This window comes from Cyprinodon tularosa, unplaced genomic scaffold (genome assembly GCF_016077235.1).
Source record: "Cyprinodon tularosa strain WSP-4 unplaced genomic scaffold, ASM1607723v1 ctg116, whole genome shotgun sequence".
In the NCBI taxonomy this organism is placed as follows: Eukaryota; Metazoa; Chordata; class Actinopteri; order Cyprinodontiformes; family Cyprinodontidae; genus Cyprinodon; species Cyprinodon tularosa.
Genome location: NW_024037959.1, coordinates 977,020 through 1,265,377, shown reverse-complemented (window position 1 = coordinate 1,265,377; position 288,358 = coordinate 977,020). Strand labels below are relative to the sequence as shown.

Here is a 288,358-nt window from a genome sequence, read left to right as displayed (position 1 = left end):
ACAAAGTAAGCCCTCTTTCTTCTTTTAAACTGAATTAAACTATCTGAGGACAACAGGAAGAGAAAATAGAGTGATCCATAATGACAACATTAAAATAACATATGGTTCTTCTTTCCTCCTCTGCACTCAGTCCTGGCTTTATTTCACCCTTTTTTCCACTTTGGCACCCCTTTGTTAAATTCCCATTTGCCTATTTTTGGAAAGTCATTGAGAGACTTTGACAAAGACAGAGTAAAGAGAATATAAAAGTGTGCTCCTGGCACTGCTGCCTTAAAGCAGAGCAGGCCATCTGACCAGCAGCAGTAGGTTGGGCCGTAAGGGGCCCTTAGACTCAACCCGGGAGTGACCTGCAGTCACTGCAGCAAAGTTGCTCTATTCTCCTTCAAGCTTCCAACTACTCCGTTCATCACCAACCCTCTTCTGTTTTCAACCCTGCAGGTGCCAGCCCTTCTGCTCACCCCGGTTCCCACAAGAGAACCTTTTAAAAAAAAGACTTCTAGTCAGCCCCATTTGTGTGTGGATACAGGGACAGTCGTTTGAAAGAGCACCGGTGGCGAAATGAGACTCTTGTATGGCTCTGTCAGAGAGGTTCACTCCCTGGGGAGCTAATTTTATATTGTTGTCCAGATGACCTTGAGCTCCGCTACCATAGAAACATTTCTACCTTGACTGCAAGGTGTCGTGGTGACTCTGCATTCATGTTGTGACAAAGCCCTCTAACCTCAGAACCAAGAGAAATCGCCAAAGGCAAAGAACTGGAAATAATAGCAGAGCTCCTTGGCTACCCAGGGAAGGAGCGAATTAGCAGGAAATCTTTTGAGGTGCCGCCGTTCATGCTCCACAGCTCCTCTTCAGACAGGTTGCTGTATTTGAAAGCTATTGACGTTCCTGTTTGGTCGATGAAATAACAAAGTCTTGAAGCAAAGTGACTCCAACCAAAGTGAGGGTAAGTGGTTGTGCACATGTGTGTGAAAGACATTGAGACAGAGAGGAGAGCAGGGACTTGTGATTGCATGTCTAATGCTCACATTAGAGGTGTTCAGGGTGTAAAAGAAAGGTGCAAAGAGAAACAGGAATTACTCTGGCAATTTGATTATATTGTCTTAGATAGATAGATAGAAAGATAGATAGATAGATAGATAGATAGATAGATAGATAGATAGATAGATAGATAGATAGATAGATAGATAGATGATAGATAGATAGATAGATAGATAGATAGATAGATAGATAGACAGACAGACAGACAGACAGACAGACAGACACACAGACACACAGACACACAGACAGACACACAGACAGACAGACAGACAGACAGACACACAGACAGACTTTGGGACTACGGTTGAACCAGAATAGGAGTCATGTTGAATCTTTGGGACAGTGTCTTGTTGGTCACAAGATAGCCAAGATACCATTCATCAAGAGCCTTGAATTTCTGTGGCAAACCTCTTACCTGTAAGATCAAAATATCTTAAGAAACTGAATGGTGTGGTTTCATTACCATCACAAGTAACAGCCATCAACACAAAATTCTCAGTAATTAATGTGGCTGAGTTTCACTGTTCGAAATTAACATTTAGTGATAATATTCTAACTTATTAAGACACAATCACATTTTGAAACTCTGTTTTTAGGACATGTGTTCTCTCCATCTAAATTCATGTCAGTCTATGCTCTGTACAGCTGTGTTTTGATATCCAAATGAAGTCAGCTGGAATCCACCAGACTCACAAACATTTACTTCAGGAATTAGGCAATATTAGGCTTTGATTAGTAGAAACTGTGCCGAGGCAGGACAAGACAATATTTGTAAGCAAATTCAGACAAAACAACAGTTGCAGGAAATGCTAAGTAGCAGAACAATAATGATTCTTTTTACCCGGTCTAAAGACAAATGCAAAAAAAACTCTAACTACACAGGCAAATATTTGTCATTAGAATTTGCAATTTAGTAGGATTTGAATGTATTTTGGATGCCTGCACCTGCTGTTGGTACCTGCCTATGGCGGCTTAATGTTTTCACGGCTCATTGTCATTGAGCCCATCTGCGGCATGAAAATTAAGAGGTATATTCATTGTACTTTGTACTAGGTCTTACCTACGCCACATCTCCTGCAACAAGCAAGTTCTGATTGAGTCACCTTAAACAGCGGTTCACATGCTGTTGACGTCCTGTGAAAATTATTTCCAGGAGGCTTTTTGAATAAGAATAAAGGCAAATGTTTATGTAAACAGTCCCTGATTAATCCTGTTCTCTGCCTGTGTCACCCATTGAAACATTAATAGAGTTAGAATTTGTTGTTAGTCACTAATTACACAGTGTGTATTATGAACACGGGTTCCTGTGTCATTGTTTGGTGTTTACACTGAGCAAGGATTTGTTGCTGGCATTTCTTTTCTTTTCAAGCACCCTTGGAGCTACGTATTCCATATCTCAATTAAAGTGTTTTCCCCCGAGCTCCCAAGCTCTGAGCATGGCCATTATCACCATGGCTCCCAACAGCCTAATTATGCCAACTCCAAACATCAACCCCCCCCCCCCCCCCCCCCCCCTCCCAGCTATCCAGAGCCCAACCCACGCCCACAGTGCTCTTTGGTAAATGTTTGTCAGCTCACCTCAGCTTCCTTGTCAGCCTATCAATGGGCAACTTGCAAAATCGTGGAAATATTGGGCTGGCTTTGTGGTATGGGGTGTCTTGATGGCAGGCATTTATGAAATACTCCAGGGGAGACCTGGCTGATGATAAACTCTGAACTGCAAGTGAGCTGCACTTTGTCTGAGGATGGCAAGTTGCTGTAAAGCGGCAGTGTGGTGGTAGTACCCAAACCCACCTATGATTACCAGCAGAGAGACCGGTAATATTACTTAAAATGCCCTCTTGCTTTTCTATGGTAGTAGATTTGTAAAAATCTTAGCCAAGAAAATAGTTATTTTATTAGAGAACAGGAATCACTTAGTTTTAATCATTGTTGCTACTCCTGCTTCCACCTTCATCCCAGGAATCAAACCATAAATGGTTATTTTCCTACTCTACATTTGGTTTAACTAAGCTCTTATTGTGTATCTTTGTACTGACTTTGCAATGAAGCAGCTATCAGACCCACACTACCTCTCCCTCTGTTACAGCTGAACAAACTACTGAAAACAGGACCAAATTAAGTTCTCTGAAGATAATAACTTAACTTGCAGGCATGATGTATTGTTGCAAGACTTTTGAATTCACAAACTCTCGAAAATACATCTAGCCAGAAGCCAACAGATGTATTAACCATAATACAGAAATAGTTCAGACTAGTGAAATACAATGACGTGTTTGACGTCAACCAGAAGCGAAAAGCTGAAGCAAAACAAACATAGCAGCAGGGATTTTTATATTTTTGGGTGGGAAGATTTTTGCATGCTCTTCTTGAGTGGATTTGGTAAGAGTTCTATCAGTTACCTTCACTAGTTATGAAACAAATCAAGAACGCGATACGTCACAGCTTCTACTGCTGCTTTGATTGGCTAAAAGCTCAACTGGAGGCATGAGCCACTTGATGATGTATCCAATCAGCTAGGAAATTTTGACTGAGCTCTAGTTCTGATAATTTGATGTTAAACAAATACAGACAATGGAGAAATGTACAAAAAATTTATTTTAGGCTGTCAAAGGCTCACTATGCTCCACCAGAAATTCATCCCCAGAGCTAAACAGAGCTGTCAAATTCATTTTCTGCAATTCACATGGTGAAGAGTCCTACAGCAGCAGTTCAGTATCAAAGGCATTTATACACAGATTTTACAGTGATGAATAGAATCTTCAACGTTGTTTGTTGCTCATTAGGATTGGTATGTTGTGTCTTTTTGTGGCAGAATTAATTGCATATCACCAAACCCCCTTCTGTTTGTAGAAATGCACATTTTTCTTTCCTGTGATGAAGATCTCTGAGTTTTTAAGACCCAGCATGACCCTTAGATGTTCACAAGGAAATTACAGGTCTATTGTTATTTTACAAGAGAGGCATGGCCGACTGCTGTTTGGAAAGCACAAAACTGAGTTGTACATAGAGATGGAGGATGGAAAAATGGCACTAAGAGATTGGTAGGGGTGTAAAATAAAATGACAGAGTACTAGGACAAGTATTTTATTCACTTTCAGATTTTAATTCTTCTCATTTTTCTAATGCTCAAATCTTTTAGATCATTAAACTTATTTAATTACAATGCAAAGATAACCTGAGTAACTACAAATGGGATTATTTAAATTATGATTACCTCTCTTAAGTAGAAGAATATCAAAAGTTGTCAATTCTTATAAATGAAAAGTGATTACAGTGTACATCATGATTACCCACATTAGAGGCTTGATCTTCTAGGATTCCAAATATGGCAAAAAAGTTATGGCATGTGCAATGAGCAGGCTTGTTATTGGCAGTCTACAAAGATTGCTTGCACAACATGACAACAACAACAAGTGTGCAAAGAGGTTTGATTCTGCCCAATCAATGAGCCATTTACATTTCATACTGTGAGTTTGAGAGTTGTTGTAAAAGAAGGAAGGACACAATTCTAAGCAATGCAGATGGAGGAAAAGATAATAACTATTCAAAAAATATTTAAATGAAATTTTACATTGGTATCTCCAATTGCCGCAAACAAAAGTAAACAAATAAATGAGTTAAATAATAATAGTAAAATATAAAAGATAGAATTTAATAATAGGAAAGTTGTCCTTGTCTGCTGATTGATTCATTCGCTTGACCCAATATATTGCAAAACAAGTTAGGCACATAATTATTCAATAACACTCGAATGTGCTTTCTTTAAAGCCATTTAAAAACATTAAGGGCTGACCAGTTTTAATGTAAATATCTTTAGTTGAATCTAAGAGAAAAGCTGTTTCATGGTCTTCAAAAGATAATTCCAGTCTGGGTAAATTGAAACCATTAAGTTAAGAGAAGTGGGCCAAAATTCCTCCATTGTAAGGTAAAAGACTAAGTACTGTACTTACTGAGCTTTTTTTTTTTCTCTTCATGAATGAAATCCTTTAAAAAATATTTTTTATAATCATACTTACTTATAACAACATTTGTTTGCTGTTTTAAACCCATTCAGTTTGACAAAAAGGCTAAACAAAAAGAACAATATGTAGGAAACAATAGATACTTTTTAAGCTTTCGTCTATTTTATTTATTTATACAAAAAACAGGGGGAAACCTTAAGTTAATTTTAATATTTAGAAATATATTTTTTTTAAATGCCAGTGATAACTTTCAGAGACAAAAACAAATCTGAAATAAAAAGATTTCTTTGGCTTAAACTAGTCTTTAGAAATACAAATGATAAGCCAAAGCTTCTTCAAGAGACAGAGACAGAAATACTCATCGCCTCAGTAACTTGCAGCTTTCTGTAGGCAGAATGGCAGTTCATTGAAAGAGCAACAAACACAATGTACCTGTTCTGCATAGAAAGCACAAATGAGACTTTACTGTCATTAATCATAACACCTATAGCAGACAGCCCTGTAATAAGAAGGGGGTAGACATTCTTTAGACTGAGAGAGCCAATGGAAGGCTATATTATAAATAACTTATTAAAAATACAAGGAAAAAATGAAGAACCCTCAATATCTGTAGAAAGACACCATTTCCACCATTTAATACAGACATATAGCTTTAAAAGGGCTGTAAGCTTAATTGAAAATATGAATTATGTAAAAACCTGTCACCGTGCTCTTAAGTCTTCCAAAACACTTAGCAAGATGTAGGTATTTTAAGCAAACAGACATGTGAAACTTTTCTCAATTACATTAAGTCATTTTATAATTTGTTTGCAGCTTGCATCATGGTGTGATCATTGTGCTATATGATAACATCAGTGACAAGCAGTATTAGCACCACAGGATGTTATTGGTCGTGTAAAATAGCTCTATATTCCTCTGCTGTGATATATTCATGCAGAGCAATCATCAGAACTAATGGTCCCCAGCTGATAGCTTTCCGTACTATTACTGCTTGGCAGCCGTGTTAAGCAGCAGACATTATGGATTAAAGAACACATTAACTATCTTTAGAATGAAAAGAAGGAGAGAAATTACGGAGGAGATGATGTTGCCTGTAACTTTTGATTAGGATCCAGGTTCAGAGGAGCCTTATATAAATGCCTCCCTTAAACAAAACAAAAAAAAGCTCTTTTTATTAAAAGCGACTTTCTTCTCTTGTTGAACACCTGAATCTGCTCTCAACCCAAATTGGTTCACAAACAAATCCTTGGAAAAGACTTCACATGCAATCATATTCGGTTATTGTATGATTGCAAAACATTAGCTTATTGAAATGTATGTCAAAGCCATTATCATTTTAAACACTGCAGGACCAAACAGGAATGTAGTTCCTATAATCTAATCTCATCATATATACAGCTGTTCTGCAAAGGCCTGCGAGGTTTGTTAGAGAACATCTACCACCATCATAAAGACCATGGAACTCAGCAATCAGGTCAGAAATTAAAGTTTCCAGTCAGATTAGAATAAACAAATATCTGGATAATTCTGAACATCTGACCACTGTTAAATCTAGTGCAGAAGAGAACTAGAAGGAACCATGAGGGCCTTGGTAAAGCCGGGCGCACTGTGCGATTCTTTCAATTGTTGTACACAGCTACAGCTCACACTGCACAACGAAACCACAGGGTTTGATCATCCAGTGGGAGTTCACAGCTCACGATGCATGTTCAGCACAACGTTCCGATGCGATCTACCTGCTTACACTGTACGTCTAAAAACTACACCGGACTCAGCTCCGCAGTGAGATGGCGCTACTCAGGCTCGTCTATCCGGAAGCCAAACAAGTAGAAAAGTAATATGAAGCTCACTAGAGTGAAATGCGCTGCCTTGGGAATCTGTGGAATTTTCTGCTGAAAGCCCTAAAAAGAAAAGGCAACAATGTACTTGGACAAAAACATGGTTGAGCAAACGTGGCTACTACGGTCTGTCAATTTTACAGAATGTGGCCTGCCTTTCTTGAGAATAGGTTTATTTAGCTTGCCTCACTGTCAACAGCATCACTGTACAGCAGAGCTAACCCTAAAAGACTGTTGTTAGGCAACAACACAGATACAACACTTACTGTACCTAATCAGACATTTTGGTCCTCTGATGCATGATTTAATCTAGAGGGATGAATGTGGTCTTGTCTTTACTCCATGACCTCTTAATCAGCTTGTCCAAAGTGATCTGCTATTAAATTTCTAAACAAGTAGGGAGAGTGTTTAACATTGCGACAATACAGTGTCTTCACCTGGAAGGTCTAAAAGTTACACAGTGCTGCTTTAATTTTGTTGAAATATTAATATTATTTATATTAATATTAATCTCAGTGCTCCCCACCACTGGTTAGAGCTGAAGAGGCCTCTTGTGTGAGAAGCAAAACGTATCCTTGATCTTTGAAAAGATTCTCAGATTTGTTGAAAATTGTATTTGTTCTGATGGAACAAAGTTTGGAATACTTTTACAAGACACTGACTTATACAATAATTTACAGAGTTTATTAGAACTCCTCTTTAGTAAAAGTTGCATAATGTCTTGCATAATATCTATTGTATAACCATAAAGGGAATAAAATGTAACAGCCTTTAGTTCTGTCTGGAGAAAAGCTGCAATTTACTACAATGATAGCATGAGATCTAAGGATGAATTTTGCACATTTTCAAACTTTACACCTCAAACCTCCTCAATAAACTAATGTCATGAAGACATTGTTACAATTTTTGAAACCTGCTCCAGAAGTATTCTCGATAAAATAGACTTTTCGCTCCATTCTTTGAAATCTATTGATTCGTTTGAGAAGACTTTGTTGCACAGAAAAATTACAAAAATGCTGATTTGAAACTATTATAAAAAGAAAGTGAAAGTTTCTAAAGACTAGAACAAAGCAAAAATTACAGTATGAAACACAGACATCCAGTACATTCCAGAAGAAATAGACTGAAACAGAATTACTGAACTGATTTTTGTCTATTTACCAGTAAGGCAGATAACAGAGTTTTGAATGTATTTTCTTTGCCCTAAAAGGCAGAAGGAAAAATGTGACACAGCTGAATTGAACAATAATAAAAAAAAAAAACACACACAATTCAGCAAAACAGTGAATTGAGTATTGTTGTATTTCTTCATTGTTTCTGCTTAAATGTAAACCTCTGGTGACAACACAATTGGCAGACAGCTGTCACTGAACACTGACGTATGCAGTGTCCCTCGCCTTTCCACTTAGTCTCAGCAAGGTCATCTGTACACCATCAAGCTGTACATCAATCAAGTCTGTGGACAGACAGCAGTGCTTAAAGTTTCCTCTTTCTGCATTGACTGATGATTGCTTCAACCACAGGACGCTGTGACGTACTGAGGAAGGACAAGAATATACAGAACGGAAAATTTGAAACACTGAAGTACATCAAATATCCCTCCTTTAGAAAAAAAAAAATATATATATATATATATATATATATATATATATATATATGTATATATATTTTCCACTGCGCAGAACCCTCAAACTCCCAGGCCTCTGGTAGAGGACCCGAGCTTGAGGATGACACATACCACCCCACGAGGGGTGAGAAAACAGTTTATATATATATATATATATATATATATATATATATATTACTTTCATTAAATGATCAATGATCAATACCTTCCTTCATGTCTGTGCTCACCCTGCCATCACTGGTTCTTCGCTCCAATTGCCAGAGTGTACCATCAGCCTGGCTTCAATGGATTGTCATCCGCTTCTTGTCATGATCTTGTTACTGATTTCTAGTCTGATTACTTACTTTAATCACCTGCTTATATCCACTGAGTTCTCATTACTGCTCATCTGTTCCACCTGCTTCAGCCTCTATTTAACCAGCCTTTAAACCAGTCACCAGGGCCATATTATCGAGCCTGTGGTGAGAGTTCTCTAGAGTTCTCTACATGAGTGTTCCTGATTGCTTGAGCCTGACCCGTTCTGCCTCTGGACCCCTGAGCCTGCCTGTCCCCGTTCTGATCTGTTTGCCTTACTTGTCATCGGACTCCTGCTGGATTTCTGCCTGTCTGTGAATCAAACCAAAAACTGTTTCCTGACACGGTTCTGGATTTCCCTTCTGCAACTCTTCACACCTTTGATATCCTGGCTCTGACTATGTCTTCGATACCAGCTTTAGTTTCTTTGTCTGGATTATCCTGCCTTCCTTCGTCTACTCATTTCTGATCTCCTGCTATAGCAGCTCAGAGAAATTTGAATGACCACTGCCATATACTAAACCCATGCAGAGTACCAAATACTGTATATTCCATTATCATATTTATATATAATAGAACTGCAGCCAGTCCAGCCAGCTACAACCTACGACTCAGCCAACCACCAACTTTTTCACCTTCAGTTTTTTTCAACAGTCCCTTTATTTTTCTGTGTTTTTATGTTTTGTTAACACAAGTTGGTGGTAATGTAATTTAATGGGAATTTTTGCTTGATCATTTTGTGGCTCCAAGGATCCAGATGACTGACACAAAGAAGGTGATTTTTTTTTTAACTAAAATTGAATTATGAATATAAGAGAAAAAAGGAGGAATTATTGGGGAATACAGCAAAATTCCCTTCTTGGGGCAAATAATTTTAACTTTCAAACCATTAAATTTACTTTAGTTTCAAACTCATGCATTTAATCTGATTTAGTCAGGGCATTTTAAATTCTGTTTATGATATTAAGAGTTGTATGCCCATAGATGCAATGTAAGGATAAAACAGAGAGATTTTTTTTCTGGGGTGGGAAATTGATTTCACAAGTTATATATCTTAGCATGTCTTGACACGTTTTTCAGCAAATCTTCAGTTCAGGAAATGTTTTAGTCCCAATCTTCACACTTCTAAATGAAGCAGTTCCCATATTTGGGGAGCTGTGAGAGTAAACACCGAAATTAGTGAACTGAAATGGTTTTAGATAAATTGTTTTGTTGAATATTTCATGTAGAGACGACAAAAAGGAAGGGGTTTGCATAAGGGGAGGAAGAAGTTGAAATGGCAACAGAGAAGGAAAAACAGATTAGAAAACCATTTTTCTCATCTCTATTGTTGTTTGTGACTAATAATAACGAGGATGTGCACACATTAATTACTCATTCACAAAAACATCAAAAACAAAATGTACTAACAAAGAAGCAAATATCTTGTAATCAACAATTAACAGCACAGCAAACCCCAGCTTATCAAATAATTCACATTACTATCCAATTCACCGGTGACAACTGTTAATGAATGAAAACAACATCCACTTCATAATGTCAGACTAAAACACTGGATGCCCTCGCTTTATTATTGAGGATTCTTAACTCATTTTATTAATTTCTTTTGGTGTATGACTCAAAGATGTATTTCCTCCACAGAATGCTCCATCTTATAGAGCTTGTTTTTCTGGTAATACAGCAAACAGCTGTAGAAAGCTGAGATGGATGATATGTGTGGGAACATTCATCATATGCATGTTTGCAAAATGTTCCTGTCCTGCCACGCTGCTGTCTGCTTTGCTTTTACTTTTAAAACATGCACAGCAGAATTACTTTGATATAGGACATGCACTTGTTACCTAAAGTTAAAACTCCATAGAAAAACATAAAGTTTTTTACTTGCCTTAAAATATTGGAGCCTTCAATATCATCGGCGGATTGTCTGCTAGGAGTTTAGGGGCACATCAGGGTGCTGGTCTACTTCAACTCCAAAGGTTATTGGAACATCTACTCGAGCCACATCATTAAAGTATGACTGTCACCTTTGATGCACTTCTGCTAATCTATGTGCATATTTAGTTTTATTTTATTTTATTGTTGCATCATGAGCAAGTCTGTGACATCTTCATGCACATTATATCAACCATCCAACTGGGAAATAAATTCCATTCTTTATGGGCGTCCCAGAGGATTGAGATCATTTTAATAAATAATTAAGAAACTAAGCTCATAAGTAATACGCAGGGTTACTGGGTTATTGTTAGGGCATTTACAGTTTGTGGGGTATTTGCAAGCAGGAGCACTTATATTACACATTTTATTTTACTTTTGTAAAATATCTGTGATGCCCTAGCACAGCTGGTGTTTAAGCTTTAAATGATCTTCAGCTAAAGCCAGAGGTATGAAAAGTACACATTTTCACTTAAATAAACGTACAGATACCTTTGTGCAAACAGACTTTGTTAAAAATGAAAGTACAAATTTAGCTCTTTTATTTAGGCAAAAGTAAAAACTACAGGTTTTACACTGTGCGTAGTTACAAAAATGAAATCTAGATTTTTACCCAAAAATGTATTAGCTTATACATTCCCTTTTTAAATAGGCAACTCTATATACAGAAAATAGAGTCCCTTTCCGCTTTTGCTCACTATGTCATAATAGAACACATGAAAAATACAGATTTTTTCTACTTATATTCTAAATTGTAATTTCAGAAAGAATAACAGATTGAACTAAAGAGAGGTCCTATATTCTGAGCTCAGATATTCGCAGCTTTAAAGTTATAAATACTGTAGCATTAGAAATAAACATTAAAATTCAAAATATAACAAAAGGGAATGGATGGAAAGTGTGTTGCGTCTCAGAATCGGATCAATTAAGTAAATTTTTTTCTTTGCCACATCTTCAGCCATGCTGCTATCAATGTTCTCCTATGGAGAAAGGGGTTTTCCAACTGGACAGATTGTCCTTGTGCTCTTGCTTTTCCCTCTGTTTTGGTATAGCGATTAAGTCATGTCCTTATCAATATGTATAGTTACTAACAAGCTAGTTCATACTGAATTTGTGTTCAAATGTAATAAGTAACAGTAAAAACTCCTCAGAAAAATAAATTCTCATATATAGTAAAGATATTTTTAAAAGTCACCTAAGTAGAGTAACTAAGTTTATAGAAAGGTATTTGACACCTATCACTAAAGCTTACAATGAAATGTAAAAACATTATTTACCTGAATACTTTCCTGACAGGAATGTAAGAATGTGTAGCTTTTATAAAACACAGTAAAATAGACAAGGGGATGTCTGGTGGATAATCTGATTTTAAACTTCTCTATTTAGAACCAACCTATTAAAAAAGCTGTTACCAATGTACTTGTGTATTCTCTTTGTTGCTTTTCTTTTGATGCCATTAACTCTTTATATTAATTTACCACAGAAAGTATCTTACAGTATCTTCGATTATGTGTTTATCCGTGGCTCTTAACTGGCAATCACTAACAAAGTTATTGCTGCCATGGACTATGGTAACGTTACGTTATTTACCACAGAAAGTATTCCTTCCTTACCTTTATGTGTTCAGTTTTTTTCCTTGAGAAACCATTTGCTGACCTTGTAATCTTTTCCACTAATTTTTTCAGAACTGCTGAAATCAGCCACATTGGAGAGTTTTCTGGCATTGAACACAATTTTAAAGTCCTGAAACTCAGAACAGAAGGACCCAGTATACAAAGCTAGACAGACAGTAGGATTACTAAAAAACAATTATTTGGAACTGGTGTCTATCACAGGGAACTCTACAGGAAGGAAAAAACAGGTAAGTGACCACTTAAATCTATCGGAGGAAGATTATGAATGTGAGTCACTAACCTGGTTTACAAGTTCAGTCCATGCCCAGAAAACGAGGTAGGATCCAGCTGGTAGCTGCCAACAAGATGTGTCAGGTGCTGCCCAGAGTATTCCAGATGCTGCAGCACTGGAGAACACGAAGCAGTCTGGAGACAGGTCATGCAAACAGATCTGAAGAAAAACAGGCAGGCTCAGAAGTCCAAGAGTCCTTAGCCAGGTCTGGCAAACATACCAGAATAGGAGGCAGCCTTATTGATTGAGAGGAAGAACAGGTCAGGATTAAAAAATCAGAAACACTAAGATATGCTAAAAACATAGAGAGCAATAATAATCAGGCCCTGATGAATGGACACCTTAAATAGAGTCAGGAGCAGGTGGATCAGATGAGCAGTGAAGATGAACCAGGTAGAGTTAGACAGGTGAGTGAAATGAGTAATTAAGCCAGTTATCAGTGCCAAGATATTGACAGAAACAGCATCTTGAAAGAATTCAAGTCAGAACTTTGACTTGCAACGCCTTGATAGTATTTTTTGTCAGCCATTCAGAGGTGGACTTGCTTGGGAGCTGTGCATCAATGTTCTACTGCAGAACCAAAGTTCCTTTCAGTTTGAGGTAAAAAATAGATGGTCAGAAATTCAGGATTTTTAATAGACAGCAGAATTTCAGTTTCCATTTATTACAATAAGTCTTCCAGGTCATAAGGCATCACCACTAATGCCACAAATGTTTTAAGGGAGACACCTTTCAAATGGTTAAACTTTTGTCTTGAAAGTCAACAGAATATTTCCCCCCAAATTCTGATGACGAAAATGTGTTCTTGATAAAATAGGATTAGCATTATTGTTCCTCTTGTTCAGCAGAAGTTTTGGTCTAGGAAATCAGCCAAACGGGTCATTTATTTCCCATTCTTTATGCTTATGGTGGAGGCAGTCCTTTGTAATTGATTTCTTGATAGAGAACTGGTGTGGCCATAATCAGGCCTGGGTGTGGCTAAAGAAAGTTTCCTCTAGTGTGATAAATCAAATTATGTTTTAACATGGGCATTTCACACATGCATGACAAACATGCAAATAAAGAGAGGGGCAAACACTTATTTACAATACTGTATTATCTCTTTTCTTTAATATTCCTAACACTGCCTTCAAAAGAATCTTTTTGGAGGATTATTTTTATCTCTTGAAGACGTGTTCCCATCCATTTTCCTTTTTTTTTACTACTGGTACTGAGACTTTTTAACATCTGTTGTGATTAGAAACTGTGCCCATGTGAGAGTGCTTTATATGCAAGAAGAGCTGACTGAGGAATTTAAAGCACAACTAATGCCTGGAGTGGGAATTCAAATCTCTGTTAGCTTGAAGAAACATCATAGACTTAAGGCAGAGGAAAAAAGAGAGAATAGGAAAGTGTCTTCATTTGATGATGTTAAGTCCTTAGTTAAACACCCCGACATCTTTGAATGCTGATGAGAAAAAAAGTTTGTATTTTAGGGATTTCTTCTGAAATGGTGTAGTAGAATTTTATATATTTTTTTCAGACTGCATCGAGAAAAAAGTAAAAGGAGAGACAAGAGTAAAATAAACCTGAAACCTTGTTTAAAAATGTTAAAGTGGTTTAGATTTATCTATTGATGCATTAGTGATGTTGACAGTTTGTTTGGCTACATTCACTACATTCACACCGCAGGTCTTGAAGCCAATTTCTGATATTTTTGTTGAAATACAATTTAATGCAGCTACTATCCGATTCCAGTCTGAACGGTTCATAGCCCCTGATGTACAGTAACTTGTATGTAGGAGGATAGTGAAGACGTCACTCAGCAACACATAGTTTACGGATTCATTACCAGAGGTTGGCATCTGTGCATTATCATTCCAAGCTGTTGACCAATGGGAGCTGACATTATTAGGAACACATTATGATTAAATGAAAAAATGATAAATGATCTATTTACAATGTGTTTTTGTGGAGCATTGACTGCTGTGATGAAGAAAAGTCTGTTTGCATCGGTGGTATGGGTCGGATGAAATGCAACATGACTATTTACACTATTTGCAAATGTGACCTAAATATGATTTTCAATTTCAATTTTTATTTTGTTGCCAATATTGCACTCATATCAGACTTTGTCGTGTCAGTCGAGACGGCCTATTACCGATCTTTTCACCAACTCAATTCTAATTTTGCAACTATCATATGTGGCACTAAATAGAATGTGTCCAAACAATTTTTAGCAGCCTTTGTAGACTGAACGTTCAGTCTCCTTTCATCTGACTTTGACATTATGATCCAGGCTTTTATTACTCATTCATACAGACTCCTTCCAGCACTGAGCCAAAAGAAAACATTGTTAAATGCTTTGCTCTATTTTCCTTACCTTTCTTAATCTTAATATGATGTGGTCATAATATTGTCAGCTCCCATTTTTTAATGACCTATAATAATATGACAGATGCCGAAATCTGCTATCAAATCTACAAACAATGCTGCTGTGCAAAGTCTTCACTGTCCTTCTGCGCATGAGGGTCGTGTTGGTGCCTTTGAACGCTCAGACTGGAGTCTAATAGTTGCCGCATTCAAGTAGTCTGCAAGACCATGACGAAAAAAAATGTATATCAGAATAGAGCGTCAATCAATGTAACCATTAAATGGGAAAACTGATGCTGGCTACAGTATAAATGCCTTTAGGAGACAGACTTAGAGTCAGACAACTTTTTATAGTCATTTTGTACACACAGAGTGTAATACACAAACTTTCATTTTGTACATGAGCAGTGAATGAGCTGCAGCTCTGCAGTAAAATGAACATTTCCATTCCATAAAGTGCAGCAGTGATTAAATGTAAACAGTATGGGAGAAAAAACATGGTGCAAAAACACATTAATATTGAAGTTCACAGCATTAAATATATATATATCGTGCAAATATTTAGTATTTTGGTTTGGTGTTAACAGTGTGATGCAGAGTCTGTTACTTGATTCACATTTTTTTCAACAGTTCAGCAGTCTGATGGCAGTGGGAAAGAAACTGTTGCACAGTCTGCTGGACCTGTATCGAATGCTGCGAAGCCTCTTCCCAGAGGGCAGCAGGGAGAACAGTCCATGGTGGGGGTGTGAGGGGTCATTGATAATGTTACAGGCTTGGGACACGCAGAGCTGGGATGAAATGTCTTTAATCGAGGGAAGAGGAGCCCAGATGATCCTCTCTGTTGTTCTCACCACTGTTCTCACCTTCTTCCAGTCTGAGGCACTGCAGCCTCCACACCACACAGTGAGACAGCTGGTCAGAACGCTCTCTGTGGTGCTTCTGTAGAAGGTGGTGAGGATGGGTGGGGGCAGGTGGTTTCTGCTTATGCTCCTCAATAAGTACAAGAGCTTCTGTGCCTGTTAGGCAACATGGACAGAGAAAAAAAAAACTATTTCTTTGTCAAAACTAGAGTTACAGGATGTGTTTTTTTTGTTGTTGTTGAAATATCACGGAAAAGAGGGCTGTGAGTTTTTATTTATATTATCTACACTCATTTTGTCATGTTTTTCACGTGTTTGGCCCACATGCAGACAATACTCGGGAGACAGGAAGCAGATTCAGGGTTTTATCAAAGCTCAGAAATAAATACAGAGAAAACGAGAAAACTAAACAATGAGTCAGCGTCAGGCAGAGTCACGGGACCGGGGTTTGCACGAGCTGAAAAGGGAGAGATGAGTTAGACAGCGCGCCGCGGACGGGCCGCGCGTAAAGAGGTGCGTAAGGCTTACCACTGAGCTCAGAAAGCGCACTGGGGAGGTGGTGTGGAGGAGCGGACTCAGCGCTGCCTGGGTGAGGTGATCCGGTGACTGGGTGACCGATGAGCGGGCCGGGGAAACTCGTGCGGGATCCAAGCTGCGCCGTTGGGAGCAGTGATCAGCGATCAGCTGGAGACACCAGGCGAGCACTGGGGAAACGCCCGGAGCAGGTTTAGAGTCGAGGGAGCGTTCTAGGAGACACAGGAGAAAGGTGATCAAAAACAGGAAAGGTTCAGGCTGTCAAAGACAGTGGCCAACTGAGGCGTACCACACAAGGTTAACACTCTGGCATCCTCCAGCTGTCAGAGAGCTCCTCTTATAGCGCAGCCAGGCAAACCACAGAATGAGCCTCAGGTGTGTACCACGCCCACCAGTCAACTCCAGTCACCTGTGCAGAAAGCAGGGGCAGAAAAAAGCACAACACTACCTGCTGAGTCCTGACACATTTAAACTCTGTCTCCATCCAGCTGGCTTTTTGGTAAGGTTTGCAGTCATTGCAAGTTGCATTCTCAGCTTTTCTAATGCACCTTTCCATGTTGAAAGGCTGCAAGCAATTATCTGCAGAGCAACATGTTGGAATGATCTAAATTGTCCAGACTAGAGTCCTCTTCTACTCAACCCAGAGCTTTTCTAAGAGTCTGGCCTTTGCACCAAATGTATGGCTGATAAAGTGTTTTGATTTGGCCTCTTATTTTTTTGGATAATTTCATTCTCCTTGTTTTTGTTTTTCTAGCACATTTCATCAAATACTTATTTAATATGTCCAATAATGGTGAATACTTTATGATAAATACCCTTGTATAAGAAGCAAATGGTCTTCAGACAGGGAAGAAGCCCCCAGCATGTTGTCTCTCCACCATGCTTAATGGTATGAATGATGGAACTTTTGACATATTGTTCCTTTCTAACCACACCTATTTCTTCCTTTTTCTTTCTTTTTTTTTTTTTTTTTTGCTATGAAGCAAAATATATTTAATCTAAATCCATAGTAAAATTAAGTCATAAAAGACTTTCCCATGTACAGCTTAAAACAACCACCTGAGATGCAGATAGTATCTAATAGTTGCGTGGAGTCTTAGTAACCCCAAAATGCCATTCTTAGCTGGAGTAAAATATGCACTCATTTGAAGGCTTCCCACTTGTCTTTACCAGAAATGCCAGCCTCTTTATTTCTAAGCACAGCAGGATTTAAGGAATCTAAAGCTGTATATATTATGACTTCCTGCATCACAACTACATTGATGTTTTGTCCCGAGATGCAGCTGAGAAAATGTTAAGTGACTCTGAATGACATTAAAGCATTAAATTTGTTTCTGCTTTTAAGTAAAAACACAGATTTGTCAATCAGGAAAAAGCTCAAAATAAAAGCAACAAAGCATATGAAACAGCAAAAAAGCATTAGAGCATAATGTAGCATTTTATTTCTTCTTTAAAAGCTTTTCGCTGGTCACCTCTAAGAGCATAGTTCTCTATCATAATTTTTCTATGTAGACATTTTTCATACAGAGATTAATATGGTTCACCAAGAGCAAAAGCAAAAGGGTTATGTCAAGAACTGAAAAAGAAGAGCTCTACGTATAAGCACTGAGCATTAAAATGTGTGCTGGTGATTAGTCTTCTGACTACTTCCGGGAAGTTTATGCAACTCAGTGCCACAAAGAAGAGAAAGACAAATTTGAGGTGCCACTGTGCTATCACAAAGTGAGATTATTATAAGAGGAAAAAATTAACATTGTGGCCTCACTAGAGTCTATACTGTTAAATCCACACCTTGCTCTCTCACATCCTCCCCTTCTTTTCACATGCCTGCCTGTTATCATTAGCTTCAATGTGTTTTTTTCTCACCTGTTCCCCCAAAGGAGTCATGCACCAACAATATGTGTGAGAGTCAACCGGGGTTAGACTATAAGGTAAAAAGTGAAGCAATTATCCGGTGTTGCTGCCGTACTTAATTTTTTTTTCTTTTTATATAATAGTCTCAATTTTGAAACTTTAGGCTGCTTTTTAACACCATATACTTGACACGCTATAACATGAACTAAAGCTGTGTGATGCCACAGGCTGGCAGTCTGATAAAACCTTTTTCCTTGAATTGTTAAATCAGACACACCGAATACATTAGAGGTTTATTATATATATATATATATAAAAAAAAAAAACAGTCAAGTAGTTGTGTAAAGATTCTTGCAACAGCATTGACCACCCTTTAACTGTTTTATGTTTTGTCAAGTAATAACTTTTTAAACTTAATAAGCTTTTTGGGATTAATTTGGAATTCAAGTGGAAGGAAAATGCTACGAGTTACTAATTTCTTATAATTTATTGAACCAGGTTGAAAAGTGTGATATGGTATTTTATACACAGCTTTGAATACTTTGTTGATCTGTTTTTTCTGTGATTACAACTGCCAGTTTATGAGGGTGTTTTTCTACCACCTACTGTGTGCACACATCAAAGATGAATACCTTTGGCCAGTCTATTTGGCTAAAAAGCTCAGAGTTGGTCAGACTGACTTAAGCATATCTTTGACCTGATATGCCAGATGCATCCATGGTTCAAAACACTTGATTTTAGTAATTAGATTATTAATAGGACAATGAATTATTAATAGTTGGAGCTAGGATTACTTTAAAAGTTGCAGGATACTGGCCTTCAGGAAAATGGAATCACCCACACTAGGACTGTCCTCTATATTTCCATCAATTTTCCCCAGTTCTGTCTTTACAAAAGTATTTCCCTCGAAGCATAATGCCACAATCTCACAGTCGGGATGATAATTTCAGGGTCATGTGTGTCATAATTTTTCCACTACAGATACGTCTACGTCTGACAAACACCTGAAAAACATCAACTTTGGTCTCAGTTGACCAGAGCACATTCTTCCACATGTGGTCAGTTTCTTCTAGGTGGTTTGTAGGAATCAGGGTTTATCATTGATCTCTTTAGGACTTCTTCTCATGCTCTTCTAAATAACTGTCCAGTTAACAGATTCTCCAACCTGAGCTTTGGATCTCTGTAGCTTCAGCATAATTCTCATGTTCCTAATGAAGTGAAAGCCTTCTGCCATCAAAACGTGAAGGACACCTACCTTGAGAACAGGTTTTCCGATATAATATACCATGATTAATGTCGCTATCATCACTGGGGTACAGACTAAACCATGCCCAGTCATTCACTCATCCTGCTACTGACAGCAGAAAAGAACCAGGGAAGCTGGACTGTGGGTCTGCTGAGCAACAGGGGTCCATTTTTCGAAGCAGGTTTAACAAACTCAGATTCAAATCCGCAACTCTAAATTGACCTAGCCTAATGTCTGGAACTCTGAGTTTCTGGTTCCACAATGGCTGCTATGAATTAGTTCAATCACCTGTAAGTAGGTCCATTAAGAGTTTAGCATGTGCACAACAAGTATGAAAAGCCATTATCAGTGGACCACCGATTCAAAGAGCTACAGTGACAACAGGCAGGAGGAAGTGCCTATTTCACCCCACCGGAACTGGAGATTTTAATGCAGAAATGCAAAAAAATAAAATAAAAGAAAGGAAAATTTATTCAAAAGACAGAGTGTGTCAGCTACAAAGCAGAGTAAGATGGTGAGGAGAAGATTGTTGATCGAGTTAATACGTAGGTTTATATAAAGTGGGCTATGGCAGGCCATTTTTACATTTATTAAAAGCACTCTTCTCTCTTTTGTTCCCTTTGTAGATCACTAAAATAAGATTCTTCTTGATAAAAAGCACACACCTAGGCTGAAGTATAATAATATATTTTCCAAATTACATTTTTGTAGCAGAAACTGAATTCTAAACAGCAAAAAAATAACTCCACTAGTAAGAATTAAGATTTATATATCTAGAAATGTTTACACATTTTAAGTGGCCGTTCTGACATTTAACTAAAAAACGAACGAAAACTAGTACATATCAAACGCCTTGCCATAGGGTTGTGACCACGACAACATTTAGGGATTTTTTTCTTGAATGGTAGTGGATCAATGTATGTATTTAGGTGAAATCTTCTGGTAGCAGGTGGAAATGAAGAACCTGTGCACCATGAGTCCCTCCTCATGTTCATTCAGTCTTTTTTTACACAATAAATACTAAGTGGCTGTTTGCAGCCGCACTTCGGATGTTATCATACCCATAAATGACTGTTATTAGTGGCTATCAGGCCCAAAGAATGGCTCAGATTGCGCCAGTAAGTTCATTAGGTTGTTATCATCGAATGAATACTAATACTAACCCTCAATTAATCCCTTTTCCCCCATAGAATTAATTAATTTATTTATGTGTAATCTGAAAATAATTTCATTAGTTCTTCATGTGCTGTAAATATAACGAAATGAAAATAAAACTATCCACATCTCGCTCATAATAAACAAACCACAAACAAGTTGTAGAAGCCTCTCCCTAAAAATATAAATTTTTTTGTGAAAAAGTGCCGACCATTCTTCAATAAGATCCTCGTCGAATGGACTTGCAATGTTTTTCTTTAAAACCTAATGTGTAAATCAGGAAATAATTGTGATTGTGATTGGGTGTAAGGAGAGCGGAGACACAGGAAACTGGTTTTACTGATGAAACAGAGGTTGGGGAAAGTCTCTTTTTGAAACACAAAAGTCGTAGTTTCCGGTATTTTGGGTGTAGAAAACTCAGAGTTTTTGGTAAGCATTCTTCGTGAAATGGACGCCAGGTAAGTAACTTTCTCAAGTCTCATTGCACAGTGACCACATTTAAGCTTGCAACTCCTTGCTGAGGAGAAACTCCAATGACAAACATGCAATTATCACGAGGTTCATCAATAGAAAGTACAAAAAAATTCTGGTTAAACGCAGAAGGAGGCTGAGGGGAACTAATGTTTGCATCATTCAATATCTAACCAAGAAGAATGCCAACTTGGTTAACTATGGCCAGGATCCTAAAAAAAGCAAGAGAAAAATTAGGGGACGTGAATGGCAAACTGCAAGATTTTTATATACACTGGAAAAACAATCTAGAAATAAGTAAGAAATTCTTAAATTAAGTGTATTTATCCTTAATTTGAGTAGGTAAATTAGATGATTTGCCAATGCAATGATTATTTTAACTCTTAAAATGGGATAATTAGATAAAATGCACTTGAAATAGGACAATGCAACTGTGTTTTCTTATTTTAAATGTAAATTGTCTTGTTCTATTGGCAAAAGGTCTCTTACCTTCTCAATTCGAGAACAAATGCACTTATTTTAAGAAAAGGGGACTTATCTAGATTTTGATTTTTTTCCAGTGTAGTGAATGAAGCACCAGAAGAGGCAAAGGTTCTGCTCATCAGGATTACCAAGGATCTGGAGAAATTAATGTAAACACCATATGGGGACAGAAGATAACACTAGTGACACTGACTCACAACAATCAGCACTTACTGGCTTACAAACAGTTGCACATATTACATCAGAGGCTAAAACAATAGGTTCAAAATATCTGCAGTTAAGAACCTTTAATTACACCAAATATGGAGGGCAGGATATACCGTAGAGGAAAATTATTTCTACAGTGATATCACAATGTTTGAGGTTACTATAATGAAGAGCATTATAACAGGGCAATTAAAGTAGAAAATACATGATCTATTATACATTACAACATTCGAAGCTCGAACGCAAACTGATGCAAAGCCAGTTCAGTTAGTATCATTACAATATTAGCTAACTAGTAATGCTATGAAAAGGGGATGGACGTTGAGCTTTGAGCTAGAAGTGTATGAATTTCATCATATGGCTAGATTGAGTGGGAATGGCAAAAGAGTGATGGCCTATGACGATATATATATATATATATATATATATATATATATATATATATATATATATATATATATATATATATATATATATATATATACAATATAGACCTATTTATGTTGTCCTTTCATAAATAAAAAAAATAAGTTTATTGTTGTAATGCAAATAATATTGAATGTCTGGTTGCAAGAAACAAATAGAATTTTTGATTCTGGCCAAAACATTTCTGAAGCATACATGTGAGCTGGTAGAAAGTGTAAATATTTCTGTAGAAGATCTGAAGCTCTCAGTTTCCTTGGGGGCCCCACACTGCCTGCTTGTTCCCAAAGGGCCCATGAAGGAATAATCAGTCATTAACTGGTGCACGCCCAACTTCATTTTCCAGCTCCAGAGTGGCACTGCTTGCAGGATCAATAGGCTAGGGTAATTAAAGAGCTGGCCAGGCTGGGAGGGGAGCATGTTGCCAGTAAATCCACCGCAGCGACTGGATGCTTGTAGCCACAATGACTACAACACTGACACTGAGACTGTCTCTAAGGAAGAGGGACTGAAAAAAAAAAATGCACCAGCAAGAGCCTGAAAAATGGCTCATCACAAGCCCAATTATTTAAACATAATGATGCATAAAGACCAGTGTGCTTGATTACTTTGCTGTTTTTTGTTTCCATTATAATGTTGTGCAAATTGGCATATATGATAGTAATTATGGTGATTTAGATTTCTGCTAGATGTGCGCTCCAAACACCAGTGGATTAATTGTGTCTTCCCGTGTATCCGTGTGGAGACACAAATCTATTGAGCTGTCAGGACACATGGTGATTTAATTTCTATAAGCTGCTTCTAATGTGAGTAATGTTTTATAGTTGAAAAGATAACAGCAAGGTAAACTGTATGAGCCATATTGCTTTTCATAGCCAAAACATCACAGGCGGATCCCTTATTCTTTTCAAAGTTGCTCAGATGTTAAAGTCCAATAAAGAGATCAAAGCATTTCCTCAGAAAATCCTTGAGGAAAAGCTGATGTGGATAATGTTGCTTTGCAGCTTGTTTGCTGAGCGGGGCTCAGTGTGTTTCTTAAATCCTTCAGCATTTGCAGGCTTCACTGGTTTTCTTAATCTGATGCAGTAGCAATCCTTACTTCATTCTAATAAGGACATGGAGGTCTTGTGTTGTTGTCAACGCTCTGAGGCTCACAGGACTTATAAAATCTACCCCTTTTACATTATAAAGCACTAAACAAAAAAGTGGATGAGCTGTTCAGATCCTTGGTGACAGGATGCTATTTGTGTGTACTTTATAATGATCTGATGGTAAATTATTCTCATTTTTAAGACCAATACCACTAGATTCTGCTTGTGAAGTGTAAAGTACAGTTCATTACTGCACTCTAAAAGCTGCAGGATTATTTATATTATCCAGATGTTGGTTTTATATTATTTAATGTCCCAGACCCTGCACTGTATTGAAGCAAGTTTAGCTCCTAAGATAATTGAACAACCCCAAAACTCTGTGGAGTTTATTTGTAACAAATGACATCAGTCTTACAAACTCAGTAGAGGTTCCCAAAATCCCAACTCTTAAGTTGCAGAATTATTAGTTTGCATCAGTAAGATAGAGGTGAAGGGCTTCCTTGAGAAAAAACTAAAAGAAAAAATATGTTAATTGTGACTGACAGCAACTTTGCTTAGAAAAGATTCAAACTAGGCTTAATGAGAGGGAATCTTTAGTTTTGTGGCATAACTCTTAGAAGCTGTAAAAAGATTAAACTGATGTCGCAGCATTTCTACCACCTGTCACTGTTTGATTTTCAGCTGCCACCAACCGGAATGTGATTTAGTTGGATTTCATCATCCTGTAACAAGCAGCACATAAGCACAGGAAAGCAGAAACAGCAGCACTGCAGAGAGAGTATAATCACAATGATGGACCTTAACCTCAAAATGACTGAGATATTTCTTCTTCTTTCAACAGAATAAAGTAGAATGAGGTCTAAACTTTTACTAATGAAAAATAATTTCAGGACATCAAAGCACTGATTTTCGTTATCCAAACATACAAACTAACAAAAGTAATTGACAAAAACACTCATTGCTCCTTTGTTTGCTTAACCTTCCTTCCTAGTAAAACCAATGCAGCCTATTTTAAGGAGCTGTCAGATAAACTATGGCTGCAGGCCCCTATTGCTAACATAAACGCTCTCTGGGTTAACAATAAAAGAAATATACAATTCTCTTAGATCCATATTATCACCATTTATCCAAAATGTTGTCAACACTTAATTTTAAATATTACAGCACCAAAAAGTGTTATAGGATTAGAAACCTTTATTGCTGATCGTTCTTAGCTGTGTGTGAGACCAAAAGAACAGATGTCCTGTTTTCTGATATGTGTGCAATAAGCTTATAGTGGAGGCAAAATCCAATACATAGACAACTCCAACATTGCAACAGTAGGTAAATAATAAATGTACAGGTGCTGGTCATAAAATTAGAATATCATGAAAAAGTGGATTGATTTCAGTAATTCCATTTAAAAAGTGAAACTTGTATATTATATTCATACATTACATACAAACTCATATATTTCAGATGTTTATTTTGTTTAATTTTGATGATTACAAATGACAACAAATGAAAATCTCAAATTCATCATATCAGAAAATTAGAATATTGTGAAAAGGTTCAAAATTGATGGCCCCTGGTGCCACACTCTGATCAGCTAATTAACTCAAACCACCTGCAAAAGCCTTTAAATGGTCTTTCAGTCTAGTTCTATAGGCTACACAATCATGGGGAAGACTGCTGACTTGACAGTTGTCCAAAAGACGACCATCGACACCTTGCACAAGGAGGGCAAGACACAAAAGGTCATCGCTAAAGAGGCTGGCTGTTCACAGAGCTCAGTGTCCAAGCACATTAATAGAGAGGCGAAGGGAAGGAAAAGATGTGGTCGAAAAAAGTGTACAAGCAAGAGAGATAACCGCACCCTGGAGAGGATTGTGAAACAAAACCCCTTCAAAAATGTGGGGGAGATTCACAAAGAGTGGACTGCAGCTGGAGTGAGTGCTTCAAGAACCACCACACACAGACGTATGAAAGACATGGGTTTCTGCTGTCGCATTCCTTGTGTCAAGCCACTCTTGAACCACAGACAGCGTCAGAAGCGTCTTGCCTGGGCTAAAGAGAAACAGGACTGGACTGCTGGTGAGTGGTCCAAAGTCATGTTCTCTGATGAAAGTAAATTTTGCATTTCCTTTGGAAATCAAGGTCCCAGAGTCTGGAGGAAAAGAAGAGAGGCACTTCATCCACGTTGCTTGAAGTCCAGTGTAAAGTTTCCACAGTCAGTGATGGTTTGGGGTGCCATGTCATCTGCTGGTGTTGGTCCATTGTGTTTTCTGAGGTCCAGGGTCAACGCAGCCACATACCAGGAAGTTTTAGAGCACTTCATGCTTCCTGCAGCTGACCAACTTTTTGGAGATGCAGATTTCATTTTCCAACAGGACTTGGCACCTGCACACAGTGCCAAAGCTACCAGTACCTGGTTGAAGGACCATGGTATCCCTGTTCTTAATTGGCCAGCAAACTCTCCTGACCTTAACCCCATAGAAAATCTATGGGGTATTGTGAAGAAGAAGATGCAATACACCAGACCCAACAATTCAGAAGAGCTAAAAGCCACTATTAGAGCAACCTGGGCTATCATAACACCTGAGCAGTGCCACAGACTGATCGACTCCATGCCACGCCGCATTGCTGCAGTAATACAGGCCAAAGGAGGCCCAACTAAATACTGAGTGCTGTACATGCTCATACTTTTCATGTTCATACTTTTCAGTTGGCCAACATTTCTATAAATCCTTTGTTTTTATTGGTCTTCAGTAATATTCTAATTTTCTGATATGATGAATTTGAGATTTTCATTTGTTGTCATTTGTAATCATCAAAATTAAACAAAATAAACATCTGAAATATATGAGTTTGTATGTAATGTATGAATATAATATACAAGTTTCACTTTTTAAATGGAATTACTGAAATCAATCTACTTTTTCATGATATTCTAATTTTATGATCAGCACCTGTATATACCAACGTTTAGGTCGAGTCAGATTCACAAGGTGTTAAGAGAGAAAAGCATGCAACTTGACTAAGAAAGGCCTTCGTGATCGTGAAGTTGAATGCTATTTTTTTCTTAAGTATTAGAGACAGTCTGTAGTCACACATAAGACCATCTTTAGTTTAAATAAATAAAGTGCCTTAAAAGTGCTAAAAAAACGTAATTATTTCCAAATAAAATAAATTGATAAAAAGGAAAATAAATATGAATGTTTTGTGCTTTTGTACTTGACCACATTTTTTGTGTTTTGCTTTATTTTCTATACTAGCAGCATTAAATGTATCACTTTTTTTTAAACAACCTTAATAGTATAGTTTAGTTTTTCTGTTGGTATTATGATACTGTAGGGTACACATTTTAGTGGAAAAAAGTCAAAAGTGGGCTCAATATCTGTAATTATCTAGCAAAGTCACATATCCAATATTGACTCTTTGGTTTCACCAAGTTGTAACTTGCTACCCCTCAGAATCCAATAATTATCTGATTTATTGATCCCTTCCTAGTGATACTGTAAAAGTTTGAAGAGTCTCTTGAGGTGGCAGTAACTGGGGAAGAGGGGTGGTGGTTGGATTAGTAGGAAAAGGTGTATAGATTCTTTGTTAACTGGGATTCTGACCACTTTGAATAGGCCAGGATCGACCAGTCGTCCCCAGGCAAAGCAAAACCTCGATCTTACAGACAGGACAGCAGCAGGGTGGGTCTATCAGGAATAACCATTCCACAACTCAACAAAAATAAGAAAGCGTATTAACTGTGATGTCCATTGATTGGTCTGTGCTGCACGTAGTCAAAGAGACAAGCTGGTCCAATTCGATTTGTTTGGAGACATTCCAAGGGTAATTGTAAGTAACTGAAAACAGCAAAAAGGACAGCACAGGTCAGCTAGACACTGGAACACAAATAAATCAAGATTTAGGTGAGTGGATGGGGAAATGTAAGAAAGAAGGACAGAAACATAGAAGGAATTGAGAGGAGAAAAACTTAGATCCATGGGGGTTTGATCTGAGCAGTGTCATTAACAGTCGAGGCAGAGATTTCCTCCTGGCCGGCTTTCTTGCTGTCCACTGGGGGTTTTATCCTTCCAGAAGGATCTGTGAGCAAGAGGGACATATATTAACAGCTTTACCGGCAGCTTTATTTTCCTGTGTTTGGAAAAATCTCACAGGTGGTGGGTCATCATCGGCAACACATTAGAGCAAGTCTGACAGGGTTAGACTGTCTTTTTCCCCCCTGATGCTTGACACCCTGCTGACTTGATCCAGACTGGGCTCAGATTGAAAGGTTTTATCACTGCCTACCAGGCTATTGCAAACACAATAAAAGACACATTAATAAATACCTGCATAAAAAACGCTTTTAACATTAAATGGTTTCTTAAAATCAAAGATTGCTTTCCTAAATGTATACTGGAATTTAGTTTAAAGAAAATTATCATCCTCTTTTTATACAAAAAAAAAAAAATTATGCCTTTCAAAATATTTTATTTTCCTTTGAACTTTTCCCCATTATCTCATACACCAACCAAAAGCTCCTGTATGAAATGAAAAGAAAATGGTTGATGGTATATAATTTTTTTTTCTTTATATAAAAAAATCTGATTTGTTAAGATAATATTTGTTCCTTTTTGTCTGATATCCCCAAATAAAACTTATTGCAATTAAATGTCACAAGGGGTCATTTGAACAGTATTTAGTAGGTAGGTCCATCTATATAAAATTAAATCTCATTGTAAATTAGGGGGGCTGCATGGTGGAGCAGTGGGTAGTGCTTTTGCCATGCAGCAAGAAAGTTTGGGTTCAATTAAGCGGGAGAAAATGGATAAGCGGGAGAAAATGGATGGATGGATGGATGGATGGATGGATGGATGGATGGAAATTAGGGGTATAAAAAATTGTATTCAAAATTTTAAATACCTGAGATATTAATGTTGTGATTGTATTTTTTTAACATACTGAAAAACAGTACTACAAACTAAGGCATTTTTTATTTCTCTAAGTTGATCAACAACCATGCATATCAAGATTCTAGACAGTGCCCCCATTCCATGCAGAGGCTTATCTGATGGCTGAGAATCAAACGGTGAGCTGCACCTGGAAGTTTAGAACTGCACCACTATGTCCGGAGAAAAGGCTTTGCAAAACTCTTTCATCAAATCACAAAAGGAAAACCTTGTATCTCCTCTTTGGCCACAAACAGGAAAAGGCTAAGGATGCTATTCTAACTGTAAAGCAATAGTGATAGCTACTAGGCCCAGTAAAACTACCACCCCAGGGAAGGAGCTTTTAAACGTTCAGATGTTTTAGATAGATCTAACCAGGTCAGTATAGCGCTCCTGTATTGGAACTAACTAAATGCCAAACAATTGTGTTACTGTATATAGTTCCTTGCAACCTTGTTGAAATGCACTGTGCAATAGCTCTAGAAGTGCAACCAGCTGTTTAGTTATAAAGGAATATCAAGACTGAACACTAACAAAAGATGAACTTTGACCAAAGCTGACAGTTTGTGTTGAAGCCTGTCTTAACGCTGACTAACCTACATTACTAGTTGTAGTTGATTAAAATGTGATGTAAAATTACCATTAACACAACAACTGAAAAGAAATACTTGTAAATCTACTGTCACACTTGTCACTCAAAGTCCATCCCCTTTTCACTTGTAAATCTTCCTGTGCAGAAAAAAATAAAATTTACTATTTATTTCATCTGGTAGCTGAATTGTCTACTGCCTGCTGGTTTTGCCCTAAATAAAACAATGCAAATATAGCCATAGTGCTATTGATAATGTTTATTTATTGGTTGTAGTAGTAGTAGTAATAGTAGTAGGAGGAGTGGTGGCATGGTTGTTGGGGCATTGGAATTAGACATTGGAATCCTGAAGTTCTGAGTTCGAGCTCCACTCCCACAGACTGCCACTCTGGGTCCCTGAGCAAAGGCCATTTACTTTATACTGCTCCCCAGGCGCTGCACAATGGCAGCCCACTGCTCCCAAAGGGGATGGGTTAAATGCAGAGAGTTAATTTCGTTGCTCTGTGCTTGTGACTGTAATGACAATCAAAAACAGAAAAAAAAAGAAGTAGTAATAGTAGTAGAAATAATAGTAGTAGTAGTCATCCTGATTGGAAAAAAGCTCATGTTTTCAAAACATTTTGTTGTTGTCTTTCAAATAAAGTCTGCAGTTTTAGTATAAAATAATCTTTTATTGTCCCAAAGAGGTCAAATCTTGGTCTCATAGCTGTGATGGAAAAGCTTAAAGGAATAGTACACCAAAAACATAATTAGCCTTCATTTTCTACTCACCCCCATGCTGAACAACACTCTGGAGTACTTTTTTGATATCTCAAATGCATCTGGAGATCTGGGAGGCTTCTTGCTGTCTGCTGACATTCAAATAATGGAGGTCTATGGTGCCCGAGACAGAAAGGTCCATAAAAGTCCACAAAAAACGTGTCAATATTCCTCCATACTGGTCGTCCGATGTATTCCAAGTGTCCTGAGTAGGTAGCATCCAGAATTTACTCGAAACGAAGTCATTTAGAATGTTTTTAGAGCATAAACAGTAGTGTATAGGATTTCCTGAAAGCGCGCACATGCGCGATCACGACGCTACGGAAGCCGGCAGACCAAACCAGATAAAAGTGCGCATTCAGCGTCTGCTCTTCCAATAATGCAAGCGTAGAAGAAGAAATGTGCCGTTTACCTGTGCAAAGAAAGAAACAACAAAAGAAAAATGTCTGAGGACTTCAGTGCTGAGGAAGAGCATGAGTTCTTTGCCGAGCTGAATGCGCTGGTTTGGTCTGCCGGCTTCCGTAGCGTCGTGATCGCGCATGTGCGCGCTTTCAGGAAATCCTATACACTACTGTTTATGCTCTAAAAACATTCTAAATGACTTCGTTTCGAGTAAATTCTGGATGCTACCCACTCAGGAAACTTGGAATACATGGGACGAGCAGTATGGAGGAATATTGAAACGTTTTTTGTGGACTTTTATGGACCTTTCTGCCTCGGGCGCCACAGACCTCCATTATTTGAATGTCAGCAGACAGCAAGAAGCCTCCCAGATCTCCAGATGCATTTGAGATATCAAAAAAGTACTCCAGAGTGTTGTTCAGCATGGGGGTGAGTAGAAAATGAAGGCTAATCATGTTTTGGGTGTACTATTCCTTTAAGGATATTTGTGCACGAAAAAATGTCACACTATTTAGTTAAAAAAAGAAAAGCAACAAATTTAACTGTAGTGGTTTAAACAACTTGTTAAGTTTGCCTCGAACTGTGATGGTTTATTCTATGAGGATAATTCTGAGATAATGTTACCTAATGCAACAATAGGGCTGCAGTGTTTCACTGACGGAGCACACCAGTTCTGCAACAGCTTAATGTACAGTATGTGGTTGAAGACATTGTCCAACAGGGATGTTTTTTCTTTATTTTAAATCTCCTCTCTAAGGCCTCTGACTTTGCTCATCTTTGTTACCCTAAAAATGACATCTCCATTGTCAAAGATTGTAGTAGCAGCACAACACTGGGAGGATGCTTTTCTATAAACAGAGGCATAGAAGCTGGATAGAGTTGATGGGAAGATGAAAATATGACATATCTAAAAACAAATCAGTGTTGGAAAAAAAGAAACAAGGGTACAAAATACCCACTACCTGTAAAACAAAATATAGACCAGCTTTTATCAGGCCATGTAGGCATCTTTATAAATTCGACACAAACAACAGACAATTATAAAGAAAACTAGGAAAGGTGTACATAAGTTATCTTCTGAAAAGTAAAGTTTAAACTAATTGTAGACAATTAAATGCCCTTAGAGTAAAAGTTAATTAGATACTTAAGTTCTGTGTAGTTGACAAAGGACAAGCAAAGATTAAAACATGTATTTTTAAAGGAAAACATATTTTGATTAAAGTGTCTTATCAAAATAGAAAAAAGCATTTAAAACATTCAAGGAGACTAATTCATTGTCTCAGTAAAGAACTTTTTCTAAGGTTTATCTTTAACACTAAAGCAATGTTAGAATAGCTGCACCAAAGCTTCTATAAATACTCATTTAAATTGGCACACTTCTTTAAAGTTTAATTACATTTCCTTCTTGAGGCTACAATTATACCACTTCTTGCTCAATTAGACAGAAGATGAAAAAAACTGTCTTAAAATATTCAAAGTTATTGATAGGCTATTGTTAATGTGCTTGCCATTATGATGATTCGGTTTTGAAAAAAGGCACACACTGTTTGAATCTGAAAATTAAGCTTAATCGTGCTATCATTATTATTGCTGTCAACAGTCCTCAGCATATTTCACATTACTGATTGTCATCTACCATACACATAGATAGATAGATAGATAGATAGATAGATAGATAGATAGATAGATAGATAGATAGATAGATAGATAGATTTGTGTTTACAGGCATTTGTTTCTAAAGACAGATAGAAAACAGGCATATTAGGATATCTCAAATATGCTTATCTTTTTATCTTGTTTCACAGCCGACTACTCAGGTGTTCGTTGTGTTCAACAGGGAGACAGCCTGAGGAAAGACACTGCCTCTGTGGTGGTTGATTTTTCCACTTCAGTCTCTAAATCTATCTCACATTATATTTAACATCAGCAATTTTGCAATACCACTATGTTATAATAAATGTTGGAGAAGATCTACGAATGGTGTTAAAAAGAGAAGAAAGTGACAAGAGAGAACATGTTGGGAGCTGGAGATAATCCCATCTTTCTCCAGCAGAGTCCGCCGTGGATCCTCTGAGGGAGCCTCCTGCACGGCTGCAGCTCATCAAGATCATCAGAGGATCCACTACATAAGCTGTCTTCAGACCTTGCCTCAACGCCGCAGTGTTGTTCCAGTTGGTCTGCGCTAAAGCCTAGATCCTCAGTGTATCTCCATGACTTTGAATCCAGGTTGGATTCTAACTACTGTCTCTGTTTTCCAGGAAACCCGTGCCTCCTCTGTGAAAGCTCTGGAAGAGCTAACCTGCCGAGCCGACCCTCTGAGCCAAACCCTGAAGATTCACAGAGAACCCCCAAGCAGCTCAGGACTAGAGCTGGGAAATCTAAGCCAAGGTCTGTTCAAGCTAAGACGTGAGACGCTGAAGCAGCAAACGGACACTGCTGATAAACTCTTCTCCAGAACCAACAGTGACTCTCCCAAAGTAAACCTCAAGAACCCTCAAGGTACAATCAGTGCTCCTTTGGAAATCAAACCCTGTCAGCAGTCTATAACTGTGCTGTTTCTCACGCAGACTCCAGTGAACCAGAATCCAGGCCCGAACCAGAATCAGTACATTCTGCGTGTTGTGCTTAATAAACTGTTAAACTTTCCATCCTTGTGTCCGTCAGTGGTGTTCTGCATAACTGGGTCTCCTTTAGTGAACCCATCATGACAGAACACTGCGGCCAAACTCAAGGCCCAGCAGATCACCATCTCCGTCGACTAGAGGAACAGGCTGCCCAAATTCATGGACACGGCCTGGCTCTACGTGAGTTAAACTCCCACATAGAAAGACAGAATCAAGCTATTCAAGGCTATGTTAACTACGTAAACAGCGCTAATGCTGCATCTGTACAGCAACCATTTCCGGGTCCAGTTCCACTTCCGAGGTCACCTGCAGTGACGTCCTCAGAGTTCCGCCCTAGTCTCCCAGAGAAATTCTCCGGTAATATGAAGGATTGCAAAGGGTTTTTATTTCAGTGTCGGTTAATTTTTCAGAACTCCCCTGGTTGTTTTTCCACGGATCACAAGAAGATAACTTTCATTCTCTCTCAGTTAACAGGAAGAGCCTTGGAATGGGCTCAGGCAAGATTTGCCGCAGACGACAGTTTAAATTGCTATTTCTCTGATTTCATCTCTGAATTTACCCAGGTCTTCAATCAAGAAACTGACCAAACAATTGATTCCAGAGCTCTTTTCAACCTTAAACAGGGAAGTTCTTCGGTGGCTGAGTTCTCAATTAACTTCCGGGTTAAGGCGGCAGCCTCCGGGTGGAACCAAAGCGCCCTGAAAGGAGCCTTCTTCATGGTATTAAACGAACAGATCAAAGATGAACTCGCAACCCTCGACGAACCTGCCTCCCTCGAAGATTTAATTCGCCTCTCCATCAGACTAGATAATAGAATTCGAGCCAGAAACAGTTCTAAGAAGCAGAGTACTTTTTCTTCTGCCTCACATAACGTGACTGTTTGTTCTCCCTCTACAGAGCAGATGCCCACTCAATTCAATTCAATTCAATTCAGTTTATTTATATAGCGCCAAATTCACAACACATGTCATCTCAAGGCACTTTACAGTTCAACCAGATCATACAGTCAAATTGATTCAAAGTTTTCTATCTAAGGAAAACCAGTTGATTGCATTGACTCATTGACTCAAATACAATCCCCCACACTAAGCATGCTTGTAGCGACAGTGGAGAGGAAAAACTCCCTTTTAACAGGAAGAAACCTCCAGCAGAACCAGGCTCAGTGTGAGCGGCCATCTGCTGAGGCCGACTGGGGTTCAAGGAGACAGGAGCAGAGATACAAAAAGCAGCTGTAAAAGGCGGCCCCGTCCAGGAAACACACAGCCAGGCAGACGAGCTCCAAGGCAGCTCCCATGCCAGAGGACGAAGAGAGCACATCCACTCAGTCACGGTCAGAGAAACAGGACCACACTGGAAAACAGGCCGATCTCCAACATCTATAAACAAGGGTGTTGATGGAAGCAGCACAGCTGATGTTTCTTTCCAGGATGACGTCACAGCCAAACAGGAACAGACGAGGCAAAGCTACTCTGAGGAAAAGCAGAGAGAGCAGAAGGTTAGAGATTGAACTAAAAGACTCTGCAGAATAGGAGAACAGAGAGAGAATGAAGCAGAATGATGAAATGGGGGTCCCTATGTCCTCCAAAAGTCTAAGCCTATAGCAGCATAACTATAGAGATAGCTCAGGATAACCTGAGCCACCCTAACTATAAGCTTTATCAAAAAGGAAAGTTTTAAGCCTAGCCTTAAAAGTAGACAGGGTGTCTGCCTCACGGACTAAAACTGGTAGTTGGTTCCACAGGAGAGGAGCCTGATAACTAAAAGATCTGCCTCCCATTCTACTTTTAGAAATTCTAGGAACCACTAGTAAACCTGCAGATTGAGAGCGAAGTGCTCTGTTAGGAACATAAGGAACAATCAGATCTCTGATATAAGATGGAGCTTGGCCATTTAAGGCTTTATATGTGAAAAGGAGGATTTTAAATTCTATTCTTGATTTAACAGGAAGCCAATGAAGAGAAGCCAGGATAGGCGAGATATGATCTCTCTTTTTAATTTTCATTAGAACTCTGGCTGCAGCATTTTGGATCAGCTGAAGGCTTTTAACTACAGTTTGTGGACTTCCTGATAGTAAAGAATTACAATAGTCCAGCCTTGAAGTAACAAATGCATGGACTAGTTTCTCAGCATCACCCCTGGATAGGATATTTCTAATTTTTGCAATGTTCCTCAGATGAAAGAAGGAAATTCTAGAAACCTCTTTGATATGGGATTTAAATGACAGGTCCTGATCAAAAATAACACCAAGATTTTTTACTTTATTATCTGAAATCAGTTTAATCCCATCCAACTGAAGTGATTGGCTAATCAGTTTCTTTTTCAGAGACTCTGGTCCAAAGACTATAACTTCTGTTTTGTCTGCATTCAGAAGCAGAAAGTTAAGAGTCATCCAGGTTTTTATGTCTTCAAGACATGCCTGTAATCTATGTAATGGGTTAGCTTCATCTGGATTTATAGACAGATATAGCTGGGTATCATCAGCATAACAGTGGAAATTAATCCCATGCTGTCTAATAATTCTACCAATTGGGAGCATGTATAAAGTAAAGAGAATTGGTCCTAGCACTGATCCCTGTGGTACTCCACAGGTAACCTTTGAGCGTGTTGAAGATCTATCATTAACATGAACAAACTGAATTCGATCAGATAGATAAGATTTAAACCAGTCTAGTGCTGTTCCTTTAATTCCAACAAAATATTCAAGTCTTTCTAAAAGAATATTATGGTCAACTGTATCAAATGCAGCACTAAGATCCAACAGGACGAGCACAGATACAAGTCCATTATCTGAGGCCATGAGAATATCATTAATGACTTTCACCAGAGCTGTTTCAGTGCTATGATGAGCTCTAAAGCCAGACTGAAACTCTTCAAAAAGTTCATTATGGTGGAAGTGATCGCAAACTTGTTTGGCAACTACTTTCTCAAGAATTTTGGATAAGAAAGGAAGATTGGATATAGGTCTATAATTGACCAAGTCATCTGGGTCAAGAGACGGTTTCTTAAGCAGAGGTTTAATTACAGCAACCTTAAAAGCTTTAGGTACATATCCCTGTAACAGAGATAGATTAATCACATCTAAAATGGAGGAGGAGATCAAAGGGAATACCTCCTTAAATAACCTGGTTGGAACTGGATCTAACATACAAGTTGAAGGCTTAGATGAAGACAATAATTTTGCTAATTCAGAGAGTTCAACTGGATCAAAGCAGTCTAAACCCGGTTCAGATTCCATGACTACCTCAGGTACAATCGCGGATAGAGGAGTGCTTATGATCTTATTTTTAATAAGATCAATCTTATTTATAAAGAATCCCATAAAATCATTGCTGCTAAGAGCAGGTGGAATGGACGGTTCAACAGAGCTATGGCTCTGGGTGAGTTTGGCAACTGTATTAAAAAGAAATCTAGGATTATTCTTATTCTCCTCTATTAATGAGGAGAAGTATGCTGCTCTTGCTTTACAAAGGGTCCTCTTATACAGCAGTAAACCATTTTTCCAGACTAGGAAGGACTCTCGCAGGCCTGTGGAGCGATATTTTCTCTCCAGTTTCCTAGCATTTTGCTTCAAAGTACGCAGCTCTGCATTAAACCAAGGAGCAAGCTTTCTATTTTTAACGGTTTTCATTTTCAAAGGAGCTGCGTTGTCTAAGGCAATACGCAGAGAACTAGCAACCCCATCAACAAAATCATCAACCTGTGAAGGGGAATAAGCTAAGCTTTTGCACTCTGCAGCACTGCTCGGTGACACAGAGGAGAGAGAAAGTGAAGCAGATTCTTTAAAATTTATAACTGCACTATCTGATAAAGATCTACTAAAATTGAACCTTCTTTTGGGGGAGGAGAACTCTGTTAAAGTAATCCTGAAGGTTATTAGAAAGTGGTCAGAGAGGACAGGGTTGTGAGGAAATACTGTTATTTCTTCACATTCTATGCCGTATGTCAGCACAAGATCCAAAGTATGAAGATGAGAATGCGTGGGACTATTCACATTTTGAACAAAGCCAATAGTGTCTAAGATAGCATTAAAGGCTGCTCTTAAGCTATCGCCTTCAGGATGTTAAAATCTCCCACTATGATGACCCTGTCAGTATTTAATACCAAATCAGAAAGGAACTCTGAAAACTCATCTAAAAATTCAGAGTAAGGACCTGGTGGACGATACAAAGTTACAAAAAGAAGAGGTTTTCTTGCCTTGAAATTTGGATCAGGGAAATTAAGGGTTAAATGTTCAAAAGAGTTGTAGGTATTAATTGTTTTGGGAGTAATCAGTAAGTCAGACTGGAAGATTGTTGCTACTCCTCCTCCTCGCCCAGAACTTCTGGGGATGTGAAAATTTAAATAGCTTGAAGGAGTTGCCTCATTTATGCTCACATAATCCTCTTGCTGCAGCCAGGTTTCTGTAAGGCAAAACAAGTCAATGTGATTATCACAAATCAAGTCATTAACTAGTAGACTTTTAGAGGAAAGCGATCTTATGTTAAACAGACCGCATTTAATTGTTTTAACTTTTTCCCCAATTGGAGTTATTTTGATTTTAATTAGATTATCATGATTTACTCCTTTGGGAATCTTTGCTAATTTATTAGATTTTGGTCGTGGGCAACACACTGTCTGGATGGAGTAAAGAGTGGGTAACAGTAGAGAAGCTGCAGAGATGTGTGTTAAACTACAACTCTGCTTCCTGGTCTGCACCCTGGGTGGTCAGGGTTTTGGAGGACTAATAAATGTGGCCAGATTCCTAGAAAGAAGAGCTGCACCATCCAAAGTGGGATGGATGCCGTCTCTCCGAATCAGACCAGGCTTTCCCCAAAAGGATTGCCAATTATTAATGTAGCCCACGTTGTTTTCAGGGCACCACCTAGACAACCAGCGGTTGAATGACGACATGCGGCTAAACATGTCATCACTGGTCAGATCAGGGAGGGGACCAGAGAAAATTACGGAGTCCGACATTTTTTTGGCAAACTTACACACCGAAGCAACACTAATTTTAGTGACCTCCGATCGGCGTAACCGGGTGTCATTAAATAAATAAACACAATGAAATCTCCTCGATTGTTGCTGCCTGCCACGCTTTTCTGTGATAACCAAAGTCTCTCTTTCTCTGCTTTCATCGACTCAGGTTGTGAACGTAACCTAATCGACTCTAACCTCGTCCAGCAACTCCAGATTAAAACCGTTCCTCTCTCTCAGCCTCTCAGTGTGTCTGCCATAGACGGAAAAAGACTCCACCGTGTTACCCACCAAACCTAGCCCCTCGAGCTACTTCTGTCAGGTAACCACCGAGAGACGATAACATTCTTTGTTTTTCCCTCTGCATGTTCCCCGCTGGTTCTCGGGTTCGAGTGGTTGGAAAAGCATAACCCTCACATTAACTGGACTAAACGTCACCTGGAATCATGGTCCACTTCGTGCCACGAAACATGCCTTCGTTCTGCTGCCCCTATGTTGGGGTCTCCTAGAGGTGGGGGGGAGATGGACTCTCCTGACCTTTCTTCAGTTCCCTCTGAGTACCATGACTTAACCCCTGTCTTCAGTAAGGTCAGTGCGACGTCCCTACCTCCACACAGACCATACGATTGCGCCATTGAACTTTTACCTGGTGCTCCTCTTCCTAGCAGCAGATTGTATAACATTTCCAAGCCCGAAAGAGAAACTATGGAAAAATACATCAACGAATCATTAGCTGCTGGAATTATTCGTCCTTCATCCTCTCCTTTGGGCGCCGGTTTCTTCTTCGTGGGCAAGAAGGATGGTTCCCTGAGACCTTGTATTGATTATCGAGGTTTGAACCAGATCACAATTAAAAATAAATACCCACTGCCTCTTCTCGCCTCTGCTTTTGAACCAGTACAGGGTGCAACAGTGTTTTCCAAGCTGGACTTAAGAAACGCCTATCATCTCCTTAGGATACGAGAGGGCGATGAATGGAAGACTGCCTTTAAAACACCCTTGGGCCAATTCGAATACCTAGTAATGCCCTTTGGTCTAACTAACGCTCCAGCCTGCTTCCAGGCCCTAGTAAATGATGTTCTCAGAGATTTCCTCAACGTCTTTGTTTTTGTTTAACAGTTTATTAAGCACAACATTCTGCGTGTTGTGCTTAATAAACTGTTAAACTTTCCATCCTTGTGTCCGTCAGTGGTGTTCTGCATAACTGGGTCTCCTTTAGTTAACCCATCATGACAGAACACTTATCAGACTGTAGGTTCTTGTAGCTTTTTATGACGTGGTGCAAAATTGTAACATAATCATCTAAACTGATCATCTAATAACATAAAGATGACTATACATATTCTAAATCCAATGATGCAACCGATGAAAATACAGATTTTGAATCAGATTAAATAATGGGAGAACATATAGATTCTGACATAAAAATGGTGTTTTCTTCAGAATCCATCCCTGTTCATAGGAAATTCCTGCCCAAAAGAGATTCTGAATACATGCAAGTGACAGATTTTACAGATTTTGAATCAGAGGATACACCATATGAAGAATAAAATACATATAAGTGATTAACAAGGTAAATTTAAAGATGAGGAAAGATGGTAAACTTTAATTGTCTCTTCTGTGTCCCTAGAAAAAGGACATTGCTCCAATAAAACAACGAAAAACAGAACTTCGAATCAGTGACAATAAACATGATAAACAGTCACGTGTGTGTTCCAGCTAATATCACAAACTCAATGAACACCTAAGAATTTAAAGGAAAGGAAATAGGTTATTGTTCTAAAAATAAATTGAAATGTTCTTTCATATAGCCAGGTGGCATCTTATCACTGCCAAAAATATGATTTATCAACTTGCATAAATCACTTTCCTGAAGGAAATTACCATGTTATTACTCTTTAGATGCTATCAGGCAACTTTTATTTCTGAAATTTTCTATGCGCTCAAAAAATGTATTAATATAATCTTATATTCAAATGTGAAAATGTGTCACCACTATAATCTTCTTTGATTTGAAAGAGGATGTTTTTAGCATCAATGAATCAGCTAATATAGTTTGACGCAAGTTTTCCGTCATCATCAGCGCTGACTAAGGAAAGTTAAAATGAGCCTTTAAGTAAAGCAGACTCACTGCAGAGCATGATAAAGTAAAAAAAAAACATGTCAGCCATGTTGTGGTTAGCACGGTCGTCTTTCATAAGCTTTTCTTGAGTACTCCAGCTACCTTTGACATAAACTTGCAAGTTAAATATTCTAATTTATTGTGTGAGTATCTCTCGTCATTTTTTTACAGTTCCTTTTTAGTAAACTAGCAACATATCCAGGGTGTTCTCTGCCTCCACTAGATCGACTGTGTGGATAGAGCCAAGCTACACATAAACAAGAAAACATCAGCACAAAACAAAAGGCAATTGTGGCCAAACTATGTATAAACCATGCTTTGGTAACAAAAAAAAGAAAAAATGTTCTAGGCCGCACTGTAGATAGAGGTCATAGAACTCTGCTACAACTCTTCTGTTACAGGGATGTGTACCTCAGGCTTTTAAGGTAGCTGTAATTAAACCTTTACTGAATAAACCGTCTCTTGACCCAGATGGCTTAACATGTGCTTTGCGACATCAAGTCTGACTGTTCCCTGTGTGATTGAAAGATTTTGCTTTTGTATTTCCCCCCAAAGCGGATGTGTCTTAGTTTGTAACCGCATCCCTCTTCCTGTCAAACCCATGAAATAACAGCTGAATTGTTGCATACTCCGACTAAAATAGATGGGTCTATGTTGATCAGAGCTATGCAAGCCCCCTTGCAGAAAACCATGTCGGATTTGTTAATCCCTATTGACTCTCAATGGGCTAAATACCACGACTTCGTCCGACGATTTTCTGTTGGATTGGATGCAAAATCGGATTCAGCGGGGTCAGGCCTTTACATGGTGTACACATCAATGGTGTGGCATCATGAGATGCATGTTCAACATTAGCCTGATGCTTGGGAAAGTTCACAGCTGTGATAGACTTCCTGAGTGGGGCCATTCCCTATGGCCACACATCTATAGACTCTATAGAGACCCAACCTATAAGAGATTGTGGTGGATAATGCCACACTATACCACCTGCATTGAACTTAGGTTTTTTGATTTCTCAATTGTTTCAAAATTCACCCACCACACAACTCAAAGTGAAATAGCTGGAGCTGTCAGGAGGGGACTACTGCCCATACTAAAGAACAATCGGATAAATGATTGGCCCCAGGGCAGGGTCTTTGACAGGTTGATATCCTCACATAGGACCTGTTCACCCCAACACTGTAGACTTTCCCATCATCCCAGTTATGCAGTTATGCATTCTCAGATGCATCTTCCATAATAGAACTCATCAAAAGCAAAGTTGACTCCAGAGCTGTGGGTCTGTTTCTGCTGATCAAGCCCCTCCATGTGTCACTGTTGTTCCCCAGATGGGTGTTGAAGTCCCCCGGCATAATGATGGAATCCCCGGGAGAAGCACAATACAACACCCCCCCACCCCACCCCACAGGGACGCTAAGAAGGCCTTGTATGCCGTACTGCCATTCGACCCATTGGCCGAAACAACAGAGACCTCCCTACTATCCAAAGGCGAAGGGATGTGACCCTCTTGTCCACCAGGGTAAACTTCAAAACAAGAAGGCTGAGCTGCGAGGAGACAAGCAAACCCACCCGCCCTCCGTCTCTCCCCACGAGCCACTCCAAAGTAGAAGAGTCCTCTTTCAAGGAATTGGATTTCAGAGCCTAGGCTATATGTGGTGGAAAACTTACTATTTCTAGTGGCGCAACTCTACCTCCCCACAAGCAAAGGTTCCTTCCTTGCTAGCGGAGTGACAGTCAGCAACCCCAGAGCCAGGTTAAGCATTCATGGATCAGGTCGACGAGGCCTCCATTTCTGCTGCCAAATCCTCTTTGCACGGTTCCTCACAGTAAAAAGAATTAGACTACCAGGTGCTCACCAATGAACCCCTGTCTCAGGCCTGGCTCCAGGGTGCGGTCCTGGCTCCATCAAACCTTGCAACGTCATTTGCCTCGCTTTCTTAGTCTTCATAAGGGCCTTTTTTAACCACTGTTTGTCTGACTCTTTGTCCCTACCAGGAGCTTTAAAGACCCGACAACAGAGGCTCTTCAATCAACCGGACACTAAAACCCCTCCCCGTTAAGGTAGCAGTTCAAGGAGGAGCACATTTTTAGAACTGAAATTATTTCAGTATTATCTTTATAAATATGATGATTATTTATTGGTTACCAGCATAGTCACCATTCTATTGTGTCAAGTAATATTACGACTCAAACATCTAAAAAGGTGTTGTTTTAACTTTTACATCTAATGAAATAAAATTCACACACCTAAATCCAATATTCTAGCTATAATTTAAAAGGATTCTTTGTAACATAGATTAGTTATAGTTAAATTTCATATTATAGTTAACCACAATTGCTGGTTCGCAGTAAAAGAGAAGTGGACCATGAACAGATTAAGAGAACAATCTTTTATGTTTTATCTTCAAAACACATGCAGAGAATAGATATGGTCAGATTGTCTCGAAATCACCAAGTCAATTACCTCCACCATATGGAACAGCCGTGATTTGGATATTAAGGAAGAGAGCAAGAGGATTGTATCAAAGGAGTCGTCTCAGCCATCCAGTGTCCCTCAAGGCTAGACTTATGAACACCTCAGTGACTCTGACTCAGGACTGTGCTGGTTGTGATACCTTTGGCAGTTAGTTCAGATGAGATTTGAGGATGGAGCACCTGGTCCAAGAACAGCAGCATGAATCTCCAGGGATTCTAATAATTAGTTTCAGACCTGCATAGGAGAATCACAGTTGTGTCTAGCAGCAGTAACACCTTAGGTCAAGCTTTAGGCTTCAGCTTCATTTGCATCAGAGTAACTGAAAACGTAAAATTATGTGAGAAAATTATGTGTGAATAATCACAGACAGTTTAAAAAATATATATAATAATATATATATATATATATATATATATATATATATATATATATATATATATATATATATATATATATATATATATATATATATATATATATATATATATATATCATAATGTCAACAAATACATTGAGGTAAACGAAAAATAAAACTGTTAATAATTTACTTTTTATTTCTTTTGCACAAACACTTGCGCCACACTGTAAGCTCCCTGAAACAGCTGCTTCGAAATAGAAATTGTATCTATAACTTACTCTATAGTCTAAAGAAAGGACTGTAAACTTTTATTTAGCTGTCCAAGACCTCTTAGCCTAAGAGTAAATATGACCTAACAATAAAACCTTCCTGTCTTAGCCACTTATGAAAATGAAAAAATATATTAAATATACATACATTTGAATAAAGCATAGGTTAATGGCTTTAAAATCATACCTGCTTTGTCATCCAAAACAAAAGTAAATGTCAGAGGAATAATTAGGAAATTTAAAACAACTACTGGTATAATCCTACATGATAAACAAAAGAAATCTTTTAGCCAATCACCGTGAGCATGATGGTAAGGGCGTTAAAACAAAGACTGCTTTTAAGAATCACAGCATAGTTTTGTCTTTTAGTTGACAACAGAAAACCCTTTTCTTAAGATTATGTTTCTCAGCAACAAATACTACAGAAAGATCTAATGTAAAACTACTGATGAAATATTTAGAACAGCACCTAATGCAAAACAAGAAGTTTGATGGAGGTCCATGAAGCTGAGGACTAGTTTCTCCTCAAAAGGCTCAGAGAATCTTGTTCAAATGTATGATATTATAAACTACCTTGGTTTTAGCTGAATAGTTATAAAATTAATAAACCAAAACAATATAAAGATTGTAGATTAAAATATTTTCTTTACACAAAAATCTTTATTCTTTAATGCTCATCACAAGCCTAAAATCAAAATTGTGTTCATTCAGATTGTATGGAGGGAGTCTGTGAAGGGCATTTGTCAAATCTTGAAACAGATTCTGATCTTGATCTAGATCTATGCTTAAGCTTGGTCCTTATAAATCTTTCATCTCCATCTGGTTTGTCATTTTCGTTGTTCTGATCAAAGGTGCGCCCCCTTCACAGTATTAGTACTATTGCATGACTAAGAAGACTTTCTCTGTAGGATTGTCATAAATGTTGTTTCACCCATCTTCCAATCAGCTATTGGAAGAAATCTATTCTCAAAGCATGCTACCTTCACCTTGTTCTATCATGGGAATGGTGTGTTGCGGTTAATATGCAGTGTGTTAGCTTCAGTGTGGGATTTACCATTAGGCAATAGCAGGCAGTTGTCTGGGGCCCCAAGTTCCTGGGGGCCCCACAAAATTCTGTTGACTATATGGTTAATACAGCTTTTACTTATTTGTGCACATTAATTATGTTTTTGATAAAAAAATCCTTTCACTAAAATGCCATTGAAACACTTATAATATTAAGTGTGTCTTAGCCCCCCCACCCCTAACCCTGTTTTCTTGTCAGTTCAGAGGGTCCTCTACCTTTCTTGGCCTAGGGCCAAAAATTCCCTAAATCCACCTCTGGTTAGCTTTAAAAGCATACAATAATTTGTGTGCAGTCAGTGGGTATTGTCTGATCATAAAACCCTTTTTTTCCAGGGGGGGGCTATAAATTCAAAATAGACAGATACCAAAAAATAACTATTAATCGTATACTAAGTTATCACACCAGTATATTTATATGAATGCCAACAATAAAAAAACATTATAAAAACAAAACATAGTTTCATGTACAGGTTTGCTTTTTGCACATCGATTTTGCCCTTCTGAGGCACAGCATCTTCAGCCGGGGCCCAAGCGCCAAAGAACTTATTTCCTCTCCTTGGGCTGCCACCTTATCGTGGTGGAGAGGTTTGAGTGTCCCAATGATCCTGGGAGCTATGCTGTCTGGGGCTTTATGCTGGTAGGGTCACCCAAGGCAGACAGGTCCTAGGTGAGGAACCAGACAAAGCGCAGCCCAAAGACTCCTATGATGAGCAAAATATTTGGATTCAGCGTTCCCTCGCCCGGACGCGGGTCACCGGGGCCCCACTCTGGAGCCAGGCCTGGAGGGGGGGCACGATGGCGAGCGCCTGGTGGCCAGGCTTTTACCCATGGGGCTCGGCCGGGCTCAGCCCGAAGAGGAAACATGGGTCCCCCCTTACATGGGCCCACCACCCGTGAGAGGGGCCATAGGGGTCGGGTGCAATGTGTGTTGGGTGTTGGCCGGGGGAGGGGACCCTGGCGGTCCGATCCTCAGCTGCAGAAGCTGGCTCTTGGGACGTGGAATGTCACCTCGCTGGTGGGTAAAGAGCCGGAGTTAGTGTGTTAGGCTGAGAGGTTCCGGCTAGAAATAGTCGGTCTCACCTCAACGCATGGTTCTGGTTCTGGAACCAGTCTCCTTGAGAGGGGCTGGACATACTTCCACTCTGGAGTTGCCCACGGTGAGAGGCGCCGGGCAGGAGTGGGCATACTTGTTGCCCCCATCTCGGTGCCTGTACGTTGGGGTTTACCCCGGTGAATGAGAGGGTAACCTCCGCCTACGGGTGGGGGGACGGGTTCTGACTGTTGTCTGTGCTTACGGGCCGAACAACAGTTCAGATTACCCACCCTTCTTGGAGTCCTTAGAGGGGGTACTGGAGGGTGCCCCTCCTGGGGATTCCCTGCTGGGAGACTTCAACGCTCACGTGGGCAATGACAGTGAGACCTGGAGGGGCGTGGTTGGGAGGAATGGCTGCCCTGATCTGAACTCGAGTGGTGTTCTGTTGTTGGACTTCTGTGCTCGTCATGGATTGTCCATAACGAACACCATGTTCAAGCATAAGGGTGTCCATATGTGCAAATGGCACCAGGACACCCTAGGCCGCAGTTCGATGATCGACTTTGTCATTGTTTCATCGGCCGTATGTCTTGGACACTCGGGTGAAGAGAGGTGCTGAGCTTTCCACTGACCACTACCTGGTGGTGAGTTGGCTCCGGTGGTGGGGGAGGATGCCGGTCAGATCTGGCAGGCCCAAACGTGTTGTGAGGGTCTGCTGGGAACGTCTGGCGGAGTCCCCTGTTAGGCGGAGCTTTCACTCCCATCTCCGGCAGAACTTCAAACACATCCCGGGGGAGGTGGGGGACATTGAGTCCGAGTGGACCATGTTCCGTTCCTCCATTGTCGAGGCGGATTATCTGAGCTGCGGCTGCAAGGTTGTCGGTGCCTGTCGTGGCGGCAACCCTCGAACCCGTTGGTGGACACCTCCGGTGAGGGATGCTGTCAGGTTGAAGAAGGAGGCCTATCGGGCCTTTTTGGCCTGTGGGACTCCGGAATCAGCTGATGGGTACCGGAGGGCGAGGCGGCATGCGGCTCGGATGGTTGCTTAGGCAAAAGCTTGGGTGTGGGAGGAGTTTGGAGAGGCCATGGAGAAAGACTTCCGCACGGCTCCGAAGCGATTCTGGTCCACCATCCGGCGTCTCAGGAGGGGGAAGCGGTGCAGCACCAACACAGTTTATAGTGGGGATGGTGTGCTGCTGACCTCGACTCGGGACGTTGTGGGTCGGTGGGCGTAATACTTTGAAGACCTCCTCAATCCCACCAACATGCCTTCCATTGAGGAAGCTGGGCCTGGGGACTCTGGACTGGGCTCTCCCTCCGGTCCCCCTATTCAAAAAGGGGGACCGGAGGGTGTGCTCCAATTACAGGGGAGTCACACTCTTAAGCCTCCCCGGCAAGGTCTATTCGGGGGTGCTGGAGAGGAGGGTCCGTCGGATAGTCGAACCTCGGATTCAGGAAGAGCAGTGTGGTTTCCGTCCTGGTCGTGGAACGCTGGACCAGCTCTACACCCTCAGCAGTGTCCTGGAGGGTGCATGGGAGTTTGCCCGACCAGTCTACATGTGCTTTGTGGACTTGGAGAAGGCGTTCGACCGTGTCCCTGTGGGGGGTTCTCCGGAAATACGGGGTGCCGGGCCCTTTGATACGGGCTGTCAGGTCCCTGTATGACCGGTGTCAGAGTCTGGTCCGCATTGCCGGCAGTAAGTCGGGCTCGTTTCCGGTGAGAGTTGGACTCCGCCAGGCGTCCAGGCGGCCAGCGGCCGGGATGGGGATCAGTGCCTCCAAATCCGAGGCCATGGTCTTGAGCCGGAAAAGGGTAGAGTGCCTTCTCCGGGTCAGGGGGGGTGTCCTGCCCCAAGTGGAGGAGTTTAAGTATCTTGGGATCTTGTTCACGAATGAGGGAAGAAGGGAGCGGGAGATCGACAGGCGGATTGGTGCAGCGTCTGCCGTGAAGCGGGCGCTGTACCGGTCCGTCGTGGTGAAGAGAGAGCTGAGTCAAAAAGCGAAGCTCTCGATTTACCGGTCGATCTACGTTCCTACCCTCATCTATGGTCATGAACTCTGGGTCATGACCGAAAGAACGAGATCGCGGATACAAGCGGCCGAAATGGGTTTCCTCCGTAGGGTGGCTGGGCTCTCCCTTAGAGATAGGGTGAGAAGCTCGGTCATCCGGGAGGGACTCGGAGTAGAGCCGCTGCTCCTCCACGTCGAGAGGAGCCAGTTGAGGTGGCTTGGGCATCTGTTTAGGATGCCTCCTGGACGCCTCCCTGGTGAGGTGTTCTGGGCACGTCCCACCGGGGGTAGGCCCCGGGGAAGACCCAGGACACGCTGGAGAGACTATGTTTCTCGGCTGGCCTGGGAACGCCTTGGGGTTCCTCCTGAAGAGCTGGAAGAAGTGGCTGGGGAGAGGGAAGTCTGGGCCTCCTTTCTTAAGCTGCTGCCCCCGCGACCCGACCCCGGATAAGCGGAGGGAGATGGATGGATGGATGCGTAGCAATGTTCAATTTTGCAGCACTATAAACACAATAAAATAAACAAATAAACATAATAAAATTTGACTTTAAAGTGTAGTCATAATAAGCTTGTAGTTTTGTGACCGAAGGTGATTGTCGTTTATTTTATTGCAACATGCATTTGGGGGTGGGGGGTGTCAATAACTTTCTTTTAAACCAAAGGGTGGCTCCAGCAAGAAAAGATTGTGAACTGCTGCTTTGAGTATACTGCATATAACACACAAGCGGCACCTAAAAACTTGATTTGAATCTTATGTGCATACTGAACTGGCAGTAAAAATAAAGAAATTCAATTTCTCCTCCATTCAATTAATAGTCCTTCACCTGTCCACCACTGATTGCTTTCGTGTATTTGTTTTTCATTGTATAGGCATTAAAAAAACATCCTTGCGATACATTTTACCCATTCTACGTGAATCCAAATGTCAAGGCTGACATGTTTTCTGCTTTCTAAGAGAAAGCTGGGTTTAAAATTAATTTATCTCATGAAATTTAAATCACTTAAATGAAATGTTGTAGACACTGACCTTTAACTTCTAAGTTTTTATACTATCATCCAATACATATTCAGATGCTTTGACAAGATTTATATAACACTCTATATCGAATCTTTTATTTGTCACAATTTCACTGTAATATTGTATATAAATTACCTTAAAATAGGATGATTTTAATCCAGAAACAAGATTACTATATTAATAACACAACAGTTTTAATGTTTACTTCCAAGTGTCATGTAATGTTTAAAATTAGGAATTTGTACAACTGCAATTTTACAATGTAAATGGGGTTTTCAGACAGGGTAAAAAGTATAAAACAATTTTTCTAAGTTGACTGGAGATATTTTTTCCTGAATATAGTAAGTAGTTTAGCCAGTCGGACAAAACTAATACCTGAAAAGATTTTATAGCAAAGTAAATTTAAAACCATCCATTTTGTTGTTTTTCAAATCATACTGTGCCCATGTATTAAAAGATCTTATTGAGGACAGGGTTGAATGTTTCCATGTAGCTATTTAGAGGTGGAATTGCTGTGCTGAAGATCATTGTGCTATTGTGTAATTTTACATTGCATAAGCTAGTTTGAGCTTAAAGGGGAAATTGATGGTAGGACATTCACCTTCATAATTTTCTGGTGAAGGGTAGAACTTAAATCTACATCAATGACAGCAAGCCATCCAGGTCCTAAAGCTGCAAAGTAAAAATAGACTACAACACCATGTTTAACTACAGTGCTGTGTCTTAACTAGAATAGGGTGTTCATTTAACATCAGTAGGGGACAGCTGTTTGTTTTATCTCATTATTAGATTAATAATCACACTATTTAGCATTAACTATTCAGCATTTATGTCCCATTACCTGGAAGCTATTGAATAGAAATCCATAACTTTCCATAAATATACTGATAACACACAAATAGTTCAGTATTGATTCAGAGTGTGTGGGTCATCTGGAAGCTATTGACGGGGTGGGTGGGGGTTGTTAATGTGTTTGACCAACTGGAATTTGTTAGGTCCCTAAGCAAACCCATTCATCCAAGAGCAAGTACACAGAGTCTTGCTACCAGCTCTCTCTTTGACAGCATATAAGGTGACGATTTTAAGGTGACATCTGACATTGAAGTCAAATCAAGTCAATATTTCTGTAACTTTTTCTTTTGGTCCTTTTTAATATTCTAAGAAACAAAATGTGTTTTATTAGATGTAATTAGAAAGTCATCAAAAATAATAGTAAATCAAGAAATTTAAATATATCTGACATGATGAATTGTTTTTAGGATCTTTTGGTCCATTGGACCTTGTCGGGTTGGTTTTCTTTAGGCGTTTTCTGATTGAGAACAGGTATAGCAGTAATCAGGCCTGGGTGTGGCTTTGTTCTCCAAAAAATGTGACACAGCGCACTTAATTTATGTTACAAAGGAGAGGGGGACGTTTTTCCTTTTTTCATTAGCACCTCAATATTGGCTGGCAGCTCAAAGCGATCCAACAAGGTCCCAGACAGCAGTGGATAATCCAAGTGATCAAAGGGTCTTAATGCAATATGAGGCTTTTTTTTTAAAGGTCAGCAGCAGATCTGTCATTTCTTATAAGTCCAGTGCTCTGCTCTGCTTTTGCCAGCCATTAAAGGTCACATCATACCATGCTCTCCTCCAGACTAAAAGACAGGAAAGGGCTCTTTGTAAAGCAGACATTTCTTTATCTAACAAGGACCACAAGAGCAAGCACTTATAATATATTGATGTCATATGCAATTTAAAGCAAACACTCTTAAAGTAGTTCAAAAAGAAAGATTTGATTATAGGCAGATAATATGTTAGAATCATTGAAGGTATTCTGCAATTTCTTACTAAATAACAAAAGTCCACCACAGTATATTTAACCCTTTAGCTAAAAGTAATATCATGATCTAATTGTGTCTCCTGTTATTCTCTTCTTAAATGTACACTAAAGCAAACGATGCATCTTTAGGGAGATTTGTTTAATTCAATAATGATTACGTGAAATGTATATTATTTGTTTCATTTTCTAATGGCATCTTTAATGGGGACTAAGAATCCCATTACCCCATGAATATGTTTATTGATATTGTGTTATGTAATATTAAGTTGGAACAAATAGTAGGGGTTTTCAGTTCTTTATTGTAGTTTTGTTTGAACATTTTTGGCATGCTTTCTTGTGAAGCAGAAGGACTGGCCATCCTGCCTTTGGAAAGAAGTTTAAACATACAGTAAATGTCAATCATTTTTCCTTATTTTCTGTTTATGTTAGTCAAAGTACCTTCTTTTTTCCTGGTTTGGCTCCTCAGCAGGGCATGGCTGAAAAGGTAGAAGTGCTCCAGGTGCTGCAATGCACTTGGTCCAAACCAAATTTATCAGGAGGGTAGTTTGGGATGAGTTTCTGAGTTTGAATTTATATTTGTTTAATTGTATCGATTTCTATGTATGCAAATATTACTTCAGGTGTATAGTTTATTGTATTGGTGTAGGTTTGTATGTATATTAATTTAGCTTATTTTTCTTAATAATCCCTTTTCATGGTTCCTTCCTTCATGTCACCTGAATTGAGTTTGGTATAACATGCTGTTTATTCTTTTTAGTGTAGGAAGGCGATGGTGTACACAAGCTGGAGTTTAATAATGTCACCAAAACGTCCGTTTTTTTCTTGCCTCTCCGTTAAATATTGGGCCTCCACAGGTCAAGGTGACAGCATCACTTTCATTGAGACCCCTAGTGTGAGCCACAATAACCCCTTACTCCTCAAAAACTGTATCCTTGGCTATGAAATTCAGTAGAAGGATAACTGAATATAAGCAAAGCTGAAATGGCTAGACAAACAGTTTAACCAAAGGTTTGTGACCATCACCATACAGATGTTTAGCTGTGACACCATCCAGGAGGGGGGCAATGGCTGGGCTGCCATGGGCGATGGCTTTATGTTATTCTTTTATAGATGTTGCACTTCATCCTGTCTTTTATTGGTTCACCCTTCTAGATGGAGCTATTGGCTGGCCCCTTGGTGTGACTAACATACGTTCTGGCTAATCTTCTACACTTGATTACAGGTCCAGCATTCTTCTGCTCAGCTGGGATTCTCTCTGCGATAAAGTCACTACAGGAGCTACTACTCCCACTAACCTACTTTTCTCTCACATAGAGGTACTTCTGGATCGTTCCTTTTATATCTATGTTCTGCCTTCTCAATCATTTTTTGACAGATGCTCATACAGTGCCTGCTTCTTCTGGAGGCCTCTTTCTGTTAAATGGGTGTTTTCCTCACCACTTTCATTATATGCATGCTCTGAATGAGGAATCGGAAGTCAGTGACATAATGCAAGCGACTGTCCACTGTTGCTACTTGCTCATTCAGGATGGATTAAATTTGCATTAAGTTAAATTAATGCAGAATTGAAATAAATAATTGAAATAAATTAATATTCATTGAATATAAAACTTGATCTAGTTTGTTTTGTTGATTTGATTGAACTTACTCAATGAAACTGTAAATTGATGCCAGTGTTTCCATTTGGTTTGAGATGTTTAGACAACAAAAAATAAGAAATCTCATGAAAGCTAGAAAACAGGCAAAGACATCTGAATCAAGTATGAAAAGAAACATTTAAAGAACTGTTCATTCATTATTTAGGTTTTAAAATACGAAACTAAAAAAAAAAAATTAGAAAGACTTCTGCTTTCACATAGCCATTTGGGTCAATTAAATTATCATTCAAAAACTCTATTTTTCTATTTATATAGTAAAAACCTAATGGTGATTATATGCTACTATAGGACTGCAAGCAATCAAGGCAATGCAAGGCCTCAGTTTTATTTTTAATCCAATATTTTTGCTAATTTAAAAGGGATTTTTTTTTTTTTTTTACAATAACCATGTTTGTCTACAGTTAACCAAAAAATTATGTAAATAATTAGAGAATTATCTCTTAAAAATGTTTTCTTCTCAAGTTCAACACATTGTGAGGAAATCATTTTATGTCCCTTCATTCCATACATTTTGACCTTTGGATGAAAAGATTATGCTGATCACTTTGCAGAAACCTGAAGCAATGAGGATTTCTCTGCAATTGCTTTAAGTAAAATTCTATGATATTTAGCCTTTTTTTTGTCTTTTCTGCAAAATCCACCAATAGAATTACAAATTGTAGAAACATCATGCATTTACATATTTACTACAACAGATCAACCATGCAATCTGAGGCTGGTCAATTCAATTTTTTCTTTCCGTTTTTACTGCAGAAATGTATCAGATTAATCAAAACACTTTAAAATGTGACATTTGCATTACCCTGTATGAGAGCAAAAAGAAACATGAATCCAATTAAGAGACGGAATGATTTCATTAATCTGTTGTGGCTTGTGGCAAAGCACTGTAAAAGGCTGCACTAGATGCAGCCTACACATTCAGGGATAGATTAAGTACATGGTTCAACCCTGGTACTTTTCATTGACCTCAGTAATTCTTGTGTTTTTTTTTTCCTTAATGCTGACTTAAAAGAAAATTAAACAGTTTAATATCTTACAAAAGCATTTGCTTGTTAAATTTGATGTCTGTTTTTAAAGTTTGTTAAGGAAACCATACATGCTTCACTACAATTCATACTTTTTCATTTTCTAAAACAAATATTGTACTTTAATGAACCAGGCTAATCTCTCTGAATGGTAAGAATCAGTAAGTGATCTTATGAAATTTTGTTGTCTTCAAACCAAATAAGGGAAGGAACAAAGTGTAGTTATATTGCAGGAGCAGCTACTAGAAACAAGACGTGAATATGTCCTGTGTCTGGTCATTTCAAAAGGTCCTATTATTGCTTCCAACATAAAACATGTTATGATCATGTGTGTTTGCTGAGTCTTTGCTTTGTTAGAGTAATACATATTTTAAAAAAATACAAAAACATTAACATCAAATGATTGGTATTTTTGTATATATTTTACTTCAAAGTTTATTTGGGTTGTAGCCCAAAGAAGCTGCAGAGCATTTTTATGTTATAACCTATATAACCTGTATAACCTATATAACCTGTATAGGCTGATCACCCTCGAGGGGAGAGCAGCCTATACGACCACCTCCCGATCAGGAGTCATAAGGCCGGGAGAAAATGAAACAACAATTTGAAATTCAGTCGGCTGTCATAAGTTGTTGGTGAGCAATTCCTGCTGTTGAAGCAGACCTACAAGTGTCTACGAGCCGATTTACCAAAACCTTGAGCACTGCTTATGTGCAAACAAGGACGTTCTTCTTCTTCTTCCAAATTGACAAGTCCAACAAGCGGCATCTGAGTCCCACGTGTGGCTTTTGGATGTGCAATGTGAGCAGATACTGTAGATCACATCAGAGCGTTGGGCCATACAGTGTGAGAACATACTTTGTAAACTGTGAACTTTTAAACCTTCCAGTTTCATTGTACAGTTTGAGCTGTAGCTGAGTACAATGATTGAAAATATCGTACAGTGTATGCCCAGCCTAGAAATATTAATTATGCACATGTAATAAGGGAATAATAAAGCCATTTCTAATTTTCTTTTTTTAGTAGCTGTACTGTTTATGCACTATTCTTTCCAACACATAGCATATGATAGAGAATTTTGCTATGCCCCCAACATGGATCAGTTTTGCATGTTGGTACTATGGTATCATGAAAACTCAACTTTTCATTAGGAGGTGGACTGGTATTGGCTGCGAGTAGAGGAATAGCATGTTCTGTTTCATAAAGGAATGCCTTCAAAGGCCCACATTCACAGAGTACCTAAATAAGCAGAAAAATATATTAAAACATGTCCATGTTATCTATAAAAGTAGAAGCAGAAGCTTTTTTTTGCATGTCTGCATCATCACACCTGCTAATAATAAGACTCATAGAGATTTCAAGCTTACTTGCCTGGTCAAAGCTCTAAGTGGGCAGTGATTAGTATTTCAGTGACAGATGCAGCAGGACATTTATCATCAGTGAAAATGAGAGGTGGCATTAATGAATAATGCTGCTGTAACCGTAAATGCATATCGTATCACCTTAAGCATAATTATAAAGGCTTGCTAGGAATTCTAATAATATAACAGATAACAACTAATACATATCCTTAATGTTCCTCTCTGTGACCATGAGTGATGAAAATTATTTAACATATTTGCTCAGCCAAACTGCTTCTGATGTCTATATGTTTCCAACATGAAGATCCCAGCATAATTTTGTTAAACACATGGCACCTCATTTTGAACAAAAATCTGTTCCTTAACAATTTTTTCGTTATGAAAACATATTTTTGCAGTTATCTGTTTAGATTGTTATTTATTTGTGTGTTTTGAAAGTTTTAAAAAGAAAAACAAATAGGACATGAAGGAATTGTTTGAATTAAAGCTCAATTAATTGAGTTTTCGGTTCACAATTTAACAACATTATAGCCAGGGCCATGTTTACAACAAAAAGTTGCTGTTTTAGAGAAAATTAACATTTAGATGGCCTCAAAAGGGTAATTAAATTAAAGATGGAGTCTATAAAATATATTTAACCCATAAGATCTGAGATTTAGTTTTTCTTTTGCCAGACACACACTGAATTTGCTCTGATTGTCTGCCAGAGACTCTCACCACTGATCCACAGATGACATTTTCAGACATAAATCTGGACTTGCAGAGGGGTAATGTTTCCTGAAAAACTCTCAAGTGTTGATAACTGACACCTCAAGTTATGCATATTGATTAAGTTGTGAAGGCATTAACAAACTCACATGAACTGGAAAAAGGAGAAGTGTAGTGACTGCTGCTGCCACAGTAACTGTTAGACATTTAAAGACATTTTAATGCAAAAGGCTGGGCTGGTGTGATAGGATATGTAAATAAACCAGCAATCAGGATGCATTAGTGTCAGCCTGAGCAGCCATGATACACTGCGGTGATGGACTGTGTTAATGGGAAACAGTGGAACCAAATGCAGGTGCAGGCAGAAAGCCTCAAGGTCCCTTTGCAAAAAGTATCTTTCACATTTATTTATGAGGAAGTTTGTATCCACTACATTGGCCTGCTTTATTATAAACATGTTGATGAGAAAGGAGAGTTTTTTCAGCTTAGAAGGACACAGACCGCTACTGTTTAGACTGCCTGACGTTTGTCATGTTACAGAAACCTTTGGGTATTTTTTTTTTTTTTTTTAATTTTTGTTAATTTTAAAGGTATAGAAAAGGGGACATATGACTTTCAGCATGTCAAAAGATAAAAAATAAAAAATCTAAGTAGTGTAATTTTAATTTGCATTCTGCACCCCTAAAGCAGTCTTTTTACTTAAACATTCGCTGCTGGGCTTTTTCAGCTATCTCTCCTAGCAGCTTTGCGTGTGAAAAAAATTTATTTTGTCGTTTTTCCTTTGTAAAATAACCCAAGATCAGTCAAACTTGATTGTGCATCTATAAAAATATTTAAAAAGCTTAAGCTACTTTAAATTACCTTTACATCTGAGCTCTCACCATGCTTTGTTTTAAACGAATCCTATGTAACTTTTGATATTCTCTTAGGATTGTTGTTCTGTTGGATGGTTAATTTGGTCTCATTTGGTCAAGCACACTCCCACTGTCATGGCTATGTTTCTGCTTAAGTATTATCTTTGAGTTTTCATTGATGCTTTTTCCATTTTGTGGCTCTAGTTATATTTGATTGTATTTGAGTTCTTTGGTAATTCTTGTTTGCCCTCTTGTGCCAATCTCCTTCTCCCTTGCTCCCTTCTAGATTCCTCTGTCCACACCTGCTCCTAATCTGCTGATTAGCCTGGTCTTTGTTTCTGCCTCCAACACCTCCTGTTAAATCATTCTTTTACTCTTTACTAGTAATTTCTTTGCGCCTTGTTAAAAGCATTCCCGGTTTTCAGTTTTTTTGTATTTTGTCGATTTATGTTTGTGGATTTTTGCTTTTGTTACCCATTTTTTTTTAATCAAATCTGCATGAAACCACTTCAGCTTCAGTATCTGCATTTGGGTCTTCTTCAAACCTCATCCAACCTGACACATGCAAGTTTGCTGGAATGTCAGCAAGACTTCCTATGATTTTCTTCTTGTGTTTCTGTCAGTTTGGTGAGAAAAGCTTGCATGTAGAATTTGGTACTTTATTATCTTTTATATTGTTCTCTACACTTTTTTTGTTTTTAAGGATTTGTTTTTTATTCTCTTTAAGTTTTTTTTTATAATTTTGCATATTGCATGTGCATTCTTAGCCATGTATATCTGCTAAAGGTCATTGCAGTTTCATAATGATAATTTTAGACTTTTGGTTCATGATATTTAATTATTTAGACTAAAATGCATTAATGCTGTCTATCTCTATATGAATCTATATCTGGCCTATTGAATTAAATCTTACTGATATACAGTCGTATCCAGTTAAATAAAATATTAGGTAAAAGAGCAATTGTTTCTGTAACTCAGGTACATGACTGAAACGCATTATATAGATTACTATTAAAATAATTCAACATTGGACCAAGAAAAAAATGTTTAATACGGAAATGTGGGCTTAATCCTTAATTCCCACAGCCATCTGCATCTTGATGAAGCCTATACATCATGATTTGCAACAAGATTTAATTTTCCTTTTGGATTATTAAAGTATTTTTGGACCCAATTTAATTAATGTGCTTAAGAGCAGCTTAAAGGTTGTTATTTTCAAAAAAGCACTTTTAATCTGACAAGTGAGCTTTATTGGCTCACATATTCTAACTTATTGAATATGAATGTAGATTTCAAAGGCTAGACTACATTATCTGATAGAAATAAATAAATATAATAATAAATAAATAATGTAATCACAGTGCTAAAGTAATAAACAATTTCTCAATTGCCATTTGTCTTAATGTTATCACTCCTAGTTTACAATTTCTCCACATCTTTCCAGTGTTGGTTAATGCATGAGACAGAGCTCTGTAAGATATTCAAAGCTTGGTGTACTGTTTTACATCTTAATCCTGCTTTAAACTTCTCCAAGGCTTTATCTCTGATCTATCTACTATTGCTCCTTGTTCTTCATGAAGCTGTTTGTTCACCACTGCACCCCTTAGATACCTCGGAGGCCTTCATACAACAGCTGGATTTAGTCTGTGATTAAACTTCACACAGGCGGACCTTGTTTACCAATTAGTTGCTTTTGAAGGCAACTGCAAAAGATTCAAACTCTTTTTTGGATTTTATTTAAAAATGGTTTCTGCATTTATAAATATTTTTTCCACTTTTTGATAATGCATTTTTACTCCTTGTTGGTCAATCAAAAAAAAAAAAAAAATACACACAACAATAACACTGAAATAGAGTTAGGTTTGTGGCAGCAATTTTATTAAAAAAGTAATAGATTAGAGGGGTTTCAATGCTTTAGGAAGGAACCTGTATTTTAAAAGTAAGGTAGTTATGGGATCTCTAATCTGTTATCAAATCAACAAAAGAGTACTTGTTTCTTTAACATCAGCTCCTGTGGTCCAGGTGAAGATGGATCAATATGGAGTAAAAGTCAAAGGGACAAAGTGTGTTTGCAGCAACACATTTTTTTTCCTGGAAACCTGTGTCTGGCTTCCCAGCATCCACCTCAGCAGTGAGCAGGGAGGCACCTCTTCGAATTTCCTGTTGAAATTCAATGTGCCATCTTCAGTTTCCAGAAAAAGGCTTTCATGACTTCTCATTTGTGATGATGAGGTATCCACCACCACAAACAGGAGGCGAAGACCACATGAAACTAAATGCCAGAGCAACTGTATATAAAAGGACACGACACATGGAAGCTTTCATTGAAAGAAAAAAAGCATGACAGCCAAGAGCAATTGGACTTTTCATGCACATCTGCAAAAAAGCCTCACGGACGCCTCACGGACACATAGCAATCACTTCTCAGCTGAGCTCTGAAGCATTTATTATTAACAGAGGAAATCATGGGAGGCTTTTAATTGGAGATGCTCTTGTGGGTGTCTCTAAGGTAAGCGGGGTGCTGTCACTGTCGATCTGCAAACTTCCTCAGCTCGGAGAAAATCGGCGGGACGTCACACTTTCATGTCTACCTCCTGTTGACTGTGAAGGATGTAATTTGAATCTGTCTTTTTCCTCTAACCACCAGCTCTGATTAGCAGCCATGACTCCCAGGCTGGAACATACTGATTCAACAGCACCAGCCTGGGAATCACCACCATTAGTGGCAGGAAAGAAGAGCATACAGCATAATATGCAAATGAAAGGAAGCCTGGTTTTGACTGTCGATCATCATAATTAAATAATTAAATCTGTATGGCCGCTAATAATACCTTGCCACAGGGAATAACGATAATATGGGGAGACAGAGTAAAGGGAAGTGAATTTTTGGAAAAAGGAACAATGAACAAATGCAGATCAACCAGGCACATTAGACCCTGCCTGTATTCTGACAATTAGTATGAAATTGGCTCAAACCCTCATCACAGTTATTGCATTGACGGATGAAGCTGCTACATCTCTGTCTGGTTGCCATCCTATCATGTTTTCCTCTGCAGGATGTTGGTGCTCATCACCAACTGCAGGTTGAACATGTACAGTAGGTCCTTAAACTGCTCAGCTCCCCCTGATGAATGCATCTATTTGCATCCCGTCTCCTATAAATAGGGACGTTAACAATTGCATTTTCTTTGTGAACATTGAGCAACTTGTCTAGATACAACAGAGCATCCTTTTGGAGCTTAAATTAAGGTTCTATAGGTTTTACTTCAGCTCAGTTTGAATAGATTTGACTTAAGCCCGGCATACACTGTGCGATTTTCCAGGGGTATTTTTCAGTCCTGCGAGAATCTTTTGACCGACTTTCAGCCTGATCGTGCATCGTGAGTCGTGTAGTGTACAGGGGTTGTGAGGGGCAGTCAGCCTCACACGACCACCTCCCGATCAGGAATCGGGGGGTGGTCGTGAGAGGCTGATCGTCGTGGGAAAATCGCTCAGTGCGCATGTGCATGTGTGGATTATTTTGTAAACACAGCAGCATGGCAGGGATGCAATGAGTGAAATGCAGTTCTGTCTGTAAAATTGACAGACCGTAGTAGCCACGTTTCCTCAGCCATGCCTTCTTTCCAAATACGTCGTCGCCTTTATTTTTTAAGGGCTTTCATCACAAAATTGCACAAATTGCCAAGGCAGCGTGTTTCACTCTAGTGAGCTTCATATTCCTCTTCTACTTGTTTGGCTTCCGGATGGAAGAGTCAGAACAGCTCTATCTCACTGCGGAGCTGAGTCCGACATGGTTTTTAGTCGCACAGTGTGAGCAGGTACAGTAGAGCGCATGAGAGCGTCGGACCAAACATAAGTCGTGAGCTGTGAACTCACACTGTACGACTACAGTCGTACAGCGGTTTAGTATATATATATATATATATATATATATATAACAAGTCGCTCCAAGGCCAGCCGAGACTCAGGCCCTCCAGTGTGTCCTTGGCCTCATCCTGATGGGACATGCCTGGAACACCGCCTAAAGTAGGGGCCTTCAATGTGGCACCAAAAAACATGTCTTGGCCACCTCAGCTGACTCTTAATGTGGAGAAGCAGCAACTCCTCTAAGATTCTGAGCAAAGGCTAAAAAACAAAGACAACAGAACCCTTTTCATCACATCATGTACAAATTATACTTTGGAAATCTTCATAAATAAATTTGAGATCATGTATGATGCAATAGGTTCTGTTTGGTAAGTTTAACTGGAAGTTTACTTTTCTCTTTGACTCAGCAACAATTTACTCAGCAAATCCTGGAACTGCCTGATCTAATGCAAGTCTTAGGGGTATCAACACCTGCCTCTCTTGAATCACATTCCAGCTGGTTGATTCCACAACTCCAACTGACCTTGGGACTTCATTGTCCCTCATGTTTGCAACATATTGACCAACATTGCATGTCAACTCGCAAAGCCCACATACTTTGATAATGTATGTATGTTTCTTTGTGCTTACACATCCTGCAGCAGCACCTTCTCTGTAGGAGCTCACCCAAGAGGATTCTAGGGTTTTACCTCATTTGCACTCATCGTGCCAACTTGGGAGTAGACTGACAGGTTCATTTTCCCCACTCTGCATGAAGTTGCACAGCAGCAATACCTACAGTATGAACAACCAGGCACCCGGAGTGGTTTTATAATTAGCTGCTTGTACTCTGCCACAAATGCAGAGGGAGCAAAAAGCCCTCTCTCTGGGAGTTTGCAGTAACAGAGGTCCCGTGCAGGCAAGACCACCCCCTCTGATGTCTGTATGTTACAACTAAAATGTATGTACTCTCAGACCATTGTGGCATATATGGACAAGGTGAAAAAAGGAGCTTGGTAAGATTGCAGAGATGTGTAGAGTGCAGTTACCTTCTAACTGCCTAGCAGGTTGGAATTGTGCCTCAGTGATGGCTGATTGCTTTGATGTAAAATGTTTTGTTTAAAGGGACTTTGGGGTACATAGACCACAGGCATAGCCCTGCTCTTACAGTTACATGGTCGCATGAGTTTAAAAGGCTTGGGACAGATATCGCTTCTGATACACATCTGACAGTGGGTTTGAGTCGAGCAGCTTTCTGCTGCTCTAGATATTGTTTTAATTAGAAAGGCCTGGCTCTGGCAAAGAGGTGTAAATGGAACATGAAGATATTCTCTGTCTGCATAGGTTTAAAAAGACAAACAACAATACCAACAAAACTCGAAAATTACAGCTAAAATGCTGCAATTTTACTTTTAACAAAATGTTCCATAATTGTGAAGAAGGAAACACATAAATAGATTTTAAAATCCTTACAAAACAAAAATCTAAATAGTGCAGCATGCCTTGCATTTACCACCACTGGAGTCAAACTGCTCTACACTTTTTTCATGTGATTACAGCTCTAAGCCTTTAGGGGTATCTTCCTTCCAGCTTTGCACATCTAGGAAAAGAACATTTAGCCTAATCATTGCAAAAGCTTATGCTTATTCAGATTGCAGTAAGAGAATCTGAAGTCCTTTCTATGGAAAGACTGGGATGACTTGAATGTTGTCCTGTTGGAAGTCTTTAGCAGCCCCTAACATGCTTTCTTTCAGGATATTTCAGGATCTTTGAACTCATTGTTCCTGTTGAGCAAAAGCCTAGCCACAGCATATTCAACAGAGGCAATTCAATCAGGTCATACACTCAGATTGGTAAAAAAAAATCTATCTATGTAAAACCTGCTGCATTAAGTTATTGACTTGCAGGACACAAACCTTCCAGATGAGCTTGGGGCAACAATATTTGTTTGCATTTTGTCTTTGACTCTGCAGCCATACCCCACACCAAACAAGCATGTAGCTACAGTGGAGAGGTAAAACTTCTTTTTAACAGAAATACATCTCCAGCAGAACCAGGCTCAGTGTGAGTGCCTTTCTACTAAGGTTGGCTGGGGGTTAAAGGAGAGAGAAGCAGACATATAAAAGGAACATAGAGGCACTGATCTATAAATACTTTCTATATTAGAAAAGGTAACATTAAATATACTCCAAATGCTTTGTCTAAGAAAGAGACAGTCAAGCAAACAAACTCTGAGCCAATTTTCATGCCATAGCGATGAAAGAAAGCAAATACAGTTAAGGGGTTGGACTAACAAATTCTGCAGGAAGGGAGAATAGAGATAGAAAGAAGCAAAACGGTGAAAAGTGGTGCCTATGTCTTCCAGTAGCCTGCTTTATCTTTAGCTTTATCAAAACCCTAGCCTTAAAAACAGAAAGTGTGTCTGCCTCGTAGAATAAAACTGGTATTATACTGCCAATACTGTGTCTTGACCACATGATTTAGTTTTCAGAGTTTTGTACAGTGTTGATTGACTTTATTGATCTTACAGTGGAAAACTTTACTCATTACTTTAGCTCTTCCTCATAAGGCTGGCATTTTCTTTGTTCTTGCCACTCCTCCATATAGGCCAGATTTTGTGAGTGTGCTGCTTATAGTGTCAATGTATCAGTTCTCTAAAAAGAGCGGTCTCTGCAGCAGCTCTTTCAAAGATATCATGGGTCTCTTTGCTATTTCTCTGATTAATGCTCCCTTTGTTGGCCAGTTTAGAATATTCTTTTATAACCTAAACCTGCTTCAAAACTCTCTGCAACTTCATCTCTGGTATGTGTTGTCAGTACCCGGTCTTAATGTGATGGATTTTATATAACAGTATAAAATTCAAAAGGGGCAAAAACAAATGCAAGTAAATTCATTTAAATTATTACTTTTTTAAATGTTCAAACCCATTTTGCTTAATCAAAGTTCAAAGTTTTGTGCTATTTTGTTAAGGTGTAGAAAATCAGCTCACGAAATACAAGGAAGGCTCTAATTAAGTGTAAATCACAAATGCGTGAGATGCTGTGAATGCATACAGAGGTACAAGGATCTAATTTCATTCTGCTCTCCTACCATTTTCTCTCTATTTTCTATTTCATCAGAACATATGTCATCTGTTTTTCAGCCATGCTCACACAGTGGACCTAACAGCTATCAAGTGTAGAGCTGGAAATGGAGCGATCAATTAGATTTTAACAAATGACTTTCTGTGTATTACCCAGCAGCTGTTAAATCGGTCAACCTTATAGTCCCCCACTCTCTGAAGGGACGAACAAGACGGCTTGTCTACACTTCACGAAACCTCATTGCAAACTGCAGAGAAAGTCAGTGATGGCCGCAGGCAGGAGCAGGCTACGTGCGACGTGGATGTCGACAGAGTTGGAGGAGCAAAGGGTGGAGGAGGGAGATGGGTCATTTGGATCCCAGGGGTCCTTGTTGGAGATTGTGTCAGGCCAGGGGGGCAGGAGATGTGTTTTCTACATATGGAGGTCCATAATTACCTGAGGCAAAGGCTGGGTCTTACCTTTATTTAGGTCCTCTTTGAATGAAAAGATAATGTGCACCCCCGCCCACACAAAAACACAGTCTTTGTTGTTAGAACTGTGAATTCCATAAATGATCGACCATCACATATAGCAGTGAAAAATGACTTCTTAAGTAGAAATCTGTTGTTCTGAAATCTACCATGAATCAGTTTTGTAGGTAAAATTATGTTACTCAATTATTGATATATTGCTTCCTAATTTAGTTCTTTTTTTAAGTTATTTTGTCACTGGGCGGCATTTTATTGACAGCACAGCAAGAAAAGAACATCCTGCAAACCTACAGCAAGGACAATTAGGCCTCATAAAGTGAGGCCAAATGGAGCCATCCAGAACCTTAACGATAGACGTTATTGTAATGAGTGTTTTTTTTTTTTTTCAAAGATATGCATTTTTTTTATCACAATGTCGAAATTTTGATAAAAATGCAATAACTGCATTAAGATAATGACTGTTCCAATCAAGATTAACCTGTTATTGTCAGGTTGGAAAGAAGCTTTTAGAGGACCCAAATGAGGTGACTTCTTGCAGACTTGGCAACCAAAGCATAAATCCAGAAATAATTATTTAAGGAAAACAGGAACTAAAACAGAATGAAAAGGAAGGAATGAAGATAACCCAGCAAACAGTAACTACAGATGAGGAGCAAAAATGCCAAACAGAACAAAGAATGGAGTAATCAACTGATTGGGAGCAGATGTGGACAGAAGGATCTAGCAGGGAGCTAGGGGAAAGGATACTGGAACAAGGGCGTAACAGAGAGTAAAGTAAAAATACATAAGAACCCAAGTACAACCAGAAACAACTAGAATTACACAAAATGGAAATTAAACCAATAACCAAGAATCACAGGAAGACTGTGAAAAAAGCATAACAAGTGTAACAAAAGTGTAACAAGCTCAAAAAAAACAAGCAGTACCAAAAGTTGCAGAATACCGACTAATTAGCAAAACTAAATCAATTTATTTTCATAACTTTATCAAGCGATGAAATACAGCACAGCAAGAACAAACATGAAATGTGACTAACCAAAGAAAAATCCTGAAAAAAAGAGAATGAAAAGTTCAGTCTTTTTCTACTTTATTCTTTTGATTAAAGGTCTGACCTCATAAACCTCTGAATATTTGACAGAAAGTGTGAGTATGACCAGGAACAAACACTTTTTTTTTTTTTTACACTTTCGTGTTTGGCAATATGGCAATAAGAATAATTGTCTTGATGCCAAAAAGAGAACCCAACAAATTTTGCTTTCACACGTGGAGCAGTATGGCTATCGCCATGGTGTTCTGCTTGAATTATTCATATAAATAGCTTTATTATAATTCATGCAGGGAGTATTACAGATTTTACAGACACAGCATTGTAAGTTTAACAGGAAAGGAAAAAAACAAAAAAGGAGAAAAGATGAAAGACAGAGGAGATAAAATAGAGATAATGATAAAACATCTTCAGTCTGCTTCATCACCTGCAAAGAGATGTAAAAAGAAGAGCACAACCAACGGATATAGTGTAAGAAATACAATAATACTATCGCTGAAGTATAAGTAGTATTTTTTAATCTGACATACAGACTGATAGCTGAAGATAAGAATATGGGCTTTCCATATGGAAGTGAATCTCTAAGTACCTGGAGCCAAGCACCTGTAGTTGTTTGTGAGAGTGCACTTGTGCATGTTAGGTTTTTCCAGATGAAAAATGCTCAATAGTGGTTGTGAAGAGCCAAAGACGAGCCCCTCCAGAGCACCAAGGCGCTCTGGAGGGGCGCCTCGGGGACTCAAAGCCCTAGACACCCAAAGGGATCCCAAGAGCAAAGGCGCCCAGGAGGGGCCAACCCAGGAAATCCGACCCATGACCAAGGGAGGAGGAGAGATGCCCCACTGAGTAGGGATGGGAATCGAAAACCGGTTCCTGTTCAGAACCGGTTCCGTATTTTCCAATTCCATGGCATCGTTTGGCAGCTCCCTGAACGATTCTTTTTTCGATTCCCGCAGCACCAGAGCCTAGAGCGTCGGCTCTGGGGAGCACGACTTAGGTCACGTTTTTTTACGTAAGTTACGCAAGTTACGTAAGTTACGCAAGTTACGCAAGTTGGAAGAACTATTCGAGGAGGAAGACAACGAGCTGCGGTCACTTTGTGAATCAAAGCCCCGTCTTTCCTTAGCCCAGAGGGTAGATCAGGAAATCCAGCTCTATAAAATCTTGCCCTCCATCCCCTGCAGGGATAGCGCCACACTGTGGTGGTGGAACAAGCAAGATACGCTGCCCTTGCTATCTGGACTGGCTGAAAACTACCTCTGTGTGCAGGCTTCCTCCACCCCATCTGAGAGGGTGTTCTCCACGGCTGGAGACACCTTAAGCGCTGAAAGATCCTGTATCCTTCCAGAAAAAGCAGATATGCTTATCTTTCTGCAAAAGAACTGTTAATTTTCCCTACTACTGTTTTATAATTAGTATTTTTTGTTATTTAAAATAGGTTATTATGCCATCATTTGTTATTAGACATTGTTGGTTATTAAGTTTGTTCTTGTATTCATTTTTCATTTAAACACAGATGTTACTCCAGTTTCACATTTCCTGTGGACATCTTGATCTTGTTGAGTTTGTAAGATTGTGCAATAGTTAAGTAAACAAAGTTGATGCTGATAATCAAACTGTTTGTTCTCCTTTTTTCCCCAAATTGGAATCGAAAAAAGAATCGATAAAGAATCGAATCGTTTCATAAAATCGAAAAGGGAATCGGAATCGTGAAAATTTTTTCAATTCCCAACCCTACCACTGAGCAGCCACCCACAAACAGCGAGCACCACCTCTGCACCAGTGAGCCCAAGCGCCAGCCAGCGGAGGGGGGGCAGGATGGGGGGAATGGGTGGAGAATTGAGATGTTCTTGGGAGAGGGAGCAGTTCAGACCTGAACCTGACAAGTAAAGAAAATAATCATAATAATAAATATCAGTAACCCCCCTTTGGGGAGAGCAGAAATGAAATTCTCACTCAACCGGGTTCAGAGAATGTCTGCTTAGATCGTTGTTGAGAAAACAAATTTCGTTATTTGAACCATTGTTTATGCTTTCAAAAACTAAGATTATTATTTGGTCAACAGTAAGAATACTATAATGGGTCGAAAATAATCTCCGGACTGATGTGCCAGATCTAGACACCCTTCAGCTTTATGGACATTATTACATGGCGGAAATGCAAATGAGAGAATGCCAAATCTGGGATAACAGCCTTCCAACTAGAACAACAAAAAGAGAAGTCTCTGTTATAAAACCCAAAACATTAGAAAGTACATATATTTAAATATGTCCCAATTAGGACACATAAAGCAATAATGTATCCTGTAATAATTACAACAATGACTACAAGTGGTGGAGGTAAATACAGCTGTTTAAAGCTATATTCCTTTGTAATGGTTCATTCACATGTTTCCAGAGACTTTGTTACCTCACTCGGGTGCTATCACTCCATTGACATATCAGCAGCAGGAAAAAAAATCAACTTAATTCTCAACAATGCTGTTGTAATGGTGAAAATATCCCTTTTCAGACAAATTAAGGGATTTTTAGTGCTTAATATATTCTGCTGATTCAAACATATTCAGTTACTTCTTGGTGGGCTGTTTATTATGACGTCCTTTTCTATCTGTCCCTGCTGCTCATCCTCCTCCCCTGCTGTTTGTCACTCTGAAAGTCTGCTCTGCTCACTCAATAGGACAGCATCAGCGTATGATGTTGACGGTCCTGCTCCAGCTGCCACACTTGTTGCTCTAAATATATCCATAATGTTGGCACATTTTGCTCCATTCACTTAGAGATGTTCAGCTTTTCTCCCTTGCATGGTTTTGTGGTTTAACGTCTATTTCTAGAGACAGACATGATATAACTCGAACTCTGGTCAGCCAAAGTTTTCTAACCCATGTCAACGCTGAGGGGAGGGTCAAAAAGGGCTGAGCCGAGGAGGGCTAAGACAGATTTTAAACGAAATAAACCAACGGGTTGCAGTTAGGGTATCATATACTGTTACATTCAATAAAATAGCAAACACTTTTGGCTGGATCGTATGTCCTTTGATTTTTGTTTATTTAATTCTTGAGGAACTGTAGCAGTTGCACAATGCTTGCAGGGATGTGAGCTAATTTAAGCCAAGATTTAAGCCAATATTCAGGTCCAAAATGAATGGGTAGATATTATCTAACTGAGTCATGTGTTTAACCTAGTAGTTGAACCCAGTGGTAGGTTCCACATGATAAGTAGGAAATCATGCGCCTTCTTTGGGAGAGGGAGGAAAGACCGTCCAGTCAGCTGGCAGCTTCTGAAGCAAGATAAGGTCAACAAATGCCAAAGCAAGCTCTAAATTAAGCAGAATTTTCCTTCACCAAGTAGATATTTGACTTAAATAAATCTACATTTTTGCCTCTAACCATCATCTGACATCTATGCCCAAGTTTGACCAGTCCACTCTAATTCATGGGTCATGAAGGACTCTCCAGACCCATCCTTTAGGTCTACCAAAATGAGAATGCATTTGTCTGCTGCATTTGAAGGAGTTTTTGAGCATCAGTGGATTGGGACAGCCTTCAACGCAGTGCTATGGGGCTGTGGACTTACGGGTAGCCTGAGCAAAATAAATAAAATCAAAGAAGTTTTTTACAACTAGACTACTGGCTATGACCTAATCGGTCAAAAAATGCTGCCTTCGAAAAATGCCGCACCTGAATTGGGACACATTTGTATCACTTTTGCACCTGCTTTCTACTATAGATCACACACAAGGACCCTACTACTTGCATAATCAATTTTGCGCTCTTTCATTTGAATCTTTGAATATCAGACCCCAATGATTATAAATGGTCATAAGGTAAGTATGGATAATTGAAAAGGCTTGCATAATTCTAAACCATGGGAATCATTATGGGCAGGAATGTGTGTCATCAGAAATTGAATTTGAAATACCAAGAGTAGAACTATATGTGCAAAGCTCAAAATTAAACGTTCGGGTTTGAAAGTGAATTTACCAAAATCAAAACTTTGTTTGATCATTTGAAACTGAATAAAAACTGGGTGATATGAAATGGAAGTAATTCGCTTCAAAAGTGTATTTAATTGCATTCAAAATTTAGTTGGCTAATTTCTGCTTCCGCTTCTAGATGTTGTTTCATCCATACAGTTGGGTCCTTGACAAAGACCGAAGTAATGAAACATATATTCACATTACTTCAAATGGCTAGCATGGTAATTTAAAAATAAATGATTAAATACAGCTTTTAATTCAGTTTTCTATGATTAAATACAGCTTCATTTTAGATTTCAATTAATTTGATTCAATTAAATTTTCTAAAATTCACCTAATTCATTTAATTTTACATGTACACAGTCAGTCTGACTAATTCCAATTCAATTTCTAGAACAAACTTCTGCCTCTAAATTACATCAACCACCTTAAGACATGCCTTATTCTAAATTCAGTTCAGATCGCTTTTGCAGTGTGTTGGCTCAATCTGATATCTTAGTGTAAAATGTGTGCATTTGTGTGCAGAATCTTCAGATGTCCAGGGTTCCATAACATTGTTTAACAATTTTTGCTCGGAATAACAGGTAGTGCCCCTATTCTTCTACATGAATTAAGATAAAAAGTAGGTCTGCTTAGACAGCAACTCACTTTGTTCCTTTTAGTCCTACTCTGCAACTTAATTTAAAATACACAAGCAAAAGTCACAGAGTCAGCTTCCTAAATGATGCAGTTTTATGATGAAGTGCTACTAATGGCTTAGCAGAACATCTTTAAAGGCCACTTAAAAGCTAGCAGGCCCATAAACTGTGTGACACTCAAGCATGGTCTAACCACACAATACCCATCTAAGTGACTGACTGCAGGGTGTGGTGCATGAATTTGCACATGCCTGTGTATGTGTGTATCTGTGTGCATCTTTATGTATGTGTATTAAAGTTATGAAGGGCAAGAGAATAAAACAGACAGGTGGTGTATGAGGTGTGAGAGTTTGCAAGTGGCTGCACCATCTCATTTGTTACCTCTAGGTTCCCTCATATATTTTCCTGCACCGACCGGTTTTCAAATGGCTGTGTGACGAAGCAATTCATTCTCACCTCTGATGCATAGATGGATCCAAAACAGATCAGCTTTCTGACGCACATGTCCTTGTGTAAGGTTAGAACGTGTGCCCAGAAGAAGAAAAGGTAAAGGACAAAAATCTGTACTTTAGAAATCCTTTTTTTCCCTTCTTCTTCCATTTAGAGCTGCAGTCAGTAGTTAAATCAGTATAAAAGAAGTACATCTCTGAAACTGCAAATTACTGCACAGGCACTGTAATCACTGAGCACAATAGAGCAGAAAGCATCCACTTATGGAAAGTACTGTATAATGGCAGAGAGGTTGTTGAAGTCTCCATTATGTTCTGAGAGAATGGTTGCCATGCTAACCCTTATGGACATAAAAAGTAAAGAAGTAAATAAGAAAATAAAATCTTTAGTTAGTGATACGTGGACAAATCTATTCAGGTTTCACGTGGGTTTGCTAAAAACAGGGAGTACCAATCAAATCATTAACCCTAATGAGGAAGGTTTGACACATTCTTTGCTTTTTTATGCTCACATCTTTTTATACGTAATCTAGTTTGCATCGATTTGCTGACACAATAAAACTGATTACGTAAACAAAATTATTATGTGCTGTAATATAGCCAAGTTACCACCATGTAAGAAATATAATTTTCTTACTTTGTTTTAATTAAAGTTATAATACCAGTAATAATTACATTATGACCACTTACCTAATTAATCTGTTGGTCCCTTTATAAAAAAAAAAAAAAAAGAAGAAGAAAGCTAGATGAAACCATGCTGCTGGCAGAAGGTAGGGCCTCCATGGACATGACATAACTTTTCAACATCTCTCAAACATATTTGATAGTGTTGGGATCTCAGGAATTTTTACATAAGCATCCTTTTCTACAAGCCGTTCCTAAGTCATATTTGTTTTATGACTTGTTTCATAACCTGACAAAGGGCTAACACTTAGCAGACTTAGAATTGATAACTTCCAAGTGGAAGCTAACTTTAAAAGGGTCGTGAACTAATTTGGGACTGACTTTTAGTAGAATACCAGCTGAATGGTTAGAAACTATTTCCTTCTTCAAAAGGCCAAATATCCCTTCTCATGGTCAAAAATAATTTAAGAATAAAGTTTTTCCAAATATCCCAGGCACAAATACTTCAGAGTAACAATCAAAAATGTTTCCTCCTCTACAAGATATTTGCTTAGAGAAATAAATGTTCTGTGCAGACATGTTTGAGAGTAATCCAAAAGGTATGATAGAGTCTCATATCTCAGTCTTGTCCAACTTTTTTGATAGACACAAGCTTTCTTTAGGATTTGCTTCTGTCAGCCAAAGTTTCTGCCGAGAGGACTTGTCATTATGTGCTGATAGACTGTCTGTAGGAACTTTATTACATTCTAACTAAGACTTACTGATTAACATCTGAGCGTAGGGCTTGTGCAGACCAGAGTATAAATTATCTCCTAAATCAAAATTACGGATCAAGATTGCAAGTAAACAATTTTTTTTGAAAAGCGCTAATCTAATGGTACACTCAAATAAATGTGGTCTGAATCATAAACTTCTGAACAATAGTTTACATTTTTCTGGTAAAATAATAAATGAATCATAAAATCCATGCTTGAAATTCAAGATTTTTCTAAAGAATAATCACAGTACAACTCACTACCTGCTTAAGGCCACTTAATTAGTCCTTTGTGAGAATGTGTGGGGTCATAAGACTGCTGTGATGGTGCTTTTTCAGTCTAAAGAATGTGTTTCATAACATGGATAAATAAGCGGAAGTACCAGATCAAATAAATTGTGGTATTTTTTATACATTTTTTTTGTTAGCAATTTGTTTTTGGTTTCTGTCTCCCTTTGATCACACAAATAAGTGTTCTACCTCTGTTTACTTTTTTTCCACATTTTGAATTAATGAGTAAGTGTACATGTAATGAATGACCCACTCAGATGGATGTTTCTTCCTGACATTTCAAAGCACTAAAATTAAACCTCCTAACAGATTGGATTCAGCCTCCGAGTTTTTCTGGCCACATCACTGAGGTGTCAGCGAGCAAATGTCCAAGCAGCAAACACCGCTGCTGTGACTCATCCAGATAAAGCCAAACCTAATTCTGTTTTTGATGAAAATTACTCTCTAAATTAATTTCCATGGCAATTAATCTTGATGCCACACCTATGGGACGCTTCCTGCTCTTTGGAGGAGGTGATAAAATGCAAAATAATTGAATTGATTCATTTATATTTTCATAATGACAAAGCTGAACTGGCTTTCTCTTTGTAATGGATTTTTTTTTATTATTATAAGTACCCTGTGTTGCAAGACTCATTCAACAGCCTGCGGGGTTGGAGATATTTATTATATATGTCTTTTGTGCTTTATTCTTCTAGTGCAGCTTGAGTATTGCCTCTCATATTCAAAATGTGTTTCTTATCCACCTCCTCCACTCAGCCGCTAAACCCCCAAGCCTAACAGAGCAGCATATCTTAATTAAACCTTTATTTATCTACTTGATGGGTATATAGCAGGGGACAGGGTTAAGTCTACAATTCACTATCTCATATTGGGCCTTGAGTAGCTTCAACCCCAGGAGAATAGTTCTTTATAATCTGAACATCAGTCCCACTGGGGGTATAGTTTGCACTGGGGCCTCATAATAGTAAGGGAAAGACAGAAAGTTGTCCAGTAAAAGGATGGAATCTGTAAAAGACCACATTAGATAAATGTTGCTTAGAGGATAAAGTGGTTTGGTGGAAATGATAAACATAAAAGAGCAATTCACTCATGACAGAGATTTTCCTATTTTACTTGGTGCACAAAATAATGCAGAAATGCACCCCAGCACAGTCAGACTGCAATACTGTAGAGAGGAAGCAATCCTTATTACCTGAGACATTTTATTTCTGTGCTGGAGGCAGAAAGCAATTACATTAACAGCAGTGAACAACAAATCTCATGAAGGTGAACAATAGAGAATGTCTGTGGTGGAATTCATGCGCACTGCTTGATAGCTGGGATGAGAGGGATTTTCTGCTGAAACCTTTGACATTGTCTTGAAATGCACATCAAGTATGGCATTTTTTCTTTATTGACATGTAACTGGCTGCTTAATGCTATTGAATGATACACAGGCTCATCTCTTGGTAACCGCATGTCACCCGGATCAATAGCTAATTGCTCATTTTTAACATTAATTGTCTCATTTTTTGTAGGTGAGGAAAAACTAATTGAAGTTAGCCAAACTGAATGTGTTAATAAAACAAAGCCAAGTTATATCATTTTTATTGCACCAACTCACAGCAAACTAAACTTTGTATTTTTCAGATAGACAAGTCCAGTTAATATCCAATTATATTAAATTAGTTGCTCAAATTTAAAGACAACTGGTATTTTAATGCAAAAGGCAATCAAAGAAATCAGTTAATGGAGAACATCTCCTTTATCTCTGTCATCTCCCCCACAGATGTGTATCTTATTGTCCTCCTGAAGAAAAGAAAAGATAAACAACTGTAACATCATCTCTACCAATATCTTCTTCTTGGAAAGAGACACAGCAACTAAAACAGAATCCAAAAGTATTTTTTTTTCTGTTGTTTACCAATATTTAATGTTCTATGATTGAAAACAAAACTGAAAAAAAATTATGACAAAAATTCATGTTTGAGGATTTCAGAAAAAAGTAACAGTGAGGAAGAGTGTTTCTGACTTTAACGAAGCCTTTTCAAAGGTTATTAGGTGAATTGTATACAGTGGGTGCATCTCAATGAATTGTGAAGTATATTTCAATCTGAAAAACTCACACAGAGAGAAAAGACAATTAGAAGAAATTTATTGATACAATTACTTAGTCTTTGGCGCTCAGACCTCGGCAGGAAACATAGTGCTGAATTTTGATTGATATGCATGAAAAGGAGTAAAGAACAGGGCTGTTTCCCCCAAGGCTTGAAAATAGTGGTGTAGTGGAGATAGATTAAGTTGGTCAGTATGTAGAGTTCTGGTTGGTAAAACTGTATGCTAAACTTTATGGGGAGATCCAGTGGACTGGGTGAGCTAGAGCTTTACTCAGAGACCTTGATGATGTTTATCACATTCGCTAGATTAAACTTGCAATATGGCATTAACAAAAATAAATTCTTAGAATATGAGCAAATCAAAGCTATAATTAGAAATAAATGTAAGCATATTGATGGAGGTTTAATAATTCCAACTAAAATATCAGAGTTTCTAGAGTTAACCCCCCCCCAAACTACTGTCTAAGTTATACAGGACACTGACTAAACTGGATGATACAATATCTCTTCCTATTACTAAATGGGAGGAGGATTTATCAGTCAGCTTTGAACAAAACATCTGGGCTCAGATATGTCTAAGAACTTTTAATATGACTAGAAACCCCAATTTACAATTAATACAATACAAAATCCTCCACAGAGTGCACTATGCAGGTCAAAGATTATTCAAGATGGGTTTTGCGCAATCTAACATCTGTCCACAGTCCACAGGCAATCAACTTGATAATTATTTTCACGCGTTATGGTTATGCACGCCGGTTCAGAGATTCTGGGTACAGGTATGTAAGGATCTATCACTGTGCCTGGGTTGTAAAATCCCAATTTCCCCTTCAGTTTGCTTGCTGGGTGACTTTGAGGGAAGCTCTATGGGAAAAAAATCGGTTTGCTTGGCATTCACTGCATTATGTATCGCAAAGAAAAATATCCTCATGAATTGGAAAAGTAAGGATAAACTCAACATCAATCAGTACAGAGATCTGTTGTTGGATCATATTAATCTTGAGACAGCATCTGCATCCCCATCAGACCGATCTCTCTGGGCTCCCTTGATCGGCTCCATCACTTAGTGTAGTGGGGGGCTATGGGGTGCGTCTTGTGGGGCGCGGGGGCTTGTTCGGGGGTCCTGGGGGCTCGGGGGGGTGCTCGGAGCGGGGTGCCTGGCGGGTCTGGCCCGGGGGACTGTTGCCCCCGTCGGGGAGGGGTCTGGGGCGCCGCGGGGGGGTCCTGCGGCGGCCGCGTGCGGTGCTCTTGGGGGTCCCGTGGTGGCGGACGTGGGCTACTGGCCTGGTAGCTGTGCTGCTGCTGGGTGGGGCTGGGCGCCGGGCATCGGTTCTTTTGTGGTGCTGGCCGGGGTGCTTCTGCTCTGCGGGGCGTCGGGGCGTGCCTCGTCTTCCGGTGCCGGGTTTCGGTGGTTGGCCGTGGCGCTTGCCGTGGTTGCGTCATCCGGGGGGGGTGTGTCGGTGGTCGCGCCTGTGGCCGGGGTTCATGTGTGTCTGTTGTGTGCTGGTTGCGGGTGTCGGGGGTCCCTTTGGAGTGCCCCCGGGTAGGGGTGTGGCTTCGCTCTGTTGGGGCGGGTGCCGGTGGCGCGTGGTGCGGTGCATCGTGCGCGGTTTGGGAGTGGAGGGTTGCTCGGTGTTTGGCGGCGGGGGGGGGGGACGGGCCGTGGCCGGCGTGGCCGTCCTCCTCTCGGCGGCCTGTGGGCGGTGCGGGGCCGGAGCGGGGTGGGTCGTGCTGCTTTCGCGCAGCGTGGGCGGGCTGGCTGCGCTGGCTGGGTATTCGGGTGGGTTTTCCCTCTTGGAGGCATGGCGGAGCTGCTCTGTTCCCGCTGATCGCGGCGGGTGGGGCTGCGGGGCGGGTGGGGGCTTGGAGTGGCTATGGCCAGCGCGCGTTGGGGGGAGCTGCGGAGCTGCTCTGGCCGCGTGTCAGGGCCTGGTGCGGGCGGCGGGGGTGGGGGGGGGGGGGTGGGGGGGGGGAGGGTGGCGGCGGACGTGGCTGTGCTGCTTTGGCTTCGTCCGGTGGGGGGGCAGCGTGGTTCGCTCCGCTCTGGCTTTGTGCTGCCCCTCGGGCTGCTGGGGGGGTGTGGTTGCGCCGGCTGCGGTCTGCTCTTCTTGCGGTTTTGCGCCGGGCGGCTTTTCTGCTCTCGGGCTGATTCTGTGCGCGGTGTGGTTCGTTGCGCGCTGTTGGTATCGGTCTTGGTGGGGTGGGGCTGCGCTTTTGGCCGGGGGGGCATTTTGGGGGGGTCGCGCTGCGCTCGCGGCCGGTTCGCGGCGGATGCACGTGGGCCCCGGCCGCCTAAGTGTTTTTCCTGGGTGGTGCGGTCGCGGTGGGTGTTGTGGCCGGTCGCCGGGGCTTGGTGCCGGGGGGCGGGGCGTGTTTCGGTGCTCTGTGGGGATGGGGCGTTTCGGTTGGTGCCGTGGGGGGGCTGGTGTTCGGTGCCCGGCCCTACTTCGGGATGGCCGGCTGCTGGCGGGGCCCGCGGACTCGTCCCCGCGGCTCCCCGGGGCGCCGGCATGGCGGTGGCTGGGGGGCTTCTTCGTGGCTGTCTCTCCTCCTCCCTTGGTGGGGGTCTGATTTCCGGGGCTGGCCCCGCCTTGGTGCCTTCGCTTCTGGGGTCCCTTTGGGCGCCTGGGGCTTTGGGTCTCCCGGCGCTGGGCTCAGTGCTCTGGGGGGTGTGCCTCTCCGGCTCTCCACAACCACTATTGAGCATTTTTTCTATGGTTAAAACTTTACATGCACAAGTTCACCCTCACAAAAAACTACAGGTGCTAGGCTTCAGGTACTTAGAAATTCACTTCCAAACAGAAACCCCACATTCATATCTTCAGGTAACACAGAGTACATGTCAGACTTAATAATATTACTTTAGCGATAGTTTCAAGGTGTTTGCTTTACTGTATATCTCATACCATGTCTTTTAGTTGTGCTGTTCTTTTTTTTCATCTTATTGCAGGTGATGAAGCAGACTGAAAATGTTTTGTCATTGTCTCTTTCCTATCTCCTCTTTCTTTCATCTTTTGTCCTTTTTTTTCTTTTTCTTTTTCCTTCTTCTTCTTCTGTTTTTCTGCTCTACTTACATTGCAGTGTCCATATGAACTGTAAAACTCCCTGCATAATTATGATAAAGCAATTTATATACATGAAACAAGTGGAGCAGTATGGCAAATGTCATACCGCTACACTTGTAAAAGCAAAATCTGTTGGGCTCCTTTTGGCATCAAGACAATTATTCTTATTACCACCTTGCCAGACAGGACACTGTAAAAAAAAAAAAAAAAAAAAAAAAAAAAAAAAAAAAAAGAGACCTTGATGATGGAAGTCCAGTTTGGATAACACAGGTTGAAGAACCTGTCCATGATGAGCAAGCATGAAGCGAGAGAGGAGAGGAAAAACTCCCCACTGGAAAGAAACCTCTTGCAGAAACACGTTCAACATGGCGGTCTTCTGCCGGACCGGTTGAAATGAGAAGCGAATGCAGTAAGACTCCAGGAGTACTGAAACTCTGATGAAGTTTTAGCTACGATGTAGGCAGGAGCTGGGTTGAAACGGGGTCACCTGAATTAAGTCACAGGGCCGGATCTATCAAAGGTTTGCGTGTATAAAAACGTGAGCTATTTCACTGCGCACGCTAAAAAATGTACAAACTGATCTATCAACAGCGTGCTAAAAGGATTTGGTCTTTAAAACGTGCTAAATAGCGCCTCTTATCCATTTAGTACTTTTCTGCAATGAATATGCAATATGGGGCGTTTACACGCAAAAGTGCGTCTTGTGGGAGGAGAACATGTAAATATATGAATTTAGCACTCGCAAAGTGATTTATTAAACCTGAAAGCAACTTTGCTAACGGTATCTGACTCTATATTTAACACGTTTCAAAAGAAGGTGCAAATGGTCTGTGTGCGTAATTGCGCACACATGGCAGAGGTTATTGTCGCAAGAAGGAGACATCGAAATGAAGCAAGGAGACGCAGAGAACGCATTTTTTCACTCCGTGTGAGTATTTTTGCAATGAAGGAGGAAACGGTCATCAAAACATATGGTTTATCCTGCATTGCTATTTTGGAGCTGTTGGGGGAACTCCGAATGGATTTGGAGCCGGCCACAAGGAGGACCCACGCAATACCAGATATCACAAAACTCCTTGCAACGTTGCACTTTTTTGCATCTGGGTCATTCCAGCGTACGGTTGCAGCGAGAGCTGGGATCTCCCAATCTCGTTTTTCAGAAGTGCTGTCCGAAGTGCTGTCCGACGGGGTCGGGGTTCTCCCCCTGCGCCTGTGGAGCAAAATGCCAATGCTGCGGGGATGCGTACGCGCAGTAATCTCATCCACAGTCACTTCTTGTGAGCCATTTGGTATGTGCATTTTTCTACAGGCCACTACAAAACACCTGTTTTTTTGGGGGTTTTTTTTTTTCGTTTTTTTACTGCAGTGAAGTAGAAATTCAGCCACATACCACCTTAGGGAATAAAGGTTGCCAAAGTTTTTTCTTTATATATATATATATATTTTTTTTTTTTTGTTGTTGGGGGTCACTGTAAGATTTTAATTTCTTAATGCACTAGTTTGTAGAAACTACAAACTACTTTGCCGCAAACCACAAAACGCGCAAAACCATCATTTAAATAGGGCGTCTCCAACAGTTTTGCACCTGCCACCAGTTACGCAATCACTCTTGTTAAATCACCCGCAAACCATGGTTCAGCCCCTCGCGCAAAATTCCAGTTTGCGAGCGCAAATTACTGCACGCAAAATTGGATCTTGATAAATCTGGCCCACAGAGTGCAACCACCACCTTTGCACAAGGCAGCAGAGGAGTTGCGAATTAGAGATCTTTTAAGATCAACTTTGGATGCTGATTGGCTTTCATGGAGGCGTGGTTCAAAGCTTACTGGCTTTGTCGTAGGTGGACGAAGACAATTAATCAGTTTATTTAGTTGAACTTCCACCTAGGCTCCATTTTTAATAAAGTGAAACTCCTGTAAATTATATTTGGCACACATAAAGTGTAGTTAGTTAACCCTCTATTTCATGTGCTTTTGTTAAGTCATCAAAAAAAAAAACAAAGAAAAAAAAAACAGCAGGAATAAAAACACTGCATCTTACAAAGAAAATGGAAACCTGCAAAAAAAATTGTAAGTCCACACAAGTAAAGACATGACATAAGGGTGAATATCAAACCAAAAAGCGTTCTTAGACCAAAACTGGTTTATCCCAAAAATTGAAAACTCAAAGCAAAGCTGCGTTGTCCTTGAGGTCCAGTGCAGCAATGACAGCCTAGACAAATACAAATACATAAACGCATGGAATAGCACAGGTGAGTCAACAGCTCCGGGCAAGTTACAGCTGTCCACTTGTCTCTCCAGAACATAGGGTCCAAAATGATCAGATCTTGGATAGAGAGGAAAGATGGTTTGATAGAGGGAATTAAGGAATCTATCTTTGTTAGAAGAGAGAGAGCCATCACTAAACATTACAAAACAAATTACTCCAATGAGACAGGAGGATCATTGATTTGGATCTGACTTGAAATGTGATCAGTTGGGCCTCCAGGTGCTTAAAAACATCAGCTACATAAAACTACATTTTGCTTTTAGTGCCAACAGCCAGAATTAACAAAGAATTCCTGGATAGATGTCGAAATGTTTTCAGGAAAACTGAGAGAAAGTTTTTAAGCCTAATTTGTGATAAGTTTGATGGTTATGGCTTGCACACAAAAAAAAAAAAAAGAAAGAAAAAATCTATGCCGTACAAGATTTTAACATGAAATTTTATTTGAAAATATGGGTCTTAAGTATATTTATTATTGGCCCATATATAAATACTACTTCATCAAGTCCATGGACCCTAGAGTGCTTGAGTTATTCATGAACACATTTACGCACTAATGGTGGTGAGCTATATTATAGCCACAGCTATAGCTGTGCCCTCAGCACTTGGTCGGGCCTCCTTTTGCATGAATTACTGCATCAATGCAGTGTTGGATGGAGGCGATCAACCAAAAGGTCACTTTCGCAATTACCTTTTGTTGGTTACCCTCCTTGAAAAGACTGTCACCCCCAGCAACTACATTCTGTTTTTGCCTCGTCATCCTTTGCAATATGTTCTGTGCAACAATCCACACTGGATGGGTGCAGGATCTCTTTATACATCTGACAGCAGCGGATATGCAAATAAACAGCAGGAAACCTTTTCAGTGGTTTTCACTGAATAAGCTGGTCGGAGTTTGACCCTACAATTTGACCCTACAATTTATAACTTTTTTCAAAAAGTTATATTCTATGACACTAAATTTTAGATTTCCATTATCTGTAATCATCATACCTACATGATTCAGGGTTTGAAGTATTTTACTCTATTTTTTCAAATAAGTTAAAAAAAACTTGAAAAAAAACAACATTTGTCCTATATTTGTAAGTGTGCCTGTATTTCCCATCTCATGAAGCCTAGGGGAACCGTTAACATTTTATAAATTACATCCAAAATTTAGTTTCTAAATCTTGTATTTCAAAACTAGCAGTTGAAGTCCAATACGACAGAGTATTACCTAAACAGGGAATAAACCTTTTGGCTGTAGAAACTATGAAAAGCTGTTGACCAACCATGGAGTGCAGGACATCAATTTTGTTCCTTTCAGCAAATATACCTACTTATACCTGCCTTTGCTAAACATGTATCTTTTCACAAATTTTACAAATTTGTGTTATATAAAAATACTTTGGACAAGAAACATGCACAGTACTGATGTGTTAAATTAGCTTCTGCTCAGCTGTTAAGATGAAACTAACAGATTGTGTTATGAAATGACTAAATCAAAGCAAATAACAAACTGTTCTCTGTCTGGTTTTACCTTTGTTAATTAACTGCAGCTCCCTAATTACGCTGTCAAAACATCTGAGCCAAACTATGAAGCAAAAAAGCTTTTGATCTTACTGCTGAATCTTGTGCTCCGTGACTAATTATTGTACAGTTCTAATATTAATGATTATTATGAGTGAAGTTGATCAAGCTGATCTTGTAACAACACACTGCTCTGTGAGGGAGAGGTTTTTCCTGCAACCAAAATGCTACCTAGCATCTACATAACCCAACCCTCTCCCCTACAGGAGTAGTCCCTCTGCCAAGAAGCTGGCCTCCATTGATTTGAATTCCAAGCATTTTAGATATTAATCTAAAAGAATCTGGGAGCATCTGTGGGATTAAATCAAAGATCCAAAGACACCTTGAACCCTAACACATACATGGTCCATACAATATATTCCTATAATCCTGGTTCCAAACACCCACACATGTCATTTGACAATCAGAACTGAGCTGGTGGCCATAATGGTGCAGATGATTATTGGGTTACTTGGCTGTTTGTGTGCGGCGTTAAGTATGCCTGCTGTTTCCCTGGTGATAGCTTCTTCATGTGCGACTCATTACCTCAACAAACTGTAGAACCAATTCACGCTTTGCACATCATCAGAGACAGACTGTTCACCTCTGGCTACTGGATGTCATATCATTTGCCATATTTCCACTTCTAGGTTATTTTGTTGTTTACACCTTATTTTCAAACTGTTATTGGGCCTCCCTTGTTTTAATGTCATTCAGCTTTGATTGGTGCATGTTTAAATTCTCCTGTTTTGGAAGAGCTGTTTTGTTATTAATTGAATATTTAAAAATTGGAATACTTACAAAGAGAATCCCTGTCTGTGGTTACACAGCTTTTTCTGACAAACAATAAGTTTTTGTTACTGCAAGATTAAATCCACATCTGACTTTAAAAAAAAAAAGGATATAGTCTTTAAAAGGTTTTGGTGAATTTTCCTGGGGAATTAAGAGGCCACAGCTTTGCCTGATGGCACAGAAGTTCAAAGTGTTTTTAGCAGGTGTGGGGATTCTCTAGGTATTTTATTTTGGTTAAAGGGAAATGCCCTTTTTTTTACATTGCCCCCTTGATTTTACGTTATTACATCATCTTCTACTCACCCATATGAGTTTTGAGTCATTTGGAGCTTTTCTGAAGATATTCCGTTAGGTTATATCCAAGTAACGTCTTCCTATGGGCAACGACTTGAAGGCACAAACTAAACTGTTCATAACATGTAGGTAAATCACTGTCTCCCAGACATCCTTGGTTATATTATTTATATTTATATCTTTTAAAAACTTAGCGGCGCGTGTATGACATCATCGGCGCACCGCATTGGAGTTGTGACAGGCAGCCCGTGCCACAGATGGCTACGCTCTACCCCTTCTATTAATTCGGCTAGCTAATCTGAATCGTTCAATTCCATTTTGAGAGCGAGATTATCTGTGGTAGTAGCACTAGATATCTTCCAGGCATGTGAGTAAAACTAGCACCAGTTCAGCAGACAGGATGAATGAATGGTAGCTGGCGTGCGTGGATATCTTGTTTTTTGTAAACTCTGCATGTCTCCCCGCACACCAATTAAAACGTTGAATACATCAGTTGAGAAACCAATGACGTTGGCCCCGTCGATTGAAAAAGCGATCCCATATGAGACAAAAGGAAGACATGGAGGAAAATCACAGACGCTATCTATTAAGTTGTTTAAATGTTTTTTTTAGATGCTCTAGTGCCCGTGATGTGATGTGGTCTTGCTCAGAGGTTTTGCAGGTGTTCCTTGAACTAGGCAATATTCTCAATTTTACTACTTTTTTGGACTGTATTTTATTTTGCAGAACTGGAAGCACCACTGTGGTTCTGCCAATCGACTTGAGATGTTGTAACATGTACTCTGAAAATAAGCACAAAAAAACAGAAGTAACAGGTGGGAGAAAAACGTGTAGGTTTGCACATTGATGCAAACCGACACATTTCAGCATCAACCTTATTTCAAGCATTTTTTTGGGGACCAAACATCAAACTGAACTTAACATACAACCTCACAATGTGTTGAACTCCACAAAACAACCGCAAAAGATGACCTTTGACAAGGCACCCAACCCAAAGGTTCACAATATAAAAACTATATTTCATTAGATTTTATGTCTGAGCAGTCTAGCACTTGGCATTCCTTCTACATCCCACATCCCACCCGACTATTTACCCAAAGTACCTCCTGCGGAGAACAGCTTAGGTCATTACAGTCTGCTGTCAAAACCTGTGACCGCTTGGCGTTGGAGCCGCCAGGATTAGGGGCTGTGAAAACATGAACATGGAAGGCAGAGAGGTGAAAGCTGACAGGGGGAGCAAGGCCTTAAATATCTTTTCTCCCTCTCTTACTTTTTTCCATGACCACGTGCTGATTCTTGCAGCGACTTTGTGCACTAATGTGTAGCAGTGTTGAGTCATGTTGAAAACATGAATATGAGCACAGACTGGAGTGTTATAATGTCTAAAAATTTGAAAAGGCTTATTAGACATAAGAAGATGATGGTCCCCTTATAACACATAATAAACAATGCTCTGTAGTTCTTAGTAAAGAACAAATATTTAATCTTTTGTTGGCTTGATTTGAAAATCATTGCAAAAACATATTTTGGAAAAGTAAATAAAACTCTATACATCAATATTGTTAACAAGGCCAAAAGTCAAGTCAGATTTGCATTTAGGAATTATGAAAGATGGCAACAAGACCAGATTGCATTTTAAAATCCTGAAGTCTTTAGAGGCTAAAAGCTAAGAAATATTGTTTTTGCTTCAGGCTGGTGTGTTTTCTTCTATCTCCTCTATATGTATCATCTCAAAGAGAGAGAGATCACGTTTGGGGGATGTAAGTGTGCTCTGGAGGAATATATGACATTAACTTACCCATTTACCTTTGTATTGACACTATCAGGAATTTAAATCTAACCCCTGCTAAATATCTTCCTCTGCCTCTCCTGTATTTTCTCTGGCCTCCCCTTTGACACCAACCTCAGCAACTAGTACAGCCTTTGGCTATAATCACTCATACTCTGGTGTTTATTTCAAATAAGTGAGAATCATCTTTTTTAGCTGGTTTCCTATGGAGTGGTTAGTCAGCTTATGATCAACTACTTTTGCTGGTTATGTGTCAGACCATCTCTGTGCTGACTGCTGTGAACAGTCTGGTCCTTCGGCTGTCACAAGAAGTGATCCCGGAGACAGCTAGCAGCTGAATGCTGTGCCCGATTTCAGAGATATGTGACAAAGTATAATGGAATGGTATAATCTGCCTGTTCTGCTTTACATCATCCTTTCTAAATATCTACTCCTCTATTACTGAGCACAACTTTCCTTCATTTTGTCCGTCTGCCTCTAAGTTATAAGCAATATCTCAAAAGGAGCCATATCATCATTATTAAAAGCTGACATTATTTCCTGAGGTCTGTGACATCCTTTGGTAAAATACAGCAGGGCTGCGTTGCCACAGCCCTCTCCTTTTTCCACATTTTTATGGCTTTTTCTGTAGGGAAATTTTTATGTTTGATCAATAATGTTCAGATACACTTTATCCTGTACCACAAAATGTATAAACCTCTAATTAGACATTTCCCAATAAGACATTCTCTATGAAATAGTAGATTGAAAGTGAAAAAGTGTGTAATGTAGTTAAATAAAAGCCCTTTATGTGTGTCAAGTGATTTATAATTCATACTTATAGTAGTGTATGTATTATACGTATCATATAAATATTGTAGTGTTAATATTTATGCCCTTACTACCTCCACTTGGTCTTGCTCTATACTAAATCAACCAATTTTCAAATGTTAAAATGTCTTCCTCTACTGCTTTTCAGTGCCAGTACTATCTCTGCAATCAGGTATAGGTACTATCAGAGATGAGTAGGGTGGAAAAAAGCCAATACCTTTGTTAAAAAGCATTAATGGAAATGTTTGAAAATTAGTGGGGTGAATTGATGACAAAAGCCTGCTGTGTCACGATAAACAAACATAAGACAGAAAAAAAGGTTAAAAGCATGGATAATATTTTGAAAATACAACTTTCCTGACAACTTAATGACTTTGAATGATAGACTGTTATGGTTAAAAGCAACACAATACCCTAGTATTTCACACAAGCACAGCACAGACAGAATCACTGATGACAGTGGATTGTTCCAAAAAATATCTCAATAGAGGATCTACTAACAAGCATTAAACAGGACTCACAAGCCAGTTAACTACATACACAAAATGCCCAGGAATAATTGGAAACAATGGCTTTCCAATGGCTATTCTTTTTTCTTCGTCATTTGAGAATAGTCTATTGTGAATAGCAATTCTAAGTCTGATACTAGGTACAGTATGACAATAAGTTTAATTAAGATGGCTATATTGGTATTGTAATTTTATACCAATAACTCACTCTTTAATAAAGTTCTGGAGGCTGCAGACTTTTTTCATATTTCTAGGTGAAAGTAGTTTTTGTATTAGGAAAACTCTCTGAAGATCAGGTTCATCCACGTTTTGTTTGTGTGGATATATCTGACTCAGCACAAACAGCTACAGTCTCCAATAAATTCATGTCTTGGGCCTGTTGAAGATATATCCCATTCAGCTGAAGTGCCAGGCTAGAACTAGCATCTTATTTTCTGTTCCGTTGCGATTCATCGTATTACATGTTTCTGTACGTTTCGAGTTAACTGTGTGCTCCCAAAACATACAAGTTTGTCCCAGTGATTCATTAGGATTATTTATCCCAAAGTCACTTTGCACTTCATCAACATTGCTTGAAGCATCATCCCTGTAAGGACAGTAGCTCACATAAAAACACAAAAGGAGGAGAATGCAGCAGGAAATACAGTATCTGTTCCCCTACATCATCAGATAGTGTGGAAAAACCTTAAGATTGTACTGTAGGATTCAAAATTGATGTGTGCAACCCAAGAATGATTCAGATTTGTGGGGTATAGTTTGAAATAGGCTTTGACAAACCTGTCTGTACAAAACGATGCACATTTGAGTTGAAGTTTGGATGAAAAAGCCAAAAACAAATCCTGCCTACTTTCAAGCTTGAACATTGATAATTTTAAAATGCCTTGATGGAAAGCTGGACCAATGCTTTAAAATAGATTTGATGGACTTTATTTTTTATTTTTTCAAAGTCTCTTGCTGAAAAAAAAAATCGACTTTGCCAACACAAAAATTGTAGATTGTAGATTGAACTTGCTCTATGAATTTAACACAGTCCTTCACTAATCCACATATTCTTGGATAAACGAAGCCTCAAACCGCCAAAGAATTCAAGGTAGCATTTGTGTAATAATACAAGCTAAAACTAAATATGTCTTACATTACAGTACATGTAAAAGGAATTATTTTGTCACAATTTAACACATCAATCAAATATAATTATAAACAAAATGTTATTTATTCAACAAAAAGCTTTATAAAGGGTTTTGAGTCAATGTTTATTTGTCTAGATTTGTACATGTTAATTTATTGTCAAAGAATATAAAATAAAAATATAACTATAAACATCAGACTTTTACAAGGAGGATTTTTTACATCACATAACAGCTGACCTTGAGTTTAGAACCTGTAAGATAAAAAGTATTTGTGTTACTAAAGGTGTTACTGAACCCATAGTCTAAGACTGGACTCCCTTTATCATGAGTATTATACATAACAAAATATCCTTTCCTTGCTGTGGGGATCCACCGCCTGCATGGAGGGCTGAAAGATGCTGCTTACTCAGTTTATGACTAAGAAAAATGTTGGTCTATAGCTTTTGCAAGTTATCACGTAAATATAAAATTTAGGAGCATTAAGAATCTGAAAGACTTGATTTAATGCATTTGAAACTAAATTTTACCTTATTAATAATGAAAGCCAATTTCTAAAATACCTTAAAGATATTTCTTTACATAGTATACAATGGAAGCATGGGGCATGGAATCTCTTAAAATATTTTACAAAATCATTTGACCAGATAAGGTCAGAGTAATTTTACCTGTTGCCCCCTGTTGGTTCCACTTGTGCCCTTGTTCCCCTTGGGGTCATCAGGAGGCCCCAGTGTTTCTGGACTGGGTCCTCCTATCCTAAATACCACCCCTGATTATCTCATAGTTTTGCTGGATCTACCCTCATCTCTTTTAAAGGACTGCATTACTTCCAGCTCCCTAAACTTGTCCAAACCAATTAGCTTTCCTATTATTCCCTCAACTAATTTAACCAAAGCCCCTCCTCAGAGCCCTTTATCAAAATCCCAGACCCTCTGCTTCCCCTCAATTGAAACCTGTTCAATCCCTAAACTCCGACCAGCCTTATTTTTTGTTAGAATAGCAAGGTGAAAACACTAAATTTGAAAACTTTCTTTTCTCCACAGGCAAGTAAAGAAAGGCCCTATGTATTTAAGCAGTGATGGTACTCACTCACCAGTAGTTCTTGAGTAAAAGTATTGCTCAACTCCAAGTAAAAAAAACTTAGGTCATCTATTTAGTTAAAGTATTGAAGTACTTACTTTTTAAAATACTTCAGTAATTAAATGTACATGCATTATTTATTCAAAAATATAAATAGAAATTTCAAATATGAGTACATTGCTGGATACTTTTCAGAGTAATTTTAAAGAACAATGTAACTTTTAGAAACCACCTGATGTATTGAACCATCTGCTGCAGATTCTACACCATCTGTAAAGAACTTAAGCATAAAAATGCTGAAGGAAAGCTATTTTGTTTATTATTTCTAACTTAAAAACAAACCAAAAAGAAAACAAGAGCATCCTGATTCTCCTAACATGTTTACTATGGAATATAGGTTCAAGTTTAAATCTACTACCACAAAGAAACGGCAAATTGGATTTGAGAACTCATCATGCTCTTACAAGGTTGCAAGTACCTGGTTTGATCTCCACAGCTTGCACTCTGGGTTCCTGAGCAAAGACCTTAACCTCACACTGCTCCCTGGGCACCATGCAATGGCAGCCCACTCCTTCAAAAAGAGATGGTTTAAAATAGAGTGGATTTCCCCCATTGTGGGACAATAAAGGGATTTACATTACAATCAACAATTTAATAAAAATATAAACTACAAATAATATCAGCCCTGGGTTTTTTACATTGGTGGAATGTCATGCAAATCTCAGTGGTGTACAAATTCAGTCCTTAAGGCTAGTATCTGGCATGTAGAAATTAAATTTCAAGAAAGAAAAAACAGCAACCGTGGATTAAAAAGCTAAGCTGTGCCAAAAATAACAAGTAACTAGCAGCTTCCTCGAAATATTGTGGATTAGAAGGTACAATATTTGACTATTAAATGTAGAGGAGTGAAAGTACCCCCCAAAAATGACTCAAGTAAAGTAAAGATACTCAAAAAAAAAGTACTTAAGTATAGTAATCAAGTACTGTAAATGAACTTTGTAGTTGAGTGACTAGGGATTTCATTTTAACATGAAAAGCAGACTGCGTCATGCTTCTAAATAAAACTGTCTGATAACAGAACACATCAGTGTGATAAAGTTTTGGTTATCGACTCAAGCAGCACTTCCATCATGATATCCTGCACAGCCCATCCCTCCCCTATCAATTAGCGCCTCAATAGTGACAACACAGAGGATCTTCATTAGCAAAGAATGCTCAATTATATCAGTTGATATTCCTTTCCAAAATTAATTATCCCAGTTGCATGGTAAGGCTGACTGAGCCTGCCCTCACCCGGGGCGCAGCAGCTACTGATGTGATTTGGATTTGGCTCCAAGGTCTGCATCCTTCTCTTTTGTTATCCCGGCACTATTAAATAAAGTTGGATAAAACAATGGTCTGTCTTATTAAATTGTTCATAATAACTCAGTGTGTTATGTAATTATTTTTTTCTCTCTGCTAGATCTTTTGCATTCAGATGCAGATTTTGTCTCAGATGGAATTAGCAGCTGGGGTAATGCTACAGAAAAGCTTGTCTCTGTATAATCCTGCCTCTTTGTTCGCCCTGAGGGGATAACAAAAATAGACACACGGTTTTATCTCAAACACAGAAATTGTGCACTGATGTTTTTTCTCAAGAAAACACTTAGAGGAAGGTGGAACTGATGTAAGAACAAAGGTACGTTGGAAGTTTTAATAGTTGCAGTACTGCATCTTTAACTTGAATATATTGGCTAATATATGAAATAAATTCAAAAGATAACTTTAAGAAATTATAGATTCATGCATCTTATTTGTCCATCCATTTTCTTTCACTGAGCTTCTGTGCCGTCACAGAGTAAACAGGTCAAGTAGGTCAAACCTAGGCATCCATCCACCGCCTCTGACACTCCAAGCTCAGCAGGCCAGAGGAGATCAGGCATTTTTCAGGAAGTTCTGTATTTCTCCTCTCAATGTCAGGAAAACCCATAAATGAAGGTTACCATGGAGCTGTCCTAACAGGACGCCCAAACAAAAAAAAAAGGTTAAAGGAAGTGATTAATTCTCATTGCAATTTTGGAAAGAGTAAAAAACCAATATAATGTCGTAAATCAGTATATAAGGTTATGAAATATGCATTTTCCCAAGTGTGGTCAAGCTCAGACTTTGTGTCGAAAGGAACAATTTGGGAAAACCCTGATTGAACTGTAACAGGTTGCTGGAGAAAGGTACAGTATGCTGGGGTTTTAATCTAAACTTTTTACTGTAAAAGGGTGATCTTAGACAAGGGGTAGATAAAGGTATAAGGATGACCTTTAGTTCTGCTAACTTTAGTTCTATGTTTAATCATTCTAATATTGTTTTAAAAAATTTATCATTGGAATAACTATTTTCCAAATGTCTAAGCCGGCTGGAAACTGTACACTGTCAATTTCCTGTGTAAGCTTCTTGTTTTCTTGTTATAAGGGCCCAGACTCACAGAAGGTGGGCCATTTAGTCATTTTAAAGTAGCTGTGACTGACGAACACACTCATTACCCTTAATTCTTCTCTTTCACAAGCGTCCCTCTTTAGCTGACCCCTCCACTCCCTCTTGCTCTGTGTCTTTCCTCTTTCCTGTTTCAAAAACAGAAAAAGCCCTCTGTCCAGAGTCTGGAGGTAGATTATTTTAATTCTGCTTCACAGATCTTTTCATTAAAAAAAAAAATAGAGACCTCAGAACCGGTGACCGCTTGGTGAACCTGGGCTGGCCAGCCAGGACGCAGGCATTTGTAAACACAGCCATCGTCCAACACGCTCTCCTTCCCCCAGAGTGCTTTTGTTCCCTTCCCACATTATCACGAGCATTTTATGGCGACCAGTTCATGTTCTCTGATTTTATGAAGCAACTGGTCACATTGTGTTCTAAGTCAGAGACGTCCATCTGTCCTTTCAGTCTCAATCCGTGCTTCATTATTGTGAACTTTGTAATACTTGGTCAAGTTTGTGACACAATGCGTCCAAAATTCAGAACGCTAGAGACAGCCTGACTAAAAACCATTCTTTCTCCAGAAACAGGATTGTCCTAGATAAAGTGGTGGAGTCTTGTGGGCAGGACCTGGATTCCACTGATGGTTCATAAGTTCATTTCATTGTTTAGGAAGAGACTGCCCAAACCATCTGCTGATATTATCAACCCAATTTATCAGAAACACCCCAAAAAAGTAATCACTCTAACTATGTTTTTTATTGCTGCTACCTCCGGTAAAGATATATTAATATCCTTTAAATGAATATATCTTTTACTGCATCACTGTAGTCTCAATCTAGTTTTTATTCCAGTATTTAATTTGAGTAAATTTATGGATCATTGAAGAAATTATTGTTTGCTATAATAATTACCTGGGCAGTTATCAATAACCCTTATGATATAATGATTAGTAAGTTGATCAGAGGTTCAAGATACTTCTGACAAGTAATCCACAAGTGTTTTTTAGGATGCACAGTGGTCCAGTTCTTCAAACTATTCATCCCTATCAAGAAGTGGCTATTAATTAGTAAAATTTTTGCAGCTACATTTACTTGAGTAAGTTTTTTAAAATAATAATATTTTAGGTAGTTTTTACTTTTACTTGAGCAAAAATATGATTAGGCATCACTACTCTTACTTGAGTAAAATTTTAGCTACATCTATTCCACTCCACTTAACAAAAATTAGCTTCTTTTAATCAAATATGAACCACTGAGCAACATTTTCTTCCCGTTTGTACACAAGGTTTATCAGCAAAATATTATTTTCCGTCTACTGTGTCATTTGGAGGTTGAGTGAAAAAATACAGCAAACAGTATGCTGTAATTTAACATGTTCTACATTTTGTAACTATTGATTTTGTAAGTTCTGTAACTCAGTGCTTGAGTAGTGTTTTTAGCAAATACTTTTTTTCTTGTGGCTAAGCATGGGATCGCTTAGCCTCAGACTACCAAAGAGGTCCCAAACCTCCAAAGAAATGGTCTATTTCTTACAGTGATTCCCCGTATCCACAATAGGCAGTCAGGTTATATTAAGGTCCAAACATTGGTAAAGAACAACTTGCCACACAGTAATTGGTCCAGGTCAACATTCTAACTGCAGATAGACTCCATTACTCTGGGCATATGTGAACAGATAGCGCTGCCAGCCCACTCCACCCAAAACACTCATAATGTCATCAAAGTAGCACATACATATGGTGTGTACTCAGTCTGCACATCCTACCTTGCTGCAAAGCGCATGCATGCTCAGACTGATTGCACGTCACAGGTTGGAGACTGTCAACACCAAACAGATGCCCTACACTTGGACGCACATAGCAAATGGGCTCAAAAACGAAAGCAATGTTATTTAGATGTCTAAGTGTCCTTTAAGCTGCATCTTCCTTCATGCCAAATTTTTTTAAGTGTTTTACAGTTGTGATTTATCACTGGTATTATGAATGTATTCAACTGCAAACTGAAGCATCAACCAACACCGTGATGTCACTGCTTGGAGTACTGCAATATGGCAGACACCCTTGCCAAAAAATGTATTTTATATTTTTCATATTTGTAATATAATTATTGTTAATAGTAAAACACAATCTTGTGAATTAAATTAGTTTGGTTAACTGTTTCTTTTCCACTTTAAGGATGCTGTTTATGTCGGAAAAAATAAGACTTGATTTTTCAACATTGGCCCTCAACACCCACTGCCCTGCATATCTTGGATCTCTTTCCCAGCTTTCAGACACCTGATAAAAATTGAAAGCAGATTAACAAGGAGAACTGCAATTATCTAAATCAGGTCTGTTAAAGCAGAGAAACAACTAAACGTTGCAAGATAGAGTGCCTTGATGACCAGAGTTGAAAAACACTCAGCCAACATATAAATTCAGTGCAAAAGGTGTTAAAGGTGTTATTGAGCCTTGTAATATCACTTTATTGATAAACAAGTGCATTTTAAGATACATACACAAAAATGAATCATGTCTGATGCTGCTTGTATGGTTAATTCATGTTTGCTTATACAACACAGGACAGAAAGAATATGTTCTTTTACGTAACTGTGGCTTTTTTCTGAAACTAGACAAAAACAGGGAATGGGGCTGATGGAGAGGAGGGAAAAAATGCAGCAAAAGTCAACTGGGAAAGAATTTTAACAATGACAGTCGATTCATTGACTAAGGCCTCTCTGTACATGGATGCTAGCCGTACCCCTATACCACCACTGTGCACCAGCATTAATATTTTTTATTTTATTTCTCTTGACCCATAAATATTGGCCTCGTTCATGTTTCCAAAATCCTGGATGCCTTGTTAAATTGCAAAACGTTTTAAAATCTTTAAGATATTTAAAGAAGCAGTAAGCAAAAATTCCTTATTTTACATAGAAATAACTTAAAAAATAGTGAAGAGAAGAACGAAATGTATGTTTTTAGATGGAATGTGATGTGACGTCACACACCATGTCTTTGCGCTGTTCTCTAGTCTCTTGTTTACAAGCCTGGCTGGCCGTAAGTGCATGTGTCCATGTGAGTAGATGCCACCCACAGCTTAGCCCTTCCCTGTCTGGAAAGAGCAACATAACATAGCAGTAAAAAAGCCGAGAGCTTTCCCAGCAGATTGAAATGTTCAACTGAAGATGACCAATTTACAGGATGAAGTTTACATGCTAATAGCAATGTTATGAACAATCTACATCTTTGCTAGATGTTTCTTCAAATGATGATGCTGTTTTTTTGTGTATATATCCTTTGTATATAAGCACATATGAGACAACAGGTGGGGAGGTACAGCTGGAGGGTAGGTAAAGAAAGACGTCACTCTTCACACATCTTGTTTTGGTCTACTGACAGTACTTAACCACCCACTAGGTGGTGAAATTAATTTTATTTGTCCTCAGAACCTTTATAAGTAGAAACACATCTGCCAGTAAACTGGTTACCATTATACCTTTTAGCCAAATAAAAAAGCTCCAATGCCATGAGATCTTACAAGAAGACAGGCACCTTGAACATAACTCACTGCAGGGATGCAAATATTTGTAGTGCCAGGCGATTGGTCTTTTGTGCAACATCCCTCCAGTTAACTTTTTTTCAAAACGTTTGGCATGTGGGAGAGAGCCTCCTGTCCAAATAAAGGATGAAGGGGGAGCTACAGTATAATGGTGTGGACCTGTTTATTTTCCCAAAAGTCCTTAGTACCACATTAGAGTTCATGGAGTGAAGAAGAGTAGAAATACCCGGAGATTTAAGAAAATGTTGGTTGTACTCTGTCAGTATACTGAAGATGCCATGTCATTTGGTCTTTCAACAGGATAAAAACACTATGTCATAAGGTCATCACAGATATTGCCAGTTCACTGCTCAGACCTTAATCCTCTAAAAAGCATTCAGGTGAGAGGAAAAAACATGTTTACATGAGAAAGGACTCAAAATGTTGTACAATATAAAAAACAAAAATTGACGGTGTATTGGGAGTATTGATACCATCAATATCACTACTTCTAGTTGGTCAAATTAAATGTATTTCCCAATGTGACATTAGGCTAAAAATACTTTTTTTTTTCATGTTTCACACATCTTAACCCAGGGTACTGTTAAAAGCGTCTGTCCATAGATTTATTTCACTTGATCCTAAATACTCTGATCACCTCTGCTTAAGTTTGCTAATATCATTCAGTCAGAAAATGCACTTTGAAAGTTAATAAATGTATCAAGTTATTAATCTGCCTCAAGTCCACACACGCAATGAATAATTCTATGAGCAGCTTTCCTTCATACAGGTGCTCATAAACAACTCCTCATGTTTAGCATGTTACATGTGCAAATAGAGCACTACGGAGCCCCAATAAATCACACACGAGTTTTGTTCCTTCTCTGCGTGCGTTTGGTTTTATATTCCAAATCATGCATCTAGCCTCCCTCCTCCTTGGGTGTGGACCTGTTTCTGTGCAACTATTTTTACTTTGAAGGCGTTGTCCACCAGACAAAGCAACTCACCTGTGATTGGCTACTTTTAAGTAAATCCAGCATCCTTAGTTGTGATGCGTTGCCAAGGTAACCAGCTTAAACTGTCTTCCCGTTTCCTGGTGACGTTTGAGCTAGCTGGAAATATTGGGTTACTTGACCAGAACTTTTTTTGTAGATTTCCTATAACCTTTTTGAATTAACCCCCTACAATCAAACAGAATTCTGTATTCATCAAGACAATGTATATCTAATGATGACTTTGCTTACCAACTTCCAAATCTTGAAGAGAAGCGGTTATCCTGAAGTAGCTTCGCTAGTAGAAAGAAGAGTACAGCCTCAAGAGGCGAGATCTCCGGAAAAGTAGCCAATCACATGCAGGTTGGTTTGTCTGCTGGATAACACCTTCAAAGTGACGAAAGTTGACATGAGTGCACAGGAACAGGTCCACATGTGCATGTGGTTTGCGTGGATATCAAACCACATGCACGCAAAGAAGAAATATGCACTCGTGTGTGATATATTGGGGATCTGTAGTACTCTATTTTCACATGTAACACACCAAACATGCACATGAAGAGTCGTTCATGATCATCTGTATGAAGAAAAGCTGCTTGTAGGAGTATTTACTGCATATGTGGACTTTTGGCAGAATACTGTCGCTATAGTAATGTGTTAAACCCATAAGACCCATCCATCCATCCATCCATCCATTTTCAAACACGCTTAATCCCAAGTGGGGTCATGAGGGGTGCTGGTGCCTATCTCCAGCTGTCAATGGGCGAAAGGCGGGGTCCACCCTGGACAGGTCGCCAGTGCATCGCAGGGCAACAGTCATGTTTTTGAACTGTGGGAGGAAGTCAGAGTACCCAGGGAGAACCCATGCATGCTCAGGGAGAACATGCAAACTCACCCATGAGACCATAAGAGATTTTTTAAACCAAAGTATTCAAGTAGGAGCTCATAGGATCTCAATCTTTACTGGTCAAACCATTGGGTGTAAATCCTCTCTGTTGAAAAAAATACACACCAGCCCACACACTGAGACAAAAATCTGTCCGATATGTCACTTTGAGAGACAGTGACATTCTTGGGGAAAAGCTGTTTGGTTTACTTTAGAAATCACTGTACTGCAGACAGGACTTTTCCACAGCATTGCTACTTTGTGCACCGCTTCTCTTAAAGGGCAGCCAGCTCATCTTTTTTGATGACTGACAGTAGGATTTGTGGCAATAATGTCTTCAGGTGCCAGCGGACTGGGATTAAACATACTTCAATTTTAAAAACGGCAAAGTTGCCATGACAATGACCTTCAGTTTTTAGCTCAGATGGCGGACATGTGGCAAACCAATCCGACGGGAGCTTTTGCCATGATTGTGCTTTCAAATCCTGTATTGAATCTAAACCTGCCCTTGCATATGTGTGTGTTGGTGGAGAGTGAAGATGATATTTCAGCAATAGCTAGGCAGTGCATAAACAGGACAGCCCCACTTCAAAGTGAATCACGAGTTCAACTAAGGAAAATTTCAAGACACCTGCACATAATCCGGGACCCACTAACCCTGCATCAGAACCGTAAGTGTTAAAACAACTGCATCTGTTTTCAGTAGTCTATCCAAATAAACCTGATCAGGGCTGATGGGGGGCCTTATTGCACATTAGGACTTGGAAGTCTGGACCAAACAAGCCTCATAGACTCACGGTTTGAGGTCAGTGTCTATCCCTCCACAGGGCAATGCCTTCACACTCTCACACCTGCCTGTCAAAGGAGAGAGGGGTAAGACATCACAAGAGGGAGCACGAGAAAAGGGAATACAAAGGGATTTGTGAAAAAAGGAAGAAGCAAGGGGGGAAAGTGGTTACATTTTTTTTCTTTTTTAAATAAAGCCCAAAGCCCACCAGACAGCAATAAAACTGTACAATGATTATCACTATTGACTAAAGCTAATCTCTGCTGAGCCCATGAGGCGTGGTCGGTCGATATGAACTGCAAGAGTTTTTTGAATTTGATGGCATGTTGTGACTCAATACAGGAAGTGTGACTAGACTGCCCCACAGTGGAGGATGTGAGTATTGCATAAGAATGAAAGAGGTGAGATGGGGGCATAGAGTAATGGCCCGCATCAGTAATGAAGGGATCCTACACGAAACTGTAAAAGTATTGAATTTAATTTAAGTAATTTACAGACCTGGATAAATATGGCACATCTAACCTCTGTATAGGAAAATATTTTTTCCAACCTCACTTACCTTTTCCATCAATCAAGGTTGAATTTATGCATCTTTTCTATTGATCTAATATCCATGTATATCCATCCATAAACCTGTCAGCATGTCTGCTTATTTTCCTATAAAATTAATCTTCTTGATAAAATCAACAGCATAAAACTAAATTTCTAATGCTCATCAAATGTGGTTTTATAACAGATAAACATTGTTTAACTTTAAGCCTCAGGAGAGACCTTGACTTAAACCTTATTGAAGATTCGATTTAGCTCTAACTTTTTGCCAAAGACTATCGAGTGTGTATCTGTATATTTGATCCAGCATGTGTTTTTTTATTCCTTTTACGTGAAGATAATGTACAAGTTAAAACTGAATAATTAACACAATGAATTCTTGTTTTCAGAAATTGTTGCTTGTATTGTTAAATTGTCAGACATTGACATAAATTATGATTAAACCTTTAACCATACTTGACAGCAAGGACATGAGCGTCTTTATGTTCTTACAATAGTTTACTCAAAATATTCACAATAATAAATGCACAAAGACTAAAGGGAAAATGAATATTCTATCCATATAACATTCACAATTTAGTTAGTTCAGATTGATAACTCTAAATTTGCATAAAGACACAGTCACACCATTTAAATGCATGTATAATGCATATTAGCACAAATATTTCTGTAGTTAGAAAATGTAACCAACAGATGCAAACAGTCTCACCGTTTGTGTCATCCTGCAGAGGGGTGTGTTCAGATTCTGTTTATATTCCTCTCTATTCTTTAAGAAACTTGAAAATGAATAAAATTAACCTCATCAGAGCAACACCTGCCCACTTCGGTGTAAAATGATTACACTTCAAGAGCTTTGACGTGACTCAGGTTGGTGATTGGCAGGAAAGAGGCTGATGACGGAATAACATGGAAGCTGAGTAAAACTCCTCGATGCCCTTTTTAGACACAGAAACATTTGATTTTGTGTAAATGTGTTCAAATACAGTGATTACTTTAAAATGTGGTTAAATTGTTTTTAGAATCCAAGATGATGAGTGGAAAATCAGAACTATGAAGTATTTGCACATAGTTATAGGCCGTTTACCAAGGATGTACGAAGTTATGGGTGGAAAAAAGTAGTAGTGTTTTTGGCATTCTTTTGGGAGTAAAGAATTGCCATCAGTCCACCCCTCACCTGTTGCTGCACAGCTACCATTTTTTGTTCTTTTGCTTAAAGGGAAAACAGATTTGTCTGTTTCCAAATATTTCCAGTAGCAAAAAAAAATAATAAATACTGGCATGGTGTGAAAGCTCCCCATGGCTTATAAATGACACTGTTTCAGAAGCATATTTATCAGAATGTTGGGACCCGGCCCAACTTATAACCCTGTAGCCAGTAGGATTTGTGATATTTCATCTACAGCTGAACAGCAAAAATAATAATAATAGTAGACTAATAATAATCTTAGAATATTTATTTGAAAAATTTTACAAACCATGTATTGAAATCCTTTGCTTTTACAAGCCTGGAATTGAACTGTTCCGCCTGTTAGGTTTAAGTGTACTGCTTTAAAATCTTGATTCAGAAGTTCCACCTTAAACCCGACGCTGGACCCCAAACATCAAATATATTAACAATATATTTCCAGGGCATGCTCCAGACCTTTGTTTTTCTTTACAGCAGCGGCTACATCACCATATGAAGGTCCCATCAATGAATGCAAGATTATGTAATTGAATGTTCTTTAACATTGCTATGCAAATAAAAGGATACTGTGATGTTTTTACTTAACATTATCAACCTGTACGGTATGAATCTCACTCTGGACAATTTCTAGTTGCTTCTAATGAAAGCCGATTCAAGATACGGCCAACTGACAGATTTAATATGAAACAGTTTATGACCATTGATCCATATATTATCTTGATGCCTTGCACTCATATAAATACTGTAACCAAAGTAAAGTGGAGTAGTGGTAAGAAGAATGTCATTAAGTGTGAAAATAGGCAGTCTCTTTGGCATTTTGTTGGCATTTCTATGTTGAATTGATTCTTGTTGGCATGGTTAGGTTGTCTGGTTGTCTTGTGAAAAACAAAGTCAGTGCAAAAGCAGCAGAAGGGGCAGCAGCCAATAGCTGAGTCCCAGCGGCGGTGAGGCGAAGCTTTTAACGTTGCAGTCGTCGCTGTAGCAGCAGTGAACTCTGACTCCTGGGGCTCTGTAGCCCTGACTGCTGGCCTGGCTGCAGAAAGACTTGTAGGAACAAGACTTCATCACACCACCTAATGAAACACACAGAAATACATGTGAGAGACGCATCCATTTAACGGCTGTCTCACAGAAGCCAATTAGAACGGCAGAACTGAAAACAGCTGTTGCGATAAAGCTCCCCGTTGCTACTGACAACTAATGCACACATTTACAGCAGACTCAAGTAATTTTCTGGGATGATAAATATTTTAAAATCTTTGTAGGTTGATAAGAAACTACTGTCAACTAGCACCAAGATATGAACCTTTCAATCAAACATAGGGACACTGGACTCTTAAAGTTAACTAAAAGCTATTCTCCTACATTTTAAATATTGCATGACCATAGAGACAAAAAATTAAAAAAATAGTGAAAAATGTATTGATAATGCATGTCTAAATCCTGGGGACATTTTTTTATTTTATTTAATAGGTTGTCTCTGGGGAAAATAATATCACATTTTTTCTTATTGCTTTGCTGTGCACAGTGACAGACTGGGAATAAAAACAAAGACAAAAAAAGAAATAGTAAAACTTGGAAATTAAGTCTAATCCACTAAATAGCATTGTTTTGATTTTGTGTGATTTCCTTAAATCTTTCACTTCTCTTTTTCTATTATGTGCTTTTGTGCCAAAAATAATTTCTTTGTTTCTTTAACACATTTAACCCGGTTACAAATGCAGGTGAGGACGCTGTGGCAGGTTTACTATGAGGAGATGCAATAAAGATCTGGAAGCATAGGAAGGTGTTCCTTTTCTCGTGTTCAGATCTAAAAATGTGTTTCCTCTGTTCTTTTCTTCCAAACTTTTCCATCATAACTGGATTTGGACATTAATCCTAAAACTCAGCCTATATTTATTCTCAAGGCACGGACCAGTTAAACCTTTAATAAAATGGTTTGACTTTTATCATTATTATGAATTTACACTTCAATTTTTAAAAGTTTATGAATCCAGTATAATTAACATTATTAGATTAATTATTTAATTCAGAAACAAATCTTATTTTTGAGAGATATATAAAGGTCCCCTAATTTAACAGATGAGATCTAATAAGAAAAGAAATGATTCATTAGATTGAGTGATGGATAGATTATGCTGAGAGATTTATAAAACTGTGTTATAAATATATATTTTTTTATTTGCTCCTTCATTGTGAAAATAGAATAAAAATAAAGATAAGGGTCAGTATTTCTAGAGCCATGGGGTGTCCTTATTAAGATTATTAAGGGTACTCGTCAGGTAGAGGCAAAAAGCTTTTTCTTCCCTGCAAAACCTCAGACCCCCTGCTGACTGGGATGTTTCTGCAGACAACAGCTGGGCCGATTTTAACAAACACTGTCATATACAGTCATGTGCACACATGCATGACAAACAAAACAATCTTTGAGTGTTTAAACACACAAAAAAGCAGAAAATCTTTAAGAAACATGACTTACTGTCATGACCCACCACCACTGCGCAGGCATCAGAGTAGCTGGGACAGGATTTGGAGCCTTGCCGGTTACAGTCATCATTGTTTGAGCCCATACAGGTGTAGCACTTTAAAGCCTCACCTAAACAAGAAAGAGAACAAGTTAAAACTGAAAGTTGGTTGAATTTTGCACAATATGCAGACATTGTAACTTATATTCAGTCTAAAATAGGCTATAATTTGTGATATACTCCCCTGACTTATTCTATAGGAATGGAAATGCAAAACAAAAAACTCTATTTATTAGTGTAGAACGCTACTTCTACAGAACTTAAAGAAACCTGTATCCAGTGTCCCAATCTTAAGGTGTTATGCAATTCTATATATTCCATATTTCTAAAGTGGAAATGAGTAAATGTTAACCAGAGCATAAAAAACTGTGAATAATCTTAAATGAAAAATTGGCTTCACTGTCATGAGCTGGTGTCGGATTCTGTCCATATTATTTTTTTACGCTTTAATGCCCATTCCCTATTGAAAGGATATGCATTAAAAAGAGTAGAAAACTTTCTTTCTTAGGATATGTGTCAAACTCTGAAACGGCCGCCAGTACAAGGAGTAGATGACAGAAATCTAAAACTGGCTCCTGCCCATATGATGACCTGTGACATAGGTAGCTACTAGCTGAACCTAACAGCAACATTTTCACCTACTGTGTACACCTCAAGGTGGCACCCAACCCAACTGAAAATGTATTGTTCCCTTTTTTTATTTTCTAAGCATGACAGATAGTAGCAGAAAGCGATATTGCTAATATTAAAAGCTGCTGCTGACTTTAAAAATAGTTTATAAGCCAGATCCCTTCTTCAGCCTCATCAGTGAACCATAATATATGGTCATATTTTCTTACAGTGAAAATGCCCTGCACAAAACTGGGTATGTATATAATGCTATTTTAATTCAAAACTGCGTTTTTGCTCTGCTTTCCATAAAACTCAGCTTTTCTAACTTTGCTTGTTCTGAAAGTAACAATACTTTTCTTTCAATTATTCACTCCAATCAGAAGCACTCCAAATGTTATACTGTCAGAACGAGTTTCACACAGGAAGATAATTGGTAGTGAATTGCTTTCTACCTCAATCTCCTGTGTAAATACTCATTAAATTATCCCCCAGGGCTAGCTGGAAAATGCTATCAAGAAAATGAAACTCTAGTTTTTTTAAGGAGAAGTCCTCTCTGGTCCTAGTCATGTTAGTGCAGAGGTCTAGTCCTAGCTACCACCCTTCAAATTCTAGATGCCTTGTTTCAACACACCTGAACCAAATTAATGGTTCATTACCAGGCCTCTTAAGAGCTGATCAAAGAATATAGCCTACATCCGTGCTACTGTAGCAGAGGGGCACCCAAAAGTTGCAGGATGGTAGCTTTCAAAGACACCCAGGCTTTAGGGCTGCTGGTTATTGTTTCACCCAGGAATAACTAATCTAGACTTATACAAAACTAAAACACAGAGATAGTTTAAAATTGTAGGTAATTAACTATCACCTGTTTGAATAAAATATACTTTATCTTTAAACTACTGTTTGAACTGTCTGTATAACAATTTAACTGCACTTTTCCCTCAACAGTCTCTAAAGTTAGGATTGATTGGATAATTTTACAGAGAACATCTGCTGGTAGCCATTTTTCTCTTGTAGTTAACATAGTATCCAGGACATGGCCCAGAAACTCTTAAAGCTGCAGAAAAGGAGAGTTTACTCCAAAGCAGATGTAAACCGTGACCAAATAAATTTCCCCAACGCGATACCTCCATCCTTTATTCCGACAGAAAGTGTTTGATGCGTCTGGGCATGCAAGCAGTGAGACTAAAGAGAGGAGACAGTATTAATTAATCCCTTCCCTCACACAAATCTTTCTAAATCTACCACAAAGTTACAACAGTTATGTTCCTGTGATAAAAATACTTTTTTAAAGAACCAGTCTTTGCACATAAAACACTTAAATAGCATCCAATTTCTTATTCTGAGAAGCAGCTATTGAACTGACCTTTGAAATGCTATAGATTTAAACACTTCCTTTTAAAACCCTACATCCCTTCCCTTACAGGTGCTGGTCATAAAATTAGAATATCATGAAAAAGTAGATTGATTTCAGTAATTCCATTTAAAAAGTGAAACTTGTATATTATATTCATACATTACATACAAACTCATATATTTCAGATGTTTATTTTGTTTAATGTTGATGATTACAAATGACAACAAATGAAAATCTCAAATTCATCATATCAGAAAATTAGAATATTACTGAAGACCAATAAAAACAAAGGATTTATAGAAATGTTGGCCAACTGAAAAGTATGAACATGAAAAGTATGAGCATGTACAGCACTCAGTATTTAGTTGGGCCTCCTTTGGCCTGTATTACTGCAGCAATGCGGCGTGGCATGGAGTCGATCAGTCTGTGGCACTGCTCAGGTGTTATGATAGCCCAGGTTGCTCTAATAGTGGCTTTTAGCTCTTCTGAATTGTTGGGTCTGGTGTATTGCATCTTCTTCTTCACAATACCCCATAGATTTTCTATGGGGTTAAGGTCAGGAGAGTTTGCTGGCCAATTAAGAACAGGGATACCATGGTCCTTCAACCAGGTACTGGTAGCTTTGGCACTGTGTGCAGGTGCCAAGTCCTGTTGGAAAATGAAATCTGCATCTCCAAAAAGTTGGTCAGCTGCAGGAAGCATGAAGTGCTCTAAAACTTCCTGGTATGTGGCTGCGTTGACCCTGGACCTCAGAAAACACAATGGACCAACACCAGCAGATGACATGGCACCCCAAACCATCACTGACTGTGGAAACTTTACACTGGACTTCAAGCAACGTGGATGAAGTGCCTCTCTTCTTTTCCTCCAGACTCTGGGACCTTGATTTCCAAAGGAAATGCAAAATTTACTTTCATCAGAGAACATGACTTTGGTCCTGTTTCTCTTTAGCCCAGGCAAGACGCTTCTGACGCTGTCTGTGGTTCAAGAGTGGCTTGACACAAGGAATGCGACAGCAGAAACCCATGTCTTTCATACGTCTGTGTGTGGTGGTTCTTGAAGCACTCACTCCAGCTGCAGTCCACTCTTTGTGAATCTCCCCCACATTTTTGAATGGGTTTTGTTTCACAATCCTCTCCAGGGTGCGGTTATCTCTCTTGCTTGTACACTTTTTTCGACCACATCTTTTCCTTCCCTTCGCCTCTCTATTAATGTGCTTGGACACTGAGCTCTGTGAACAGCCAGCCTCTTTAGCGATGACCTTTTGTGTCTTGCCCTCCTTGTGCAAGGTGTCGATGGTCGTCTTTTGGACAACTGTCAAGTCAGCAGTCTTCCCCATGATTGTGTAGCCTATAGAACTAGACTGAAAGACCATTTAAAGGCTTTTGCAGGTGGTTTGAGTTAATTAGCTGATTAGAGTGTGGCACCAGGGGCCATCAATTTTGAACCTTTTCACAATATTCTAATTTTCTGATATGATGAATTTGAGATTTTCATTTGTTGTCATTTGTAATCATCAAAATTAAACAAAATAAACATCTGAAATATATGAGTTTGTATGTAATGTATGAATATAATATACAAGTTTCACTTTTTAAATGGAATTACTGAAATCAATCTACTTTTTCATGATATTCTAATTTTATGACCAGCACCTGTATATTCCAGACAGACAGTCTTGAATGCTGCTTCATAAGAGGATCAGAGCCAGAGGCACTAAAAGCTTCCAACATTCTTAGTAGCAGCACATTTCTTGCATTTCACAGTGTAAGTCACTCCTTTAACCTCAAACGTGTCTCTCAGACACATATGCAGCTTTGTCCTCGTACAGATTTAGTTCAGAGAGATGGGACAGATCAAACCAGCAGGTCAACTCTGTCACTGTGCGATCAGACTCACTATAAGACAAAATGTACAACTTCCAACAGTATGATCAAACAACAAGCAAGAAACATAGATTTTATCTTTTAAGGTTATTTTCCGGATGCTTGTTTATTTTGCAGCTTATCAATGATCATCTGTGTTTTGGACTAGCATTAAACATCCCCCACTGAGGGTTGTTGACCCCAATCTAATGCCACTGCACGGCCGCTTTCCACACATGCTAAAAGTATTAGTCTCCAGGCCTGTTAAGAGATTAGCTGATTTGACTGCAGCCTGTTAGGAAAAGATGATGAAATGGAAGGAACAATGCAGTTACTACAATTGCAATATATACTCTAATCAAAATAACAAATAAGGATACAAATATCATATATATATGTTTTTGTGTTTGATACATTTTTTTATACTTTAAAAAATAGTACTTTTCCAAGAAATTAAATAAATATTCATATAGTTTTACCAACATCAACATGTAAAGGGAACAAAAGTACAGAGAAGCAAAGGCAGAAGAAAGGCTGTCTGATTAGAAGTGGTAAAATAACAGGTGGAGACATTTTCAGCTATTATTTAAACAAATACCAAAAACAATATGTTAAAAAAAGAATGAAATTGAAGAAGAATATTTCTTACTGTAAGTTGGCAACCGGACCACGAAAACCAACAACAGCAGAGAGTAGTGGACAGTTCTCATGGTGCTACCGGTCCTTGCTCCTCCTTATCACACAATGAAAAGCAGGTTGTTTGCTCTCTAAGCCTTCCAAAGTTAATCTTGGTACTTAATCCAATATCTGCTCCTGCCTAAGCAGTGGATGAACAGCTCCCTCCTAGCTTTGCCAAATCATTTCATCATTTTTATTTATACATTTTTCCTTGCAGTTTGAACCAGAGTCACCTCCAGTATCGATACTTCACATAGCCTTTCCTTACGTACTTAAAAAAAAACTAAGTAGATATTTCCAGTTTTAAACAACAGGTAGATCTTCATTAAGAAAAAAATAAAATAATGTGTGGGAGTCAGTAGTTTTTCTCATACCAATCAAACCTCAACTCATCCACTGGATTACCAAATGGAGAATCAAGATTATTCCCAGCAGAGAATGTGCCTTCACTGCTCTAGAATCCAGTAGAGCCGGGTGTTACATCACCACATCCGAAGCCTACCATTTGTGATTGATGTATGACTTGGATGCAGCAGCTCTCCCATGAAAACTCATTCAATTAAGCTCTTTACACACTGTTCTTGGGCTGAACTTAAAGCCACTTGAGGTTTGTTGTTTGACTTTGTAAAAAGTTGATTATCTTTGTGCACTGGGCAGCATCTGATGCATGTAGAAAGCCAATAACACCATTTAAAAAAGGAACTTTAGAATATTTTAAATAACAAAAAGCTACGTTTTGAAATATAAGATATGGATGTAAAGTCAAAAAGAATGTTTAGGAAGGGGAAGATTTTTTGTTCTGATGAAAACGGACAACAGCTTAAATTAGTGTCCCCTGAATACAGACATGCCAGCTGGAGGAGTAGTGATCAATTCTTCTGTCTTTAGAGTATAATATTTTATAATTACTGAGCTCAAGAGCAAATGTACAATTGCCTCTAAGAAAAACAAGTAATTTAGTAAAACACAAGGTTTGGACAAAAACTGACTGATAGTGCAAGACTCCTGAGTCAAGTCCGGAGCGTTAAGTGTTCTTACCTGAGAGAGGATTAGAAATAGGAGGAAAATGGTGAATGCAACATTTCATCCTGAATCACTCATATGATTTAAGAGTGAATTTGTTCGTATGAAAGGTTCTTACAGTAGATGAGGCTAATTGTTCCAAACATTTCGGTTCACCTCAACCATGAGACTAATAAAATTTGGCAGCTATAGAACAGATTGGTGAAATGCTTTGCTTGTTTTTTTTATCAACAAAGTATAAGTGGGAATAGGTGAAGCATTAAGTTATGAAATTACAGAATGACATGGAAATGAACTTTAAGAGAAAAAGTATAGATTGTGAAAATGCTTAATTCATTCAAGAGGGATTTTTAAATGATACAAAAGCTGAGCAAAAATTCTTAATAGGGTACTTATTTTCACCCTTTGATAAAAGGACATATCTCTCATTATTATCAGATTTTGCCACTATAATACATGAATTATCTGTTGCTCATCAGCAGAATTTCTAAAAGGAACAATAAATCCTAAACATAATAAAATGTATCTGTATGAGAGTCTCTCAAGTCACTGTATGAAACAAGTCACCGAATATAAAATATTTGAAGTTTTGTGTCCTAATTGTACATTTTAGTTACATATAGAAAAAGAAACAGAGAGAACCTTGAGCTGTATTGCCATCTTTTATTGCACTTTGAAAGCTGATGCTGTACAGTAGCTGTGAAGAGGATAAAACATTCCTCAGTGAAAAATTATCACTGCAAGACAGAGGCGTCCAAAATAAAAATAAAAACGCTCCTGCTCACAACTTAACAGACACAATTAGTTTGCTTTAATATCAAAATTAAATTCCCCCAAAATAAAATAAAAGTCCAACAATTTAACAAAAAAATCTATGATAAGTATGATAGATAATGCTTAGATGAAAGCAGCAGGATGAGGGTGACAGAGAAACTATATCAAAATGCAGACAGTTCTTGTTTTATACTTGGATATTCCACAGTACACTATATACAAACAACAACATTACAAGGTTTTCCTTCTCTCTTACATGCAAGTCTATTGTGATGGTTTGGGTCATGTTCTAAGTGTTTCAAGACTGTACAAATTAATTTAAACATCTGTGGCTTATTTTTGTTTTTCAAAATCTACCTTAATCTTGCATCAAGAGGTGAAACTAACAGGAACAGGTAAACAGTCTTCTCCCTCAGTGGATGTCATGGCAACATCATAAACACACAATAATCCTTTCGCTTTTTCATCACCGCACACACAGTCACGCACACACAACACTCATCACTGATATGATAGATTTTCTAAAACTTTGAACCACACCCCTGATAGGCTACAGTACGGTACACTGACACATCAAAAATGTACAGAGTATTAAAAGGAGGTCATATTTCTGGAGACTCAGTAAGAAGTGAAACCCAGAGACCTCTTTGGCCTTAGACGTCCATTGATTCTCGCAACAGTGATCAACTTCATGTTCATACGACTCCTGGTTTGCGATGAAGCTGCTAACTCTTCCCCATTTTGGCAATCAGTTCGTCACAGATCTTTGTCAACTCTTCAATCTCTTTGTTCTGAAAAAAAGAAAAATTAAAAATAATAAGTTAACAAATATGTGTTAAAACAGTGTCTTACAAACATATTTATGCACCCTGGACTTATTTGAGGAACTGGAGATAGTATGAACCACCTGTAAGCATCAAAAAAGGGTGTCAATCTAAACTGAGGCAAGGCAATAAACAACAGAAAAAAGTGAAGCAGCAAAGGTGATCTATCTGGCTTGTTTTCCTCCTCAGGGTGTTTTTTTATTTCTATAAAAAAAAAACCTTAGGAGAAAAATAAGCACATAGAAATTTAGTATGTATTGAGTCGAATTTTTGTAAGTCATAAGATTATACTTATGCAAGTTAGATATTAGAAAATGTAATAATTGTTTATATTTGGAAAAAGTAGTAAACAGTCTGGTAACTTTAGACCCTACTATTAATTAAGAGATGAATAGGGGCTTGGGTGGAAATAATGGACGACAAGAGGCATAGAAAGTTTTTTCTAACAACTTTTAGGAAGATATCGGGTCAGACCAAGTTAACATTAATTAAAACCAGAGTGAGAAAGAAACAGCAAAGGTTTTTTGAAAGAATCAATTCGGATGTGCTTTCAGAAACAAACTACCTATTGTTCGTACAATCTTTACTTGGAGTATGCCTTCTTTGGAACAAACATTGTTCACATATGGAGCAGATGGTGCAAGAACCGGCTATTAAACATCCTGGGAATGGTTAAAAAAAGTATCAAGGCATCTTCCTGACCATCAAAAATGTCAGCGACAGCATCATACTGTTGGTAAGTTTGTCAAAGTTAATTACAGGAATAAAAAAACGTTAAGATACAAAAGACGCCAGACTGGGGTCCAACTTCATCTTTAGACGGCGTAATGACCTTAAACACAGAGTAATAATAGAATGGCTTGGATTAAAGCAGGTTTATTTATTTGAATGGTCTTGTCCATGTTTAAACCTGAAAAAAAAGATTTTCAAAAATGCTTTTTGACAGATTTTAACTTTTTTATAAAGGAGAGTAAGTACAGTAACGGTTTCTAGTTTATAGAAATAGTTCTTTCAAGTATTTTCTTCCTTATATGGTTTTTATATTGCACCACTGACCTTTTGCTCCAAAGTGCGCTCCAAAGAGTCCACCTTCATCTGCTCCTTCCTTAGACTCGCTTGGTGGGCAGCCTGCTCCTGCTTTGCCTTGGATCGGACCTGTGCTATCTCTGAATTGGCCCTGCAGAATGACAGTCGAAACATAGTTAAACTGTAGTACTGGTATAAGGACGAATATCAGTCTAGAAATTCAAGAAATGTAATGAATCTATAAAAAAAAAAATCTAATTTGTTTATCTTATGTTAAATGGACACCTATAGCTTAATCTGGTTTAGGGAAAAAAGAAACCCTACTATGTCATCAGTTTGTTTATACCCACTTGTCTAGTTTTTCTTCAGCGTGGATCTTCAAAGCCTGATATCGCTGTTCCTCCTTCCGAACTCTGGACAGATACTCCTGAGCACATTTCTTCAGTACTTCTTCATTCTAAGATAAAATACCTCCATCATTAAACTGCAATAACCGTTTTACGACTTCAACTAATTTAAAAATAAATTATCTTAAATCTTAATAGGATAACTTCACCCTGAACTTATTTAATCACAACCATCACTGTGCTGGGTTCTGAATAAGTTTTGTATTATATTAAAAAAGCAATTTACTTAAAAAAATATTTTAAATAATTTGTGTGACACCTTGCGAAAACCTTCTAGCACATCTTTCATCTTCTCATAACGGCGGAAGAGGTCAGCCAAGGACTTCTCCACTGAGTTAAGGTCGGCCAAGGCCTGGTCCTTCTCTATGATCAACTGCTGGATGGTGTGATGGGACAGAGACTTCTCCTTTTGGTCATCCTCTGGTGGTAGGACACACACATTTCAAATATCATGTCTTAATCTGCTAAAGATGCTGAAGTAGAAGGTAAAGTTTCCCATGAAGTTACAACATACATTCAAGTATACACCTTTTTAATCAGGTACTGAGTCGACAGATGGGGTAAAATGATTTATCTATGGTAATTCAGAAATTCAATATTCTTTATTGCATGCAAACAAAATGTCACAATGAGATGGCAATGAACTTCAAGTCAGTTACCTTTGGGTAAAAGTAAAGATGTTTGAGTGGATTTAGCTTTGAAGCACTTCCAAGAATTCTATTCTTATTTACAAAATTGTTCATACTCTTATCATACAGCGTGAAATACAGCAAAATGGACAAACAAAAGCCACTAGATGATATGAAGAAAGGGAACACGCCTGCTCCTTTCTGACAGACAGATGAGACGCGAGCAGACACAAACGAGCGAAGCGCGACTCTGCGTTACTCACCTGGCATGCCTGTCAGGGTATCAAATAGTAAGTGGCAACGATGAGAGCAGAACAGAAAAGAAGGGATTGTGTTAGGTCAAGCCAGTAGGGTCAAGACATGTGAGAGAGCCAAGTGCTGGGCATGAACAGAGAGACTCTGGCCTTTAAGTGAGTGTGATCTGAGAAGGGCAAGGCATTAAATTAGACTGCAGCACCAGCCAAACTTTAGGAATGTCTTAATGTGGCAAAAGGAGGATGTAGGTGAAAGCAGGAATTGTGCAAAGTGAGCAAATAGTGACATTTAAAAGTTTAGAAAGGCTGCCATTGATGGAATATTGTGAGGGTTTTATTTACGGCTCACATCAGGATCTATGTTGGAGGGTGCATAAAGGCTAACCAGAGTAGAGTATTTTCAGTCTCATTTTTTTTCTCCCACACTGTTTACATTTGATCAGTGCTGCACTTTCTGGAATACCGGTACTATCATTTAGTAAAGTCTTCAGAAAGTACTAAATTTGCCAATTTATTTAACATTTTTCTTAGTATACACTCTGTGTACAAAATGACAAAAGTTGTCAAAAAAGATTTGGACCTCCTGGTAGCCCTTTGTAAACCTGGTAATTAAATTAAAGAGCAACATTGCCTCCTAATCAAGCGTTAAACACAGAGATGGCTGTTAATGTAATAGCTTAACACTTCTAAAGGCTTATATATGATGTGACTCATAGCTTAAAATGTCACATTCATATTCATTTTGTCCTTGTTCTAAAAAAGTAAAACATAATCTCTCATGTGATGTCATCTTTGTAAGTCCTATAATTACATAATAGTCACAAAGTATGATAGTTTGAATGTTTTGTCATCTTATAATATAGCTCCACTGGAGCAAGTGACAATGGAGCTGACTTAATATGATATCAGTAAAAAAAGAGGCTGTGGTGTTACATATATAGGCTTTAATAATAAGATAATGCAATGCAAATAAGCAGTAGTTTGATTAACATTCCTTGATTTGTTTTAAAATGTTTTATGCTTGAATCAACAATTAGATCATGTGAAGAAATGGAACACTTACCTATCATCTGAGCAATAGTCTTCTCATATTCAGCAACAATCCTCCTGCAAAAAAGAAAGAAATCAATATTAGTGTGTGCAATAATAATACTGCCAAGACTATAAACTCATAAAACGGTGAAAGGCATGTAATAATGGGGGCAGTTTAGCTCCCTGCCCACAGGTGCCCTTTGGGTTGGATTATTATTATTACCACTTTATTGTATTCCAATAAGCCCTCCTCTGACACTTAATGAAAACATGTAACAATAAAGTTATCTTTTAATATTTTTCATAAGAGAAATGCCATGACAATGTCCCCAGTTACCTTTGCCTTTTGGTGTACTGTATGCAATAATTGCCCCCTGCACACCGAGACAGAGAAGGGTGTTGCTAAAGATAATTCAAATTTGGTACAGATTTCAGCCCTGTTGTCTGTCAAAATATGATTTAATAAAGGCAGGTGAAGTGTCTTTTTTGAGAACACTACAACTGAGAGAAACGGAGGCTAGAACGGGCAGGAAGAACCCCTACCTACTCAGCCACTGTCTCCCCTATAAATGCAACTTCACACTCTCTATGTCTTTGATTACATTTGAACTCTAAATAGTCAAAGCTTCCTTTTTAGTGTACTTATTGAATTAAGAGTAAAACTTAAGAGAACAAATGAAGTAAACGCTGACGTGTGCAAATGTACAAAACTGTGTTACCTAGCAACAAAAAGCTGCATCAAACGGCTGCAAACAGGAGTACAGAGTTAGGAAGCCTTGGTCCAATCCAATCACAACATTTATAACTTAAAGTAAACATCCAAAAAGATGATCCTGTGATGTGTCTACATTGGATAGTTTTCTGGCTTTTTTAAATTTACGATAGGAGGACCCTGATTGACTTTATTCCAGTAACACAGGTTGTACGGGCTAAGAGGATTAATTAGCCTCACCTCCCTCTTAGTCTCTTAGCTCCTCCTTATCCAGAGCCCAATCAGTTAAAGGAGGTAAGCTCTTTCTTATCCCAGCTAAGTGACCCTGCTCCAGTCAGACCAACCATCTGCTGACCAACAAGGAGCTTCAGTCCTGCTTACTACCAATTTTCTGTATCTGGACATATAGCTGCTTGCAGACTGTGCTCTATAGGTGAGGTGAGAGGTGTATATTGGTGAATATTATCTAAAGCAATAATTTGTTTATCATTTTTGTTCTGCCTTAAAAAAAAAAAAAACTCCTATCTGTTCTTTGTGCTGATTGTTAGACCTTAGTCCTTCTTTAACTGGCCCTCCACTCTGGACCTAAACATGTTCCTGTTTGACAGTTTCACATAAACCAATTAAATGATTGAAAAGAAGATAATCCCAAGCATTTCTGCACAGTTCCTGAACCTGAACAACTGCTACCATCTGTAACTGTGGTGGAATTAATAACTCAAGTTTTTTTTTTTCTTACCTCATCTCCACCACCTCCTGCCGACTTTCCTCATACTTCCTTTGCCACTCCAGTACCTCCTTCTCCTTTGACACAATCTATAAATAAGGTGTGAATGCTGATAAGTATAGCTCTAAATATTGAACAGATTAAACCTAACTGCAATCACTCAATGATTAAAAAGGAATTGAAGGGAACCTCCTCTCGTGCAATATCCAACGACTGGTCAAGATCTCTTGGCAGATGAGGACTGTCTCCTTCCATGTAGCTGCTGCCGATGGTCTTCTTGGCATATAGTGAGCTCTTGGGTATGGAGCTCTCTGCAGAAGACAACATGTCCCGCTGCTGCTTCCAGGAAGCAAAGGAGAGCAGGGAAAGGAAGGAAAACATGGCAAGTTAAAAACCAGACACAGTTACAGGATGGACACGCTCTTATCCAGGTGTTTACGCACACATGCCCAACAGGATTCCTGAACCACAACTGCAAGGCAGCATGGAACGGCACAAAACTGCTCTGCACAGCATAAACCGGTGGTGAATCCTGCGGGGTACATAGTGATGTTTCTGAAGACTTGGTGGCAAATAAATGATTGGATGAAACAGCCTTCATTGCCATAGTAATTGCTAATTGGCTGAAGCTGGTCCCAGCTGGGCGATGATGAGCGCCTGCTGCTTGCAGAAGCAAAACAAGAAGGAGGGCAGCAGCAGATAAACAGGAGATGGAAGATCAGGGATATGGATTGGGCAGCAGAGGCATTACTGTTAGTATCTTTATACAATATTAATGTCCATGTGTCTATAAGGCTATGGCACATAAATACCTCAACTTTTTTCTCAGTATCAGTTTTTGACCTTAGAATTTTACCCTGGATGAAAAGGATATAGTCATCATCAGAAGAGCTGGATAAACGGAGGCTGTATTAAAACAATCTGGGCTTGCAGAGAACGGGAAGGTCTACTAATACGCAGAAAGGGAACCAAGTGTTGCATCTTCCTCAAGCACTAATGCATCTAATTAATCAAAGGGAAAATATAAACAGATGGTCCTGTAATGAAATAGATTCTAGTTATTGCAACTCAAGGCTTTATTTTGAATGATTTATAAAAATTTTCATCCCCAAATGAACTGCCTAAGTCATGGTCACAAAACTATAGCAGATGCAAATGTCCTTATGATTTTAACATGAGCACAACAATAGTGTGTTCTAGATGTAAACCAGAGACACGAGCATAAAAGCAGGTAAAACATTAATCTTGGGGGATATTAGAGATGCATCAATGATATACTTGCCTGATCAGTTCTGAGATATCTATGACCTACATGGGCTCAAGTATGCAGTGCAGTCTGTATGTATTTGGACCAGATTTACGGTTAGAGCTCTGTAGTTTAAGCTCTATTGAAAAGATTACGTTAAAATAAAGATGTAACAACGGCCATATCTTTAGATCCAACGTGACGTGGAACTGGGCAAATAGAACAAAGACTATGTTCTTGACCAAATACTTGGACTGCACTCTAGGTGGGTAGGAATAGGTCACAGGGCTGTCGTGTTACTCTTACTTTGAGTATGGGGGAACCGTTGATATTCCACCTCCGTGAGCTGGGTTTCTTGAGTCGAGACTGTGAAATGTGTGGAGCACAAACATAAGTCTTAAGGGACAAGACTGGGAAGCAGCTGGACTTCCTCGACTCTTTCAACTGTCTTTTCCCCCAAGTTTTAGAAACCTTCTAGCTCGACTCAACTTTAAGCTAAACAGATTGCTGCTATTTATCTTAACATTTTTTTTTATTATGTTATGTGGCTTTAATAAGAAAAATTGACCCATACATACTGCCAGAATATTTTACATTTTGCTGCATTACAACTACAATGTATTTCATGTGAATTTCATGTGATGGGTCACAAAGTGGAGCAATATTGCAAAGCGGAAAAGACTTTGGGTGCTGAAAAGCTGAAATTGCACCTAAACACACCATGCACACAGTGAAACATGGCGGCGACCACATCACACTGTGGATATGCTTTTATATATAGAGGCAGGGTTCAGAGTTGATGGGAAGCTACTGCAAAATGTAAATAAAGTAGGTTATGTTTTTATATAAGAATATTTTTTCTTAATTTGGGCAAGTAAGGTAAGTAATCTGTCAGTGGAATAATTGTTTGGTTTTCTTGCTATTTTAAATGCAAAATACCCAACTATTTTATGATCTTATATCGAGTGAAGAGTGTATGGTAATTATTTTAGGGCAATATACTCCATTAGCAGATCATTTCATGTACTTGCAAAAATTAAGGGCAAATACAGTTACTTCAAGGATATTTGGTTGTTTTTAGGTCTTTTTTTTTTTTGCAAAAGTAGACCTGTTAAAGGCTGCATTTGCTTTTCAGATTCTCACTTTCCAACCAGAAGACACAGACCCCAAAGACTTGCAGCTTTCACTGTTACAACTTGGTTTTAAGAAGTAAGACCATAGGGGGTCGCTTGGAAAAAAAAAAATACTCACCACATTTTTCAGACAGCAAATTTCACAAAAATATGAAAACAATGAAGAATTTTCCACCTCATAGCTAAGGACTACTTTGAGTTGGTCAAATAAAATACATATAAACAAATTCAAAGTTTTCAGATGTAAAATATTGTGTAATAAACCTCAACATGTGTAAAGAGTTTTGAATTTTAAGCTGTTAGTTTTGGAAAAGAAGAAAAAAAAGGAAAGGAACCTCAAATGTGACTGGAGATTTTAAATTAAAGATTATAAAACACACCAGGGAGAGTTGCAGCCACATAACTCTGCAGCTGCAGATTTTAGGTGATCTCGTTACATCCCCAGTCACATTCATGCTGATGTAAGCCTCTCAGGAACGGGCAACAAGCAAAAACAATGCAAGGGACTAAGAAGGCACTGGATTTTGGATTAACCTGGAGGAGCCCACTGCCAGTAAAGGTGGGAGTTGTACGCGTTAATCACCCTGAGTGATATTACCTATGGTGATGCAGGGTTGCACCAGGATTGTGGATACAGCAGCACAGCCGCCATGCCGAAGGGACCGATCGGCAAGCCGAGACACAGCCATGCACACACCACAGTCCACAATAACCCACTTTATCCAACACCTGGTTTTCCCTCATCACTCAGCCTAAATGTCTGTTTTCTGCAGCAAACACGCTCACCCACACACACTGAATACAGCAGGTGCAGGCTGACTCAGCGCAGTACCTGGGGGGATACAGTGGAGAGGGAGGGGCACTGGGAGATGCTTTGGGCTACTTGCAGAGCCTCTAACCTCAGGGCAGCAAGCACCAGCTCCTCCTTGGCCGCACACAGAGGGGGCCAAATATCAGGGGGGTGTGGGAGGAGGGTCAAAGAGAGCAAAGGGAAACATACAAAGACTTGAATTGAGGTCACACATTTGCTGCTGTCTACATCTTACCAATAATTATTCTACCCCACGCAGAAAGCCAAATACCGGGAAGGAGGGAACATAAACACATTAAAGGAATGAAATATGTTTACACAATGGGAGCGATGTGGCAACAAAAACACACAAAGTCACATTTCCTCCCCAGAGCCAGGACCTTCGAGGTTCATCAAGGTGGGGTAACACACCTGTAGTTTTTGAGCGAATGCAGTTGGGTTGGTCTCAGCCAGGTCAGGCTCCAGGTACTGCAGGGGATCCTCACACTCAGACAGCCTGTCTAACAACAGGGGCATGGCCTGGGCTGGGGCTGCAGGGAGGGCCTCCACAGGGCCCTGGCTAGAGGGCTACAGGGGCACCAGGAGATGTGGGGAGGAGGGAGGAGGGAGGGGGCAGGACAGCAAAGCAAGCGCTGAGTGTTTGAGAGGCAGAATTGGGAGTCTAATTTCTGAACAAAAGCTGGGAAAAAGAGTTGGATGGAGTTCCTTTTTGTCAAATCCCTATGAATCATCTTCTGGGATAAAGGTCTGCATCGTCATCCACGATTCTGACTAAACAACGTGATGTAAAATGTAACTTAAAAAAGTGACATGCAGGTGCATCTCAACAAATTAGAATATGACTGAGAAGTTATTACATTTTTTTATGAATGTAATCTTAATAAAAGTATCTTAAACCAAACGCTAAAATCCAATTTCTAAAAAAGATCGGACTATTAAAAAAGTCTAATTAATAATCTGATTTAAACACAGAAATTACAGTAAGCCAAAAAGTGAATTCCCAAAGAAGCTGACTGTTAACTATACTGCTGCATTCATGTAATTCAATCTCAAACCAAAAACAAATGTTAGCCCACTAAAAATAAGCCTATATTTATACGTATATACTTAGTAATAGGTTAAGTTTTTAAATGAATCTAATAAAGATGAAATACAAAATCTACTTTGCAGCTTTAAGCAGAAAGACACGTAAGGACCATCCAGCTTTAAGAAAAAGTGCAAATTCTTGTGCATATCCTATATTTTTTCCTTTCACTCAACTTTTCATGAATGTGTTTGGATACAGCACTCTAAACATTCAGCAACCTTTTTGGCTTACGTATGTTAATGAATAAAACTCAGTTATAAATGACATTATAATCTATTGAGGTGCACCTGTAAAACCCATACATGGCGATGAGTAGACAGGTAAATGAGAGTCAACTAATTCTTTGCAATAAATGTGATTAATGCCAGCTAAACGTTTTTAGAAAACCCATAATCTCACCTGTTCCTCCCTCTCTATGCTCTGGGTTCGACTGAGCACTTCACTCTCTCTCTTCCTGCCCTTGTCCACAGCATAGCCCTCTGGACCGGGCCTCGGACTCAAAACTGGCGTCTTCATGCCGGCGGATATCTTGGCTTCCATTTCCTCAAAACTCCTGCATGGAATGAGAAAATCATGCTGAAGTCTGTTTAAAAGATGCAGGTAGGGAACCAGAAAATATCGATATGTTAGATAAAGGTGATAATGAATAGTTTGGTTAACCAGCTATGATGCATTATTCCACAATCGAGATTATTGAGGCCAAGACTTAAGAATATGAATTTGCAACAAAAAAATATAATGATCACACAATTGTATAATAATATATATGACCAATATCATATGTTTCAATTGGTTAGCCAGATTTCCTTATTATAATCTTTAATAAATACTGTAATGGAAGAACAGCAAACCTGGTTAAATACATGTTTTTAATAGGTTTTTGAACAAAACTTTACTAGTCAAACTAATAAGTACAGAGGACACTGGATAAACAACCAAAAGGAATAAAGCATTTTGCAAATATACACAAAAAGATCATGAAAGTTAGTGTTCAAGTTAAATGTATAGTCATAACATTTATTTTGCAATGCTGAGAAGAAACAGTCCATAAATAGCAATGTTAAAGCGTGTAATGTAATGTATACTTTACCCAGTGCAGGGGGAACTGGGCTCAGATACATGTCCATTTGTAGTTTGGGTTAAACTGTCAGATACTGAATCCAAGTTCAAGTACAGAGAGGGCTTTTTGATAGACAGTGGCTGAAAGACACAATTAACAAGAAAATGCTGAAGACTGAAGTGACTCATAACCATTAGGGATGCAAACAGAAATTAGCTGCTGGCTCCAATTTACCAATTTTAGCTTGATAGGCTCACACTGACTTGATCAAAAGAAAAAAAAAAAAACGAAGCTAAGACCATGCAATGGTAGTAACACTTCTATGTCTTTTTTATTTCTACACCACGTTTTTTCATTCCTTCTTTTTCAACTAGATGATGTCCCTATATTTCTCTTTAGTCATTAGAATCTCAGTAGGTGAGAGCGGGAATACCTGCTAAATATTTAGCAAATAACAAACAACAATAATATTAAAATAATAAAGCTAAAACATTTTTTAACCTTTATTTCTGTTTAATATGATGACAATCTATTAAAATGATCATAAGTTCCCGCTGAAAAACCGACCACAGTGCTTCTCTGCTTCAGTTTAACACGCACTGTCCTGAGCTGCATCAGTCACTGTCACATAAACAAACAAAAACCCCATGACCACCTCCTCCCTCCTCTCCGTCTCCTTAAACAGACATTAACTGGGAATAAATTAAATGGAATAAACACTGGTCGCTAATATCAGCCCAGGTTTACTTATCAGTCCAATACCTGTATGCTTACAAATGACCAATACTGGCCAAAGGTGACATGAGTATTTTTAATCTGACAAATGTGCCTCATCACAACTTATTTTCTAATCTATTGAATAAGAATTTTTTGTTTAACTTCGTGAAACATTTAAATAAATTGGAAAAACGACCGCAAAATATGAGTTGTACATCTTTAAACACAAATACATACAAAAAGAATAAAGTAATTTCTGCAATATAAGCAGTTTCCAGTTTCATTAAGGTGATATCCGTGACTATGTCAGAAAAATACTTACTGGGGAAGAAGAGCCAATCTTCTCCATGTACTCGATTTCATAGTCCTGGACTGAGACAGAGCAAAACAGAAAGAGAAAAAAAAAACAAGTGTTATAACCAGAGTAAAGAATGAAAACCACAGTGATCAGTGCTTCGGTCTGATGGGATCAGAGGTTGAGCCGATGATGTCTGCACTCTGTTTCATCCATGACCCAGATGGGTTGAGCCAAACAGCCTCTGGGAAGAGGTGGGTCCTGTGGTGATCAGAGGGCAGTAGAGAACTGGGCCAGCCCTTTTAGTTATTTTTCAAATAGAAGTCAATAAACTGCTCCATGGATGAAAAAACAAAGCAACCAACTGTTTTACAACAAAATGAATCCAAACAAAAGCTTTGAATTTCACTGAACAGCTGCATTGGCGCGGTATACTTTGATGTTGCATGAACATAGGATGGGGACAAAAAGTCAGATAGTCATGCCAAACCTGGATTCTCCTGAGGAAGACTGTTCTCATTTACGAAAGTCGTAACGTCGCAGGGCTGGGGAAAGTCTGGGTGGTCAGTGTTTAAATCCTGGTCCATGTCATGGTGGGCCGCCCACTTATGACTGGTGGAGGAGGCCAGCTTCTCCTCGTCTGTGGCGTGATCATCCTGTTGGTGAAGAGAAGGAGATTCATCCGCAGATGTGGGATCCTGTGCGTAAAAAGAGCAGAGTGATCTTCTTAATGTGGATTCATTTGAAAAATAAGAAATCTCTCTAGATATAAGCTAAATATACACACCTGGGATGTGTCAGACATTGGGGATTTCTTTGGAGATCTCTTGACTCTGAAAGTATTACTGATGGAAAAAAAACAATAAAACAGCAATAATTAGAATCCAGGATTAACCCGGGGAAACTTAATCTTAAATCCAGCAGCTATGGTCGAAATTCAGTCCAATTTACTGGAGAAATATTTCCTTCAACTGCGGCTCGAAGGCGCCTCATTGCACATCGATGGATGACATCGTCAATACATGAAAAACATTAACATTGATTGGGTCTAAATTACAATTTGTGTGAATCAGAGTTTAAAATATTAAAATGTTCTTCATACTCCTAGAGACATACACCTTTTAATATAGCTAAGCAGTTAGTTACACAGATGTTAATGCATCTTAATTGTTAGATGTAAGCCTTTTCAAATGTATGTATTAACATGTTCTTTGATTCAAATTTCAAATTAAAATATGCTGAAGTATTTATCAAAATCTACAGATTTATTATTCCTCCTTAAATCAATTTATTAATGATTTTCATTATATCTAATTTTAGTTTGATTAACACAGTGGGAAATGGTAAAAGTATCCGATAAATAGTATGTTTTCGAGGTGGCAAAGCCCTTTTAAAATAATAATCATTAATTATCTCATCACTAATATATTTTTGTAAGACTTTTGTAGTGCATTTGAAATATAAAGTCACCCAATTAGTATTTTTACAAATAAAAACATTTGAAACCACCTCTTGACTTGCAGTATTTATGAAGATGTCTTACTCTGCTCTTCTTTTTTTCATAGGAATCTGCTGCTGATTTAAATATCACCTGTAGGACACTTAGGAGAACTAAAACCAAAACCCAACGCTTTGAGTCAACAAATTATTATCAAATTATTTTTTTATTTGATGTGATTTCATTAGAATAGTTTAGTTCAAACCATTCCAACATTGTAGAATTTGAACCGCAGCTGAATTTGGGTTAAAAGCTTTTTCTGATTAAAGATCATATGACCATACGTTCTTTCATGCATGATAGGGTTCAGGTCTATAAATAACGTTTTTATCTGACACTAAGCAATAAGGAACATCAATGAAATCACATCTCCCCCAGTTTGACTTGGTTTAACTTAAAGTTTGAATGCATTAGTTTGAGAGTAGGCCCAAAGGATGATGAGTTCTCTGTTAATGGGACGGGGGACAACATGCTGCGTTTTTATAAGGAGTCAAAATGGATTTTAGGGTCAGAAAGGGAGGATGGCTGTTTTGTCCCTCTACTTACAACAGACAACAAAGAGAGGACACACCCCTGGACTTCCTGTGATATATGAGAATACACAAACACAGGTGACAGACAGACAGACAGACAGAAGACACTGGCATAACAAACCAGGACTGTGCACTGTTCAACAGCCTTAAGATGACAACATGAACTTACGATTTTAGGGGAGTTCTCTTCTTCTTAGCTGGTTTGTTCTGGTTTTGGTCCTCCAATTCCCCAATGTTGTCGTTGTCGTTTTCGTTATCATAGTCATTTGATGACATTTCCAAGGGGGCCGACACTCTGGGAGGGGAGCAGGCCATTTTGTTGGAGGATTTAAAGGGGTTTGAGGACTCATCAGTGTTAGGATCAAAGGTATATGGATGCCTGGACGATTTGGGGGAGTTGGAGATACTTTTCTTTGAAGAAAATGGATTGAAGTTTGGATCTTCCCACTTGTCTGGTTCAATGTTGTATGACACTTTGGGAATAGGGATTTCATCCGATCCGTTGTGGTTTGCAGAGGTGTTGTTGTCCAGTTGCTCCACCTGTACTGGATGGGCTTTTTTTAGCCCCAGCTTTGGTTTCCTTGACAGCATCTTGGCGGGAGGCTTCTTACCAACTTTCTTAGGTGGAGGAGAGGCTTGCTGTGACGCCTCACCGCTCTCCTCAGAGTAATCAAACTCCAGTCTGACTGGCTGACGCTTCGATAAAATGGGTTGCTCCTCAGGATTAGTAGTTAGCTCTTCAACAGAGGCTGTGGCAGTTCGGCAATGTGGTTCTGCAACCACAGCGGGACTCTGAGGAGGACTGGATGCAGGGCCACAAATAGGACCCTTACGACCCAGAACAGGAGAATTGGCTATTTTACTACCCCCAGTGTTAAAGGGGTCGATGTTCTCAAAGTTGTCAGGATCCCATTTGTATGAGGCGCTAGGCGGGATTGGAGAGTTTTCTTTGTCTGCTACAGTCTCTACAGGAGGGGCTTCCTCCTGACACAAGGGTAACACAGGGTCTTTCCCTTTGCTCTGCTCTTGGCAGGTCTGAATAGTTTCTTCCAGAAGTGGAGGTGGAGTTTCAACACGGCTCTTTCTGGTTCTCCTGAGAGTTCCTGCAGGACTTGGCGTTGCAGAACAAACCTCTGGATCCTCCTGAGTCAGAAGAGGGCTAGCAGTCCGTGACTTTGTTCGCTTTGTAGTTTCTGGGGTGCTACTGGATGAGGCTGGCTTTGAACTGTCAGGGTTGGAGTTTTGTCTAAGAAGGGGCTTCTTCTTTACCGAACCAGGACTGACTTTCTTAGGTCTCCGGAGTTTTCCTGAGGTGTTCTCGGTGCCTACGCTAAAAGACTCCGAATGTTGACGGAAAGCTCCTGATGCTGCTCCTTCCACTAGACCCGAGCAATCAAGTTCTCCACTCTGGAGGCTAAGAGAGCGAGTCAGAGTGTGGCTCGTCGGCTCAGCAGCGAAAAAATCAAAGTTATATGTCCCACTGGCAGCAATGGGTTTGTTCTCATCAAAAACAATGGATGGGGAGTGACACAGAGCATCTCTTGCAGTGAGGTCCGAAGTAAGATCGCCTTTAGAGCCGTTTACACCTGCAAAACATGGTATGGTTCGTTACCTCATTTTATGATAAGGCAAGTTTATTTATTTGAAACATTTTAGTAACAACATATTTCAAGTGCTGTACATAACGAAGGCAAACACATAGAAGAAATTATATTAAAGGGGAATAATAAAGGGAGGTAAAGAAGAGTTGAAAACCTAAACTATTTCTTTGTTTAACAGTTTAAAGACCACTCTAAACAAATAATGTAAATATGCGCCCACATATATTGATTTCTGTCTCATAAAATTTGAATAGAATTCCCCAAAAAAATCTAATGTGTCATGGGTCATAAATACTTTTTAAGGAATTGTAGCCAGTCATTATACACATTTTCATCATTTATGTTTACAAATCATACTCTTTTTGAACAACTAAAAGGGAAAGTCAAGCACCTCAAGAGACAGGATTGCATAACAATCAATTTCTTCACACTAATTGTATATAAAATGTTTTTATAAAGAGTCCTGAGATTCATTTTACTGAGAGCCAATCATGTCTCTGAAGTACAATTCAGTTTCCCTCCACTAGATGGTGCTACAACCTTTTTTAAGATACAGCATTTGAGGTAATTCTCACACTACATTACTCATACTGTACCTTTGTCATCAGATTCTGGCTGCTCTCTTTGTGGTTCAGGAGGAGTAACGGCCTTCACTGGGGTTGTAGATTCAGGAGTTTCAAAAGCACCATCAGAATCTGAGCTCCTAAAACAAAACAAAAAATCAGAGTGAAAAGGGATGTAAAATCTCCACAGACCATTTTAATAATAACAAGTAAGGGTTTCACATAGGGCAGGGTTTTCCTTCCAGGTAAGCATCCAAGCAAATTAAATTAATCATTATTTAAGAACAAAGAAAGCAAAACATTTAGAGGGAAGACTGAAAAGATGTTCTTGAGCCTGCACAATCACTGCTTTATATGTGAGCGCTGCCATTTCAAAATGGATTTTGAACTGAACAGGTACACAATGTACAGCTGACTTCCAATAAATGTGATTTTACATAATTTTTACTAAATATTACACTGAAGTTTATTACACACATATTGAGTAAAAATTTGTCCGTTCTATTGACCTGTTTTAGAATTTTACCTCATTCAATACCACAAAAAGCATAAAGTGCTATGTTAAAATGTTAAGCCCTAAACAACCTTTGGAGAGTAATTGATGCATTTCAGGAGGAGGAAAAAACACAAAAGGTCATTGCTACAGAAATGGTTTCTTTACCGAGTCCAGTATCAAAGCAAAATAAATGGAAAATTAGGTGGAAGGAAAAAGTGGGAGCAAAAAAATCTTGGATAAACGCTAGCCTTAGTTTGAATGAGATGCTAACCCCAATCATTGTGTAATGATTGTAAAGATGTCACATAACTGAAGGGAGAAGATTAGATAAACTTGCTTTTAAATCAGATTTAAATTGGTGTGAGGCGTATCTTAAAGAAAACTCTTATATTTAACATGTAAATGTTGTTAAAATGAAGAAAAACCTTCACTTTAAAAACAAAATGTATGAATTTTTGTAGATTGCCTGAATTCATACTGCATACATATAATTTTACCACAAAGACGGCAATCAGATGCACACTCATTAAAAGGTGAATAAGTGATTCAAGCTGTGTATAAATCAGCTAATTAGTTTAGAGCAAAGGGAGAAAAAAAAAAAAAAAGAACCAACTATATTTGCATTATGTTTGCATCCGGCTTTGTAATCCAGGGTGGAATCACACTTTCACATGACGTAGCTAAACTTGCCCAAAAAAAAAAAATGAGTAAAGTCCCTAGATTTGTCTATAAACACTTTTTGTGATAGAAAAAAAAAATCAACAGGTGTCTAAAAAGTCCCCAAATAAAATGAAATGTGGCTAAGTTGGCATTTCTGGACTACCATTTTCTGTGTTCCTTTACTTCAGAGGGGAAGCTTCATATGCTTGTAGCTTTGCAGCAAGACAGAAAGAGGCAGGGATGTTGATTTTTCAGAATAAGGTAGATTTTAACATTTCATAATATTTTAATTCATTTAGACAGATTATTATTATTAGAGTAAAGGCTCAAATATACAGTATGCAATATAATATTCTTTAAATAGCTTAAATATTTTTTTATTCATTCTAAAATTGTTATGGCTTTTATTTTGCTCTGGTGCTGCAACACAGTCAAGTACATGTAGCAAAAATCATGTGTTATATACCATTAATTATGCTTTCTCAGTAAAATGCTACTACAGACAACATGGAGATATGTCATTTGGATTCAAAAAGGCAAAGTATCTGTTTTTAAATACGCAGATAAAGTGCCCCTGATTATTATATGTCATTAATGACTTTAAAGTTATTGATTATTTTTTTAAATTATACTGGACTTTATTGCTAGAAATAAAAAAAAAGGAAAATCAGAGAGTATGAAATAACAACACACTAGAGACGCATGTATCCATCACAACAGAAACATTAGAACTCACTACCCCAATCCACCTCACGGTATATGACATTATGGTATAGTATAGAAGGAAGTAAGGTACAAAAGAAAAACAAAATCAATAATTTTATGGCATGCACCCCCAGACATCTTACCAAGATCTGACTGCATCCCCAGCAGCCCTGATCATGTTGTCATGGCGAGAACCCCATGACAGACGCTGTATGAGCCCCAGAGCTGGATCAGAACCCGGGCTTTGAATCTCCTCTGCCCCTCCCAGCAGCGTGTCCCAGCCCCATCGAGCCCACTGCAGAGGAGACAGAGCCTGCCACGTACTCACTGCCATGGCTACCGACAGTCTGCACCGCGATGCTAACAGCACACAAGCAGCCAGGTGCCTCTAAAGATAACGCTCCAAGATCTGTTTTGCCTTTGCTGTCCAATATACAGATTTCCTGGTTTCCAATATGCCTAACTTGCTTCTCTTTGTTTCCAGCCACCATCAGTCTGTCTCCTTTTTCTCCAACTAGGAAATGATGTCTCGTCTGAGTCTCCCAATCTAAACTGTATTGTCTGCAGAAGCCCACCTTCCCCTACACTGAATAGTCCCTCGCTCTTTCTCTCTCTCTCCCACCCCATCTTTCTTCCTCTTTCTTCCTTTCCAGGAAGCAAAGCCAATGCTATTTTTTTGTTCAGCCGATACTAAATTAAATGATGTCCAACTAAATCATGACCATATTCAGGGTTTTTTCCCCCTAACATACACAAAAAAAATGTAATGAAGCCTAAATTGATCTAACCAATCTGCATGAGTTTACATTCCAACATTTCTGAAGTTTATTTGCAGATAACCGGGGTTATTTATCAAAGATACAAGCTTGGAAGGAATAAAGCTATAATCAAGAACATTTTTAACAGTCATTACATAGACAAAAATGATCCCGATTGTTTTGACACCAACGCAGGAGTTTTTACAATTCAATTAAGGATTCTCACCTAGTATCGGTTATTCCTGTTATTACTTTAGCCCATTTAGTATAGTTGTCCTTTATGAAGTTTGACAAAGTATTTTTTTTTTTACAATTTTATAAAGGGGGGTTATAAGGTGGTAAGTCATGGGTGTCCTGCATCATTTCCCTTTTCTTTTTTGGGGGGGGGTTTTGAGCTCATTGAAGGTTGTCGTTTTTTTTCTTCATCTGTTTTCTGTCATCCTGAGCTACTTTCATGGATAAATCACACCGTTTATTGAGATTCCCGCTGTGTATCTCCAAAAAGAGCGAACTTGGCTGTTTGGCATTGTGATTCAGAGATTTTACATTGTATTTTCCACAAAGTATTTCACTTTGCCATCTGTCTGATTCATGTCATTGGTGCCGATTCACATCCTAGGTCCTATGAAAGCATGGTTGCTGAAAAATGTGTGCAACTGAACCAGCCCCATCTATTATAACCTGATTTTTTGTTGGATCAAATGCTAAATTTTATCTGGTGTATTCAGGTCTTAATTCCAGTAGAGCCCTTTTTGCATCGAGTTTACATTTTTCATTTGTGCATGTGTGGGTTCTCCTCAGGAGCTTAAGCTTGAACTGAAATTTTTTAAATTGATTCATTGAGGTCAATTGAAAAGGTTAGAATGAAAGTTTTGAAAACAATTTTGCAGGTAATTTCTGTGATATGAAATTTGTTTTAACAAAACTACACAGACAAAAAGAATATAGTGTATGCATCAAATTAGTATGAAATAAAAAAATCTAATCTTTTATTTTAAGCCATATGGTCTAGCCTTGCCTTACACGGGTATAGAAATAGATGGTAACACCTTAACCTGCTGAAGGAGACTCCGTAACCAAGCTCTGTTTTCCAGGACATCAACTGCATGGGACTAATTCTCTTATCCATATATTTATCACTGTCAAGGCCAATTAAGTTTTTCCACACATACAAATGCAGCCATGAAACTGACAGGAACATCCAAATTTACTGCTTTGGTGGTGTGACAATATTACCAACATTATAATTAGGGGTTTTAATCATCAGTATAAAAAAACATTGCTACTTTTATTTTTAGCAAAATTATTCCAATCAACATAATTTCCCTTATTATTTCTTAGCAAAATGATCATAAATGGTGTGTTTCTATGGTAACCTAAGACCTGGAGATCTTCCTCTCCATTTGTTCTAAAATAAAAATAAAAAAATAACACAATTCCACATTGCAAAGTCAAGTATATTTTAAAAAACATTAGTATATAGTCACTTGTAAATTACTGCTTACGTATCACACAGAAAGCATATGGCTGGGTGAGGAGAGGAATATAAACAAAGAGAGCAGCATTTCACAGCTCTGATAGGCTGAGGAGGCTGCCTGGAGACAAGACAACTCTGTAGAGCCAGCCAGAAACATGCAGGCTGTCAGACAGCCAGATATGTCCCCTGCCTGCAGCCTTGTCTAATGCAGTCTGCCTGACAGCTTTTAGTGCATGTCCAAGGCCACCAGAAAAAAAAAGGTAACAGCAAAACCAAATAAAATGCTGACTCAACATTTAAAAGCGAATAAATGAATAGAGATGAGCTACTAGTCTTCTTACAGGAGCTTGATTATTTTAATGTGTGTGTGGAGCTGATCTGGTAAAAGGATTAACATTGACAATTCAGCACTGAAATGATTCTCCATCTAATTTACCACTTGAATTAATTGGAAAATAAAGGCTCTAAAAAATTCCATATGCTAAAAGAAAAAAAGATTTCAGAGATATATTAATGCCAAAACTGTGCATTAAATATGGACATTTTGCATTTAAGAAGAAAAACTTTTATCTCTAAATACACTTAATCCATATGTCCTTAGGGGGCATTTCTATGCTTTGAATATTTCTTTAACCTGTTTTTGCCATTTACATTCATTTATATTTTCAAGATGTATTTTTTTATCTCCACACTGGTTTATTAAGGTATATTATTTTAGCATAATATTAACTGCTTTTTAAAGCAGGAATTAATGATTAACTGCATCAAAGGCTTGGTAGAAAATCAAAGAAAATAATACATGACAATTTAAACAGTAGAACTTAGTTTATCAGTAAGCTGAAATAAAGCCATTTGCAGTAAGTGGAAAGATTCTCCCTTCATTCATATCGACGCTTAGATAGACTGAAGGATAATTCAGATGAAGTATAGATATCCTATGCAAGTTTTTATAACATTTTTTAAAACAAGGCAAGATTAAGATGGGGCTATACTTCTAAAGTTATCCTGGTTTTATTTTCAGTTCTCCTGGACAGATCCAGCAGCAAACACAAAAAAAACCCTAAAAATAAGGATTTCAATAATAATAATTTCATTTGTTAGAGAGTAGAAGGGAGCAGGGATGTGATCTTTATCAGCCAATTATTTTGTAAGAATGAATTTTATTACTACCTGGCTCTATGAAGACCTGTTAAGAAAGGTCCTTACAGTAAATGGTCAGAAAATATATCAGCTTAACTTAGGCAATATTTACCAAAACAGGCAGTGAATCTGTTGGCAATAATTTAGAGATTTAGCTTTATTTTTATTATAATTAAGGTCTGTGGGTAATATTTGCGAGTTTGTTTTACTTTGCAACATTTGATAATAAACTTTGTATCATTAGAATACCTAATGAAGTCTGCAAAATTATTCTTTTGAGTAGATCTAATGGAGTTAACATCTATGTTTCAACATAGCATTTGCAGAATGAGTTAGAGGTGTTAGACTAGAGACATGTAATGATTTGTCATAGTAAATTTATTCCTGGAGATGCTATTAACAGGAAGTTTTCACCAGGTGTTGGTAAAAACTCAAGTAATTCATAAGTAGAAAGAAACAGGGACTAATAAGTACATATATTAATTTAAGAGTAATAATCCGAAATTGCAAATTGCAAAATTTTGAACGTGTGAAGAAAGGGATGTGGAAAAGGCATGAAAAGCCATTGCAAACCTATCAGGGGTTAAAAGTGTGCATGTATTAAGCAATACATGCTTCTTTAACTTGTATGAGTAAATAAGGACTATGTTCCCCCTGACTGTTATGACATTAGAAGGCTGGTGTTGGTAAGTGAGCAAAGAAATAGGCAATAGCTAGATTGGAAAATTAAAAATAATGTAAAGACATAAGGGTGGGGAGAAAGAAGCTGATTAAAATAGAGACACCAAAAGCACAATAAATAAGGCAAAGATTAAGATTTTTATAAGTAAAGATTTTGTACAGTAATGCATTTCTGCAACATTAACTTCATGTTGCTGTTTTAATAAATGGAAAACTTGTCCACAGTTCAAAACTGATTTTTATGTCATTATGAGGTATATTTGGTATAGTAAAACTGTTTAAGAGCTATTAAATGATTGTTTGACAAACACATTTATGTACAATGTGCAAGTATTTGTGACATATAAATGTACTATTTGCAAAACATGAATAATACAAAAAAATCATCAGGATAAATTAAAAAGCTCGGAACTGATGCTCAAAATTAGAATAACATCACTGTCAAATATATCAAATTCATAATTTGTCTTTTTTGGAATGCAGCTAAAATAATTTTAATATAAAAAGAAAAGCTGAATAAAGCAGTGAAATGACTTGAGTCGTTCCAGCATTCTTTTGACAGTGACATTAGATTCCCTGCTTTTTTTGGTGATCAAGTGAAAGCTTTTCACTTGGAAGTCTTTCTTCTAGCTCTTTTTATTTACAGCTTCCTTTATTCCTTCCACAACAATTTTGTGCAGTTTGAGTCCCTCCTGGCTTTGATTAATTCTTACTTTTCCTTTACCAAGAAAAGCCTAAATATCTATCACCTTCATCTACTGCCCTGCAGGTTATCAGATTCCCTTACAGCTAATTCAGCAGTAGAATCTGTTAGGATGTGTTGATGTTAAAAGCAAGTGTGTAGAATGAATGAGAACAAAACAACCAAATGACCAGCAGAGGGAGCCTTTATGCTTTAGCAATATGCCTGAACAACATCTGTAAGAAGCAATCTGCAAGTATTAATGAAATGCTTAGCAAAAAAAAGTAGGTCTTCAGGTATTTTACATTTCTGATTTCTGTTCTCTTAAAAAAATGCTCTTGTTTTTTGTATAAAGTAAGTAATTTATTATAGTCATACACTAAATTGTGCAAATTTGAATACAAATTTAAAAGAAGATAGATAAAGATCATATAAAGTTATGTTCAAGTGTATTCATCCCCTCTGAGTTACTTTGGCTGGTAATTACAGCTCCAAGTGTTTTAGGGTTTGTCTACACCAGATTTGACTACAGATTAGATAGTTTAAATAGTATGGAAAATAGCTCAAATTATGTCAGGATGTCTGGGTAATTCTAACACAAAGATTCATAATAAGTGTTAAAATGTCACTGTTTCCTTATTAATTCCTTATTAAGTATCAATAATTTGGCTTTTAACACCATGTAGAGTATTGATTTTATGTACACATGTTGATTTTATGTATACACATGCATATTTTTATCCTGTGCGGGCAGTGCTTTTATTTTATATAATTTTACTTTATTACTTTTATTTATTTGAGTTATTTTGTCTTTTTGTGCAGCACTTTGGAAACCTTGTGTTTATTTAAACCGTTCTATATAAATATAGTGGATTGGATTGGATTGGATAATTGTTCAACAGGTTTAATTCTAGGATTACACTGCATTTCGTCCCATCCGTCTTCCTATTAAGTTTCACCAGCTTCCCCACAGTATTTTGCATGCAAGTTAAAAGATTCTTTGTTATTCTAATCTGTTAAAAGTCCCTTTGTAATCATATGTTTACATCCTCATGTTCTCCGGTGAGCTGGATGCCTTTTCAGACTAAGGATGGCTGAATGTGTAGGCAAGCGATACTTTTTAGATGCATTTTTCTTTTTCCACTTTGTGCTTCTCAACTCGGTCCTGCTTATCATGTAAAGTTGCAATAAAAAGCATTTAAGTTTGTGGCTGTGATGTAACAAACAAAAAGTTTTTTTTTTTATTAGTTATTTCCAAACTAACTGATAAAGATTTAATCACAGACCATTGGAGTCCAGAAGCCTTTTATCTAAATTACCAATTTTTACAAAACAGAGAAGGATTTAAGATTAAAAAAGGGTAAGACAAAGATCATCTTCTAGTGTAATACCTCAGCCTAATCGGATGCAGTGTCTGCAAACAGATGGTGCATTATAAAAAAAAAAAGTCAGTGAAAGGTCAGCAAGATAAAAGTTAAAACATGAGGGTAGAGGAAAGACATGATGAACGTTTCCCAAGAAGGAAGCGTGTAGGGAACATTTCATGTGTATAGGAGTGGTTTTCTCCTTTAACTTCCCAAACAAGTGTTTTTCCAGGGAAAATGCATCAAAGATAGTAATGTGATAAGAGAAATCACTAGTGTACAAAATGGAGGTACAAATCAGACAAAGGTAAGATGTCTCACTCTGATAGATTTTTAAAACCAAAAGTTTTAAGCATGAATTTCAAATACTCTATAATAATACTAATAATAATAACAATAATAATAGTATTATCTGTTTTATTACTCTCTTTGTGCAACTTAATTACGCCATGAATTCAAATCAAACATACTCACACTTTAACCCACTTGACAGCCTGATATCATGGCCACAGATTTAGAGAAGGAAGAAACTGATTGTGTTTGATATTTTTTGTTTCAATCTGGTCCTGAATGTTGAACAACTAGTAAAAAAAAAAAAAAAAAATCAGATATCCGCCGAAATCTGATCAGTGAATCTACAATGCCTAAGTGCTGCCAGGTCATATTGGCAAAAAAGTCATTTGTGTGGCAGACTTCATTAGGTGCTCATCTTTTTGCTCCTTTTATTTCTTTATCTTTGCCATTTTTGTCCATTCACACCCAATTAGTAAAAAAGAAGCCCGCTGCTTCATTTTGTTTCTGTCCCATTTGTTGCATGTTTCATTGAATGTATAGCCTTAAATGTATTATGGCTTTTTTTTTTCCAGCTATGTTAAAGTACTTCTCACCAAAACAAATCCCCCCTTTTTTAATTAATACACAGAAACAGTTAAACAGCAGAAATGCACAATATTTCAACAAAATTAAAAATGTCACATTTTTGTAGAAAAGTATGTGTAAATGAATAATTCAATTAAAAAATGACATTTTATACCTGATAAGTTTTTCATAGATGTGTTGGAGATCCAGAGGTTCTAGAGAACCCACAACAGAACTGGCCTTCTTTATCAGCTGGTTAACTTCTTCAAGTAAGATTTTGGCATAACATATCATGCTCCACAATAGATTTACAGAAGATATAGTCATAATTCTGCCAGTCATATAAGCAGTTTTTGACTCATTAATATAACTTCCAGCAAAGCTTTTTTTTTAAACAGCAAACTATAATTTGTGTCATTTTTCAAGCGCTCCTTCCAGTTTTTGAAATACTTAGAGGCTTAATGGGAACTAAAATGAGCAGATATGGATATCAAAGGAGAAAGCCTTACTAAACAAGAAGATATATGAAGTAGCTTTTTTTAGCTACTTTATTGTTAGTTGTGATTTTATTGACGGTCATGTCAATAGCGTAAACCTGGTAAAATAAATACCAGTAGTAGTGAAAGACACGGTGAAAAATCAGCTTCCTTGTAATAGGCAAACAATGATCCATCCTCTCAGGCACCTCTATTCCTCTCAGCTGATTTCACATGTGAGTACCAGGGTGTCTGAGATGTGGAGCACTGATCCATTCCTGAGTTATCCTCCAACCCCCCCGCCCCCATAGCTTGTTCTATTTCAACTCCGTCACCAACGTGAGATCCCAGCGCGGCAGTAACGTCCTCCTTCTAACGGAACAAAAACATCACCCCACCAGTCTCACTGTGCCACCTCTATTCTGCTTCCCAGGGACCTCTCCAGGAAAACTGTTTAGGTTCTTTCCTACAGCTACAGTATTGGCAGCTGAAGGACGTTATATGCCTCCACATGTGCTTACAGTAGATGACCTCATCTGTATTTACATCACGAAAGCAAACAAGAGCTATGTTTAGATGCTTGGCTGATGGTAGTTTTATAGTCAAGGCTGTTATTATTGAAGAAATCTGAATGGAAAACGTAACAATTTGTTTTTTTAAAACCTTTTTCTCTAATTTCGCAGCCTCACAAGTGTCTAAATCTGGAAAACTGCATCACCTGGCAGCTACACTGAAGTGTTATGCTGCATGGAGACCCTGTCTCTAGCCATGAATAAATAAAAACATCACGTGATACGATTCTTATCCCCACAAAAAGAACAATAAAGACCATCTCCAATAATTCCAAACTTACATGTGTTCTTGAGATGGACAATGCATCTGTCCTTGCTCCATGGACTCGTTGGCTCCCATCCTTGACTATCTCCGAAAACCCTGCCCCCCACCCCTTCCTGCTCCCGTTGCCCAGCCAGCAACCACATCCACCTGCTACCTCCAAAGCTCCCTCTCCGTATAAGCTTACAGAGCAGGCAGCCTGTGTCGGAGGAGGTGAGCACACTGTGCTGCAGTGCAGAGGATGAGACCGAGCTCCTTGCATTAGGAGCTAAACGGCGGTGGACGATTTAAGGGGCTCTTCGCTTCATGCACAGCATCCTCGGTCCTCTGCTCCTCAATTTATGGAGACAATTCCTCCATCACATCTGGTGTAGACATCAATCCACGCAGAGAGGAGAGCAATCTCTGACAGCAGAGCTCAAAAATATAAAAATATAATCCTGCCTTCTAGCCGTTCTGCATGTGTGACTGTAGAGCGTCTTCTCTGCTCAGCTCCAGAAATCGCTGAGCTGTGTTGTTGCTCTCACAGCCTCCTCCCCCCTCCTATCCTTCATACCCCCCTCATAGCAGACTTGCGCCTCTAAAAAGACAAGCAGCCCCCCTCCGTCTGCTAATACAACTATGCAGGGGAGTCAAACAATGGATAGATCCTGAAACCGCAGCGATTAAACATCCATTTCCCTTATGCTTTCAGTTTCTCCTTTCCACTCTCCTACGATAAATATACGTAAAAGAATCACTATCACACTGCTGGAATCTCATATTCTCAGCCTGTGAGATGTATAGAAAAAATAAATCTTTATGCTGTTCCACCTTTTCACACAATGGAAGGATCCAACACAGTCTAGCCAACCAGGGAGATGTCTGGGGTAAACAATAGATGGCATGACACCAGTGTGCCAGACTTTTCTTTCTACAAGTCTAGAATGTTAGAAGAATTTCCTTACAAACATAAAAACCTTTTGATTGCATTATTTTTTTCAATTTCAAAATGCTATAATATATAAAACAGGAAGGAAACTATAACATTTGATGTTAAAAATGCCAGTTTTCTACCTTTAATTCTTAAAGAATCAGAGATGGTGACACAGTAAGTGTGCAAAAAGGTGTGCAAATATTTAGAGGAATCCAACCTTCCATTTGAATCCATGCATATATAAACACAAATCCTATACAGGTGCTGGTCATAAAATTAGAATATCATGAAAAAGTAGATTGATTTCAGTAATTCCATTTAAAAAGTGAAACTTGTATATTATATTCATACATTACATACAAACTCATATATTTCAGATGTTTATTTTGTTTAATTTTGATGATTACAAATGACAGCAAATGAAAATCTCAAATTCATCATATCAGAAAATTAGAATATTGTGAAAAGGTTCAAAATTGATGGCCCCTGGTGCCACACTCTAATCAGCTAATTAACTCAAACCACCTGCAAAAGCCTTTAAATGGTCTTTCAGTCTAGTTCTATAGGCTACACAATCATGGGGAAGACTGCTGACTTGACAGTTGTCCAAAAGACGACCATCGACACCTTGCACAAGGAGGGCAAGACACAAAAGGTCATCGCTAAAGAGGCTGGCTGTTCACAGAGCTCAGTGTCCAAGCACATTAATAGAGAGGCGAAGGGAAGGAAAAGATGTGGTCGAAAAAAGTGTACAAGCAAGAGAGATAACCGCACCCTGGAGAGGATTGTGAAACAAAACCCATTCAAAAATGTGGGGGAGATTCACAAAGAGTGGACTGCAGCTGGAGTGAGTGCTTCAAGAACCACCACACACAGACGTATGAAAGACATGGGTTTCTGCTGTCGCATTCCTTGTGTCAAGCCACTCTTGAACCACAGACAGCGTCAGAAGCGTCTTGCCTGGGCTAAAGAGAAACAGGACTGGACTGCTGGTGAGTGGTCCAAAGTCATGTTCTCTGATGAAAGTAAATTTTGCATTTCCTTTGGAAATCAAGGTCCCAGAGTCTGGAGGAAAAGAAGAGAGGCACTTCATCCACGTTGCTTGAAGTCCAGTGTAAAGTTTCCACAGTCAGTGATGGTTTGGGGTGCCATGTCATCTGCTGGTGTTGGTCCATTGTGTTTTCTGAGGTCCAGGGTCAACGCAGCCACATACCAGGAAGTTTTAGAGCACTTCATGCTTCCTGCAGCTGACCAACTTTTTGGAGATGCAGATTTCATTTTCCAACAGGACTTGGCACCTGCACACAGTGCCAAAGCTACCAGTACCTGGTTGAAGGACCATGGTATCCCTGTTCTTAATTGGCCAGCAAACTCTCCTGACCTTGGTATTGTGAAGAAGAAGATGCAATACACCAGACCCAACAATTCAGAAGAGCTAAAAGCCACTATTAGAGCAACCTGGGCTATCATAACACCTGAGCAGTGCCACAGACTGATCGACTCCATGCCACGCCGCATTGCTGCAGTAATACAGGCCAAAGGAGGCCCAACTAAATACTGAGTGCTGTACATGCTCATACTTTTCATGTTCATACTTTTCAGTTGGCCAACATTTCTATAAATCCTTTGTTTTTATTGGTCTTCAGTAATATTCTAATTTTCTGATATGATGAATTTGGGATTTTCATTTGTTGTCATTTGTAATCATCAAAATTAAACAAAATAAACATCTGAAATATATGAGTTTGTATGTAATGTATGCATATAATATACAAGTTTCACTTTTTAAATGGAATTACTGAAATCAATCTACTTTTTCATGATATTCTAATTTTATGACCAGCACCTGTATGTAGGATTTCCCTTGACTTTAGTTCACCCCACAGGGTTTCTACAAGATTTGAGTGCATTTACCTAGTTGGCCAATGAAGAAGGCTAATATGAAAACGGACCAGATGGCGAATTTTCCTTTTTCTGAAACTAACAGAATTTTATGGAAATTGTCCTGGTGTTTATAAATGTTTTTAGGGCATTTTTCCAACAAGGTGTTTGGAGGAATAACACCCATCAACTATACTTAAAGAATATAAGGTGCATTTTCCACATATACATCCTATGCTTTACATTTTAACTCAACTGCAGTGTTGTTCCTTAATAGCCTAATGTTAGTCATGTATCAAAAAAAACAAACACAAATCATCATTTAAAGTCCTTCAGACTTAATCAAAATGTACATATTCGTATTTTTTTACTTAAGGAATTAAACAACATATTTATTTCTTGTATATTTTCCAAACTGCCATAAGGATGAAATTGTTTTTCTATCCAGCTTAGTGGTATATCGTATCATATTTATATTCCGGGGCGAAAGGAAGTTGTGAATTAATGATTGAAAACTGGCTAATGTATGATAAAAAAAAAAAAAGTTTAAAAAGTGAAGTGCGCTTTTAAAAAAAATCCTTTCATTTACATATAATTTACATTCTTTGTTTGTACCAGTAAAAGTGATATCTGTTTTTGTCAAAACAAATGCATCTTAGTGTTGTTTTCTTTTCCAACACTAAGTATATGCGCAAAAAAGTGTAGGTTAGACGTTTTAATTCTTTACAGTAAAAGAATGCTGCTGGAACAAAAGATAATTCGAGGCCATCTCACTTCTATTATAACGGATGACAATAGATGTTTCCACATGTGAATGCTCTTGCCTCTGTCTTTAGTTCTCGGGTTTTCTCTCACTAAACCTTCGACTGAAATCAAAGCGATCAAGCAATGGCTTCTTAAGTCATCTGGGTGACAGATGCAAAGAATGTGTCCCGTGGGCTTTGAATGGGGGGGGAAAGATCAGTTTCATCAAATTCCCCACCGATTTCAGCTTCAACAAGGACAAGGAGACAAAGCAACATGAGACGAATAAATCTATTGTATACTCATGGGAAAGTGAGGGAGTTCAGGCTCTCTAGGATAACTTGAGCCTCCAGACGTGAAAACTTCCTGTAGAGGTTTCAGGTGTCGTACCTGCTTCTATAAGGGCAAAAAAGATTGCTTGCTCCAGTAGCTAGAATAGAAACCCACATGTAAATCTCCAGTTCGTTATAAATGATGTTTTGAAAGTATATTAAGGGAATTAAAATCCTAATTAAAATAATTCCCTGGTTTGTTGCCCAAAGCACAGACAGAAACAGAAGAAAAATCATTGATTATCGATTTGGTTTAGACCACCCACCCCCGAGGAGACTCAAATCTGCATTTAGGACACAGACATATGTGCAATAATTACCCCATTCATTTCAGTATTGAATCACATTCTAATATTCCCACACACCTTCAGCCTCAAAGCAGTATGAAATAAAAAATTCAGCTAACCCAGGCACTGGAAATATGGCTGTGACAGTTTTCTAAAAGATTTATAACTGCATTCACTTGAAGTGCAGTTAAAAGGGTCAACCCAAAATGCATGCATGTAACCAACTATCAGTTATGGTTCTTTGAAATAAAACTCCACAAAGATTTTGTTTCAGGGAAAATGGATTCAAATTAGTTTGTTACAATGATAACTCATTAAGTAAGGACTCTCACTACAGGAGGTTCCTTCTGTCAGGACCAATAGTGGTATCTTAACAACCAAAGTAATGCCTTGGTGATTCATGATTTTGCAGAGATTTCTCTTCATAATGTCATGACTTAATCATGCAGAAACAAAGAAGCAAGAAACAAACATGTTTTAGTGCATTTCAAATGTGCACTATTGGATTGAGATCTGTTGCTTTAGAGATTGCTGCAGTTAATTTAAAGAAAATCTTTCTGAAAAAGTGCATTATCCTCTTGAAAATCACAGTCAGGAGATATTTATACCTTTGTAATATAAGGATTAAAATGCTTGTTTAAATGGTAAAGCTACTGCAGCTTTGAATGGGCTTTTAAAGTGAAATCAATCAAGTCATTACAGATATAGATAGCCACCTAGAAAACATGTCATGTCAGTTTTCTGACTTTATTCATATTACGCATCATATAACACAACTAAGCAGAGCTCTATTAGCCTAGTGGTTGTAATTTCTGTTTGTTTTTTAATCACATTTCTGCATTAAAGGGGTGCCTTTTTCCTGTAGGTCTGCAAAAAATACATAAAATAATGTGAGAATTTTTGCATGGATTTTAGAAACATTTGTTGTTAATGGAACACATTGAAGTGGTTTATGAAAGGGATCAGGACAGGACTGAGGGAACCTAGATAGAATGCCAGTTAAGAGCTAAGATCTAGTACCTTAGAAGTCATGCCTCTTTCATAGTGTTTAGCATTGCCAGATGATTGCCTAAATTCTTGCAGAACATTTGTTAATAATCCACATCATGTGTGAATTTTATCTATAGGTGTAAGTCAAAATATAGGACAATTGTTTTTGGGTTTTTTCACCGTTTTATTGTCATTACACTGTCACCAGTACAGCGCAACGAAATTAACTCTCTAGATTTAACCATTCCCCTTGGGGAGCAGTGGGCTGCCATATGCGGGGCCTGGAGAGCACTGTGGGGTTATGGGTCTTTGCTCAGGGCCCCAGAGTAGCAATCTGTTTCAAATTCACAACCTCAGGATTCTAAGCTCTATGCTCTAACCACTAGGCTACTACTCCCCATATTTGCTGCTTGGCACATGTCTGCACTGTCAGGGTGCATTTCTAGTTAGAAATGTAACTGATGTACTCTTAGCTATTCTTATCTTACTCCTAATAGAGATCCAAATCCATAAAATTACACGAAACCGAAATCGTGTACGAACAGATGCACTGCCATATTCTTACATCATAATCTAGGATAGGTTAAATATTAAGTTGAGTTTTTTGAGCCACTGATTCTTTTGCAGTACTCTAAAACATGCCTCTCTGAGATCATAAATAATATAAAATTGTCTGACTATTTTTCTATCCTTCTGCTCCTCTCTGGGCATGGCGTGCTTTTAAAGAGCCAATTGACAAAACTGCTTCAATAAAAAAAAATAAGATATATCTTTTATCAACCCAATATTTGCAGTCCTTTGCTTTGTCATAGATACATGACTGTATAAGGTCAGGAGTCTTCAATTCCAGTCTTCGGGGTCTGATGTCCTGCAACTTTTGAAATGTGCTGCAGCTTCTATACACCTTAGCTGATTAATCAGGTCTGGAGAACATAACTGCATACTGAGGAGGTAATTCATCCATTACTTCAGGTGTGTGGAAGCAGAGACACATCTAAAAGACAGTTGAAGACTCCTGTACTACAGTAGGTGGTTGGAGCATTACTCTGAATAGTGTGAAGAAAACTCCCTCTGGTGGTTGCAAAGATCATTGCAGTCCAGAAGTGGCTGAGTCATTCCTTCCAAATAAACTTAATGCAATAAAATGCAAAGCCAAAAGGGGCTACAGAGGAATGATGTGTGTTAAACAGTGACGACTATTCATATTTTTCTATTTAAAATATAGAGACTATAATCTGAGGAGTATAACTGCCTTAGCTGAAAAACATGAGGATGTCATAGTAGTAGACATTGTAAACAGATATTAATAACAAATTACATATTTACTGTTTTCATTACCTCCACAAAGGAGGTTATGTTTTTAGGAGAGTTTGTGTGTCTGTCTGTGAGCAGGAAAACTGGAACAGTTATGGACGGATTTTAATGGAATTCTTATCAGAGGTGTCCATCATGCTAAGGAACAATTCATTCAATTTTGGTAATGATCCAGATCATCATCTGCGTATAGAAATATTTTTAAAGGTTCTCTAACATTGTAAGATAGGGATATTTTGCCTTTACTGAAGACAAAAACCCAAGGAAAGGGAGCATTGTTGTTTTTTTTAGCAGGATCAATGGAAAACTTATGAGCAGATTTTAAGGACATTTTTCATCAGAAGTGCACCTCATGCCAAGGAACAATTCTTTTAAATTTGCTAATGATCCAGATCATGTGTGAGTTTCATCTATAGGTGTAAGTCAGAATTTGGAGCAAAATTTGCTGCTTGGCGGAGCTCTGCACTCTCCGAGTGCTTTTTTAGTTAATAAATAAAATAACAAAAAGTAGAAGAATGCTGTAGTTTTATGAGTGGGATAATAAGCAGAGTTGTTAACTTATTATGTAAGCATTTACCAAAAAAAAAAAACATCACCTTTACATGCAAAAGTCTAAAAGTCACTCTATCTGTTTGAGTTACCCAAGGTAACCACATGATCAGAGCTTTGTTCCCAGAGATGTGTGAATCAGAATTAGCAGCAGTCGTCAGTTTAATGGTGTCATTTTTTTTGGAGCTTTGCAGTAAAAAAATAACTTCTTAATGTCCACCGCCCAACATTAGTATGTTTTTACATCACATTTTTTAGATTTTTCATCAAATATCATGATCATATCAAAGTGACAGGAGAGGAGGATCTAGTGGTTACACACGGAGTGGACTTTCATGCATCAAAATTGAAAATATTGTATAAAAAAAAAAAGGCTTGAATGAAAATTTGTGTAAATCTAAACATAGTAATGTGTTTTTTTATGGTCAAATAAGTCAATAAATTAAAATAAACCAAATAAACCAATTTGGACCATTTGGTCCAAATTTGGCACAATTGTTCCAAATGGACCTTTTACATACAAAAGGGGTCATGTTTTCACAATGTTTATGACTAGAGATCTGACATTTTACCTAGTTGTTGTCCACAACATGAAGAATAATTCTAGAAAGTGGGAGAGGTCAACTATGAATAATGCAAAAGATATAACATTACAAATAAATTAATTTTATTTGAGGGGAGAAAAAAGTTTTTTTTTGGGACATGTTTGAAGTTGCACAGCTCTGGTTGTGTAAAGCCTACAGAGTCTGTACAGATATCTCCAGAAACTAGAAAGATTTAGCTTTCAATAAGATAAAATGTAAAAATGTGGGTGTTAAAGGGTTTTAAAGGAATTACTGTGACTTTTAGAGAGCAGTGTCAACACAGGAAAAATCTGACTATCCAAATTAAGTTGTACTGCATTTGTTGAATCCAAACTTCAAACCAAAATGATAAAATGACCTAAATATGAACAGGGAGAGGCAATGAAGTCTTCTGACCATACCTTAACAGAACTTGGGAGGGTGCAGAAACAGGGTAGAGGTCCTCACAATTATCAGTAGAAAGAGTACATTGGTCTGCAGGAACTGGAGTAGGGATGCAGGGGGATGCAGGCGGGGTGGATGGAAGTGTGTCGCTCTCCAAGGATGGGTGAGGAGCGGACTCTGTGGTTTTGTGGAGGTGAGGAGGGATGGCAGGAAGGTGTGTAGTGCAGGGGTCATCGGAGGGAGGTGAGGGAGAAGCAGGGGCAGGGTGGCTGCTCTCTGTCTGCTCAGCAAGGGAGAGCCTGCAGAGGAAGGGAAGGCAAAACATCATCACAAGCAACAGGACATTTGAAACACAGACCACATTCACTGTCATGTTCCTGTCTAAATGCTTTACAGAGAAATCTATCATAAAAAAATAGGGAGACAGCATGCTTCCCTTTATAAACCCAACATTTAAGCTCATCTCAGTCACCCCTCCCAGCCGACATCACAGTTTCAGAGATTAAGCCTGATGGTGGGGGCTCTGTCATCATTGGCCACCTGGTGGAGTGGATTTAGACCCTGATCTGTGATGGCCTTATCACAAGTGGTAGGCTCTCTAATCTGACAGGCAATGCCTTGGACACCCGTGCAGCTGTTCTGCACTTGGGGAAGGCCTCCTGTCTGGTTCTAAGAATAGCACAGCAGACTCTTCTGCCAACATAAGTTTTGAAATACCTTCATCATCAAAAGCACAGATGGAATTAAATGGTCACTAAAATACTCATTTCAGATCTCCCATCCTGGTGTTGCAATACAATTAATAGAAAATCTTCCTTTTTCTAGATTTACAGACTAGAAGAAATGTAAAATCAGAAACATATAACATATAACTAGATACCGGTAAGTATTTCCTATACCTTTAACTGCAGTACACACCTTTAGCCAAAGTTCTATATCAGACGCACATATTTACAAATGATTCCCGTGTCTATTTATTAATTCATGATAAGATGGATGCCGAGAGATTGTGGAATAAAGACTGATTAGATTCTCCATTACGCAGGGATACTATCAGCTGACCCAGTCAAAGTAACAGCTGAAGATTTGCACTTCAGCACAACCCACCAATAGAGTGAGCATGAAGTAGCAACGGGATAAATATAACAAATTAAAGCACATGAGCTGTTGCACAGTGGGACTTCAAACAAGTCTGAACCAGCTATGTTTTACTGTTGGCACTATCCCCGGAAGCTGCTAAGCACATTGTTACTGCTAATAAGGCACCGTGCAACACTTAAAAATACCTATTTTAAATTAAACTCAAACAGGTTATCATTGGCAGAGAATACAAAATGAAACTGCCTAATCTTTGATAAATGAGTATTAGCAAACATTTTTAACTGTGCTTAGATTATATCCTAGGCCAATAGCTGCCAGTAGGCAATCTACTGGAAACCTCAGGGTCCAAGCATCCAGGTGTTGTATGCCAAACAAAGACTTTTAATAAAAACCAGCTGAGGTTTACCACAAAAAAAAAAAAAAAAAAAAAATGTATTCGTAAGGACTGGGCCATGTCTCCCTCCTTCAGGTAATAGCGAGCTTAAAATATTTTCCCAGAAACACCTAAAGAAAACATTTATTGTTTAGTAAAGTTACACTTCACCTATTTTCTAGTCCTGTTAATATCTCAAGTGTTACAGGTGACAGACATGAGTTTGCCCATTCATGCTAAGCAAATAAACCTACACTCACCATGGCAACCAGTCTATTTACACTGCCTAGTGGGTTTTTAGCACACCCAACATCACTTTGATGGATTCAGCACTTTGTTAGATTCTATTCAAAGCTTCTAGAAAGCCAGTTCTCTGATCTAGTCATTTTGCCAGAGCCATAAAAAGCCATGTAACATGACAGGTACCAGAGATATAAGAAGAAACGTTGATTGGTATTTTGTCACATAAGTCTTCATTAGTAACAGACCTAAATGGAGACAATAGTTATAAAAACCCAGAAGGAGGAACTGAAATTATGGTTGTCGGTTATCATCAACTAGTCAATCAGAGAGGGATAATAATCACCTGCCCAGGAAACTGCATTTATTATTCCCTGGGTGAGCTGAAATGTTCTGCTTTTGAATTCAGACAAGATAAAGAGTATCATGTTTAGAATGGAGTCTTTGAAGCAATAAGCTGCTTATTCAGTCAGTGCATATAGAATATTAACTTTGCCTCCGAAAACGATGTAAAGTAACTTGATGTTATTTTATAATAAAGACTTCTCATTTAACTTCTAGACTGAACAGGATTTTTGACAAATTTCCTTCTTTCATCTCTGGAATATTACAAACAATAAATAAATATAAAGAATTTCCTGTCCAGGAGTGATGCTGAGTAACTAGTCCATATATTAGTTACTTACAGGCTCGACTACTGTAACTCCATTTAGTCCATTTCGAGGACTACCTTACAATACAGACAGGTGCACTGTGCAATGACAATAAAGGCATTCTGATTCTAAAGAATGCCGCTAAAAGCCTTCAGCTGATCCAAAACACCACAGCCTGATGGAGATTAAAAGGAGAGATCATATTCCTCTATTTCAGCTTACCTTCATTGGCTTCCTGTTAAATAATGAATAAAATTTAAAACTCTTATTTTTAGGTATAAAGCTCTAAATAACCAAGTACCATCTTCTCTCAAAGATCTGAACATTTTCTATGTTCTGTTTTTTATTTTTTTTCTCTTTATAGCAGCTTTATCTAACCTGGCATTAGCTTTGATACCATCCTGGAGGGAGGCATAAGCTAGGCTTCATACCATAGATTATAGAGCTGAGTCTGTTTTTCAGTGTTTAGTCCCATGTATCTCCTAGACAAAGCAGTCTGCTTACTTCAAAGACAGAGCTTCCTGTAGTTAGTTAACTGTTATATTTTCTAACATAGAAAGCATTTATGGATGGGGTGTCCTGATAAAACTTTTTTTTTTTCTCGATATGGTACCGATATTGCAATTTTCAGAATCAGTCGATACCAAGATTGACCCGATACAATACTCAAATAGGGAACAAAGGTGAACAAAAAAAATGTAAGAAAACCAACTGACCCAATTAAAATTAACCAATGAGTTACACAAACTTTACAGAAGCACAGAGTTTCCATCAGCATGAAAATATTGGGGATTTTAGATGCCAGCTGATAAAACCTAATATTAGTTTTTAGATTAAAATTGGACTGTTTATGATCTGTGCTTCTATGTCCCATTAATGTCTGTTTCTGTATCTTGATCCCCCCTGACGGCGCTGCTAAAAGGCCACTCACACTGACCCTCGCTTTGCTGCAGGCTCCGTCCTTTTAAAAAGGGGTGTTTCTTCTCCACTGTCACTGCATGCATGCTCAGTGTGAGGGATTGATGCAACGACACAATGCAAACTAAATGTCTGCTGTTGCTATATGCTCAATAAGGAGGAGCAAATTCTGCAAAGCAATGACTGGATGAAATCAGCTGGGTTTCCTCAGAACTCTGTATAATTTGATTGAATTTTCTCTGTAAAATGCTTTGAGATAACAATTACTTCAAACTGTTGCTATATAAATAAACTGAATTGAATTAAGCTGAATGATCTAATCATTAAATCAAACCCAACATTTGTCCACAACAAGAAGAAACCATACAATCCCAAGAGAGACCTTTCTGTATATGGTCTGGCTTCTTTAACTAAGCAACTCAAACTTTTAATACGGAAGTGATGGTTCTAAGAAACATTACAATGTATAAACAGTTATTTAAAACCCCTGATGGCTGTATTTGTAGCATATGTATGGTTTTCTATGTTTTGCAAAATTATCAATAATGTGCATTGTTTTTTTTCCACCGATCTGATCATCAAAAAAAGACTTAAAATAAAATAAAATGTGTAAAGTTAAATTTAAGCTTTGCAAGAGATGCAGCAAATATGAAATATGGTGTTCTGTCTAGGTGAGAGAGAATTTGCCTTTTTGACCAATTATAAAAGAAAACCAACACTAAAATTAACATAAAGAAACTTTATACACTGGAAAAGCGTGCTAGCTACATAATGCTGTTTGTATGCTTTATTCAAACAGAGATAAGGAACCTTGCCGAATTTATTAAAAAAAAAAAAAAAAACTCCAAACTGGGAATCTTTTTCTTTTTCAGACAATCTTTTTCAGGGTTAAAAATTTTAAGTTTATCCAACTGAGAAAAAGCTGTGAACAATAACCAGAATTCAACCCTGTAGATGATCAAAGCTAGTAGAGGCATGACTGTAATCACAGCTAACAGAGAGGCAGGCAATAGTTTTATATGTACATTTATAGAAAAAAAAAAAACAATTTAAAATCTTACATTATTTTCCATCCACTTGATAACATCCCATAAAAAACACACCAAGGTTGTAATTTAATCAAATCTGGAAACATTTAAGGGGTGCAAATACTTTTGGCAGCTAAACTTCTGACTTAAAGCAAATGAGCCGAAGCTAATTTTGGAGGTAAAAACATTGTGAACACTTTCATATCTTTTATGCAACTTTTTGTTAAGAATAATTTTGAAATTCACTTTAGTTTCAAACGGAAAGCAGCTTTTAAATTCTGCGTGTAATTTCTGTACCTCCAATCTGAATGGAAAAGTTGATCACTATAAACAGATTTCTGGCAGACATATCAAGTTAAACAGCTTTAAGGTTTCTGTAAAGGTAAATTACAGGTAAATTCTTGTTCACTATCAGCCCTCAAAGAAGGAAGTATAACAAGTTCATACATGTCTATGCTTTTTAAATGTGTGGCAACAGGCTGTTCTTTCCTCAACTTTGCTCCACAAAATCCCTCCATCATTTCTCGGATTGTCCCACCCCTCTGCCCATCTGGTTGGGTCAACAGCGGCAGAGGGTAATTAGCACAGTTTACCTACAGACCATCTGCTGCGTCCACCTGGAAGGACTTAAGCTCCACCACACTAGTTCTAGAAAAAAAAACATTAATAAAAGTAGCGTCTCTCTGTCAAACTCACCCAAAATTTCCAGATTTCAGTAGTGGAAGGATCCATCAGGAAAAAAGGAAATTCATTTAACTTATTTAGTCCACAAGCAGGAGACTGCACCTCCTCCTCTCTGTCTGTGACTCCGTCTCTCACGCTCACACCACGGTAGACACTCAAGTGTTTCTCTGAAGCCTGACTTTTGTTCCACCCTGACCGCTCTGTGCAAATGACTTCAGTGGGACTGCGTCCAGCCCAAATTCCTCCCACTGCAGGCTTCAGCTCACAAAGCCGCACAGACTGAGCAGAACTGACAGCTACAGCAGCCTTCAGGGGCGGAGGAAAATACAACATATGCCCACACTTACACACACTCATTGGCCACGCAGTCATATTTTTGTCTACCACATGTTTGCGTGTGTAACCTTATCTATTGGTGACATATGGGAGTTTTTATCGTGGTTATTCTTCCTCTGGGTGAAGTTGTAGTTCTATGATGGGACAAATGTTGAGACTGACAAGCAGCAAGTGCTGCTCTGGCATGTAATCTCCTCCTCAGCATGCAACTAGAGACACATAGGAAGAATGGATGAGAGAGCAATTGTAGAGTAGATAAAGAGAGATTAAGTGTAGTAACTAAAAATCAATGGAAAGAATATTTACAGTGCCTCTTTAAAGTATTCAGTCGATTAACTTTTTTTTTTTCATCATGAAGTTTCAGACTCATCACATACATGGTATGAATGCCATTATCTAAGAGAATTTGGCACAGGATGTGAAATGGAAGAAAAATTATGTATTTGTTTGAAACATTTATTTTTTGAATAAGACGGTGTGACATGCATTTATATTCACTTCTTTTCATCAATTCTTTGAGAAAGCACCTTTAACAGTAGGGGTGTAAATCACATCCATCATGGCGATTCGATTCAGTATCGATTTCCTGATCCAACGATTCGATTATTTTCGATACTTAAGAATACACCACGATTCGATTCGATTTGATTCGATTAATCGATTAATCGGTTAATTTTTTTCTTATTATTATTTATTTTTATTTTTTTTTTACACCTTACAGGCTAAACAAAGTTTCAAGTTTGAAATAAATCAATGAAAGCTGTAATATCATTATGCATTTTCTTTAGAAACAACAGCAAATAACAGAAGTAGAAAAGTTGCATCAAAAAATACTGCAAAAATACTGCACAATATCAGTGTAATGAGTTCAATGCAATACCTCGGCTCCAGAGAAACTGTCCAACATATTTTTTTAGAATGTAATAAATATATTCAGGAAAGAGAGATGTTGTGTAGAGAGTTAGACAAGAATAAAAATAAACTACATATAAGGGAATTGTTTCAAAGGTCATCTGGGGATGTAGTTTTTGGGGGTATTTTTAATTTTCTAAGAAGAACGGGTATTTTAGGGAGAATATAATAGTTTGTCTGGTCCATACTCCATTCTGGAAGGTGGCGGTAATGCAGCTATAAGTTGTTTGCCAACCGCCATTAAAAAAAAGAAGAAGAAGAAGGCTCCAGAGTGTTGACGTCACCGCCCCTTGAGAGACGCTCCGCTGCATCTCTCCCAGATTGTAGCTGACCGCAGACAGTGCACCAGACAGGAGGCCGGCTAGTTTTGTTTTTATGACCGAAATTGCGGAAAACAACTCGTGAAGTTTGACCCGCTAGAAGATCGAGGTGCGCGAGAACGCTGGGAGCCTTTTTCCAGCTGAATCTCCGCTCTTTTTGCCCCATTGTCCCTCCGTCGTCGGACTAAACTCGCCGCCACTTCCTCATCACCTCGGCCGTATCTAGACCCACAGCGTGTAGCCCAGACCACGCTTCAATACTGAGCATAATTTAAAAATGTCTGTGTGAAGCTTGCGGCAACAAACTGCTGTAAGAGTATAACCAGGAAGCGAGGTAGGAGGGCAAAATAGGTTTAGCGCCACCGCAGCACGGGAGGGAGAATTACACCCAGGAGCAAATGGATAAAAATAGACCGGAGGAAAAAAAAAACATTAATCGATTATCTTGCGGACGTGTCGATGCATCGGATCGTCGGCTTTTGGATCGATGCATCGATACAAAACGATTATTATTTACACCCCTATTTAACAGCACTAACATCTCGATACTAAAATTCTTGCCAATTCTTGTTTCCAAAAAAAAAGCAAAAATGCTCAATCAGACTGAATGAAAAGGGTCACTAAACTTCAATTTTAAAGTCTTCCCAAATATTTCAAAATCATGTGGACAGGGCCGTTTATATAAATGAATGCTTTCATCATGCCCATTTTAGCTTAGCTTTGGCTACTTATCTAAATATGCTCCCCAGCTGGAAGCTGTGCCTTCCCCTGGATCTCAACTCTGATCCAGATTCAAATGGGTTTTCCTCCAGTATTGGTCTGTATTTTGAACCGTTCATCTGCATATCGAACCTGACCAGCTTCCATCTCGCTGCTAAAGAGAAGCAACCCCACAGCATGATGTGGCCACCACTATGCCAAGCTGTGGGGATGCCGCTATATAAAGCAGATGGGTAAGGATAAACTTCCTCCATACATTGCATTTTTTAAGTAAGTTTAAACTTTAGTGTTAACTCAACAGAGAGCCTTCAGAATTTTTGCTATGTCTTCTCTATGGCTTATGGTTAACCGGCACTATTACAGCCTCCCATTGAACAAAGGCTGTGTTCTTGCTAGTCCTTAAAAAAGGACAGATTTTTTGAGTACTAAAAGCTGTCCTGTCAATAGAATCTCCCATCTGAGCTGTGGATCTAATAAGCCCATGTCCAGCTTGTCAGTCAAGGTGGACCGCCATGTAAAAGTGAGTTTGCAGTGTTGCCATAGTCTAAATTATATTATCATATGATTTAACCCTGACATGTTTGCTGTTCTTTCTTCTTTATGATGGAGCTTGTTCATAGATGCCAGAACAGCCAGATGTATGCTGAAATGAAATTACACAGAGGTGTACTTTATTTACAAACTAGGTGATTCTTGTAGGATAATTGATCGTGTTGTCAGAGTTCCCTGAGCTGGCAACAGAAATGCCAAGGTAAATACATTGGCATCCTTCACTTTACAGGGTCTAATTTATAAAAACGTTTTATCATTTACTTCTAATTTGCCGTTTTGTTGTTCATCATGTTGGTTCAAATCATAAAATCCTTATTAAATTAGCTATAGGTTTATAGTTAAAACTAGAGCTGAGAAATTGACTGAATGGCAGAAGCACTGAATTTTGGTCAAAATACATTTAAGAAGAGTTGAACACTGACTTTCTCACTTCAGCCATTTAAGTGACCATCATTTGCTGAAAATAGATTTGCTGCCACACAGAATAAGAAAAAAAAAAGTTGCAGTTTCTAGGTTTCAGATCCATGCATGAAAGCAGAAGTAAGAGCTTCTCAAAACAACAGTAACGATAAAATCCTGCCATAATAAAAAAAAAATGTCAAGGTCATTAAAACAATGATACCCTGGAGAGAAACATCTACATAAATACAGTTTCTACAAAGGAAAATCAAAGCAAAATGTCGATTTGGATGTTAAAAATAAAAAGGTTAAAGTAAAAATCACAGATTTAATTTAGGCAAAATTGTTCAACCCTAGATAAAACATAAACATTGTGGCCAAGTGGTGTATATTTTAATCAAAAAGCAGCAAAAAGCTAAATTAATCAAGCAAGATTAAACTAAGTGATATAAAAACTGAAACCATATGACCCACATATAAGCTAAGCTAGAAACACCTGCCTTGGTACACAAAGCCCAGAGCTGCTAACTGACCTGCTAATTGCTCTGATCAAACACTGAGAAACCTCTGCAGACCGAAGCACCAAACCAGACACCCTCTATGAATCTGAAAAACAAACTAATTCATTTTAATACAGGGCAGGGAAAAGAAAGATAAACCTCTCCAGGTGTACTATTATAAATCACCTTTACTTTTATAGCACTTTTTTCCAAGTCAGGAGATTTGACCAAAGTGCTTTACACTATATCCAATCATTCACCTGTTCACGCTCACACTGATGGCAAGCAATGTTACTTCTAAGCGGCACGCCTACACAATTACAAACTGCTCGCACATTCTCAGCTCATAAAATAAAATTAAACATAAACTGTAAGTCAGTTAGACGTATAAATTTTTTTTCTATATCTTTTTGAATCTGTGTAATATTTATTTTACAACTCAAAAATGAAAATGGGTCTGGTGCATTCAGGCAGTTGTCTGAATGTACACAGATTGAATTGTCCCCCCGAATTACGTTACATGATATGAAGAAACAGAAAAATTTGCTTGCTATACAACATTAAAAAAATAATATATATAAAAAATGGGAATACTTTTATATTCTTTATTCTGTTTTGTTTGGGCTCTTATAGTAGTATCTTAGCCTGTTGGATGTGCAAGCCCGCATAATTAAATAAGCAATATTTAGCTGTTCCTGTTCATGATCTTGCTATTCGCCAATGCAAGTTTCATATATCATCATCAAACAACTTCTTAACAAAAAACATTACATTTAGGAGTTGCATTTGGATGAATATGTTTACTAAAACATTGTCCTTTAAATATTTTCAGCTGCAGGTGCATAAATAAGTAATCCAACAGGAAAAATATGTGGCAGATCAAATTATTTACCAGTCCAGGCTTTCAGAACAATAAAACCACAAGTTTGTAACAGTCCAGCTATCCAGGCACATCTTAAAATGCACCTGTTCACTGTGCAGCACAATGCACCATGTGCTTTTTTAATTTTTTGATAAATTCAAGTACATTAGGAAGGAAAAACAAAAACAGGCCAATTAGCACATTCTCAGATATGGTCGCTGTTGCACGTAGATGTGAGAAGCTAAAGGAGATCTCATAGCTTGTAAATATTCATCTTACATTTCAAGCATCCAGTGCTGATTATGGAGGAAGATTTGTTTTCATGAAGCATAATATAAGCATAAGCATAATATAAACAGCATCCAGAAAGCTGTTTAAGTTGCATATTTGGACAACCATTGGAGAAGTGAAGAGCACAAATGTGAACAATAGATACAACTTAAATGAAGACAGATTTGTTTATATTATAATGGCTTTTCTTATTTGAGATACATTTAATATTAGTAGAAATGCAAAAAACCGAGAGTCACAGTGAGAGACAATGAGTTATAGGAATTTACACTTTATCAAAAGCTTCAGCACACATTTCAATGTGCAAAATGTCAATATGTCTGAAAGGTATTTAAAAAAAAAAAAAAAAATATATATATATATATATATATATACATACATACATACATACATATATACATATATATATATATATATATATATACATATGATAACTTAATGATAACTCACCCACTGTCCTGAAGCTTTGTAGGGGGATCTTGAACTGTTTGTGACACTTCAGATTCCCCAGCTGGGACTTTAGAGGTCACTACAGGAAGGACCTTTGTTGGTTTTTCATATGGCTCTTCTAACTCCTCTTCTTGTAGTGCAGTCTCTGCTCTTGACTCGTTTCGTGGTAAATCTTCTACATGTCCTCTTTCTCTGGTTTCTACCTCATCTCTTGTTGGTTCTGGGGTACCTTTGGTCACTTGAGCAGGTATGAAGATATTAGTCTGCTCTCCTGCCCCTTCAACAGGTTCCCTTTCAGAGTTTAAAAGCTTTTGAGATGATTCTGACTCTAAGGATTTTGGTTTTTCAGATGATTCTTCTTGGATCTCAGCCTTTGTTGTCAGATTGGCTGTATGTTTTGTCGGTTCAGAAGGTATGACCTTTTCTAAAGGTTGAGGAAGATTTACTGGCCTCTGCACAGCACTCAGACATGAGCTCAGTGCTGCCTTTTCTTCTGCTTCTTCTGATGGGACTGTGTCCTCGGATCTGGGTGGAGAAGCTAGCTCCTCACTGGGAGTTAAAAAATCAACCTGAGGAGAGTCCAGAGATGGGAGTGGGCTGGAAAAAGAACAATGGAAGAAGAAAAGGTTAATGGCATTGTTGTTTAAGAGCAAATATGCCAACAAATAACAGAAGTGTTTTGCAGTGGGTTTGTGCCGCCCTGGTGAGGCAGGATATGCAGAAATGTTGAAGGTGTGGTCTGAGTGAGAAGAGGCTCATTCTCTCCCTGGGGATCAGGGACCATGTCACAGCTGATGTCATCCTTTGAATATAATGGGCTGCTTCACTTTCATTAGAGTTCAACTGGCAGAGTCATATGACTGAGCTCCTTTCAAATACAAAGTGCAGCTCTGTGTTTACATCCTCATTGACATTCATTGTTACTCTGTGCTACACAATATTGCACCAAACAAGGCCTGAAGATGGTGTTACTTTAAGTTTTATTTAAAAACAAAAATGCTAACAAAAATGTCTACATGGAAGCAAAGACATTAAAAGGGAATAATTCAGATTTCAAATATTATGATTATTATGATGTTCCTTTATGCTATTATCAGTAACCGTTTCTTTTGTAAAAAAAAAAAAAATATATGCATGTTTAGTCATTTTTTGTGTGTGTGTTAGAAACTATACAGGTAATTAAATGATATCAATATAGTAGATAAAAAAATTTTATACATTTTTTTATAAAAATAAATAAGTATCATTAAAGACATCTTGGGACTTCTGTTTGGCAAGACAATGGAGTAGGCACGTGCTAATAGTGCGCCATACGTATTCTTATTTTTCATATTCTCCAGCCCTCATACCTCTCAGCCCTGTGTTTCTTCTGTGGGTCATAACCCTTTGATAATCACTATGCCAGACAAAGTGACCCAAAAATGCCCTCTGAACAACGAAAGCTGCGGACAAGGAGGTTACCAGCGCTACTGCTCCTGGGCCTGGTCTTGCACTTGACACCCTTACTGCGCTACTTGAGGAACGACAGCAAAAGCTGTTGGATAATTTTAAGGCATCTTTTGATATAATTGATGCCAAATTGGACCAATATAAAATATCTTTGGACGACCAACAAATCTCTTCACTTGAGCAAGCCTCTGATGACCTAAGCCAGCTGGTCTTGGATTTTGAGAATGCCTGCTCTTTGCTTTGGTACAAATATTATCAAATATTAAGCCCCTTTAACTTACTTTGTGGCACATAACAAGGGTGCCCCTTGAGTGTGGTGCATAGGGTCGCCCTTTACGTGGATGACCTCCTGCTTCACGTTTCTAATCCAGATGTATCACTTCCTCTTGCTTTAGCATTGCCAAGTAATTTAGGCAGTGTCTCGGGCTACAAGCTGAACATCAGTAGGAGTGAACTTTTTCCTATCAATGAAACAGCATGAGCTCCACACTTTACCAATATTAGCTTTAAAGTTAAATTTACATAATTTAATTATCTTGGGGTCACCATCAATAAAAACATTTAAGGTTATTTTAAAGAAAATTTAGTTCTACTACAAAAAATAAAACAATTATTACCACAGTGGTCAACCTTAAATTCTATTAAAATGGTTCTTCTGCCTAAACTTCAATACCTTTTCCAAACCTTACCAACTTTTTTATTTTGGGTTCATTCTTTCAGCAGCTGGATTCTGTTACATCCTCATATAGATCCTTTGGGTTTTTTGAAGGTATACATTATTCAACATTTATAAGGAGGCCTCTCTTTGCCAAACTTTAATTTCTTTCGTCTTGTGCATTGGTCCTTTTACTTTGAAAAACCTGCATGTCCTGACTGGGTCGCAATGGAGTTCTGTCCACACAGCAATATCTCTTTTCTGGCTGTTGACAGCTTGGCTTTGCTTAATGCTTCAGTGTATCTTTTAAAAACCCTGTCATTAAACATTCACTGAAGATATAGGCTCGATTTAGGAGACAATTTGGCCTTTGCATTTTTCCTCTTGCAGTTCTGTTGTTGCTAACCATCGTTTAAAGCCATCTATCCAATTGAGTTTCCAGTGAAAATTAGATAATTCCGGTTTTCACCAAAACTGTATAATTCATTTTGAATATCTACTATACTATAGCATCATTTGCCAAGCTGAAAGACGAATTTAACCTTTTAAACACAGATTTTACCTCCAAGTACGTCATTTTCTCCCTTCTTACTTGCCAAACCTCACATCTACCACAGAGACACTAACAATGGATTTGTTCTGTCATTAAATCCATCATCTTTTTTCTAAGCTGAATTACATAATGCTTGATTTGCTAGTGACGATTCTCAGTCACCCAGGTCATAGTCATTCCAAAAAAAACAACCTTTTTGGGGTACTTGAAGTACTGCTAGAAAACATTCCATAGCATTTTCCTTACTGCTGGCACGTTGTACATTCTTACTCAAATTGGAAGACGCCTCCCCACCTATCTCATTCACAATGCTTGTGCTCTATAATGTCTCATTTAAATCTTGAAAATATTTTGTATTCACCCAAACAATCTCCTGATACATTTAAAAACATTTGGTGCACATTTTTGAGAGCATTTCCAGAATGTGTATGAACAATTTGCCATGTCTGATTGAACACACCTATTCTGTAAAACAGTTAATAGCTTTGTTTTGCATGATAAATTAATAAATTGTTTGCGTTAAAAAAAAGACATAATCTAATCAGTACTGATGATGTAAGAGGTTGTTTTTTTACCTTTTAAAACTAAAAGTAAACTGAATACCTGCCTGGCTCAGAGATCTGGAAGGTCTTTAAAAAGAGAGAGACAAAAGGACTTACTTATTCAATATTGCTTTTGATTATTCTACAGCTATAAACATAAGAGAAAATCCAGGTGGCCTTGATGTATTTCTAGTCTTTAAAGTTATTTATACAGTTGGAGAGACATTAGCAGGCTTTTTTCTCTGCTTCCCAAATTCCTTAATTGAAGAGATTTTATAAAATACAGATGGTCATTTCAGAAACCTTTTTATTCTTTTCAAGAAATTTTAATAAACTGGATTTATCAGGCTACTTCAACACTTTAGATGGGTCATGTTTAAAAAGTAAAATAATTGGACAGAACCTAAACTAATGATAAATTCCATAAAATGCCATCTGGGGTATAAAGTGGCTAAAGTTTTCTCCACTCATTTAGAAGTGGGGCTTAGGCTTTCAAAAGTTAAAAGTTATTATTTGGAGTAATTCCCCTATGTAGGTAATTTGCAAGCTGTATGACAATCAAAAAAACACCTTAACATCAACCTTTTTTTACTTTCACATTAGTATAAAGGTTTTACATATAAAAGATAGTATTCCATTAAGTGTTATAAATTTACTACTTAAGTGAGGTGCCAATTTACAAGGTGTAAATCGGATGCCAACTTCAACAATACGTCCTTATTTAAGGCTGCCATATAGCACTGAAGCTACCAACAGCTGGAGCACAGTAATGCAACTTTTGAAAAGCACCTTACATTATGTAATCACAGTGATAAAGTGCTTTAGGGGGAACAGTACTGTGAGAAATATTTAGAGAATCTAACCACAAAAAAAAAAATCGGATCCACCACTTAGTTCCCCATGACCACTAAAATGATCAGCATATTACAATTTTATACACTGTATGAATGTACTCTTGTCTTTACCTGAAGGAATCCTGTGTGCTCACTTGTTTGATCTCAGAAAGTGACACAGCATCTTCGAAGGCTTGTATCCAAATTTTCTCTGGTTCCTGGGATCCTTGAATGGGATCAGAACTCCCTGACACAGCTTGCTCAACAGGAGAGCTGCAGGTAGGAGTCTTTTCAAGAGATTCTGCATCATCTTGAGAAACCGTGGTAGGGGGGATTACTTCAATTCTGTCTTGGGGCTCTGAAAATGCCACCGGATCATAGGGTTCCTCTGACTCATTGGAGGCTGCAGCGATGGTTGAAGGATCAATGATGACATCAAGGCTTGTGTTATGCATCATATTATCACCTATTTCAGCTGCCTTGGCACAACTTACAGCCCCTTCTGAGGAACAAACGTGGATTTCTGTGCTGCTTTGTGGCACCAATTTGTTAGAGAGACTGGAGCATATTCCACCTTTATCATTTAAAATTGAAATCAGTAGTGTTCCTTCATCTTCATCATTGTTATCTTCTTGTCCATCCCCCCGAGTCATCCTCTTTACCATATCTGCCTCGCCTTCTTTTGTGATTTCCTCAACATTAGAGCTTTTTTGGGTTATTTGGACAATTTGGCTTCCATCTGTGTTAGAGCTGATACTGCAGCTTTGAAGCTCTGTATCCTCAATTTCACCCTGTTTGCTTTCTATAGCTAAGGCAGCACTGATGTCCTCTTTCCAAGTTTCTGTTTCCCCAAAAACATCTTGCATTGTGTTAAATCCATTTGGAGAGACATCCTCAGCTCCACTTGCACTAGGGATCCCATGATCATTTTGGCTGACGTTTGATGAAACTGAGAGAGGGATAGGTAAAGCTTCCAGTTTCCTCGTAGCAAACTCGACAGATGCTGTATGTTTTAATATTTCAGATGTACTATGCGGGCCCACGTTAGTTGTCTGGTTTGGCTTTATTTTTTGATCCAAATCATTTAGCTCTACACCAGGATCTTTACTCAGATATAATCTCTGCTCAATCTCATCTATTTGAGAGCAAACACCTACTTTCCCTGAGTAAACTGATGCCATTCCTTCTGCAGGACTTAAATTTGAATCTACAGGAAAAACAGATGGCACCTCTTCCCTCACGACTCCTGGCAAATCCAACAACTCATCCTTTTTTTCTAATGCAAACAAACTCTGAACAGAGCCATCTCCCTCCTGCTGAGCTACAGTCTGAGTCCAAATGCAAGCCTCTTCTTTATCTTCAGCAGGTCCCCCAAGCAGCTCTTCTTTGGAATGTGTGGATCTCAGACACTGCTCCATTTGCTCTGGTTCTTGAGAAATGATGTTTACTTCTTGCAACATCGAGAAATGGTCAAAAGTTGGCCTAGGATCTGGTGCAACGTCAATATGAAAGCATTCCGGCAGTGCTGGGACAGTTTGGCTCAAATCCTGGTCATAAACAGTCAGAGCTTCAGCACTTAACTCTAACTCTGGAGGTAAAAACCCATCAGAGGTTTTGCTGGGAGATAAGAAGGAAGATTGATCTTTACATTTAGATGGAAAGCTCCCGTTCCTTTTCTCTTTATTTGCTATTTCTGTAGGTGTTGATTCAGTCTTTGGCTCATTGTGTTTATACTGGGGCTGCAGAATTCCCGTTTCCATAAAAACACCATTATTCTGCTGCTGCAGCGTTAGGTCTGTCTTTCCTGTCTGCTGTCTTGTATCTGCTCCTTCCTCTTGATTATTCATTGTTACGTTTTCATTTAGCTTCTTTTCCTCTCCCATACTATTATCTTCAATATTAATATATGTCTCATTGGTAGGGCAGTTTATACACACTATGTCATCTCTATCAGACATTTCACTGCTAGCAGAGCCTGGCTCTTTGTGACATGTCCAAATTGCATTATCAGATCCTTCCTTTGACAGTTCATCATCTGCAGCTGAACCCTGGTTTGCAAGAGTCAAATTTTCCACTTGTGAAGAACCTAAACTCCTGGCGTGAGACATCGGGAGTTTATTTCCATTCTTCAGATCCTGAGGAGTTTCATCTGTTTTAAAACTAATGCTACTGTGGTTTAGATCATCTTCTAAAGAACTTATGTTAATTTCATCTCCCTTATTCATAGTCACCTTTCTAGAAACACTGGTGGTGTTCCCATTAGCATTGTGACTATCTGTGTGCTCTGGAAAAGAGATATCACAGCCAGTGAGAAACTCCAAGTGACTAGGAATAAGACTTGAAGACAAAGGTACCCTAGTAGACTCCATGACATCAGCGAAGAGTAGGCCAGTTTTAGGGGTCACGTCTGAGTAGCAGGATGGCTGAGAGGTGGTTTCAGGAGACTTTGATTCAGTGCAGATTGAGGGGTCGGCTTTAGCTTCTGAAACAGGAGCAGTATCGGTGTCAAAAAGCTCCTCAGGAAGGGTTACATTTTTGCAGGTAAAATCCTCAGATGAAGCATTTTGGCTCTCTTCCTTTTCTTTAAGGGTTACAGCAAAATCTTGATTTAAGGATGAGTCGCTTTCACCTGAATTTTTAGATTCATTCTCAAGGTGACAAACTTGGTTACCAATCTCCTTCACCAATGTTGGGGACAAAATCTGTTTTGTGCATCCAGTGGCATTAGACTTAGCATTTTCCTCTGAGTCTACTGCATTTTCATGGTGGTCATGACGTGAGTGATCTAAGTCAATAAATTCGTTGATATTTCCTTTACCAAATTTGGCTTCCTCTGGTTGTTCTTGAATATTTGAACAATGTATAACTGCTTCATCCACAGCTGTTGCTACATGTGTGGGTGTTTCTGGATCCTTGAAGCTGAGGAAATTGGGGAAGGTGTAGCTGGCTTCTGTCACAGGATTGTACAATGTTTCATGAACAGTCAAAGGAGGCAGAGAGGCACAGTCCAAACCTTGAACCAATATTTCCTTAGCGGTATCAGAAGAGCTGTTTTTAAGATTAACATCATCTGCAAAATGAACTCTGTTGTTACCTCCACGGGTGCCACACAGAAGGACAACACTTCCAGTCAAGTTGGGGCTACTGCTCACCCTCTGGCTATTGGCTGTGCTTTTTGCTGTCCTCTCCTCTGTGCTACGAGGTCCAACCTGTTGATCAGAATTGGCTTGTTCCTCACGTTGGAAGACATGATCGCGGTTATTCTCCATGACCAGTGATGGCTGAATAGGTTGTGTAAAAGGCAGAGCTTCCTCTCGAACCAGTTCTTGCATTAGTCCAGTCTTTTTCCCAGCGTCTGTATTGCTCTGCTGCACAGGGTAAGAGGGAAGAGGTAAAACTGTCACGTCATCCTGTTTGTGATAGAAATGCTTCTCTTCAGAGCCCTCAGGGATGGTACCGATCAGCTCAACACAGCACTGTGACTTCAGCTGTGACTTGGCAACATCACTGGGCGGACTTGCTCCTCTCTTGACTGATGACACCCCTCCAGCAAAGCCTTTTGGCTGGCTGAGTAAATTGTGCTTCCCAGCAAACCCTCCTTTCTCTCCCACCTCTCCTCCTCCTCCCCCTTCCTCCGTTACTCCCAATTGTTCAACACTGAGAGCTTGGAAATCGGAACCAAAATGATCAGTACAGCATTTTAAGCTTGGCATCGTCTTTTCTGCATCCTTCTCTTCAGCTGGTGAGAACTCTGCCTCAATGCTTCGAATGCACGCCTCTCCCGGTCCTTTAATTTCTGCTTCAGCCAAGTTATGGGGCATTTTGCTGCTGCAGCTCTCCTCACGTGCAGTCCCCCCCTCTCTGGCTGAGAGTTGAAGCGTGCGACTTCCCTGAGAGCAGATTAATGAGACCTGGCAGGGGCTCTCCAGGAGTTTGTCTCTGTTCACATCCGCAGAGCCAAGATACTCTCCTCTTCCTCCCCGTTTGCCTTCTCTTGCGCCTTTCTCACTCTCAGCAACTGCTACTGTAGCCACCCTCTCCTGTACATCACAGCTCACACTTTCTCCCTCTCTTTTGCTTTCTATCACTTCTGACAGTGTGGGTGTTGTCAGTGGCAACGCATTAACCACTATTAAAGCTTTTCCAAGGCCACTATCCACGCAACTGTCTCCCACACAAGCTCTGCTGTTGGAGAATAGGCTTTGATCCTCCTCTGTGAGTATTTTTGTTTCTGTAGTAACTATAGCTTCCTGCATCTGTCCATCCAACTCTCTTTCACTGGAATCAGCATGTCCAGTAACTGCAGTTTGATTTGTTTCTGGTGTTGTATTGATGACATTTTCTTCTTTGGTTACACATTCATCACATTTTGTGTTATGATTAATAGAATTCTCAGCATCCAAATTGTCAGGCTTATCTGATTGATGGGTCTTCTGTGAAAGGGCCTGCATAGAGATTAATGAACAAGCTGTGATATTAAGATTTTCTACACTACTTTGAGGGGAGGACTTCAGCATTCCTCCAGGACTCAGCTGCTGCTCATAATGAGTCTGTTCCCCACAAGTCAGTGGCGTAGTGTCTAGCTCTGACACTGGTGTAGAAACTGCTGCTAAATCTGTGTAAGTGCAAACATCCAATGGTGACAGGGTCTGTGTTTCAATTTCAGACTCCTGTGCTTTTGCTTTCTGTTCCCTCTCGGCTCTTTTTTCTGTCTTTTTCTTTTTCCTATGTTTCTTTTTCTTAAATTCTTTGCTTTGTCCAACCTGCTTCTCTGAATTTGACTTTGACTGATTATCCTTACTTTGCTTGTCGGTTTCTTTCTGTGCTCCTGTTGGTGCTAAATATAATAATTCTGAGTTAGGATCATCATTGCAAACATTGATATCAATCTCATCACTTGCATTTTTTTCCGATGAGGCTATCGTTTCTACTTTTCCACCTGGGACTTCTTTCATTTCTGTGCAAGAATCTCTTGAGGTATTTATCTCAGTAGTGCTACTTAAACAAACATCTTTGTTTAAGGTCTCCAAGGCTCTCAGGTCTTTTGGAGATTCTTTATTTGTAACTAATAATTCTTTCTGTTCATTCATCCCCGTTCCTACTTCAAGCTCTGAACATCTCTTCAGACACTGATTTGCTTCTACTTCCATTTCTGTTTCTATGTTCTCTGTGTTATTCTCAGTCCCTAGAATGTAATCCCTAAAACTAAACACAACTGTATCCATCTGACTGTTGGCTGCCTCAATATTTCCATGTGTACTCTCGTTTCCATGGCCCCCGTTGCCACACACTGGCTGGACTGCGACTGGAAGTGGCGAGAATGACTTGCCAGAGTCATTAACCATAACCTCCCCTGTTGCCTTCCCTACAACATCCTGAGTCTTGTCAGACTCTATAGAGTCAAGCATTCCCAGTGACACCATTTGTTCTTCGCATTCTTGGAAGGCCATTTGGAGTTCCTGGTCAGAGAACTTGGTCAGGGAAGGTGTCAGGGGTCCCAGCTGAAGTGAAGCCTGGACATCTGGGATTACTGGCAGGATGCCATCAGGCCTGAGATGAGGGCAGGGTGACACAGTTAGGACGACACAGAAAGACAGCTGCTCATTCCACGATGCCATCTAGCACTGCTATTAACACAGCACAAGTCCATGCGCAGCAAAAACAAAATCCGGTTGCCTTCGAGATGCCTGGGATGGTCATTTCTGGGAAAAACCTAAAAACCAAGCCTTTTTTTTTACCAGGCTGAAACACAACAAAATATCTTTAATTTGATCAAATTAGTTCTTACATAACCTTATTGCCTCCCAGGCTAAAGATGCAACATCAATAGTTTCAAAGTGTTCATTCATTTGCACTCAGAAATCCCCTAGTAAACCGTAAAAATGTTGCCAGTGTTTGTTGTGGATTCATGCAGACATGCTTCTGGCAGAATGGCACAATTAAATTTTAACCAATATCTTTTCTTTTTTCAAATATCAACAGAGATCAACTAATCGGTAACTAAAATACCCTAAAAGAGGAAGTACTAATTACACTCTTCTGTGTGACTGATGTTGCTGGGTGAACAGTGAACTGTTTTCTTAGAATAATGCCAGAGGAAGGACACGAAAGAAACAAGCTACTTGAAAGAAATGAGTTTTTTCTTCATGTTAAAACATGTCTACATTTAATTTAGATTGTTGCTTAATCGTAGAAGTTATAAGGAGAAAATTATATAAATGAATTAAGAAATAAATATCAATGTAACATGAAATAAATCAAAACATGAAATGTACCATTTGTCTATTTAAAGCAACACTAAGTTTTGTCTCTAGTATTAGGAAGATTTGAGATACATCAAAGGATTTTTTTAAGGTCAATATACAACACTTGGCGTGTACTGATGCTTGATGCACACTGCCTTTCTCAAAAACTACCCCATGTAACTTGAGAAGGTTAGATCCATCACTGAAATGGCTAAAAGTTATGCAGTGTTGCTTTAAAAAATCATTAAATACAGAAATTTAACTCAAAATAAATAAATGTATCATTAAAGTTCTAATTTAACAATTAATTGTACAATTATATCATAAAATACTCAAATATGTAATTGTTAAATTATGAAATATACAATTAAAATAATTGAAAATAGCTTAAAAATGATGATTAAATAATTAACTGGGTTTTTTTTTATAAGGCAAATAGACTTGAAATTACTTCCCTCTGAATTAATGTATTAATTACTTCACAAAGTAATTCCAGGCAATTTCTTCTTAGTTTGCTTTTTACACTGAGGTTTGTATTTTCGTTGGAAAATGTAGATATAACATCAAACCATGTTGAACTTGATTTATCTACAAACCAGTTAAGCAACTCCAGCCAAGTATATAAACTAGTTTGGTCTGAAATAACTTCAATAACTCATAAGATAGCTCCAGCGGTCCAGTGTGGAGGAACTTGCTACAGACTTCACACTTTAGCAATTTTAGTCTGCCCAATGAGTAAGACGACTTCTTTGTTACTATTTTATTACTTAATATTGGTTTGTTTTATGGTACATTCATTCATTTTCATGGTACACTGACAGCTATTTATCTTCTATATATATTTATTCATTCATTCATTTAATCCCCTCCGTTCAATCCTCCATATTTAAAGACTGGGTGTCATTCAAGCAGATGCTAAAAAGTCCAAGCAAAGCTTCTGTTATATCATTGTTTTATCTGTTTAATAGGAAATACATACAGCCTGCTGATAATCCTTAGTAATGCTAACTACACTAATCCCTAGGATAAGATCCTAACAATGCTTTAAAACATCAATTATGCGAGAGAACAGTCACTTAAAAGCTTTTTATCAAATAAAATCCAAGTTAAACTACTTGGATTATTTGACTAAAATGTAACAAAATATTAAAATACATGGGAATACTTCTGCAAAGTGTTATACATTACTAATTAGAATGGTTTTTAAGAGACATCATAAAAAGTCTCAAGTTGCTTATGGTGAAGTGTTTTTATTGTATTATCAAACTTTGTTCACTTCAAATATTTAAGAATCATATACAATGTCCCTCATTTTACTATGTCAGGCAGGGCTTCAATCCATCATCAAAAATGGAAGAGTATGTCTCATCTACAAAACTACAGACTAAAGCAACATGGCTGTCTAACTAATTAATTAGATTTTAATAGTTAAATCTGATCTACCATATACTTTTGTTTAGTGCATAAACAAATGATAAAATTGTCAAATAAAAAACTGGAGATTGTCCTAAATTAGCTTTTAATATCTCAAATATAACTTTATATAAAGTATCGTAATTATCAATCCGTTTTCCTATTTTAGAGTGGATAAAGTCCTGATTTTAATTCTGTAAATTACCTTCACCTTTTATGGAAATTCTATAATTAACGTCTTACAGTGTATTATTAAAGAAAAAAGCTATAGGAGGTCCTGTTTTAAGTTTTGCACATAAAGCAGGGGACAAACAAAAATGGAAGAAAATGATTTAGTCAGAAAAGATAAAAAGCTTTTTCTTTTTGCCAACCTAACACTGGAGGTAAACCGCTTAAATACCCTAAAGAACTTGCCCTAAATGTACCACATAATTCAAGTCATGGTGTAATTGAAATAAGTAAATCCAATCAATATTGCCTTAATCATCTAACTTTGAATGAGTGATCTTCTTGTTAAAGCTCTCAAGAGAACTCAGCAACAGTTTTATTTTTGAAGTGACTTCAAAGATTACATCTTAAAGGTAAGGGTCTTTTGTGTCAGGCAGATGTCCTACCCAAGTCACTGGATCACTTTTAATTAGAAGAACAAGAATTACAAGGCTGTGTCTCAATTATTTGCCTATTTTCTTTTCTTTTTTTGTGCTTGGGTTTCATCTTTCTGAAATGTCTGGTACATTTAAATATGTACATATTCCTTTACTTTTTTAACATGATACTAAAAACAACTGATCTGATATTCATTTCTATACATAAAAACATTGGGAACCATAAAAACGGCTCTTAAAACAAGTTGCCTTATGCATATCCACAGAAGCCAAGGCATTTCTTTGCCTTTAATTTGCACTAAGTTTAAGATGGAGTCCTATAAATGCAAAAATCCCTGTCTGCATCAAAACAAGATAATTATTATTCCTTTCATCTGATTGCAATCCTTGTATCCTTGCAAACACATCCTCTCCTTCAGTATGCTGCTCACTAACAAACCTGTCATTCAAGCCTGCATCTAATTCTCTTGGCACTTTGTACTAAAGGGTGGAGCAGTAAATAAACTCTAGCGTTTCCAGCAGACAGGAGCGAAAATGATTTCTGCCACGCCTGGAAAAAGAGCAAAGCAAATGTCTTCATCTTTCACACTAATAAGTCTCCAGTGAGTAAGAAAAAAAAAAACTGGATTATATTCTTTACCGTTTTAATTGTTTATTTATCCACTACAGCATTACAGGATTTGTAGTGCAGCTTGAGACTGTCAGTTAATATCAAAGCCATAACATAGTCAAAAATTAATGGCAGATGAGTCACCTTATCATGAAGAAATTAATCATTACACACAGAAATCAGGCAGCACCATAGCAATAACATCATGGCGATCAGGCACGAGTTAGAAATATTAAATCAAATCCAAGCGCATGATTTTTAACTCCATGATCTCATTTACAGCTGACCAAAGTCATGTGGTACCTTCCATCTAAAACCAGCAGTGATCCACCGACATCCATGTTATGCTGCAGGCCCACCAGCAGGGGGTTCACCTGTTCACATTTTCTCCCTTCAGAGCTAGAATGAGCTCTGCTGACAAATAACATGGAGACACACACAGATAGTTATGGAGCTAACTTTAATGTCAACTGAATAACGACGCTTTACCGTATTACTAACAATGCATCCATGTCAACAAAGTAATGCATTTAATATCCAGCAATAAAATGTTGGTAAATATTTGGCGCCAGTAATTAAATATTTCAATCACAATTCACTGAACATGCTTCTTTTTAGATAGACATTTCTCAAGCAGTAAAAGTATTAACAGTATTTTGTTTCTCTGTACATTTGTCAGTTCACCAACTGTTTGGTAAAAGTGTAAACATAAAGGGTGCAACAAAACATGCAGCTAATGAGACCAAAATGACAAGTTAGTGTAACTAAAAAAGATAGACCCTTTCTTCTGAGTAATTGTTTCTATAATATCAGAATGAAATCGAATCAGGTTTTACTGATATATGTATTGCTATTTTCATGTTTGTCTCTATCTGTGGACCTTTTCTTATTTAAAAAAACAAACTGATGTAATTTATTTTGTGTTTTCACAGATTTAAACAGATTTGAAGCTCAGTCTCTAAACAAGGCAGATATTAGAATAGTTAATAGAATGATCTAATGTGGAGCATTTCCAGCCTTAACAGGCTTTAAAAGGTCTCATTTCCAAGTCTTGCTCACGACGTCTTCATATTTGTATGCATTTCACAGTCAATCAGGTCAAAGGCCAGTTTTCTGATTAATTCTGTCCTTAATGATCAATAACTGTCCAGATACCAAAATGAAAGCACTTGGAAAATTAAACAGTATCTGCATAAAGCACGTTTTTACCAAGTACTGACAGCCGACCCTAACAGCTATATTTATTAGTATATTTATGTATAAATATTTATATATATTAAGGACTATAGATAAATCTGATAGAAAAAAAACTAAAATTTTCTTGATTTAGACCTGTTTTGGAAGTTTTTGCAGCTACTTTTGGAGATATCACCTCATCAGTACTTTTATCTTGTGTAGATACTAACTACTATTACATAATATACATTATGTTAAACTAGTGGTGTCCTCTAATACTAGGAAATAAGATTTTTCCAAGTTGCTGATTCAGATATATGAAGACACTCACAGAAGTTGGAAAGTCATCTGAGTTTTCAGAGTTCAATATCCGATATCCAAGCCATGCATATAAATGCGGTGAAAGTTGCAGGTTGCAGCCATTATTCTGGCAGATTGTATCTCATTAAATTAGTGTAAAGTAAAGAACAACCTATATTTGTGAACATGTTGCCTTCTTTTTATATGTTTTTATTTCTGTATAGGCATAGTACCATAATAGCAAATCCTCCAGATCTTCTGATTTCCATCTAGAACCTGATCGTCTCAGATGTGCTGCAGTTTATCAGGTCAGAATTCACTAACAGACAAGCTATGGGATTTGTCAATTTAGTTTTTTCATAATAAAAGTCTTATATTCAGTCCTTTCTTTATTTTACTTTAAACAAGTGCAGCTGGAATAAATACAAAAAGAAAACTATGATTTTATGTGGTTCGGGAAAAAATATGCAAATCAACCTGTCTCTATAAAAACACACTCATTCCCCATTGAATAACAAAAAAGCCCTTTCTTAACAGCATACTGGCCTGAAAAAGATTACAAGCTAATCCAGATCTTTCTACTGGAGCTGTCTGACAACATGAAGTAGGGGAAAGATGTATATCTATAGAAATTTAAAATGGGGAATAAAGTCACCAACAATAATCACTATGGTGTACTACGGTTACAAAGCCATGTTTGGGTGCTGAGACGTCAGCCAACAATGGCCTGAGCAATTATGTGCGAATAAAGGAAAACACACAACACAATTTAACCTTCAACATTTTCAAAATTGCACCAAGAGTAAATAAACAATACATCCATGAGATCACAAAGGAACTTTGAACAAGGTTTAAAGCCCTGCAAAGCCTTGTTTCACAGAATAAAAGTTGTTGAAGGTGTTGAAAATTCAGAGTTAGCCTATTTAACTCTAGGTGGAGTATTTACAACTATACCGAGTGTAAATCAGCTCATGTGTTGGAGTTAATAATCTGTGTAAAATGTGACAGACATCCGCTGTAACTTTTACTCTACATGACATCAATCGCCCGTCATTCTCTGAGAGGTCTTTTTTATTTTTTAACAATATATGTGTAAAATTAACTCTAAAAAAATTTGACACTGGCTATAGAATAAATTTTACACTAATTTGGAGTGGGACCGAATGTTATCTGAAACAGAGTAATATTCAGCCTTATAGGTGTTAAAGTAATGCTTGTTTTTTAACTGTGTGGGTGCCACCAGCAGTAATGCATGAGGTCATTTCATTTTATCAGAAGAATAAGTTTGTTTAATTATTTCTCCCCTGAAAATCCGAACAGACACAAAAACAAAATAACTAACTTAATTAAAAAAAATGAGTCTAGATTTTTCTTCCCAGTGAAACCTGATCTCATTGATATGGGATATATTTTTTGCCCATAAAGAAATAAGTGTGTCAAAGTAGGTTTAATTGGACATTTTTGTTAGTTTAAGAACTATAATAACTGTAATTTCCTCTTAGGTGAAAATAACAGCTGTAACCTAGAGGACATTTCTACATACCCCAGTGAGGACTCCCAGATGTTCAGTTCACTGCTGAAATCCAAACTGGGGAGCAGATCATGAGGAAACTCCAGCTCCTCCTTGTCCTCCTCGCTTACAGCTCCTCTGTCTTCCTCCACTCCAGTGATGACTGGGACCTCTGGGAGGACTGATTGAGACAGAAGGCTGGGTCGGCAGGTGGAGGCTTCGGTCAGCAGTGCCTGGTTCTCCCTCCCGCTAAGACTCTCTGCATCAGTCTGTCGGACAGTGAAGAGATCGTGTTAGCAAGCTCAGTATGTAGTCGAACAAGCGTGAGCATGTTGGAGGAAAACCACAAAAACAACTAGAGATTAATTCTCAGGAGCAACAAATGGAAAAGCTCCGCCCATGTGTTTAACCATTACATAAACAGCTGGTGCAGCAGAGAGTCTGGAGTCTGTCCTATCACCTAACACCTGTTTGGCCTGCTTTTCTGATACAGTTACAGACATATATTGGCCCAGCGTCAACTGTTTATACCTTGTGTACTGCAATCAGCCTTTTTGATAACAGCCTAGAAGAACATTAACTCCTCTGAACATGTTTGATGCTTATCTGCCGTGTTCAGTCCTGACTAGGAGCATTAAATATCTTATTTGCATACAGATTCAAAAACAAAGTTCCAGCTTTAGAAGGAAGGCAGCTGGTAATACACGGTTCAGACAGACAGACCAACGTAGAGACGAACAGATTTAGATCAATCGCAACTCCAAAAGCTTCATGCAGCTTCAAAGTCTAAATTCTGGGCTAACTGCCTTAGACTTTACCTCTGAGGCTTTGTTCATGCTATTCCCTGCTCTTGCGCCTTACGAGCAATAAACTTATTAAACAAGTTGTGTGATTACAAGATTTAACAGATGTTCACTTTAAACACATCGAAGGAAGTTTATGCTATATTTTCTTTTGTTAGGGCTCGGAAAATGATTTACCAAGTGAACAAGTACAGACATGAAATCCATTTCCAGATGGTGCGCAGCATAATAAGCATTTGGTATAATCATTACAAAGAAGTTAATAGAGACAGCATTATGTCATTTTGGTTTTATAAGCTTAAAACTCCACCCTTGAAACATCTAAAAGCATAAATCTGTAATTTTATCATGAGTCCCATTGGTAGGACTGGGAAACAGTCCCGCCCACAGACATGCACACACAACAACACTTGGCAGTGGCATCGTGTTGCAGCAACGTCGCCCTCATAGCAGGCAAACGGTCAACTGTCAAGTCATAATTCAGTGGAATTTCTCCCTCATGGCGCTGCTCAGTTAATGGAGCACGGAAAACTCTATTCATACAATATTAGGGTATGACATGTTTCTGCTGCATCAGTTTAGTCCTTACCTGCAATCCTGTTTAAACACTTTGAACTTTTCTAAATTTAGTCACACTAAAACCTGAACTAAAAGGTATCTTAGTGATGTTTTATGTGATTAACCATAAAAAATAATGCAAAACTATGTTAGGGAAGGGTAAAAGTACCAGATTTTTATTTTAGCTTCTACAAACATTAAATTAATCATTTAACAAACAAGTTCTTAATTAGAGCTAAATTTAGGCTTTGTCTAGGCCATTATAAAATAAAGGCTGTGCTCTAACAAATCAGTTGTAGTCCTGGCTGTTTGTTTACAGTTGTCAATGACTATGAATCTTGCACAATAAACATTCCTATCAACTCAAACCACTTTCCTGGCATAGACTAAAGCAAAGCAAAGAAAAAAAAAACACAGAATGATAAACCCACAACAAATGTCCCCACAGTAAGGTGTTTTAAGACCAAACTAATGAAGCCCATTTGCCGTTTACAGTAGCTGACTTTTAAAGGGCAGTTAATACAAACACATTGCTGCACGTTGCAGATGATCATTTATTTGTTAAAACAGTTACAATCACTTATCACCTTTCCTACGCGTCATAGATGTGCACCTTTTGGTGTTGGGGGAGAAAAGTCCCCAATGAATGCATTGAGGTTTGTGGTTGAAACATGAAAACTTCTGAAAAACCTCAACAGGTACAGCTGCAGAAAACAAGCCTCCTTTTGAAACATGCAGGAAAGTATGTGACAACCAGCCTCCTGTACATTACAGTGGTTTACTAATTGAAAGAACATGCTGGAATCAGAATAACAAATAAGGTGTAAAAGTCAGAAGCCTGAGCTTTGCCAGCGCAACAGAGAGCTTATTATGTTTGACACATACAGTACAGAGTAAAAGTACCATGTAAAACCTTTTACCTGGATGCAAAAAGCTTATTTAAAACCTTTTAAGACTCCTATATACTTTTGTTTTTACATATTTTCGAAACAAAAGCAAGGATGCCTTGCAGCAATAATGCAAGAGCATAAAATATAAACCAAAAATGCCAAAACAAAACAAAAGGAAATGGATCTAAAAGACCTGCTGCAGGGATGTCACTGTAAACGGCTGTGATCTCACTGCTGGTTCTATTTTCTGTATCATGGTTGCATAATCAGATTAATAAAATACATTTTTCTTTACTTGCACACAGTAATCACAGGCCTGTGTGAAAAGGACATTCAAGATGTTTACAGTCAACAATCATTCACAATGATACTGGACCTTTAAAGGTCAACATATGGGTCAGTTAAGTGGAAAACCAAAGTCCTTTATATCAATTGGCTTCACGCCAGAAAGATGGGCTGCTGCTATTAATTACCCTGCAGGAACAAACTAGAAAGCAGGCTGAGGTTGCCTGGAAACCTTTGCACAGCAGCACATCATCTTAATCCATCGTATCATGTGCTTGTAAAAACTTGAATGGTTCACACATGACTCCAGTTAGGAAGAAAAGTGGAGTTTCCTCCCACTGTGCATGTGAGTGCCGCACTTACCCAGCAGTGCGCCTCTCCGTGCTGAAGGTGACTCTACAGTGCTCCTGCTCAGAGCTCTTTTGATGAGGGGCAGACAGTGAGACTGGAACATGCTACAACACATGCTGCTGACGCTCCCTCTTCTCTTCTGCACTGACTCAGCTAAGTTCCTCCTCCTCCTCAGCTGCTGCCGCTCCCCTCCCGGTTAAATTTCCATAAGCCTCCACTGAGTCTTGGAGGGTGTGTAAAAGAGTAGATAGAGTACACTGGCCCACACTGACAAACACACAGCTCCTCTGCTGAGACAGTAACAGAGGAGTGCTGAGTGTTCACCTCCCCCTTGCCACTGTACACTCTCTGCTCTCTCTCTCTCACTTTCTGTCCCCTCCTCCAACTACAACCCCTTGTCTTTTCTCCCATCTTTCCAGTATGGTAGTAAACCTGCCCAGGGCTTCCTTCTTTCATTTTTTTTCTTCCTACTGTTTCTCTTATCTACGGAAGACGATTCGGGCCACTGAAAAAAATTAAAAATTAAATACATAAAAATTATTCTGACTTTTTTCCTCAGAATTCTGACTTTTTTTTCTCAGAAATTCTGAGTTTAATCTCAAAATTCTGACTTTTTTTCAGAATCCTGACTTTTATCTCAGAATTCGGATTTTTTTTTTAGAATTCTGACTTTTTTCTCAGAATTCTGACTTTAATCTCAAAATTTGGACTTTAATCTCAGAATTCTGACTTTTTTTTTAGAATTCTGACTTTTTTCTCAGAATTCTGACTTTAATCTCAAAATTTGGACTTTAATCTCAGAATTCTGACTTTTTTTTTAGAATTCTGACTTTTTTCTCAGAATTCTGATTTTAATCTCAAAATTCTGACTTTTTTTTAGAATCCTGACTTTTATCTCAGAATTCGGACTTTTTTTTAGAATTCTGACTTTTTTCTCAAAATTCTGACTTTAATCTCAGAGTTCTGACTTTTTTTTTTTAGAATTCTGTCGTTTTTCTCAGAATTCTGACTTTTTTTCTCAGAATTCTGACTTTAATCTCAGAACTCTGTCGTTTTTCTCAGAATTCTGACTTTTTTTTCTCAGAATTTTGACTTTAATCTCAGAATTCTGACTTTTTTTTTTAGAATTCTGTCGTTTTTCTCAGAATTCTGACTTTTTTTCTCAGAATTCTGACTTTAATCTCAGAACTCTGTCGTTTTTCTCAGAATTCGGACTTTTTTTTCTCAGAATTTTGACTTTTATCTCAGAATTCGGACTTTTTTTTAGAATTCTGACTTTTTTCTCAAAATTCTGACTTTAATCTCAGAGTTCTGACTTTTTTTTTTTAGAATTCTGTCGTTTTTCTCAGAATTCTGACTTTTTTTCTCAGAATTCTGACTTTAATCTCAGAACTCTGTCGTTTTTCTCAGAATTCTGACTTTTTTTCTCAGAATTTTGACTTTAATCTCAGAATTCTGACTTTTTTTTCACAGAAGTCTGATTTTAATCTCAAAATTCTGACTTTTTTCCCCACATTAAACTGAAATGTAAAAATCAAAACTTTTTTAATTTTTTCAGTGGCCCTAATCCTCTTCCATACTTATCCCTTTGCAGGTGAATTCTGGGAAATAAGGCCAAAGGTTGGGCATGCACTAAAAGCCTGCTTAAAGGAGAAAATAATCTACTCCAGAGCAATGGTTCTCAAACTGTTGCTAAAGTAAAAATATAATAAAAAGATGAGAGGCTAGAAGGCCATTCATTTTTTTGTATTTTTGGTCATAAAAAACTGATTAACTGTGTTAAGGAGTGTTGTACTTTATTAGTGTAAAGTTGTTGTAAATCTAGAGTTCGAAAAGATTATTCAAATAATAATACAACTTTGACATAAAAATGTGACCTAGTCCTAGTTTTATAAGTATAAACAAAAACTAACTAATACACTGGCTCACTAACAGGCCAACTACCTGTACTATAAGCAACTAACACTAAAACAGGTTATATGATACAGAGTTAAATATATACAGAGATAAAAAAAAAAAAACATTTCAGAGATGCAATAAAGGTTTTGTAGCAGAGCAAAAAGAAATATTCCTAGCCTTGATGGATGACCAGCTAGTCAGGATCTCAAAAATCTGATTAAGTTTTTTTTTTCTACTTTGTCAACTTACCATAAAAAGTACTTATACCAATCTTCTTTTTAAAGTTTATGTAGAAAGAAAAGCTAAGGATAGCCACATCAGCATCGATCAGATATTTAAAAATGAAGTCATAGGAAACAAGTAGACATTAAAGGTTTTTAAAAGAAGGTTTTGTTTTCTAAATGTTTGAGAGCTGTCTGTGGTTCCTCCAAGCATCCCAAAAAGAGAGAGCAAGCTTTTTGGCAAAAAAAAAAACAAAACAAAAAAACAGAAAGGCTGAATGGTGATGGCACTTCAGCAACAGATGACCAGTCTTGTATTTATCCAGTTGGAACTTGGACATTAAAACTTCTAAGTAGAAATGGAAACAGACTTTAACTACATCCTTCAAGCAAACACAGTGTCCATAAATTGGAATTTTATTCTCATTTATTATGGGGCACATAAATCTGAACAAGTACTACTCTTAAAGTCTGTGTAATTATATTGGAAGACATCAATCTATAAAGGATCTACACCTTTTAATGAGGTATGCAACCAAATGCTTTCACTGTTTGAATTTAGGATACAATAAAATCCCAAAAAGTAATTAAACAATTGCAGTACATTTAAATCCAATCCTTTAAGAATTATTTCACAAATGAGAAACTGTTTATATCTCAGAAAAAGTCCAAAAATTTGCTTCCTCTCTACCAAACAAGCACTGCAAACCACTGCAGCATAGCAAGCACAGTGTTCAGAGCAAAAAAACACTCCAAACGCTCTACCTTTACACGCACATGTTAACACATGCTTTCACACTGTCACACATTTACAGTTTTTTGTACCTGCAGGGTTTCAGGTTGGTTCTGCTGCTTAGGTGGAAAAAGAATCACATTTTCTGGAGCGCCCTCTTCTGGCTGTAATAGGGAATACCAGCGTTTGTTTTATAAACAGCTTTTCAATTATGGTACACTTACCACTAATGTGGCTTAAACTATCTTTGGTGGTATAAAAAAGACATAAACTGGATAAAGAGAATAAATAGCCACAAAAGGAGAGTTGTATAGCCAACATTTGCCACCATTAGGCAAACTCCCTGTGCAATCTGAAGCCAGCTATGCAGTGCAGGGGACTCTCAATACTTGGGGTTACAGTTTGGATCTGATAAATGATACCAATCTTGTGCAATGAGCTCAGTTGTACATTTTCAAATCATGCAAAGAGGTTCACTCAGCTACAAGAGTAACCACTATAGCACACCTGCAGGTAACAGTGAACTTCTAGAAAGTTGTGATTATAAACATTAGCTACATGGTAGCCAATGTATTGTAAAATGTGTTTGAAATGTAATCAATAAAAGACAGATGAACAGAAAAATTCAACTGTTAAAAAAAAGAAAATCTTGTTACTGCAGAAATCTTTTTATTCTTTTTTTAATCGCCAAGACAGCTATACTGGAAAAGGCCAGAGATTTAAAGGAAACCAGAGTAGGGACTCTGGAAATCTTAACAGAGGTTTTTTTTCAAACCTTGGAAGTTTGAAAAAAAAAATTGGAGTAAAAATGGAAACCATAATTTTATTGCCCACTTCATGGTAATTGTATTTGAATGAATGTAGAATCTCTGAAATCATTTATATATTTAAAACCTAAAGAATAAATAAAAGAAAATAAATTTACAGGCCTACCTGATCACAGTTATAGAAATCCTAGTTTTTGATCCAAACCTTTTTAAATATGTATTCCAATAAAGGAGCATGTAAAAAACTTTCATTTATTTTTGGTTGGTTTTTTTTTTTCACTTAAACTGGTTAAGTATGTGGAAATTTGACATGTATTTTCTTTTAAATATCAAAAAAACAGGCCTGAAAATCAAAGTACATATTGTTGGTTGATGCAGTTTTTGTGATTAATTATTGAAGTACAAAAAATTTACCAGATTTTTTACCATTTTCTTCCCAATCATCAATCAGAATCAATCAAGGTTAAATCCGATGGTTCCTATCTCCTGCCCGTCACAGTTATGGATAGAAACAGGGTAGAACAACAGCCATTGAAAAGAAATAAATACTGTATGAACTTTTACATCAGAATTGTGTTAAACTTGATGGTTATATCAATTGCTTTATCTCTGATTCCCATTTTAACACTTGTTTTACACACATTGCAGGAAGCTTATTCTCAGGAAAACAGGATCAGAGTTTAACCCCAATCTTAACTGGGTTCTGGACCTTGATTATAAGCTGTTCATGAGACAAATGGTTATTTTAATCCTATTAGATTAATCCAAAATTCCATGCCTGAAGTCTTCCAGTCACATGGGACAATTATTGTTTTGCTGCAAAGGGTTCTATAGGTACAAAACTGCAGCAAGAGAAATGTTTCTAGAACTGTATCTTAGCTATCCAGTCAAAATAACAGATTTTACATGCAACTAAACAGCCAAGTTTTTATGAGAACAAAAAAAAAGTAATGGTCATTATGATACATTTTCTTAGCATAATTCATCCAAGTTTAAATTCTTCAGATTACTCAGAGATAAAGCATGATTTTAATGTTAATGCTGGATAGAAAAGCCTCTGTCACAGACATCTAACAGTTAGTCATCACAAAACTACGTTAGCTTTGGTAGACCTCGGTGCTCAGAATAGAATGGTTATGTGAAGCAGCACAGTGGGGGAGCAAGAAGCGATCTCTCCCTTACCAATGCCTCAGTTGTGCTGTTCTCGTTTCCCATGGCTGAGCCAGGTGCAGGGCCACAACTACCCAGACCAACGGCCTCTCACATCAGCTGGCTGAAAGACACTATGAACAGAGAGACTGTCAGCATACGGCCGCTCTGGTGCTGAAGAGAGACAGAATAAAAAACAACCTGCTTGCCCCTCAATAGTAAGAGATTTATGCTCTTGCAGGATTAGGGTGGTACCCTTTGAGCTTGAACGGCCACATGGTGAGAAGGAATGGAGAATATGTTTGCTGTTAAAGGGATTAACATACTGATGGCAAAACCTACCTGCAGGGCAAAAGGGCAACTTTATATTGGCTGGTGTGATTTAAAAGGTCGGAAAACAACAGCATCATGTTTTATAGAAATACTGGGAATATTCCTAGTGTAGTAAGGATGAAAAAGGGGTGGCTGTGACTCCTCAAATCAGAGCATCTTAAGCCGTCAACAAGACCCTGGGATAAATCCACTTATGGAAAAAAATAGGGCTGGTTGGTTTCCTTGCATTCTGTAGGGCTAAATTCAGAGCTCAGGGAAGACAGGAGCCTTGTTGTAAGTCTTCTAAAACTAAGTGCTTGTGTTTGGGTTGCTGTTCTGTTAAAATACCCAGTTATGTCCATGTCAACCATTCGACCAAAAATATCCCCCTCACCTGTGAGAAAGCTGGTTTTAATATTCCACAACAGCTTAAATTTTTTTTTTCTTCAACCCATTTATAATCTTGAAGTTACTGAAGGACCAGATATTTTCCACAGTTAAGGCAGTTTTAGATCGCCATGGAATGATAGAGTAGCCAACCAAGGAACAACCTCTTGATCCAAAATCTACACCTTCAACCAAGACTGCATATATGCAGCCACCCCCATGGACAAATCAAATTAAAAAAAATTACATCATTGATGAAATTACTGGAGGAGAGTAATAAAGGCCTTTAAAATCTAAGAACATATAAAGAAACAGCAGTCATGCATGGTGGAGGCAGCATTATGCCAAGGGCCAGATTTGCTGCCAGTGGTTGTAAAGCATTGTACAAGGTGTATAGGGTATTCATGAGGGAGGTCTATCTCCAAGTTCTTAAAATGCCATCCAATCAACAATTTAGGTGTTTGAGAGACCCAGTTGATTTTTTTTTTTAAAGCTGGTTAAAGAGCTGAGAAGGACATTAAAGCGTTTTTGTAAAGGAGTCTATTGTGAAGCTTCTGGGAAAACGTTGACCTTCATAAAAAAATTACGATTAATACCTTAAATGTGAGTCTGTACCAGAAACTTAAGCAAATACAATCAGTTTCTAGAAAAAGAGAGGGTCATTATCTACATAAATATATACCATAAGACTGCTGCAAAAACATGTGACTTCTCTGTACCTACCTAAGGCATTTAATCATAAAAACATTACTTAATGTGTATAATTTTGATTCTGCATGGGTCAGAGAAAATTTACAAAAATGTTTTTCCAATCGGTATTGAAGATTTGGTTGTAACATAATTTTACCCTAGAAGGCTGAACCAAAAACCCACTTTTCAAACTTCATTTGACTTAAAACTACTTTTTGATAAAGCTTACAGTTAGAGAGGCTCAGGTTATCCTAAGCTATCTCTATAGTTATGCTGCTATAGGCTTAGACTTCTGGAGGACATAGGGACCCCTTTTTCATCATTCTGCTTCATTCTATCTCTATTCTTCCACTCTGTAGAATATGTTAATTAAATCTCTATCGTTGTGCTCTCCCTGCTTTTTATCATAGTAGCTCCGCCTCGTCTGTTTCTGTTTGGCTGTGACTCCATCCTGGAGAGAAATATCAGCTGTGCTGCTGCCATCAACACCTTTGTTTATAGATGTTCGAGATCTGCCTGTTTTTTAGTGCAGTCCTGTTTCTCTGACTGCGACTGGCTGTGTGTTTCCTGGATGTGGCCGCCTTTTACAATTGCCTTTTGCATCTCTGCTTCTGTCTCATTGAACCTCAGTCAGTTTTTCCTCCCCACTGTCCCTACAAGTATGCTTAGTGTGAGGGATTGCCTCCGAGTTAATGTGTCAATGAAATCAACTGGTTTTCCTTGACTAGAAAACTCAGGATGTAGCCCACTTCTCGCCCGTAGACAACTGGAGATAGGCACCAGCACCCCTTGCGACCCCGCTTGGAATAAGCGTGAAGGAAAATGGATGGATGATCTGGTGAACTGTGAAAGTGCCTTGAGATGACATGTTGTGAAGTGGTGCTATATAAATAAACTGAATTGAAATTGAATTGACTCTTATTCTGCACCTGTGCCTGTGAGGTGAATTAATGACTGTTGCACAATGACACAGTGACTGAACCTGCACAACTTAATCCTTACATGGTAAATAACAGATTGGCTCTCAGCAGTGTTGCTGGTCTTATCTGGACAAAGAAGCAACCCTAACCCAGATCAGCAGTTTAATGCAATTATCTACAACTCAGTTCTTTGTAGGTTAGGCTTTGTAACCAGACACTGACTAATTACAAATAAGAATTTTTTTTTTTTTTACTTTTTTATAGGACATAATTTAAGACAATAAGACACAAAAAGATACTGCGGTACAAGAGGATGTTTAGAGGATCACATATAGACCTAACTTATGCTCTGAAGTTTCCTTTTGATTTGCATTCCTTGTATGACTGCAGGGACAGAATGCCAGCTCAGTGTTAGGCCAGGAAGCAATGACCTGAATATGCAAGACTTTATAAATAGAGTTGCCTCATATTTACTGCTTTATTCCAGCCTAATGCATGATTTGTCATGCGTGCTTCCCAGCTGCATCCCTGACCTTTCTGCGAATCACTTTTTATCCAACATTTTAACATTTATTCTCTATGAGAATAATAACACTGTCTCCTTACATCCTTATTTTCACTCCTTCAGCCGTGGGGCAGCTCATCTGCCCTGCCTGCTATTTGCGTGAATGGGGTGTAATTTCAGCCCCCTTCTTTACACCAACCTGTGTTCACTTTAGCCGGCAGCGGCTTTTCAAGGCGTTTTGGCAGCACTGATGGGAAATCATATGATTTAACCTCTGCCAGGTCACTTCTCACCTCATTACAGCCTGACCATCACGTAACATCAGCCTTGGGTGGCTCAGATGGAGGAGCATGTATGTGAGTTTACCATTTCCTATCCTGCTTCTTATCTTTTCTAACAAAAAATTCCTGTTTCTCCTCCTTAATTTCTAGAAAGAGATCATTTGATGTTTTTTTCTTCAGTTTGTTCAACAGCACATATTATTCAGTGAAAACGGGTAAACATAGCAGAATGAAACAATGCTCAATGTTTCAAAAATAGCTCTATTAGATGCTTTACAATCTATAAATATATCAAATGTAAAAATAAAAGGGATCCAACAAATTACTCACCATCTATCACAATTTCTCACAATTTTCATCTAATAAAATGCTAAAGGAGACACTTCACCAAAAAAAACTCACAGATGAAACTTACCGCCTATAAAAAAAAAATCAGCACTGCAACAATGAGACAGGTTCCAGCCTTCAGGTTTGTTTACTGTCAAACTAATGCATCTGTGCTGCCGCCTGAGGAACCCCGGTTCCTCTGTTGCTATTTTAGCCCTGGACACAAGGCAGCGGGGGGACATGCGTGGGGAGGGGAGGGAGGGGAACTAACTGGAGCTGGAGTAGCCATGTCTGCTGAGCAGGGAGGTGGTAGGTTGATGAACTGTAAACAAACCGGGCCACTAACAGCAGGATGGGGGTTTAATGCTTTAGAGTAATTTATACCCCTTGAACTTTTCACTTTCTCGGCAAAAGTGAAGTAAAAAAAAATAAAAACACAATGGAGGTCTTGTTTCTCTATTTCTATTTATATCAGATTAAATAAGTGTTGGATTTTTATCTGGACTTTTTCATTTTGACACATAAACATGTTTTTGACCTAAAGTGTAGCCCTGGCATCCCCTCCCAACTCCACAAATATACATAAGATCAACCTGACAGTCTAGAGTCCCTCTATCAGTATGTAAAAGCAAAATTGTTTTCCCCTAGTTTAACAAACTGGCGATCTGTTCACTTTCACACTATGGGTGGATCTTGGTTTTTCCTAAAAATCCCAAATAAAACACATTATTTACAGATACATCATGACAAAATGTGCAAAGATTAAAGGGTTGCGACCACATCTGCTAGGCAATGAAGCAGGCTGCAGGTGTTCCACCTGTAGGATGACCCTGTACACTTATTGCCAGTGGCATTTTCAGGGTGTTGGTGCTTGCTTGTTGACTGACAGGTAAAAATACATGCACACAATTAAAAGACTGACGCTCAGAGAGCTGCTCCATTAAACAGAAGCAACATCTTCACACTGAGATGGATGAAAGTGGATGTGGTTCCTCTTCTATCTGCCATTTGTAAAGGCCACTTTAAACAAGCACAGCAGTCTACAAATCATTCCTATAAATAGCCTGCTTCTGATCAGCTGTTTCCTACAAACCAGCCTCAATATGTGTTACTTCTGTTTCCTAGTATTAGGGCTACTTATTTAATTACGGTAAACATATAAGCCCAAAGTGTCACTCTATCTCCTATTTTCCTCTGCAAACCCAACCCTTTTGCTTATCCTCAGCTCCTGCTCTCTGCAGAACATTTCCCTGCTGCTTTGAACCCCCGGTCCATCTTAAATATACACTCCACCTCTCCCTGAATGAAAAGCTTCCATTCAACAGTGTCTTCCTCTGTTTACCTGCTTGTGTGAGATTCCAATGCAGCTCCCCATCCTGTATTCCATGTCCTCCTCTGGCGAAGTGACCCTGGCGCTACACGGCTGGCAGAGCACCTTTCTGCAGAACTGCATCTTTATCAGTCGGCTTCAGCATCACCAGAACAAGCAGATCACTGCAGAAGCTTCCCTGTGCACGCCTCCATGTCTGTCTGTGTGTGTGTGCATCACTGGCTGTGATGCCTGCGGTCCTCCTGTGACATTAATTCCCTAGTCACTGTTACATAAAATCCCATTCAATCAAGTGAACGTGATGGAAGTGGAAAAAAGGAGATGCTCCCTGCAGCCTCAGATGCAACTGAGCTTTAAATCACAGCGCAGGAGCACAGACTGAGGTTTTGCTTTGGAGGGAAAAAAAAATCTCAGTGAGGGGAGAGGAAAGGGTGGGAGGGAGGGAGCAAAAAACATTCCTGTCTCTTTAAGAGACCCAAGACAATGCAAGGATGATGCTGCTGCTAGAGCTTCAGTGTGTGGAATTACCAGGATGGTAAACTGCATTTAATCAGATGACTCAGCTAAAATGGTGCAGAAAACAAGAGCTTAAACAGAAAACCTTTTTTTTTATTGAAACCTTTTATTGAAACATGTAACAGAAGTACAGTTTACATTTTCCTCATATCAGAAAAATAAACTTTTCAATAACATTTTACTTGGCATAAAGAACATTTGTGAAATCCTAAATGGATATTTATTATTAATAAAAACATCAACAAAATATTTCAGGAAAAAAGAAGTTGGTCACATAAAACCTAAACCGTTAAGAAAGAAAAAAGCGCCGTCACTCATTCTGTGTCTCTGGAGGCTGAATTATTGCCTCTCTGATTTCGAAAACATCTATTAGCTCCTGAAAAAGAACAGAAACAAGAGAAGATAGATTATAATTCATTACACTGCAATGCCTCACAAAAGTATCCACAGCACTTGAAGTATTTTGATGTTCAGCGGCAGATCATTTTATGTGATGGAGATATACAGTGATATGGGAAGAAAACTATTCAAAGTTTACTAAATCTATTACATTTCCCGTAAACATCTGTTATTAGGCTCTGTGCACATCAATTTTCCAATAGGGTTTTAAATGGGGTTAAGATTTAGACTAGGCCATGCTCACTCGTGATAAAACCTGAGTCTAAACCACAGCATTATTCTGGTTGATAATTTCCTAAAGCTTTTTTTTGCCCCAGGATTGACAAAGAGATAAAGTCAGTATCTCCTTACTTTGCGAAGGACTCTGGACCCTCAGAAGTGAAACTTATGAGCTCTGCACCAGGGAGCTGTAACACCATGTTGAGGAAGCCACAATTTTAACGTTTTTGCTGTCGCTAAAGAATTTTGCTCCATTCATCCTCCCATGAGCTCTGAACAACTTCCCTGCCCCATCCGTAGAAAAGCACTTCCTCAGTATGATGCTGCCACCAGAGACTTTCCCAGTGAGGATGGTGGGTTCAGGCAGGCGGATTTATAGTGTTAAGTTTCTGTACAGTTACCAGTTCACTTCTTCACTCCCACCTCCTTTATTAACCTCCTGTTTAGCTGAAAATAAAATCCTGGTTCACCTCCAACTTTCTTAAATTAAATAATGACAAGACAGAAGTCCTTCTAGTGGGAAACAAATCTACATTATCCAAAGCTGACAGTTTCTTCCTTTCACTTGATAACTCCATAATCTCCCCCTAACCTCATGTCAGCAGACTGGGTGTCATCCTTGATAGTACACTGTCCTTCTCCTCTCACAATCACAACCTTACTCTATTTGTTTACATTCACTTACACAATATCATTCGCCCCTTTCTCTCCCCTGGTTCCACCTCTACTCTTGTCCATAGTCTTGTCACTTCCTGCATCAATAACTGTAACTCTTCTTCTTTTTGGTCTACCTCAAAAATCCTTAAACAAGCTTGAGGCAGTCAGAAACTCAGCAGCTTGCATCAGTTCTAGAACCTTCTCTTTCCATCACATCTCCCCAGTCCTACAGTAGCTCCACTGGCTCCCTGTCGAGTTAAGAATTCAGTTCAAAATCCTTTTACTTAATTTGAAAGTTATTCACAATCTTTCCCCTCCCCATCTCTCCGATTTACTTGAAATTTCACCTCCCTATGCTCTACTCCTCACCTCATTGTTCCTTCCCCCTGTCTTGTAAATTTAAATCCTTTGTTTTCCCACAATGGGGAAATTCACTCTCTGCCTTGGGCTGCCACTGGGGGCCCCCGGGGAGCAGTGTGGGGATAAGGGTCTTGCTCAGGGACCCAGAGTGGCATTTCGTGGGAGTGTGTGGGACTTAAACTCGACTGGACTACAGCCTCCATACATGTGTCATGCGTGCTAACCACCAAGCCGCCAAAGCGGTGTCCTTGAGTGTTTTGCAAGGCCCTTGAAATAAAATGTATTATCATTATTATTGTTGTCAATTGAACAGAAAGTCTTCTTTCACATTGTTGAATTTTTCCATATGTGTTGTTTTCGACAACAGATAGAGGGATTTTATTTATTTATTTATTTTATAGTTGTTTTTTTTTAAAGCTTAGATTTGTTGGGCTTCACAGTTAATGTTGTTTGATCATTTCTTCCAGCTGAGTTGTGGATTTTGGCAGCTCCTCCAGGGTTACCGTGGACCTGCTGGCTGCGATCCTGATTGTTGTTTTCTTTTTCAGCCAAATCCTGGTAGATCCTCAGCTGTGCCACATGCTCTTTGTTTTCAAACGATGGATTGGACGTGATACGGAAGATCTCTAATGATTGTAAACCTATTTTAAATTCCCCCCAGACCTGTCTGCTGCATTCCTTGGTCTTTATGGTGCCAATTGTTCCCTATGATCCTCTAACAAACCTCTGAGGCTGTTACAGAAACTGCAGGATTTATAATGAAAACAAATCAAACACAAGCAGATGCTATTCACAGGTTATGTAACTTCTTGAGGTGATTGGCTACAGTAGGGTTTATTTTCAATATGAAGACGAAAAAGATAAAAACAAATGCTGGTTATTTGTACAAATAAATAATAAGAAGAATAGTGAAACTTCTCAACAAGTAGACTTGCTTGTTGTTTAGCTATCACATCCTAAAAAAATAAATCACACTTTGTTGCTTTAAAGAGGCAAAAGTAGTTAAAAGGCTGTGAATACTTTTGACATAGATCAAACATTTTCTAGGACAAAAGTAGAATTCAGCAAAGAAGTTTAAAGCGGCTCACCCTCCATATATTTGGGCTGATAGGAACAATGCACTGTCTGCGGTTGGATGTAGCTCCAGCTTCCTCTTCTACTGGCTCTGAGAAATTATAAACAAACAAACAAAAATTTATTAGATATAATTTTTTAAAAGATTCTACAACCAGAAGAAGTCCTTACAGGTACCCACCTATACAAGGTAACTTGTCATCATCCAGATACAGCCGTGCCAAACCATCCTGTAACAAACAAGACAATGTTATATCCATTTGGCGCCACTAAATAGAAAAAAAAAAAAGGAATTTACTTACCCTGATGAGAAAAGATGTGTGGAAAATGTTTTCTACCGTCCGGGAAAATGAGTTGGGGTCAATGACAAATTCATAGTATGACATCGGTGAAGCTGTAATGCGAATAGAAAAACGGTAATTACTAAAATAATTTAATGCACTAAAATGTTTGAGGTGACTAATTAAATACAAGAGTAAACAGCCTCAGAACTGATATCGGATTAATCAGACTAGAGGCAGAGCTGCAGGCAGAGCTGCTCCAATACATGTAAAAAAATAAATAAACGCTGAAGACAGACAAGTCTCTAATCGATTTTATTAATTCCATTTCTGCAAACATCTGCTTCAAATCTCACAGCCCGGAGTCTACAAAGCCAATTGTTTCATTATAGAGTAATGCTGATCATTTGATTTTCAGACATAAGAATTAATTTATACATATAACATATCTATTCACCATTATCTAAACATGTTTGCATGTGCATAGTTTTACATTTTTTACTGGATTGTCTGAAATTAAAGTTAGTTGTTGATCATATTTATTGGCCAAATAGGCTAGATTACTGCAGGTTAAGCAAAGACTGGAAAATGATGAAATGTCCACCATGTAGGACTCTAGATGTCTTAAAGATGTTTAGGATAACTGAGTGTTTTTGCTGCCTAATTATTTAGTGATTGTTCACAAAAATTCTACCCCTGATTTAGAAAACTGTTCATACAGCCGGATTTAGAGCGACAACATCCTGAAATATCAGAAACTCACAGACAGGCAAGGAGACAATGAAAGGAGAGACACAAGAAAGGAAGCAAGATAAGACAGAGGGGTGAAAGAACAAAAGGAAGGTAGGACACAAGGAAGAAAAAAAAAGTAAGGTAAAAAAGGGAAGATAAAAGGGAAGAACAGGAGGGGGGAGGCATAGAAGGAAAGATGAACATATGAAGGAGGGTCCCAGGAAAGGACACAAACGAGGAGAGAAAAACAGAAGGACGCACCTTGAAATGACTGACAACAATTAAAATATCCTTGTAGTCTTTTCCAGCCTGTTTATAAAGCCTAGAAGTGGGAAGAACTCTGTAAACTAAGATCTGTCTTGGCAGCAAAGATCATTTCCAACTTACGGTCATCCTCGAAATAGCCCTTCAGGTATCCCAGGATTCTTTCCACCTCTTTCTCTGTTGCTTCTTGATGAGACTCTTCCATTTTCTTAAGCTGAAACGCAAGATGATGACGTATGTAACCATAACTTACACAGACGAGATTGTTTTAATTCGCCAAAAAAAACTAAATGCATTTTGTGATTTTGAAAATTAATCCTTTTTATTTATTAGGTGAGTTTAATTTGTAAAATGTGTATGAATAAGGAATATGACAAAAGATATTTTGAATAGACTGATTAAATTACTTTTAAATAATATTAAAATGTCGATAGAAATAAAAGAAACTTTGGTCATGGAGAATTAATCCTCATACCAAATGATGTTTGATAAGACTGGTTCAGATGTGTTTTTACCCACAGCTGTGATGGTGCAGGTGGGGATGGAGGTACCTGAGTGGGCATGATTCTCTTGACTTCCTTGCTTGAGGCTTTCCTTTGCCGATCGCTTTTTTGCTTCGGAGGAGGCGGCTCTGCGTAAAAGGATCCCATCCTGTGGAGAAAAATTACACACGGTCAGACCCAGGATAATGTTCGGAGACAAAGTTATTCTGAGTAAATGTTTTAAAATTTTGAAAACATATTACAATTGAAGATACATTTTAGGTCAAATATAAGAGTTTAGGACTAAAATCACAGTTCTCAATTGTTTTCTGTATAGTTAGGAGCTTATTTTTTGCATTAACACTTAAATCAGCTGCGAGCCCAGACCAGAGCTTTTCTTTAGATGCTTAAAATTATGTTCTCCAGGACTCACATGTAGTGGAACGTAGGTGCAGTCTTGAAACAGCACTCTGTCCTCCTGGCCAGCCTGTGCCAGGCGTCTTTGGGGAGGAAGCCATCAACACCACCTCCATTCTGCAGCTCATCGTTCTCTTCCTCTTCCTCCAGACGGTTGAGACCCATGAAGGACAGCTGAGAGAGAGGTGCAAATGTTAGATTGCCACATTAGACTGCTTGCTTCTAATAGAGAAATTAGTATTTAAACTCCATCCATCGCATGGAGGTAACAAGTATCATGGTTTTTAAATAGATATATATAGATTTATATATCTATTTAAAAAATTGCTGTTTTTAAATAGATATCAGTAAAACAGCTGGATTGTAGAGAGATTTTTCTAACAGCTGGAAGCACAGACTAACTCAATGCCACCTTCTGTAGCTTCTAGCGTTTGTCGAACCTCCTCAGTCATTGTTGGCTGACCCTGGTGATGGTGTTCTTTGTGGTGCTTATCCTCATATATGTGAAAATGTGCTTTTACTACCATGAGAATCCCAGCTACACATGACTGCCCTGTGGTATGGTAACAAGTGATCTTTCCCTGTTTTTTGGTTTTCATCACATGGCAGAAACAACAGTTTGTGCAGCTTTATAAGCTGGAAAACAAAATATCCTCCAAATAGCAGCATCAGACAGAAAGACAACAGAAAACTCTGCAACTATAACACGTTGTTTGCTAGAGTCATTTAAGTTCACTTTTCTCTTTGTCTCTCACTGCTAGCTTGTGCCCACACTCTGTCAGCCTTAGTATGATAGTCACCAAAATAGATGTTAGCTGTGTGCATCGGGAGCATGGGAGTATGAAGGGCCAGTTATACCATAGAACAAAAACTCAAACTGCATACAGGTTTCTCTCCAATTGAGCTATGGATTGCAATTTAATTTATCAGAACAACAAAAGCACTCACCAAGTGTTCAGCAAAAGCAGTGGGATCAAACGCGCAGCCCTCAGAAAACAGCTGGCTGGCTTTCTCTTTTCCCAAGTCTGTGGCCACGACAAGAAGCTGAGCATCCAGAGCTGCTTCTCTCGCCTGTCGCACTGTTGGAGTACAATGAGATCAGTTCAAAGTAGAAATACAACCCACAATCCAACGTTAATATCTGTATCAGTCCAGATGACAAAAAAATTCTACAACAGAAATCAGTTCCAATATGTCCAATCCCTAAGGGTGGATCTATCCAGTCTATTTCTAAGCTGTGCACTGCGTCACATGTCATGTGCAGAGTGTGACATTGCTTTAAAAATGAAATGAGAAAACAGCTGAAAACTTCTTGGAATCCACTCAGTCAACAGCTCTGTGTAATAAAAGCTGCAATGTGAAAATATTTTATGTTTAAAAACACCCCGAAGCCAGATCTAATATTTAGAAAAGCTGTTGTACCAAGAGGCTGAAGTTTAGTCTCAAAGCAAAATCACAAAGTGCAATGTTTACAAAGCAGCTTTAGCAGGAGGAGGAGGACTTTAAAACGCTCATGAGAGCAGAAAAACAAAATCCACTAGGAAATACTTATGGTATTCATTGGACGATTAATGTAAACTTCCATTAGACTACATGGTGGCTAAAATGATTACTGTGGATTTTTACAGTTTATGCACCTTTTTATGGATACTTAGTACAAAAATCTATGCAAGGGTTGGAGTATGCTGAGTTTACATAAAATAAAAAATAAATTGTAACCGTAACTATCAAAATAAAAGTTATAGCTAATTTTAAAATTGTCAAAACAACCAACCATAAAAATAATGCTGGTTTTACTAAAAGTTCCTGTAAATCCTGTTTTCTTCCTGTCTAACTCTTTAAACATTCAGTCAACACGTGAATTATTTAGTTCCTAATTAAAAATATTTTCTTTTTCACATACCCTCTTTAAAAAGCTTATTTGCCTCTTCTAAGACTTCTGTGAGCTTGTTGTTGGAGGGACTCAGCATATCTTCCCTGTTTTCTGTAAATGAAAACAACAAAAGAAGATGAATGAATCTATTCATTGGAAAATAAGTAAAACGATACATCTTATAACTATTATTAGAAAGTAATAACTGACGTTGGACTGAGTTGATGAGGTCCCTGTATTTGCTTCTTATCTCTCTCCTTCGGCCCTGATCGTTGTCGTCGTCGACATTGTCCTGCAGACCTCCTGGGATCGAGTCTGGGTCCTCTCCTTCAAACGCTTGTTGCTCTGACCTCCTCCGGCTGGAGGACCCATTCTGCCGGGGTGACTCTTCATCAGCGCCCGCTCTGGCTTTTCTCATCTCTCGTCTTCTAGAGGTCATGTTCAACGAAATGAAGACAAAAGGAAATATAGAGCAAGTTTACTAAAGTCATGACTATTTAGTTACCCTCAACCAGTACGGAGATACATCTTTTACATATTGTTTGCATAAAGGAGAGCTACCGCAGGTCATTCATCCCTACTGCCACCAGACTCTACAATGCAACACTAAAACAGCAATAACTTGTGCAATGTATAAAGTGCAATTACTATTTAAAACCCTGTGCAATAAGCTATTTCTCTATATTTGATATCCAGTACAATAACTAGATATAAATATCCATCTATATAAATACCCATGTTAACACCCTGTGCAATAATCCTGCATATTAATATATATATATATATATATATATATATATACAGATATATATATATATCAAATATGCGGATGCACTGTATAAACTGTATATACACTATATTGCCAAAAGTATTTGCTCACCTGCCTTGACTCACATATGAGCTTAAGTGACATCCCGTTCCTAATCCATAGGGTTCAATATGACGTCGGTCCACCCTTTGCAGCTAGAACAGCTTCAACTCTTCTGGGAAGGCTGTCCACAAGGTTTAGGAGTGTGTTTATGGGAATTTTTGACCATTCTTCCAGAAGCGCATTTGTGAGGTTGCACACTGATGTTGGACGAGAAGGCCTGGCTCTCAGTCTCCGCTCTAATTCATCCCAAAGGTGTTCTATCGGGTTGAGGTCAGGACTCTGTGCAGGCCAGTCAAGTTCATCCACACCAGACTCTGTCATCCATGTCTTTATGGACCTTGCTTTGTGCACTGGTGCACAGTCATGTTGGAAGAGGAAGGGGCCAGCTCCAAACTGTTCCCACAAAGTTGGGAGCATGGAATTGTCCAAAATGTCTTGGGATGCTGAAGCATTCAGAGTTCCTTTCACTGGAACTAAGGGGCCAAGCCCAGCTCCTGAAAAACAACCCCACACCATAATCCCCCCTCCAACAAACTTTACACTTGGCACAATGCAGTCAGACAAGTACCGTTCTCCTGGCAACCGCCAAACCCAGACCCGTCCATCAGATTGCCAGATGGAGAAGCGCGATTCGTCACTCCAGAGAACGCGTCTCCACTGCTCTAGAGTCCAGTGGCGGCGTGCTTTACACCACCGCATCCGACGCTTTGCATTGCACTTGGTGATGTATGGCTTGGATGCAGCTGCTCGACCATGGAAACCCATTCCATGAAGCTCTCTGCGCACTGTTCTTGAGCTAATCTGAAGGCCACATGAAGTTTGGAGGTCTGTAGTGATTAACTCTGCAGAAAGTTGGCGACCTCTTCGCACTATGCGCGTCAGCATCCGCTGACCCCGCTCCGTCAGTTTACGTGGCCTACCACTTCGTGGCTGAGTTGCTGTCGTTCCCAAACACTTCCATTTTCTTATAATACAGCTGACAGTTGACTGTGGAATATTTAGGAGCGAGGAAATTTCACGACTGGATTTGTTGCACAGGTGGCATCCTATCACAGTTCCACGCTGGAATTCACTGAGCTCCTGAGAGCGACCCATTCTTTCACAAATGTTTGTAAAAACAGTCTGCATGCCTAGGTGCTTGAATTTATACACCTGTGGCCATGGAAGTGATTGGAACACCTGATTCCAATAATTTGGATGGGTGAGCAAATACTTTTGGCAATATAGTGTATATCCTATGCACCTTTTTCTTCCTTTGGAACCTTGTTCTTCTTCTTCTTTTGACTATTTGAGCTGATGTAACGAGTAAATTTCTCTTTTAGATATGTGTTGTGAAATAAACTGAATTTAATTAATGTACAAATATATCTGAAAATAGTAGTTATACAGCACTTCTTTCCAAGTCAGATGGCTTACACTACATTCAGTCATTCACTCACACACTGATGGTAGCAAGCTAAATGGTAGCCACAGCTGCCCTGAGGCTCAATGACAGAAGCAAGGCTGCAGTACACTGTCACCACCATCAGTAGGTGAAATGTCTTGCCCAAGGACACAACGACACTGAGCCAGATCCGGGATTTGAACCGACAACTCTCCAGTTCCAGAGCAACCTCCGGCATCCGGCGCCAATGTCGACCACCGACATATTAAAGACAAAAATGACAAACTACTGTACCTAGATAATTATTGAGCACACAAGGACAGTTGCAAATTAAACTTAACGGTAAAGATTGGTGTTAAATGAAAGCTAACGCTAGCTATAACGCTAACGTTAACCGTTAACGTCTAAATTTTGGTTTAATCGATAAAACCTACCTTGGTGCGTACGGGATGAAATATAAAAACAATTAAAAACAACAAAAGGAATTTAAAATAAAACTCAAAAAAGCTACTTTAAAAATTCAAAAACTTTCCTCCTACTTTCCAGCGCTCATAGACAGGAAGTTGTTTTGAAGGTTTTATAGAACTTGTCTAAATAAAAGCACGGGCTGTGTTCATATTCAGCGGTTGCATCATCCGAAGGACACGTTCTTTGTGTTTACGTCATAGCGTGGCGACGATGCCTGTTCATATTGGAAGACTCGCCATTATGCGGTAGACAAATTCAGCGAGTTAAAACTGTATCTGTTCCTGCTCGACACATTAAACGGCTCGGAGCTGTCGACCGCCCCAAGATGGCGCCACCATATCATGCCAGCGCCCATAGGCTTATATGTATATGTATATCTTTGGTGTCAACTGTCACGGTTGCTAGGCGACAGAACGTAGGGCGATGAAATCCGAAGAACAATGGAGTTGTTTGAATCCATAGCCAAAACTTTTTTGGCCTCCTTATTTTGGACCTCAAAGGACCCAGTCCTTTTTGTAGATCGCGCCGTTGGAGGACGTAGCCTCTGAAATCGAAAACACCCACTAATGGAAAGCACAGGACCGCTTCCTGTTCTTCTTCTGTTGGAATTTAACTGTAGACAAACCGACCCAAGGTGGAATTACTGCCACCCACCAGACTGAAATGTGATGTTCACACAATCCTTTCTGCAAAATCTATAAACAGCCTCAACTTTAATTTTAAATGGAAAGATAAACTTTTATCTATCAGAAATGCTGACTAAAGATTAAAAAAAAAAAATAAGAGCTTGATGGTCCTCTTAAAAAATATCATTTGTAAAACTGTTTCCTAATCTAACCAAAGGAAATAAACTTAAACATGTAAATAAAATAAAAGGTCGTTTTATATATATATATATATATATATTTTTTTTCATGCATGTCTTATGTGGGACACACCCCTTATTTATTCAAATAATACAACCTTTAAACAGCTTCTGTGGCACACGATAGCATAGAATCTTAATCAAATTACCTGGAGTTTGTGGGTAAGATTAATGAAAAAAAAAAGTTCAAGGTTCAATGCTCTTAAAAAGCACTTCAAGTTAATGTTTTACCTGCTTATATATTTCTTTTTTCTACTTGTTCTGATGAAACCATTAATCTAGAGCTATGAGAAGGTAGTCCACAGAGGTAGAAGACATTCAGTAAAGCATCTCTTCTTTTAAAGCTGTTATAAGTGCAACTTGTGCAATATATATAAAATCAATTTCTATTAAATTTTCTGATGTTGACTCTGAGGAACCGAAAAATGTGTTTTCTCCTTCAGAAAGTTAATCTATTAAGAGGTTTATTTTAAAAACTGATGCTAAAATGCTGACATGAATACCATTAAGCAATAGAAAGCGATATAGCTTAATGCTGAACTGTCATATTATCACAATGTAACACTGTTGTTTTTCTTTTATGGTTAAAACAAAGTAAGTCCAGCTAAACTCGGCTATAAAACTGCACAGATACAAAAAAAAAACAAAAAAACACTGAATTAAGCTGTCATTATTTGGAAATATCAGATACAAAATTCTGCAGAATCTGAAGATTTTTATCACCTTGTTTTATGTTTTATATACATACTTTTTAATTTAATACTTTTTTTTTCAATGACACAACACATTTTGATAGACAACATCGAAAAAGCTAAGTTTACAACTCGTTTCCCCCAAAAGATGACTTTATATTTAATGAAAACAGCCAGAAAGAACAACTTAAAGATATTTTTTAATCACCTTTACATATTAAAACTTTTCAGTCATTTGGCATTATTCACCAAAGTTATAAGATAAAATGAGAGGTTTCAAAAGTAAAATTCAGCTCCAAATCCACAAGGTGATTTGGAGAGATTGTGCAAAACATAGCAGGATATAACCTTGTAAAAATACTATAAAACCCAGAAACAATAACATGAGTAAAATGGGGTTGTAAGTAGTAGTGTCAGCCAAGATACAAAGGATTTCATCACTACTTATTTGGTATCCTCAAATAAAAAAAAAAGATTGTTATTTAGTTTTCAGAGCTCGATTTAAGGCTCTGCAATTAAAATGCTGAAGCTTATTACACAACATTCATAGGGCCATGTTAAAAAGTAAAGCTTCACATAAAAAAATCCATCAAAAATAGAAAGTATCTTTGCACTTTTCATGTCTTTTATGTGGACTCCTCAGTATTTAAGCTACAGTAAGCAAATAAATACACAAGGAACAGCTAGTCACAAGGGGAAATGTCTCATTCAGTTTGCATTCCTTTATGTTTAGCTGATGTTTTTAAACTCTAAATAAAAACAAAATGTAGTGCAAACTGCAAAAGCTAGATTCCACATTTTTGCACGACAGTATCAAATTATTCTCTTGTTCTACCTGTAAATCTACCCACTGGGTGTGATTTTACTTGTACCTCCTCATAAAAAATATGCCTCTTTTGTTTCCTTGTAATGGAAACTTAGGTGAAAGAGAAAACTCTTGTCAAAACTTGGAAAGCTCCAAAGAAGCAGAAACAATGGCAGGTTTATATAATTCCTGCAATAAGAGAGTGTTCTGTTTTTTTAAACAATGCAGTAAACTCCCATTCTCTTTCAGTCATCGTGGAGTCCAAGGGCCAACACTACAGGGAGCCCCACACCAAGGATGAGAGTGAGGCTCTCCAGGAGCCCCAGGTGTCTGGTCTGGTGGGTCACCACGTCATTGTGCTCCTGGCTGTTTGAGATGGGTTCTTCTATCCTGCTGTAGCTGACCTCAGGGAGGACGTGCACAGTGGCTACATAAAGGAAAGTCCCTGCTGAGAACAGCATCCCAACTCCTGTTGCAATAAGCTGGTCCTCAGAGGATTTTCCAGTCTGTGGAAAAATACAAACACAGATACAATTGGTTAAATCTGCAAAGCACAGTGTCACTAGATGTTGCTAATGTGTATTCTGTTACAGCGTGCAGAATGAAGTAAGTGCTGATAGCGACTACAGGCGCAGCAGCTGAGAAGGCCAGTAAATGTCCCTGAATGTACTTCTTCTCAAGGCCTGCATGCATCAGGAAGGAAACCAAACCAAAGGCAGCAGGAGCCTGAAGGCCAAAAAAACAAAACAAAAAAAAAACACAGATGTCATCCACTTATCCACTTTTTTTTTTTTTTTTTCTACATCTTTTTAAAATAACTACACAGCTTAATTAGTGATAGTTTCTCTCACCTTGTGCAGAATGACGGCAAAAAACACAATCACCTGTACAGTGACTTGGCCTGTGGCCACAGCAGCACCGAGAGCAAATCCATCAGCTGGAGACGAGAATGATCATTTTAATTGGCTATTAGCTTATAAAGTAAAAAAAAAAGTGGCCTGCGTTAAAATGGCTTTGATAGGGTGTGAAGTCAGATTTTAGCTCAAGGAAACTTATTTTAAGAGTCTGAAGTCAAGGCCTCTTGGCTTAAAAAAAAAAAAAAAAAAAAAAAAATCACACAGTGCATGAATCCTATGCTGAGTCACATGAGGGCATGAATATCCTGGATTTGTTGGGGATTTCTCATGCTTGTGTCCTATGAATCCTTATGCACTCACAGACAGAGAGCCCAGCATAAAAAAAACAAACAAAAAAACAGCTTAACAGCTTAAATTCCTTATGTAATATGTTAAGGTTTTTGTTTGTATAACTTCACAAGGCGTGAATAGTTTCTGAAGGTTCTGGATATTCAGGTGACATTTCATGAGACAACATACCAGCAGCATGGATAACCAGCCCCATGGTGGCTGTGATGTGAGCGTTGTTCGACATTTGTGTTGTTCGATCTGAAATCAGACGTGTTTAGATGATAAACAAAGTGATGGAAGGTTGGATCTAAAACATTGCTCCAACAGTGAGTTATTTAAACTTACCCTGCTTGGAAAAGTATCCCCCAATCTGATCAACAACAAACATGAAGGTGAACCCAAAGGTCAAAGCTATGCTGACATAAAACCGAGGCGGTGAGCTTCCATCGCTGGAAGATGCACTTTCTTCACTGGCGTTCGGTGCTAATGGAGAATCAGAGGATTCTGCAGACAAAAGATGGAGGGGGGGATCAAAGTGAGGAGAGAACAGCTCCAACTTCAATGGTTTGAAATGAAACATGCACATTTTAATGGGAGAGGATGGGCTGCATCATGTCACAGTTGTCAAAGCAACCAAAGACAAAGAAGGTAGAGGGATGGGAATCAGGTTGTAAAAAATTCAAACCTCTCCACGAATCCTCCAGTAAGCCCACACCCTCAGGTATAGTGATGGCCAGCGCGGTCCCACACAGTAGGCCTGCTCCCAGAATGGACACAAACTGCAGGCTTTTCTGTCAGGTTTGAAATTCAATACATCAGTTTAGGCTTTATTCGTAAAACCTATTAAGCCAGACCCAAAGATAAGCCATAGAAGCTGCTATTTGGACCCATGGTCGGGGGGCTTCAACAGTGTGGATCCCAGAACATTTTAGTACAGTTTCTCAAGTAGCTGTTTTAATACAAGAGTTTTTTGTATCTAAAACAATGAAATAACCCCGGTGTAATTGATTTAGTAGTTTAAACACATCAGGGACAGGAAATGCTAATGGTTGAACTAACCCTAACTTCAAAGGACTCCCAACTATACCTCATTTTTAAGTCAACCCCCAACAAGCAACAAGATTAATTAACCATTAAAACCTGAAATTTGATAAGACAAACCAGTTATGATATCATACATGAGTTTTTTTTTTTTATGTAAGAGCTTCAGGGGGGTGGGGCTAACACGTGAAGGGGTGTCCAGGCTGCAGCCATATGCTCTTGGCTCGTTTTGTTACCTTCAAAGAAACACGCAGTGTGCTCAAGAGGTTAATAAATGTCCCAGCACAGCAGCGGAGGTTCAAGTTCTGCTAAATATCAACTTTAAAAGATAAAAATGGAAGTGCCCCCAGGAGCTCTATTCCCTCACCATCTCAACAGCACCAACCCCATACTTACTTCTCATTTCACTTTACCAAATAAGACTATTTAATGCAGGTCCTAAGCATGAAATAAGGATAAAAACATTTAAATTACAGATTGCAATTCGACAAAAATAGCAAAAAAGCCAAGAGTAATTGATAACTTCCCAAGAGGGTATAAATTATGCTGTTTATCATTTAAAAAATGAAGTAAACACGTGTAAAGTTACTTATTATAATGTTATTCTGTTATTAAAGTGTAATAATTTACATTGTGTTTAAAATAGTGATATTTTCTATGTATACATATGGACAAAAACACAAGACAAACAAACTTGAATAGTCTTTCCTAATTCTACAATGATCTAGACCTTTATTTAAAATTCCACCAAATAATTATTACTCATACAATTAATTACAATTAAGCCCCTAATAAGAGCCCCTTTTTAACCTTTGACCGCCCCTGGACGAGCATCATCCCTATGAAGCGAGTTAAAAGATTAAAATATACTAGATCTATACTGATAGATCGACCTGTTGGTATTTTTTAAAAGAGGGAGTTAAAATAAAACTTACCACAGAGAGTTTGAACAACAGCGGAATGAATCCCAGCAGGAATGAGCCTATAAACATCGCCACAGATATAAAAGTAATAGTCAGCCCCTCGTCCATGGCGACGGCTGCTTCCTCCCAGGTCCTATCACCTTTTAGCTGAATCTCGTCTCATTTATTTATGTCAGGTTCTCCAGAAAGCTAAAAGGTCTCTCAAAGTTTCCTCGTTACTTCTTTTGTTTATGTTTCCACGTCGCACCTCTGTCTTCCTCCCTTTCCCCTGGAGAACCTCCCTCACAGCCAGCCTGAACCTGGCACGCTTTAGCTGTGCGCAATTGTACGGTTTATTACGGTACGTCTTATGAACTACTTTCAAATTAAAAGCTTCCTTTTGACACAGAGCCAATCAAAGCCAAATTATAATTCGAGCAAACTGAGATTATTTATAGTTTATATAAGAATGTTGATTCCAAAACGGGGACCCCTTTAACAAACAATAAAGCCGATGGATCATACGGAGAAAAATATAAAGGCCTGTGACAGTTCTGGTATTTCAAAGTCCACGATAAAATATTCATACAAATAAATAACATAATTGCAAAATAAAAAAATCCAGACAGAAAATACATTTTTCTTAATCATTTTGTTTCATAAAACTAATTAAACAAATCCACTAAACTTGGTGTAAGGGGAGGATAAACTATTTCTGGTAATGTATACCATTTATTGTTATATAACCTCCAAAGTAAGGCTGGGCAGATAAAAAAAAAAAAAAACAAAGCTTCTCAAGTAAATTTCCCTAAATATAACCAAACATCTAGAACGCCATTTGCAGGAGGTTTACAGTTGACAGAGCGATACTGAATTAATTTTCTTACAAGAATTGTATACATTCTAAATAGCCTATATAAATTATAAAACGTTTTTAAAATTATGAAAATGGTCAGACATCTTGGAAGTCTGCTTTTATTTTGAAGTAACAATAATACCGTAATAAAAGGTATTTGGGCAGTGTGAAAACCGGCTCCCAGCTGCGCATCAGGTTTTTTGAAGCTTTGTTGCCAGTATACTGGTATCACTGGGCTGTAACTAATAGAAATTGGGATAATAAAATTTTTTAGATAATACATAAAAAAAAGTTATCTATAAGAAAGAATATCATGTATTGCAGAAAAAAAAAATCACTTAATGAATTCCTGCCATTTATTTAAGCAATAATATGTGGGGAAAAAGATATAAAAATTACCTTTAATAGAGCTTAGAAAATAAATATGTTATTAGAAAACAATAGTATTTTTCTTCACAAAATATATAAACTAAAGTCAAGTTAGGCCAGCATCTGACTTATGAAAGGTAGGAACTATATATATATATATGTATATATCCGCTTTTAAAGCCAAGTTCTATTCAATGAGGTCTTTAAAGCTAAAAAAAAAAAAGTCATTTTTGAGCTCCAAAAACTGAATAACTGATCACAAAATGTATGGAAGAAAGGGTTTTATCCCTCAACATACATGTAGATCGCACCAGGAAATAGATGAACTGAGACTAATCAGCCAATGTTGATTAGATGAAGATTTATTGTTGAGAAAACTCCACAGCAGTATAGACATACACAACATCCTATATCTGCTGAACAGATGTGGTATTGGAGAGAATGATAAACCAAGTTAAAGGTTCAAATCCCCAATTGCTACTTCAACACAAAGAACTCGACAAAACAAAAACAGACATTTAAACTTTTTAGTGTGAAGAAACATTTTACCATCTTTTCTAAACATACAGTGGAAACATTAAGAGGGCAATCTGTTAGCTCGGCCTTTTACAATAAGCCATTCATTTCCAGTTTCTTTTCAACCATCTATAAAGAACACAGATAAAACAAATGATCAATTCGCACTGATGAAATGCCAAGACGCAGAACTAGACATACATGACTTTTGTTACAGTATAAAAATGGCCATTTCCTGATTAGCAAAAGAAAACATTCAGATATTCATTAATTATTTTGTATTTATCCAACAGAGACTATATTCAGCACTAAAACACAGAAGCTGAGATTCCAAACATCTCCCTCACAATGTGACGTTGTTTGTTACCCTGACAGGACACATTCAGAGGTTTTTCCAGTTATCTAAGATTTAAAGCAGCTCATCCAATCATGACAACAGAGGCAGCAGGTAAAAGCAGTAGTGTCAGTTCTAGAGTCGTCCTCAAAACCTCCATATGCAAAGTAATGGTGCTAACAACCCCATGGAAGAAGTAACTGCATGCTCCTCTGCATCAGTCATATCAGTGAGAAAGAACATTCTATTGATATAAAATATTAGTGCATAATATTCAACAGTGATTGATTAGTTGTTGTTTTTTTTTTTGCATTAGTTAGTTTCTTTTAAAAAAGTAAAAAAAAATTCAAAAGATCCTGAGAAACTGCATGGGCACTAGGGTTTGATATAATTTGTTACATAGCATTTGATGTTTGGTTAGAATCCAGAAGCTACTTCTGCTAGCTGAGGCTAATCATGAATGTGTTAACTATTCAAGATGGAAGGTATTTAGCATGAAGACATCCCTGTAGCAGAGATATCAGTGTGTGATGAACTACCAAATGATTTCCCCTCAGCTCCAGAAGCAGACATGACATCATATTCTGCCTTTATAATTACATTCCTTTCATGGTACGGAAGAGAAAAAGGGAAACATCTTCCACCTGTCCATCCAGTGTTAGAGCTCAACACTTCTGCAGCCAAGAACCAAAATCTGACATGTTACTGCAAAAAATTTGTTTGAATTAATCTACTCGGCTGCTGTAGAAACTGGGGGCAACAAGAACTTTGTGCATCCGACCTAGTATAGGTCAGTAGTGTACATACAGTAATAATTTTTTATGCGTTGAATCTGGAATCATTTAAAAAGTAATAACTTCAATGAAACTTAAAAACATGCATTGAGAGAATAAGGTTAACTTCATCAAGTATTTTCTCTAAAACATAAAAGTGCATAAATGTTCCTTAGAGTTGAGGAGCTTAATGTCACTTTAGCCATTTTGGACAAGTGTTAAAGATTGTTGCTTTGAAACACCAATTGATGTCCGACTTTTAACCGCCTGACCTTAAGATTAAATGAGTTGGGATTATGAGGAACTGAAAAAGCTCAAGAATAATAATTGGAAGATTCTGAAACATCAGTGTTACTGTCTTAATAGGGAATAGACCGATATCAAACGCTTCCAAAGGGACTGAAGTCAAATTATAATCACCAGATGTATGTTTGGAGGCATCATGGCAAAGCTTTGAAACATTAGAACTTTGTGCCAATTATAAAACACGATGGTGGCAGCATCATGCCAAGAAGCTGTTTCACTTCTAGTAATAGCAGCAAAATGCAACTGGGTATAGAAAAAATAAAGACTATGATTGAATAATTTAGCTTCAGCTCGAATTAACACCCTGGTGGCGGAAATTTGGGCACATTTATGTGCAAAGGGAAATGACCTCCACCTCACATGGAGTGGATACAGTAAGAAATAAAGCTTGTGAACAGTTCCAGTACTTCATGCCAATAAGTCTGCTTTGTAAGATATGATGAAAAAAGGATAAAACATTAATAGGACGAAAGTTAATACCAGAAAATCTTTTAACGCCTAAAGAAAATTAGTGGTTTCTGTACAGGCTGCTTAGAGACATGCATTTAAGTGTCACTTGTGGAAATGTATCTGCATATTTTATTTAAGTCTGTTTAGTTTGCATTATATCAAAAAGCTTGTGCACCCTGTCATATCTTTAAACGTTTTTAAAGTAGTTTGTTGTGTAATTATAACATCTGACAGGCACAGAGATTTAAAAAAGTGTGAAAAAAAATAAATGGAAATTAAGGATGTGTAGGAAATTCATATAGCCAATTGAAGAACTATTAGCAGGTCATCTAAACTTGATGTTTTTTTTTATCTAAACCTCTACGTCAAGCTGTAAACATTCACAATAAGATTTAAATGAAAACATTTCATTAGGAAGTATTCATACTGTGATCTAAAAAAACATCGCCTCTGAGCAACATTCTCAGCTTTCAGTTCGGTTGGAGCAGCTGGGCGAGAGTTTTCCACAAGTGGTAACATCAGCAGCAGAGGTCCGACACAGCAGCAGGTCCTTAAAAGGCTCAGAGGCAGAGGGAAAGCACTGCAACAGTGTGGTGTGCTATGAGATCAATTAAATACCGTATTCCACAGTTTAAAGTTGCACCAGATTGGATAGTATTTCAAAAAAATATTCTGCTTGCAATAAATATAAAAAAGGCTACTTTAGTTATGTAGATGTAGTGTCAGAGCTTCCAGGAGTGTTAGTAGCACATTTCTCATCTTTATAAACTTCTATGGATTTGGAAAAAAACAGTTTAAGTCCATTACTAGAGCTCAAATTAATCAGCTGACATTAGTAGGCTGCTTATTCATGGAAGCATCTAATGCTGACAGACAAAGCTTTATTAAAAAAAAGCTGCTCCATCTTTTGAATTTGCATGCCATGATGCAGTACCTCAGAGAAACTTGAGCTTTCCAGTTTTTTTTCTTCAAGTGCAAAAAGTTAAGAAAAAAAGAGAGCTTCTCTCCCCAAAAAAAGGCACCAAGTCTTCCTTTGTGCATCAGAGTCTTCTTTCATCAATCTGCACTGCTCAGTCTCGTTTTTCCGCTTGTTAGATTTTCTCTTCAGGTACACGGTAATATAACGAGACCCAATGAAGAAAACGTCCTTCAAAGCAACCTTTTAACCTTTAGTAGACGATGTGCTTATATTAGTTAGGATAAGTTCCCTCAATGGAGGCTTTGATGCTTTGGTGAACTGCTGGTCCAGTTCCATGTTAGTTTCACACATTGAGTGCACTCATCAAGTTTTACTTGGTGCCTGTCTTCCTCTCCCAGACTGCCTCAGTGCCGCACCTCGTTCTCAATGAGGCTGTCCTCCCCAGACTGGAAGTCAGCGGTCAGGTTGTTATCAGTCTGGATAATTTCCTCATCCTGTGAGGAGCCCTGCCCATCGTCCTCTCCGCTGCCTGATGCAGCCTCCTCTGATTGGAGATCTTGAAGTACCTGACATATGTACATTTGCTGTGGGGGAGAAAACAAAATAAGAGTGTTAATTATCTATAACAGCACAAATGTATTCATCACAAACAGGCTTATTTATTTAGAGTTCTGTATGTCTTTATATTAAACTGTATACAGTAATTACCGTCTATGTTTCCTGGGTATTACCAACTGACTGGGTTCTAAAAGCAGCACACTCTCCTCTAAAACTCTGTAATGAGTTGGAACGAGTCTAGATACAAACCATGTTTTTTATTGATAACCATGATCTACCAAACCAACCTACCACTCAGAAACTGTCCCCATTCTCTGGTTGGATGCCCATCAGCACTTTTCTGTTACTTTCAGTATTTCTTTATAACAGGAAGCACTAGTGGACCTGTTCTATATTTTTTGTAGTTTTGTAGATTTTAAAAACTTTATTGGTAAATTATGTAGGAAAACAAGTATTCGGTCAATAATAAAAGTTCAACTCAATATTTTGTTGCCTTATCTTCTTTCTGACTGACAGGTTGAACATTTCCTGTCAGTCTTCCCCAGGTTTGCTCACACGGTAGCTGCTTTTTTGGTCCATTCTTCTATTCTCCTCTAAAGTTTGGATGACTTGAGACTTTTTATTGGTTAACACAAAGTTTCAACTCCCTCCACAGATTTTCAATAGAGTTGAGGTCTGGAGGCTGGCGACTCCATTGTCGAAGCAGTGTGATTGGGATCACTGTTGTGGTGGAAGATCCAGCAAGGTTACTGATAGAAGGAAGATTTCTCTTAAAATGAACTATAAATTATCCGGTTCATTCTTCAGATAAACGGATCCTTAGCCATCCTGTCTTCTTTGCATGAAAACAGCCCCAAAGCATGATGTTTCCACCCCCATGTATGGTGTTCTTGGGATACCAACTCAGCCTCCTTTGTCCTCCAAATCCCAAGAGGAGAGTTTGTTTTTCCATAAGTTCTATTTTGGTTTCATCTTTCGCCATGAAATTCTTCCAATCCTCCATCACCATCCATATGTTCTCTGACAGACTTCAGACAGACCTTGGCACAGCAGGATGAGAGTCCCTCTGGGCGTAGTGTGTTAACGATGGTGGCCTTTGTTACTTTGGTCCCAGCTCTCTGCAGGTCCTTCATCTCCCTCCATTTAGTTTTGGGGTTTTTCTTCTCATTATCATTTTGACCCAGTGGGGTGAGATCTTGTGTAGGTACCCAATGCCTAGTTTATTTTATCAATGGTCTTGTATGTCTTCTATTTTCATATAATTGCTCCCATAGTTTATGTCTTCACTTCTACCTGCCTAAATATTGAAGAGTCACTCTTCCCAGCCTGCCAGGTCTACAGTTGTCTTCCTGGTGTCCTTCTACAGCTCTGGTCTTTGCCAAAGTTGAGTTTGGAGGCTGACTGTTATTGGTGTCTTTATACAGATAACAAATTCAACTTGGTGCCATTAATAAAGGAAACGGGTAGAAGACAGAGGCGCTTCTTAAAGAAGAAGTCACAGATTTGTGAGGGCCTGTCATCTTGCTTGTTTACCACAATTTACTAATAAATTACCAAGAAACCGTACATTACAATTTAATTTTGTCTCTCTTAGCTAAAGGGTTTCTATAATTAAAATTAAAGACTTGTAATCTTTCTAAATAGGAGAACTTACAAAATCAGTTGCTGACTAAATACGTTTCAGCCCCATTGTATACCATAAAGATTTTCTTTTTTGTGTTTCCTCTTTTTTGTACAGAAGATTGTCACCGTCTTTCATATTTAAGTTTCTAAGTTTAATTGATATAGTATAAGAAATAAACTAAATCATTTCTTGATGTTGTTTACAGTCTACTTCCTTGGATTTTAACCTCCAGACTGAGTACCTACATAAGCTTAAAGCTGATTAAGCCATAGTTTTAAGTCAAGGAAGAAGAAACAAGAACGTGCTCCTACCGTTGTGATGTGGCGCTCTAAACGTGCGCTCTCCACCTCGTCCATCTCCTGATCAATCTGAAGAGGAAAAGAGACATTCACCATAGGCAGATGTAAATATTGTCATTTGAAAGTAATCAAAGGAGGCATTAAAGGAAAGTAAGCAAACCTTGTAGTTGTGAGCACTTAAGTATTTAAAATGCCCAAAGCAGACATGAGAAAGGCAAATGATGATTGTGGTAATCAAAACCACAAAAGTAAACATGGATGTTGCAGAAGTAAACCCTGGAGAGGAACAGAAGAGAAAACATTTATTCAATGGGTTATCACATTTATTTTAGCTTTTAAAATAAAGTGGGGAGAGTATTTGTGTTTAATGACTAATTATGTGACCAGTAGAGGGAGCTGTGCCCTTACCAGCGCGAACAGTGAAAAAGAACAGAAGCCAAAAGAGACAGAGAATGGGAGCCGCCACCACTTGGTTAACAGCTCCATAATGGATCTTCTTGTCCAGTTTTGATGGTAGATAGGCGTAGTACATGTTGTATCTGTCTGCCAGGTGTTTCAGCAGCATGTACATCAGTCCTGCACAGGCCGAAAGAGAAAGAAATCAGCAGGTCTAATCCAATTAGTCCTGTAGATAAGCCTCTGGATGCAGAACAGAACCACTGCAAGTTGCCTGTCCTGTGCATGGCTAACCTCCGGCCATCTTATCCGTGCACTCTATTTATGGCAAAAAAGACTAACCAGGCAGTAGGACTCACCAAAAGGGACAATTATTGGGCAGGTGATGCTGTAGGTCATGACCACAGTAAAGACACACATCATCCAAGCATAAGCCGCTCCAAACTGGAACTCATAAGCTTGATGCTAAAGAAAAAAAAAAAAAAAAAACAGTTTAATACGTTTTATTTTACGCAGAAACATAATTATAACAATAACTGTTCCGATCTCCTTACAAGACTGATTAATGCAATGTTTTCAGTCTCTAACTAACTTTTGGTGTTTGGGATCATGAGGTGAAGACTTACCTTCTTGACATTCCTCCTCTCAGCTGCAGAGCGAGCCAGGGACAGTCGGATCATGTACATAAGCAATCCAGGAATCCTCAACAGGTCATTAGCATTACCAATGAAAGCAGAAGCAATGACATAGTTGACAAAGAAAGCTCCATTGTCAGGGAGGAACACACACCTAAGAAAATAAAACAGAAGATAAGAACAAAGGTTTAACCTCTAAGCATAATTTTCACAGAGAAACAGTGCAGCCACATAACAGTGATTGGTAAAGCAGCCAAGCAGGAGTAGCATTTCTTTATTATACTTTTACCAAAGTACAGTTGGGAAGCAGTCATCCATAAAAATACTTTAAAAGAAAAAGCTGAAAAACATTTGGCTACTCAAGTAGGTAGTAACTCTTTGATCCAAACATACAATTTAATCTTTGTGAAAGTTAATTAATCAGGCAGACGACAATATGAAATGATGTGCAAACTACCATTTCAAAAAGATATAGTTAAGAAATAAGTTGAGATAACTAGCATCATTACAAGCTAGAGTCCAGAAGAAAAAAAAAAAAAACATTTCTGAACTCAATAATACACATGTTGGAACAGCACAAATTACTTCTGGTGACAATATCTACTGTTTACTGTATGTTCACTTGACCTAAAAAGGGCACAAGAGTCTCAGGAGATGGAAAATCCCATTAGAACATGAGAGAATTCTTAATTTAACACAGCTATTTATTACTGGTGCTTTAATTGCTCTTCGTTAAGCAAAGCTTCACAAGCTGGTTGGAATATCCAGAAACTGGACAGAAATGTAGTTATGATACATGCTTGACCAACATTTTAAGATTAATTAAAAAAGTTTAAAAAAAATGGTATTTAACACTAATGAATGCTAAAAAGTAGAGCTTCATGATGGTTGAGCGCTAAATAGGAACAAGTGGCTCCCATTTTTATTACAGTTTTTATAACAGCTAATCATGAGTTGACGAGTGCAGCCTTTAAAAACAAAATCTGGGCAAACATGTGGATTCTATGTCATTTTCAGCAGTGTTGATACAATACCTACTGTTATCAACGGCAATAAAGCTGACTGACTTTGAACGTGGGAGTTTTGCTGAAATGTAAAAGCAAGGCCTCTTATATTGTGCAATATCTGCTGAAGTTTGTTCCTAAGGGTCATGGAACAAAAATGTCACTGGCCACAGAATTCGATTGGTTGTAATTCAGGCACAAATTAAGGACATTACAGGTGTTAACAACAGCATAATACCCATTAAATGGCTTGAAAGGGGTTCATAAAAAAAGAAAAAATACTTTTTTGAAAGACTTGGCCATTTGAACATTCAAATGAGCACCAATTTAAAGGTGAAAGGAAGTTTTAATTAACATTAAAGGATGGCTTCCACATTACCAGTGCGTACCAGATCTTATGTTACACTATATGATTAGCTGAACGTTGCCACGATGAGGTAAAGCCCCGTGGCTGCCTGGAGAACAATAACATAATGCAGCATTCATGTGCCGAGATAAGAGAATCTGTAGTATTAGTGTGTCTAACGACTGATGATTCCGAATCATGATTTGGATCAATGAAACTGCAGATATTGCAGAGGTGGCAAACAACAGTTAACTAGGAGGAGATGCTGCTGCAATCATCCCATATGACTAAATCTTAAGGGGACTTGTCTTAGCACTAATTAAAGCCATTACACACTTGGAGCAACTTTTTGACTAGCATCATGGAAACACTTGCATCAAACATACCTGAATGCCTGTTTGGTGTAATAAACAATACTGGAGCCTCCATTACCGAGTCCTACAGTTAATTTTAGTTAGATAGTTTAAAAAAAACAAAGTCTGCTCCAAACTCTTTTAGTCTGACCCCTTTTCTCTGTACTTTGAGCCATTTTAAGATCCAGAGGTCACATATGTACATTTCCAATGGTCTTTTTTGGATTTTTAATTAGGACTGTAAAAGTCCCACATACAAGTTTGGACTTCCAAGGAAACAGCATAAATGAACTCCCTACTTACTCAAATCTCACTTTAGCATTATCCAGGAAACTTTTGTCAAAAAGCCAACGGAAGAAAAAATCCAAACTGCAAAAATAATTGAAAGGTGTTAATGTTAAACATTACAATGTTTTACAAAAAATACGTCATATAACATTTCAATATTGTTACAAAGCAAAAATGAAAATAAAATGCAACACCTTGAGAGTCCAAGAGAGGGCAGCAACAGGACCATGAAGATCAAGAAGGTGTAGCATTTATGCATTGTGGTTCTGTTCTCTCCTGACCTGTGATCCCAGATAAACTCACACATGTTAAACATCAAGCTTTTAAGATATAAATAGACAACAGGAGTACTAAATATTCAACATACCGGGTCCAGTGGGCTTCGAAAAAGGCAGAGTAGTAAACAATGGTAGGAAGCAAGGCAGAGAAAGACCACAGGAGGATTGTGGGTAAGAACTGGGTTATGATGGGATTCTAGAATTAAAAAAAAGTCGAATATCAGTTTATTTGCCCGACATTTACAAACTGGCAGATCATTGCCTCCAGTTTCCACAAGTCATGACCCAATAAAATTGGCCTGATTCAGCAACGTGCTGAAGGGCTGTTTCACAAGAAAATCGTGAATCATCTGAAAACAAAATGTTTAACACAAACCTGACAAGATTTATGCTACCTTAAATTGGATTATTTTAGGGACAATTTGGCATTTACAAGAGATTTTTGTAAACATGCCCAAGTTTACCATCAATATACTTTGGACATATGGGTGCAGAACAATTGCATGGTCTTGTTATATTATTTCTTTTTCAACAATTAGCAATTTCAACTTTTTTGGCATCTAGACAAACTTAGATTAGTGTATGATCTGATCTGATACTACTTCTATATTAGAAAAAGTTTACAGTATCAAAACAATTAAGTTTACCCTAGCTGCAGCAGTCAAGAGGCCCTTCCCTGCTGGAAAAAGCCTCGTCTACTGTATCTAAGCTGTACTGAATGCAAGGGGTAAAAGGTTGACTTAGTTGGCTTAGCATTTTAGAAAATAAAATCAAACCTTTTAAATTTGACAAACATTTTTTTGGCACTGGGCAAAGGAAAGTACTAAGATATCAGTATTTGTACTCAGAAAAAGACTGGTGTTGAAACATCCCTAAAGATCCTTTAAAATGGTTTATGATTAGTAATACAAAACATTAGGGTTTAGTTCTAAAGACAGATGTTAAAGGACCTAAAAGCCAAAAACATTGAATTTTTTTTTTTAAACTTTACATGAGTATGGGGGGGTTTCTGTTAGCAGCTCAAAAACTAAATAAATGAAGTTGTTTGTGGCAAACAAAACAAAGTGCATGGTTAGAAACTAAATCTATCAAAGATAATTTAATTCTATAAACCTAATAAATATGGATCAAACTTTTTTTTAATAATCATTTTACTTTAGTTTTACCTTTCCACGAATTACCCAAACTTTAGAAATGACCAAATTAAATGAATAAATGAATTAACATTTCCAGATTTGGAGATTCTTACTTACTCGTAAGTTCTCCACTGGTTTGGTGACATTAAACTTGTCCATGGTGGAGATGATGATGGTTGGGGTGGTCAAAAAGAATAAGAGGAGAAAGAGGACACAGTTGATAACAAAGCAGCGGAGCCACCATTTGATTCCTCCCACTGACAGGTGCTCCCTGTGGGAAAAGAGATCACACAGCGGTGAGAAACACATGGTGTGATATCCTGCAGAAATGGACACAGCTGCCCAGAAAACTAATATCTCAGTTAAAAAAAGCAAAACATATCAAAGACAAAGAGTTTTTTTTTACAAAAAAGTCTTACACATTTAGTAGTTTGACATTGAAAGAATTGCTTCCTATTAAGCATATTAATTAATCATATTCAAATATTGTTTTTAGTATGTGACTGAGAGTTTGTTCTCACCAGTAGACGTTTTGTGGATGGGGGGCATAGGTGACGGTCCAGTTGTGTGTCTGCAGCCTGGGGCTGAACTGAGAGGCCTGGCTTTCACGGCGACAATCGCAACCTTGACACTTGCAAGCATTAAAGTCCTTTAAAATTCTGAGAGAGAAAACATGAAAATAAAAAACTAGAAGAAAAAAGTAAACATGTTACAGGAAAAAAACAAAACAAATTTTACCAGCTCAGAGACCAAACAAGCCTTTTTTCCATTGCCATTAGAAAGCCCACATACCATTTCCATGCACATTTACCCAGGTAAATCTATATCAAATGGTTGAGCTTTGGGTCCTTAAGGCAGGTCAGTGGTGGCTGCTTAGTGGTGGTCAGTCTGTCATTACCCACCAATTAAAGTTTATTAGATTTTAGTTTGTAGATGTTTTTAAGTGGGGATGTACACCTTAAAACTTCACCTGTGTAGTCAGTTGATCAAGATTATGATTTTACTTTTAATATGTTTATAGAGTGGTGGAGACCCTCTCATATAAGCTAATCTGGTGGCAGTAGTAGTAAGCTGTATAACCCAGCCAGGGGCTCAGGGATTTCCTTCCCGCTTTACTTCACTGTAATGAATATAAAAAATTCATGAGATAAATTTGTATACATTTTTTAATGAGGTAAAATTGTCAATGCTGGGATATAAAATGTAGTGTTGTGCCAGTTTAGGTTAATATAGGTATTAAACTGTTCTGACATAGTTTTAAGAAAATTGTTTGAATTAATGGAGCAGTGACATGGCAGAGCTCTTTCACTTTTCCTTGTAGAAAAAGGAACTGTATTTATTTTCTGTAGACTGGCTTTTCATGGAAAAAAAAAGGGCTTTTAATGGGAAAACGCTAATGAATTACCCAGGATTTCTATTACCTGGTTAACACCGATCCTGGGGCTTTCGTAAATTGACTTACCTTTCAGTTGTGGTTTCATTTTGAAAGGTGACAAAGGCCATTCCTAAAGGCTTCTTATTAACTCTCTCTCTCTCTTTCCTGTATTCATCTCTCAGTTTTGACTCCAGTTTGGTGTAATAACTCACAGCTTCTTCCTATAGAATTAGAAACAGACATCTGTTACAGTAAATAAGAATATCATCAACAGTCTTCAGTCATCTACCACAAAGCTTTAGAGAAAAATCATGCTTCCCTGTGCTGAAGAGATTTGTGGAGCTGTTGTTCAGGATATTCTGAGCAAGACTTGCCCACAATCTTAAGAGTACCAATAGCTGCTTTTATATTCATGGTGGTATTCAAACCACCAAGCTTTATTGGGGAAAACTTGGACGTTTACAAAGCCAGAAGCTGATCACCTGTGCAACTCTAATAAAAAAAGTTCAACTAAATATTCTATAGTATAGCCTTTTTTGAAAACTCTCCAGGTTTGCTCAATACACCTGAAACATAGAAAATTTGGCCTTTTGTTTCAGGTCTGTTGGAACAGGATGTATGCAAAAGCTGCAGGGCAGTTAGCTGGACATTCTCCCAGTCCTCTTCTGAATCATTCAAGTGGCTCTCTGATAAAACTGCAGACAAGCCTTGACATGTGCTGGATTGAACAGGGAGACGCACCCAGCCCGGCAGGTTGGGAGTCCCTCTGGGCGTAGTGCGTTACTGATGGTGGCCTTTGTTACTTTGGTCCCAGCTCTCTGAAGGTCATTCATCAGCTCTTCCATGTCGTTCATGGGTTTTTTCTCTCTTTATAATTTTTGACCCCATAGGATGAGATCTCCAGATTATCAATGGTCTATTATTTCTTCTATTTTCTTAAAATTGTTCCCACAGTTGACTCATTCACACCAACCTGCCTGCCTATTAAAGATTTACACTTCCCAGCCTGGTTCAGGTCTACAGTTGTTATCTGTGTTTCTTTTAAAAGCTCTGATCATTGTTAAGGTTGATGCTGGAGTTTGGATTCTGAGTCTGTGGAGAGGTTTTTTATACAGATAACAAGTTAAAACAAGTTCCGTTAATTCAGGTAACGTGTGGAGAACAGATGAGCTTCTTAAAGAAGCTGTTAGGGGTCTCTAAGGGCCAGACGTCTTCCTTGTTTTTCACCACAATTACAAATAAATTCTTTAAAAATCCTACAATTTGATTAGCTTGATTATTTTTTTTTTCTTAATCACTGTGCCTCAAATAGTTCAAGTACCCTATGGTGAAAATTACAGAGCTCTGATCTTTCTAAGTTTCTATGTATGAGAAACTTTCAGTGGTTGAATAAATACTTTTTGCCCAATATGAAAATATGAAAAAAAAGAAAAAGTAGAAGTAATGTATCCAACAGATTAGTTTTACTTAGACATTTTTCTTTGAACAGAAAAATGTGTTTCTTACCTGTTCACAGCCTTTAATGACACAACAGCAAAGGTGTCCACAAGGCTTGGGGTTAACCATAGTTATACTATCGTCCTTTTCCTGCAAGGCCAGAAAGAATTTCTTGCTGCGCTCTGCCTTCTTCCTGAATAAAAATAACACAACAGCCATGTCAGACAGAGGAAGAGCTATTTCTGTCAGGGGAGGAATAAGAAACATTTATGAAATGCAACTCAAAAAGCTGTTACTATCCATTACCTTTCAGTATTGAGGTTAATCAGCTTCACCACATCATAACAGATTCTAGCTTCTATCACAGTGCAGTTTTCATATGCTTGCCTGAGAAAAGACGCAATGAGAATGAAAAGATTAAGTATAAAAGACGTACAAACTTATAAAAATACAATTATTTACATTTGCCCAACAAAACATAATCAATAACTCTCACAAATAACATCCCCTATCTAAAATAATCTTTAACTACATGATCAGTTATGTAGGACAGTAACAATAACCTCTTCAGACCAACCTGACACATGACTCTTGTAATTCTACTCATCTGATTTCTGTTATGGACAATTCCACATATAGGCTGGACATTGTCTTATCCAGACACAGGAATGGGGGTAGAACAGCCATTTTAACAAGAAAAAGCATGTCTCTCATACATCTTAATATGGCTACTACTCTTATTATGTCCATACTAACATATCAACTGATTTAACATGTCCAAGGCCAGTTATAAACTATAGCTCTTAAGGTTTTCCACATTTATTGTTACAACCACGACCTTCAATGTATTTACTGGAATATGATACCTGTAGTCATTTATAACTCATAAATTGAATGCCTTTAAATGTTACCTAATTGGTAAACCAAGTCCTCCTATGTGTAGCTTTCAAACACAGTATGAATCTGGCTGTTTTGTTAAGGCTTCAAAAGCAGGCTTAGGTTATAAAACAGTGTCCCTATGTTTTAAAATATTACCCTACGCAGTTCAGTTATTGATCTAAAAGGGTAAGAGTGTGACACAGTTGCTAACACATCAAAACATGTCACAGCACATAAACTGACTAGGCTAAGAAAGGAAAGCATTGATTGAAGATCAGCCAAGTAGCTCAGAGTTACTGAGAAAATGGTGCATCTCAGGTATGCACAACTGCTGACACGAAAACTGCATACCAAAAATCTGCCCTCTACGGATGAGCGACAGGGTGACAGTCATTGTTGGAAGAAAGCCATATTCAGGCCTGTTTGCAGTCTGCTACAAGCCATGTAGGGAATACAGTAAAATAAATACAGAAAGATACTCCTTTGCTGGTTTATAAAAAAGTGTTTGTGGAGTAAACGAAGCATCATTATTTACAGACCATCACTGTGATTAATAATGGTGGTGGCGGCATCATTCTGTGGGGATGTCTTTTTTCAGACGGTAGACAAAAGCTTGTCAAATGTTGGACGTATAAAAGCAAATCTGAAAAAACAAAACTAGCTACTAACACATTTTATATCAAAGTATACAACAGAATGGTCTCGTCCAATGAAGAGAACCTAAAACTAGGTGAAAATCTACAGACACCACAATGACCATGACCATTTAAGGTCTGGGATAATTACTTCTGAGGAAGAGCAGAAGGTGCGAATCTCACAATGGGACATTAAAACAAATTAAGACAGATTAATCAAGGCTCTCAATCCAGATTGACTGAGCAGAAACTTCTGTTGATATGCAGCAGTTGCATCATTTCTCACATTTAAAACACTCATTTGAATTTGCAAAGTGAGGAGATGTTAACAGTCAAAGCAGCTAAAACAACTCACTCAAAGTGTAGCTTTATCTCCCTCTCTTCTGCATATTTTGATATCCCGTTAATAAACAAAGTACGTTTCACCTAAAGGAAAGAGAAAACAACACAGAAGTAAATACCAACGACACCTGAGATATTATTACAGAAAGTAGAGAATCTCCAAATTTAACGATCCATACCAAATCATCCTCTTTGTAGCGCATCTTTGACGTGTGCCGTCTCATGCTGTACACCGTTAATAATAGGTAGAGAAATGCAAAGGTAGTGTGCAACCATAGTAGTTTAGTGCTGTAGCAAAAACAAGAGCAGAACATTTTATAATTAAAAATCCACAAAATGCAGTTTAAATAAATGAATGGATTACATGAGAGAGAGAGACTTACTGAGTGTCTAGATTTGCTATAGTGGTTCGCCCAAAATTAGATGGAGAGTTTTCTATTAAAATGAGAGAGGAACAAAAAAAAGGCAAGCAGTTTATAACAGCTGTGGTTGTATAATTAAAATACTAATATTCCTCAAAGACAGATGTATAATTCACAACCTAAACAGAAATAAAAGCTGATTTATCATCAATTGAGTCTTTTTCACTTCACTTAAAAAAAAAATAAATGTCAGCAGCCATTAATAGCCGTTTTCAATGTGAAACTAAAAACAAGTAGAAAAGCAGCAGCACATAGCAGCTGTTACAAGAAAAGTCAAAAGAGAAAAATGAAACATGGAATACGGTTTTATTACTAGTGCTATAGCCTTAAAGATAACAGGTGCAAAATATAATTGTCACACATTTAATTATTTACCGTACACATCTGACCTCCTGTGCATAAAAAGTTAAATTATAATAAAGACTTGCTGCATTACTCTATAAATGGGGGAAAAATATGAGAGGGGTCTGGCTGTAGACCTGCACTGTGAGGTCTCCTGCGCTGTTTGCACAGGAAGTTATTTGAAAGACTTTCAAAGTAAAAGCAAAGTTGATTCAAAGCCTTTCTAAAGTAAAAGCTAGCATTAATAAACTTCAAGTGAAGCTAGCTACCTTTCACCAACAGGTGTTGTTATGCTGGAAACTTATGTACACGCACATTTTTACTCCCCACCAAACTCCTATCTGGAATAATAGATATGTGCTGCATAGAAATAAGTTTCTATATTTGGATATACTGGATGGAAAAGTGCATTAGGTCTATGAGACATTTTCTTAACGACAATGGAGTTTGGTAGGTTACTGTATAATTTAAACTGCTCCTGTGTTTAGTTTAACCCTGTCATAAACTCTAATCTGGCAGCAAACAGGTTCTGCGCACAGGAGACCCCATTTTGCAGGTCTGCAACGATGGGTCCTGACAGTGCAGGTCTGCAACAAAAGACACTCTTGAAAAATATTTTTAAAAAAGAGACACATACACAAAAATTTATTGTAAATTGAAAAATTGAGTTTGCTCACCTAAAAGGTTCCCTGAGAAGTTAATGGGCAAAATTATGCCCACAGAGAGCACACCCACCACTACGAGCAGCCCAATGATGTGCCGCTGAAAGGATAAATAATGTACTGCATCTTCACCACACTTTTCCCTTATTTCTTCTTCCCTGCAGAGAGGATATAGAAAAAAAAAAACATTCAGATAAGGGTTCACAGGTATAGCTGCCTTGTTATAATCAGGAGGCAGACTCACTTAATGCGGAAGACAGCAGTTAGCCAGGAGCAAAACCCCTAAAATAGAAGAGATGAACAAGTTTGTACACTTAAACACAGTAGGTTCTGTTGCAACTAAACATACAGGTGCAATTGAAGAAGAAGAAAAGGGAAATATTACCCAAAGGGTCCTTGGGTAAAATATTTACAAAACAGAATATTCTCTCCATTTGATTCTTATGGCTTACACTTGAAGAATATTTATATATATTTAGGTATATTTTGTTAATATGACTATTTGAACATTCTGCAACATTAAAAAGACTTTTGATTTCTTTTATTTCATATATCTTCGCCAACTGAATAGTATGTTTAGGGATCATGCAGTGGAAGAACGTTGGGTCTTATTGTGCACCAACTGTTGCATCAGTGCAGCATGACATGCAGCAAATCAGACTGCCGCCCTACTGAGCTATTAAAGAACAATTGCAAACGGCCTCTTGAAAAAATTTAAAGGATTTATTGTAGGGTTTTTAGCCAGGGAGCTCTGCTGGCACATCGATATCACGGTCATTAAAATGTAAGTAAACCTCATGTAAAAGTAGACCCTTCCACAGACAAATTGTGGGCAGTGCCAGGAGGCAATGAGAGGCTCTGCCTATTATGAGGAGAAAGAGCGTGGGTGGCTATGATGTGGGAAAGTCACAATGAATTAGATATGACTAAATAATTCAAGTAGCTCAAATAAAACGCTACGCTGACTAATAGGTAATGCTCATCTGAATACAGATATTGGTACAGTAGCTTTTGGCCACGTTCACACTGCAGGCCTTGATCCAATTTTTTTGTGAAATCCGATTTTTTTTGCGTTGCTGTTCATATTTAGACTTTAGACTTTTAGACTTTAGACTAAAAGTCTCATATATTTCCAAATATATGAGACTTGTCTGTGATCTGCAGTCATACAACTTAAGTGTCCCGCATGGGCAGTAGACGACGCAATGACGTCACAGGCCAGCGTGCTCGATGTTTACGGAAGTAAACATGGGTGGTAGTACCGGGGCGCATCTAGTGGTCTTTTCCAACCATAAAAACTCAATCTTTTCACATGGTTAAACATAAATACTGCTCTCCGCATCATCATCTGCCATGGTTGTTGTTTTTCTTGCCGTTTCTGCGTAGCGAGACGCAGAATAGTGACCTATGTCAGGTATTAATGACGTTCAGATCTGATGAATCTGACCTGGCCGTTCAGACACAGGTCGCATTTGAAAAGATCAGATTTGTATCGGATTCAGGACCACATAGCCAAGTGGCCTGGGTCGGATTGGAAAAAAATCGGAAATAGCAGGGTGCTAAAATACTTATTTTCCACACTGTTTACCACGGAAACTTCAAAACAGTCCTCAAGCAACTTGGATTCACTGCTGCTACACTACTCCTCTGGAATAAGGGACCGGCAAAATGTACTTTTATTAAGAAAAAAAGAGAAAAAAAAGTACACTTTTGACTCTTAGCTACATCTCTATATAGATTTGCAGTCAACATAGTGTCTAAAACTTTTGAAGTTTTAACTTTTTCTGCTTGTGCATTTTTATTATTATTTTTTTATTCACTACTTCTTTCTCCTGTTCAATACCTCATACAATACCTTGCATATTGCTTTTTAACACCCATCTTTTTTAGCAGAGGACTTTTGGGACTTACTCTCCTTTGGGAGGATGTCAATGCCCCATATGATTGTACGTTCTAGTAGTGTCACAGTATAGTTTTAAAGCATATTTTAAAATTGGCTTTATATAGCATAAATTTAGGGAAACAGTTTTTTTTTTTCTAAAGCTGTTAGCCATAATTATCAAAATTAACAAATAGAAAATACTTAAATATATCACTAAGTAATGAATCATAACAGAACTACGTTTTTTATAATCAATATTTCCTATTTTATCAAAATGAACTCTTTTCCTCCTGTAACAGCCACACATTACTTACTGAATCTCTCCCGTCTATGTCCACTGAGCTTGAAACTGACGTGAGGCGTGAGTAGCGTTCATTAGCTTCTGATGGCATAGTAGAGTTCACGCTATCAACAGAAACAAAGATTTGCATGACACTGAGTACAAACAAAGAAACCCCACATGTATGTCGAACACGGTGTCTTAGGGCTCTATGTCACAGAAAGGAGAGTCAGACCACAGCACTGTAAAGATAAAAAAATGGTACAGAAACGCATGCTGAGGAATCGACGGAAGAGATTTGACCACAGAGGGACCCAAGTTGAGAAATCTCTGTAGACACTTTTCATGCAGTGGTAGGACTTAAGAGCCAACGTTGTTATTGCAGTTAATAACACATATTTAAAAGAATACCACAGTAAAGTTTAGAGGATAGCATTCATAGAAGGGCTAAATAGAGGGGTTTAAGAGGTAAACTTTAGGGATGCACCAAGAAATATGTTAATGCCTGAAAATTGACAGTTTTCAGATTTATTGGCTCCGACCTGTGGATGGAAACTAAAAAAAATCCAATCAAGTTTCTACCAAGTAAACGCAACATTTTAGGTGTTAGAAGGCCAACACTAAACACTACAGTGTGAACGATGAAACTGAGTGAAGAAGACTCAGAGTTATTAATTATAACATTAGTAAGTTAAATTAGATTAAGCTAGAGATGCAGAAGCTATTTAAAGGGAAAATGTGTTTGCTACTTTTAAGCACATGTCTGTTATTCATTCAGACTGAAATAAACCAAGAGATTAAGTCTTTTAGCTGTTAACAAGAAAGCTAAATATCCTACAGAACAGCCATGTTTTATCTTTTGGAAACGAAAAACCAAAAGTTCATGTTAGGACTCCAGTTGTCTGAGGCTACATCAGGAGGCTGCAGTTTCTGTTAAGGTAGTTTAAGGAGCAACAAAATATAAACAGATCCCTTTCAATATTATTAACCCCTAAAGCAGTGGCACACATAGCTGTGTAAAATATCTACTTGTGTATGAATTACTTTCAATGTTTAACAATATTTGTATTGTCAACAGTAGGTGCCAAAGGCAAGTCTCACATTCTCACTGTTAGAAACTCAGGTGCATCATCATTCCCCGCCATGAGCAAGCCTGAGGACAGTAGGGCTGCAACTAATGATTATTTTTCATATCAATGAATCTGTGGATAATTTCTTTGATTAATCGATTAATAATTTGATAGCAAAAGGTTCCTTAAAGAAGACTTTTGATTAAATTAAAGCAGATGAAGCTAAAACTTTTCCACTTGAGCTAAAACTTTTCCACTTGAGTTCCTTTAATGTGTTCCAGGTTGGAGCACATTAAAGGAAGAAAATGTTTTTTTTTTATCTTAAATTCAAAATGTTTACATATTTCAAACAATTTTGATCTAATTACTACTCTAAAAGGGTTGCTCTCTCAGTTAAAGACAGGTTTTAGAGTCTCTACATCCCAGTTAATGATAATTGATTACTAAATTAGTTGAAGATTATTTCAATAATTGATAAATCACGATTAACCCGGTTAATTGTTTTAGCCCTTGAGAACAGTTTTGAATTTTTTTGTTTGCATTTTTTTGTTTGTTTAAAGAAATAAAAGCTTTCTTTTTTATTATTTTAGTAATCAGAATTGGATCAAATATATTTGGAAATTTCGAAACTTCCGAAAAAACAGATTTTAATTTGCTCATAAAATTCTAATTGGTGCATCTCTAATACATTTGATTTTTTTTTTCCTTTTCCTGCAGAGCCATCAGTTGTCTTGAATATAAATAAGATCTTATTTAATATTTATAAATTTAAAAGCTCTTTCTTCTAAGGTAATAAAACATTGTGATACAACAGCAGCTGGAAAATATGAAGAGAACCATGACTCTGTTGGAAATGAAGTATTCTGATGTTTCGGGTATGAGAACATTTAGGGCTCTAAGAGTTCTAAGAAAAAAGAAATGAAAGAAGAGCCTGAGGCCTCCTCTCCCACATTCCTGTAAGGAGAAATAACTCATCTACGCTCTGCTAGGCTAGATACTCTGCACAACCACCACATAAGGGGCCAGACCTGTCTACAAACAACTGCACATCAGGGAAGTATTACCTCTCCCCGTCCAGACTGTGTGGCTCATGCAGCACGCTCACACAGGAGAACTTCAATCTTCATAAGGAGGTCAATACAGAGATTAGCACAAACAGATCTGATTAGGAGAGTGACAGAACAGGGACACCCAACAGCAATAGGACAAGAATGACATGTAGAAAGAGTGGCCAGCAGTTTTATACTGAGAAACGGAACAAAGAGGAGGAAAACCATCAAGTTGTCAAGACGGAAAACCCAAGACAGGATATGAGCTGAGCGTTAGTTTGGCTAAAGAGATGAAGAGAAGAGGCAGCAAGTAATTCTGCATAGCGGCGAGATAGACATACTAGTCCTGATCATCCAGACGGCTATACCGCTGATTCATCATCATCCTGATTAAAACAAAACAAAAAGAGAAAAACAAACACCATTAAGCCAACTTAAAAGCACCGGGGACAAAAAATAAAAGGGGGTGGTAAATTCAGTGAAAACGCCATGCGCCATATTGCACCACAATTATACAAGTTATCTCTTTTCAGCACAGTACAATTTATTACACCTTATAAAAACAATGATGTTCTGAGACACTGCAATATGTCTACAACAGTGTTGATTGTCCAAGTTCATCTTAAAGGGTTGAACCATGCATTTGAATGTTGTGTAAATCTTCAGCAAACTCCATATCCTGTCTGTTATACAAGCGTCCCATGCTGCCCCCTCCTCCAGTCATACTACAGACCCATTCTCTGCTCACACGCAGCTGGAAAAATAAGGAGGCTGTGACGCAATACAGTCACAGCTGGGGAATGTAGGTAAAGGAGCACTATGTCAAGGACTCTGTCCGAGGTCAATCTGCTCTGTCTTTTCTCAACTTGATCAGGCTTTTCCCCTCATTGTGAGACATGGGACGACTTAATCTAGGAATCATCCACCCATATTTGTTTTTCCCATCTAAAAGGATCTAGACATGTCTTTTTAACTGCAGCTATTTAAGAGGCGATCAGCATACATGAAGCCTAGCAACTAACAAGAATTGAGATGACAGAAGAAATCACATATGGTTTACTTCAGAAATATTGACATTAAATATATGTTTCTTTATTTAAACTTATGCTGACCAAACTCTGGAAATACAAAAACCTGTGTCAGTCAGATCATCACTTCTTGAATAACCTTTTTCATATCCGTTTCAAGTTGAAAAAATCCTAATAAACACAGAAGGGTGGTCAGACAGTAGACATTACGTTTGTTATTGGACAGTAGGTTCACAAAACAAAAGTATTTAAAGCCATACAAATTCTATAATATATAAGTATAAATTAAATCAATGACCGAATGCATCTGCAGGTTTCCTTAAATTGATAACGTTTAAAAAAAATCTGTATCTTTAACTGAATATATACAGTTAAATGCAAGTGATGACGTCTCTTGGACAGGTGCTGTATATGGAAAAAAAAACTGATTTGATTTGATTTAAATAAAACAAAATTATCCCTGACAACATGAATAAATGCAATACTTTAAAAAAATATATATATTTCTTCTATTAAGAGAGAAAAGCCAACTAAACCCAGCCACAGGAGAACACATAAATTGCAGAAGTGTTTCAATTCTTTACCAACTGTGGTTAATGACATTATTCATTGGACTTTTTTTTCACCTGCAACATAAAGTAGGCTAAGGGTCTTTAAATGCAAACAATCATTGCTGAATCATAAAAAGCACATTGTTAACCTTGGTCTGAATCAGTTTAGTTTGTAAACCTGTCATTTTCATTTCTTTCATGGTTTGGTTTCCTTTAAAGAGAGGAAACTCCAAATGAGCCCAAGGCTGTCCGTCACTACAAACCAAGTAACAACATTACCAGAATAGGAAATCAAAATAGGAAATCTCAAATGACAGAATTACTGGTACGCCTGACAATACTGTAAAGTTAATAATAGTTTCTGGGAAAGTTTCAGTATCTTATCGCTTTCTGTAACACTATAGCTGAGTTACTGCAACATTTAATTTCTCTTTGGGATTAATAAAGTATTTTAGATTTCAATTGAACCACTGATTACTGTGAAGTGGTAGCTAGGGAATAACAGCAGAAAAAGCCCTGTCTGTCTCACAATAGCAAACAAACTGCACTGTCCTCAAATCTATGAGGACTTTGACTAGAACTAAGTACTTCTTTGATCAGATTAAAATATAGTTTAGACAGACAAGCTGGGTCTGACTTTAAATAACGGTTGAATATACACTCTGATCTATGTGGACATGAATGAAAAACCTTAGTGCTAAATGCAACTGACAACCTGTGAGGTTTGCTCAAGCAATGAGTGCATGAGCAGATAATCAAAGATTGTGAAAAGAGCAACGGTCAAAGATCTCTCTCTCTGTATGCTCCAAACTTAGGAAATGTTACATGAAAAAAACAGCTGCTAATAGCAATGGGTTGTTTCAATGAAGTATTTGCAGGGGGATACTACTAACCACTACAGTGTATGGCTATTCACCAATGTTTAACTTTTATATATTTTTATGTGTGTGTTTTTTAAAGAAAATATTCTGAAAATGTATTATTGGAGGAACTTCAGTAACTTGGCAAAATAACTGTCATAAGTTGGTAAAGGTTTTTGTTGTGGACATTTTTTTGCAGTCTTTCTAAAGATTTTTAAGTTTTGAAGTTATAAGCTTAAAAAAGGTTTATTGTGACATTGCTTTGATCTTAGGGATTTTAACCAAACCTCACCAGGGCTGCTGGTGTATGTGGCTATGACTTATATAACGAGCATCAAATCAATAGTTCAAGAGCAGATGCTAACTGAAAGCATAGCTCTGGGACTAAAACGGAATTAGAATTAGGCTGGGTCTAACCTTTGTTCAATTAAATATAAAACAAAACACGGATAAGAAGTATCCAGCTCTTGATAAACCTGTTTATTCGCTTCTTCATTATCTCTGTTTATTGTGGCTTTAAGGTTTATTTAAATGTAGCCTAAGATAATTAAATGTTTAATTATTGGATATCTTCAGTTGTGCATAAAACACAATTATGGCAACAACTAGTTTTCCACCATGTTCTCCCAGATAAAACTCCATCGGTATAAATTTCATTCAAACCCAAACATTTGTTCAAACATAAAATCTTTTTTTGTGTGGTTGCTTTGTAAACAGACCTGCTAATGCAATAAAATGTCTGTATTACCAGTACAGATACCCAGAAAAGCAAAATGTTTCAAGAGTGATATCATCTAAAGAACAGATCAGACCGGCAAAACCAACTAAACATAAATATCCCAACAACTTCAAAATTAAAAGAAAGAGTACGACTTGCATAAATGGATGAAACAGAAACAGTCCCACACACTGTAAACAATATGTTGAAAACTCTTGAAAACTTGCAAAAGGAAAATGCATCTGCTTTTTGTGCATTAACATCTTTTAAACACTGCCTGAAATACATCAAATATTGAATATTTTATTGGACATTTACCATTTTTTATAATTTCCCATAGATCAAAAACAGGTTATTCCAGGAGAGTAAGCTTTACCTGTCAGCGTCATTCACCAGGGCGAGGCGCCCATAGTCCCAACATCGTTTCCTCAACACGGAAAACACAACCAGCATCATCTACAGGCACACAACAAACAGTGCTTGTTTTACTGCCTCCATTTACACAAAAGGGACCAGAAACACAAATGTTGCATAACTACATTTCAAAACACTTTCCTGAAAGTATTTCACTTTAAAGAGGAAAAATACAAGGTCGTGTCAATATTGGGGTTGGTTTCTGACCTCTGAATCAATATTCTGGCCCCCACAGATGAATGATATGAATACTCACCAAAAAACACATAAAGTCAAGGGCAAGGACAGTTGGCACACCACCAAAGGGCAATCCTTGGAGTACAGTACTGCGGATTCGGGCCGAGTAGCAGACGTCTTTTTCTGTGGTATTGCCCCCCAGTTGTGGGCAGTTCTCTGAATCGGCACATTGCTGGACCAGGCCCATTGTGAAATCCCAGTCTCTAGCTCAGTTACTGCAGCATGCTGGCACCCTATGAACAAAAACAAAAACAACAACAAAAACATTTTAATAACATAATATACTGAAATAATAATGCATTGGAGCCATACTCTTCACATTCTTCCATCGAACTTAGAGAAAAGGAAGGACATGTCAAAGCACTTTAGAACAGCTGTGACTAACCTCTTCCCCGCTCTGAGGCGGGCATTTTATCAATTTCATTAGACCCAGACAGGCTGGATGTCACTGTTAAGGTTTTTAAAAAGCTATATTATCAAAACCAAGATTTTTTTCAAAACACTTCCACTTTTATAATGGCCAGAATGACCATAGCTTTCTTCTGTTGAATTGCACACAGGGTGTTATGGTGCAGCCCCTGCCTTACCTGTTGCTACGCACTTCCCAGTGAGTGAAAGAAAGCTAATACACTTGATCCTCCCTCACTAGAAATAAAAAAGCTGTTTGAAAATATATTAAACTAAATAAAATTTTGAAATTTTAGCAGGTCATATGTTTGGAAACCAATCTGCTGCCGCTTTTACCTAAAATATAGATATGTAAAGAGCAAAAAAGGGTAAAATATGCCACAAAATAAGAAAGTTAACTTTAAGCTACTTGTAATTCAATAGTGTCTTTTTACTAATTTGCTGCTTTGAATAACCATACAGTGGGGCAAAAAAGTATTTAGTCTAGGGCTGCAACTAACGATTATTTTAAAAATCGATGAATTGGACGATTATTTTTTCGATTAATCGATGAATCGGACAAAAATATTTTTTATATTAACCTCTTTATTCCAAAATAAACATTTTAGACAGAACAAACAATCACACAAGTACAGGTTGCTCATTAACTGTACTGGTGCAATATGAAAAATAAATGGTTGTGTTAAAACTACGCAAACTTACATGAGAAATGTAGCTGTACATCCACAAAATATAGGGTACTTTGTTTCATAAAGCACAAAAAAGAGACAGGCATTTTTGTTTTTTAAAGCCTCTAAGGGGTTTAAACAATAGTCCCCCCCCCCCATTTCAACAAATTAGTTTTTTTTAGACTAGAAGAGTTCTGCCTTTTAAGACAGGGAAGTATAGCAGTTAAAGTTACTACTTGAGAAAATACTTAACCATGAAGATAAAAATAGCCCTGTGATTCAAATTATAAATTGTATTTGGAATAAAAATGAGAGAACTGGGGGTGCTAAAAAACACATCCTCCAAAGACAGATATTTACATGGGAATGTGGCATATAATTAATTGAAATATTACTGATCTTGCTGGATTTTATTCTGCTTTACTTCCATAAATTGCAGGATCTTCTTTACTTTATCTTTGCCAGAAGATTTAAACTTTAAAAGCCTTGCCCTCATAATTTGCAAGTTAATTTATTTATAAAGTAAATATAAACGCTGCTTAAGCTAATTCAAATGAAATTAAAAGTAAAATAAGTAGCCAACCTTATCACTATCTGTAACCTACTAACAAGGTAAGGAAAGCATCAGATGAGCTACCTGAGAAACTAACGTTACGTTTCCCCACTTTAAAACGAAACAAACATGGTTACTCATCCTGCTGACCGTATTTTTTTTTTCTTCCCGCGTTTCAGTCAAGTGGCAGTGATGACGGCGGATGACGCATTAATCGCGCGACACAGCTAATCGATTTTTTAAAGAATTTATTTGCAAAATATGGTGGAAAATAAGTATTTCTTCAGTTACAAACAAGCAAGATTTCTGGCTCTCACAGACCTGTAACTTCTTCTGTAAGAGGCTCCTCTGTCCTCCACTCGTTACCTTCATTAATGGCACCTGTTTGAACCCATTATCAGTATAAAAGACACCTGTCCAAAACCTCAAACAGTCACACACTAAACTCCACCATGGCCAAAACTAGAGAGCTGTCAAAGGACACCCAAAACAAAATTATAGACCTGCACCAGGCTGGGAAGTCTGAATCTGCAATAGGTAAACAGCTTGGTGTGAAGAAATCAACCGTGGGATCAATTATTAGAAAATGGAAAACATACAAGACCACTGATAATCTTCCTCGATCTGGGGCTCCACGCAAGATCTCACCCCGTGGGGTCAAAATGATCACAAGAACGGTGAGTAAAAATCCCAGAACCACATGGGGGGACCTAGTGAATGACCTGCAGAGAGCTGGGACCAAAGTAACAAAGGCTACCATCAGTAACACACTACACCGCCAGGGACTCAAATCCTGCAGCGCCAGACGTGTCCCCCTGCTTAAGCCAGTACATGTCAAGGCCCGTATCAAGTTTGCTAGAGAGCATTTGGATGATCCAGACGATGACTGGGAGAATATCATACGGTCAGATGAAACCAAAATAGAACTTTTCGGTAAAAACTCTACTCGTCGTGTTTGGAGGAGAGAGAATGCTGAGTTGCATCCAAAGAACACCATACCTACAGTGAAGCATGGGGGTGGAAACATCATGCTTTGGGGCTGTATCTCTGCTAAGGGACCAGGACGACTGATCCGTGTGAAGGAAAGAATGAATGGGGCCATGTATCGTCAAATTTTGAGTGAAAACCTCCTTCCATCAGCAAGGGCATTGAAGATGAAACGTGGCTGGGTCTTTCAGCATGAACGAGGTAACGAAGGAGTGGCTTCGTAAGAAGCATTTCAAGGTCCTGGAGTGGCCTAGCCAGTCTCCAGATCTCAAACCCATAGAAAATCTTTGGAGGGAGTTGAAAGTCCGTGTTGCCCAGCGACAGCCCCAGAACATCACTGCTCTAGAGGAGATCTGCATGGAGGAATGGGCCAAAATACCAGCAACAGTGTGTGAAAACCTTGTGAAGACTTACAGAACACGTTTGATCTCTGTCATTGCCAACAAAGGGTATATAACAAAGTATTGAGATGAACTTTTGTTATTGACCAAATACTTATTTTCCACCATATTTTGCAAATAAATTCTTTAAAAATCAGACAATGTGATTTTCTGGATTTTTTTTTTCTCATTTTGTCTCTCATAGTTGAGGTATAGCTATGATGAAAGTTACCGGCCTCTCTCATCTTTTTAAGTGGGAAACTTGCACTATTGGTGGCTGACTAAATACTTTTTTGCCCCACTGTACTGGAGTGGCAAAGGTGTTATAAAGTATGCTGCTTTGCTTTGAGATCAGCAGAAATAACTGCAGTTGTCTGATTTTTTTAAACAGAGAAAACAGGTTATTTTAGACATCTCTGTTATAGATTTTTCTGTGTACATAATGTGACTTATGGGGTTTTTCACCCAACATTGTCAAAACGTTATGATCTGATAATTTCACCATGCCTTGATGTCACTAGTCACACATTTAGCTGCAACATTTGATCACATGTATGACAGAAAAAAACCCACAGTGGTTTTATAGCAAAAGGCATTTGTGTTCCTGAATTGTGGCCGACATGTAATTATATAACTTTGGGGGGAAGAAACATGCTTACACTTATTCAGCGTTTCCTGAAATTACTAAACAGAAGTTTGTTATTTCAGCAAAAAATTAAATATCCGAGAAAACATTGGTACAGGTTGAATTAACTTGTTTAGAATTACTAGCAAAGAAGTTGAAAAGACATCTTAAAAAGATGAAGCCTGTTGGGACAAGTCTGCAATGGGTTGGCCTTATGTTACATTTCTTAAAGGGATTTTCCTTTCAATGACGCATCTCAAAAACCAAAAACAAGCACAGAAGCCGACTTTTCAATAAAAGACTAGTTCAGGCAGAAAATCTCCAGCATAATTTTCTTATTATATAGGACAAAAATGTATCAATGTTCATCTAAATATAAAAGAGACCTACGTCCAGGTGGTCTTTTTTCTAATGCTAATTCTATTGGCAAGCTGGTGCTAAACATTACTGGTAAATCATTTAAAAGACCATACAAATTGTAACATGTTCTTGATAACATCTTGAAGAGAATAGTCAGATTATAAGTGGATTATAGTGTATTTTAAATGCTTCCACGCATAAACAACATTGTACATTTTATTTTGCTCCATCTCTTCTGTAAACGGGTGCATTGCAAGAAAAGGGTTTCCCAAAAGAGATTAATAAAGTAATTCTGATTCAGAAAAGTCTAAAAGATGTTTTTTTTGCTTTTTTAATCTCTAGTTTCAATGTTGCTGTAAAACAATCAGAGTTACAGCATGTCCCCCAAGTGGACCCACAGCATCAATTATGAATGATGCACTTCAATACACCGTAATGCATCTAGGTTTACTTTAGGCTTTGAAACACTAACCTGCGCGTTCAGGAAATCAACACAAGAGGCTAAACTACAGACAATATCTGTAATCCTCTTATTCCTGTTGATTAGCTAAAAAAAAAAAAGTTGGAACAGTTTAGCATCCATTTTCCATTAAAAAATGTTGGCTGCAAGCTTGGAGAAGTCTAAGAGTTTTTTTTTTTTTTTACATATTTACAGTTGCACTGTTTGACTTGCTCCGCTCTACCCACGACTATCAGCCAAATCCACAATGCTGCTCATCTGCCCTAACACTAACTCATTTATCTTCTCCCTGGAATGCTGTGATATCACTGAAGAGCCACAGCCAGAGCTGAACAATAAACTGATAGAGACTACAGGGTTCAAATGGACCGGTTTCAACCCAAGCAGCAAACAACATATCCCCTTTTACTGCACCCACACCGATGCTGATAATCTATGCACATTTGAAGACTTGTAATATAAGGAACTAATGAAGAATTTCAGAAAGACTATAAAACTAAATGTTTCGATTATAAATTTGTATTCACATCCATCCATTAGTTTCAGTGTAACATAAAAAGATAACAATAAAACCCCAATTACAGCAGACAAAAAAACATCCTAAATACCACTTCAGCAGAGGCCAGCTGCAAGTATGTCCCCTGTTATTTCAACACATGTGTTTCGATTAGGATCTGAAACAGACATCTATTGATAAATAAAGGGGAAAGAGGCATTTGAATTAAAAAGATGTGCTAAGGAGCTTGTGATTGATCATGAGACATGAGTCATGTCCTGCTGTATGAAGCTGGACTTGTTAGTTTCATTTCCTTTTAGACTACATAACATCTACATCTTCAGGTATGTACATAGTTCCTTTCTTTTGTCTAGCAACGCAATCGCAAACCACAAAACAGATTACTTCAAAGATATCCTTAATGAGGTCAAAGGGAACCATTTGGTAAAGTCAAACTTCCTGTAGTTTCTTTACAATTACATAGGACTCACTTATGAGATTTTGATCTTCATTTTTCCATGGCTGTGTAAGCCTCTGTTTGATAGTATCATAAGTAAACTATTTGAGCAAGCCTTGCCTTATTTTTTGAAATTGCAAACTAGCCAAGCACTCACGCATACCAACTCCAAAGTGCAAACATTTGGAATAGGACTGTGACCAAGGAAAATCTGGGTGGACACCCCAAGCTGGAAAAACATAAAAAAAATAATAAAATAAAATAAAATAAACGACTACCAACAATTATACTTAAACTTCTTATTAGTATGGCAACGGACAAATATTGGTGCACATAAGATGAACTGGATTAAAATAACTCTTCAATGATATACACATTACATGCATTATGACTACATAAATCTCACTCCACAGTAAAAAGACTTTTGGGTGCATTGGAGAAATGGGAATTTTGCAGTTCCACTCTAATAATATTTATAAAAGTCCTTTTCAACACATCATTGCAGCCCCGAATTTGGAACAATATGAAAAAGTACACTATTTTTACAAATACATGTGGTCCAAAAATGTGATTTGGACATTATTATTCATAATATTATAGTTAAGTTGTCACCATCTGCAAACTCATCAGAGATGTGAAAACAGAAAATAAAACAATTAATACACAATCTTAAATAAATTCACCTAAAAATATGTAAACCAAAATTTCCCTCTAAAATTAACTCTTGTAAATATAGTGTATTAGAGCATGAAGTCAACCCCTGTATTGAATTTGCCATCTAAATCATTAATTACAAATAGCTTTACATATGAATACATACAATATATATATATGTGCTAAAGAATGATAATACTAAAATATTAAGGCTAGGTTGGCTGGAATTGAGCTATAAATCACTGACATCTCCCTGAGCATCATGGAGGAAAATCACGCCCACATGAGAAGAGAGGCCAAAAAAAAAAAAAAAAAGCAAAAAGAACACTTTAAAAATGATAAATGTTATAATTTCAAAAAGCTTTAATTTAAGGGTGCACAACCTTCATATAAAATTCAAAGCAAATCAAAGCTGGTAATGGCAAAAGTTAGATATGCACAAGTGAAATTAGCCAGGATATTTATTCTTTTGTAGGATTGACTCCAAAGTGATCAACATGATAAACATTGGAAAAAAAATGTCATCTAACAGTGTTAGAATCAGAGTGGTGTCTAACTTCTGCAAAAGTAATATGGTTATGGTAAAAAGATTTGATCCATGTCTTATATATTACCAAAAACATAACTATTATATCTAATCCTAATTTTATACATCTTTATTATACAAGTAGAAAAGTACAAATTTAAACAGACATGGAAGATGTATCCATCTAAGGTCTAACGTACTCTACTCTTACACCCACTTTTTAAACTTAGGCTACATTTTAATCTCTATCAAGCAACTGCTAATTCTGCAAAAACAAAAAAAAAGTGTAAATCTAGTTGGGTTTCATTTGTTGCAGACATGTTGCATTTCCTTACTAATATTGATGCTTTTGGTATGTTTTGGATAAGCACGCCTACTTTTTAATGCAACATTACTGATGTATTAAAATATAAAACAGCTCACATGGATCTTGTTATAGGCTCTGCATGCGTGAAGGATAGCTGAGGGCATTAATGATCTTAGCCAAGCTCTAACTAGTCATCCTTTCATGATGAAACCCTGACAGTATAAATCTATAAGAAGCTAAAAGGCCACTTTGATTATCTATATAGGCATGTAAAAACATCACCCCTTTTCTTTCTGCCAATATAGACCTCAATTCATGATTGTCGAGCACAAGCAGTACAATTCTCCAACTCTTGTTAAGTTTGTTTTTTAATCATTTGGTCGTTGCTGCTATTTAACCAATAAATCTCTATTAAAATTTCATTAGCAAGAAATATCCGATTACGTTGAGCAGAAGAATCTACCAAATTCCACAGACATGTCCTTAATAGTACTAAAACTATTAAGCTTTTAAATTGCTGCAAAAAGAAAATATTAAAATATCTGAACTCATAAGTTGAAAAGCTGAAATGGAACAGTTTGTTCAGAAATGTTAGCCAACGCTAGTAGTAATGCAACGGTTTTACGCAGTTGTTGTTCTGACAGCATCAAATAAGTTAGTTTCAAGAAAGAGTCAACTACCCATATCTAACACGACAGAAATACCACAAGGTTTAATTTTGGACATTATTAGATAAATTGTTCACAAATATTAAAAAAGCAACTTACTTTGGTGAAATTGTCCACCGTCTCAAATAGAAGCTAGCAGTCAACACTGAGGATAGCTAACCTAGCTCTTCGAACAGTTTCTATCGGGAAACTCCTTTGTACTTTTAGTCTAAGGTCTGCCAACGATGTACAAAAAAAACGCAACAAAAAAATAAAGTACTTCGTTCAATTATTTTCCTCGCTTAGTACAGATAAACATTCCTCCGCCACCGCGGTTAAGCCTGGCTGAGTAAGCCGGTGGAACCACTGTGGTCAACTAAAACCAGTACGACCGCAAGTTTAGTTAGTTCAGTATAGAAATGCTTACGTAGAACGCGCCTGCTTCGTTCGCTTCTAGTCTTTGGTTGGGTTCTAGTTCGAGGGTTTCTATACTGCCTGTACTGCGCATGTCTGTAGCATGCAAAACAACAGACACGCTTTTGTTATTTTCCCCTCTTCTATTAAAAGCCAAAGCTCATATTTCGCACAAACGACTAAAATTTATGTTTAGCATACTGTTCCAAGTTAATATTAGGGTAAGTAATACTTGTATCTTATAGCTTTTTCGTTTTCTTGAGGGATTTGTCGCCTTCTGATGACGTGCCTTTGACATTGGTGTGGAGGAGATTACGACGGTTAAATGTGGTATATGTTAAAATTAGGCTTTTTTTTTTTTACTCACTCTGATGCTCGAACACATATATTCTTTTAAAAATACTATTATCAAATTAATTTAGCCGTATTTACTCCCACTAGGTTACCATGTGAAGTTATATAATGCTAGCATTTAGCTTATTAGCTGCTAATCTTTTTCATTGTATTTGTAGCTCACTAAAGGACTGCTAGTGTAATCATGGCTTTTCCACGATTTTCTCCGCTCCTCGCTCAGACCTCTGCAGTTTTTCAAAGAAATTTCAGGTAAGGATATCTTATCTTTAGAAAAAAATAAAGTTTGAACGTACAATCCAGGGCTGTTAACTCTCACCCATCCCAGTGTCTTACACTCTCACTCAATATTCCCAATTTCTCACTCTAAAAAATAACATTAAAACTCTTTTCCGTCCCAGTTATGTATTGTATAGTACTTGGATAAATATGAATAGAAATACAGCAGCTTGCCTAAATTATTGATGTGGAGACTGAGTGTAGGATCACATCTAATAGTTTGTTTTCTCTTTACCTGGTGCTTTTTTAGTCTCAGTTTTAGTCCATGTTTTGCTCAAGTTAAATAATTATTGCTCAGTCTAGTTTAATAATCTCCCTTTGGCATTTAGGTTTGCCTCTCAAACCCATAGGAGGTCCACAAAAGAGAAAAAGAATCATTGCATTTTATTTTTCAAAAGATCAGCCACCCGAGAAAAGACCAACCACATTCAGAGAGGATGTGCAGAGCAACTCATTTATCCTGGATTCATAGAGGAGGAACCACAGGGATGTCTTTTTTATTGCTTATCTTATTCATTTATCTTTATTTTGGTCCATTGAATATGTTTAAAAACTTAATTTCCATCACACCTTCCAATTGAAACATCCAGAAAAGTGCTGTCTCCTGTCATGGTGAGCTTTTGTCAATTTTAAGATTGATTGTAACTAATGACATAAAGAATTGAGCTTTTTAATCCTTAGCTTATTGCCATATAATCATACACAGTGTAGTTTGCATAGGTTTCGGTTGCACTGGTTCCTGTATTGGTGCCAGTCTTCTAGAAATAGCTTATTAGTTCCCTATTGTTTAATTTACTTGAACTGCAGAGAATAGTTAATGGGCAAAGTTGTGAAATTCTTAAAGTATATTTAAGATGCAAGTATTTTAGTAGGGCCATTCTGCTTTACTTCAGTTCTCTACAAATCACCGGAAAGGAGAAAATAATGTGTATCGTGAGAAAAAGTTTCCACATAACTACAGACCACTTATTGTTACTCAGTAACATTTACTGTGCTTTAAAAAAATCCACATTTGCCACTTTGTTTTGGTTAAATCCTCTAAAAACTTCCAACCTATAGCTGCATCTATCCTCATCTAAACTTGACAGTAAGTTTCCTGTCCAAACCATTTCAAAATCTCACCCCAAGGTTTGGTGATACGTTGGCAGCCCTGTAGGGTATCCAATTGCACTGCTTAAAATGAAAAATTCATGTATTTTCTAGTATTTTCATTTTGTTTTACTTTTTCTTTTAAAAATGATGCTGGAAATATTTGCATAACTCTTGAATTTTGCAACATTTTGCCAGGTTACAAACAAAAGCTTAGTTTTAATTTGGCATCCCGACAGCGCTGTTCTGAAACACCTTTCCTAAACAGGAATGATTTGCTTTCTGTTTAATTCCAGTCTTAGCGTTTGTTGGAGGGAAAAATGACTTGTAGGATTTATTTTTTCCCCACTTACCTTTAATAAGAATCTTTTCCATAAAAGCCAGGTTGTGTACAGAGTTTTTTTCCCTTTCCACACTGCAGTGTTCTACAGTTTCATCAGATTTTCTGACATTCAGGTGGGCGAATTAATCCAAAATATTAACACCAAGTTATCAGTCTTGGATGGAAGCTGTCATGGTGAGATCGATGCCTTAGTTTTAAATTGTTTTAATCTTGCATGCACTGCTGCAGATTGGTCCAAAAGGCATTAGCCTGTTATCATGTGTTCTGCATAAGGCCCAAAGTGAGGATTCATATGATTTTTTTTAATACATCATTTACTGTTTGACACTTTTATGCACTTTTTAATTTTTGTGAAGTCCAGAAAACTGCACTCAAAAGCAGAAATGTTATTTTTGTTATATTTTATTTGAAACTTGGTAAATCAAAATAAGATACAAAGAAACAGTGATACTGTTCCTTTTTTTTTATTGATACCAAAATGAGTACCTACTGCTGACCTCTAGTTACAATGTGCACTTACCAACTTGTCTTGATTTTGTTCCATACACTATATTTTACAGGATAGAGTTGACTGAGCTTCTTGACACCTGGAAATGTTAGATACTCCATCCTTGCTCTGAATTTCATTTGAGTTGTTTGATCCTTGGTCTTTGTGATACTGTTTTATATCTTTTTCAGAGCTGTAGTAATATTTTGATTAATCGATGCAAAGATTTTTTTCCCCTTAATTACGGTGACATTTAGAAGCAGTTGGGTGTACTAGATTCTCTTTAGGGGTACTAGTGTAAAGAAGCAAAACTCCTATCCATGGCCATATTTTAGGACTGATTTGATGGGGTATAAATCTAAAAAAAAGTGTTTTATCAGGTTGCCACCATCAGGCGTTAGCACCATTATCCACCAATTGGTGTTAGTCTACCACTTAAAATCCCCAAATCCCAGTAAAACAATGTTTGTGGTTGTAATAGCAAAAATTCAAGATGTGTACATATTCTTGTAAAGCATGAATTGGAACATGAAATACTTTTAATAGCAGTAGAAGTTTCGCTTAGTTTCTGCTCAGTTTTCCATGACTGATTTGCTTTTTGTCTTGCCAGCGTCTCTGCTGCTGCAGCTGCAATTCAGAAGATGACCAGAGTACGCGTGGTTGACAACAGCTCACTCGGAAATACGCCATATCACCGGCCGCCAAGAGTGATCCACGTCTACACGAAGAACGGTGTCGGGAAAGTCGGTGACAAAGTGTTGCTGGCCATTAAAGGGCAAAAGAAGAAAGCCCTCATCGTTGGACACAAAATGCCTGGAGATCGCATGACTCCACGCTTTGATTCCAACAATGTTGTTCTGATTGAGGACAATGGCAACCCTACTGGAACAAGGATTAAGGTCCCTATACCAACAAGTCTGCGTCAAATGGAAGGAGATTACTCTAAAGTTCTGGCAATTGCTAGCACATTTGTCTAATTCCATCTTGTTTGACATGTATACCTTTAGCTTTTGAATGTTCTTTTATAAAATGGAAAAGCTTTATTATTTTGCTGCCACCTATCAAGAATTAAAGTTTTATTTTACTTGTATTACATTTTACTGAGTTCTGATGTTTACAGCAAATATGACCTTCACCTGAAACATGGTCATCTGCTGCACTGCAGTTAAGTGGGTCAAAATACAGATTACAAAACACTTTTTTGGGGGGCGGGGTCAGTATTTATTAAAGGCACAACATACATTAAAAAGACATAACAGATGAGTGGCACTTAGACTACTGCTACTTTGGCAACTAGTATATTAAAAAAAAAAAATACTTCAGTATAAGCAATCGATATGAGATGACTTCACTGGTGGCTCCCTTCAACTAAAGCTCAGTGCAGATTATGAAAAAAGTTAATTCAAACTATATTTAATACTGAAATTAGGGAAGCAACGTTAAATTGAAAGGTTATCTCTCTCTACCGCCACCTTGAGGTGGGGGTTTGAAGGTACACATGAAATTGTGAGGATTATATTGATAGGCAAAATGACACAATTACAGTATTATCACGATTTGGTGTGTAATAAACTATGGTAACATAAAACTAATATTAAAATAAACTTGGTAAAAATATCCATTATTAATGCAGAATTCAGATTGTGTATCATGCAAAGGCACATGCTATTCTCATGGAAGGATTTCCCCCCGTTTGTCTTGTTTTAGTTATGGCTTTGCATAGCTTCTAACTTAAACCCAGAACAAACTTGGCTTTAGTGCACTTTGGTTTTGTTTTACAGCTCTTGCAATGAGGTGGGGGGTTTTACATCCGGACAGATCCTTGCAGCAGCAGGCATTATGTTTTCACATCTTTCTCTGAAACTGCGAAGCTCTTTATCCACACATGGTCAGATAAAGCCACTGAATAAAGAATGAGAAACAAGAGTTAAATAAAAGAAGAGTTTTAAATAAGGTTTGTCTTTATGACATCACTCACCTCTGTGAGGTTCATCTCAGCTACTCCTGATCCCTCTTTGTCAAAGTGCTGAAAGGATCCTGTCAAATTAAAATGTGTACCACATTAACAGTGGTTTGGCAGCATTTGCTTTTTTTTTTAACACATTTTCTCATGCTAGAACCACTAAAATCACTTCTATGTGATGGACCAATGCAAAGTATTCAAAATCTCTACAGTACGAGGTAATTTGAACATAATTTCCAAATGATTTCTATCTAAAATGGCTTACAGCATATGTAGTATTCATCCCCTTTCAGTGAACATTTTGAGACATGTCTCAGTGCTACTAGTTCCTTTGGGGAATGTCAACCAGCTTTGGTTTTAAATTGGATTTAGGTCCGGGACTTTTACTGAGCCATTCTAAGCTTATTACAGGCCTAAATCAGGGATGTGCACTTTTATCCTCAAGAGCTAATTTCTTGCATGTTTTAGATGTTTCTTTGTTCAAACAAAACTGTTTGAGGTGCCTCAATTACCTTCTCTCTGACATGTTAGATAACTGATGGAGGATAAGCTGTTCCTGTTCAGTTAAACAACATTTAATATTATTTAGTAAATTCATTCAACCAATAGATTTACTTGTCTGACTTTTAAAATGGGCAGAAGACTGTAAAAACTTTGCTGAGTTAGGTCTTGTAATGAACTTTGACTCAAATGTTAAACCAGGGAATCGTTTAAGAACAGACCAGAAGAAAAAGGCTCTTTTTAACGAACATCAGGCACTACAGATCTAAACCATTTCTTCACAGCTTTGGCCCCATCTTAGGCTTTTGACACCAGTAACAGATTTTCTTCCAGTAATGTCCTGCACATGGCAGTCCTGCAGGCACACATGTATGCCAAAGAGTTTGATTTTGGTCTCAGATAAGTAGAGCACCTTCTTCCACTGGTTTTCTGGTACCCAATCTTTTCTGTTTTTTTTTTTTTTTTTTTTTTTTTTTTTTTTTTTTTTTTTTTTAGCTAAATGTAAACTTTTTATGGATTTCTTTCAACAACAAAAGATCCCAGATTGTAAGTGTATTATTGACAGATTCCCCACTTGAGCAGTGAGTCTCTATAGCTCCTCCAGAGTTACCCGTAAGGCTTTCGACTACTGATTAATCATGAGATGCTTGAGGCCAAAGGTCCACTTCTATATCTGTAATTCTTTTAAAACTTTATAACAACTTGATTTCTTAATGTTTGGCACCATTTGTGTTGGTATAAAATACATTTTTGTGTGGTTATAGCATGGAGAAATAAATAAAAAGCTTAGTGATATGGCTAGTCTTACAAAGTACATATATTTTAATAATCTGTATAAAGAATTACTTACTGAACATTGCTTCAAGTTTGACCAAGCAGCAGATGAAGTTATCAAAATCAATCAGTTCATTCTCAGCATACCGAGCCACCAGTATCTGATGCAGCTGATTGTTTAGTTTGAAGCCTGTACAGAGACATAGTATAAGTTAAAATTACAGAAGTTTTTTTTACTTATTTAAAGCATTACTGTTTATGTTGGGCAACAATATGGCCATGATCATTATACCTGCTGCTTCCACAGCAAGTCGCAGCTCATATGAGCTCATGGCACCTGACTTGTCAAGATCAAAGTCCCTGAAAATGACCTGGAAAATAGAGGCACAATTTAAAAAAGAAGTATAGAGATTATCATCTCGGCACCAATTTTCTTTATTTCTTACCAGCCACTTTCGAATTTTGTTCCACAGGATCTGGAATTCAACCAATCCTAAACGAGCACTGCCATCTTTCTGGCAAATATCGTCAAGGCATCAAACAACAGACAGTTTCAAAGAGTTCGAGAGCTGAAAAAAAAATGCACAGATTTCCCTAAAATGATCAGGGGTAAACTAGCTTATTGTTGGACAATAAATCAAAAGGATACATCCATCAGGTTGACCATAGTTCTGCATGATTCTATACTGAAGCCATCAGTCTGTAGATCTTTGTCTGAAACAGCAACATTTTAGATTTAAAGTTTGATCAAAGTAGAAATAAAGGTTTATGAGGCAGTTTGAGAAATTATGTACAAACTGAACTCTGACAGATACACTGATGAGCAGTAGGACCTTAAAGCAACACTCAGTAACTTTTAGCCACTAGGGGGCGCTAGATCTGTAACCTTCAGATTAACATGACCCGGTCAGCAAGGGATCCAACCCACTAAAGTTACATAGGTGTGTTTTTGAGGAGAGTATATCAACCTGAAGAATCATTTAATACTTCTCAAATGAAGCTAAAAGATGGGTCAAAAGTTACACAGTGTTTCTTTAACACAATTGTTATAGAAATGTCATGAGAGCTGAACAAAACTACATTTCGTTTTGTATACAAAATGACAATAAAGTTTGTCTAAGTAAGTTAAACAGAAAACTCACGGCGGGTGACCACTCTGTTGAGAATTGTCCTGAGCTCACGAACAGAGATCTCCATATCCTAATAAACCACATAGGGAGGGAAATAAGCAGGCATTTCTTTTTTGTTTTTTAATCACATTAAAATCCTGATTTCAGCTTTGCGGTTCTAAACCTTAAAATTGTTGGAATACAATCATAAATCCAATTTCTTTAAACTTCCATTTCATCTTATGACCTACCTCTCCTGCTAGTTGGGCAAACATGGACTTAAAGGAGTCGTCAATATCATCTTCTGTTACTTCCTCCTACAATAAAAATAACTATTAAAAAAAAAAGACATCTATACTTTTCCAGCAATTACTGCAGAAAAGAAAAGTCAGCTCCAGCTAAGCATTCCTGATGCACACCTCATCTTCAAAATCAGCAGTCACTTCATCATCCAGTTCTCTGCAACAAAAGTAAATATTTAGTTCGTATGGTTTATAAACACTAAAAAAGAATATGTGAGAAGATACTTACTCTGTCTCTGATTGCTTTTCAGTGAAAACCCTGAGTACAAAGTCCGCCTCTTTGCCTGGTTCAAAGGTTGAGGGCACGATGAGGTACTCCCCGGGGGGCAGCCGCAGGCGGGTGCTCACCTCACGCAGGTTGATGAAGGTCTCTGATCGGGTGCACGATGAGTGACTCAAGAAGAAGTTTTTTTTCAGGTGGACATTTTGGCAGCCTCTGTACTGAGGGCAGCAGGAGACAAATGACTTAATGTGGGGGTTTTTTTATGATTACACACCAATTAATTTTAAACAATGAAGTGTGCTTACATTGTGATTTCCTTACTATCAGTTGTAATTTAAGGAGCTTGTTAAAAGTATATGCAACCTTTTACACGCCAAGAACAAAATACATTCTTCAAAACTATTTTTTTTAAACAAGTTTTTCTTTTCTTGTGTACATTTTTTATGTGCAAGCAATTTCTGCTGACTCTCCTGTCCAAGCTCAAGGGACAAAAGATGAAAGGAGAACATGTATTTGAGACCTTTTAGAAAACCATAAGAAGCCATGTTGAGCTGCACACCCCTATGTAGGGATGAGAGAGTGAGATTCCTCTTGCAGCAACTCACATGTTTTCTTTGTTGTTACAGGATGACAACAGCTAATTACATCTTAATGATAGAGCAGCTTTAGTAAATGTTTTTACAGTTTTGGTGCAAAGCTTCAGTCATCGAGTGTAACTAAACACAACTAAACCTGGTCTTATCCATCCAGTGGGTGAGCGGCAGGTTACACCATGGAAGGGTCACCAATCCATCGCATTTTACTGCACAAAATAGTGCAGCCAAGCGCACCACTGAGCAGCCTTTGAATTAAGACATTTCTATAATCATGGCCGATAATGTAATGACTTCCCAGTATAGTATAATTTTGGCAACAGCGTATAGCATCACATGTTTGTAATTACTGTCACAGAATGTCCTATTCTAGTGAACTGCATTGAGGGAACTAACAACCAATTGGTCTTTACATAAATAAATCAAATATCTTTTCACAAATTAAATCTTGTATATAAATTATGCAACGTTAGGAAACACCAATAAATCTGACCTGATTATGACCCTGCACTCGGGTAAAATTAAATTGTTTTCTATTGGCTGTCCTTTTTAGGAAAGTGATTTTGATTGAAATGTGACAGATACTCCTCCATCGGATATTTGAAGCCAGCAGAAGCAGACCATGGACGCGTTTTGCAGAGTATTAGTCAGACTGCACTATTTCTGCATACAATTTGGTTTACTTTTAGTGCTCTTCTTTACCCTGCATATATTTATTATAAGAAAAAATCTACTTTATGATGTTGGACATGTTAATTCTCAAATAGTCTCTTGACAGAAAAAGGGCTGCATTATACAAATCCTAAAGCTTGGTTAATGTATTATGCCAGATTGGCTGCAGTAATTACATTTTCAGAGGATTATAGCCAATAACGTATGCTATTTGGATGTTGCCATTATTATTAATAAAATAGCTTATTAAATTATTTGTTTCAACATTTATCTTTTCTGCTCTAATTCCAGATTTTAGAAAAATAGTCAAAGCAAGTTTTTGTTGGTTTTTTTGCTGTGTTTCAGATACTTTATCTCCATCCAGACCTTTAAAGACCTACTGCGATCATCTCTTTGCAGTACACCCAGTGGGATGTCTGATGCTCATCTCAGGAGGCTAGACTTTGGGACCCACTGCAGCCTCAGATGTATGAAAAGGCTAATGCTAAACTGCTAAATGAGTCATGATTGTGAAAATTCACAGCTTTGTTAGTGCTAAAAGAGATCCTAAGCCTACCTCCTCTGGAATCTGCAAAAGGAACACAAAAGAAAGACTGTTAAAAGATGGCAACAGGAAGCAGACGTTTCAATGAGAGATGGGTTAAAAATGGAAGCAATGTGTTCCAGCTGTTTTCACCTCATAGAGAGCAAATCCGATGGTGTGCATGTCCTGACCGTGGCGTCGGTACCTGCGACGGTCCTTCTGCATGAGGGCTACCAGAAAACTGCACGCTACCTCATCGTCCTCTGGGTCATCGTCCTCTTCCAGCAACGTGATCTTATACTGAGGGTTTATCCAAAAGGTGTCTACACAAACACAGCCTTTATGTCAAGCCTCTTTTATCAAACATTGCAGATTTCAAACACATTAGCATTAGAATGTGTTATTTAGTCATTAAATCTGCAGAAATAGCATTATTTATAAAATAATTTCATTTTAGATTCTTGTTTGTTTATTATTTTTGAAGCATTGATTTCTTGTTAAAGATACTATTTTAGGTACAGGGGGTAGTTCGCCCAGGAGCTAAAGGGGCTAGGACCGCCCCTGTTATCAAACCAGTACATTCAACAGTAGTTTTTTTTATAATGAAATTCTAATTGATAACATAGATAAAGGCTTTTATTGTAGACTTTCAGTCATTTTGACCAAAACTTACTGGGGTGGTTCCTGCACCCCCCGGCGGTGCTGCCTCTCCTCCATGTGCCGTAGAACTTTATGGTGTTCCAGTGACTAAGGCTCTCCTCACTCAGAGCATCTGCAGTCAAGTTACATATCTCCAGACGAGAAAACTGCCTCAAGAAATCACTAAAGGACATCCTAGAATGAAAAAAAACGGCAAATTTTACATAATGTATAGAATTTACTTATAAAGCAAGATGAGATCATTTTAGATTGCATTAGCAAATAGTTGTTTAACAAATTAAGCAATGCTTGTTTGCTCAACCCTAATACTATTTAAAACTTTTTTTTTTTTTTTTTAACCATAGACAGCTAGCCTAGCCAGCCAGATTGACGCACATTTTTAAAACTGTGCATCAGTCCTTAAAGGAACAGGTAACCAGTGGGGTTACATGGATGGAAATAGGAGTCATCACATACAGGTTGGAACCAAACAGATAATTACAGAAATCATGCAAAATGAAAAGATTACAGCAAAGATATATCCAGCTCATTCGGGTAATAAAAGGCATCATAAAAGCATTGCTTGGGTGAGGCCAAAATCCTGACTCTAATGGTTACAAAAAAGCACTGCTGCACTATGGGTAATTCTGGTTCTAAGACCAACCTCCCGCCTTCTGAGCTGTGATTGGTCTGGTCTGTTTTACAACATAGAGCCTGAGCCTTACCAGACTGATTTTCTGTGTCAATCAGTCTGGCTTAGTGAGCTATAGAAAAGCACTGTCTTATGTAACACTTTACAGGTTTGGATAAGACATGGAGGGTTATCTTTGGCTACCCATCTTTGCATAATCTCTATAGATAATGTAGACTATTTTTATAATTACATTGTTTTCTGAGATTACTCAACAGGATTTGTATGTGTCTACTATTTCAAAGGACTCAGACAGCCATAGAACAAGGTTGATTTAGTCCCTTAGAAATCCTCTAAGTATTGATTTAGCCAGGTCTTAACTCAAAGCTACCAAAGTTCAATCCTCAGGGGCTACTCTCCAGCAACTTTTAGATGCATCCCTTCTCCGACATTCTTTAAAATAATGACTTTCTTGCAGCCGAATGATATGTTAACATGGAATCCAGCCATTTTCATATGATTTTGATTTTAGATTTTTAATAGAAAAGACAAGTGGAGTCCAAATCCAGGGGCGGCATATTTAAGAGAATGATGCCGACATAAAACTACTTTTGTAGGATCAATATCTGCACAGCATGAATAGTATGCAATCTTTCCTCTCATTTTGAATAGTAGCTAAGAACTCAATCAGTGTCTCATATTTTAAACCAACGAAACAGTAAGTGATTAATAATTACAAAGCACACAGAGACCTCTTTATTTGTTAAGGTTGTTGTATGAAACCAACAACCACCTCCCGAAAAAAAAAACATCAAAATCTACATCATTCATTTATCCCTTTATTTTCTTTTAGCATAAAAAAATGATCTTACCAAAACTCTCCATCTTCCATGTTATGATGCATTTCTTCCTGCTCAGATTGATCAATCTCATCCCATTCATGGGAGCTATAAATGAAAGACATGGAATAAAAATAAAAGAAAATCCTACTAACTGTTCACAAAATTAACCACTGATAGAAAAGCTTTCAGAAAACATTTACAGGCCATTTTTATTCATTTAATTTATTTCACAAATTCAATTCAAAAGGTGTAGTTCATTTGTAGATTTAATAGACTAAGGCTTTAGTGTTATTTTCTTATAATTTTGGCTCACTTCTCGTGGAGGCCTAAAATTCAGTTTCTGAAAAGAAATATAAATATTGTGTTAAAAACTGTAATATCAAAAACTGATTTATGGCCTACACATTGATTAAGAAGAATGCTAAAGATATAGATTTCCAGCAAATTCAGCAATACCCTCCACAAGGACAGTGAGCCACAAAAGTTCAAGTTAAATTTCTTTATTTAAAGAGGATTTTATCCAAACATAATGAAAAGTTAAGTGAAAGGAAAGAATACATCCTCTGTTTTTAACGAATACATCTAATATACAAGTTGAACTTTTTTAATTTAAGTATAGAAATAAATAACTTTTCAAGATGCACCTGGATTTCCCGCTCTGGACAAACTCACCTGTCACTCCAGGCACCAGTCCACTCCACCTGGCCCCACGGGTTACGTATTCGGATTAGGCGCACCATGTTGCCACGGTAATCAACCTGTAACCCAGCATAGCGGTAGTAAATGAAAAGCCACAACTTACATGCTTAATGTCCACATATTCGTACAAAGACAGACCTCCTGTAGTCCGGTGACTGAGTAGGCGTGGCCTTTCACAAGCTTCTTAAACGTCACGGCCTCCATATCAAAGGCACTGGTGATCTATTTGAACATGTGAGCAGAGATTTTTGACATGGAAATAATTGGATTTTTAAGGCTCTATTATGCTTGATGGGCATTCGTCGTTTATCTAATATCCTCGCTAACTCCAAGGGGGCGTGTACAACACAAACACCAAGTTTGTAACACCATAGCACATGTGAAACACAGCTGTTTCCTACTCTTTCAAAGTGTCTACCTGTCTTTCAAAAGTGATAGTAAATTGCTCGTCCACCATGTTTTTTTTCAGCGGGAACTGTCCCTGGAGTTACACATTTTCTAGTTATGATGTTGTACAATACCACGTACAAGTGGGTGGAAGCTAAAATGACCTTTTATCAGCGAAGAGACGCATCAAGCATAAATCAAGCAATAGGCACAGGGTCGAAATAAGCACTTACGTCGATAGAGCAGCCCAGCAGGGAGCCCCTTTCCAAGGCTTTACTGATTATCCTGTAGAGATCTCTGGGGGCCTTGGACAGCTCGTACATCTCAGACACTCCCCCTGTGAAGTCCTCGAAGCCCTCAGTGGTGCTTCCTCCAGAGAGGGCCTCATAGGAGCCATTCAGCCTGATAACATATTAGAGAAACACATCAGATTGATTGCTCTCAACAGCAGCACTTCAGAATCTCCCTCTAAACAAACTGTTGCAAGCGTTGCTAAATACCTACTTTGCATAAGCCTTCTCTAAGAGTGCACTCCAAAATTCATTGCCCTCAGCTGAATGGACAAACATCAGCTCTCCATCTTTGACAGGCAGTCGATCGTCAATCACGACGTCCACCCATTCTCCAAACTGCCAGAACTGAAATGCAAGGGAGAGCAATACATCCCTCTATCGAGTTTGCTTAAGGAGGAAAAAAATAAATAGTATAAATTGAAAAAAAAAAAAGAACCTGGAAATGGAAGATTCCAGCATAGTCATCTTGGAAGGACTGGCCGTGTGGAACAACCCGATGAAGGAGCCTCTCATTTAGGGTTAGAGAGGCAATGGCTGCCAGGAGCCAGCAGTCACCTGCAGGGGACGAGAAATGTGCATAAAACCCCCCATCAGAACCAATTCTTACACCTTATTTTTACAGGAAGTTCAAAACTTACCAAGAGCCCCCTGACAGATGTCGGTTCTGGTGGCTCCACCGACTATAAACTGAGGGTCCTCTGTCAGCTCCTATAAAGATAAAAAAAAAAAAAAAGACAGAACAATCAAATACCTTCTAAAGATCATTTCCTGCCCTGCCTTCCCCCCATGAAGTGTTACTCCTGTTTATATTGAGGAGCTGTAAACAAATGTCAGAGAGGGGAGAGGTCCAACAGCTGCAGTGGTCTCCAAAGCGCTTGTCCCTACAGGCCCGATTATGTCCGGGTTTGCAAGACATAAACTGAGACCTGATAGGTTTGCTAACATGCAACAGTCCAGATTAACTTCTTGCTTTGAAATATCACATGTCCATCAATCAATGTTATCTGCGTTCAGTCTGGAATGTGGAAAAAGCAAAACAAAAACAAAAAAACAACAACAGACTAGTTACTTAAAATATTAGAACAGGAATATACTCACTTACTTTTTTAGATACATTTTTAATAAATAATTTTCTTTTTAATTGTTCAATTAATGATTCTCAATCATTTCAAGTTTTTATTTTAATGAGTGGCCAGAATCTTCTTTGGTTTTATGGAGCAAATGTTACCAAAGGGGTAAATATCAACATCCCATACCTGCTGCTGCTCACTGCAGTTCAGCTGAATGAAATCTACTAAACTTTTCCCACTATTATTAGTAAAACAAATCTGGATGTTTGAGAGATGTTCCTGTCACAAAGAAATCCTTATAGTCATGGATTAGAAAGTAAAAGAGAGTCACTGACACATAACTTTAGAGGTGAGCCTGATATAAAACTAAAGCAGATAGTTTGTTGATTAACAAGTTAATATCAGCCTGTTAGCCTTTGCATTGTGAAATAAAGAGCAGCAAATTGGCAAAAAAGATATATATATATAAAAAAAAAAAACACAAACACATGCTTGATTTAAAACACATTTGTTCAGTTTTTGAAAATAGAGCCCTTTGTCATTTTTGCTTAAAATTTATATCTACATGCTGAAAAATTCTGGTGGATCTGGAAATCTTAGTTTTAGCACCTAATATTGACTAACAGTCAGTTTTGCATAAATCTTCCATTAATATTTTCTTACCGTGGGTCTCATCCACTCCACATCTCTAGTTTTAGATGAATATGGTGCAAGCTCTTTAAAGCCCAGAGATGGAGGCTCTGCAGGGAAGCAGGGGTCCTCAAAGAGGCGGCCTGCCTCCAGACACTCCTGCTTCAGAGCCTCATAGTCCTGACTGGCAAAGGGAACAGCCTGCTCCTTAGAACCCATGCCCTCCGACCGAAGCCTGTTGGCATATATGCTTGCAGATATCCCACCGACCGAATACATACTGGGAGCAAGACAGAAACATTGGAGCTGATGGGAGGGTATGCACAGCACAATTTATAAATAGCAACAAGCTAAATAGTGGCATGCTTATCTGCATGTTACAACATGTCATACAGTAGTGTAAGTCTGTTTAGAAAAAAACAAAAATCTGCTCTGGGCAAAGTTACCGCTAGTAGCACAAAGGCTGCAGCAGCTTGTGCAGGTAAGGCCAAAGCTACCACATATTAATCATTTAATAAAATGATTCACCCTAGTGTATACAAAGGATGATCTGCTTTAATTGGAAAAATAATCAACCTATAGCCAGAGCTATATGGAGGTTTAAATCAAAGTATATTCATGTGTTAGAATGGCCTGAACCATTCAAACTCTGGATCTGAAAATTGATGTTCAGAGATACTCCCATCCTGTTTGCCTGAGCTTGAGCAATTTGGGAGAGATAAATGAGCAAATATTTCTGTCTCTAGGAGAGCGAAGCTGATAGAAACTAGAACGAAAAGACCTGCAGCTGAAGTAAAAGGTGGTTCTTCAGAGTTTTAAAGCAGTGGACTTGATATAAATGTACATTACAGATTTTAGGTGCAAATTCTGTGTTGACCAAACAGTTCTAATAGAAAACACCCTAACATGTGCAGCTGTCAGTATTTACTATTTAGTAAAATCTCAAATTAAATCAAATGATATTCAGTCTATCCACATAAATAAGATATGTAAATATACAATAAAAAGGACTAATGATTTGAGTCTAGAGTCTTAAAAAGTACTAGCAGGCCTTTTCTTGGCTATATTTTTTTCCACATTGGCTATGGAATGACAAAAAAGAAATAATAATAAAATAAAATAAAAAATAACCAGAATAAAAGGCCAGCAAAAGACATTAAAGAAACAGAAAGTATTCACACATTAGAAAATACGAAAAGGGTTTAATGGGACACAAGGCGCAGCAATATGAACACAGCAAAGCCAAAAATAAGAAATACCAAGAAAAATGCTAGAAATGGGATACCTTTTCTTTATGGTCAGGCTGAAGTAGAGAGTTAAATAAAAAGAAAGGAAAGGATTATTCATTCATTTGAAGTGGGACCAAATTAAATAGCTGACAATACTTTTCAATTATAATGAGCTGAGTCTGTAAAGAACACTTGAATAGACGTACAGTGCCTGACAAGTGTAGAGAAAATAGAAGTTCAGCTTATTTTATGTGATGGACCAAAAGAAAGCAGTAAATTAATGTGAGGTAATTGGAAAGATGTGTAGAGGCCACAGCAAATGTGAAAGGAGACAGAATCCTAAACATAGAGAAATGCATTTGTGTTTGTGTGTGTGTAACAAAATGTAAGTGTCCAGGACTCACACAAAGTTAGGGAAATTATACTCTTAACAAATTATATAAAGATGTGTATAAAGAAGTACTTATTAGGACGTTTTTTTTAACTGTACAAAGAGGCCTGCCCCCAAAGGAGGCCCCTTGGGACCATGGAGACTCAACAGGAATGTCATGTCCCTGCAATCTCAAAGAAAAAAAAACACAGATATCTTAATATATCTTTTTCTCTCTAAATGTGATGGCAAAAAAACAAAAAACAGCAAATCCATGAAGTACAGCACTCTAGTGATATCATCTTTAGGACTTCAACCCTAAACAAATATCTTAAAACAATAAATAGCCTCATGACTACAGGGGTCAAACACATACTGCACTAATAAAACGCTTTCTGAAACCCTTTGTGGATTCTATCCAGCTGCTGTAAAAAGTCACACCTAGTCAGGCCTGCAGTTTCAGCCCAAACTGTTTTGCACCTGTTCAGTAAAACATGCAGGCCTGTCCTCAGCGACCTTTCAGTGGGTCTACTAAATATCTCTCATAACGTTAAATCAAAGCTGCACCAATTTCCCAGCAAAAATCCGCCGCTATACTCATTCTGATTGCCTCACTGCGCAGCTGTCACTTCCTTGTCTATTATTACCAGAGACAGAAGGAGCAGCGGATTAAAAGCAGCTCTGCGCCACCGGCACCGTTAATTAGAGACTGTGCGTAAATTAAGCATTTGAATGAAACTTACCACCGGTAAGGAGGCAGATTCAGGCTTCCTGAATATAAAACAGAAAGCGTTTATTGTGATTATCTGTGAATCAGTGACTTACAGGGGGGCGGTCTGAGTGGTCCAGCCCTCCCAGTCTGTGTTCACGCGTTCCCACACGCACTGCAGTAAAGACCATTCCACTTAAAGGGGAGGGCGCACTGATGGCCACCACTACCACACTGTGACCACTGGGGGCGCTAAAGACTGAATAGGTGGATTGTTATGAAATACATCCATATGTTATACATATTAGGTGATTAAAGAGAATAAATTACATTTATATATTTAATTATGGGCATTGACACCTTTGGGAAAATACTTCACCATTACCGTAAATTTTGAGTTAAACACATTTTTGTGGATATCTTAATATAGAAAATTCAAAATCAAAAGTGCTCAAGAAAATAAATGTAATTTCTAATGGAACTGTTGCATAAATATGAACGAAAAAAAAAATGTTTTCCCAATTTTTAAAGAATACACATTTTTTTTTAAATTGTCAATTGTTTAATACGTACAGAATGCTATGCTAGTAATTGTGACCCTAAAAAATTCCCAGATATTTTCACTCCAAATGCAAATCCTGCCAGAATTGAATGAGACAGCTTAATATGGTGTATATTGTAAAGTGAATGGAAATCAAGGTTTTTTTTCTGTTTTACAGAAAAAATAAAATAAAAAAAAGTTGATATGTATTCAGCCCCTCTAAACATTTTGAGCTTTAGTTGATTGCAAGTTCTTCTAAATTCAGGAAAGTTTTTTCATACCGGTATGCTAAATTTATAATTCGCTCTGACATCAGACTGAAGCAGGTACATATCACTTCAGATATAGTTTGCAGTAAATGGAAGGACAGATGGAAAGTCATGATGATTATTTCATTAGATAAGTACACTTCAGATATAAACCAGATATATATATATATATATATATTTTATTTACGTTGCTTGTTTTTAAACATAATTTTCTTTCATGAAGGACCCTCTTGAGATCCTGGAACACGGCTCTCTTCCTGATGTTTTCCATTTAGAAGCAAGTAGCTCTCTAGGTAGATTATTTGGCTTTAAAGCCAAGCTTCCTATGGTGGAGACAAACGGTTGTGTTTTTTACATGAATAATAATTTGTTTTGCTACTAGTTTGTCAACAGGCATAGACATTGTGGCCAATGGGCTTATGGGTCTGTCATGACATGAGGTTATCCACCTTTGAAAACAGGAACAACAACATCTGGTTTCCCACATCCGTGGAAACATATTCTGTGAAATAGTCAGATAGTAATAGGGTGTGTGAATGACATACTGAGCTCCTTAAACATTGCTACATCCATGTCAAAATTACTTTTCATATGGGTGGTGTTGGCAATTTGTCAGTTGTACCTTTGTATCTGAATGCTTTTTAACCTGTGTCTATTCAGCTCCTCTATTTTTCCTTGTTAGTTTGATATTTTTTTTGTACGACAATTTTGGTTTGTTTTGCTGAGCCTCACCTTTTGTTTTGGTTTTGTGCACAGGACAAAACATAGTTTTAATTTAGGTTCCTTCCTTTCAAATCCTCTTAGAATTCATCCAAACCTCTTTCATGACTTCAAAGAATCAAATAAATCCAAACAGACTTATTTGCTCCAAAAACATAGGCTTAGAAAGTCCTCATAAGAAAATACTGTTTGGGAAAAAAACACCCAGAAGACTGAACCTCCTGAGGCCAAGAACAACCTTCCACTGGAGCTGCTGGTTATTTTCTTCACTGCTGTTTCTGTGTGATTTCTCTTGTGCACAAAACAGGACTGATCCAGGCTGCAAAGATGGATCTCGGGTCAGGAAAAGAGAATTTCACATCCCTGCAGAACCTACACACCCAGAACTGATCTTTGTTCTCAAGTTCACTTACTTTTTTTAGTTATGAACTGAGGCCCAGTGGGAGATTGCTGGTTCTGGCCCTGAGGCGTATTGAGCTAATCACAAAGGAGATATTATGCAAATGCGTTTCATGGAGATATAGAGGAGCAAAGGCAGATAAATTATTTTATGGGCTTTATTTTTGTAATTTCCTTCAATCTTTAAACATTTCCTTTAAGAAATATGGACCATCTGTGCAAACCTATTAATTAAATAAAAGCTTGGTTTGTTAAAATCTGAGAATAGGAAGAAATGATATCACAAAGTGTCCACATATGTCCAGTGATTAACTGTTTAGGGCTTTTTTGGATAATTGTTTGATATTTAAATCTTAATAATTTACATTATATAAATGTCTTTCCACTTTTTGACTTTTGGTGAATATTATGTGATAGAAAATGTGATGGGCAATGACTTGACTAGGGTGTGCCACACCTCTCTCCCATAAACTGCTATAGCAGCTCCCACCAAAAACTGTAAGAAATATATATATATATATATATATATATATATATATATATATATATATATATATATATATATATATATATATATGTATTGTACATAATGGTCACTTTACTGCCTGACTAAGATGATTTTAAATAACATTAAAATAACATTTGTACAGGGCTTTACTATTCAGTGCTTTGTTTGTAGGATGTAAACAGAGAATGAGGATGTACTCTAACACCACAGCTACTGATTGGGTGTGACCACATATGCCTCAGGTTATGAAACATAGCATCTTAAATGTGACCTGTTTAAACTGTTGCTTCAGTTTTCCAAGGGACCCCTTTCACAACGGGCACCTGTATTTACAGTATGCAGTTACAACCAACAACCATGCTCCGGGAATGTCATTATAACAAAAAAAGTTTAGAATTTCTGATAGCATGTATGGTATATTAACATTTTGAAATCACAGTGATGTTTTCACAGCCTTTTCCAACATCCAACATACAGTATTAATGTTTTGCTAAAAAAGAGGGGCTTGTGGTGTGGTTACTTTCAGGTGTGTCCTTGTTTTGTTTCAGCTGTGGTCACAATGAGCTCACGGTGGATTTTCCTACGACTGCTGCTGTCTGCACCATCTGTTTCACCTGTCCACAAGCAGCTCCACCCCTGTTATCTGACTCCAGTTCCCTGTCACCACAGGCGACTATAAAGCCCTAACAGACAAAGACATTTCAGGGAAGCGTTCTATTTGTCGAGGCCCATCGTAGAAGTTGACCGAGCCCTGTTATTAAATAAGGAAATCCTGCCTGCGAGCATTTACAGAGGGTGAAGATGACCTCCACAGCAGATCGACTGGCCCACCAGCACCAGAGGGCTGAGGGCATTGGTACCAACCAGAAGGCAGTGAAGTTTTGCAATCAGGACTATGAGACCCTGCTGCAGCAGTGTTTGAGCAGCGGATGCCTGTTTGAAGATGACTGCTTCAATGCTGAGAGCAAGTCACTAGGTTATAATGAACTGGGACCATACTCGTCCAAGACAAGAGGGATTGTTTGGAAGAGGCCAACGGTAACAAGCCACTGAAAATATTGGTGTCAAAGACATAAATTATTCAGTTTTAAAAGAAATCATTGTGTTTTTCATCTCTAATAGGAGCTGTGTCCTTCCCCAAAGTTTATAAACGATGGAGCCACCAGGACAGACATTTGTCAAGGAATTTTAGGTGAGTTTCATGCTCCCATTTCAAAAAGTAACTACCCTTCTGTCTTAAAACCTCCACCCACTGCTGCCATAAAATTTCCAAACAGAAAATACTCCTTTTACACTGAGTGGTAATTTAGTAGCTTTTTTTTCTTTATTGTAAATGAAACTGTGGACACTTCAAAAAATCTTAGCCTTATAAGAACAATTAAGACCAAATTCAAGACGAAAATTTAAACTTAATGACAAAATTTCTGGGCAGCCAACCTACATATGATTGTAGATTTATTCTTATATCCTAAAATTAGTTTGACACCACAAAGCAATGTTTTGTTTTACTCTGTGAAAGTCAACAAAATAAAGCAAAACCTTGAAATAAAAACTGAAATTGCTGACAAGTTACTGCATATTAATGCAGAAAAAACATGTTTAGTTTAATGTAGTTGATCGAGTCCATTCTAGTAAAGCTGGACTTAAATTACTAAATTACCTATACAGTTCATGACTATTGTAGGTGATAAATGTTTTCAAAGCAGCTGAATATAATATAATGATTATGGTCTAATTGGAAAGCCTTGAGGCTTATTTACAGTCTGATTTTAAAGTATTTTTTGCACCTCATTTTTTTAGGACAAGCTGTTAATCAGAATGAAGCTAGTTTTAATACATAATTTATTGTTCTTCTGACACAAAAGTAATTTTAAAAGTTATGTTAAGGTCTCCAGCTCCATTTTTAGGTCTTTAAATTACAGATTTCCATGTTTATTTATCCAGGAGTGAGGAGAATTGGGTGAAATATAACCTGAGAGCAGTAGCATGGATACCTGTCAAGTTAGGGAAGATAAAGCGATACGTCAAGGTCTTTCTTTAGTGCAGTGTTTTCCAACCTTTTTTGTCTTGTGTACCGCCTTGGACATTTTGTCATACCATGAGTTCCCCTCTCAGTCAAAAGGATTGATGATTGTCCAAAAGTGGAACGTACAATAACCAACCTGAACATTTAATTCTTATAATTTTATGCTTTCCATTTAAAAAAAAACAAAAACAAAAAAACACACCAATATGTTGCCTGGAAGTTGGAAAGGAACAAAATAAATATAAAATAAAACCATATTATAAACCTGTATTTATAAATCTGGAGCTCCTCCGAGTAACTCCCTTATACTCACATTTAAACTTGATGAATTAGGAACAAAATACTGAACAAAAATTAGAGTCAGACTGACTTAATTAGTTTTATTTGCTTTCATCTAGACAACTGAGCTACTTTGATTAGCTCTGACAGCTCAGTGTGAAAAACAGCTGATACCAGGCTGTTCTCTGCATCTCGTCTGTTCCTCTGCTTGATATTGATGTTGGTCACAGCTCAAGATGAACTCAAATATCTTTTTGGTTGATAAAAGCTTGTTTAAATTTTCAACTGGGTCCTCTCAAAGCCCAAAGATCCCAGGGACTACCTAAGAAATAAAATATTTTCATGTATTTGCAATGCACTCGTGGGCCACTAGGGATGTGCGTAAGTAAATGACTGCTTGCGGCAAAAACTTTAATTTTTAAAGAATACCTTTTCAACAGTTCTGTCCAGAATACCTAATATGCACTGACATGTATTAGGATGTTTCCCAGCAGGTCTGTTATATTCTATCAAGTAAAAGTGTTATTCTGTGTTCCCAATCAGCAATCACTTGTCCATTAAACCAGGTCCTAATTCAGTTTAATTTGCCCTAATGTTTCAGGAGATTGCTGGCTCCTGGCAGCTATTGCTTCTCTAACTCTTGACCAGCGGATCCTGCATCGTGTGGTGCCACCTGGACAGGATTTTACCCAGGATTATGCTGGAATATTTCACTTTCAGGTCAGGGAAACTTTCTCCCATCATTGTACTAACATTTACCCAACAGGCTTCTTTATTTCAGCATTTTCAATTGTTTAAAGATGATTAAACATTTTCACCACAGGAGAGAACAACACCAGACTTGCGTAGAGCTGTCTGTTGCACCACTCTGTAAAAGTTGATGCAGAACAATACAAGGATCCCACAAAGGCTATAAAAAGAAAACATGCTGATATATACCTTGTATAACACTTTCATATTGTTTCTTCCAGTTTTGGCAGTATGGTGAGTGGGTGGATGTCGTGGTGGATGATCGTTTACCCACTAAAGATGGGAAGCTTCTGTTTGTTCAATCAGCAGAAGGCTCAGAGTTCTGGAGTGCTTTGCTGGAGAAAGCATACGCAAAGTAGGGATCATTCAAACTTGGCTTTTTAAAAATCTAAATCAGTGTAACTACATAAGCTGAATTTGTGCATCTGCCGTCTTTGTCTGATAGGGTGAACGGTTGCTATGAGGCTCTGTCTGGAGGACAGACCATTGAGGGGTTTGAGGATTTCACAGGAGGAATTGCTGAAATTTATACCTTAAACAAGGCTCCACCTGAGCTCTTCCAAATCATTCGGAAAGCCTTATGCCTGGGTTCACTGATGGGCTGCTCTATTGATGTAAGTATTATTCTATAGCTAACAGTGTGTAAAAAAAAAAAAAAACAACTACAACAAAAATGTAATCATGAGAGTATTTGATTAAAATGTTTATCTCTGTGGTTTTTAGATCACCAGTGCCTATGAGACAGAGGCAGTGACAGCTCTGAAGCTTGTTAAAGGTCATGCATACTCTGTTACTGGAGCACAGGAGGTGATTATTTCAGTTTCTTTGATTTTCCTGCAAAATGCTGGAGTTAGCTTTTTACCCTCCTGTTACTCTTGTTGCCTGTATCCAGGTTAACTATGATGGCAGGGTTGTTCAACTGGTCCGGATGAGAAACCCATGGGGAAAAGTGGAATGGACAGGTCCTTGGAGTGATGGGTAAATACCGGATATTCAAAAAATGAATTCCAGATATAATTGTTATCTATTCCAAAAAAGTTTTAAAAAAAAACACAATCCACTGGAATTTGTTTCTAAGTTTGAAGATGTTTCGCTACCCATCCAAGAAGCTTTTTCAAAATGTCAGAAATAACATTGAGTTTGCGGCTTTATAGAGTGGACCAAAAACAAAGCCTTGTTTTGGCTTAGAAAACATACAAATTGAACCAGACTAATGGTTCCGCCCCTTAGGAATGGGGATCCTTTGGGTGATACCCGACACCTGTCTATGTTACTGAAAGGGGGGTCGTTAGAGGGAATTGTTGGCCTGGGTGAAGAGGTGAGGAGTTCTGTTCCCCTGTAAGGGGGTTGCAATAATAGCGGGAAGGAATCACCTCTATAGCTGCATTGGGGGTTTTGAAAGCTGATATCTGAGTCCACCCCCTCTGTTTAACGTTGGTTAAGATGGCTTCCTTCACGCCCCTCTCAAACCACCTGTCTACTTTGTCAAAATGGTTCTCTACTTATTGATGTTCTTTAGAACTGTGCTTCCATCAACTTGTCTTCACAATAGGATTTTGCACACAGATTTTTGTGTTTCATCAGAAAATCTGATCTTCTTTAAATAGATCCTCTGAGTGGAGGAACGTCAGTGAGGAGGACAAAACTAAGCTGAACCACGTGGCTGAAGATGGAGAGTTCTGGTATGTAGAGGTTTGAATTTACAGTTTTTTTAGTTTATGAGCTTTACTTTAGTGAGATTTTATACAACAGACCACAATTATAACACATCATTCTGAAGTATAAGGAAAACTATACATTTAATTAAATGCCACATCAAAACACAACCTTATAAGTGATGTATATATTTACAATCTGGCCTTTTGCTCTTTACTATACCTTAATTTATTCCATTGCCAAAAGCTGCTCTGTAAAGGCCTCTGAGGTTAATGAACAAGAATCACCATGAAAATTAAGTAACACATCAGACAACTTAGCGACAAATAAGATCGAAGAAGCTTTATATGTAAAGCTTTCTTAAAGCTCACCCTCATTCTGCATTGAAAAGCCATAAGGGCAATCATACAGACCCCCAGCTTACCATTAAGATCACACATGGTGAAAACAAATTGGTCAGATAATATTGATGCTTCATTTTTTTTTAGCATGTATTCAAAAGTCCTCATTACAGATAATTAACCTTCAACACACCATCCCACTGGTAAAACATGGTGGTAACAGCATCATGCTGTATAATACATATTTCCTCAGCAGGAACAGGTAACCTGGTTGGGGATTAGGGCTGAAATGATTAATTAGATTAATTGCGATTAATTAATTATTGAAATAATTGTCTACTAATTTAGTAATCAATTATTCGTTAACTGGATTATAAAGACTCTTAAACATGCCTTTAGCTGACAGAGCAACCCGCTTAGAGCAGTAACTATACCAAAATTGCATTAAAAAAAATTGTGTTTTAGTCTGTCAATCTGCTCTATCCAGAAGTCCTAATGTCAAAAAGTTTTAGATTTATCTGGTTTGAGTTCATAAAAAGCGTTCTTTGAGGAACCTTTGCCTATCCAATTATTAAGCTGAAAAATATATGCAGAATAATCATTAGTTTCAGCCCTGTTGGAGATGATGGGTAAATCAGAGTAAATAGGGGCCATTCATGAAAGAAATGTTTGGGCAAAGCTTTGTCTCCAAGCATAATGATGCTAAAAACAGACACTACACTCTGCTGAGAGTGTGTGGCTTCACTTTTTATGCTGGGACTTTTAAAAAGATTTATGAATCACAAAGTACTTTTGCAAAATGATGTAGAACAAAGTTACTCTTCGTTTTCAGGATGTCTTACTTAGACTTCATCAAGCACTTCTCCACGCTGGAGATCTGTAACTTGAGCCCGGACACGCTCCAAAGCGATGAAGTTGGTCACTGGAACTACTACCAGTTCGAAGGGATGTGGAGGATTGGATCCACTGCTGGCGGCTGCAGAAATCATCTAGGTTGGACAGATCTGTGGAAAAAGTTCCTACAATTCCGAGCACAAAGACTTGCGTTGGTTTTTCTGTGTAAATATTTCTCATTTTGGTTCCTTCCAGCCACTTTCTGTACCAATCCTCAGTTTGTTGTGCGTCTGGAGGATGTTGATGATGATCCTGTGGATGGGGAGGATGGATGCACCTTTCTGGTGGGGCTGATGCAAAAGGATGGACGGACGAAGAGGAGGCTTAACCGCGATATGGAAACCATTGGCTTTGCTATTTATAAGGTGTGATGAAATAATATCCACGTCATTTAAATATATTGAAATTAATTCTCAATAATTTTCTAAAACATTTGTGATGTGTTTTATAGGTCCCAGATCAGGTTTGTATCAGCTCAAACTTTTCTATTCTCTCCTTCATTTGAGTCTGAAGCAAACCTGCAATAGGATCCCTGAGTATCTCAGTTTTAGTGCTCCTTTCTATTTCAAGTACAAAGGCTGTCATAATGTTCACCTTGGCCCAGACATACTGCTGCGCCAGAATCCTGTAGCCATGAGCAGCAACTTCATCAACACCCGTGAAGTATGTGATCGCTTCAGACTCCCTCCAGGAGAATATGTCATCATTCCTTCGACCTTTCATCCCTATAAGAACGGCAGTTTTCTTCTCAGGGTCTTCTCAGAGAAAGAGGCTAGCACCAGGTATTGGAGATGCATTCGCATCTGTTTATTTAACACCCATGAAGCTTAAAGCTGCAGCTCATACTTCTTATATGAAGTCTATTTGAGAATAAATAACCCTAGATTTTTGCTTTCATTTCAGTTCATTGGAGGAGGAGATAGGTGCTACCATAGAAGAGGTAAACTTGACAGTCTATCCGGTTTTTCCTGTTTTCACAAAAAGATAGTGTTTGTTGTTGTTTTGTTTTCAACTGACAATTCGCTCTCTTGTAGGAGGAGTTGTCAGAGAGTGATATTGATCCCAATTTCAAGAAAATCTTCAAGGAAGTTGCAGGCAATGTATGTTCCGATGCAAAAATGCTCCATTTTGTCCTAAGAATTTGCATTGGAGATTTGAGCTTTTCCGGACTCCATTATGCAAAATTCAGATCATGATTTACATTTCTTTTAACAGGACATGGAGGTATCTGTCTTTGATCTGGTTAAAATTTTGAACAACATTGTTTCTCACCGTAAGTAAAGTCCCTAGATAACCTGGTAAAGAAGTGTATAAGCCTTTAAATTACTTCTTTTTAATAACTAAAACCATGTTATTTTGAATAAATGTATGTAATAGAACAAAAAAAAAAATCTAGAGATATGAAGGTTTTGTTATTAAAAGAAAACACTTTTGAAGGAGCTGTTGCTTTTAATACTTTAAAGTACCATTTTGTTTATAAAGCAGCACCCATGTTTCACCAAGTCAAGTAAAGGAGGTGTGGCCATTCTAATCTGACAATTTTCTCACCACATGTTTTCTGCAGGATTTAGCTACAAGGACTCAGATAACTATGGCTATTTTCTGTGTAATAATATCTGTTTATTTTGCCACATGACCTGCTGATTCACTGATTCCACTGGATTGGTATTGGAATCCAACAAGGCTTCCAAGAACATAAAAGAAAACAGAACCAACAGCAGCAAAAATTATTCATCCATATTTAAAAATTGGCCCACCTGAAGTTTTTGTCCCAAAATATCAAGGTACACTGCTCCAGTTAAAGTCCCAGTAGCGGTTAGCAAACTATATATATGTTTAAATTTCTGATGTTGGAATTACAAAAGGTTCATCCCTCTCAAAATTTACTGGATGTAGATGCATTGAATTGTTTGTTGCTATTACAAAGATATGCACTCTTTGCTGCTAGTGGTCTCTGAATATTTATTTTTCCTCTCTGTATTGTATATGAATGCATTGCAATACATGGATGCATTGCAATGCATTTAATCTTTCACATTTTCTTTGGGGTTTTTGAAGACTACAGTGAACAATGCATTATTTTTCTTCTTTCTCCAGGCCCTGACCTCAAAACAGATGGATTCAGCCTTGAGACAGGGCGCCTCATAGTCAGTCTGCTGGATGTATCCTTGATTAAAGATGGTACTCAAAGCCAGAATTTGGTAACAATATAAATAAAAAAATATATATTTTTTTGAGCCTTAACATTCTCAGAAAGATGAAAGTGCCAAGCTGGGTTTGAAGGAATTCTACGTTCTCTGGAACAAACTTCAGAAATACCTGGTATGATGTAGCCTTCTCCTTTAAAATAACATAGTCAGTACTCGAGTTTAGCGAGGATAAGGGGGGGTGGCATCCCCCTTAAAAAAAATCTTAAAAATCATCGCCTTCTTAAATTACCATCCCCCATACCTTCCCCTTTGACATTTTATTATTGAATGTCTAAAATGTCTACTATATATTAACAGTAATGGCAATAAGATTGCCCTTTCAACATTTGGTGCGGTGTGGGCTGAGCAAAATAAATAAAATCAAAAAAGTGGAAGTGACTATGAAGCTGATCCCAGTGGGAAATTCGTCCTCTGCATGTGTCCCTAACTATGCAGGGGCAGTGATAGCCATGCCAATCCAGGGACAGACTGCAGTTCTATTGTAAGGTGCCTTGGTCAAGGTCAATGACCGGCGTACCTGACATGTGTTAGGATAATTATCATTAATGATGTGTTAGTGTATTACACCCTAATATTACCTGCCTGTTGTTGTCGGAACTAATGTTTTCCCCTGTAGTTTATCTAATTAGGCCAGCTCTGTCAGGATATACAGTTATATTCTTCATTCTGCATGTTGCAAAGATTTGGGAATGGAATGAGAGCGGTGTCCTTGATCTAAAAACAAGAAGTAATATTTTGATAAACTGGAGCCATGAATGTCTCCTCATCTGCAAACATGTATGATGTGCTGATGTGATGATGTGGCATACTGGAGCTGTATAAAATGCTTCTCTAACTGTTTATCGGGGCCCACTTCACAAAATTTGAACCTGGTTGGTAAGTGCTGTTTTCTGTAACCCTAAGCAACTTCTCTGATCTGGGTAAGATTACTATTTTTTTTATCAAAAGATGATAGCAGTTAGAGCAAAGTTTACATTTGAGTTTATAAAGTGAGATGGTGATTTATCACATCACGCCTGTCCCACTTCACTGATTAGCTGTGCTGTTGAGTTAACAGGTAGCACATCCTCTCCAGATCGACGCATCTATGAGTACATTTGTGAAATTTTTACCTTTGTTTTTAAGTGCTTAAATGATCTTTACCCCTACTTACCTCATCGGTCCCTCAGGTCAGCAGAGCAGCAGCTCCTGCAGGTACTGAGATTTAGAAGGAAGCTCAAAAAGGCCAGGGTCTTCTGGCAGGAGTGACCAGGAGTTGGTCATTGTGACTTTATTTAGTTGAAAAAATCTTTATTTTACATATTTTTATGCTGCATTTTATTTTTTTCATTGTGAATTTTATCATTTTTAACTATGTTGTTGATGATGATGATGATGATGATGATGATGATGATGATGATGATGATGATGATGATGATGATGATGATCTAGTAAGGGCAAACAGAAAGTAAATTGTCAAAGACCAGCTTTGTGACTTTACACAGTTCATCCATTGATTATAAACCTCCCTGTGGTGAGGCACACAACCACTACATTTAGTTTTTGGTAGCATTTAGATAAATATAATTTCTGCTCTAGATCTGTCCAGCATTGTTACCCTGAAACTACCTATTGTGACACACACCCATTTTACCAAGCAACCTAGTCAGCAGAACACAAGTCGTTTTTCTCAAATTCTGTTGTTAGGCCTTGTAGAGAGTTCTTTCCAGAAAATCCTACACATGTAAAAGATAAATATATGAAAAACTCCATAAGTGCAAAAATAGCAGCCTTGTTGTCTGGCTATTTGCTCTCTGCGTGAACTATGTTGGGTTTTCCTTTTTGCATTAGGTTTTTGCTTCTCTTAAAACCAAGACTGTCAATGTTTTATAGTAAAAACCTTCCAGCAAAGACAGTGTTAATTTTGGGGAGGGGTTAATGCTTGTAATAACAGACCTGACGACATCCTTTGGCTGTGTTGCCAATAAATGACCACTCATCTGTTTGACATATATCTGGTAAAATATCATTATTTTTAATGAAAGGTAAGATATTTTTGATTAAGAGAAAGGATATTACAGCCTGGGTTATTTACTCCCCTTTCCTAACCACTTACAAATTCAGGAAACTAGCAACGCAAAATAATTTATTCACATTGAAAACAATGGACATTTAGATTTTTTTGATCTCTCACATGATCTAGCTTTATTTGCTTCTGGTTTCTGAAAACTGATGTTATACGCCCCCAAAATAAATGTCAGCCAACCTTGGAAATTGTCCTTATGATGTCCCTGTTTATGTGTCGGTCATATAGGAGATCTTCAAGAGCCACGACACAGACCGCTCAGGTACAATGAGCTCCCTCGAAATGAGAGATGCTGCAAACAAAGCAGGTAACAGATACCAAAAAGCCTTCGAAAATAGCTGAAACTAACTGCTGCTTGATGTTATTTTTTAATCAAACCATTTGTCTTCTCACTAAAACCTGCTTCCTTTTTAATTCAGCTTTGCAAACACAAGGTGGTGCTTTCTTTTTAGAACTTTTGTTGTATTTGACCACAACTGCAGGAACAAATAGCAATGTTTTGACTCAGATGTTTGTGTGTCTATGTGTGTGGGAGACACTTATGAATGCGGTTACTGAGGAACTGGAAAAGCCAGTTAAGCTGCACCTGCACCAGTGCTCACATGTCATTTTATGCACTTAGAACCTGGCACAGGAACAAAGGATGCAAAACTGAAAAAAATCAACAAATCACTCCTACTAGTGTCTGACACCTTTTAAAAAACTATACTTGAGCAGGTTAAGATCTAATACCTATCTTTGACAGTATCGGACACAAGATAACACACGACTCATCTTCCTGTTTTCAGGATTTCACATCAACAGCTTGTTGTTGCAGGCCATTGTCAATCGCTATGCAGATGCACTGTATGCGATAGACTTTGACAACTTTGTAGGCTGTCTCATTAAGCTGGAAATGCTCTTCAGTAAGTGACTACAATCTGACAGTCGTATTTTTCCTATTGAGAGTGGAGAGTGGTGTTTACATTAGTAATATATTTCTTTGTCTGCCTCGTTAACAGAAATGTTTAAAGCAATGGAGAAAGGAGACTCCGGGAAGATTGAGCTGAGCATGGAAGAGGTCAAAGATAATATGATAAAATTCTGCATGTCTTTACATGACTAGTAATTAACTGTCTTATATCAGCTAAGATGATTTTTTTCCTCTTGCAGTGGATGTGCCTGGCGATCTATTAGCTCTGAGGACAAACAAGGAAAGAAAATCAGGAACAAGAAGAAATAACATAAAAAGCATTGAATGTTGAAACTAGTCAATGTTTGGGCTCTATACATTCTGTGAAATAAAAAAATAAAGAAATAAGAAAAGTACCTCTTTATTTCTGATTTAGTTTAATAGTAAAAATTTCTGTCACTGTTGTGTGGACAGAATCTTGCCTGAGTTGCTTTGAACACGTGAACCTGAATGGGCTGTCCTGCGTTAACAATAAGGGGTGTGGAAACATTTAATTTGCACATATCACACAGAGCCTGTTTAACCGAACACACTGTCACAAAGAGCAGAGGCAGTAAGCCACAGGTAGACAAAAGCTGATAAAATTCCTGCAAGATGTCTGGCATTGCCTCCAAGCTTCAGCATTTTAGAGATAAATCTCATGGGATTGGAACCAACGCTCACGCACTGAAATACCTGAACCAAGACTTTGAGGAGTTGAAAAGAAGCTGTCTGGAGAGAGGACAGTTGTTTGAGGACGACTGCTTCGAACCTCTTCCTGCATCCTTAGGCTTCAATGAGCTCGGCCCAGACTCCCACAAAGTGCGGGGAGTCACCTGGAAGAGACCTTCTGTGAGTGCTGCCATGGGATCAATATTTCCAGGAAGCTACTGAATTATAGTGGAAAATGTAAATCTGTGTTTAGCTGAAATCAATGAAAATACTTTATTTACACTTTTAATAAAAGGTGCGAAATAGAAAAAATTATTTTCAATTTGCTGAATATCTTAAATTTAAATTCAATCATCTCATGTATATGTTTTGTTTCTGACTTTTTCTCTTTTTTTATCATAGTCAATAATCAGACACTTAAAGGATCTAGATAACTGGAATAATTCAGATTTTTTTCAGGTGTTAAAAGTGGTTAGCTCTTTCTGTATAAAAATTATTTCTAATTTGAGTACTGGTCTATGAATCGTCAAAATCGCAAAGAGGGTAATAGTAGTTATATGTGAGGTAGAGGCTGGAGCTGAAGCACCAAGAAGTATCCTTCTGTGTGAAACACATAAGGTCTTACTTATCTGTGAAGATGAACACTGACCAGGATGATTTACATTTTCCATTCTCAGTACACGCTTCACACTGGAAGATCACACCCACCCAGAACAGACCTGACAATGGCTGTGATATCAAATAACTTGCTTTTTTGCTGTTTTAACCCTAGATCTTCTGGGATTATCATATTGCCCTAAAGAAAATTTTTTATTTTAGTATGTAAAAAGCTTCAAAGTCCTTTTTTTATGTAAAGAATTTTAGTTATGTATTCTCATTTTAGTTAGTTATTCTCACTATGTGTTTCACCAGTGGAAATTTTTTTCTGATGCACTACCTACAACCTCCACAATGTAAACAATCAAGGCCTCTTTTGTAAATTATACCTCAGCAGCCATGACATGATTTAATACAATTTTGTTTTCAGAAACCTCTATGATGTTTTGAAATTGGAGCTATTTTGAGAGGATGGTAATCCACTTTGGTCGTTGTCCCTCTAAGACAAAGGATAAAGATCGCAGGGACAAGCTAACCTGGATTAACCTTTAAATTAACATAGCAAACGTAAAGAAAGATATTTCGAGTTTAAAGTCTTGAACAGAATCCAACTTCCTATTCTGAGCTGCCACTTTGAATAACATCTCAAAAGGTTAAGATAATCAGGTGATATGGTATGAGGAAGTAACACATTTTGACTTTTTTATCAAATCTTTTTTTGTAGGAGTTGTGTTCAAACCCAAAGTTCATCTCTGAGAACGCTACCAGGACTGATATTTGTCAGGGAGCACTGGGTGAGACACAACAACCCCCCACCACAAGCCCACACACACAAAATGTGTTCATCACATTACAAATGACTCACATTTAGTTTTATTACACCAGGAAGTCACCAAAGAATTAGACTATCAGCACTTTTCATTTGACATCTTTCCATACAGAACTCTTCTTAAGCTTTTGCATGCTTATCTTAGCCTTTTATATTCACAACTGAAACACACTGACACTGACTAATGTACTGAAAGCGTTATGCACTTGGTTACATTGCTCTGTTGAATATCAATCTTTGGGAACTGTCCCGTTTTTTTTCCATGGGCAAAAAACACCTAAGGCTAATAACTCTAACTGTAAATATCTGTGTACTGACATCAGCTGTCACAGGTCACAACATCTCCATCCTGTTTCTCCACCCACACCCAGTCTGCCTGAAAACTTCCATAAGTTGGTGACACTGAGTAGTATTAAAAGATTAGGCGGAGGTTTTTCTTTTTGTGCAACTGCTTTCAAAATGTGTAGGAGATGTTCTGCTGTGACGACATCAAACCACCTCAAATGCTGTCGGAAGTAGATCGATTTTAACACTGCAATTTAATATAATCAACTGATTTTACATGACATGTTGCTTTATTTTAGATTATATGGATTAATTTCTAACCAACCTGGCCCAGTGTTAAAAAGTTATTTGTTCCTTTATAATAACTGAACAAATAGATACACAGCCCTGCACTAAATTATCTGTTGACAGATTGTTTTACAAACATGTGTGGCTTGTGCCAATGATTTTTTCTTTATGAGCGTCATTTCGAAGCTTATGCACGTTCTCATTATCTTGTCTGTTCAACATTTCTTCACACTTCTAATAACACTAGGCCCCACAGCAAAAGCTTTTTTTGTGCAACCACACTCTCATTATGTGTTTGGAAATGTTTTGTAGTGACATGATACCATCTAAAATATTATTGATGGCATTTTATATTTTCGTTACTAAACCTTTTCCAGGTGACTGCTGGCTCCTTGCAGCTATTGCATCCCTGACTCTCAACAAGCAGGTTTTGTACCGTGTTGTGCCCCATGACCAAAGCTTTGATGAAAACTATGCTGGGATCTTCCACTTCGAGGTATAATTCCACGTCTAGTAGAGCTGTGATTTTAATAACAGGACTGGAAAGCTGGATTTTACCTGCAGCATATTTCTGTGGTTTTCAGTTCTGGCAGTTTGGTGACTGGGTGGACGTGGTGGTGGATGATCGCTTGCCAACCAGAAATGGAGAACTGCTCTTTGTTCACTCGGAGGAAGGCTCAGAGTTTTGGAGCGCCTTGCTGGAAAAAGCCTATGCTAAGTATGGATAAATCTGAGTACATACTGTAGCTTTTTGTGGCAACTTTTTTTTTTTATTAGTAATAGTACTTAATTAGGAATGTTTTCTTTTAGAATAAATGGATGTTATGAAGCTCTTTCTGGAGGCAGCACCATAGAGGGTTTTGAAGACTTCACTGGGGGCATCGCTGAGCGCCATGAACTCAGCAGACCTGATCCACATCTCTTCCATATAATCAGAAAAGCATTGAGCAGAGGCTCCCTTTTGGGATGCTCCATTGATGTTAGCCTGAGTTCTTGTTTCAATACAGTATTTGCTATCATTGTGGTAGTTATCTCACAGGATTATTCTACCCATTTCAGATCACCAGTGCAGCTGATTCTGAGGCAATTACCCACCGCAAACTGGTGAAGGGGCACGCTTACTCTGTTACAGGAGCAGAGCAGGTGAGGTTCCAGGAGGCATATGATCAAAACACACCAACTGCTGAAGCATTATGGTTTCTCCTCATATATTTGATTTCTGGTTCTGTGTTAGGTTGAGTATGATGGGGAGATGGTGAAGCTGATCAGGATCAGAAACCCTTGGGGTCAAGTGGAGTGGACAGGAGCATGGAGCGACAAGTAAGTTAAGAATATAGCCAACCTGGTATCTAAGTTTTTTATGTATTTACTTTGCTCTGCAGTCATTGTTTGCTTATTTTTCCAAGTTTCTCTTTGTTATTGTTGAATCATTAACACTGCAGGGCTTCTGATGTCTTCCTCCTGAATAAGTCATCAATGGGTTAGGGTTAGGGTGATTATAACTGGCTGGCTGCTGATCTGAAAACTTCACCACTGATCCATAATCTTTCATGAGTTTATAATGACTTTCCCTCTGGTTTGCTGAAAACCTAAATCTTTAAAGATGGCTTTATAATGCTTTTTAGATTATAATATCAGTCATCTGGTTTTCAAGCAATTGCTATATGTAAATGGGTGTGGCTAGTGATTGGAATGAAATAGACAGAGTTAAACCCTGTTAATTCATTATAAAAAACAAATTTTCTTCCTGTACCTAGGGCCCTTCAACATGCCCATTACTAATTAATTGGCAAAACTATTTGAAAATCACACTGTTTTACACTTTTTACTGAAATTTCTTTAAAAAAAAATTCTGTCCAAATCCTGTATTTCCAGACCAAAGCACCCCGTTAACAATTGCAAAAAATATCTCAGATATTTATTTTTACAAAACTCATTGAAACACTCGCAGAAAATGCCTTCAGAATACTTTTTTGCATTTTTATTTTTATGAAACAACAATAAAATCAGATTTTACATGTAGCTGTTCAAACGTTATTAACAAAAAAACAGTGAAGGTTACAATATATGTGAATGCTCTGGTTAAAGCTCTGCAGTGTTACCAGGCATGAATGTGCCCCAAATGGTTCAAAAACAGCATTCAGTTTTGTTTAGTCTGCATTTTTACTGGCTTTTTAAGGTGTTTTCTGGGAAATACTAACAGACTTTTTGATAAATATTGCAAAGGTGTGTGATTAGCTTTTTTTTTTAACTTTTCTTATCTTTAGCCCCTCATAGCTTTTTTTTTTAACCTTTCTTACCTGATATTAAAATCTGCTTGATGATCTGAAGCATATAAGTGTGACAATATAAGATCAAAACAGACAAGAAATCTGTAAGAGGGCACGTGGACTTTGAGGACTGTACACCTTGGAAATTTTCCCCATTCTAGGGGGAAATTGAGTAGTAAATTCAGAACTGAAAGATACCCAAAAACATTTTTTTCTGCAACACAATAAAAAAAATCTTAAAGAAGAAAGATGCACTTGTTAACTTGGGTCTCACTATATAGTCCAAACATAAATCCAATCAGAGCATGTTTAAAAATTTAGTTGAATTAATTCAGCAACTCCTTCTAAATTACTGACTTGGTCCTCCTATGCCTTGACTGCTCTAATGTGACACGTACCGGTAAGATGTTTTTGTTGTAGTCAACGCCTGTTACTCTATCATGCTTCTAACATACATAGGCAGACACACCCATTGGAGTGGCTGGAAAATCCTGTTGTAAAAACAAAGGTATTTGTAGTCTTGCCTGAAGGTTTGTTTAGTGGTTGCTATGTAGGCGTGGAGTCCTGCACCACTTTGATTATTCCCATCCCTAGCTGTGTGCTCAAGTGTCACTTCTTATGTTTCTTTACTTTAGCTCATATGAATGGAGGCGTGTGAGCAGTGAGGATCGAGAGCGACTGACCAACCGCTCTGAGGATGGAGAATTCTGGTAAATGTGAAAATATTTTTAAAAGAAAATCGTTGTAGAATTTTTTTTCATGTTTCTGCATCTTTTTTTCTTCCACAGGATGTCCTTTTCAGATTTCCTTCGCGAGTATTCCCGCCTTGAGATCTGCAACCTTACCCCAGATGCTCTGACAGACGATGAATACCAGAAATGGGCGGAAACAGAGTTTGAGGAGACATGGAGGAGAGGCGTGTCAGCTGGTGGCTGCAGAAACTATCCAAGTAGGCTCAGCATTATATAATAAAATAACTTTTTCTTTGTTTCTTTTTTTATATACAACTAAATATAACTTTATTCCTAAACCTTCTAGAAAAGTTTATTTTCTATACCAAAAACGGACTTTGCCACATCAATACCACTTATTTGCTTCATTTTTTAGACAGCTTCTGGACAAATCCTCAGTTTGTGATAAAGCTGGACGAAGTGGATGACGACCCAGATGATGATGAGGAGGAGGGGTGCACATTCATTGTGGGCCTGATGCAGAAGAACAAGCGCCGTAGGAGGAAGTTGGGGGAAGACATGGAGACCATTGGATTTGCCATTTATGATGTGAGGGGATGACAGCAAAGAGGAAAAGAAAAAATATGTTAAAATTATGTAACATTAAATGAGATTCTGACTTTGAATTTTCTTTCCCTTTTCTAGCTTCCTGAGGAGGTATATCACCAAGAGAGTCAACTGGCACAACTGTGATGATTTCAATTCTAAAATACCTTTAAATGACCCTTTAAAGGAAGTGTATTATCATTTAAGGCTCTTTTCTTTACATGTGAATTTACTTTTTTAGAGTTATATCTTTGTGCAAGGACAAAAGAGCATAATATTTGGACATGTGTGGAGAAAGCAGGGAAAACTTGCCACCTTGTATCTCTATGTAAAACACAGTTTCCACACAAGAAAAAATTTGTGGAAAACATTCAAGAAGCTTCATTTCTAATGTTTAATTGTCCAGTAACAATAAGGAATTCAGCAGTCATGCTGTTTGACAACAGCAGTTTGCAGACCAAAGAAGCAGGTATGAAGGGATTTTAGAAAGCTTCATGGATAGCCTGGTCTGCAAGTTATATCCTCTTGTGACAAAAAATGGAGTCACATCACGTATTTGCCCTAAAAACTAACTTTCGTGTATTTTTACCCATACGAGATTCAAGATAAATAAAATTACTGAAATAGATTGCAGCAGTTAGTGGTTCTAATTTGTTTTAGAAAGTAATTATTGTATAAAATATTTTGCATTATTTAGGAAAAGCAATCAATTACTTATATTAAGGACTGACAAATTGTACAAACCAAGGACACAGAAAGAAAAAAAAAAGAACGAAAAGAATGTTGCAAACGGCGTATGTTAGCAGAGAGACCGATTTTGGTTAAAAAGTGAATCTATTTGCAGGGTATCAATAAAAATCCATACTTCCAAAAAGGTATTTTTTTTTTTTTATAAAAAGTACACGGAAAAATAGAAGTTAAAATACTTTAAAAAAATAAATCATAGTAGTAGAAGTAACAATACTACAATAACGCACAATCAGACATTGTGGAGCCACATGATAAATAATCATATTACTTCCTGTTTTTAAGAAAACAGAAGGTAACCTTTTGATGTCAAAAGTGCTTTTAAAATGTATTGTTCTTTGACAATTATCGGGAAATGGGATTATGATTTATGTTTTAAACTTTCAATATTTATAGGATTTATTGGTCAGAAATGTTAAGTAATCCGGACAGTTATGTACAATAAATTTGAGAAAATGTTCTTAGAGAACAAGTGAAGAAAATTCCAACCCTGTGTGTCATTTTTGCAGTACTCTGGCCAGAAAAATGTGCACCTGAAGAAAAACTTTTTCCTGCGTAACCGTTCAGCAGCACGTTCCGAGACCTTCATCAACCTGAGAGAAGTGAGCAATCGCTTCCATCTTCCACCTGGAGAGTACCTCATTGTTCCCTCCACCTTTGAGCCCGGCAAGAACGGAGACTTTTATGTGCGGGTGTTCTCTGAGAAACAGGCAGATTTCCAGTATGTTACCAATACTTAACACACAGTTTTCACACAGATGGAAAATAGTAAGTGAATTATTGATAAAATTTATATTATTGCTTCTTCCAGTGAGATAGACGACCCCGTAGAAAGCCATGTGGAGCAGGTAAAATCCTCTTTTGGTGCGATGTTAATTTCTTTTTGACAGAAAATTTAAACTTATGTTTTTCATACTTAGATTAATATTGATGAGGATGACATCTGTGACAAATTCAAGAGGCTGTTTGGATATCTTGCAGGAGATGTAAGCATGTAAAAAATATTTCCCTAGTGTCTCAAGGTGTCTAATATTTGTTTTGGCAATTGCAATAAAAGTGTGAATCTCATCTCTCAGGATGTGGAAATTACTGCATTCGAACTGGAAAAAATCCTCAATAAAGTAGTAGCAAAGAGTAAGTTAATCCTGCTTCTTTTTTCTAATCTTGATGTACATTAGCTCTAATAAATCTTTTGCTTTTTTTTGTCTATTTTTAAGGAGATGATATCAAAACCGATGGATTTTCTCTTACAACTTGTCGGAATATGGTCAACCTGCTGGATGTATCCTTTTTATTAATATAATTTTTTTTATTGGTACTGGTAGTGGGGGTTACTATAATTTTAACCTTTAATTTTCTATGAAAAAAACAATAACTTATCTCAACTTCAGTAAGTTAGGGGAAAAACTGTATAAGCTTTTTAAGGCTTTTACAACCTTTAGGAAATGAACATAAAAAGCAAGTAATTAAGTAAACCTTGTAATATTTATTTTGAGCATGTAAACATTAAATGTTACCAGAAAAATAGTTAATAGGCAACATAAGCCTTCCAGTGCCTATTTAAGTATACAAATCAAGCATTGAAAATAACCATATTACTCAGTTTGAAAAGGAATGAGAGGGTTCCGATGTGTATTAACCCAACCCCATTTAATACATACATTGTTTATTTTAATCTAGACAATTTAAATTATTTCCAGACTAAACTAAAAGTCCTAAAGATTATTACAGTTACTTGTCTTAGTAAAAACGAATTAGCTGCAAATGTATAGTCTGTCATGATGGGTTTCTGGATGCTAGCCCATATGCAGAACACAACTCAGAGACGGGAAAAAGTTCTAAGGTTTAATTTAGAAGAGGTGCAAAAACAGGTCAGGGGGAATAATCAGGTCCAGGGCTGGTCACGGCTGGGTTTCTGTCCTGGAGCTTGAGCAGAGCAGCAGAGGGGGAGAATACCAGGAGGGTTCAGAGGCTGATGGCAGGCTGAGGGCTTGGTGGAGGCTTAGCTTGGCTAGGGCTTGTAGATCTCCAGGTTTGGGTTCCCCTTCCAGATTCTTCTGGGAGCAGGCTGGCTGATCTTAGACAGGTTCGGTTCTCCAGGGTTCTTCTGAGATCAGACAGACAGATTTCTACCAGAGAAACTCTTCAGGGGGTTTCTGGTTTCTGGCAGGTTCAACCTGGGAAACAGAGAAGACAAAGGATCAGGTTCTGGTTCAGGTTTCGTAGTCAAAGGACTAGAAGGACAGGTTGGCTCAGGGTTTGCTGTACCGTGACTGACTAACACTCTGGCACTGGAGTGAGGTTCTCAGCCCGCTTAAGTACTGGTCTCCTGATGAGCAGATGAGAAACAGCTGGTGAAGTCAGCTCCAGCTTCAGGAGATCCAATACGCCCTCTGGTGGAGAAAGGTAGACAGAACCCCAGATCCCAACAGTAACACAAAACCCCTAGGAAGGGATCCTCGGCGCCCTCTGGTGGTCAAGCCTCAGGATCCTAACATAGTCTGCAAAAAAGATCAGCTTATTTCATGTATTTCCCTGGAAGCCCTTATGTTGAAGCATAACTACAGCAATTATTTTGGGCAAAACAAGAGATAATTGTGAATAAATGTTTTACAGTTCAGCTGCCCTTCACTAGATTTGAATTTAAGGGATATGTCTTCTTCACGTTTTCAGATGAATGCTTATTGTTTGTTAATAACTAATACAGTCATGTGATATCCTAATTTAGGCAAAGCAGATGAAGTAAAACATTTTGGAACTGCATTCACCCGTGATGAATTTTAAATCAGTCATTACACTGCAAAGACATTCAAATTGACTTCAAAATACTCAGGTCCTCCCCTCTGAGTGAATTTATGTCAGGGCTCATAACAGGGGACCCAGTGGTCAGGGCAGGCAGACAGTTAGATTTCTCAAAAAGTGTTTATTTAAAAACACGACGGATCTGCAGTAAGCAGCAAGGGGTTAGGGCATCTATGGCATGAACCTCTGGAGGAGGGAAACACAGGTTAGTGACCACATTAATCTGGCGAAGACTGATTACGAAAGTGTGAGTCACTAACCTGGTTTTAAAGTTCAGTCCGTGTTTAGAGGAAGAGGTGGACTCCAGCCGGAATCCAGCCCAGAGAATTCCAGACATTGAAGCCTTGAAGACTGCAGAGGTGGCAGGAGATCAGATTCAAGCAGACAAAGAAAGACGAGGGCGAAGCCAAAGTCAGTGTCAGAGAGGTTCAAAGGAGTCCGAGCCAGAAGATCAGAGATCTAAAGTAGTACCAAAGGGAAATCCAGGTCGTTGTCAGGAAGCAGATCCAGGTTTGGTACAGGCAGAATCCAGCAGTCCAGAGACAGTTCAGGCAAACAGATCAGAATGGAAACAGGCAGGCTCAGGATCAGGGAGGACATGACTTAGACAAACTTAATTGTCATTTTGTACACACAGGGTGTATGCAAAATGAAGTTTTGTTTTGTTGACAGAGGTGTTCTGTCCAACCCGGACTGATTGAGGTCTGTTTGCGAGGAAGTCTAGCAGCCAATTGCAGAGGGGTTTATTGAAGCCCAGCTGTTCCAGTTTTCCTATCAGATGCTGTGGGATGATGGTGTTAAAAGCTGAACTGAAGTCCTGGAAGAGCATCCGCACGTGGGGTTTTTTCTCTCCTCCAGGAGTGCCATGCTCAGGTGAATAGGGGAGGACATGGCGTCTTTAGTGGAGCGGTTCCGTCGGTAGGCGAACTGGAACGGGCTGGGGTGCTGTAGTTTGTGATCATCCGTGTGCCTTACCACATCCTCCTGGTGTTGCTGCCATTGTGGAAAAGATCCTGGATTTTCTGGCTGTAGTTCTGCTGGCCTTATTTCTACTGTAAACTAAAGGGGCTGAAGTTTCATTAATACATGTGTTTGATATATTGGTTCAATATTCCTTGACATTTATTTAAAAGACAAATGGAAGTGGTAAGCTGGGGCTGGTAGAGTTCAAGATCCTGTGGACAAAGATTGAGAAATTTCTGGTTTGTCCCTTTTTTATATCTCCTTAAGATGTTAAAATCTCTGCAAGAGTAATGGACCGATTACAGCTAAAGGTATTTCCTTGTTTTGCCGCTCAGGATCTGTTCAAGTCAAAAGACGTGGATCAAAGTGGTTGTATGAGCTCCATCGAGATGCGAGTGGCCGTTGAGGAGGCGGGTGAGAAATACGCTTATTAAATTATTTTCCTAATCAATTATTTTTCAGTACTTAAAGGAGGATTACCCAACTTTGGAGAAAACAAAAGAAACAAAGGTTTAGATGAGATAAATAAGTGTGATTGTTGTGTTTTTACAGGTTTCTCGCTGAACAATGCTCTGCACCAGATCATTGTGGCTCGCTACAGTGAGCAGCTCAGCATTGACTTTGACAACTTTGTCTGCTGCCTGGTTCGCTTGGAGACACTCTTCAGTACGTTTTTTTCCTCTTGTTGGGATTATTTTTTTCTCTTGTTATCTTGTACATACAACAACTGTAGTTTTTTCACTTTCACTCATTCCAACAGATGTTTTTAAGGAGATGGATAAAGAAGGGTCTGGTGTAATAGAGCTGAACTTCTTTGAGGTAAAAGCCTTTGATTAAATAAAACATTGATGGTTGGAAGGGGAATTAAAGACTAACTTGCTAATGCTTTTATCAACAGTGGCTGGAAATGGCGATGTTATAACAGGGCCGCAAGTAAACACTGAAGAATCTGGGTCTTTTGTGGATCTGTATTTAACAAGATTACTTAGAGTTGTCAACCTTGAACATGTGTATAGTTTGCGGCCAGTTGCAGAAAGAGGTTTGCTTAAAGGATAATTACTAAATATTAGCTTTGAGGGACTAAGTATTGCAAATGCTTGCATTATTTGTCAACACAATAAAAATTACTCGACAAACATGATGTAATTCTTTGGAATAAAGGGGAATTCTTCTGGGCTGATGTTTAATGAACTTACCTAGAAAGTTGCTTGACACTTCATCAAATATACTTTGTGGCTTTCAAGACTTAAATAAAAAAAAGCAACGCTTAGATGAGTGTGGTATATATGATGACTCTATCTTAGGACCTAAGTTTGACTGTGTTTACATTGTTAAAAAATTAGTGGATTATGTGTGACTCTTCCCATGCAAAACATGTTACCATTCACTGAAATAAAACCATGATTTATCATCTTTAACTTCTAAGTGAAGAAAATGTAATTTTCTTTGTTTTTGGTTCTTTAGTTTGTAAGTTTTCTTTAAAGAAAATATACATAATGGAAAGTTATTTAAAGGATTTGTAAAGACTTTATAACTAAATAACAATCAGTAGTTAAACTTTCAGTGGGGTTAATATGTATTAAAATAAAAATGTTGTTGAATTCCATTATAGGTTGACAATGGAGTCATTTTATTTGTGTATTTGGTTATTAGTGACTTAAAAAATGACCAAAGAAGCCTACAGAACCAGTATTTAAAGTTGAAATCTTCATTAAAAGGATGAATGCACTCTGAGTAAGGAGCCTTCAGCTCTGCTGCAACACTGACTGCTACAGGAAATCCCACCTACTCACAGCTTTGAAATTAATTATGTAGTTATATTTCTTTAAAATATAACTACATTTAACTGAATTGATTCAAACTAACAGTACTTTCCAGCAGCTGTAATGAATGTTTAAATCTGTTGCAGCCATACTTGAATGAGGTTTGGTGTAGGCAAGAAACCTCTCAGTACCAAGAGCTTTTATTTTTATCTTTATTTAAGGATAGAACTCGCCAAAAAAATGGAAATAGCTGTTTTGTTTTGTTTGTTTGCTTTTTTCAACATGCCATCATTAAAAAACTTTTTCATGAATGTTGTTCTAGAATGAAGGAATGACTAAAGAAGGAACAAATAATTTCAGAAAATCCAATAAAATTACAAATTTAACACTTACAAATGTATAAATATATGGGGATTTATATAATTACAAGAATCTAAAAGTTAAAATGGTGGATACGATTTTATTTTTTTATTTGAAGACCAAGAAAAAGATTAAAGGAACAACAATAGAAGAATTTTTTATATAAAACCTGATAACCAGATATTGTGGAAGAGAAATACTAACATCTGTTGACTATTTAGAGAAGAAAAAGAAGAATTATCAAAAAAAAGCCTAATAAAATTCTAAGATATTTTTTTTTATTTGAAATCAAAATATGAAGGCAGGAGAAGAATGAAAGTGGGGGGGGGGGGGGGGAACTGAAAAAACCCCCGAAGATATTAGGGACAAATTATTTTAAATGGAAAGAAACAGATCAGAACCAAAAGCTGAAAAAAATATAAATCCAAACAAAACTGAGATTTACAAAATGCTGAAGAGTACTTTTAAAGTAGAGCAACAATTGCTTCATTTAGTAACTTAATTTCAGCTTCTGTCAGCAAATAGCTAATATGTTGACATTATATAAAATTTAAACCTTAGAATGTCCTTCTTCCAGATCATATATTTTTAAGAAAACCAGTTTATGCCTGATCCTAGCATTCTCATGCTTGGGCATTGCTATAATTTAACAGAGTTTGTTGCACACTTTTAACCACTTAAATGAAATGCACATTGTTCTAATGTTTCTTTGAACACATAAAATTTTGGAATTTTATGTGTTTCTGTAATAATACCCTCCCTCTCTTTCAGCTAAAGGTTTTTTTTTGTTGTTTTTTTTTGTTTTTGCGGTGTGGTAGTTGTTTTTTTCAAGCTTTATACAGTACATTAATTGTGACTATTGAAATTCTACCAGATCAGAGGATTTAAGTAAGCAGGAATGAATGACTTGCAGAATCATGTCATAATAGCCAGCCTCATGAATTGGCTCTTTTCTGCCATGTGCATAGAGGTTTAAATTATGTCGTGTACATGTTACCCAAGGCTTTTCAGAATCAAAAATACTTTAATAATCCCAGAGGGAAATTACTTAACTGTTTGTTAAACTGTTTAGGTACAGTAAAATCAGTAAGCAGCAGAAAATGTGTAATGCTTTTATTAAGAGAATAGATTGTTTAATCAGAACTTACTGTCAGTCTTGGTTTTCCATTTGTTGTCCTCTGCTGCCCTCTTGTGTCCTCTTTCCCTAGCTCTGTTTTCTGCTCTGTCCTCACCTGTTTTCAATCCTCTCGTTAGCCCTCTCTTTGTCTCTGTCCCCTTTAAAAGCCTCCCTCTTCAGTTCCTGTTTGCTGGATCCTCGTCTAACGTCTGTCTGCTTACCTCGTCTCTCCCTGGCTCCTAGAGTTCCCCTGATGTCTCCTTGGTTCTGGTTCGTTGTTATTTTTGTTGGATCTTTGATTCCTGCCTCCGTACCTGTAAACCTCATTAAACCCATCAAAATTCACCTCTGCCAACTTGCCTCTGCTTTTGGGTCCTCAATCAAACATCAAATCCTGACACTTACAGTATTTGATTCGAGGTTTCCAAGCAGATTATTTAGTCAATAATCACACTAATTTTTATTTTACTCATTTGTTCCATGTCTACCATATTTAAACTTCCATATCAATCTTTCTAATGATTTCCAAGTAAATTAACTTAGTTTCCTCCAAATTAAAGAACAATAGTTTTTTTTTAACCACCTTTTTAACTTTACATCCATAGCTGCTGTAAGCACTGATCTACTGTATACAATAATATTTGCATCATCCATAAAAAAACAAAAACACCTCTTTTGAACTGTATATATGGAATGTATGTAATAAACAGGATGAAACCCAATACTGAACCCTGGGGGACACCCCCAATATCAAAGGATGACAGACTTTTCACCAATGGTTTCTACCAATTAAACAGCCAATCATACAGTACACTCCAGGGTATCCCCCATAATACACCATGATACTCTGATTTACTTTTTATCATATTGTGATCAATTGTGGGAAATAGTTTTTTGACATCAAAATAAGAGACCAATTGCCAACTTCTTTTTATCTAAGGAATTCCTGATTTCCCCTATCATTTTCAGGACTGCCAAAGCTGTGGATTTCTGTGATCTAATTCCAAACTGACTATTATAAAGTAGTTTTTTTTGTTTTTGTTTTTTTTACTAGTCTGGTAACAAATGTTTTCATTTATTTATTTATTCACAAAATGTGACCGTTTATATCATCATTCAGTTTTGTTGATATTAAGGTCAATTTTGCGCCTCTGGAATCCCAGAGGCGCAACACTTATGGAGAGGGACCCATAGTTTAAATATACTCCAAACAACCAAATATAGTAACATCAAAAGCAAAATCACAAGGAAAGCAGAAATTACAACAATAACTACAACAACAAACCAAAAAAAAAAAGCAACAGAACAAGACAGAAAACAAAAGCCCACCCTCAACTGCCCACAACCTGGATTATATTACAGATGGAGCCTGATAAATTTATCCATCCAGTCTGTATGCACATAACATTCAAATCAGATTTACATAATTTTTATTCAAGATATTTCATGCATTCAGGGGCCAGACCAACACACGACCAAAGAAATTTATCAGTCAGGTTTTTGAGCAAAGCGTAGCAATACATTTTGATTAAAAAGCTTTTTTAAAGTATGAAGAGAGTGTGATTCTTTTATAGAACTATGAATCTCATTCCAGATCCCTGGGCCTCTAGACACTACACTGAAGCTGGTGTACTTCAAATGATGACTTTTCCCTCTTAATAAAGGTCTCCATCTCGTGTTATGTTTATGAGAAGGAGCTGTCACTGGACTGAGCTGGCAGAGTCTAGCTTTTAATTTATGTGCCACGTTATACTTAATACAAGCAAAGTGAAATCTGTTGCACTAAATGAGCTTCAGAAGCTTGAACCCATAAAAAAGATAATGTGAGGGATTGTTAAAATTTGCCCATGATCCATCAATTCATCTATTTTCCATCATGCTTATCCCAAGCAGAGTCGCTGTCCAGCTGTCTACAAGAGGCGGGGTATACCTTGGACAGGTCACCAGTCCATCGCAGGGCAACACAGAGACAAACAACCATTCACGCACACCTAAGGAGAATTTAGAGAAGCCAATTAACAGTAATTTTTTTTAACTATGGGAAGAAGCCAGAGTATCCAGAAAGGACCTAAGCATGCTCAGGGAGAACATGCAAACTCCATGCAGAAAGACTCGGTCAGGAAACAAACCTGGAACCTTCTTGCTGCAAGGCAGCAGTGCTACCCACCGTACCACTAGGCAGCCCATTTGCCAATGATATGACACGTATAACCTTCTTCTGAAGAATCTCCAGTTTTTCAAGATAACAAGGATATGTGTAACATATATCTTTGCATTAAATTATATGAGGTTTAAACAGAGATTGATACATAGTCAGAAGGAAGAAAGTGTCTCAACTTAAAAAAAAAAAAAATAGACCAACATATTTGGATGATTTATTCATTAGATATCCATCGTCTTTTTTTAAATTGAAAAATCCATCTATGTATACTCCATGGAATTTGGTTCTTTCAACTCTCTCTATTGCTCTGTCATGATGGGTTAAGGATACAAGCCCATATGCAGAACACAACAGAGGCTGGGTAAAAGTTTAACAGAGTTTATTTAAAGTTCTGAAACACAAGATAATGTACAGATTCTGGAACTGGTCCGGGCTGGTTCACTGAAGTCTTGACTGGGTCCGGGCTTCTCTTTGAGAGAGAGGGAACAGTTGGGTCCAGAGACTGTTGGTTCAGCAGAGTACACGAGGAGCAGCAGCGTCTAGCTTCTGACTTAGCATGGCAGACCTTGATCTGAGTTTCCAGCTCTTCACAGAGAGCAGCAGGGGATATCCACATAGGAATCTTCAGGTTAATTCCACATAGGAATCTTCAGGTTGGCTCACCAGGGCTGATTGGCAGGTTAAGCTCACCCAGAGCTTCAGGCTAGAGATAGGTTTCCTGTGAGGCAGCTCACCCAGAGCTTCAAGCTAGAGACAGGTTTCCTGTGAGGCAGCTCACCCAGAGCTTCAGGCTAGAGACAGGTTTCCTGTGAGGCAAAAACAGAGGAGAGTTAGAATCTGATCTCTCACTTGAGACAACTAAGATTCTTTCAGTTTCAGAGGCTCAGGTTGCTAACCAAACTAAGATCAACACTGCGGCCTCGAACCAGCTGCGGTCTGGCAGCTGGTTATAAAGGGAAGGTCTCTTGATGAGTAGATGCGTCTCAGGGGTTCTGGAAGACTCCAGCTCCAGGAGACCCACGGCGCACTCTGCTGGAGGAAGGTGGTAAAGCTCCAGATCCCAACAGTAACTCCAGTCCTAACAGAAAACATAAAAACAGAAGAGGATCCTCGGCGCCCTCTGGTGGGCAAGCCTGAGGATCCCAAAATGCTCAACCATTTATATCAATGTAGCTTTTCAATATTTTTACAGTTTTTTTTTCCGAACTAAATATAATATGGTTTGTTTTATTTACATTTAGTGATAAGTTATTATCTTTAAACCACTTCTCAATTTTTACTAATCGACAATTTACATTAGATTGTAAGGTTGACTGGGTTTTTATGAGATAGAAATAGATTTATGTCGTCCGCAAAGTTTACCTTGTGGAGGATTGTTTCTGAATTTACAGTCTTTTACATATAATATAAAGAGAAGGGGTCCCAATATGGAGCCCTGTCGAACTCCATATATGATAATTTTGCTTAGACATTTACTGTTATTTACTTGTACATATTGCTCCCTTTCAAATAAGTAACTTCTGAACCAACAGAGTGCAGTCCATCTTACACCATAATGCTGCAATTTACCCAATAAAATTTCAAAATGAATTGTATCAAACGCTTTTGATAAATCAAAGAAAAAACAGATTCCACACTCACCTTTATGAATAGTGTAATTGATTTGTTAAATTAGATCAACTACGGCCATACAGATGGCATTTTTCTTCCTGAAGCCATACTGGAATGGGATGAGTATATTCAGATTTTCCGTAGCTGTTAAGTCTATTGTACACAAGCCTTTCAAGCACCTTTGAAAATTTCGGTAAAATGGATATTGGTTAATAATTTTGTAAGTTATTTTTATCACTACTTTTATGAATTGGTATAATTATTGCGATCTTAGTCATTTTAGGTACCATTCCATGGAGCAGAGAGAGATTTATACAAAAGACAAGCAGTTGATCATCAGACTTGGTTTCAAAATCGATGAAAAGAACAAAAGGAAAGGGATCAGTGATGTCTGACAGTATAACACCTGAATCAAAGTGAGCAATTTAAATATTTATGATTATATTGTCAGCGATAGATTGAGAGGTTTCTGTCTCTCTTGTATTAGAATTATTGTATTGTGACATTTGTTTAGAATAGTTATGATCTCTCCCTCTTTAACTGCTGTGAGAATTAAATTCAAAATAACTTTTTTAATCTCAAATGCAAATTAAATGTTGCAGTAACTCAAGTTTTTTAAAATATTTTTATCCAGTTGTTGGCGTTGATGGCTGTAAATAGGGTGGATCCTCTGTAGCAGTCTGTCTTTCAGTGGATCTGGAGAAGTCTTTGGCTGAAAACTTTGTTGGTGTTGAACTGTTTGATGAAGAGGATGTTAATGTTCTTCCCTTTATGAAGAATTCTTCTTTCTGAAGTAATCTCCAGAGGTTCTAGAGGAGTTCCTAAAACAAACCTAGCCTTCTTTATTAGCATGTTGAGCTGTTTTAAGTAATTAACTCTGATGCTGTTGTGGAGAGTGAGATCACGCTCTCCTAAATAGATTTATAGCAGATATGTAGCATCTCCCCATAAAGTTCCTTCCTTCCTTCCTTCCTTCCTTCCTTCCTTCCTTCCTTCCTTCCTTCCTTCCTTCCTTCCTTCCTTCCTTCCTTCCTTCCTTCCTTCCTTCCTTCCTTCCTTCCTTCCTTCCTTCCAAGGAAGTCTGAGAACATTATATTCAGTGTGTTATTGCAATTTGGGAACACAGTCTGTTTTTGTATTTTTGTTTTTTCATTGTTCCACCAGATGGCGCTAGTGAGCTCATAGGATGGGCTTCTCTGCATCTGACTGTTCCTAGCTGCAGCCAATTAGTCCCATCAGCTGATGGGTATGGGAGGAGCCTGCTAGCAGCATACTGATGCCTGAGTTGTAACCTTAGTGGTAATACCAAACTCTCAGAGTATTGACCTGCTTTTTGTATTTCTGTCAGAAGAAAGTCCCTTCTGTGTTTTTGCAACCACATCTTGGATTCTGCTCCATTTCACAACTCTTTGACTTGAAGAAATACTCTGCAGATCTCCCATAGAAACTTTGGTATTAACACTATCACTGGCAGCTCCACTCCTCCTTGTTATTCCCTGGACCAAACTTAAATGATCAAACCCTGTCCACCCTCTGCCGTGCCATCTGGTCATCTCTCCACTCACATTCTGATTCATCTGCAATTAGAAATCATCTCAGACCACCCCTGAGACCTCCATTTTTTCATGTTTTGACCACATAGACATGAAATCAATGGATTTCATGAATACATTTCACCCTAACTCAACTTCCATTCTCTTTTCATGACTGATCCATATTTCCAATATTGTAATGATGCTAAATGGTTGTGTGAAGGGACCAATAAAGTCTGTGTTAAAGTTTGCATTCAAGCTTTGACAGTTGAAATGTGCAATGTATGATTTATTTTCGTTTTAATTTGTCATGTTATAATTAGGGGTGTGCGAAAAACACGATTTGACAATATATCGTGATTTTCGGCTGCCCAATATGATATCAATCTTTTTTTTAAAAACAAAGCATTTTAACCTAAAACAATGAGGGAAACGGGCTACCTCTGCAGCGCCACTCTGGTAGATACTGCTGTGGAGCCCATTTGCTGTAGCCTGGGTGCCAGTCCGAACTTAGTCCCGCCCACAAGGTTTGAGTTCGGGGAAGTTCGGTCTGGCTCTGCTCCATAGTAGCGCGAGTATTATCGCCCACTGTCAGGCGATCCAATCAAATTGTCAGGGCGGGCTTTATACGATGATGGACAGATGATCAAGAGTAACGTAATCAACCACGTGACCAAAGCGCGCTCGGGTGACAACAATAATGGCTGCCGCTGGAGAGTTTGGGTGAGTAGATTCTGCTATTAGGTCTGTTCTAGAAGATATCGACAGCAAATTAATTTTAAAAGAGGAACAGAGAAACGCGATCAAGTCTCATCTTCTTATTTTAGGCGTGAAACTGCACGCTTTGATTTTTGTGGACATCAACTATGCCTCGCTTAACATACGTCACGCACTCCGTTGCTCTTATTGGTTGTAGATCTATCCAATTGAGTGCAGAGGCATTTTTTTTCCTGGTTCGTTCAAAACACGCCCCATAATCACAGCTCTATGGAGCAGTATCAGACTCATATTCTGACTAGAATTGAGTCGGACTACGTCAGGCTACATTTGCTGTGCAGAGCAGAGCCATTTCTGTAGTTGAGGCAGTCATGACCCAAACCCCAAACATCATGGATGCCAAAATAACTAAACAATCACTATCTTCTGTTGAACATATACAGCACTTGCTTTTTCTTCCTATACATTTAATTTGATAGCTGGGAAAAATATCGCAATATATAGTGACATTGCAATATCGTGATAATATCATATTGTAACCCAAATATCGTAACATGTATCGTATCGCAACACCCATGCCAATATTCACCCCTTGTTATAATGCTCATTTCAATTCAGTTGAATTCCGTTTATTTAGTTAGCGCCAATTCACAACACGTCATCTCAAAACACTTTACAGTTCACCAGATCATACAGTCAAATTGATTCAAAGTTTTCTTTCTAAGGAAAACCAGTTAATTGCATCAACTCATTGACTTGAATGCAATCCCTCACACTAAGCATGCTTGTAGCGACAGTGGAGAGGAAAAACTTCCTTTTAACAGGAAGAAATCTCCAGCAGAACCAGGCTCAGTGTGAGCGGCCATCTGCTGAGGCCGACTGGGGTTCAAGGAGACAGAAGCAGAGATACAAAAGCAACTGTAAAATAAGATTTGTATTGTAACCACAACTATCATTGTAGCCGCAAATAATCATTGTGGAAATTATTTTCTGGGTCAATATCCTTGTTCATGTCATGCCCTCTGCACTGTACAATTAAAGGTTCTCCGTTCCAAATGTCTTGAATTCATAGTCTCAGCTACTAATGTAATGGTTGCTACTTTCCAATCAGATTGTGTTAATCATGCCATCCAGTTTAGACATACAGTGGGGCAAAAAAGTATTTAGTCAGCCACCAATAGTGCAAGTTCTCCCGCTTAAAAAGATGAGAGAGGCCGGTAATTTTCATCATAGATATACCTCAACTATGAGAGACAAAATGAGAAAAAAAATCCAGAAAATCACATTGTCTGATTTTTAAAGAATTTATTTGCAAAATATGGTGGAAAATAAGTATTTGGTCAGTTACAAACAAGCAAGATTCCTGGCTCTCACAGACCTGTAACTTCTTCTGTAAGAGGCTCCTCTGTCCTCCACCCGTTACCTTCATTAATGGCACCTGTTTGAACCCGTTATCAGTATAAAAGACACCTGTCCACAACCTCAAACAGTCACACTCTAAACTCCACCATGGCCAAAACTAGAGAGCTGTCCAAGGACACCCGAAACAAAATTATAGACCTGCACCAGGCTGGGAAGTCTGAATCTGCAATAGGTAAACAGCTTGGTGTGAAGAAATCAACCGTGGGATCGATTATTAGAAAATGGAAAACATACAAGACCACTGATAATCTTCCTCGATCTGGGGCTCCACGCAAGATCTCACCCCGTGGGGTCAAAATGATCACAAGAACGGTGAGTAAAAATCCCAGAACCACACGGGGGGACCTAGTGAATGACCTGCAGAGAGCTGGGACCAAAGTAACAAAGGCTACCATCAGTAACACACTACGCCGCCAGGGACTCAAATCCTGCAGTGCCAGACGTGTCCCCCTGCTTAAGCCAGTACATGTCAAGGCCCGTCTCAAGTTTGCTAGAGACCATTTGGATGATCCAGACGATGACTGGGAGAATATCATATGGTCAGATGAAACCAAAACAGAACTTTTTGGTAAAAACTCTACCCGTCGTGTTTGGAGGAGAGAGAATGCTGAGTTGCATCCAAAGAACACCATACCTACAGTGAAGCATGGGGGTGGAAACATCATGCTTTGGGGCTGTTTTTCTGCTAAGGGACCAGGACGACTGATCCGTGTGAAGGAAAGAATGAATGGAGCCATGTATCGTCAAATTTTGAGTGACAACCTCCTTCCATCAGCAAGGGCATTGAAGATGAAACGTGGCTGGGTCTTTCAGCATGACAATGATCCCAAACACACCGCCCGGGTAACGAAGGAGTGGCTTCGTAAGAAGCATTTCAAGGTCCTGGAGTGGCCTAGCCAGTCTCCAGATCTCAAACCCATAGAAAATCTTTGGAGGGAGTTGAAAGTCCGTGTTGCCCAGCGACAGCCCCAGAACATCACTGCTCTAGAGGAGATCTGCATGGAGGAATGGGCCAAAATACCAGCAACAGTGTGTGAAAACCTTGTGAAGACTTACAGAAAACGTTTGATCTCTGTCATTGCCAACAAAGGGTATATAACAAAGTATTGAGATGAACTTTTGTTATTGACCAAATACTTATTTTCCACCATATTTTGCAAATAAATTCTTTAAAAATCAGACAATGTGATTTTCTGGATTTTTTTTCTCATTTTGTCTCTCATAGTTGAGGTATATCTATGATGAAAATTACCGGCCTCTCTCATCTTTTTAAGTGGGAGAACTTGCACTATTGGTGGCTGACTAAATACTTTTTTGCCCCACTGTAACTGCATGTTTTCTATAGAAGAAGAAACCTTACATTGATCCCGTGTTCATTCTTACAATTTATACTTGGCAGGGGTTAGCAAACTTTGGCCTTGGTTAATCCCATTAGACTGGAGAACGTTAGCCACTTGTTGTTCATTGAATGCACAGTCAATTTCACGAAAAAAAATTTCTGTTTCTGATTTTTTATTTTTTTTTGGGGTGGAAACATTTTTATTGAAATGAAAATTATTGAAGATTTGAGCACAATTAAATCGTACAGTCTTACAAGTTCATTAGATTAGAGTCTGGTGTTGCTCTTTAAGCAAACAGACATAAAGAAAACAATTTGGATTCCAATTAAATGTTTTCTGTAAAAGTTTACATTTGTAGCCTATTTTTGTAATAGTGTGCTCTTATTCAGGTTCCTAAAGTTAAACTTGCGAATATAACTCAACCACACAGTTCACTACTTGTCACATACCAGCAGATGTCCCAGTTCCCTCATGTTTCCATTCTTCTCTCTCTTGTATCATTGCTAAGGCCAAGCTCAGTATGCTTGCAGCAGCATGAGGGTTTCAGCTCACAGAGAGATATGTAGCAGTCATTTCCTGCCCTGCTTAGTACTGACTTGTATTTCCCCTTTTGCTGCTTCCAACATTGCTGCCGTCTGCAGTTTTAATCCAGCCTGACCACATTCCTACAAAATCTTTTTATCATTGCTAAACAAATGATCCTTAATGTAAGTTAAACAAAAATCATTGTGCTCATTTTCATACTTTCATGAGCAAATCATGCATATTTAAGCTGGATCTAGTGCTTGCATAAGAAACAATTTTCAGTCCGGATGTGGGGCGGGACTGTGACTGAAACCATAAGTCCACCCGTAGGGGAAGTAATGTCACTGATGATGAGGCAGAGGATCTGTATTTAGATTCAGCTCAGAAAGAGGTGGATATTACACCAAAATTGTTGGTCTGTACACAATAACTGAACACTATCCATAGTGGAGATTAGGAGCATTTTTCTTGCCTCTGCTTGTTCAGGATGTTGTTGGTCGAGAGAATTTCAACTAAACATGCTAGATAACTTGTACCTCTTCTTCTGGTTTAGATTAAAAGACAAATTTTGATAAAACACAAAAAAATGTAAAACAAAAAGGAAATTAAAACTTAACTTTTGCTGTGTGCATACAGGTGCAAAGGAACTACTAATGAGTATTTTGCTCCTTATGTAGGTTGATAAGACAGTTTAAATTTATATTCCACTTTGAAAAGTAATTCAACTTTTTGTGCCATTTACTTAATTATATTTAGTTACTTTAACACAATTGTTTCATGTTAGCAGGGTAGGACATAAAACAATTGTGTTAAAGTAACAAAATATGATTAAGTAAATGCCAAAAGCGGTTGCATTATCTTTTTCAGTGAAGTTGTAGTCTATTGTTTGACCTCAAACATGGAAACTTGGGTTTAAAACTGATAACAACGAATAGGTGTTTGTGTAGCAGCAGGATTTCAGAGTGATCTCAATGAGTAATCATGGCACTTTGAATCTGGGGTATATACAGGTGCTGGTCATAAAATTAGAATATCATGAAAAAGTAGATTGATTTCAGTAATTCCATTTAAAAAGTGAAACTTGTATATTATATTCATACATTACATACAAACTCATATATTTCAGATGTTTATTTTGTTTAATTTTGATGATTACAAATGACAACAAATGAAAATCTCAAATTCATCATATCAGAAAATTAGAATATTGTGAAAAGGTTCAAAATTGATGGCCCCTGGTGCCACGCTCTAATCAGCTAATTAACTCAAACCACCTGCAAAAGCCTTTAAATGGTCTTTCAGTCTAGTTCTATAGGCTACACAATCATGGGGAAGACTGCTGACTTGACAGTTGTCCAAAAGACGACCATCGACACCTTGCACAAGGAGGGCAAGACACAAAAGGTCATCGCTAAAGAGGCTGGCTGTTCACAGAGCTCAGTGTCCAAGCACATTAATAGAGAGGCGAAGGGAAGGAAAAGATGTGGTCGAAAAAAGTGTACAAGCAAGAGAGATAACCGCACCCTGGAGAGGATTGTGAAACAAAACCCCTTCAAAAATGTGGGGGAGATTCACAAAGAGTGGACTGCAGCTGGAGTGAGTGCTTCAAGAACCACCACACACAGACGTATGAAAGACATGGGTTTCTGCTGTCGCATTCCTTGTGTCAAGCCACTCTTGAACCACAGACAGCGTCAGAAGCGTCTAAAGAGAAACAGGACTGGACTGCTGGTGAGTGGTCCAAAGTCATGTTCTCTGATGAAAGTAAATTTTGCATTTCCTTTGGAAATCAAGGTCCCAGAGTCTGGAGGAAAAGAAGAGAGGCACTTCATCCACGTTGCTTGAAGTCCAGTGTAAAGTTTCCACAGTCAGTGATGGTTTGGGGTGCCATGTCATCTGCTGGTGTTGGTCCATTGTGTTTTCTGAGGTCCAGGGTCAACGCAGCCACATACCAGGAAGTTTTAGAGCACTTCATGCTTCCTGCAGCTGACCAACTTTTTGGAGATGCAGATTTCATTTTCCAACAGGACTTGGCACCTGCACACAGTGCCAAAGCTACCAGTACCTGGTTGAAGGACCATGGTATCCCTGTTCTTAATTGGCCAGCAAACTCTCCTGACCTTAACCCCATAGAAAATCTATGGGGTATTGTGAAGAAGAAGATGCAATACACCAGACCCAACAATTCAGAAGAGCTAAAAGCCACTATTAGAGCAACCTGGGCTATCATAACACCTGAGCAGTGCCACAGACTGATCGACTTCATGCCACGCCGCATTGCTGCAGTAATACAGGCCAAAGGAGGCCCAACTAAATACTGAGTGCTGTACATGCTCATACTTTTCATGTTCATACTTTTCAGTTGGCCAACATTTCTATAAATCCTTTGTTTTTATTGGTCTTCAGTAATATTCTAATTTTCTGATATGATGAATTTGAGATTTTCATTTGTTGTCATTTGTAATCATCAAAATTAAACAAAATAAACATCTGAAATATATGAGTTTGTATGTAATGTATGAATATAATATACAAGTTTCACTTTTTAAATGGAATTACTGAAATCAATCTACTTTTTCATGATATTCTAATTTTATGACCAGCACCTGTAGATTTAAGTGGAAAAAGTTTGTCTGATTTAAGGAGCCAAAATACCTAAGACCTGATGCATATTGTTCAGCTAGAAGCCTGTAGAAAAACATCACCTTAACCTCAACTAAAAATTTATTTTAACCTAAATCGTGGTCATTGTACATTAAGATTTACAGGAAGATCTAGTAGAAATATACCTTCTTCTCAATGTTTCCTCTTGGAGTAGCTGATATAGCCAAGATGTTTTGAGTCTGTCCTAATGGCAAGAATGCACCGCTGCTGTTGTAAAGATTAACTAGGAAACACCAAATGCAGTTTTCAAATTGTTTTATTATAGGGAGAATTATCTTCTTAAACAAATCTGCCCCTGTGGGAAAAATAGATTAATCATAAACCTACTGTAGGAGCAATACTGACACTGATTTTGACACTTTCCTCAACAAAGAGGTTTCCCTTTTAACCATATAAAGGTTTTTTTTATATATGTGGAGCATGTTTTAAATTAAAACTAAAATAAGATCTGTTTTTAACTTCAGATGTCCTACAGTTTTTCCTGTAGGAAAGATGATTTCAAGCCTTCATTTCTGTTTACAATTTTGATGTTCTGCTTACAGCTAATAGAAAATAGATGTTACTTCAAATTAATTGCACTTTTGATTTAGAAATGTAAAAACTGAAATGTCCACTTAAAGGCTGATATTTTGAAAAGAAGAAAGAAGATCGTTGTAGCATTCTGTATCTGGAGTGACAGAAAAACAAGCAGTGTGAGTCAATGCAAGCAGTGGGAATCCATATAGGAAGATGTCTAATTGTAAATGACTCATGATGTAAACCACTTTGTATTCTAGTGGAGTAAATGTTACAAGATATCCTTATTTGGATAAAGTATTTGCTTTATATTTATCAGCTATCTTCATTACAATTAAGTGGCAGGTCACAAAGTTCAAGTTTGATATAATGGATTTGCAGCTGGCTGAAGTGCAACAGCTGTATGATTCCATTATGCAAATATGCACCACAGAATCTAGGTATTGTTCCTGACACTATGTTGAATCTGTGCTATAGGCAATAAGGCATCTCTGAGGGAAAAAGGGTGTTTAGATCAGTACTAGTAAAGGCTATCGAATAAAGAGACCTACATTCCACAAAATACATCAGATCACAATATTCTAAAACTTGTCTTCCTCCTTTGTGCTGGGAGCGGGTCTAAGCTTTCTGAAAATTCTTTGCTGCAATCCTGGATGTTCCAGGAGAGTGTATGGGTTTGAGGCACATGAAATTAAAGAATATTGTTTCTTTCAATCAGAACCATTACCATTCATATGAAAATGTGTGGGTTTGTTTTACTTCCTGCAACAATGAGGCTTGTCCAAATGCTGGACATATATGGAGCTAAACCCCTCAGTGATCGCTGGCATGTGTTGCCCCAGTGTCAACAGGTAGCTTTGCAATTACTTCAGCCGTCTGTCTCCACTTGTCTTACCTTTTCCCTTAAAAGGAGACCCATTTGCGTCTCAGCAGGAGATTGGTCAAAACTTGGACAGGTTACTTCCATATAAGGCTTTGCATTGCTGCTCAGAATTTTTTTCACCTGAGTTTTTACTTAGAAAAACAAAGTTAATGCGTTTACAATATCAATTCAGCTGCTAATTGTGAATTTGATGTTTGCTCTGTGTAATGCACCCCAATTAATAGCAAAAATTGTGATTTGGGCTTTGCATGTGATCAAATTAATTGTATCACACCTGCGCAGATGTGGGTGGAGTCAGCTGCTAGAGGTGTGCTCATTTATTGCAGCTCCGCCTGTATGAGTCAACCTGCTTCCTTCTTATAACCCTCTCAGCATTCTGACAGCAGCTACCATTTTTCCTCTGCAGCCTCTTTCTACCACATATCACAACCACAATGGTGAGTGAGTTTTTTTTATATGAAGTTGGTGAACTGTGTTTATATTGAATCTTCTTGAACAAGATTCCAAATTTTTTTGTTTTGCCAAATGAAAATTCAGGAAATTGCTTTTCTGAATCACTTCCTTATTTTAAAATGCCTTTAAAATATGTGCAAGCTTTTTATTTTAATTTTTTTTTTCTTCCTTTCTAAGTAATTTCAATTGGAAGTTGTGTAGTGTGAAGCTTCTAGGGAGAGGGATTTCTTTTTAACAGGGTGCAGTTTAACCTGGTGCATGTTGAGAAGGGTTTGTTCAAGGTGTGGTTTGCCTCCAAAATGGAGGGAGCTTTGTACGTGTTTGAAACTGGTTTAGTGCATCCCTCAGGGCGGCGTTTCTTGTGCGAACTTGTTCCAGAATGACAGGAATGTGATTGAACCAAGGCCTAAACCCTGCTGGGAAGCACCCAACACTGGGTTGCTTTTGAAGAAAAAGACTAATCTTTATTTTTGTCTTTGAGAACTTGACTGTCTTAACTGGGCTGACATTTTTGCTGTCATTCTTAAAGTTGTGAAGAGCTTCCTGTTTCTTTATTCAGTTCTGCTTTTCTTCTTAGAACCAAAGTACAAGTAAAGTTTCTGTCAGAGCACCAAATCAGGCCCAGATTTTATTTAAGGGTCTGGATTATGGAAGTTTCTAACTATTTTTTTTTTATTTTTTTTTATTTTTTGTGAAGTTTACAGCCCAATGCTGATTTAAGACTGATGCTATAATGAAGCTCCTTACTTTATGCAAACATTAGAGATGTAGTTATTAAGGGGATATGTAGTTTCCGATCTAAAAAATTGATTTTTGTTCCTCAGGCTTCTGGAGTGCAAGTTGATGACAAAGTGAAGGACATTATCAGTGACATGAAAGTGGTGAAGAGCGATGCTGATGCAAGTGAACGCATCAGACTTGTGGTCTTGGAAATCAAAGACGGTTTTATTATAGTGGAGAAGGTCTTCAAAGAGAAGGATTTGAGCGGAGAGGCAGACATCTTCAAGTTCTTCCTGAGCCTTCTGGAAAAGGAAAAGTGCCGCTACGTGCTGTACGACTGCCACTTTGAGAACAAGGAGTCAAGCAAGAAAGAGGAGCTAGTCTTCGTGATGTGGTATTTATAGTTTTTTCTAAACCAAAAAAGTCTTCTCTTTTGAGAACTTAAAACTGTCTTTCATATGGAGCCTGCAGAGGATTGACAAGCTGAATATTTTTTCTTTTTTTTTTTTTTTCTTTTTCAGGGCTCCTGAAACTGCACCCATCAAATCCAAAATGCAGTATGCTAGCTCAAAAGATTCACTTAAGAAAGTCTTGACAGGTATGTTTTATTTTTTAAACGCACTATAGAGTTTTGAATTTGCACAAGTCTTTACTTCCAATATTTTTTTTCTTAAACAGGCATCAAACATGAGCTGCAGATGAACGACCTCTCAGATTATGGAACCAGGGACCAATTTGCAGAAAGGATAAGCAGAAATGTTATCAGTGTTGAAGGCCATCCTGTTGGGAAGTAAAATTCAATTTGCTTCTGACTTGCCTGAAAAATCATGGCCTGGCTTGCCTGATCATGATGGCTTCTAATAATTTTGATTAAATTTGTTTAAACAGGTCTTTAACAAAAGTTGCTCCATTTGGTAAAATTTGTCATGTCACTTCAATTCCTCTTAACTAAACCTTAGAAAGTTGTGTAAATGTGGATTAAACTCTTGTGTGATTCCATACAGCTAATATGATCTTGTGCTGTAAAATCCTTCAAGATTTTCAAGCTCAGAGTGGCTAGGCACATAGTTTGACTCATCTACAGTTTTTTTTGGACAATTACACTGTGGCTACTTGGAAGTAATGTACATCTTTGTATCTAAAAGAACTGAAAAATCAATGCATTGTCAAATAAAGTAAATGAAAATGAGTTTTTGCAATTTCTGTATGCTTCCAGGAACCTTGTGTAATTTGCATTGTACATGGTTGAAAATGTAATTTCAGCATCTAGGTGTTTCAGCAGGAAAAGTGTGCAGCTGACTAGTGCTTTTTTTTTTTTTTTTCCCCTCTTTAGAAACCTGTAACAAGTAAAATAACTTTTTTAAATGCAGAAAAGCCAATTAACCAGTAAGCACTAGTGAGGGGTACTTAATATCACTAAAAACAGTTTGTCCATCAATTACCCTTAACTTCCTGAAAGTAATTGTTTCTCGGCTGAGCAAACTATAATGGGCAACAGTCATAATGCGGCAGTGTCTGTGACGTCATTTCTACTTCGCAGATTCGACCCAAATAAGGAATAGTTTGACAGGAACTTGTCTGCCGATTTCTAAATGCGTTTGCTGCTCTTCTACATCAGTATGAAACCACACACGATGGATTTCTTTTGCAAGTTTGGGAAACAAAATGCTGTTTAGTTTCACTTCTAAAAAGTGTCTGTTTAAAAGCAGATATGGATCAAGCCTAAAACCAAAGCACACATCCATTGTATAGTAAACTTCCTGGTCTAACTTCAGTCGAAAAGAGGCTGAAACTGTTAGATGACCTTGAATTTGACATGTGAGAACATTGCAGAGTAGAAGTACTTCCTGTCGAATCAGACCTGTGACTTTTTTTTTTTTTTTTTTTTTACTGGTTCTTGCCCCAGGCAGGATATGACTGTTAGCAGTGGTGGTTCTTGTATGCTACACTGGGAAAGTGGCTTTTCTTTGCTCCAATCACAAGAGTACCAACAAGGCGTTATGGCATTAATTTTACAAGTCAGGGTTAGAGCATTGTACATCTACTCATAGGCGTTAAAAAAAAAAAACCCTGAGGGTTTTCATTACCATCTGTTATGGAGTGTAATTTATGGTTTAGTGTTACAAGTCTATTTTGGTGTATGTTCCACAATTTTGATATCGAATTGTATTAGCCTTTTTCTACATTCAAAAATGTATGTTTGATCCCTGTGGTTTTCATTGAATTTGAGGTGTAGAAGAATGGGACAAATACTAGTATTTACTTTCAACAAATTGAGCCCCTCAGCAGTGCTTCTGAGAATTGCACATAATCAGGCTGGCACCTCATTTTCATGCTTGTCACCATTGGTCAGACGGTGCTCTGGGATGGTATCCTATGAAAGTCAAACTGTTTTTGAAAAGCATAGCCAAGCTGATCTGTACAATCTGTTCTGTACATCTGTTCAATAGGGCTGAGGTCAGAGCTTGAAAACTACATACTGAACTGGTTAAAAATGCAGCTGAGTATGTTAAAATTAGTTTTTTGATAT

At 37.9% G+C, this 288,358-nt stretch overlaps 10 protein-coding genes and 1 long non-coding RNA gene across 34 annotated transcripts; 4 read left to right on the top strand and 7 right to left on the bottom strand.

Moving 5' to 3' along the window:
- Positions 1–16,209: 16,209 nt before the first annotated feature.
- LOC119797529 lies at positions 16,210–16,774 on the bottom strand. The gene is made up of 3 exons (XR_005282599.1): positions 16,638–16,774; positions 16,343–16,560; positions 16,210–16,271 (listed from the first exon to the last, which is right to left on the bottom strand). It is a non-coding gene; the product is annotated as an uncharacterized LOC119797529 (long non-coding RNA).
- Positions 16,775–96,477: 79,703 nt separating this feature from the next.
- ly6pge (lymphocyte antigen 6 family member pge) lies at positions 96,478–103,352 on the bottom strand. Its single transcript, XM_038307197.1, has 3 exons — positions 103,233–103,352; positions 98,707–98,823; positions 96,478–97,300 (listed from the first exon to the last, which is right to left on the bottom strand). The coding sequence occupies exons 1-3, from the start codon at positions 103,291–103,293 to the stop codon at positions 97,119–97,121; spliced, it is 360 nt and encodes a 119-aa protein (XP_038163125.1). The 5' UTR covers positions 103,294–103,352; the 3' UTR covers positions 96,478–97,118.
- A 1,575-nt stretch (positions 103,353–104,927) lies between these two features.
- tacc2 (transforming, acidic coiled-coil containing protein 2) lies at positions 104,928–178,365 on the bottom strand. Of its 15 annotated transcripts, none has more exons than XM_038307062.1 (26): positions 177,976–178,365; positions 173,245–173,345; positions 171,388–171,459; positions 165,589–165,824; positions 162,873–162,980; positions 153,829–159,246; positions 149,665–150,261; positions 139,343–139,624; positions 121,247–121,353; positions 119,219–120,635; positions 117,806–117,863; positions 117,509–117,716; positions 117,046–117,095; positions 116,037–116,146; positions 115,346–115,499; positions 114,271–114,426; positions 113,881–113,973; positions 112,222–112,281; positions 110,859–111,005; positions 110,682–110,758; positions 109,262–109,305; positions 108,208–108,216; positions 107,575–107,735; positions 107,259–107,365; positions 106,939–107,059; positions 104,928–105,849 (listed from the first exon to the last, which is right to left on the bottom strand). In XM_038307062.1, exons 2-26 carry the CDS (start codon positions 173,275–173,277, stop codon positions 105,784–105,786), a joined length of 9,891 nt encoding a protein of 3,296 aa, XP_038162990.1. In that variant the 5' UTR covers positions 173,278–173,345; positions 177,976–178,365; the 3' UTR covers positions 104,928–105,783. The 15 variants fall into 15 exon arrangements, with proteins under 15 accessions (XP_038162990.1, XP_038162981.1, XP_038163011.1 ...); XM_038307053.1 differs by lacking the exon at positions 177,976–178,365 and adding an exon at positions 176,722–176,863; XM_038307083.1 differs by lacking the exon at positions 171,388–171,459.
- A 268-nt stretch (positions 178,366–178,633) lies between these two features.
- On the bottom strand, positions 178,634–188,531 carry nsmce4a (NSE4 homolog A, SMC5-SMC6 complex component). 4 transcript variants are annotated; one of them, XM_038307183.1, is made up of 11 exons: positions 188,454–188,531; positions 185,448–185,662; positions 185,268–185,348; positions 184,313–184,443; positions 183,381–183,538; positions 183,017–183,116; positions 182,589–182,679; positions 181,491–181,582; positions 181,370–181,418; positions 181,203–181,279; positions 178,634–178,855 (listed from the first exon to the last, which is right to left on the bottom strand). In XM_038307183.1, the coding sequence occupies exons 2-11, from the start codon at positions 185,653–185,655 to the stop codon at positions 178,790–178,792; spliced, it is 1,053 nt and encodes a 350-aa protein (XP_038163111.1). In that variant the 5' UTR covers positions 185,656–185,662; positions 188,454–188,531; the 3' UTR covers positions 178,634–178,789. The 4 variants fall into 4 exon arrangements, with proteins under 4 accessions (XP_038163111.1, XP_038163104.1, XP_038163090.1 ...); XM_038307176.1 differs by having other exon boundaries at positions 185,448–185,665; positions 188,379–188,482; XM_038307162.1 differs by lacking the exon at positions 188,454–188,531 and adding an exon at positions 187,927–188,225 and having other exon boundaries at positions 185,448–185,665.
- Positions 188,532–189,698: 1,167 nt separating this feature from the next.
- Positions 189,699–193,801, bottom strand: LOC119797816 (zinc transporter ZIP9). The gene is made up of 7 exons (XM_038307035.1): positions 193,486–193,801; positions 192,195–192,300; positions 191,855–192,013; positions 191,699–191,767; positions 191,174–191,259; positions 190,914–191,048; positions 189,699–190,828 (listed from the first exon to the last, which is right to left on the bottom strand). Exons 1-7 carry the CDS (start codon positions 193,579–193,581, stop codon positions 190,568–190,570), a joined length of 912 nt encoding a protein of 303 aa, XP_038162963.1. The 5' UTR covers positions 193,582–193,801; the 3' UTR covers positions 189,699–190,567.
- Positions 193,802–195,023: 1,222 nt separating this feature from the next.
- LOC119797756 (CSC1-like protein 2) lies at positions 195,024–227,003 on the bottom strand. 4 transcript variants are annotated; one of them, XM_038306967.1, is made up of 24 exons: positions 226,724–227,002; positions 219,095–219,308; positions 218,801–218,880; positions 215,609–215,653; positions 213,183–213,273; positions 211,231–211,268; positions 211,002–211,144; positions 209,944–209,995; positions 209,740–209,848; positions 209,574–209,644; positions 208,011–208,091; positions 207,774–207,897; positions 206,355–206,488; positions 205,414–205,551; positions 205,010–205,163; positions 203,846–203,952; positions 203,673–203,759; positions 203,494–203,559; positions 201,479–201,641; positions 201,212–201,317; positions 200,865–201,032; positions 200,617–200,732; positions 200,469–200,525; positions 195,024–198,559 (listed from the first exon to the last, which is right to left on the bottom strand). In XM_038306967.1, exons 2-24 carry the CDS (start codon positions 219,260–219,262, stop codon positions 198,380–198,382), a joined length of 2,478 nt encoding a protein of 825 aa, XP_038162895.1. In that variant the 5' UTR covers positions 219,263–219,308; positions 226,724–227,002; the 3' UTR covers positions 195,024–198,379. The 4 variants fall into 4 exon arrangements, with proteins under 4 accessions (XP_038162895.1, XP_038162899.1, XP_038162904.1 ...); XM_038306971.1 differs by having other exon boundaries at positions 195,024–198,560; positions 200,473–200,525; XM_038306976.1 differs by lacking the exon at positions 215,609–215,653 and having other exon boundaries at positions 226,724–227,003.
- A 96-nt stretch (positions 227,004–227,099) lies between these two features.
- Positions 227,100–230,661, top strand: mrpl14 (mitochondrial ribosomal protein L14). Of its 2 annotated transcripts, none has more exons than XM_038307027.1 (2): positions 227,100–227,238; positions 230,177–230,661. In XM_038307027.1, exon 2 carries the CDS (start codon positions 230,208–230,210, stop codon positions 230,541–230,543), a length of 336 nt encoding a protein of 111 aa, XP_038162955.1. In that variant the 5' UTR covers positions 227,100–227,238; positions 230,177–230,207; the 3' UTR covers positions 230,544–230,661. The 2 variants fall into 2 exon arrangements, with proteins under 2 accessions (XP_038162955.1, XP_038162948.1); XM_038307020.1 differs by lacking the exon at positions 227,100–227,238 and adding an exon at positions 227,394–227,620.
- Positions 230,662–230,771: 110 nt separating this feature from the next.
- Positions 230,772–243,915, bottom strand: LOC119797784 (calpain-1 catalytic subunit-like). Of its 3 annotated transcripts, XM_038307003.1 has the most exons (23): positions 243,760–243,894; positions 242,703–242,720; positions 241,451–241,697; positions 240,356–240,425; positions 240,154–240,272; positions 239,929–240,062; positions 239,658–239,826; positions 239,176–239,259; positions 239,011–239,096; positions 238,369–238,443; positions 236,900–237,060; positions 236,380–236,549; positions 236,260–236,271; positions 234,445–234,656; positions 234,333–234,372; positions 234,165–234,230; positions 233,947–234,004; positions 233,454–233,518; positions 233,251–233,319; positions 233,097–233,175; positions 232,881–232,994; positions 231,545–231,603; positions 230,772–231,468 (listed from the first exon to the last, which is right to left on the bottom strand). In XM_038307003.1, exons 3-23 carry the CDS (start codon positions 241,694–241,696, stop codon positions 231,442–231,444), a joined length of 2,115 nt encoding a protein of 704 aa, XP_038162931.1. In that variant the 5' UTR covers position 241,697; positions 242,703–242,720; positions 243,760–243,894; the 3' UTR covers positions 230,772–231,441. The 3 variants fall into 3 exon arrangements, with proteins under 3 accessions (XP_038162931.1, XP_038162940.1, XP_038162923.1); XM_038307012.1 differs by lacking the exon at positions 242,703–242,720 and having other exon boundaries at positions 243,842–243,915; XM_038306995.1 differs by lacking the exon at positions 242,703–242,720 and having other exon boundaries at positions 243,760–243,914.
- Positions 243,916–246,934: 3,019 nt separating this feature from the next.
- LOC119797749 (calpain-2 catalytic subunit-like) lies at positions 246,935–257,679 on the top strand. Its single transcript, XM_038306956.1, has 21 exons — positions 246,935–247,200; positions 247,285–247,354; positions 249,069–249,187; positions 249,439–249,572; positions 249,663–249,831; positions 249,941–250,024; positions 250,110–250,195; positions 250,825–250,899; positions 252,047–252,207; positions 252,304–252,473; positions 252,560–252,571; positions 252,679–252,890; positions 253,012–253,048; positions 253,143–253,208; positions 253,324–253,381; positions 254,206–254,270; positions 254,362–254,430; positions 256,612–256,690; positions 257,172–257,288; positions 257,385–257,443; positions 257,536–257,679. Exons 1-21 carry the CDS (start codon positions 246,964–246,966, stop codon positions 257,557–257,559), a joined length of 2,103 nt encoding a protein of 700 aa, XP_038162884.1. The 5' UTR covers positions 246,935–246,963; the 3' UTR covers positions 257,560–257,679.
- Positions 257,680–257,853: 174 nt separating this feature from the next.
- Positions 257,854–269,484, top strand: LOC119797741 (calpain-2 catalytic subunit-like). Its single transcript, XM_038306946.1, has 21 exons — positions 257,854–258,166; positions 259,308–259,377; positions 260,363–260,481; positions 260,570–260,703; positions 260,796–260,964; positions 261,045–261,128; positions 261,220–261,305; positions 262,891–262,965; positions 263,044–263,204; positions 263,363–263,535; positions 263,632–263,643; positions 264,789–265,000; positions 265,091–265,127; positions 265,200–265,265; positions 265,356–265,413; positions 265,497–265,561; positions 268,215–268,283; positions 268,380–268,458; positions 268,597–268,710; positions 268,805–268,863; positions 268,943–269,484. Exons 1-21 carry the CDS (start codon positions 257,930–257,932, stop codon positions 268,964–268,966), a joined length of 2,103 nt encoding a protein of 700 aa, XP_038162874.1. The 5' UTR covers positions 257,854–257,929; the 3' UTR covers positions 268,967–269,484.
- A 15,481-nt stretch (positions 269,485–284,965) lies between these two features.
- Positions 284,966–286,638, top strand: cfl1l (cofilin 1 (non-muscle), like). The gene is made up of 4 exons (XM_038306936.1): positions 284,966–285,092; positions 285,933–286,222; positions 286,350–286,426; positions 286,507–286,638. The coding sequence occupies exons 1-4, from the start codon at positions 285,090–285,092 to the stop codon at positions 286,620–286,622; spliced, it is 486 nt and encodes a 161-aa protein (XP_038162864.1). The 5' UTR covers positions 284,966–285,089; the 3' UTR covers positions 286,623–286,638.
- Positions 286,639–288,358: the final 1,720 nt, after the last annotated feature.

What these genes read in the sequence shown, in the direction of transcription:
- ly6pge (XM_038307197.1), bottom strand. Translation starts at nt 103,293, where the DNA reads ATGAGAACTGTCCACTACTCTCTGCTGTTGTTGGTTTTCGTGGTCCGG. An exon ending in GGTCCGGTTGCCAACTTACA is followed by an intron (nt 98,824 to 103,232) that starts GTAAGAAATATT and finishes TTTCTTGTTTAG; the next exon opens with GTGAGGCTTTAAAGTGCTAC. An exon ending in AGTGGTGGTGGGTCATGACA is followed by an intron (nt 97,301 to 98,706) that starts GTAAGTCATGTT and finishes GTGTTTCATTAG; the next exon opens with GTGGTGTGATGAAGTCTTGT.
- tacc2 (XM_038307046.1), bottom strand. Translation starts at nt 178,086, where the DNA reads ATGCAGTTCTGCAGAAAGGTGCTCTGCCAGCCGTGTAGCGCCAGGGTC. An exon ending in CCCTCCCAAGTTCTGTTAAG is followed by an intron (nt 121,354 to 139,342) that starts GTATGGTCAGAA and finishes GTTTTGTTTTAG; the next exon opens with GAGCTCAGATTCTGATGGTG. An exon ending in CATTCGCTCAAAAACTACAG is followed by an intron (nt 113,974 to 114,270) that starts GTGTGTTACCCC and finishes TGTGCGGCCAAG; the next exon opens with GAGGAGCTGGTGCTTGCTGC.
- nsmce4a (XM_038307183.1), bottom strand. Translation starts at nt 185,655, where the DNA reads ATGAGAAAAGCCAGAGCGGGCGCTGATGAAGAGTCACCCCGGCAGAAT. An exon ending in GCACCTACGTTCCACTACAT is followed by an intron (nt 183,117 to 183,380) that starts GTGAGTCCTGGA and finishes TTTTCTCCACAG; the next exon opens with GATGGGATCCTTTTACGCAG. An exon ending in AGAGAATCATGCCCACTCAG is followed by an intron (nt 182,680 to 183,016) that starts GTACCTCCATCC and finishes CTTGCGTTTCAG; the next exon opens with CTTAAGAAAATGGAAGAGTC.
- LOC119797816 (XM_038307035.1), bottom strand. Translation starts at nt 193,581, where the DNA reads ATGGACGAGGGGCTGACTATTACTTTTATATCTGTGGCGATGTTTATA. An exon ending in TGTTGTTCAAACTCTCTGTG is followed by an intron (nt 192,301 to 193,485) that starts GTAAGTTTTATT and finishes CAAACCTGACAG; the next exon opens with AAAAGCCTGCAGTTTGTGTC. An exon ending in GCTGGTTATCCATGCTGCTG is followed by an intron (nt 191,260 to 191,698) that starts GTATGTTGTCTC and finishes TCTCGTCTCCAG; the next exon opens with CTGATGGATTTGCTCTCGGT.
- LOC119797756 (XM_038306967.1), bottom strand. Translation starts at nt 219,262, where the DNA reads ATGGGCCTGGTCCAGCAATGTGCCGATTCAGAGAACTGCCCACAACTG. An exon ending in CCCTCTCTTGGACTCTCAAG is followed by an intron (nt 203,560 to 203,672) that starts GTGTTGCATTTT and finishes TTATTTTTGCAG; the next exon opens with TTTGGATTTTTTCTTCCGTT. An exon ending in CCCAATAATTGTCCCTTTTG is followed by an intron (nt 201,033 to 201,211) that starts GTGAGTCCTACT and finishes CGGCCTGTGCAG; the next exon opens with GACTGATGTACATGCTGCTG.
- mrpl14 (XM_038307020.1), top strand. Translation starts at nt 227,556, where the DNA reads ATGGCTTTTCCACGATTTTCTCCGCTCCTCGCTCAGACCTCTGCAGTT. An exon ending in GTTTTTCAAAGAAATTTCAG is followed by an intron (nt 227,621 to 230,176) that starts GTAAGGATATCT and finishes TTGTCTTGCCAG; the next exon opens with CGTCTCTGCTGCTGCAGCTG.
- LOC119797784 (XM_038307012.1), bottom strand. Translation starts at nt 241,696, where the DNA reads ATGTATTCGGTCGGTGGGATATCTGCAAGCATATATGCCAACAGGCTT. An exon ending in CAGTCACCGGACTACAGGAG is followed by an intron (nt 239,097 to 239,175) that starts GTCTGTCTTTGT and finishes GCTGGGTTACAG; the next exon opens with GTTGATTACCGTGGCAACAT. An exon ending in ATGGAAGATGGAGAGTTTTG is followed by an intron (nt 237,061 to 238,368) that starts GTAAGATCATTT and finishes TTTTCATTCTAG; the next exon opens with GATGTCCTTTAGTGATTTCT.
- LOC119797749 (XM_038306956.1), top strand. Translation starts at nt 246,964, where the DNA reads ATGACCTCCACAGCAGATCGACTGGCCCACCAGCACCAGAGGGCTGAG. An exon ending in CTGTTACTGGAGCACAGGAG is followed by an intron (nt 250,025 to 250,109) that starts GTGATTATTTCA and finishes GCCTGTATCCAG; the next exon opens with GTTAACTATGATGGCAGGGT. An exon ending in CGGCTGCAGAAATCATCTAG is followed by an intron (nt 252,208 to 252,303) that starts GTTGGACAGATC and finishes GGTTCCTTCCAG; the next exon opens with CCACTTTCTGTACCAATCCT.
- LOC119797741 (XM_038306946.1), top strand. Translation starts at nt 257,930, where the DNA reads ATGTCTGGCATTGCCTCCAAGCTTCAGCATTTTAGAGATAAATCTCAT. An exon ending in CTGTTACAGGAGCAGAGCAG is followed by an intron (nt 261,129 to 261,219) that starts GTGAGGTTCCAG and finishes GTTCTGTGTTAG; the next exon opens with GTTGAGTATGATGGGGAGAT. An exon ending in TCGCTTGGAGACACTCTTCA is followed by an intron (nt 268,711 to 268,804) that starts GTACGTTTTTTT and finishes TCATTCCAACAG; the next exon opens with ATGTTTTTAAGGAGATGGAT.
- cfl1l (XM_038306936.1), top strand. An exon ending in GAGCTAGTCTTCGTGATGTG is followed by an intron (nt 286,223 to 286,349) that starts GTATTTATAGTT and finishes TTTCTTTTTCAG; the next exon opens with GGCTCCTGAAACTGCACCCA. An exon ending in ACTTAAGAAAGTCTTGACAG is followed by an intron (nt 286,427 to 286,506) that starts GTATGTTTTATT and finishes TTTCTTAAACAG; the next exon opens with GCATCAAACATGAGCTGCAG.